General features: G+C 42.5%; 3 protein-coding genes and 1 long non-coding RNA gene across 8 annotated transcripts in view; 1 reads left to right on the top strand and 3 right to left on the bottom strand.

The window, feature by feature from the left end:
* The window catches only part of LOC142072971 (uncharacterized), a 54,931-nt gene extending 35,789 nt beyond the window's left edge, over positions 1-19,142 (bottom strand). The window contains exon 1 of the long non-coding RNA XR_012669606.1: positions 18,938-19,142. This is a non-coding gene — a long non-coding RNA (uncharacterized LOC142072971). The remainder of the gene's footprint in view (positions 1-18,937) is intronic.
* The window catches only part of LOC125640968 (rho GTPase-activating protein 7-like), a 154,305-nt gene extending 50,986 nt beyond the window's left edge, over positions 1-103,319 (top strand). For 2 of the 4 annotated variants that reach the window (XM_048860196.2, XM_048860195.2), the window contains 13 exons: positions 76,029-76,100; positions 78,724-78,805; positions 79,702-79,765; positions 84,103-85,484; positions 85,925-86,095; positions 86,884-87,043; positions 88,871-89,069; positions 90,518-90,734; positions 93,258-93,372; positions 96,933-97,145; positions 97,661-97,878; positions 99,091-99,264; positions 102,139-103,319. In XM_048860196.2, the coding sequence (XP_048716153.2) occupies positions 76,029-76,100; positions 78,724-78,805; positions 79,702-79,765; positions 84,103-85,484; positions 85,925-86,095; positions 86,884-87,043; positions 88,871-89,069; positions 90,518-90,734; positions 93,258-93,372; positions 96,933-97,145; positions 97,661-97,878; positions 99,091-99,264; positions 102,139-102,256 (3,185 nt within the window). In that variant the 3' untranslated portion in view covers positions 102,257-103,319. Of the gene's footprint in view, positions 1-19,203; positions 19,252-67,311; positions 67,568-76,028; positions 76,101-78,723; positions 78,806-79,701; positions 79,766-84,102; positions 85,485-85,924; positions 86,096-86,883; positions 87,044-88,870; positions 89,070-90,517; positions 90,735-93,257; positions 93,373-96,932; positions 97,146-97,660; positions 97,879-99,090; positions 99,265-102,138 lie in introns of those variants that run through there. The other 2 variants (XM_075131369.1, XM_048860198.2) reach the window with 2 other exon arrangements.
* Positions 103,320-108,225: 4,906 nt separating this feature from the next.
* RARS1 (arginyl-tRNA synthetase 1) lies at positions 108,226-138,367 on the bottom strand. Its single transcript, XM_048860199.2, has 15 exons — positions 138,218-138,367; positions 131,975-132,109; positions 130,824-131,012; positions 123,428-123,539; positions 122,528-122,628; positions 119,543-119,664; positions 119,135-119,255; positions 118,669-118,798; positions 117,609-117,713; positions 116,400-116,578; positions 115,570-115,679; positions 113,240-113,345; positions 110,605-110,777; positions 109,195-109,442; positions 108,226-108,442 (listed from the first exon to the last, which is right to left on the bottom strand). The coding sequence occupies exons 1-15, from the start codon at positions 138,260-138,262 to the stop codon at positions 108,333-108,335; spliced, it is 1,986 nt and encodes a 661-aa protein (XP_048716156.1). The 5' UTR covers positions 138,263-138,367; the 3' UTR covers positions 108,226-108,332.
* A 2,483-nt stretch (positions 138,368-140,850) lies between these two features.
* Positions 140,851-277,550, bottom strand: WWC1 (WW and C2 domain containing 1). Of its 2 annotated transcripts, XM_048860193.2 has the most exons (23): positions 276,695-277,550; positions 209,692-209,801; positions 201,549-201,752; positions 197,733-197,809; positions 196,685-196,764; positions 193,458-193,587; positions 192,847-192,975; positions 190,338-190,411; positions 183,291-183,533; positions 179,566-179,655; positions 176,075-176,607; positions 163,703-163,811; positions 162,968-163,048; positions 161,821-161,907; positions 160,671-160,863; positions 159,010-159,162; positions 158,611-158,711; positions 157,494-157,644; positions 155,041-155,205; positions 152,052-152,144; positions 150,800-151,030; positions 143,955-144,076; positions 140,851-143,392 (listed from the first exon to the last, which is right to left on the bottom strand). In XM_048860193.2, the coding sequence occupies exons 1-23, from the start codon at positions 276,811-276,813 to the stop codon at positions 143,326-143,328; spliced, it is 3,342 nt and encodes a 1,113-aa protein (XP_048716150.1). In that variant the 5' UTR covers positions 276,814-277,550; the 3' UTR covers positions 140,851-143,325. The 2 variants fall into 2 exon arrangements, with proteins under 2 accessions (XP_048716150.1, XP_074987469.1); XM_075131368.1 differs by lacking the exon at positions 162,968-163,048.
* Between the last annotated feature and the right edge of the window lie 10,808 nt (positions 277,551-288,358).

Genomic DNA, 288,358 nt, shown 5'->3' with positions numbered 1-288,358 from the left:
TTTATGCAATTGATCATTCCTTCCCAAGCTTCATCCGCTTTATTCCATACCATTTCTCCAATTTGTCAAGATCATTTTGAATTCTAATCCTGTCCTCAAAAGTGCTTGCAACCCTTCCCAGATTTATAAGTGTACTCCTTATGCCATTATCCAAATAATTTATGAAGACACTGAATAGAACTGGACCCAAGACAGATCCCCACAGGACCCCACTTGATATGTCTATCCCTTGTTGCCCCCATCACTCTGTCTGCTCTCACCACCCTCTTCCTAAATTGGGCCAATAAAAGATATCCTCACCCACCTTGTCACTCTAAGGTCATGTGAGACAGTATCCAAAGCCTTACTAAAGTTGAGATGTATCATATCTACTGCTTCCCTCCAATCCACCAGGCTTGTTGCCCTGTCAAAAAATAATATTAAGTTGGTTTGACATGATTTGTTCTTGACAAATCCATGTCGACTGTTACCTATCACCTTGTTATTTTCTAGGTGCTTACAAATTTATTATTTGCTCCATTATCTTTTTGGGTACCAAAGTTAAGCTGACTGGTCTATAATTTCCTGCATTATTGTCCTTATTCCCCTTTTTATAAATAGGTACTATATTTGCCCTTTTCCAGGCCTCTGGGATCTCTCTCCCATCCTCCATGAGTTCTCAAAGATAATTGCTAATGGCTCAGAGATCTCTTCAGCCAGTTCCTTAAGCATTCGAGAATGTATTTCATCAGGCCCTGCTGACTTGAAGACATCTAACTTATCTAACGGCTGGACTACACTAACTCTGTAAGTCAACCTAAGTTACGCTACTTCAGATATGTAAGTTACATAACTGAAGTCGATGTAACTTAGGTCAACTTACAGCGGTGCCCACACCCCCCTATGTTGATTGGAGACACTCTCCTGCCAATTTACCTTCCGCCTCTTAGGGAGGTAGAGTACAGATGTCGATGGGAGAGCGCTGTGCCAACAACTTAGCTTGTTGTCACCAGACCTGCTAAATCAACACCGCTGCATCGATCACAGCAGTGCAGATTTAGCCAGAAGTGTAGACAAGCCCTAAGTCATTCTTATCTTGTTCTTTCCCTACTTTAGACTCAGAACCTACCCCATTTACACTGATGTTTACTATGTTAGTCACCAAATCACTGCTAACTTTTTTGCTGAAAACTGAAACAAAAAAAACATTTAACACTTCAGCAATTGCTGCATTTTCTGTTATTGTCTTTCTCTCCTCATTAAGTAAGGGGCCTACCCTGCTCTTAGTCTTTCTCTTGCTTCTAATGGAAGATGCCAGACTGGCAGGTTTGCAGATATAAGTGCTCTGGAAGAACCAATAGGAGGGTTGAGATGTCAGCCAGGTCTCCCTGGCCTATTAGCTTCTGGACCCCTCTGTTGACTGTCAGCAAAGACAAAACACCACATCACCTGTGGGTGATCACTAAGGTGCCAGAAGGACTCCTCATTGTTTTTTGCTGATACAGACTAACACGGCTACCACTCTGAAACTTTTGACAAAGTGATCATTCTATATCTGGCTTCTCCATCCTCATTCTCAAAGAAAACCTGCACAACACTTTCAAAAGGAAAGCCTGGGAGCTTAAATTAATAACTTTGCTAGACACTAAAAATCATGGACTGAGCAGAGACACTGGATTTATGCTTTATGACAACAACCTATAATCCACTAACTTCTGCCCCCTCTTCCCCCTCCCCTCCCCATGACTGGAGAAGTGGTAATGGGCCACTTCAGCTTGAATGGTCCCTTGAAATATGTTAACTACTTATGCTAAACAATCTGTTCCACCTTGTATTTAGTTGTGACGCTCTGAGGGCTTGGCTACACTTGCAAGTTACAGCGCAATAAAGGAGCCCCAGGTACACTAGCTCACTACCCACCCACACTGGCAAGGCACGTAGAACACTCTGACTCTGTGGCTAGAGAGCTCCTGGTACTCCACCTCGGCGAGTGGAATAACGTTTTGTGCACCCCCGCTGGAGCGCTGAGGCGCCAGTGTGGACGCCCTGGTCTGTTAGTGCGCTCTGATCAGCCTCCAGAAGTGTCCCACAATGCCTGTTCTAGCTACTCTGGTCATCACTTTGAACTCTACTGCCCTGCCCTCAGGTGACCAACCATCAGACCTGCCCTTTAAAGTCTCTGTGAATTTTGAAAATCCCCTTCCTGTTTGCTCAGCCAGGTGTGGAGTGCTCTCAGCAAATCTTTCCAGGTGACCATGCCTCCACGCACCAGGCGAGACTCAGTATGGAGCAATGGTGAGGTGCTGGACCTCATCAGTGTTTGGGGGGAGGAAGCTCTCCAGTCCCAGCGGCACTCCAGCCGTAGGAATTATGATACCTTCGGGCAGATATCAAGGGACATGATGGAAAGGGGCCATGACCGGGACGCACTGCAGTGCAGGGTTAAAGTGAAGGAGCTGTGGAATGCCTACCATAAAGCCTGCAAGGTAAACAGTCACTCCGGTGCTGCCCCTGCAACCGGCCATTTCTACAAAGAGCTGGATGCGATACTTGGGGGCAACCCCACCTCCACTCCGAGTACCACCATGGACACTTCAGAGCCCAGTTCAACAAGGTGGGAGGAGGAGGAGGAGCAAAGCGGGAGCGAGAGTTCTAAGGTGGAGGAAGACACCCCGGAATCCCTGGATGCATGCAGCCAGGAGCTGTTCTCAAGCCAGGAGGAAGGTAGCCTGTTGCAGCGGCTGGTGCTTGGGGAAGTACAAACACCAGAGGAGGTTCCTGGTAAGCAGCTTTTATTTTGGGAAGGAAGTTATTTGGTGAGGGCTCTTGGGGCGAGGAGGGTTCGGGCTGCATGCATACCTAGATGCAGAATAGGGCGTTGATGTGCTCTCTCACATCATGGTAATTGGCCTCAGTGATCTCTTTAAAGGTCTCATCCAGAACTTGAGCAATGCGCTTGGGCAGGTTTCTCGGGAGAGCCACTGTGGTCCTTGTCCCACTCAGGCTAACTTGTCCATGCCACTGTGCCTTGAGGGGTGGGGGGACCATTGCTGCACACAGGCAAGCTGCATATGGGCCAGCGCAGAAGCCGCATTGCAGTAGAAGACCCTCCCTTGCTTCCCAGGTCACCCTCAGCAGTGAGGTATCTTCCAGGAAGAACTCCTGTGGAAAATGTGGGGACAGTGTTCAGTATAGGGGCCCCCTGCCACTGTTGGCTCTCCCCCAGGCACAGAAACCCAGAGGACAGTACAATCGTGAAACAATCAGTCACGCTTCACCCTGTGCTTACTCACAATTTTGGGGCTTCCGTGGGTTATGTGCACTCGCTTTGGGATGGGCAAATTATGCTATTGTGTAGACTGTGCTCGCCCTTAAGTAGGGGGGACTCATTGCTCTGTCTGGTGTGAACAATGCTGCCTCTGTTAAGTGTTGCATTTTGCCTTTACAGATGCAACCTTGAGATCTCAACCGTCCGTGTTATCACCGGCCAAAAGACTCCAAAGAATCAGAAAGAGGCCACATAGAAACAAGGAAGACACGTTCCATGAAGTAATGCAGCATTCAAGTAATGAAAATCGAAAAGTGCAGGAGTGGTGGGAGAGTGAAAGGAGGATCCTCCAGCAGAATGAGGAGCGTCAGCACAAAAGCGCGGTGCTCCGGCAGCAAAGCACGGATCGGATGATAAGCATAATGGAGAGATAAGTGGACACTATCCAGGCACTCATAGCCATGCAGGCAGAGCACTACGATGCCCGCCTGCCCCTGCAGCCTTTGTTCCAAAACTCTTTCCCTTGTGCCCCCATGTCACCTCCAACCCACTTACCCCAACATCCGGGTTCTTACCACCACCAGCTGCCTCCAACACCCGTAGCTTCACCACCCAGCCCTGAAAACTACAACACTTATCCACTGCACTCAACCCCCATCACCATGCAGTATAGCCATCCTGAAGTGCAGCACTCATTGCACAGCACTCCAGACAGGAAGGCTGAGTATGACAACAGGACATACACAAATCTGTGATTGTACCATTCCCCACTCCACCCCCTTGCCCTTTCTGTTTCCCAAGCAGTTGTGTTTCTTTTCAATAAATGAATTTTTTTTTCAATAAATGGATTTTTTGGCTTTGAAAATATTCTTTATTATTGCATAAAGTAAAAGATACCTTAGCCCAGGAAAGAAAGGCACTGCAAGTCAGTGTAGCAAACAAAGATTCCTACTAAAATTGGACCCACTGCACTTCACTCCCGTGCAGGGCACCAGACATTACTGGTGGCTTTCAGCCTCAAATTGCTCCCTCAAGACATCCCTAATCCTTGCAGCCTCGCACTGGGCCCCTCTAATAGCCCAGTTCTCTGGCTGTTCAAATTCAGCCTCCAGGTGTTGAACCTCCGAGTTCCATGGCTGAGTGAATTGTTCACCCTTCCCTTCATAAATGTTATGGAGGTACAGCACACAGATATAATGGCAGGGATGCTGTCATCGGCCAGGTCCAGCTTCCCATACAGAGAATGCCAGCGGCCCTTTAAATGGCCAAAAGCACACTCCACAGTCATTCTGCACTGGCTCAGCCTGTTGTTGAAGCATTCCTTGCTGCTGTCAAGGCTCCCTGTGTAGGGTTTCATGAGCCACGGCATTAAAGGGTAAGAGGGGTGTAGGGAGCCAGGGTGGCTCCCCTCCGAACCAGAGGGTAAAGAGCCACCCTCTGAGCCTGAGTGGGCGGGGCCAGGCCAAGCTTCCGCCAATCCCCGGAAGGGGAAGGGTGGGACAGGAAGTACAAAGGGCGGGGCCCTCTGCCCAGTGAGGAGAGCACCAGGGAGGGAGACAGACACAGGCTGCTCCCTCGCGATCCTGCTGCTGACCCAGGCGAAGCCCTGGGCAAGGAGGAGCCTGACTGGGGGGAAGGCCTGTGGTAACCAGGGCTGCCGGCCGCTGAATACCCAGAGGACCTGGAGGGGCCTGACTGCAGCCTGGGCCAGCGTGAGTCCGATACTGAGGGGGAGCGGGAGTGGCCCGCCGCAGAATACTTGGATGAGATGGAGGGACCGGAGCTGCCCGCAGCGGAATACCCGGAGGAGGTGGAGGGTGCCCGCCTGAGAGACCGTGTAGGAAGTAGCCCAGGGGCCGAACTACACCGTGGGGTGGGTGTGTTTGGTCAGCGGGTGCGGACGGCCCCGCTGATCCAGCGGCGGGACCTTCGCCTCCCGCCACTGTCAGGGCCCTGGGCTGGAACGCAGTGGAGTTGGGTGGGCCTGCGTTCCCCTACCCTGGCGCTCCCCTGCCTGAGGGGCGCGCTATTGACTCTTGCCGGCGCTCCCCTGCCTGAGGGGCGCGCTATTGACTCTTGCCGGCGCTCCCCTGCCTGAGGGGCGCGCTATTGACTCTTGCCGGAGCTCCCCTGCCTGAGGGGCGCGCTATTGACTCCGGCCGGCACACCTTCCCGCTAATTCCCCAATGCCTGGAAGGTGTGGCCGAGGCCTGCCACGGAGACCATAGCTCTCCATCGCCCCTAGGGGCTCGGAGGACCGACCGACACCTGTCACAAGGGGTCTCCAAGGATCGCAATAGGCATTTCAACTTCCCCTGTGGTGATCTTCTGGTCTGGGAAAAATGTCCTGGCTTGCAGCTTCCTGAACAGGCAAGTGTTCTGAAAGATGCATGCATCATGCACCTTTCCGGTTAATGTCAATGAAACACCCACCGTGATCCACAAGTGCCTGGTGAACCACAGAGAAATACCCCTTCCAATTAATGTACTCGGATGCTAGGTGGGCTGGTGCCAGAATTGGAATATGTGTGCCAGTTAGGGAAACCCATCTGTGCAAAGCCATCCACAATGTCATGCACGTTACCCAGAGTCACAGTTCTTCTGAGCAGGATGCGATTAATGGCCCTGCAAACTTGCATCAACAAGATTCCAGCGGTTGACTTTTCCACTCCAAACTGGTTAGCGACCGATTGGTAGCTCTCTGGAGTTGCCAGCTTCCAGATTGCAATAGCCACCCACTTCTCCACCATCAGGGCAGCTCTCAATCTCATGTCATTGCACCGCAGGGTGGGGGCGAGCTCCTCACACAGTCCCATGAAAGTGGCTTTTCTCATCCAAAAGTTCTGCAGCCACTGCTCATCGTCCCAGACTTGCATGACGATGTGATCCCACCACTCAGTGCTTGTTTCCCAAAAGCGGTGTTCCACGGTGGTGAGCATGTCCATGGATGCCACAAGCAAACTCATGTCATATGCGTTACTGGAGTCGATATCATTGGAGCCCTCACTGTCACTTTGGATCATAAGGAATAACTCCACTGCCAAACGTGACGTGCTGGCGAGACTCGTCGGCATACTCCTCAGCAGTTTGGGCTTCATTGCCGCAGACTATAAGGGAAGACAGAGCATGCAGTACAGAAAACGTTGAAAGATGGTGCCAAATGTGGACGGAAGCACAGGGATTGCTGGGATGCGAACTAATGCATCACGGGGCTTTGGGACAGGACCTAGAATGCCCCGCACCCACTGCTCCCTTCCCACAAGCCACAGTGCCAGAATGGGAAAAGATGCTCTGTGAGATAGCTGCCCATAATGCACTGCTCCCAATGCCGCTGCAAACGTGGCCATGCCAGTGCGTTTGCAGCTGTCAGTGTGGACAGACCACCAAGCTTTCCCTATTGCGCTCTCCAAAGGTGGGTTTAACTCAAAGCGCTCTACATCTGCAAGTGTAGCCATGCCCTGAGTACGCTTTCCAGACCTGAAGAAGAGCTCTGTAGGCTTGAAAGCTCTGTGTAAGCTTTAAAGTTTGTCTCTCTAAAGTTGGTCCAATAAAATATATTACCTCACCTACCTTGTCTCTCTAATATCCTGGGACCAACACAGCTACAACAACAATGCAAACATGTCAGCAAAGGTGTCAGTTGGTATCACTTGTTATGGTACTTTGTGAAATGTGGATACTTGCTGTCTTTAGACTGGATTGAGACCATCAAATTCCTCTCACCCAAGCCACCAAAGAGCCATCAGAATGTCATTAACTCCCATCCAGAGCTAGTGACTTTTACTGTCAGCCTGAAGGGTCTACACCTCCTCACTAATACCATGTGCTATTCGGTCCCTTTACATTGGGACAGATTTTGATACCTTTACACACCTGAGTAGTAACTTTCTTTTCTAGGTATCCCACTAACTTCATTGGGACTATGTGAGCATTAGGGTACTACTCATGGTGAGTATGGGTTGCAGAAACTGGACCTTTTAGATTTCCAAATGTCTCTGGAACAGTCACTGCTGCTGTTACAGTGTGAACTCTAAGGAAGACTGACTACCAGCACACACTTTGGATAGCTGTGTGCTTAGAAGTTACCTATAAGGATTCCAGACACAAAGAGTCCTTTCAAGTTTGCATGTGGTGGGCAATATGTCTTCAGAATCTCTTCCATCAAAGAATAAACCGATGAAGCTATTTTTGCCTCACAAACCACATTTTTTGGAAGAGTGAATTTTTCTTTAAATACTCCTGTTTTTCACAAGTCCAGTGCAGACATGCCATTCCCATGCCTTTTCTACATCCATTTAAGCATGTGTAATACATCAAGTCAATATGTCAGTGAGGAGGACTTTCTGAAAAGCTCCACCAAGTTAAGAAAAACATTACTAAAAAGACTGTGGTTTTCAAAAACTTCTTTAAAAGAAAAAAAGTTCACTTTTAATTTAAATCCTCCTTCTTCATAACAAATTTAGCTTGTGTGGTCACCACCTATCTAATTTCCTAGATAGAGCCTCCAACATCATGTGGAATACAGTATGTCTCATAATAACATAATATAGGACTTTACATGTTCAAAGCATTCTACAGCTTCAACTAATTAATCTACTAATTATAGATGCAGGAGAGTAGTTTGAAGCAGATGGGAAGAGAAATCTCAGGGATTTTCCTTGAGCCACTTTCAAACCTGACAGTCAATTTAAACCAGGGGAACTTTATATTTGGGTAAATTATAATGATGGTTTGCATTCTGAATGTCAGGCATCATGTTACAAATACACTGTGGATCCCATTCTCTTTGTAGCAGACAGATGAATGAGGTAGAACTCAAGCACCATGGCACTATTTAAGCATTACCACGTGAATTTTCTTGACCTAAAACACAGTCAGTTTGGTTGGCGGGGATGGCCTTTTTCACAGCACTAATCCAGAATACATGTAAATCCACTTACGCTCAGTGGAAGGTAACTCACAGTTGGCTGTTCAGAATTAATAGAAGGAATCTTCCAAAATATTTCTTTATCCATCTTTGGATTTGGGTGTATCCTTCCAGTCCCATCCAGCCATAACAGCTGCCATGACAAAATGTATTTTAATTAGTTCTGTCTCTGTTTCTGTTGTTCATTGAATGTAGTGCTGGTAAAAGGTGCTGGACTGAGCACCCTGGAGAGGTAGAGTGGTCTAGTGGTTAAGAGTGCTAGCCTGTATCTTATGAGATCTGAGTTCAGTTCACTGCTTTGCCACAGATTTCCTGTGTGACCTTAGACAAATCACTTAGTCTCCTGGGCCTGTCCCCCAGGTGTAAAATAGGAATAATACTGCCCTCCTTCATGGGGGGGGGGGGCAGAATTCCAGCAATACCAAACTACTGGAAGACCTGCAAGCCAGTCTATTTATTGTTTCCTGTGGATGTGATTTCCAGGGGCATAGGACTTCCTAATGAAAGGGCAGAAAAACTGTAGGATTGATTTTGGCAGCTGGCAGTGAGATAGATTTCTGATGTTTTCACTGGAGTGCCTAACATAAATGGTTTCTAAGAGAAACACATGCATATGCACAGATTATCTACGGGCCTGATTCGCCTTTCACTTATGATGGCTTTACCCATGTGTTATTCCACTGACTTCAGTGGCTATACTGCTGATTTATGCCAGTGTAAGAGCAGAATCAGGACCCTGGTAATTAAAACTCAGCAAGTATTTTAAACAATAAATTAAACAACTCCCGAGCTGGAATAATTCTCATTGCAACTACTGGGAAAGTGAAGAAAGGGTGAAGAGGACCTTGGTGACACGTAGAGCCAATATATTTCACAGTAAAAACAAATGACCAAAAACTGTGTTCTCCCCCCAGAAATGGGTAGAAAAGGAGCTGACTAACAACTTGCTCAAAGGTTTCAGAGTAACAGCCGTGTTAGTCTGTATTTGCAAAAAGAAAAGGAGTACTTGTGGCACCTTAGAGACTAACCAATTTATTTGAGCATACTGTGGAAAGTGTAGAAGATCTTTTTATACACACAAAGCATGAAAAAATACCTCCCCCCACCCACTCTCCTGCTGGTAATAGCTTATCTAAAGTGATCACTCTCCTTACAATGTGTATGATAATCAAGTTGGCCAATCAACTTGCTGAAATAAACTGGTGTCCTACCAGAAACAGGGCCTGATCTAAATTGTATTGAATCAATGGGAGTCTTTCAATTGATTTCAGGGTCTTTGGATCATTCCCATACTGACTCTCCCTTTATTTCATGGTTTGGAATTCCAAACCACTTGTGTTAAAATCAGGAGTCTCTCTATACAGGCTCAGATGCTGATGGCAATTTGTAAGCCATCAAGCCCAAATAAATGACAGTGACTTGGGAATATGTAGTGGGTAAATATTAAGGGCTCTTTTAATAAGGATGTTGATCTCTATCTAATGGAGCCACTGAACATTTCAACTCAGGCTGCGCCCAACAGTTGGGGCATGTAAAGTACAACCTGTGCAAAATCCAAACTGCTTCCAAAACCACAACACAAACGTAAACTGTCTATTATAAAGAGGAAGAGAACACATGACATCCACCTTTTGGCATGTTGTGGATTCACTCCAGCACCTGGCACCTAAGTAACATTCCGAAGAGGAGGGCACAGAATGTTCAGGGAGAAGAATTCAGGTTTTTTCTTGTTTAGATGTTTTCAAACAACACTTGAACGTTAGTGGAAGAATGACTAAAGTAACCATTCAAATTAGGAAACAGAAAATTGCCTTTACCAGAAATATCACTGGAATATTTGACCTAAAGGGTAGATTGTGAAAAGCAGATCTGAAAAGCTTGTTGGTAAGTGCATTGTAGCACATCGTCATGTTGATAGTTGTTAGTGGCAGCATGGATATATGATCCAAGTTACTTCGTCTACACTACCAAGTTTTGTCGACAAAGCTTATGTCGACACCCAAATGTGGACAAAACAATATCGCCAAAGGGTGTTCACACTTGCTTCCTCTGTCCACAGATCATGTCCACATTGTGGGCACCATCATCGACAGTGTGAGCAATGCACTGTGGATATGTATCCCACAGTGCAGTGTTGTGGGAAGGTGGAGCTGATCGCTGCGCATCTAGGGAGGATTCCCTCCGAGTTCTGCCACAGCCTCCTCAGCTGCCCGGAGCGGCATCATGAGTAGCTCTGTGAGCGCTCTGTGCTGAGGAATGTCAAAGCAGCCCAGCGATCTCTCCTCCTCGCTCCTAGTGCAGGGCAGAATAGGAGCATTCCAATGATTTGCTCTTTGTTCCCCAAACGGAGCAGCACACTCAGTTGTCAAATCAGGGCTGGGCTGCATCCGGCCCAAAAGCCATTTTAATCAGGCCCTCAATCTCCTGCTGGGAAGCGGGGTCTGGGGCTTGCCCCGCTCTGGCGCTCCAGCCAGGGAGCGGGGGGTGGGGGCCACTCTTTGTGGCTCCTGGAAGCAGCAGCATGTCCCCACTCTGGCTCCTACATGTAGGGATAGCCAGGGGGCTCCACACACTGCCCCCACTCTAAGTGCCCCCTCACAGCTCCCATTGGCCAGGAACCATGGCCAATGGGAGCTGTGGGGGCAGTGCATGTGGATGGGGCAGTGCGCAGCAGAGCTGCTTGGCCATGCCTCCGCATAGGAGCTGGAGGAGGGACATGCCACTGCTTCTGGGAGCTGCTTGAGGTAAGCGTCGCTTGGAGCCTGCACCCCTGAGCCACTCCCCCAAACCCCTGCCCCAGCCCTGATCCCCCTCCCACCCTCCGAACCCATCAGTCCCAGCCTGGAGCACCCTCCTACATCCCAAACCCCTCATCCCCAGCCCCACCCCAGAACCTGCACCCCCAACTGGAGCCCTCATCCCCCCCGCCCCAGCCGGGAGCCCCCTCCTGCACTCTGAACTCCTCATTTCTGGCCCCACCCCGGAGACCGCATCCCCAGTCAGAGCCCTCACCCTCTCCTGCACCCCAACCCCAATTTCATGAGCATTCATAGCCCGCCATACAATTTCTATACCCAGAAGTGGCCCTCAGGCCAAAAAGTTTGCTCACCCCTGTGTCAGATACTTCCCGCAGCTTTGAAAGGGGAGGGGCAAATGCCTGCAGGGCATCAGAGATCAAAACACTGAGGAGAGCGATCAGGGCAGGCATTGTGGGAAACTGGCAGAAGCCAGTTCTGTCGACAAAACAAACAGCAGTGTCTACACTGGCTCTTTGTCGACAATAAAGGGAGGAGAAAATAAAAAAAATCTCTCGTAGGGGTGGTATTTTTTTGTTGCCAAGACCAGCCATTTTTCCTGACAAAAGTCGCATTGCAGTTTGTACACTCTCACTGTTTTGTCGCCAAAAGGTAGTTTTTGGTGACAAAACTTGGTAGTGTAGACAAAGCCTTAGTGTCTTTCATCTGAGGATCTCAGAGCACATTACTAACATTAAGTTAGACTTACAACATGCCCTCCATGTGGAGAAGTGGACAGATGGGGAAAACTGTGGTACAGAGCGGTCAAAATATTTACCCAAAAGCTAGTCAACAGGAGATCTGGCGAGAAAACTCGGAGGCCAAATTCACTGCTGAGGTTATGCCTGGTTACAGCTGGAATGAAATTAGCTCTTGAGATCTAAGCTCAACCCTGCTCTTGATTTACTGTATCATCCTCAGCAAATCACTCAATTTCCCTGTGCCCCTTTTTGTACATATGCTAAGTGAGTATAATGCTGACTGAAGTCAATTCAGTTGATCCTATTTGGATCAGTAATAAATAGGGCCTCTAGGCACTCATGGTGGCTCAACCACTGATTCACTGTGTCCTTGGGTATATCACTTAAAGTACCTGCATATCTATTATACATATGATACTATTTCATGGAGTTGTACTCACTTATGCCACTGATCAGTTTAGGTGGAGGAGTCCTGGTTCCCAGACTCCTACTTTATAGCCCACACTGCCTACTTCTTAGTGTTTCCAAGCAGAAACAGCCTCTAGGCAATAGTCTGTATCTTTGCTAAAGTCTGTATCTTTGAGGAATAGGGTAAAAATTTAAATAACCTTAATGACTTAGGAGCCTAAATACCATTAAAATCCAGTGATCTTCAATGGAACTGAAGCTCCTTAAATCATTTAGGGACTTTCGGGAATTTTACCCTAGCTCTAGCCGTAGAGTCGGAGAGAGGTCCTGCAAACCAAATTTAGGCTGCTAGGTAAGACATTGAAGTTCAGGACCTCCATGGTAGTATTCTCCAAAAGACTTCCAATTCCACACACAGGGCTAGTTAGATAGGCACAGAATCTACAATGCATGGATGAGATGGTGGTGTTGAGAGGAGGGATTTAGGTTTATTAGGAACTGGGGAATCTTTTGGGAAAGGAGGAGCCTATGTAGGAAGAATGGGCTTCACCTAAACGAAACTGGAACCAGACTGCTGGCATATAAAATTAAAAATGTCTTTGAGGAGTTTTTTAAACTAAGGGGGAAGCTGACATGTATAAAGGAGCACACAGTTTGGACAGAGACATCACTCTAGGGGAGCGTTTATTAAAGGAGATACTCTATCCTAGTAACAAAGAGAGGCTAGAAGTTGATAAAGTACAGGTAGGTGCTGAAGAGAAACAGTCAAACAAAAAAGAGTCCCATTCAATTACATCATATGAAGGACAGACAACTAAATATTGACAAATGTTATAATACAAATTGTAGAAGTCTAAATACTAAGATGGGTGAACTTGAGTGCCTGGTATTAAATGAGGATATTGATACAATCGGCATCACAGAAACTTGGTGGAACGATGACAATCAATGAGATACTGTAATACCACGGTACACATTATACAGGAACAACAGAGTTGGTCATGCTAGTAGGGAAGTGGCACTATATGTGAAAGAAAGCAGAGCCAAATATAGTAAAAATCTTAAATGAATCAAACTGTACCATAGAATCTATGGATAGAAAGCACCTTAGAAATACAAGGTATTGCCACAACTATATTAAACGCTACAAATACTCCAGCTACTACAAAGCCTCACAACAATGAGCCACTGATGTCCCAGGTGAAGTGAATGGGGAAAAAGAGGCACCAAAATGAAGCTATTTGATCTCAGTCAGTCTTTATTTTTCCTTTTCATTGCGTTTTTAATGAGACAAATAATGTTAGATTACAGCTACAGTCTGTCACCCCGGGTATGTTACCCAGCTGTAACAAGAATCTCTGCTGAAATGCTTTATAAAAAAGTTTCACAAACATGAAATAAAAATATCTGGTACATACTAAACATTCATTCTGACTCATGTTATTCTTTAACATTTAAGGTCAAACAATCCTAATAAGAGCAATAAAGATAAGTGGTACACAGAATCAGCTGCAACATGGGACCAAATCTCTCTTGGAAGGCCTTTCCATTTTGGTTTTCAAGATAGTCCACAGCTCCCAGTAAGTTGGTTTTTCACCATGAATGAATAATGCAAACTTTGGGCCAAATTCTGCACCCCATCACACTAGTGTAAATCTGGGATAAAGCTCCAGTCTTGCTGAGATTTACACACACATTTAATTTTAAACATGGTGAGCTCAATGGGGCACCTGTATGTCTTAGCAGGATCACAGTCTGTGTCTGTGGAATGGACTTCAACTGTCTCCACTGGAGTTACACTGGATTTTGGATCGTGTAGCTGAGATCAGAATTTGGCTCCGTGCATGCTGCTACCTCTATGACCCCAGAGATTAAAACCAAGAGGGATTTTTTTCTAGTAAATTGGTCATTTCAAAATTCTTTCATTTTTTTCCTGGTGCCTTAAAATATGTCTCTCGCAGCTGCCAAAGAAAACACCTATTAGGTTTCGTAACAAGTTTATTCTACTGTTGAACTGATACTTCACAGCTAAAGTAGCTATTATTTATTGCAGCTGATGAGCTGGGTTTATCTCCAGTGTTAAATCACAAATTCCTATATTTAGCATTTCCTCAACTTATGTCCTTATCTGGTTCAGTTCACTCCCTAAAGCCTATGCCCTTATGATTCAAGTGAGATTAGTCTATACTTAAGGTATGATCCGAGCATGCTGGAAAGGGGATCTTATCGTAATGTGACATTTAAATTCTATTGACTTGGCATGAGAGAATGTTAAAAATGTACTTAAAAGAAGATCAGAGGATTGGCAGCAGGATATAGCCATTTACTTTAAGGTCACTGCTTTGAATCTAGCCTATGCCGGAAGTTTGTCTTATCTGCCGAATGTTTTGATGGTTGATATGAACTGAGCTGTGGCTTCAGTCCTGTTGCTAGTGGACTGGTGTGTCACCATCACAAATACTACTGTGACAATTGGCACCCTTTGGGCTAATTCTCCTCCCACAGAATGTAAGCCACTAGAAGTGAAATCAGTTTGTCTATTTTTCATATCCCCAGGTGGGAGAATCTCTGTCTGATTGTTTGCAATCTCAACACAAGAAGTACCTATATGTGCTTGGCTCCAGTATTTATATGCATGTATATATACAGTCAAGATTTTCAGATGTGACTAGTGATTTTTGGGTGCTAAACATGAGCAAACTTAAAGGGGCCTGATTTTCAGAAGGTGCATGCTCAGCAAAATCACTAGCCAATCAGAGAGTAGGTATAAAATTTGAATGAACCTATTATCCATTCCAGGGGCTCCCTCCAGTGTAAGGCTGAGGCATGTTGTCAGGAACATGTGTTGCTTATGCTGTATCTAATTTGTGGATAAATAGAAGGTTTCATACTGACAATCTGACCCCTGGACATGAAAACTATATTCACTTTATAAAATATTTAGATTTATGTTAAGTGCTTAAAACACGCTGTCTTTTGCTTGGAGATCACATGGTATTTCTGGTGTGTAGGCTGAGGAGCTGTCCCTATACTGACAGGTTTCAGATTAACAGCCGTGTTAGTCTGTCTTTGCAAAAAGAAAAGGAGTACTTGTGGCACCTTAGAGACTAACCAATTTATTTGAGCATGAGCTTTCGTGAGCTACAGCTCACTTCATCGGATGCATACCGTGGAAACTGCAGTAGACATTATATACACACAGAGACCATGAAAGAGGTCTCTTTCATGGTCTCTGTGTGTATATAATGTCTACTGCAGTTTCCACGGTGGTCTCTGTGTGTATATAATGTCTACTGCAGTTTCCACGGTATGCATCCGATGAAGTGAGCTGTAGCTCACGAAAGCTCATGCTCAAATAAATTGGTTAGTCTCTAAGGTGCCACAAGTACTCCTTTTCTTTTTGTCCCTATACTCTTTCTCCCAACACTAAGAACTGGGGAAAGCCCAAAGAGCCTCCTCCTCCTGAGATGGGAGATGCTGCTGCATTGCTATGCAGCTCTTGGCTTAACCCCTCCACATTCATTCTCTGCTAGCAAGATGGGGACGGGAGAGCAAAACTAGAATTGTCTGGAAAGTACAGGAACTGCTGCTGTGCTGTACTCCCAGCAAAGCCACTGAATAGCAGGTTTAGGAGGGATAGTCATTTTTCCACTGTCTTGTCTGGGGCCAGCAGGTCAATTTTTTCTTTCCTGTGCTCCAGGGTTTGAAATCCCTGGCACAGCTCTTTCAAGGCTATCTGAGCAGCTGATTTAACCTTGAGATCTTTGTGGATGAGCAAGTCTATGTATAATTACACAAAAAAGCAATGTTAAAAGAATGTAGGTTGCAAAGTAAAACCCTCAAAAAGTTAGGAAATGCCAGATTTATGGTCGCAAAAGCCTAGGTTTGTTTATTTATGTATTTATTTTAAAGAAAACAATAAAAACAAGTTCTGTTCTGTGCAACTGTACATCCCCTGCCCAAAACACACATCACCAGTAGGGTCTGAACCCTCATGTCTAGCACTGTAGTATGGACGGCTACTACTTGAGCTCTAGCACTAACAGCACCAGCAAGTAGCAGGAGAAGGCTATTATCTCAGAGCAATACGGGTTGCTGGGTCTAGGATATGGTCTGAGGGTAGCACAGCTGAACCTGGCTCTCTCTCTTCCCCACACCCAGAGCTGGGGGAGGTCCTGCCCCAGGTGTTGGCCCAGAGAGGGGATTGGCTGCGAGCACCACATGCTGGAGAGTGGTTGCTGGGAGTCTGTACTGTCTCTTTCTCTCCTGGCCTGAGATCTGAGGGAGTTCCTGCCCTATGTGGTGCCCCCTGGTCAAGGTGAGACAAAGGGGGGTTTAATGGGCCACTAAAGCCATGTGCTGAGTCTGTTGGTGAGCAGGGAGAGGAGCCTCGCCTGCCTCTTTCCCCAGCATGTGTCCTGCCAACACCCGCAAGTTCCTAGTAGAGCAAGTGCTGCTGCTTTGGCAGTGGCCTTAGAATGTTCAGTGATTTTGGCAGGCTGTCAGAATTTCCCTGAGGAATGCAAGTTGGAGAAGGGAATTAGTGATTTTAAACTGTTTCTATCTCAGCTAATTCTACGTAAAATTTCATGGGACAAAGAAAAGGCATTGCTGTAGCCCTAGGGGTTTCCAGCTACCCCATATCAAAGGCTTGCTGCAAACAATAGAGGTTTGACAGTTACTCAAAGAAAAGTTTGCAAGAATGCTTTATAGTGGAAAGTATCAGGCAACCTTCATATACCAGCTCTCCCAGAATATCTGTGAAACTTCTTCCAATATCCAAGAGCATTTCAACCAGAAGCAGATAGTTTTTGGGAGGGGCGGGAGTTTAAATCTATTCCTTCCCGGGAATCAATGAGAAGCTTTGCTGGACATACTCAGCATGAGCACTGTGACTTTAAAATATAATTGTTGGTGCTTCCCCCCCACCCCCCGATCCCTCCTCCATGAACCAAGATGGAGCTTAATGCTGTAGATGAAGATGTAGCCACGTACAGTCTTCCTCCTAAGGTTCAGTTGATCAGGAACTGGGCTATTACTAGGAACCTTTTGTGGAACACATCACCTAAGGTAATTACTTTTGGGACTGAGTGCTCCATTATAAGCAACTCCCCTTTCCCTATGAAGTAATTAGAGACCTATTTCTAATCCCTTAAATATATGATACTTGACTAGGGCTATGGTCATGCAAGTGTAAAGGAAAAAATCTCAGTGAGGTTATTCATGTAGTGAACATCATGGAAATATGTATTTTAAATGTCAGAAGTCATGGGCAGTGTCAGTAGCCCCAAATAACTTTTGCTTTTGGTGTACTTGCAAGAATAGGGCATGGAATATGAAATGAATAGTTTTGCACTGAAGAACTGACTTGCTTCGAGAGTCTAGAAATCCCAGAGCCTACTCTGGTAACTCAAGCAACCTGACTCCAGGTTTAAAAAGTTTCAAATTCAAAAACAGAGAAGACTTGGGAGCAGTGATAATGCTTGACCTTTGTGATCAAGGCTATTGGAATATTGTAGAAAAGAATATGAAATTTCCCGGGTGAAGGTCTGGTCTCTTCCTAAGGATTTATTTCATCACATTGCAATAGTTTTATGTACTGGCTCAGTTCTTCATATTGCTGTGGTGTTACTGTCTCTGTAAGTGCATGAGAGATGCACTGAGGTAAAATCAACTTAGCAAAGCAACAGCTGTAGATTATCAGGCAGCAGAGTGGGATACCTAAGCTTAGAGCTGGGTATTCTGTCTTCCACTTTTCAGCTCATTAAGAGACTGGGCACTGAAAAGTCTCATATGGCTGTTTGCAAGGCACGTTAACTCCATAGCACTCTTTTACCTGATGATTTATGTAGTGGCTGATCCAGAAAAGAACGGCGTGTCCTACCCTAGGAAATAGGTGAGGGTCCATGCGGTGGTTACTATGGGGAAGAGAGAAGGTGGGGGGAAGGGCTAAGGAGTTCAGGGCATAGAGAGCCCCAGCCTCTGTGCAGCCAGAGGGAGGGATGGGAAAGCCCCCTTCGGCAGGACAGGGGAGCCAGAGTTCATGTGGGAAAAGAGGAAAGGACTATACAGTATTAAGACAATAGCTAAATTCTACCCCTAGTTTTACCTGTGCAGTCAATGTGGGTTGTTCTGGTATAACTAAGAGTGGAATTCGGCCCTGTGTGTTAAAGTGCCTGGTTTCTAGCTGAAAGTTTATCTTGTAGTTTGATTTTCAGCACCTGCTGCTCATTCAGGACTAGCTTGCTTTCCTTAATGACAACCTTTTATGTGGGTTCACCTCATTTAGATTGCATATAAGTCTTTTTGCAGCTGCCAACTCACCGTGCTGGGTAAAGAGGTTAGGAATGCATCAGTTTATATTGTCAGCCCTGGGTGACGGGGCTCAGGTTATAGGCCCCCTGTGTGGGGGTCGGGTTTTGGCTTTCCCTCTCCCCACCTGGGGCAGCAGGGCTCAGGAGGTCTTAGACTTCAATCTCCCCTCCTAGGGTCGTGTAGTACAGGTGCGGGCAAACTTTTTGGCCTGAGGGCCATATCGGGTTTCTGAAATTGTATGGAGAGCCGGTTAGGGAAGGCTGTTCCTCCCCAAACAGCCAGGCATGGCCTGGCCCCTGACACCTATCTGATTCCCCCCTGCTTCTTGCCCCTGGAATCCTTGCCCCATCCACCCCTCCCTGTCCCCTGATTTCCCCCCGCTGTCCCATCCAACCCTTCCTCTCCTTCCTGACTGCGCCCCAGGACCCCTGCCCCCATTCAACCACCCTGTTCCCCGCTCTCTGACTGTCCCGACCCTTATCCACACTCCTGACCACCACCCCGAACTCCCCTGCCCTCTATCCAGCCTCCCCTGCCCCCTTACCATGCTAACCGAAGCACCGGTGGCTGGCGACACTGCTGGCATCACCCAGAGCACTAGGACAAGCAGCCATGCCGCCCGGCTGGAGCCAGTCACGCCACCGCGCAGCACAGAGCACCGGGTCAGGCTGCGGCTCTGCAGCTGCACTGCTCGGTAAGAGCTCGCAGCCCCGCCGCCCAGAGCATTGCACCCGCGGTGCAGTGAGCTGAGGCTGCGGGGGAGGGGGAACAGCAGGGGACGGGCCAGGGGTGAGCCTCCCTGGCCAGGAGCTCAGTAGCCGGGCAGGCGGGTCCCGGAGGCCGGATGTATTTACCACGGTAGGTGTAACCCGCATGCCTCCTGGGTCTGGTGCTCTGTCCCATCTAGTGGCACCGAGACCGCTTAACAGAGAGAGAGAGAGAGAGAGAATAAGTCTGCTCTACAGCTTTAGCTAAGTGCCAGTTGGCTTTTAGCTCATGCAGTAGAGCAGTGGTTCTCAAACTTTTGTACTAGTGACCCCTTTCACGCAGCAAGCCTCTGAGTGTGATGCACCTTATGTATTAAAAACTCTTTTTTTATATTTAACACTATTATAAATTCTGGAGTGAAGCATGGTTTGGGGTGGAGACTGACAGCTCGCAACCCCCCATGTAATAACCTTGTGACCCCCTAAGGGGTCAAAACCCCCAGTTTCGGAACCCTTGCAATAGAGGCTCATGCACTAAGCTCCAGAGGACTCAGGTTCGATCCCGCCTGCTGACCACCGGGGTCTCTCGGTGTTACAAGTGGGGGCTTGTCTGGGATTTCATCTGGGAAGTCTCTGAAGCTTGGGATGTGCTTCCTCAGCTAAGGGAAGTATGTAACTCTCACACCTCCTGGGTGTGGTGGTGTGTCCCTGTAGTAGCACTGAGACCACTTAGAGAGATAAAATGAGTCTGTTCTACAACCTCAGCTAGCAGGCAGTTGGCTTTTAACTCCTGCATTAGACCAGGGATGGGCAAACTTTTTGGCCCGAGGGCCACATTGGGGTTGTGCAACTGTATGGAGGGCCGGGTAGGGAAGGCTGTGCCTCCCCAAACAGCCTGGCCCCTGTCCGCCCCCTCCCACTTCCTGCCCCCAGCTGCCCCCTTCGGAACCTCTGACCCATCCAACCCCTCCCCCCGCTCCTTGTCCCCTGACTGTCCCCCCCGGGACCCTCCACCCCTCCCTGTCTCCTGACTGCCCCGACCCCTATCCACACCCCTGCCCCCTGACAGGCTCCCCGGGACTCCCATGCCTATCCAAGCTCCCCTGTCCCCTTACTGTCCCACTGGACCCCCTGCCCCTTATGCAACCCCCGCTTCCTGCCCCCTTACCATGCTGCTTAGAGCAGCAGGAGCTCGCTGCCTGGCCCCAGGCTGCCGTGCTGCCTGGCAGGAGCGGTGGGCCAGAGCACTGGTGGCCAGGCGAACTGAGGCTGTGGGGGAGGGGAGATAGCAGGGGAGGGGCTGGGAACTAGCCTCCCCGGCCAGGAGCTCAGGGACTGGGTAGAACGGTCCCGCGGGCCGTAGTTTGGCCACCTCTGCAGCAAAGGCTCATGCACTAAGCTCCAGAGGTCCCAGGTTCAAGCCTGCCTGCTGACGACGACTGGGGTCTGTCGGTGTTACATAGGCACCCACCAAATTTCAAAACACAGTCTGATTTTTTTTAAACAAGGGAAGGAAAACCCCCAAATCACAGAACTCATGGGTGTGAAGCTGTGATAGGTTTTCAGCTGAACATAATAAGGTTCCTTGTACTACTGTAGACCCTTTCATTCAAGGATTTCTTGGTGCTTCACAAAAGTCAGTTAAGTCTCTCCTCGTGCCTCTGAAGAAGGTAATTATTATTCCTCCCCTATTTTACAGAAATCAAGAAACAGAGGCTGACTTACCAAGTATTCACAGTGAGATAGTAGCAAGAGCGGAGACTAAAACTAGTGATGTGTGCAGACCTGTGCTCTAACCGCTAGACTCAAGTCCCTTACATGTAGCTGTTGTGTGTGTCAGATCTCTTAGCCCGCAGACTGGGACAAGTTTAAGCTTAGGAAACTTAAGAACAGATTGTTTTATTTTTTTTAAATCACTCTTTTAATTTCACTTTTGCTGTTGCTTGTCAAAACTCTGAGCAGGAGCCACTGAGGTATCTGTTTGCACACTGAGGAAGACAGCACTGTAGCAGTTCACATTGGAAAGGCTGTCACAACCAAGGTGAATTGGAAACTTATTTCAGTGCAAGGTTAGAGCAATATCTGCAGAATTTAAGCTCATTAATTTGCAAAGCAAAATGTCCTATTTGCCCATGGTAAAGTAGGCAAGAGGATTTTTCAAGCTTTGTCTAAAGGTGAGGAGCAATGGCAGGATGTAAAGAGGGGAAATTCTCCGGGGACGGGGTGGTTCTCAGGGTAGTTTTGCAGCTGTTGCCAGTCTGGGCTGGCTGGCTGGCTCATGTGACTGCAAATAGGGGAAGGGTTGGTACTGGATTCACATGCCACTGGATGGACATGTGACTAGCGGGGGAGGAGAAAAAGGTGTAAGGGTGATATGACTGATCATGTGCAAACTCCGCCAGCTTTCCAGCCTCTACCTTCATCACACGGTTCCCCATAGATTCCTACCAGAGTTGTCTTGGCTCTTACTGTGTCTACTCCACGCTACAGGAAAGATCATGAGAAAAGGGCTTTACAAAATATTCCTAGTGGTTGCTGAGATTTACTCCATGGTTTGCTGTGTTTTGTCGTCTTAGGTGTTTTGTGGCATTTCCTGTGTCCCAATAGCTGTCCAGCTCCCACTGTCCTGAGCTTAGGTGACAGGCCGCATCCTGCAGACCTTTGGGATTGGAGGCACAGTAGCCCCCTATCGACAACTCTTAGGATCTAGAATGTGAGAGTGTGAACTCACATCAACTGGCGGTGTTTTCTCAGCCCCTGCCAAATGACACAACTGTGTGTTTTATGCAGTTTTTTCTGAGCAGACACAGACTGGATCTGATATCCTTGCTCCAGTCCTGTCCTCCCGCAACCACCTCCCATCTCTGCAGCAGTTGAGATCCCCATCCACGCTTGCGTCCCTCTCTCGTTCATAAACCCAAATACAAGTATGCACTAGTAGTGCATAGTGTAGCCGCTGGGCCACTTGTCCTAGCAGTGCAAGTCTGCTCCTTGTTCTGGACAGTCAGTTTCCTTTTAAAGAGCTTTCTCTGCCTTGTGCCATTGCAAAATCCAGACACGCAGTCTCCTGACGCAGAGAGAATTTCAAAGGGACCTGCTCTCTTCGAAACATTGTCCTCCTGTTCTGACTTTTTAAAATATTTGTCATGACTTTGTCTTCCAATGCTTTGTCCACCCACTTGCTGGCAAAGGAATTCACTTCCTCAAAGGGACACCTCCCTTTCATGACCACTGCTGTGCGGCAGTCAGTGAGTCTAAAGAAACAGCTGAATTCCTCTGCACTTCAGGAAATAAACTTGTGAAACCTTTGAACTTCCTGAGTTTGGAGAATATGTTTACACATTTTTATTTTAAAGTCTGTCTTCCCAAGAGCGTGAGAGATGGCAGTGTAGTTCAGAGGACAGGACCTGATGCTGGGAGGTGGCAGAGAAGGAGCTTGCTAAAATGACACTGGTCAAAAATTCTTTTGACACATCCATCTCAGTCAAAATACTTACCAAGTATGGTCACAAGGACTTACACAGCACTTATGCAACTTTCCTACCACTTCTTTATGCATGAGGCTATGACTACAGTGCATTAACTTGACAAGGGCAAGAGAGCACTACAGTGGGTGTGTGTAAGAGCCAACTTTGCATTTCTGGAAGGAATTCAACTGCTGTGCGGAAAAACCCTTTGCATCACATGCTACATAAGGCATTTCTGCAGGGGCCAATGCCTAGCATTGATAGACAGTCCGGTCCAGCGAAGAGATCACTAAAGTGTAATTTGAGAGACTTGAGTTCTAATCCTGGCTCTTCCGGTGACCTGCTGTGTGGCCTTGTGCTAGTTATTTCACCTCTGTGCCTGTTTCCAGTGTCATGCTTTGCCCCTCTGCTCTACTTGGAATGTAAGGGGGCTGTGGCTGTCTAGCACAATGGGACTCCAGTCTCTAGTGAGGCCTCTATATGCTACCATAATGCAAATAATTAATAGACTCTGATATCAGTCACCATAGGACAATATTGTGTAATGCCCACAGTGTGTTATGGTCCGTCAATGCATACAGCAAGACAAGCCCCTGCCCTGAAGAGCTTGCATATTTGATATGATTTATAAGAATATAATGGCACTTATCCCTCTGGGATTCCTTATTTGACTTTCCCCAGTACATATACAGTGTTTTTTCTCAAAAGTGGGAATGTTTGGAGAACTTATCTGAAACTCTGAGCAGAATAAACCTGAGTCTCTTTTTTTCGTTAGAAGCAAAGGACTGGAAGGGAATCAATTGCAACACAATTGTCCCTTGACCTAGTTATGTCAAGGATGTGTGGACATGACCTACCTATTCAATAATTGGACTAAAGCTGCAAGTCCTGGGCTTTAGCCCAGCTAGAGAGCACAGATTAAAAATTCTGGTCTGCCCCATCCACAGTACAATTTGCAGCTGTGTTGTAAACAGGCGATGGAACACCCCTGTTCCAAACTGGAGTCACAGGGAGCATACACACAAATTCAACTACCTTCTCTATGTGGACAATTCACAGATTTGTGTCCCTGCTCCAGCCTGTCCAAATTAATAATGTCAGCCTGTGTCTCTGACATCTTCCCCGTGGATGCCTAGCTGGCAACTCAAGCTCAACATGGCTAAAACAGAGATCCTACTTTTTTCCTCCCCAAGCTCTCCCCACAGCCTCCTTTCTCGATCACTATGGACAATGCCATCATCCTGCATGTCAATCAGTCCAGTAACTGGGTGTCATCTTCAACTCAGACCTCACCCTGAATGTGTGGACATAGAGAATGTTTAAGTCTTGCAGAATCTTCTGCATAACTTCTCTAAGATATGACTTTTCCTAGTTATCCACACAGCTAAAACTCTCGTCCATTCTCTCATCTTGATTACTGCAGCATCCTTCTCTCTGGCCTTGACAATCTTACTCTATCCATGTCCATTCAGTATGCTCCTGAAAAGATAATTTTTTCTAACCAGTTGCTTTAACCCTGTCACCCCTTTCTTTGCATCTTTCCACTAGCTCCTCCTTCTCTATTGCATAAGAAATAAGTTATTTACTTCACTTTTAATGCCCTTCATGGTCAAGCCCTGCCCCACCTATTTTCTCTCATTCAGAACTGAAAGGCCAAATTTTACAGCTGATCAGCCCACAGCATCAGCCTCATCAACCTCTTATTCAATTCTCATGCTGTCCCTCATGCTTGGGAGAAGCTGCCCATAAAATCTGCAAAAATAACTCATTATCATACTTAAAACTCTACTTTGCCATGAAGCCTACCAAAAAACTTGCCCCTTGCCTGTGTTACTTGCTCCTCCTCTTTGTACCAAATAGCTCCAATGTATTGACCATGTGGTTGTGGTGGGGATATGGTAAGTGGGGAGCATTTTTCAGTGTCTTCTTTAGGCCTCGTTACTTTTGCTTAAGGGCAACTGATGGAGCTGTAGTAAGGCTGATGGAGTTGTTGTAACAACTCCATTTTATAAAGCTACTGAGGATACTTGTACACGTAGATAGGTAGCTGTCCATCCATTTGTTATATAAATTGCAATAAATAATGTGGAGACTGTCTTCTAAATGTAAACATACACATTAACATCATTTAAACTCCTATCTGAGTTAAGAAAAAAGCAACAAAAGTGAACAGGGGCATGAATGGGCTGACTTTTTGTGGAAAATTAATGTGGATAGCTGGACTAAAAGGCTTCTACTGCTGGGGAGAAGCTCTTGGGGGCAGGAGCTGAGTCTTTATTGTGCATTTGTACAGCACCTAGCACCATGAGGTCCTGGTCAATGACTGGTTAATGCCAAAGTGCTACCACAATTCAAGTGGATATAACACAACTATTTCCAGTATTGATAGTGTGTAATCACCCTGGTGAGAGAGGAAATGTTCAGGGTGCCTGAACAGGAATAATGAAGAGTAGTAGCATAGCCAAGGACAAAAGGTATTCAGGATATTTAGGATATAGAGGTACAACATACACATTAATTAAAGTTGTAACACAGGGCTTTCTTGCCTGTAAAATATTTAGCTTAGCCAAATTAGGCCCTAGGGTCTAGGATAAGTTAGCATAAGCAAGTTAATAATAAACCTGCTGAGCTTGTATCTCTGTTTGTGATATGCTGATGTTTTGAAAATAATTGCTGCATGTGGTTAATAATATCTACCAGAGATTAGTAGACACGACGGCTGTTGGTAGCTGGGGTGGAATGTCAGAGACTTAAATGTAAATGGTAATGAGTTAAGATGTAAGTGGTAATGAGTTGGCCTGTAAAAAACAGGATATCCCAAAAGTTGTGAGATGTGAAGTTCAAATAAGGAAAAGGGGTTAAAACTTTCATAAATATGTATGAACCCCCATGGGTGTCAGCATGATACATTACGTGTCTGTGTGCCTTGATGGGGGAGATGCCAACCACTGGGGTGATCCTATTGAGGATGAGGAGGACTAACTCTGGGTTTTCCCACAAAGCATGGCGTGAGTCATGCAAATACAACACATTCTGTATTCGTCTCTCTCTCCTTTACCAGATTGCTATGTGTGTATTGTAAGGCTAGGAAAAGTAATTATTATAGAAAGAGCATTATGTAGTGTTTGTTGTGCACCTTGGGATCCTCCTCCGATTGATCACCTCTGTACTGTAGTCCATTTTGGGAGCTGGACTCTCACAGATTAAAGTAACTGTAAATCCTCACCTTGGGGTGGGTAATTTTTTTTATAGAGACCTATAACTATAGATAAGGCTACACTAGGATGAAATTCAGAGGGGAAAAAATAATTAGAATTAGGTATCTGTGGGAAGCCTCTTTGAACTCCCTCAGGCTGTGGGATTGCCTCTCAGGAGCAGAGGTGTGATTCTAATCATAGGGCATTTAAAGTTAGTCTGTCTATGATTCTGTGAGTGACTTAGAATATCTTAAATCCTCAGATCAGTTCCAATTATTATCTCTATTGATTGACTTCCTATCAGAAAGGCTCTTGTGGTACCACACATCTTTCAAGACAGATGTTTGCACTTAAACTGCCAAAAGCTGACAATATGTTTCCATTTAAGCTGTACAAATGTGTTATTTGAAAAACACTTTAAATCGCTGAAATAGACACTGCTATTTGGCCTGTAGTAAAACAGGGCTTTCATACTCAAGGCTCGTTGTGCATTGGCATGCTGAGATTTATAGCCATCTCAGTGTGGCAGTGAAATTAAATCCGGTTACTGTTAGTGGAAAAATCCCCATGCCTGGAAAACTGAGCTGAAATTGTCCCAGAAAACAAAAGGCGAAGTTGTTTGCCAAAGTGCAGAAACAAACAAGTAAACCAAGAGGGAAATCAACACCTTCCTGGTTAGTGTTGCAGCTCTTAGATTTAGTGCATAAATTACCATCCTGGATACAATCTGAAGTATCAGAATAACAGAGCTGGTTGGAAAAGTTTTCAAATGAACAACTTTCTGTCGGGAAATGAAGATTCATTGAAAGCCAAACATTCCATGGGAATTTGTCAGTTTGGGTGGATTTTTAATTTAATTTAATTTAATTTATTTATTTAAGAAAGTCAGGCAGATTTCCTGACAGCTCACTCTCCCGTCTCCTTGGCAGCCCACCTGGTGACTGCTGGGCTTCCAAGCTCCTCTGGCTCCTCAGGGACCCACCAGGCAGGCAACCGTGCAGCTAAGGCTCCAGCTCCCAGGGAACGTATTTTATTTTGGAAACACTAAAACGTTCCTGAAACTAAATTTGGCAAAATTCCACCATGGCAAAAAGCTTTGAAGTTTTTTTTCTGTTTTGTTGTTGTTGTTGTTTTTTCCCCAGCCTGAATCAGGCTGAAAATTTTTCCAGACCTCAACGTTTTTTTGCAGAAGTGGAATTGAGTTTCCTAGCCAGCTCTACAAATTAAGAGAATGTAACTGATATCTGTTGATGATTTCAAAATATAGACAGTGTGGTCCAGTGGGTAGGCACTAGGCTGGTACAGTAAGACTTCAGTTCTATGCCCAGCTCTGCCACCGACCTGCATGGGCAAGTCACTTCACCGATCTGTGCTCCTTCCCTCCTTTTGTCTTGTCTGTTTAGACTGCAACATCTTCAGGGCAGAGATTGCCTCTGTTTCCTCAAACTTGAAAACCTGTCAAGTAGAGGTGCTTCATGTGCTGAGAGGTTCCTTACTTCAGCACTTTGAATGTGGATGCGATTTTGGCCTACTCCCTTTTAAGGGATCAGGAGGGTACCTGAAGTGTTCTGCCCTCCTGCTCATCAGCTGGCTCAGTGAGTGTTCGCTTCTGCCTCCCAGCACTGTAGCCCTTCCTCCTTCCCTCCCTCACCGCGCCCCTGTGAGCATGAAGAAATTCTCTCTTAGCTCCCCAACGCCTCTGGGGATGAGAGCCTCTGGTCTGCTTCCACCCCTGCTTGGCCTCATGCAGCAAGTGGAGGGCTGTGAGGGACTAAAGTAGTTGGGGAAGAGGCAGAGCCCACCCTTAAGGAGCAATATGAGTGGTGCAGCAGAGATGTGTGTGTGTGGTGGTGGTGAGGCAGAATTTTAATTAGAGGAGGGGGTGGAGAGTTAAAACTAAAAATAAATGGAACAAGCAAAAGTTATTTTAAAAATGTTTAAAAACTGAAAAAGGCAAAGTTAAAAATTCCCTACAAAAGATGACAGGCTTGGATTAGTATTAGCAAAGCGGGGGTAAAGTAGCACAAGTAGGAATATGAAATTATTTTACAATCTTGTATTGTGTTCCTTTGCCTCTCCCCTTCTCTGGAAATTGTTGTCAGTAGATCATATGCTCTTCAGGGTCTTTTATCTGTCAACCTGGTGCCTTCTGGGGCATTAAGTAAATAATAAAATACTAACAGTTGCAGAGCTGAGGAGGCTGGAATGTACTTTGTGTGACTTTCAGTATATCCAAGTTCTAGGTTCTAGTTAGTACAACTTAAAGTAGGTGTTAGGGCTAAGAGTTGAAATATAGAGAGCAGTGAGGCCTCTATTCTTTTCAATCCACCTTTCCCTTTCCTCACCCTCTGGGCCACAGCTAGGTCTGCTAAAGTGTATATGATTGTCAAAGCTGTAGTATAGCACCTCCTGCTGGATCACCATAGGATATACCATAATAGGTAAAAAGAAAAGGAGTACTTGTGGCACCTTAGAGACTAACCAATTTATTTGAGCATGAGCTTTCGTGAGCTACAGCTCACTTCATCGGATGCATACCGTGGAAACTGCAGCAGATATTATATACACACAGAGATCATGAAACAATACCTCCTCCCACCCCACTGTCCTGCTGGTAATAGCTTATCTAAAGTGATCATCAAGTTGGGCCGTTTCCAGCACAAATCCAGACTAACACGGCTGTTACTCTGAAACCCATAATAGGTAAGATCATTGATCTGTCCAGCTGGTAGCCTTTCTCTTGGGCAGAGACCATTACTAGATGCTTTGGAAGAAGATAACCAGCACCCCAGAATGCACCTACCCATCTAGCAGTATATAGAGTGATGAGCATCTGGCGCCCCTGTGGTTGTCAGTTTACATTCTGAAGCCTGAGTTTTTGTTACTTGTAGCTTATCATGCCAGTCTACAAAAATAATAATTATTGCTATTGGGTTTAGGATTATCCAAGCATTTAAAAAAAATTCGAGCCACAATGCCTGAGTTTGAATTCCATCAGCACCTAATTACACATCGTGGCTAGCCATAGCGTTAAGATGAATTTCCTTTTATTTGTTCCAAATTTACTTGCCATTAATTTAATTGAGCAGCTCCTTGCTCTTGTATTCTGTGGAGATGGATTGTGAAATGTTCTCCTTTAAATTAATCCAGGTTCCTCATTTCTGTGGGCACAGTAGTCTCTCTCGGGTGGTATGCTAAGCATGCTTGTAAAAGGTATGGTAAATATGAAAGCTACACACTCTGATGATTTAAGTGTTGGCACATTCTAAAAGTAGCAGAAAAACAAATACAGCTCAGCTGTGGGTTTTTTAAATAACCCTTCAGAAATTATTACTAAAATATGATGGTATGAGTGAGAGTAACTCCCTCTCATTAAAGCACCATAAATTTTAAAATGGGACCATATAAAGCTTGTAATACTTCAGGTTGCTAGGTGTCAATATATCATCTTGAACACTTCTTCTTTTTTTTTTTTTTTTTAGCTTTTAATGGTAAAATATTTCATATGGGTGCTGTCATGGCTTATGCTGGACGCTGCAAGGGAGCAGTGGCCAATTTTTTTTTTAAATTGTTTTACTCCTTAAAGATAAAGTGGGGGAAAAAAAAACACGTTTGTATTTCTATAGAATCTCCCATATGAGGACTTCAAGGAGCTACCAAAGTTCGTTAAGTAGAGATAGACTTAAGCCAACCCACTGGAACCAAACAGCCCTCAACTCCTGACAAATGTTACAAAAATGTATCTGAATTTCACAGCTGGAAACTAATTTTGCCACTTCGCACTTCACAGCAGCAGCTTCCAGTATGAGTGTTCCAGTCTTCCTAGCCTAAAAGAACACACCCTGCCCCCTTCAGCTAAACCAGTGGCTCTCAACTCTGGTCCACTGCTTGTTCAGGGAAAGCCCCTGGCAGGCCAGGCCACTTTGGCCAAACCTGCGGATGCAGCAGCTTAACAATCTCGGCTCCCACTGGCTGCGGTTTGCCGTTTCAGGCCAATGGGGGCTGCGGGAAGCGGCATGGGCCGAGGGATGTGCTGGCCGCCCTTCCTGCAGCCCCCATTTGCCTGGCGCGGCGAACCACGGCCAGTGGGAGTCGCGATCGGCCAAACCTGCGGACGCAGCAGGTAAACAAACCAGCCTAGCGTGCCGGGGCTTTCCCTGAACGAGCAGTGGACCAGAGTTGAGAGCCACTGAGCTAAACTGTTAGTTATATATGGCTTATGATTGACAGTCTTGAAGTTCTGAATCCATCCTGTAGAGGACAGTGGTTCATGTATGCTGGCCAGCTCATTATGTTGAGTTTTCAATACCTCTAAACTTTGGCAAAAGTTGAAATCTGGAATCAAATTTCTTGGCTTTGGGAGTATAATACAGTGGATGGGGCATTAGACTGGGACTCAGAAGATCTGGATCCTATTTCCATTTCTTCCATGGCAGAGAATTTAGGCAAGTCACTTTATCTCTCTGTCCTTGACTCCTTGTCCTTGATTTTCCCCATTCTTAACAGGGGGATGATCTCTCCTTTGAAAAGTACTTTGAGATATACAGATAAGAGATACCTAACAGATTTGTATTATCTCAAATTAAGCTTCCCAAGTCTTTTGAAGGGGTGGTTTTTTTGTTTTTGTTTTTTCACAAAGGGTGGGGGCAGAATGGGACTGAGAGGCTTTCTCCAGACAAGGATTTGGAAGGTGTTAGCTAATACATTAACAACCTGGTATAGACAAGACAGTGTGCCTTTAACACATGCTAAACTGGTAGATATAAAGCTTTAAATTGACCACTATAACACACATTCTTGTGCCTCCACTAGACTGTTAACGTGTTCCTAACACCTTCCAAATCCTAGTCTAGACAACATATTAGTGTTAAATTTCGTGTAGGCAAGGCAGTGTGCCTTTAACATGTCTTACAGTGGTCAAGTTAAAGCTTTATATCAACCAGTTTAGCATGTGTTAAAAGCACGTTGCCTTGTCTGTACTAGGTTGTTAACATGTGTTAGCTAACGCCTTCCAAATCCTAATCTACACGAGGCCTAAGTGACTTGCCCCAAGTCACGCAGCAGGTCTGTGGCAGCAGAAAAATGGGCCTCTTGGCTTCTGGTATTTTGATTTCGCCACTGGACCAGGCTTTCCATCTGAAGGAGAGAAACCTAGGAGTTCAAACGTGCTTCACATTCCAGGTGCTCAAAACCCTACCTTCCTCGTTACCCACTCTCCCAAGTATACCCCACTCCCAGCCATCAGCTCCAAATCCTATAATATAGGCCAATCCATCCATATAAAAAAAAAAAGTTTGGCTAAAACATCCACCTAAATTGTGGGATTTGATGCACACTGTAGCATACACCGCTTTATGTACATCTGTTAGCTTATTAGTCACAAGCTTTTGTTTTCTTTTTTGAAGCAAGGGCTGCTACTCCAAAGCAGCTACAAGAGAAAAATGGGACAGATTTCAAGGTCCCTTAAAGTTTGCAGTACTCTGGTTCAATATGTTTTCAATGCAAAAGTTCTTGCTTCAGTTACCTTAGCAGCAACACTGGTCAAACCCACACGTGCAATATCTGTATCTCCACTGCTGTAAATCCGTAATGGAGACAAAAGACTTTTGTTCAGCTGTGAAAAATAGGTTATGTTGCATCATGCCTTCCAGCCACGGTATGTTGCGAATAAAAGAACTGGGCAAAAATGTTGCTTACTTTATGGCCTGGACTGTGGTCTCTTTCATGTGTTTTCATAGAATATAAGGGTTGGAAGGGACCCCAGAAGGTCATCTAGTCCAACCCCCTGCTCGAAGCAGGACCAATCCCCAACTAAATAATCCCAGCCAGGGCTTTGTCAAGCCTGACCTTAAAAACCTCTAAGGAAGGAGATTCTACCACCTCCCTAGGTAACGCATTCCAGTGTTTCACCACCCTCTTAGTGAAAAAGTTTTTCCTAATATCCAATCTAAACCTCCCCCACTGCAGCTTGAGACCATTACTCCTCGTTCTGTCATCTGCTACCATTGAGAACAGTCTAGAGCCATCCTCTTTGGAACCCCCTTTCAGGTAGTTGAAAGCAGCTATCAAATCCCCCCTCATTCTTCTCTTCTGCAGACTAAACAATCCCAGCTCCCTCAGCCTCTCCTCATATCTCATGTGTTCCAGACCCCTAATCATTTTTGTTGCCCTTCGCTGGACTCTCTCCAATTTATCCACATCCTTCTTGAAGTGTGGGGCCCAAAACTGGACACAGTACTCCAGATGAGGCCTCACCAATGTCGAATAGAGGGGAACGATCACGTCCCTCGATCTGCTCGCTATGCCCCTACTTATACATCCCAAAATGCCATTGGCCTTCTTGGCAACAAGGGCACACTGCTGACTCATATCCAGCTTCTCGTCCACTGTCACCCCTAGGTCCTTTTCCGCAGAACTGCTGCCTAGCCATTCGGTCCCTAGTCTGTAGCTGTGCATTGGGTTCTTCCGTCCTAAGTGCAGGACCTAAGTGCAGTTTTGTATGTCCGTAGATATCCTATGATAAGTGGGAATGTTATAGAAAATGTCAATATGAATAACAGTTAATATCCTATCTGGGCTTTTGCCAGTTCATACTCCCGTGCGAAATGAGATGCTTAGTTATGGCAAGTTTGAGACCTAAATCTACATCCCCCCCCCTCTGAATTTGCATAGAACTGTTAGTCAGTGATGGTAGGTGGTGTTCGCTGCTGAACAACAGACTGGGAGTCAGGTACAGAGCATTTAAATGATTTGACAGAGGTCACAGAGATAGACAGAGCCAGGAATAGATCCCTGGAGTCTTGACTTCCAGTTCACTGCTATAGTCCCTACACATCACTCTTGAGTATACCCATGATTATGACATGTAGCGGTTGTGGCATGGTGTCCTCACTTACAAAGAGACTTAAAAGGATTTTAATTTGATTTATTGAGGATTTTTTTTTAAATTCAAGCTTCTGAGAGCCATCTCCTGACCCTGCCAGGGGCTCTGTATGAGCCAGTCTAACTTGACTGAGATTGTGGAATGTCCCATACAATCCTTTCAGTGCTGTGCTTCAACCAGCTTGGGTACTCTTGACATTTTTAGATGTCTTCTAAACATCTAATGCCAGCAGAAATGTTGTTTTAATGTTTGAGAGAGATTTTCAAATCATGCGTCAAATAAGCAGCATTGTGATGCCTGATGGAAATCTAGATAAGGAGTGCACCTCAGTAAGAGAGGAAGAGGTCAGCGTGAGTTACGTACACAACTTAAACAGTGAGAAGAGAGAAATGTTCATGTATCCATAAAACTAGCAAACTAGAAGCCAAGTTGGAAAATTACAGCATTGGGCCATAAGAGGCTTGTGTGGGAGAGTGGGCTTGAAAGTGGAAGGAGTGTAATCGAGTTTGATTTAATGAATATTAACTGCAGCTACTGTACTTAGTGCCTTGCTGGGTGGAGACACTCAGCTGCCATTGCGAGGGTCCATGCTGTGACTTGAACCATTTGTAACCAAAGGAGTACTTGTGGCACCTTAGAGACTAACAAATTTATTTGAGCATAAGCTTTCGTGAGCTACAGCTCACTTCATCGGATGCATTCAGTGGTCTCTAAGGTGCCACAAGTACTCCTTTTCTTTTTGCAAATACAGACTAACACGACTGCTACTCTGAAACCTGTCATTTGTAACTAGTTACTAATGTGATTTGTGCCCAGGCAACACCTCAAAGCATAGGTGTTGAAACTAGGGGTGCAGAAACACCCCCCCCGGGTTTGAAGTGGTTTCCATCATATATAGGGTTTACAGTTTGGTTCAGTGGCTCTCAGCACCCTCACTATACAAATTGTACCAGCACCCCTGCCACAAAGCCCTGGTTAATAATCATTGCATCTTCCTGTAACCAGCTTGTAACACTGTTTTTACTATGCAGAAGGGTCCCTGTAATGGTACTCATGTAACTAAACTTTCCTTCCTCCCCTCGGTCTCTGTGGTAAGAAATCCCAGAATGCATTGCTCCATATTCTGCTGGTGCTGCTCTTTGTGCATAATACCCTGCCACTCAATTTCCAGCTGAAGCATCATGGGTTAGCTTTCCAGGTTTTCCCAGAATGCACTTGTACCAAAATGGCTAAATAAACGATGGTTTGAAGGATGGGGGTGGGGCGGGGTGGAAGTTACTGTGTGGACCCAGTTAATCCATGCTCGTTGTCACCAGAAGAGGTGAGTGTGTCAGGATCTCGTGACAAAGGTACAGGTGTACTTGGCTTGCTGACAGGCTCTCAAAGAGGCTTTGTGCATCTTCCAGTTTATTTCTGGGCTCAGTGATCTTGGGCCCAGGTTTCCAAAAGTATTTAGGCACCTAAAGATGCAGAAAGGCACCTAACTTTCTTAGGCACATCAATGGATTTTAACCTGTCTGCCTCTTTAGGTGCCTAAATACAGTTCGAAATCAGTACTGCTTAATCAGCTAACATGCTAATAAAATTAGGTTTGCCAGCTTTCTACTTGCACAAAACTGAACACGCTTGCCCTCTCTCACGCCATCCCCCTTCCCTCTGTTGCTTGCTCTCCCCACCCTCACTTACTCACTCACTTTTACCAGGCTGCGGCAGGGGGTTGGGGTATGGGAGAGGGTGAAGACTCTGGCTGGGGGTGCGAACTCCAGGGTGGGGCCAGGGATGAGGAAAATGGGCTGCAGGAGGGGGCTCCGGGGTGGAGGGTGGAGCCGAGGCGTTCAGAGTAGGGGAGGGGGCTCTGGGCTGAGGCAGAAGGTTGTGGGAGGGGGTATAGACTCTGGGCTGGGGGTGCAGGTTCCGGGTGGGGCCAGAAATGAGGGGTTCAGAGTGCAGGAGGGGGCTCCAGGAGGGAACCAACGGGTTTGGAGGACAGAAGGGGAATACAGTGGCACGTACCCCCTCTGGCTCCTACGCGGAGGTGCGGCCAGGCGGCTCTGCACACTGCCCCATCTGCAGGCACTGCCCCCAGAGCTCCCATTGGCTGCAGTTCCCGGCCAATGAGAGCTGTGGAGGTGGCGGTTGGGGTGGGAGTAGTGCGCGGAACCCCTTGGCTGTCCCTACGTGTAGGAGTCAGTGGGAAGACATGCCGCTGCTTCCGGGAGTTGCACAGAGCCCCTGCTGTGCCGCTGACTGGACTTTTAATGGAAACAGGACACATGGCAACCCTAAATAAGATACTTCAGTCATAGTTCTGGTTTTCAGTTGATTGTGAATTTAATCTTGTAGGGCAAGTGGGATTAAAAAAAAAAGACACTTTCACAAGATTAAAACAAACCACCATTTATTTAAAAATGTTTTGCACAATCGGTTGGAATCTTTTTAATGGAAACTCTTGTCAAATTCTTATGAGGTTGGTTTATACATAGACTGTTTTATTTTAGCCAGTGCTTTTATGTCCTCTCATTTGCCAAAATGTTTTAACTTGAAGTACATTAAACTCCCTTTATACCTTCCTCATTTTGCTAACTGCACAATGCGGAAGCCAGTTCTATTCCAGGAGTGAACTCTGATCTGGAGGTGGCAGGTGATTCGGGTAGATACAGGAGGTGAAAGAATGGAGTTGTTTGTGCAGCAATCCATCTTAATAAGCATTAAAAAATAAGTGAGGAATGAGTGGGATTTACTATACATGTTTCACATTCTTCGTGCAGCAGGACCACTGATAATATTGGGTTCTAATGTATCCTCGTGACATGCTGTACCATGCAGGTAAAACAAAGGCAGTGACACAGAATCACCTTTGCTAGCAATCTGAAGAAGAATATTAAGAATGATGAATTGCATTTAGATAGTCCTGTGCCTCTGGAGAATGAGGTTGAAATCCAGCCTTTTAAAAAGGAATAGAAGTGGTATGTAGGTCAGGTAAGGTGTGTTGGACAGAACAGAATGGTGAATCATATATGGTGCCTTGCTCAAGTTAATTCTCTTAGTTTTATACTTTCTTGAGCTTTAAAACAGTCACAATGGTTTTTTTTTTTTTTTTTTTTTTTTTTTAAAAGGCTTTCAGCCATTGAGTATATCTGGATCTCAACTCTGCACCAGATGGAGAGACTGTGGTTCAGCCCATTTGAGAGAAACTGTCAGCTATAAAGTTTGGATCCAGTTCTAAACTACTCTTACATTTGCAGATGCATGGCTCTGGGACTTTATTTGGGGCTGATCTCTGATCTATTTGCATGAGGCTTCAGCGTTTTACTTGTAGAAGTTAAATATAAGAATGGTCATCTCTCGATGATTGTGTTTATCCCTGTTATGGCAGAAACATCTGAAAAACATTAATTACATTGTCCAGACCCAATGTTTAGGGTCTAATTCTGCTAACTGATAACCCCCTGAAGTTGCTAAGAACTCTCAACTCCAATTAAAATCAATGGAACTGCGGGTGATCAGAACCTTTCAGGATCCGCCCATAGGCTGTACACTCTTCTGTACAAAGACTATGAACATAGTTAGACTTAGACATGAGGTGCCATGTATTTTACAGGGTATAGAAGTGATTTATAATAGGTATTTAATGTAAAAAAAAGTGATGTATCTCTGTGGAATGTAAAGCTGAACAATGCAGCTGACTATCACATGAACTCTCTTCCGTCCACAGGAAGACATGGTCTGAAAAGCTTTTTTTAAGTCTCCATTAAAAACCATTTATACTACATCAACTATAGTAGCTTAGATAATTATATTGAACTTGATAACCAGGAAGGGGGCCTGCCACTGACTGCCACTCACACCCATTCCTTCCTACTTTTGTTGTGGTCCTGAGTCCAGTCCAAAGATTCTGTGACCTCCAGTACATAGTAATTTGCACCTCCCGTTTTTTTTTCCCTACAAGAAACAGTGAAGAGGAGCCCTCTTTTGAAAGCCTGAGAGTTGGTGCCAAGGAAATAAAATATTTCTCAATTTCTTAAGGTCTAACATGCATACATATTTAACAAATAACTCATCACCAATGTAATTTCGTAATACAATCGGGTTTAGATGCATTAGGTAGATACTGTAACCAGGGACATGGGGTGGACAAGGTACCTGTGAAATATGTACCTGTCAGCCAAGGCTAATTACACTGGCTTCTCACAGGAAAACAGTCAAAAGAAGAAGCTTCTCTTTTGTTTACAGACCAACACAGATTATAATAGGGAAGCCTCAAATTTTTCCTTTACACTGACTCTTCCCATTTAATTCTCCGCCCCCTCCCATTTTATGTAAAGGCCTTGGCAATGATCTGTATTGCCCAGGGCAGGACCCTACTCTCTCAAACTACTGAACATAATTTAGCATAGCTCTTCAAGACTATGCTATGACTTGCTCTTCTGGATTTCTCTCAAGTGACATTCCTCTGGGGAGCACCTTGTTCCTTCAGAATTCACTACAGATCCCAACCTGACTGTGGCATGTAAAAATGCTGTAACGTGTTAAATAACACTGCTTGAAGTCAAGAACAAACAAACGTGGAGTTAATAGAGAATTTTCCAAAACACCAATATTAAATGCCCTTGCCTGTTGGCCATTAGAAGAGCTAAATGTTGTTCTCAAAGTATCACAGATCCAAAAATGAATAGGTGAGGCCCAAAAACATTCCTCAAGATAATCCCTGTTTTATTTTGGAGGGACACTGCACTCTAACCATGACAGATATGACAATATCTGAAACAAACTTTATGGAATTAAGTTAAAATACTTAATTCAGTAAGGCTGAGGAGTCCAATGTATTAAAAATGCAAATGTTTATATATTATTGTGACAGTATATAGAATTTCTTTGAGGAAGTCAGAATTAATGCAATCTCTGGGAAGCACCAGGAACTTCAAAGGACTTTTTGGGACAACATGTGTGAAGTGGATTTCCTAGGAAACATTTGAGATGAGGGGAATGCAAATGACCCATTTCTGAATCAATCCTTTTGAAGTTGTGCCTTGAGCAGAAAACCATTGTTTGGCTTATAACATATTCATTGTCTCTTCAAAGGCCCAAAGTGGATAAATGAAAGACTTACAGAGTCATGAGTGTTCTTGTGCTGAGCAAAGAGTGTTATGAACTTGAAACTACAGGAAAACCCCTGTGTGTGGTTTTGAAGGACTACTTGCCAGAGCCCATGTTAGAACTGGGTTGATCCTTTGTAAGCTTATAAATGTGTGTAGTTTCTTTTATTAGTTTTAACATGTTTTCTCTGTAATGCTTTTACCTTAAGAATAATCTGTGCTTGCTTAGATATAGCTATGTGGTAACTGTACCAGTGACAACTACACTGTGTACCATCTCTGAAGAGAAGGCAAAAGAAGCCCAAGTAGGCAGCTTGTCTTTTGTTGAGGACACCAAAGTTTAGTCTGGGAACTGTACATCCTGGAAATACCCTACTCAGAAGAGAGTGAAATGCGTGTCTGCATCCAAGAGAGATGATGTCTTGGAATCCTAGAGTGGGTGCCCTTTGCTGGACCATAGAAGGGGACTACAGACTGAGTTGCCCTGAGCTGTGACACTAGCTAGCACTGATTGAACTGCAAAAATTTTGAAGGTTCAGTTTGGATGAACCAGGTTGTTTATGCTGGCTGAATGTCTTAAATCTGCAAAGCAGAGCTGGAAATCTCCCAAGAGCAAGTGTTTTTGTGCTGTTGGAAGCACTTCATGTGGTGGCTATATACAGAAATGTCAAGATACGGTAACAGAGGATGTTTAGCCTAACTGGAGGTAGGAAATGCATAGACAAAAGGGAATGAAAAACTACTAGTAGTGACACTTTTTTTTTTTTCCTTTAGCATAAGTTAACCAGACTTTTTCAAACCATCTTGGTTATTGGCTTGGGTTAAACTGAATTTTGGACCATGCTTGGAATCCATTTCTGTTTATCCAAGCTGTCTCCCAAGTGTTATCAGAAGGAAGAACTGAAGTGTAAATTTCCAAGGGGTGCTAACAACATTGCAAAATAATAGATTTTACATATTGCATGAATACATATAATGTTAACACTACAAATTTAAGCTGCTTTTATGATTATTAGTTACAATAGTGTGTAGAGGTTCCATTTTTCTAGGCACTTGTATGCATATAATAAGATAGTCCCTGCCCCAAATATAAAGAGTTTGTGCGACAGACTATATATTTAATCTGGGTAGTGAATTCCATCCCTTCTTTTGACTTCAGGCTTTGTAGCAGGATGGGCTGTTTTTTCCTCATTTAGAAAAGCATTTTTTAATTTAAAAAAAAATCCCTTATTTAAAGTTCACTTTTTTGTGAACTTTGGAGGAACCTCTGATTTAAAAGCAATCCCTTTGTTGCTAGTCAACAATCTGAGCTCATCCCAAAATCCATGAAAACGGAGCAAAACAAACACAGGGCACTTAACATTCTTATGTAATATCCTCAGGTTTTTGGCAAAGATCAGGTGGGAAGCAGCATGAAACTTTCATTTATATAACTTTGAAATTGGGTGGACTTCCTTTCTGGGTTCACCTCTCATGGAAGCAGTGAAAACCGTATGACGAAGCTCTGCTTTAATAAGTGACACTTTTTTTTTTTTTTTTTTAAGAATTTCCTACTCTTGTTTGAGTTCTTTACAAGAGTTTGTTTGGCTTGGAGTCAATGTTCTATCAACAGTGCCGTGCATGGAGGAAATTCTGCCTCCTGGAATGTGATGGGAATAATAGTTCTCCTCGTTCTCCAGAGCAGAAAAAACACAGATTATCAACCAGCTACTCCATACAGCTGTTCTTGTCAGTGGCAACAGGATGAAATGAGGGGCTCCCACCTTCCATGCTGGAGGCTATCGTGCCAACAGTGTGGATGATGCTGCTCATGAGAGATCCACCCCCCCATGCCTGATGTTGGAGAAGGCCTTAAATAATGTAGAATAAAAATTAAATTTCTCTCCCAGAATTATACACCCCAAATAAGGGGGGTGTGTGTATGTGTGTTGCACTGAATACCAAATTGTCTGTAGTTTTTAGTTTAATTCAGAGGGGCTTGGCTGATTTTAAAGTTATTCCTTGACTTTAGCAAAGCTTTTAACATGGTCTCCCACAGTATTCTTTTCAGCAAGTTAAAGAAGTATGGGCTGGATGGATGCACTACAAGGTGGGTAGAAAGTTGGCTAGATTGTCAGGCTCAACGGGTAGTGATCAATGGCTCCATGTCTAGTTGGCAGCTGGTATCTAGCGGAGTGCCCTAAGAGTCGGTCCTGGGGCCAGTTTTGTTCAATATCTTCATTAATGATCTGGAGGATGGTGTGGATTGCACCCTCAGGAGGTTTGCGGATGACATTAAACTGGGGGGGAGTGGTAGATACGCTGAAGGGTAGGGATAGGATACAGAGGGACCTAGACAAATTGGAGGATTGGCCAAAAGAAATCTGATGAGGTTCAACAAGGACAAGTGCAGAGTTCTGCACTTAGGACGGAAGAATCCAATGCACCGCTACAGACTAGGGACCGAATGGCTAGGCAGCAGTTCTGCAGAGAAGGACCTAGGGGTGACAGTGGACGAGAAGCTGGATATGAGTCAATAGTGTGCCCTTGTTGCCAAGAAGGCCAATGGCATTTTGGGGTGTATAAGTAGGGGCATTGCCAGGAGATTGAGGGACGTGATCATTCCCCTCTATTCGACATTGGTGAGGCCTCATCTGGAGTACTGTGTCCAGTTTTGGGCCCCACACTACAAGAAGGATGTGGAGAAATTGGAGAGAGTCCAGTGAAGGGCAACAAAAATGATTAGGGGACTGGAACACATGACTTATGAGGAGAGGCTGAGGGAACTGGGATTGTTTAGTCTACGGAAGAGAAGAATGAGGGGGGATTTGATAGCTGCTTTTAACTACCTGAAAGGTGGATCCAAAGAGGTTGGCTCTAGACTATTCTCAGTGATAGCAGATGACAGTACAAGGAGTAATGGTCTCAAGTTGCAGTGGGGGAGGTTTAGGTTGGATATTAGGAAAAACTTTTTCACTAGGAGGGTGGTGAAACACTAGAATGCGTTACCTAGGGAGGTGGTGGAATCCCCTTCCTTAGAAGTTTTTAAGGTCAGGTTTGACAAAGCCCTGGCTGGGATGATTTAGTTAGGGATTGGTCCTGCTCTGGGTAGGGTGTTGGACTAGTTGACCTCCAGAGGTCCCTTCCAACTCTGATATTCTATGATTCTGATTCTGTGATTGAGAAGCTTGGCAAAAAACAAACCAAGAAGGCTATCAGATTCCAATTCATCTTTGCTCACCTCCATTTGCCATTTTATAGTATGGACTGAACTTTAATAGGCTGACTATTTGAGACCCCACACTTCCTCCATTCATGATTGCGTAACACCCCTGTAGAAGATACAGCAATTGCTTACATGGAAAAAATAAGATTAGGAACGTATGTACTGTATTTTTAGCTGTCTTTCAATGCAGTATAGTAGCTGGAAAGTAGGAGACGAGCCAGCATCATGTGACCAGCCACCTCCCCATAGGGCACAAGCTTGAGTCTGAGAATCCCTGTTTTAGAGATTGTTCGGCAGCTCCTCTTCTTTGTATCTATAGTGTTGAGATCTGGGAGAGGGAGAAGTTATCTGCTAGGTTGAACAGCTGATCATGTTTCAGGTGAAAAGTGAACCAAGCAGAAAAGTGAAGCTGCTCCAAAAATGCAAATGGTTCTGTGCTACTACCCAGCAATGTCCTTTTTCCTGTGGGGAAGCTCGCATTACTGCTGCATCTGCTCTATCCAGAAATTCGGAGTCAGGCCCCCAAAATCATGAGAGTTTTTTTTTTTAAACTGGGTTATTTTTATTAGTCATTTGGCTCCTGAGCCTTTAGGCCATAATTACTTCATGTTTTAAGCTTTTCTCCTTTTCTGTGAGGGTTAGAAACATTATTACAATGAAAACTGAGATTTTCAGTTAATCGTTTGACTCCGGCAGCTGAGACTTTAAGAAAAACACCAAGTCTAATGAAAAATTAAAATCATGAAAGTTGATAACGCTGTGTATCTGGTACCCAGGGCTATCAAACCTGGGTTAATACCACTCAATTCATGCTACAGAAAAACCTCACTTTAGGTTTCTAATCTAAATCTCTTTTTACAATCAATGAATACAGCTTTTTTCTGGACACTTTTAGTTATTCTTTGCATTCTCCTAAGCTAGATACGATGTTTATATTCATATTTTGATTTAGGGGCTGGATGGAGAATAAAGAGGGATTAGCTAATTTTTTAAATATAGCTCATTTTAAAATTCCTTCCTTGATCATTCAGGAGGTTTAGCATAGTGATACCAGTATCCAGTAAATCTAGATAAACTTTTATGGAAAACAGCTTATATCATCAACATAAAGAATGTTTGGATGGACTTCAATCATGGCTTCAAATTACTCTCCTCCCTTTCCAGGAGGAATACAAATAATAAAGTATTTTAATCTGCCATTTTAGAGCCTGGTTTTCTGTGGCAGCAATGCTCCCCCTGAAGTCAGTGCAAGCTTTGCTGTGACTTCAGTGGGAACAGGATAGGACCTTTAGTTTGCAAGCTCTTCGGAGCAAGCACTCCACATTCAATGTACTGTATAATTATTGTGGCACAGCATCATTTCCATCTCTGGTGGCATAGAAACGATGGTGCTGTATTTTGTGAAGAATGGCAACCTCAGAACATCAGAACAGGCGTGGCAGGAACTATAGAGTACCCAGAAAGATAGCCAAATGCTTTCATATTAAAAAAGATTTTACAGTAGAAACTGTAATGTTGTACTGTCATCTCCAGTGCTTTGAATCATTGGTGTATATTGTAGTACTACTGATAAGGGATGGCCCAGATCTAATGCTCATAGCTGCTTTATTATTTTGTGAACAAAGTTTGAATCTGTATGTGCCTATGTACTTAAGGGCATCCTGACAACTTTTAATGACACAATTAGCCTAGTGACTGGGCAGTTGAGGCATCCAATGAGGAGGAATAAAAGAATGAAATTAAGCTCGAAGGCCTTGCTTTGCCCGTCACATTAGGATGGGAGCACAGGGTAGTAATTTAGATCTAAATCCTGCAAAGGCATATGCACATGCTAATCTTAATCCACAGAGCACGGTCCCATTGATTTTGATGGGAGAAATCACAATGAGAAAAGTTAAGCATATGCATAAGTCAAAAGAACATAAAAATGGCCTCACTGGGTCAGACCAAAAGTCCATCTAGCCCAGTATCCTGTCTTCTGACAGTGGCCAATGCCAGGTGCATCAGAGGGAATGAACAGAACAGGTCATCATCAAGTGATCCATCCCCTGTCACCGAAAGTCCTTACAGGAACAACACATAAGGAAACCCTAGACAACCATTACAAATCCCTCTGTTTCCTGAGCTTTTAAAATCAAATAATTTAATTGTGTGTTGAAACTACAAAACAAAATGTCCTGTCCTGCATAGGCTGGCCTACCTTTAAGATATAAACTTCATTAATAAAGATCTTGTTCTTCAATTTGTTTAGTCTGATGATAAAAGTTATAGCTGGGAAAATTCCTGGAACTCATAGCATCAACATAATTTTTTCCTCCCTTTTAAAAATGTCAAACTTGCAACATGAGAGAGAGGATGTGTTAACTTGAGTCTTGGATTGTACGAACGACAGAACCACTGCACAATTCTAATGGTCACAGGCATGGGGATTTTAAGAAGGATGGAAGATGGAAAGTCAATTTACTTAAGCTGTACAATGCAATTGTCCCCGTTGCCCCCCCAGCCATCAGATCTACTTCTTTATAATACAGTTTAGAATAGTTCTTTGCATATGATTGTAGTTAATAACTATCTCCTTGGAATTTGCAGGTATAAGAAGGAGTATTTTCTTCTTCCCTTTGGAGCGTGGTTTGCATTTTTTTTTTTTAATGTGAGGTTGGGTAGTTCATTCTCCTTTATTGTGTGAGAGGGAGGGTCCTTCCCTTTCTGGTATCATCCAGTGCATGGGCAGTGGGGCACTTTTGCACTGGTGATTTGTGGTTTCTTCATCTAGCCCTAGATGGTAGCGTTTGGAAGGGAAGGTGTGGTGGTGAGAAGGAGGGCTTCGCTGACCTCCACCGAGACCCGTAGTGGGGGAGAGCTCTTTGCAGAGTCAGTTAGGGGTTGGAGTTCACCAGACAAGCACTGGAAGCCCGTAGTTGTGCTTTGCGTGAAACCAGGAGAATCCAGGAAAAGCTGTTGAGTGGAGCTGGCTGAAAAATGAGGAAACTTTTTTTTTTTTGGGGGGGGGGGGGGGTCAGACTGTGAAATGTTGAAAATGAAGGGTTTTTGAATGATCGCTTCTAAGACCTTCACGCTGGCTGGAGCACAAGCTGAGTGGGGGATGCGCTCACTTCAGTGCCATGCCACCTGGTGCTCTCGTCTTTAAGTTGTACGATTTGGTCTTGACTTTTATGGAGAACTCTGTCATTGGTGGCCTGCCAAATGCTCTTGCCTCTCGCGCCTCCACTCTCATGGTCCATGCCTATGCACTAGCACTTTCTGAGGGAGATTTTTAAAGGCATAAATGGCAGTTAGAGGCCTAACTCACCAATTGGGACTAGGCACCTGATTACCATTTGTGCCATTGAAAGTCTCCCCCTCTGCATGCTGTCCCATCATCCACTTTCTCCTCCTTCTCTTTTCTATTCCCTACAAGATATTCCATTTTATTGTAAACTTAGAATAACCTTGCTGCCTTAAATCATAGAATATCAGGGTTGGAAGGGACTCCAGGAGGTCATCTAGTCCAAGCCCCTGCTCAAAGCAGGACCAATCCCCAACTAAATAATCCCAGCCAGGGCTTTGTCAAGCCTGACCTTAAAAACTTCTAAGGAAGGAGATTCCACCACCTGCCTAGGTAACACATTCCAGTGTTTCACCACCTTCCTAGTGAAAAAGCTTTTCCTAATATCCAACCTAAACCTCCCCCACTGCAACTTGAGACCATTACTCCTCGTTCTGTCATCTGCTATCACTGAGAACAGTCTAGAGCCATGCTCTTTGGAACCCCCTTTCAGGTAGTTGAAAGCAGCTATCAAATCCCCCCTCATTCTTTTCTTCTGCAGACTAAACAATCCCAGTTCCCTCAGCCTCTCCTCATAAGTCATGTGTTCCAGTCCCCTAATCATTTTTGTTGCCCTTCGCTGGATGTTTTCCAATTTTTCCACATCCTTCTTGTAGTGTGGGGCCCAAAACTCCAGATGAGGCCTCACCAATGTCAAATAGAGGGGAACGATCACGTACCTTGATCTGCTGGCAATGCCCCTATTTATACATCCCAAAATGCCATTGGCCTTCTTGGCAACAAGGGCACACTATTGACTCATATCCAGCTTCTCGTCCACTGTCACCCCAGGTCCTTCTCTGCAGAACTGCTGCCTAGCCATTCGGTCCCTGGTCTGTAGCATGGGATTCTTCCATCCTAAGTGCAGGACTCTGCACTTGTCCTTGTTGAACCTCATCAGATTTCTTTTGGCCCAATCCTCCAATTTGTCTAGGTCCCTCTGTATTCTATCCCTACCCTCCAGCATATCTACCTCTCCTCCCAGTTTAGTGTCATCTGCAAACTTGCTGAGGGTGCAATCCACACCATCCTCCAGATCATTAATGAAGATATTGAACAAAACCGGCCCCAGGACAGACCCCTGGGGCACTCCACTTGATACCGGCTGCCAACTAGACGTGGAGCCATTGATCGCTACCCTTTGAGCCCGACGATCTAGCCAGCTTTCTATCCACCTTATAGTCCATTCATCCAGCCCATACTTCTTTAACTTGCTGGCAAGAATACTGTGGGAGACAGTGTCAAAAGCTTTGCTAAAGTCAAGGAACAACACGTCCACTGCTTTTCCCTCAACCACAGAGCCAGTTATCTCGTCATAGAAGGCAATTAGATTAGTCAGGCATGACTTGCCCTTGGTGAATCCATGCTGACTGTTCCTGATCACTTTCCTGTCCTCTAAGTGCTTCAGAATTGATTCCTTGAGGACCTGCTCCATGATTTTTCCAGGGACTGAGGTGAGGCTGACTGGCCTGTAGTTCCTCCTCCTTCCCTTTTTTAAAGATGGGCACTACATTAGCCTTTTTCCAGTCATCCGGGACCTCCCCCATTTGCCATGAGTTTTCAAAGATAATGGCCAATGGCTCTGCAATCACATCCGCCAACTCCTTTAGCACTCTCGGATGCAGTGCATCCGGCCCCATGGACTTGTGCTCGTCCAGCTTTTCTAAATAGTCCCGAACCACTTCTTTCTTCACAGAGGGCTGGTCACCTCCTCCCCATGCTGTGTTGCCCAGTGCAGTAGTCTGGGAGCTGACCTTGTTCGTGAAAACAGAGGCAAAAAAAGCATTGAGTACATTAGCTTTTTCCACATCCTCTGTCACTAGGTTGCCTTCCTCATTCAGTAAGGGGCCCACACTTTCCTTGACTTTCTTCTTGTTGCTAACATACCTGAAGAAACCCTTCTTGTTAACTCTTAACATCTCTTGCTAGCTGCACCTCCAGGTGTGATTTGGCCTTCCTGATTTCACTCCTGCATGCCCGAGCAATATTTAATAAATAAATCTAGTGATTTATTATTCAATCACTTCAATTTATTATTATAGATTGAATAATCAATATAGTGATCAGTTTCATGCTTACAAATAGATGTTTTAATGTGTTCCATTATCTTACCAGGTATCAACGTTAGGCTGAGTGGTCTATAGTTGTCTGGGTCCTCTTGTTCCCCATGTTTCAGGGAACTCATTTGTTCCCCAATACCTTTAGGGGACTCTTATTTTCAGTGTATTAACTTTAGCTTCCTCTGTGCCTAGGTTTTCTAACTCCTAACTTTTCTGAGTAACTATAAAATCCTGGAGTCCCTAGAAAGTTTTCATTGTCCTCAGTTTCTGGTAAGAGAATCACTTCCAAAAGTAGCCTCTCGACTTTCTCACAGTTGCTCTCTGAACCTCCATTACTGTATCTGAGAATCTTTTTTACATTATCATTTTCCTGCTGTTAAGCAGTTTCAAAACTTTAATTGTATTCAACTTATCCTTATTAGAGATGGCATCTTTGGTCACCCAGTCCTCTTTTCTGCCCATACACATTTGTTCCCGTCAATGTATTTCCTAATGCTTTGCCCACTCTTGCTTTAAATGTCCCAAGTGATAAGGTTTCATCCACTATCCTTGAGGAAATTATTTAGCAATCTAATAGATTTCTGTCAAGAAGCTTTTCCTGACATTCAGCCTAAATCTTCCATTTCTTAATTTCATCCCATGACTTAGTTAAAATCCTTTGCATTAAGCTAAATCATTTCTTTTTCTCTGGAGCTTACTCCCTTCTGTCCCCCTCAATAGACAGATGTAGGTGGTTGTCATTAGAGTGGATGGGGAAAATGGAGGATATTTTGGTAGAAAACTTTGCACTTTCATCCAAATACCAAAAATTGAAAATTGTCAGCAACTGAAAACCGAAATTTTTAGTTTTCAGTTTTTGAATGAAAAATCAAAACTGTTCAAGGAAAGCAGACACTTTCCACAAAAATATTCATTTAGTCAAAAACCTAATTTTCTATTAAAAAAAAACTGATGAAAAATTTTACCCAGCCCTAGTTGTTGTTCAACTTTAGTTGTTTTTTGCCACACTAAATGTATTTTGCTCTTAATATTTCCTAACAAGTCAATTCCTCCAGCCCCTTAATTGTGTTGCTTTTCCCTGAACTCCCTGCCCCTTGTTGCCATAGCCCCCTCTGCTGCATGTTGACATTAAAGTGACTGTTGGAGTTATATTTCTTAGTCTGTCATTTTGGTTGAAGACTGCCAGCAAAGCAAATGGAAAATCAAGTGTGCTAAAAGTTTTAATCCCAGAATTTCAGGGTCTCTAACTTTTATTGGGTTTTTGCAGAATTTCTCTTCATAGACTAAATTTACATATTTCTACTTGTGATAAATGTGTAAGGGCTAGTTTCTACTAGAAGTCTGCAGTGTTTCAAGGTTAGGGCCCTTTTTTGCCTCTGTGATGGGGGGAAAGGTGGAATGGAAGTTTGTGGGGTTTTTGAAATATCTAAAATGTCAAGTCTAGTCTTCCCTGGTTTTACTGGAGGGGGTCTTTTGGGGTTACTAAGATGAATCTTGTGAGCTTCTTAGCCCTTAATTGAAGGGAAGAACATGTCTGTTGTGGGGTTTTTTTTTGTTTTGTTGTTGTTTTTTTTACTGAGATCTTTCTTACAACTGCCTCATCCCTTTTCCAAGGCCCCATCACCCTATTTACTGCAGCCCGCCTCCCTCCATCACTCGCTCTCCCCTACCCGAACTCACTTTCACCAGGCTAGGGCAGAGGATTGGGGTGCAGGATGGGGTGTGGACTCTGGGCTGGGGGGTGGGGCCAAGGGATTTGGAGTGTAGGAGGGGGCTCAGGGCTGAGCCTGGGGCAGGGGGTTGGGGTGTGGGATGAGGTTCGGGGTGAAGGCTCCAAGAGGGACTTTGGGTGTGGGAGGGGGCTCAGGACTGGAGCAGGGGGTTGGGGTGTGGGAGTGGGGAAGGAGTTTGGGTGCAGGAGGGGGCTTAGGGCTGGGGCAGGGGGTTGGGGTGCAAAAGAAGGTTTGGGGTACAGGCTCCACCCAGGCGACACTTACCTTGGGTGGCTCCTGGAAGCGGCAGCATGTTTGGCAGTGGCTCCTAGGCGGCCAGGTGGCTCTGTGCGCTCCCCTGTCTGCAAGCACCACCCCTGCAACTCCCATTGGCTGCGGTTCCCCATTCCCAGCCAGTGCGAGCTGCAGAGTTGGTGCTCAGGGCGGGGGCAGTGTGGCCCTCTGGCCACGCCTCCTCCTAGGAGCTACTGCTGGGAGCGGCATGGAGCCAGTGCAGGTAGGGAGCCTGCCTTAGCCCCACTGTGCCACCAGACTTTTATGGAAGATTTCCAACCAGCCAAATAGTAAGTGTCTAACCCAATTATACCCTGAGAATTCTGTTGGTATCAAATTATTGTTCAGGTTATCACAAATGAGCAGTAATTTGCCTGACCACACATCTACAGAGAACATATATCATGATCTGAATTTCCTGTTCAGCTTCCCTCTATTCCTTTTAAGACATTTTTGCATGAAGAGACTGAAAGTATTAATATGATCTTTTTAATATTGCTCTGCCCAAAAATGATATGATTAGATTAGGTGCTAATAAGATAAGTAGTTCAGTGTATCCTAAATTCATTTAAAGAACTACTTTTGACTGTTAAGAAGTCTTTCCCCCATCTTCCACCTCTCTCTCCTGGCGAGAGCTAATTGATTCAGTAATACATTACTAAGATTTTTAATCCGTTTCCATACACTCACCTTCATTCCTGGCTGGCATTGGTTAGGCAAATAATGAGCTGTGACTTTGCTTTCCTGTTCCACCTTGTTCATTCAGCCTTCCATCCTCCCACACCCTATTACTCTGTTTTTTCCTCTTGTGTGTAGTCTGACCATGTAGGTTGTGAGACCTCTGGGGCAAGGACTGTCTTCTTCACTTTATGTCTGTAGAGCACCTAGCAGAGTGAGGCTCTGATCATTGGTTAGGATAAGTAGGTACTCCTGTAATTCCAACAATAAATAATTATTCCGTTAATTGGTACAAGTGAGACTATTCAGTGAGTGTGTTCCTTCCTTCCTGGATGCCTATGAGTAGGATGGGCTGTAATAGAAAGTGTCACCACAAATACTGCACTTAGTTTCAAATAATTCAGCAATCCAGTTGCAGTTAGAGGGTTTCATCCACTATTGCAAGAGGAGGAACCAAAGTTACTATTTGGGGGACTATTTAAAGGGATGCTGTTGAGTAATTTAGTTCCAAAATGTAAGTTTTGGCTTCCGGAAATGTTGGTGGTTTTATTTATTTACAAAACCCTAATAGTAAAAGTTCATAGGTTTTCATGATTTTTAAAGAAGTCAGTTGAGACATTGAGTCTAAACATTCCTGTTTCCCAAACATGCAGCATTGTGCCTAGTGCATGAGAACCAGACAGTGCAACTTCACTAGTCTGTTTTCATTTTCCATGCTCAATGAAGTGCAAAGATCATAAAGTGTTGAAGTGAGATCTTACAATGTACTTAGTGAGAAGATAGTAACACATGTAAGGGCTTTCTTCTCTTATAATAGGATTTGTACCCTAACAAAGCCCTTTTGACAGTATCTTTTTCAACTTCTTGTAATTTTGTTAGTGGTGAAAAGAAAGGGACAGAGGTGGAATTACTATCATGCATTTCGGAGGTGGGAGGGAGTTTGTTGTGGGGTTATTTTTTTTACTTTTCTCTAAAGCTTTAATGGTCTACAAAACTACATGTTACAATGCACATGCGGTTACAGTACCCTTCTAAATAGAGGTTGTTTTTCTTTTTATTGTGATGATGGACAAAAAATAAGTATCTAGGGCTAAATGTTACTGAAACAGATCATGAACACAGTTAAAGACGGAAGCTTTGGGATTTGATAGCTAATGATCCACTGCCTTTTGCTTGAAGTTCAGGGTTCCTACTTGGACAGAATATCATGGCTAGTTTAATAGATAGCTGTGTGCGTCACCATCTTCAGATTAGGTGGATGTTTACATTCTACTGGGAAACTAACAGCCTGTATATACTAAAAGAGTTCGTAACAAAATACTGTGTGAGGTTCCTTCTGTTTCTATTTATAAAGCTTACGTGGCTACTATAGCATTCAGTTCATGCAGGATAATTACTGTATTCTTAGCTTTAAAGTTATTCTGATCAGTTCTAATAACAAAAATGTTTGAAATTTGCTGGAAAATAGGTCTGCCTATGTGCGTTTATTAAAGCTGATTCATGTGACTCTTGACTGTGTGAAGAACATAGGGCAGTTAGGAAAAAATAATCTGAGCTACCTGGCTTCTAACCTAACTGTAATCACCCAAGGTTTTTTTCTCTTAGTGTAATTTTGGACAGCTCATTGAAAACCTCTGGTCAGTGCACAACAGTGGTCAAAAAAGGAAACAGAGCATTAGGAATTACAAAGAATGGTACAGAAAGCAATACCAAAAACATAATGCTGTTATATAAATCTATATATGCCCCCGCCTAGAATACAATGTTCAGTTCCGGTCAGCCTGTATCAAGAGCGGTTGAAGGGTGTTCAGCGATGGGACACAGGAAAACCATTACTGTCATAGAAAACTCCCATCTGAAAGGTAACTGAAAAGGTCTGGGACTGATTAGTTTAGAGAGGAGGCAAATAAGAGGGGATCTGATAGTGGTATATAAAACAATGCATGGTGTGAATAAGGTAGATCAAGAACTTTTTTGTCTCTCACTCCCCTCCCTTTATAGAACAACCAGGGAACGTCCAATGAAATTGAAAGGCAACACACTTTAAAACTGATCATAGGAATTTTTTTTCATAATTAACCTGTGGAATTCACAGCCGTAAGATGTTACCGAGAATGTGAGCCTAGATATAAAAGGCTAATTTACTTTTAATGATAACAAAAACCTCCAGTTATGTTAGAAATGTTTTTTGTTTTGTTTTTTTAAAGAGAGATACTAATCCCTCACCTTTTAGGATTTAAGCCAACCACTAACTGAAAGCAGCAAGAAGAAATGTCCCCTATGGGTATGTTATTAAATGTGCATCAGGAGGGTCCTAGCACCCTCCTCTGAAGCACATGATACTGGCTACTGTCTAGGAATGAATAAGAGCTAGATGGACAGGCGGCCTGCCCTAGTATGGCAATTCCTACCTAACTGTCTTGGGTAAAGAAGAGATTATTTGTATGTGATCTCTGGAAACCCAAATATATTAAAAACAATGCAGTATTTCTTTGTATTTCCTAATACTAAAATAATAATCTGCCGAAGTGGGTGGGGTGGGTTATAAGGATAAACGAATACAGGGTATGATTATATATAGACCATGGTCTTATAAATACAAATGTGGCTAGGCAAGAGGGAAACAGCTGGAATTCATGTTCTTTAATGCTGCCTTCACAGTATTGCATTAACAGCAGCATGTGATGGCAAAGAGCAGCTGTCATATGTAAGTTACCCCATCCTTGTTTTTTTCTACCAATAAATTCAGATTGTTTGAATGAAAGGGGGGATAATGGGGAAATTTTTGGAAGAAAGAAAAACTTTTTTAAATTTGGAGATAAGGGGAAAGAAACCCCTTGTGGATCTTGCAGTTTTGACAGATAGAGAGAGATTATAATAAATTTAGGCCTGGTCTACACTGAAAAATTAAGTTGGCTTAACTGCGTCGCTTAGGTGTGAAAAATCCACACTCCTGAGCAGCGTAGTTAAGCCAACGTAAACCCCAATGTAGGCAGTGCTAAGTCAACAGAAGAATTCTTCTATCAACCTAGCTACCACCTTTCAGGGAGGTGGATTACCTATGCTGATGGGAGAACCCTCCTGTCAGCGTAGGTAGTGTCTACACTGAAGTACTATAACAATGCAGCTGTGCCTGTAGCATTTTAACTGTTGACATGCCTCTGCTCACATTTAGTGGCACCTTACTCCACAAGGAGTAGTAGTAACAGCAGTAATAGCTATAGACCCACTGAGGTCAATGACATCCCTTGTGGAGTAAGGTGACATTAAACAAGAGTAAGTGGGTTGTGGGTTTTCGGGGTTTTTTTTGTTTTTTTTTTGTTTTGCTGTTTTTGTCTTTTTTCTTTTTTTATCTCTCTGACCCTCTTGAAAATAACCATTAAGATATGTTGTTTCCCAGCCCTACAACTGTTTCTTCATTTCCCAAACACTGCTGCTGAAGTGTTTGGAACTCTTCAGATTTTGGGTCCGTCCGTCCCTTTGCAGAGATGTCTTGTTATGATGTCACTCCAATGGGCTTGGACATCTTGGCTGCATTCAGAGCTGGTCATGTCATAACATCCAGAGACAACTGTCTCTTAATTGACATCTGAAGAGGCTGCTTGGCTCCTTGTATGCATGAGAGCTGTCTGTTCCTCAGAAGCAGGAAAAATTGCTTAGTTTTAAAAGCCTCTTATACAGCAAAGACTGTGACCTCAATCATGCAAATACTGAGATTGGAACTACTCAAGTGTGTAAAGTTACTCACATCTGTATGTGTCTCAGGATTGAAATCTGAATATAAAATCTGGAAAAAGTGTTCCATTATCAATGTCTGTTGAGAGGGAAGTACAGTGTGAGTAAAAACAAAAAGTGTAAGCTCAAAAGCTTTTCCTCACAGCAATGGGACTGAGTAGGATAGAAGAATACTTCCCCCTTTCTTTTGGGAGGCTGTGCATACCTATACATGTGCATATATGAAGATACTTAAGTTTAGTGTTTAGTGAAGGGTTGCACGGATAAGCACTGGGATGAGAAGAATATAGCATAGGTCTCGATCCTGCAAACTCTTAAGCATGAACAACTATACATGTGGGTAAAATTATGCATGTTTGCAGGGTCACCACATGGTTAATAGGATATACAAGCTTCTCTTTGTACCAAAGTGTACCAGTTTCTAGATCTACACATTTCCATTGATACAAAGGTTAAAATGTTAAGTTTGATTTTGTTTTGTTCAGAGTTAGTCCTGAAATGTAAAATGTATATATTGTGGTGCTTTCCTGCAATTAGGAGGTATTTGGATCTGGGTTCTGGTTCTGACCCATCTTTGGGTGCATTACTGCATTCATTTTGTTACCTTGACTTAGGTTACTGCTATGGCTGGTTGAAAATTTTCATACAGAACACTTGTTTTCTGTTGGAAAATGCTGATTCAATTGAAACAAAATGTTCTGTGGGAATGTCTCTGTTATATTGTCAGTTTTGATGGAAACCAAGCAGACTGGCAGGCTTCCTGGGCTGCCCAGTTCCCTGGCAGCACATGTGATGAGCTGCTGGGCTACCTGTTTGACTTGCTAACCTGGAAGCCCAGAGAGCTGGGCAGCCTGCCAGGCTGGCTTCTGGGGATTCTGGGGCATATATTTCATTTTGGAAACACAAAAATTAAACATTGTTGAATTTCAGTTCCATGAAAATTTTGAGGTTTTTGGGTTGTTGTTGTTGTGTGTTTTGTGTTGTTGTTGTTGGACTGAAAATGACAAAAATTTCTCAGGATGGAAATTCAGCTTCCTGGCCAGCTCTGATTACCACTTCTCATCCTCCTTTAGCTCTCCTATGCTTTCTGTACTCCTTCCCCTCTTCCTCCTCCTCCTCCCCCCCCACCCCCCCAAATTGCATTGTGATGGAGTTGCATCGTGATGGGGTGGGTAAGACAAAACCCAAGATATTACTGCAGGTTCTGCTAAGGTCATGTATTTCGATCTGTAACTATTTACTTTCTAATTTTGTTTGGCACAGGACATTTTATATTTGGAAGGACTAAAACAGATGCTTATTCATGGTTGCAAAATTGGAGCTGTAGTGTTTAAAGTGGCCATGAAACAAGGAAATGTATTCAAATGATTCTTATTACCTTGTACGATGTCTACAGTATACCTGTCAGCTAACCTAATTTTGAGGGCTATTATTGCTATTTTAGATATTATTGCTATTAAAGTTACTTATGTCCTACACACACAAAAATGGGTGTACCTTAACTTTTATTGTTGAAAACTATTTACCTCAAAGGTGCAGAATCATGCAGCAGAGGTTATAAAAGGGGAGTTATTTACCCGGAAGGAAGGAATCCTACAGCAGTTTGTTTTTCCTCTTGAATAATTTTTTTCCGCCCCCCTCTCTCTCATTTTGGGTCTTTGTCCCCCTTTGGCCTTGGCAGACTGCTAAGAAAGAGGTGACGGCAAGAACCATGAAACCTTTTCAGAGGCCCTTTGATCATTTGGCCCTGAAAGTCAAGCCCTGGGAAGAAGTAACATCTAAAAAAGCCCACACCATTCTTATGATACACTAAGTACATATGGCCAGCTTACTGTGTGCGAAAGGCCAATTGACTAGACCGGTCTTTGGGGCTCTCTACTGCCAGTGAAGACTAGTGCATAAGTCAATTCAGGGCTGTTAACTTATTTTTTACACTCAGAACAATATTTTATTTCTAATTTTAATGTAATATATTTCCCCTTCCCCTCTGTCTGAACAGTTTCAGAGTAGCAGCCATGTTAGTCTGTATCCACAAAAAGAACAGGAGTACTTGTGGCACCTTAGAGACTAACAAATTTATTTGAGCATAAGCTTTCATGGGCTACAGCCCACTTCCTTGGATGCACAGAATGGAACATATAGTAAGAAGATAGATAGATAGATACACACATACAGAGAAGGTGGAAGTTGCCATACAAACTGTAAGAGGCTAATTAATTAAGATGAAAGGTGGTTGTAGGTGGGAGGGTGCAGAGGCTACATGTTAGCTAGATCAGACAGCAGTGTAATTAGTCATTACTTTCTGTGGTTTAGGAGGCTTTTGATGAATCAATCAGATTGTAGACTGTCCCCATTTACTGGTATGGACCCGTCACTGATTACTTCTTATTGGAGCAAATGAGGGAAACAAACAGGAAAAGGTGACTAAGAGTCATAATTCCCTCCCTGTGCTACCCTGGAGGATTAGCTATCTGCTGCCTCACTGAAAACTAGAAAGAGAAATCAAGCCTGCAGCAATTCTTCGTGAGAATATCATAAAGATGCATTTTCCATAAGGAGGGAAAGCACCTATGACCTGAGAACATGGTTCAAAACTACCAGGCTGCAGTTACTACAGTGCAAAATAATGTGACCAGTTCTGGGCATAGGAAGCACATTTATTTGTTCTCTCTCTCTCTCTCTCCCTCAAAATGAGATGAAATTAACATGCTTCCCTGATAATACTTAGGGTGAGATCAAACTGACCATGCATAAGCGTTAATGCGATTTCTTCTTCTGTAAAGAGTCTTATATTTGAACTATATTACCAAGTGTGAATATACCTTACTCTGTTAGGCGGGGGAGTGTGCACATTTGAGTGTCTAATGTTGACTCTAGTAGTATTCCTGTCTGCCTGCACATCCTAACTATTCTGGGCCTTGGAGTGGAGACTGGGTACGTGTAGACTATTTGTCTTCACAGTGAGGCATCTGGAGCCAGCTTTTGTATTAACTACTGAAACAAAGAACTGATTCATACATAGCTATCAGTATGTCAAAACTCGTAAGATTTCACAATGTTGAACAGGGGCCTTAATTTGCCCTACATAAACAAAACGTTTCATCCAAAGCAAATAACACTTTTACTTGAAGGCATTAGGAATTGTAAATAAAAAAGGAATGTAATCAAAGGATTCAATATAGTTCATTCCAGTGAGTTAGACCCAGAAACTGAGTACCAAAGTTGTGATCTTAGTGAGTGGCTTTTCTCATTTCTATAAATGTTAATTGTTGCATAGCTATGTAATAGACAAAGGCAAATACTCCAGTCTTAAAGTATCTAATACATAATCATGTAAGCATACAGTGGAATGCATGTAAGCATACAGTTTCACCAAACTGCTAAGGGACTTATAAAAGGTTGACCATTTAAGATCTGCTTAAGCTGCTAGTATGCATCTTACATGATGCATTAGAGAGCATTGCATAGGCCCTCTGCACTGAGTTGAATTAACCCAGTGTGAACTCTAGTAGAATAAAACTCTTATGTCTCCTCATATAGGAAAAAGTCTGAACTGCTTTAGTGCTTTGCAATGTTCAGATTCCAATTCTACTTGGTCTTTTATATTACACCAGAGTCTAAGGGCTTCTCTCCTCTGGCACTTTACAGTGCTGCAACTTTCTAGCTCATGGGTATGAAAAAACACCCCCCTGAGCGCAGCAAGTTTCATCACTGTAAAGTGCCAGTGTAGACAGTGTCCCAAGTGTTGGGAGCTGCACTCCCAGCGCTGTTAGCTACACCTCTCATTGAGGTGGGTTTTTTAGAGTGCTTTAGAGCGCTCTCTCCCAGCGCTCAGCCGTGACTACACAAGCCACGTTAAAGCGCTGCCAGGGTAGACTAGCCCTAAGATCTGGGCCCCTTTGTGCTAGACACTCTACATAGAAACATAGTAAATACAGTGTAAATAACACATCCCTCCTCTAAACAACAAGACAGACAAAGCATGGGAAAATAAAGATTATCCACTTTTCCCAGATGGGGACTTGAGGCACATTACGTGACCACCTTAAAGTCACACTGAGGCCTGAGGCACATCTGGCTTCTGAACCCAGTTTTCCTGAGTTTGACAATTGCCTTAACCACAAGACCCTCCCTTCTCACTAGAGTGAGACTCTGCTTACATTTATTTTGATGTACTGAAGGGGCCCATCAGGCTTGGGGCACCCATAGTGACATTGTCCCAAGAAACAAAAAACATGACTTCACTACAGCAGTTTTTTAGTGTGAATTCACATGCATAGCAATAGACATTAAAATACACCCATGTTCACCAATTAACCTTTACAAGGAAACTAGTTCAATGAACTGTTAGAGTGGAGACCTGGTAATAGCTGAGGTTGCAAACTTAAATTTGAGAACCTCATCAATCTGTGAAATGGTAAAGCCTGGAAAATTTCACTGCAAAAGCTGGACTCTGTCCTGAGATGATGCTTCTTGGAAAGCTTGATGGGGGGAAGGCTGAGCTGTTCAAGTACATGTAGGGTGACTGACACACTCTCTCTCTCTCTCTCTCTCTCTCTCTCTCTCTCTCTCTCTCATATTAAAGGTGGCGTGATTTTTCAGAAGTGTTAAACACCATACCGCTCCCATTAAACTAGGTAGGAGTTGCAAGTGCTTGGCACCTCAGAAAATCAGGACATGTATTTAGGTGCATGACTTCAGATATTCAAGTTTAACTATTTTACTCTCAGGGACTTACCCAAGGACACTTAAGAAGCTTAGTGCAGAGCTGAGAACAGAGCATAGGTCGCTGATGCGGTAGACCCAGAGGCTTATCTTCTAGATGGCAGTGCCTCTCAGGCAAATGGCTTTAAACATGTGTGCTTAGTTAGGCATTCTGCAAATGGAAGTATTGCAAACCTACCTCCATGGATCACTTCGAGTTTGCTGGATGAAAAAGCTCTAAATTTTTCAGAGGGTGCCACTAAAAACAGACACTCAAAGGGTATGTCTACCCTGCAATTAAACACCCACAGCTGGCCCGTGTTCAGGCTTGGGCTGGATCCAGGGCTCTGGGACCCTGTGGTAGGGGGGGAGATAGGGGAGGATCCCAGAGCTCAAGCTTCCACACAAGCTCGAACGTCTACACCACAATTTTACAGCCCCGAGCCCCAGTCAGATGACATGGGCCAGCTGCATGTGTTTAGTTGCAGGGTAGACATACCCTGAAGGACTTGGCTAGGAGGAGGCACTGTGGCATCACGGTTAAACACTGACCCTGGAGCCAAGAGATTTGGATTTTACTCCTGAGTCTGCCAAAACTCATTTAGCCTTTCTGTATCCTAGCTGCCATATCTGTGAAGGTGGGTATGCATAAGTAGCTAGCTCCCTTTACAAAGCGCTTTGATATGAGATGGAAAAAGTACGATTCAAGTTCAAGGTATTAGCTGCATTTCACAAATGGGAAAACTGACCAATTGACTTCCTTTCCGGGTGTTCAGGAATACTCTAGTTCATTAGATATGTTTAAAATTTAAGACTTACTTGCTGTGTGATCCAGAGTAAGTCCAGAGTTCCTCCATGTAGATAGGAACATAGGTCAGATTCCAGTATGACAATTTCTATGGTCCACCCACTCCAGTATCCTGGCTCTGATATTGGCCAGCACCACATGCCTTAGAAGAAAGTGCAAGAAGTCCTGCAGTAGGAATATGCTTACATTAAAGTCTCAGCCTATTTTGTGATAATTAGAGATTGGCTTAAGCCCTGAGGCATGAAAGTTTATCTCCCACTCCAAACTTTCTTTCAACATTAACGATAACTCTGGATATTTGTTGGCCACACAATGTCCAGCTTGCTTTTTGAACATATCCTTTCCATCTGATGTACACAAAAGGGAACCCTGGCAACATACAATGCTGAATGTGTGTCTTTGGTGGCAGAAAAATACAGTTTAGTATGACAGGTTTCAGAGTAGTAGCCGTGTTAGTCTCTAAGGTACCACAAGTACTCCTTTTCTTTTTGCGAATACAGACTAACGAATTTATTTGAGCATAAGCTTTCGTGAGCTACAGCGCACTTCGTTGGATGCATTCCGATGAAGTGAGCTGTAGCTCACAAAAGCTTACGCTCAGATAAATTTGTTAGTCTCCAAGGTGCCACAAGTCCTCCTTTTCTTTTTACAGTGTAGTATGTGGTGAACAGTATTTAACTATATGGTAACAAAGAGAGAATTAGAAATGTGTTCAGCCTTAGCTGTGGCACTTCCTGCCTTTTGGGTGCTCAGAGGAAAACTTCATGTTTCATCAGTGTAGTGCTTTGTAGTTCCTATATGATACCTTTAAATATGTGTGTTGCCAAAAACAAAAGCCATTAATTTTATCTCTTAAACTAAAAAGTATGCCAAAACAATTGGAATGATTTTAAAAAGTGTGATGGGGTAGTCACCTAGGTGGGCAAGTGGCATTGGGAGCATATTTTGCTGCCATGTGGTGGGGAGGTTATCGGATTCCAGATCGGATTTTCCTTGGAATGATGTTTCAGGAGGGCTGCAGAGGAATCCATAGAATATGCTGTAGGGGTGGGAAGAGAACATAACCCCCTCTGAGGTGGTACAGACTGATCGGAAAGAGTCCCCTCCAATCTGTAACCAAAGGAAATATCCCCATGACTCAGGAGGAGCCTATGTGGGGGTGGGGTCTGAGGATCCCAGAGGACTGTTTAAAATAAACCTCAGGGCCTCTGCTTTTGAGACAGTGATGCTACTTCTGTGTGATTATGAATGTTTTATCCAGTAGTTTGAATGTTACAGAGCATAAAGTATTATGGTGAAACAGTACTTCTATGCAGAACACCCTTCACTAAAAATGATCACAGAAGTTAATCACAGCTGAAATGAAGTTGGCTTTGTTTCCAGAATTTGAGCTCAGGACATTCCTTTACACTGTTCTTTATTTGGGGGTGGGGGTGAGACAATCAAGGAGAGGTGATCTGTGGGATCTCTGGTAGATTCATGTTTACATGGGAAATATTCCAATGACATCGGAGTTAAAATATGCAGTGGGTTGGCTTTTAATGAGATGTGACTCCACTGACAGGATCAGTGCCTGTCTGAAGTAGCTTGAATAACTTTCCGAGCAATTTCTATGATTTTGGTTAAGTATAAGGGAGGGAGAAAGACGGGAAAAAGTTCATTTCCATTTATGAAAAGGTTAATTTTGTTCATGAAACAGCTCGTGAATTTGTTTTAAGTGAGCTGCTCCAAGATGACTTGCTGAAGTATCTTTCACCATATTTGGGTAAATCTAGGAGTCTCAGCAACCCGGAATGCCTCTGATTTGGAGATACCATGTATAAAATCTCTACATGTATTGGCTACAATAAGCAGATGACAGAGTTTTGGATTGAAAAGGAGATGGTGTGTCCTTAATATTTGCAAAGTACTAAGGGTGTCTACCTGTGCCATTCAGCACCAGAATCCCACCAGTGTCAGGCATTCAGCAGAGATGATTTGTGAAAGTAGCCCCAACCCAGTGGTATTGGACTCTTCCTGTCCAGTAGCTCTGTACTGGATGCAAGACGGCGAGAAAGCAGAAGGCTATAACCCATGGATATGAATGGGAAGAGAGGAAGTTCAGCACCAGAGAGTTACTCTAGTTATTGGGATGTGGCAATATGTAAGCTGAATGACTCTGCGGTAGTGGGAATGGATGGGCTGTGGAATCAGGAACTATGGAGCATAGGAAAGTGGGGAAATATCTCCTTACTGTCTCATGCTTCTGTCCTGCATATCTCTACAGCGTGCCACCCTGGAACCGGGCTAGGTGATTTTGATATATTTATATAAATTATGGTGACACCTAAAGGTCTCCTCCAAAATCTAGTACAATTGGGCCTTGACATGGTAGAACACACACAGTCTCTGTCTCACGGAACTTTAAAATCTAAAGGCCCTGTGCAGGGGCACAGTCCCATTTACCTGAGTGGGGCTCTTTGTGGGTGTATGGGTCCATCCACCTCCATCGTAGTGCAAGATCAGCATCTACATACTCAAAACTGACCTCAAAGGCCTTCTGAAGCCCTTCACCATTCAGTCATGGCTGCACGGTACTCAACCAGGCCCTACCATATTAACATTCTCTTCTGCCTACCTGCTCTTGATCAATTACCTATATAATAGGAGGCTTGCATTCAAGATCAGTGTAAACATTGTTTACTAATAAACTAACTCTTTGAAATAGTACTAAAATGCTGTCATTTCTTCCTGTCGCATCACATGCTGGCAGTTGTTCAAAGGAAAATTAGAATGGGGAAAAAAAGATTGTATGATCATACAGATGGAGCATTTATTTTATATAGAAACTCTATCTACAGATGTTCTTCCCAATTGACAATAATACATTCTTTCTTCTTAACCCCAGTGCATAGATCAGAATTTAATCAGTGAAGGGTGTGTACTTTTTACATTAAATGGGTGGGTCTGTAACTTGACTGGCAACAATTTCTAAATTAATCACTGTTGGATACCCTAAATCAGGTTTATATAATCTCATTTGTAGCACATGTGCTCAGTGAATCACGAGCATAATAATACAGTTGCTTTATTCTGTCATAAAGAATTGCCAATTTACAGGCCAGCTCCACACAAATTAGAATTGGCTCCTTCACAAGGCTGTACAAGTCTTAAAATACCAGGTTTTGAGGGGCACTTTTACCGTGTGGTAACCAGATGTAATTTTAACGAATTGAGCCCTTAAATTGTAACTTTACCAGGATATCACAATTAGGAGTTGGACAAAATGGATTGGATAGAAACTTGCTTGACCTTGCTTTTAAAATCTTCTCTTAAAAATCAAACCAAACCCAAAAGGAACTTTTATTTGAAGTTTTAAAAGTATATTTGATTGATTAACTACTTCATTCTTTCATTTTTGTCTTTCCTGTGCACTTCAGGTTCCAAACTGGAAGTGCCTAAACATCACAGGATGTTGTTTTAGGGAAATTTCTAACCCAGTTTTGCAATCTGAAGTGGTTCATAGACTTTGGATAAGTATCTGAACCTGAAGAATGATCAAAGCATCTCATCCTTTCGAGGGTCTCCCCTTTCTACTCTTAATATTTAACAATTCAAAAGCCACCAAACTAACCATGATTTAAAGTGTATCTGAAGGGAAATGTATGAATAGTAACCTAAGGTATGCTTCTGAAGCCAAACCACATTATAATCCTGTATCTTATGGATCTAAGCATCCATAAAGGGTGTTCAAATATTTTTATTATAATGCACCATAATGTATGGTTTAACTTGGCTCCAGAAACAATGTGGACAGAGTTTTAATTTTTTTAATTTAAAAAAATGTGGCCTTTGCAATTACAGAATCCGAAAATGTTTACAAGTTTGAGATCAGCTACATTAGGGAAATGTCATATCAGGCTGCTTAATTAAATCAATTTGGTTTATTAAAAATATATAATCAAAGGGTACATTGAAAACAGCCTACAGCAAATGCAGAGAAATCTATGATCAGTCACAAAGTTCAGAATGTTTTTAGCACATGAGTGCATTGCTCAACAGTGTGTGCATATTTCAGACCACAAACTATTTTTGTCTAGACTAAGTCCACATAAGCAAAATCTGAAAGGTACTGTCTATTCCATAAAATCTGTTATGCCAGTGGACCTGATTATAACACAATAGTCCCAAGATATGGTTTAGTCTGGCAGTGTAGATGGGACCCAAAGTGGGTTTTAATCATGAACCCAAATCTTGTTTATCTCTTGCAAAAGTCCAAGGAATCCTTTCTAAGAATATGTAAATCACTCATTAGAACTGGGAATAGAATGCAAGTCTTCTGATTCCCCCAGATTTGTAATTAATCATGCTACCATTCACTGAACTGATGGGTTTTAGATTTTTCCACTCCCACCTTTTAGATCCTTTTCTTAATCAGAAATTTACAGCTTGAGACCTTTTAGTTCGTGATGATGAACAGTATCTAAGCTCCAAAAAAGGTGCAAGATGCCCTGAGAAAATCAACAAGAGCTTGTCTGGGACTGTTCAAATGAAACCAAGTCATTGACATGTAAAATAGCATCTCTCAAAATCTGGAATTTCTGCAATGGTAGAAAGATTACCTATATCTGATGGAAAGTGAAGGGAGTAAATCTGATTTAAAACTAACAGATCTAAATTGAGAATTTTTGAGAAATTTGACAGCTGAATCATTTTGTACAGTAGATTTCCTCCAAGAAACAGGTGTAAACTGTTAGTGTAATGTCTGTCATATTAGAATAGTATAACAGGGCACTGATACCAGAATATGAAGCTATCCAACTTAGAGCTGAGGTCATTGGCATGTTAATTACATTAGCCAAATAAATTGTGGAACTTGTTGTGGCAATTAATTCTCAGTGGGAGCAAACAGCATCACTTGGCCCTGAACTGAACACAGCTGGGTAGTGTCACTATTAGTGACTCATTTTAAACATGCCTAAGAGAACCTATATGCTTAATCCATGTAATATATAGCACATCGTGGAATTATAAATTGACAAGAACAAGGAAATTGCTACATCATAGTATCTAAGTTTATAGATTCATTCATTTTAAGGCCAGAAGGAACCACTGTGATTAGCTAGCCCTGGTCTATGCTAGGAATTTACTTCAGTATAAACTACGCCTCTCAGGAGTATGAAAAATCCACGCCCGTGAGAGACATATTTGTGTCGACCTAACCACAGGCATAGACCAGAACTAGGTCTGTGGAAGAATTCTTCTGTTGCCCTAGCGATCACCTCTCAGGGAAATGGATTTCCTACACCAACAGGAGAAGCTTTCCCGTTGGCGTAGGGCAGGCAGTGTCTATGCTGAAGTGCCACACTGGCACAGCTGCACTGCTGCACTGTTTTAAGTAGACATACCCCTAGTCTGACCTCCTGTATAACACAGGCCATAGAACTTCCCCACAATGATTTCTAGAGCAGATCTTAGAAAAACAACACACGGTTTTTGTTCAGGATCTTTTTTAATTTTATTTCCAAACAGATATTGACAAGATCTAGCTAGAGACATAGACTGTCTCTCATCTGTTTCCTAGCTTGTATTGGTTGAAATAGTAATGTTAACTTTACTTTCTAATTTTCTTTTTAATGACCAAACATTTATCATTATATGTATATATTGCAATCCCAGTGCAATTACAAATATCACCTCAAATAGGACCCAATATAATCTCCATGGCACATTAACTTATGTCTTTAATATTGACTGAGGGGTATCAGTACATGCCCAGCCCGAGTACATGCTGGTGCATATTTGAAAACCTTGTACCTGGGCTGTTCGGAATTCCCTCAGCTGAGCTGTATTGGGTTGGTGACTTCAGCCTGTTAGAAATTGTGTGTGTATATTTATACCCTCTCCCCCATAGACTTATTGGTACTATAGCTCCTCCGATCTTCCTAAATATACGGGCATAAAATTATGCTTTATGGGAAGCATTATGATGCATTGTGTCAATATGTAACATGTGGCTTCGTAACATGTGGCCTCTTAATGCGTGGACTGTTGGCACAGTACGTTGGAAGTCTGTTATGTTAAAGGGATAGTATTGAAATCTAGACGGCTTAAAATAAAAGAGCAGTTTCAGGTACTAGTCCTGCAACCACTTTTTTTTTTTTTTTGCATTTCCTTTTTGAAACAATATTTTGTCTCTCCACTGTTGCTATGTGAAAAATCCTCACAAAAAAGGGGAAACCGCAAAATGATTATACACAAAATGCTCTCAACTGTACAAAGTATAGAAACTTCCCCACTCTAATCTTTGGTCTTATCTGCCCTAGACATTTTCTTACAAATTTAAAAAAATTATTAAAGTTAACGTTTAAAATCAAATTTACACAAGTTAAGAGGGAAGGTACTGTACAGCTGGGGTCGGGCTTGGGTTATGGGGGATTACAAGTATCGGTTACAAGGTACATACATATCACATAACCAGCATAGATCCAGGTTGGGGTGTGGGAGTTTTCAAAGCATCAGTGGATATATTACACCATTGCACTACCACAGGTTTAGCGCCACAATTGGAACAACAGTGGGAGCACTGGTGGCAGTAGGCAGTCGGTGTTGTGTAAGCCCGCTCTCGTTAGGAGTAGACAACAAAGGGGTTAAGACAACTGGGCTGCTGGTAACAATAGTGGGAAATGTTAAGGAAAAACTTCTAATGCAGATGCAGTCTAGATACTAATCCTAGAAGCAGCCTGTAGGGGAAAATGAAATCAGAAGTGTGAAGTGATGATTAAACTATCTGCATCCCTTTAACACACAATCAAGAGAGTGCCAAATTACATTATAAAAAGAAAAGGAGGACTAGGGGCACCTTAGAGACTAACCAATTTATTTGAGCATCAGCTTTCGTGAGCTACAGCTCACTTCATCGGATGCTCACGAAAGCTGATGCTCAAATAAATTGGTTAGTGTCTAAGGTGCCCCTAGTCCTCCTTTTCTTTTTGCGAATACAGACGAACACGGCTGCTACTCTGAAATTACATTATGGTACCCATGTGACATACTATGTCTCTCAGCATTTGGGCGGGTACTTCCCAGCACAGGTAGACAGATGTGTGCTAGCTCTGCTCCAGCTGGTGCTCTAAAAATAGCCGTGTCCCCATGACAGTGTGGGTGGCAGCCTCAGTACAATCCCACCCAACCCCAACTCAGGGGGCTAGCCTGTGCCACTGCAGTCACACTGCTATTTTTAGTGCGCCGGCTCCAGCAGGTCTGGTGTGTGCCCACCCATACTGGGAAGCCCCCTCTGAAAACCTATTATGCCAGTGTAAAGTTCAGTTTATAGGTCTTGCCATGCCTGGTTGCCCTGAGGCTCTTCAGATCTCATGTACACCAGGTACAGAACTGACAACTGACTCTGACCAGCGGGAGAGAATATCTCCTACGTCCTAACTGTCCTTTAAGTTTTCCCCATCCAAACAATACACAGTTGCTACTCTTCTAAACTGACATGGTGGTTGTTGATTTTTTAATAGAGTTTGTATTTTTGATGTACTATGCAACAAAACCCATTTACAAACAAGTTCAAGTGGATTACACAGGATGACTTTATCGTTACCTGTGAGAGGAAAGACTGTCCGGTAGTTCAGATGCTAACGTGGGACTCTGAGACTAGCAAACAATTCCCTGGTCTGCCATAGACTTCCCATGTTACCTTGGTCAAGTCATCTAGTGCCTCAGTTCCCCATCTGTAAAACAGGGATAATAGCACTGCCCTGCCTTGCAGGAGTGTTGTGAGGTGCTCTTTGACCAACAAGGTAGTGTCACCAAGACTGTGAGACTGCTAATTATCATGAACTGGCCTGTGACATATTTTTCATTGAAATGTCTGAAAATAGGGAGTTGTTATGGAAAAACTGATAGATTTGACAATCACAGGCACAGGTGTAGTAATATGTATTTGATGTATTGCCTCCTCTCTGGGATCTCTTCCCCACTCACCCCTCCCAATCTGCTAACAATGTGTGCTGTACAGTAATATTCTAGTATGCTTAAGGAGCAACTATTATTTTTGATGCCCCATAACTCAGATGGAATCAAGAAATTTCCCTTCCATTTTTTGATGAAACTTCCTTTTCTGAGCAAAAACTCCTTATTAGGGCTTGTTTAAGCAGGGGTATAGCCCACTGGATTAACAACATGAAGGCACTTTCTTAGTGCCGAATAAGAGTATCCACTCCAGGAGCTGGTGTGGAATAGCTATTGAACTTTAAATTCACACCTTACCTTATTTTACAATAACTTCCCCATATAGACAGGTCCTTCAGTCCAGATTTTTAAATTAATGTAGTTTTGCTACGCTCAGCATAGCAATAACTAAACTGATTTAGGAGTCAAAATCACCTTAACAATCAATGGGTCTTGAACGTCTAAATCAGTTAAGCATTGCAATGCTGAGCACAGAAACACCGACATACCTTTAAAAATCGGAGTCTCTAGAAGTTTATTTAGTGAACCATCAAAGGCTGGAGGTGCAAGCGTCCTATGCTAATAGTATCAGAGCAGCATACTGGGGTAAAGCTTTTCTGGGATACTGGTGTACCAGTTTCTGAGCACAGCATCCCCGGTTTGTGCATTATAGCTACGTGGCACTGCAAATAGGCACTTAAGTGAAACTTAATTTTAATTCATTGGGAAAAAATTCCTAAGGGCAATTGTTACCGCTCTTAATAAATGATAGCGCACGCCCCAGGATAATACAGCCAGCAGAAAAAAATCCGTGCTGGAGTTGTTGACCATTGAAGGCAAGGATCAGAGTGGAGGGGAAGATAGAGGATTCTGGCTTCCTCCCTATCGGTAAATCACGCTCCGCTTCTAGTTAAGCCCGGAAAGGTGGGGGTGCGAGCCTCTGTCAAATTAGTGGCAGGTAACAGGAGGCTGCCCAGACCTCCTTGTAGCCCTCAATCACGCGGGTAGTGAAGTTAATTTCATTAACACCCTTTTGTCCCCTGGCTCCGGGCCGGGAGCCGGGGAGGCTGCGGCCCCAGGACCGGGGGAGGGGCCGGGACGCGCGGGCCGAGCCGAGCCCAGCTGCGGGTCATCCCCTCAGGAGCAGAGGCACCGCGCGGCCGGCTCGCTGCGCGCCGGGGCTCTGCCGGATCCCTCCCAGCTGGGCTGGGGAGCCCAGGCCGCCTCCCACGCCCTCCGGCCCGGATTGGAGGGCTCTCGGCCGCAGCCAGCGAGCGCGGCGCGGGGCTGGGCAGAGCTGGAGCCGCGGCGGGGGAAGGCGGAGAGCCCGCGGCCGGCGGGGAGCCGGCAGGATGATAGTGACGCGTGAGTGAGCGGGCCGGGCAGCAGAGGGGATGTGCGCGGAGCGGAGCAGCGGGGCCGAGGCCGGTCGGCGGCGGGGGACGCCGGGGCGCTAGCCGCTCGGTGGTCCGCGGGGCGAGCCGCCGGGGCGCGCTCCGAGCGCAGCGGGCTGGCTGGGGACTCGGTCCCGCCCGCGCTTTGCGGGGCTCTGACCTGACACCCTGCAAAGGTGGTGGTCATCCTGCTCAGAAACCTGCCTTGGTGATGGCGGGGGGGGGGCTGTCTTTTTCTCCTAGCCTTCGTGAATAGCAACCCCCCCCCCCCCCCCCCGCTCCAGTGTGCTGCCCGGGGGTGGCTTTGAGTTGGGCACTCTCCAGTTTTTCACCTCTTAGCTGAAGTCTCTCTGCGGTCGGGCTTCTGGCCAGCCCGGGTGAGAACGTAGGTTTTCTTTTTTCCTGCCGTTATTCTGCCGCTAAACAACTGATACTCGCCTTTAAAGCATCTGGGCCAGTGGCCTAGATTCTTCAGAGACCATCTTGACCTTGAACTCACTGATTGTGTGTCTCCTGCAATACCCACTGTAGGGTAAACTGAGGCACCGAGCAGTTAGGTGACGACTACGCTTTAGCTCACTTACAAATAAAACCTCCTCATCCTCCTTATAACTACAGCAGGACACTTAATTTTCAAGTGTATTTGGTTCAAAACAAGTAAATAGGCATGTGTAAGGAGTGGTGGCATTTCTCCCCTCACCTTGCCAGGAGATTATGGTTTAAATATTTCGCAGGGACTCTCCAATTAACATTGGTAATGCACAAGGTGCTGCTCAAATTCATATGGTTCCAGGGGAGTTTACAATTGAGATATTGATTGCAAAGCTGAGCCAGAGCAAATAGTTGTGTCTCCGGGGTATACTGGAAGACTTGACTCCCAAGGACAGAGTTGTAATGTGGGTGAGTGTATATGCTGGCATGCAGTGACATTGAAACAATGAGAGCAATACTCCAGAGAAAACAGAATTTACTTTTTTAGGGCAAAAAGAAACTATTGAAAGCGTTTGAGGGCACACACCTTTAATTGAGGTGAATAGCCAGAAACAATTACATCTACTAGTTAAAAGAAAAGGAGAACTTGTGGCACCTTAGAGACTAACAAATTAATTTGAGCATAAGCTTTCGTGAGCTACAGCTCACTTCATCGGATGCAATCAGTGCCCCTAAATTTGTTAGTCTCTAAGGTGCCACAAGTACTCCTTTTTTTTTTTTTTTTTTTTTTGCAAATACAGAGTAACACGGCTGCTACTCTGAAATCTAACAGTTAAGTGGATTGTACAGTATAATTTTTTTGTTTAGAACGACAAGTGTTTGTAAATACATTTGGTTGGTGAGAATTCAGATGGATACTGCTGTGGCTTTTTTAATGTTGCTATTACAGTAGGCTATGTTGATTGATTTCTAGATTTTATGTACATTTTTAAAATCAGTTTATTGTAATAGCTCTTGTTTATGCTAGTCTTCTCTCAGATGCTTACTCTGAGAGATTTGCTGTGCTGCCTATAGGAAATTTCATTAGTTAAAAACTCAGTTGCTTATTTTACTGTGTGCCTTTGAAAAACCAACAAATTGCATTAACATACTGTTTATTGGCAAAGATGGAGATTGCCCACTGACCTGGATGGAAGTAGAACTTGGCACTTTGCAGATCAGCTGTCCATGTTACCATATCAAATGGTATTTGCTGGGATCTGTTCACCGGTAGAACTGAAGAATAGATGGTTTATATCATCAAATACTGATTGTCTTACAGAAGTTCACACTGAGCTGGCCAGCTTGGGGTAGTTTATCTTAGTGGCATAAAGCATTCCTGCTAGATATTTGATATTTAATATTTTTCAGTTATACAGTGTCACATTCCAGTGACCCAGCAGATGCACCAGCATTATCATAAAGTGAGGAAGGAAGACCAAATCTTTTTGCCTCTACGTTTCTGGATGTTAAGATCAGTAGCATAAATTAGCCTGGCAAAATCTTACTCCCTTTCTTATCCAGGGCAAATAACCATTTTTGTTGGGCTAATAAAAGAGATTTAAGTTTGTTAATTAGCATTATGTGAAAGTTAAGTGAATAAACTTATTTATTCCCATTCCCACCTCCATAGATTAATGTATCTTAGAATCCTAGAATCATAGAATGTTAGGGTTGGAAGAGACCTCAGGAGGTCATCTAGTCCAACCCCCTGCTCAAAGCAGGACCAATCCCCAACTAAATCATCCCAGCCAGGGCTTTGTCAAGCTGGGCCTTAAAAACCTCTAAGGATGAAGATTCCACCACCTCCCTAGGTAACTCATTCCAGTGCTTCACCATGCTCCTAGTGAAATAGTGTTTCCTAATATCCAACCTAAACCTCCCCCACTGCAACTTGAGACCATTGCTTCTTGTTCTGTCATCTGCCACCACTGAGAATAGCCTAGCTCCATCCTCTTTGGAACCTCCCTTCAGGTATTTGAAGGCTGCTGTCAAATCCCCCCACAGCTTCTCATCCAATGTAATCCCCAGGTCCTTTTCCGCAGAAGTTCTGCTTAGCCAGTCTGTCCCCAGCCTGTAGCAGTGCATGGGATTCTTCCTTCCTAAGTGCAGGACTCTGCACTTGTCCTTGTTGAACCAAGTCTTGATGACAGTCTTACAAATCAGGGATTGTTTGGCGTATTATTTTAAGCAGGGCAGTGGAAACTGTCTGTTTTGTAGGCAAGGCATTCCAACCTTGAACATTGGTTAGATAGTCTACTGACACATGCTGACCCTAGTATTAAATAAAGGGCAACTGTTTAAGAATTGACACTTTGTGGTGCTGCTGGAGGCTAGATATCTGATTTGTGATACCTGTTGGGATTTTGATGTACAGCTGGGCAACGCATTGGGATTTGGGTGGATCTAGTCCAATGGACATGTTTTTCACAGAACATGTGCAGATGGGAATTGGCTTCCTAGGAACTGAAGTTTATGGAGAACTGATATGAAATTTTACAGATGCAACACAGAATACAGACCAAGGATGTCAGGAAGGACTAATAAGTTTATCTGCAACCTGGCCCTATATCAGCCCCAGAGTTAACTCAACAGCTTGAAGCACAGCCCACAATGAAACCAAGCAAGAGGCTTCATGAAGGACCTGTTAGCTTCGTAGGCTAATTTGTTGTAGGAACAATGCATTCCGGCATTTGGCATCTGGCTACTGCAGCTGCCAAGCATGTCCCATACATGTTGACTCCAGTTTTGGAGCAGATGCAGGTGGTTGAGAAGGACAATAGATTCAGCATTGCCAGTAACAGAAGGAGGCAGCAGCATCTGACTAGTATTGGGGCCATCTGCTTTGCTGTATTTTTTTGTAGGTTTGCCTTTTGCTGTCATAGTAAGATTAGTGTATTATGGAAAAAATCCTTCATGTGTCACACGGGGATCAAGAGGGAACAAAACTCTTTTGAATTGTTTCTATAGCCTCACAAATTGGCGTCCTAGCCTAATCATGTAAAGTTAAAATTAATTCTACACTAATTGTTCTCTCCTTTGTACCTGCTGTGAGTGAGGAGGAGATGTTGCTACGCTTCCTGGTGAGCTGGGAGTGTTGAGCAAATCTTACTTGTCATAGCGATTTCTTATGCAATTTAGTGCTGCTGAAATGGAGAGTCCTGGGATAATTGGTATGGAGTTGCTGCAAACAGCAGGAATGTTCATGCCCATCTGTAAGGTTTTGGAACAATTTCAGACTTAAAAACCCTCCCCCTTCAATGTACTTAAACCCTGATCACCATCTAATTCTTGGTTTCAGAGTAGCAGCCGTGTTAGTCTGTATCCGCAAAAAGAACAGGAGTACTTGTGGCACCTTAGAGACTAACAAATATATTAGAGCATAAGTTTTCATGGGCTACAGCCCGCTTCATCGGATGCATAGAATGGAACATATAGTAATAAGATATGTATATACACACAGAGAAGGTGGAAGTTGCCATACAAACTGTAAGAGGCTAATTAATTAAGATAATTAATTCTTATCCATCAAAACTGGAAAACTACATTGTAACACAATGAAGGTGAAAGATGTTCATTCACCTTGATAATGGAGGTGTTATAGTTTTCCAATGCAGGAAAGCAGTAGTGAGGGACAACTGTTTTTTAAGAAAAAACAAAAACCCAAAACAATACATTAAGAATGAGTTTTATGTTCAATATATTGCAACAATACTGTCGAGTATAAATTTATATTCTGTAGTTTTAAACAAATATCCTTACCTGTTACTAATACCTTAAATTATTAAAACAAAGTATTTTTAAATTCTCAAGTACTAGTTACCATTCATGCTGCTTGTTTACATGAAGTATTTCATCATTTTAAACTGCGATTAGTCTAGTTTGTTTCATGTGCTGTTTCTGGTTAGTTTCATTTTCTTCCTTTCCTATATTAGCACAGGGCTGCTGTTCTTGGGCAGCAAACACTGCAGAGGGTATGTTTAAATTCAAATCTTCATTGATATTTTAATAAAAACATGAACATTCATATCAATGTGAGCATTTGTTTGGTTTTTGGACCTAATCATCCCTTCTAAATTTTGGTTATGTGATAACCAGCCTACGTAACTCTATATTACAATCCTATATGGAAAATTCGCACAGGTCATGCATTTGTGTTTTGCTTCCCATAAACATTTGGCAGTGACCCTATCACCTTTGGCTCAAGAGAAAACAGCTAACTTTAAAGTGCTGTCTCTAATCTCTGATAAACTAATGGGGCTTGCAGGAAATGGAAACTTTCCAACTGCTTAAATATTTATAAAACCAAACAGTGTATTTAATGTGTGAGGCGGAATTGCCATGTCAGAGTCACTCTGGTATTTCATACCATATGCAGATAATGCAGTATGATCTCCAGGAATCTGCCTTCTGCTCAATCCTGAGAAAGAGGATGTAATTGTAATAGAATTTGGAGTGTCACTCCTGTGCCAGCTTTTCAAAGGATCTCCCATTTCCTGCTTCTATTTAGGAAGGGCTGACTCCTTCCCTACAAGCATCTGAGCAGCTATATTGGCATCAAAAAAGAGTAAGCAGTTAGAATCATCCTGTGTTTACTAGCATATCTATTTTAAAAAGTTGGTCAATAAGTCTATTGATAGATCCTGTTGTAGTATCTGTGTAACTGGGTAGGGGCAAAACCAATTCTAATAATTTAGTGAGGTTGGTAGTTATCGACAGTGGCTAACACACAAAGTTTGTACACCTGTTACAAGAACTGTCCAAATATTTATTAATTCCCATACCATTTTAAGGTAAAATACATATCTTGATTTCATAGTTGGAGAGAACTGAGACTGGGAGTGGCACAGAGCAGGTATTAGAAGTCTAGAGTTCATGTCTCTTTCTTCTGCATAAACTACTAGGCTATGTTGCTTCCCTGATCAAAAAATAAAATGGGTGACCATTTCAACAGGCTAAATAACTATTTGTAAGGAGATGGTACAGATCCTCTGTAAGGATATCTCGGACTCCAGTTTAGTCCTCACTGAGCTTTGGTGTCTCTTAGCTACACTTTTAAAGCAATATGTTAGTTTACAGAGTAAGAATATTCATGATTTTAGTAGCTCAGTTAAACCAGGATTTATAAGTGCCTTGTTACTTACATCTCTAATACCTGGTGCCCAAGGCTGATGCTGTACCGTGGATGCAATACAGTGCCATGCCTTCATGAGTATTGTCCCTTTTTCAGTTGTTAACATTTTGGGGGCATTGGAATACTCTGTGTGCATCCACAGAAAACATCAGTTGGGTATTTAATATGTATGCCATTGTTACCACAATAGCCTTTCAGACAGCGCGTATCTTAAAATTTCCTTCTGTCAGGCTGAAAACTAGCTTGGCATATCAGGAGCCTAATGTAGGTCAGCACAAATCTTTCTTTTGATAAAGTTTATTTCCTCCTCTCAGGTTGATTAGTATCATATTGATACAGTTTGGGGTGGGGGTGGGGAATGTCCTTAGATCACATCTAAATAGCTGGGACTCTATTTTCCAGCTATCTTAATTCCCATTAGAGTTAAGAGGAGCTGCACCTAAATCTTCCCTAGACTTCAGTGGCATCCACAGATTTTTTAGAGCATTTTGGCAACCATTTCTAGCAGTGAAATAATAACTGCTAGATCGTTTCAAAAGTTCTAACATTGGAACAGATGTAGAGCAAGAAGTGTATTGATGCTTCCTGTACAGAAGCCTGGTCACAGAGAGGCAGCAGGCCAAGGTAAAGCTATTCAAAGTAAAGAACTTTGTAGTGTCTGTAATGTTTGTGTAAAGTGTTATATTAAAATACCTGAAGGTAGAAGTTCATTTAGCTACAGAATAGAAGTGTCAGCGGTACAACTTTTCTGAAGCTGCCTTAACCTTGTTCTCATCACTGTGGTGAAAAGGTCATTGTGTCCAGGATCATTAGCTGATGGAAAAATTACTAACTGAAACATTTTCTAAGCTGCTATTCCTGGATTAGCTTTTTCTTGATTCAATTCACAGTGGAAATGCAGCTGTAGTTTCAGAAGGAAGCTCTGGGTTACTTTAACCTGGGAAACTATTTAACGTTTATGTGACTATGTAGACTCTTCCCTATTTGCTGGAAAAAAAGATGTGCTTAACTTGAGTAACTAACATGAGTTAAAGTTCTAATGAAGACAAGGCAGGGTGTAGTTTACTTTTTGCAGAGTGAGCAAGTTGAGTTAAAGACTACGATGAGTTTAGGGTTTCCTTGACCTGCTAATTTGTGTGAAAACTACAAATGGCCTTACCTAACACAAGGTCAAATTCTAGTGAAGACAGCTAGAGTTAAGAACAAAGCTTTTTTTCCTAGTAAAGATAATGCCTAAAGATTTCTTCTTCTTTTCTCTTATTGAGAGTATGTCATTTAAGAATGTGTGTGTGATTTATCAATCTGTTCCTGATTTTGTTAATAAAGGCTATGCTTTGATAAAATTATGTGCAAATTGAGGGCAATTGGACATGAAATGTGTACTATGAGAGCAGCAGTAATGGTGTATTTAGACTGGGTGAAGTTGGAATAGTGGTAGAAATTTGTGACAAATTTTAAAAATGAAAAGTGCATCAGTCTGTTTAAAACAAATGTCATTTCAACCTACCTCCTTACTTGAAGGTGAAAATGGGTTGCTTGGGTGTGCGTTGCAATAGGATTACCTACATTAATCAAACTGAGCTAATTTGCATTATGTAATAAAACAGTTTCAGAGAGAGAGACATTTAAAATTCACTTAATGAAGAAGGAGCAAAGCAGTAAATTCATGAAAAAAATAGAAATACATAGATGAATTCCTTCACCTTACTGAACTGATAACTTACTGCTGAATATTTCAAGCGAAATCAGGCTATGCATTCCTATGCATAAATGCATAGAATGCTTTTTTTGTTTAGAAAATATATTTTAACAAACCAGTTTGTTCCTTCAGTCTAGTATGCCAGATTCTGAAGCTCTTTCTAAAGATCTGAGGAGAATGTATAGGGACTGTCCATATGTCAGACAAGCCTTGACAGTTTGGTTGGACTCATACCTCAACTAGAAGCCTCCCTAGGAAGGAGAAGAGTGCAGTTTAGGATTCCTCTCCTCCCCAACAAACACCAGTAACTTCCAATATTGGCACAGTTTAGAGGCAGCTGGTATGTGCTCTTCCAACAGCATACTAAACTTGTTTACATTTTTAAGGCATCTGGTGAGTGTTCTGTATTTCTGTAAGGTTATGCTTTGCCTCTGTTTCTGTGGGAATGTTGTAGTATTGGCCATAATTGCTGTAAAATGAGCAGTTGATTCCTGATATCTGTTGTTCTGAAGTAACTGCCTAGTGGAATTGATGGTGGGCCAGGAACAAAATATTAAAAGACCCTACCAACAGGTACTATACTGGGGCAAATTCTTGTTACGAAGAACGAGTAAGTGGTGTCCAGTGTTACTAATGGTGTGCTGGCCTTCCAGTTTAATTAATAAAGTAGTGTTCTGTGCTAGGTGTATGTCCTGCTGTCATGCCTAAGAGTCAGTATGTGTGACTGGCCATTGATATCTTGGACTGGTAGCTGGACATATGTATCATAGATCCTTTTTTGTTCATTCCAACATATAACAGATGTTTCACAGATCTTCACAGGTGGATGACATAGACTTGTACACTGTATAGCAAATATACCCCACTTTCAACATATTTGTATGTTTGATGCATCTACTCTACGGTGGAATAAATACTGTGTATGTGCGCGTGTGTGTACACGTGCCATAAAACAAGTTCTTGTCCTTAAAACGGTAAACTAGCAGAACTCACATACGTAGGATTCCTCAGGAATCCACCTTTGTGGAGTCATACAGAATAAGCTTGCTTATTTAATAAGTCACTCCAATTACTTGATCTCTAAATTTCTTGTTAATCACTGAAAATCAACCTTTTGTTTTGTTACAGAAATTGAAGCCAAAGAAGCCTGTGACTGGCTGAGGGCTACTGGTTTCCCCCAATATGCTCAGTTATTTGAAGGTACAGTATGATCCATACATCTGATTTTAAATCCAACTGGAATCCCTTAAAAAATAAATCTTTCAGAGCTCAGTACCTCTGACCACACTTATACTGTAAGCATAGCCATGTTGTTGTAACCAATTCTTACAAATTTAATCTGATACAGTTTATCAAACAAAACATGTGGCTGAGTTGTGCTGTGCACACGGAAACTATATCTTAAGTCAATGTTTGTGCAGCAATGTAAAGTGCTTTTAAAAAAAAAAAGATTGGGGGAGAGGGGGAAGGACCAAATATGAGTAATAAGCGCTGGTAGCAGAGATTGCAATTCAGGTTGAATTTCAGTTTCCCTACGTTTTAATAGCTCGAAACTTTTTCAGTCTCCTTCCTTTTTGTCTGAAATTTTCCACGTTTAGTTTTTCACTCCTAGCAATCCCTCAAGCTCTCTCTCCACCCTCCCAAAAATGCTTGAACATAATTGTTTGAACCACTTTTTTAAAGGGGGGGGAAAATACTCTTCCAATCAGAAATGTCTCAAATAGATTATAAATTCAGTCTCAGCTTGTTCTCATAGTGTTATTGGGCTACAAGGGTTATTCCAAGTTTGGAAAAAGTTATTGTCATTTTGAAGTTATAAACATTTAAAAACAAAGTTTATGTTTGCATGTTAGAAATATGCTTTTTAATATTTGTTTTAGTCTAAACTTTTGATTTAGGATAGCTGGGTTGAGGGGACATGAAACCAAATAGCTATAGATCAAGGAATTTACAAACATCACTGGCAACACTTCCTTTCTTTAAAACAAACCAGCAAACAAATCAGTGATTGCAACATTAAGATTGAGAAATCAAATAGTCAAAGCTCAGCTTGGAAGTCATATGCCTTAAAATGTGATGTCTCATGATATCCTTTGTCAGACTGAAATACATAGATATAAACAAGCATTTTGTGTGCAACCTTACATTTTGTGTAGATCCTCAGTGTACCATACTGTATAATACTCTCTGAATTAACCTGAGGATGGAATGCAGTGTTCTGACTTCACTTGATATTTAAATGTCAGTAAGATCTAGAAAAGAATCCAAGAAAAACAGTGCCAGTAGAACTAGCATCCTCCTTGATCTGGGAGGGTATATCTCAAAATCTGGGCTGTCAAACCTTTTAGTCATACTTTTAAACTGGAGAACTGCTTTACTCAAGTGTGGCATGTTTTGTTGATCTCATTAAAGTTTAAGCAGAGTGTCTAGGCTGTGTGTAGTGAGCAAGTCCTTCCTATAGGCAAGATTTTTGTAAGAAATTCCAGTTTTATAAACATATGTAGGCAGTATTACCATCACATAACTTTATCATGACTCTAGTGATTTTGGTGGTTTTTGACAAAGAATTTAGACTATACTTGCCATCACATTTCAGTTTAAGTTAAATAAAACTAAGAACCTTGGTTTTGATGCAACCTAATAGCCTAGTCTTGTAAACACTGGGGCCCTAGTCCAGCAAACACTTACGCATGTGAGCAGACCTGTCCCTTGGGTACGTTGAATCGGGGCGACTGCCCAGGCCCCACGCTTTGGGGGCCCCCACCCTTTGATAAAATCATGAGGAGGTGAGCTGGGCAGGCGAGTGGGGTGAGGAGGCGGGCGGAGGGGCAAGAAGGAGCTGCCATACCAGAACCTCCCCCTCTCCCCAGCGCCTCCTGCCCGCTGGCGGGCCCCCCAATCAGTGCCTCCCCTTCCCTCTCAGTGCCTACCACGTGCCGTGGATCAGAAGTTTCGTGGCATCAGGAGGTTCGGGGGGGGTGGGAGGGGAGAAGAGTGAGTGGGGTGGGGTGGGGGTGGAAAGAAGCAGGGTGGGGGCTTGGGAAGGGGTGGAGTGGGGGCAGAGCCTGGGGGGAGCACCCCCTCCCGGCAGATTGGAAACTCGGCGCCTATGTCTCGCGTACCACCCCCCACCCCCACCCCCACCCCACTCCCTGGATAGCTCTGCATGTGAGTAATCCCACTGAGGGCGTGTGCGTAAAATTACTCGTATGTAATTACTTGGAGATTGGGCCCTTAGTTATTTGCATGTCAATTGCATGTGTGTATATTTATATTTAGTTTTATCTAGCTTAAACTGAAATGTGATGGCAAGTACTGTTTAACTTCTTTGCAGATGTTCATATTATGATCTTTGTGAAGAGACTATAAGTAGGGTTGGCAGAATTTGATTTTTTTTTTCATTTTTTAAAAAATAATTTCAACAGATATCAGTGTTTATAAGCTTTTTTTTCAAGTTTTCTTTTTTTTTTAATTTTCACAGTTGCGGGAAATCATTGGGGGAGGTCATTCAGTGGAAGGGTCAGACAATTATTTAATGACTGTTGAAATTAATGAGTTGTTGAGAAGAAAAAAGTTAAAGCTTATAACCATTAAAACACAAATTGTCTACATACTTCACATATCAAAATATGCCAAGTAAATAGCCTTAAATCAAAGCCTTAAGTTCTCACGTAGCATTTTTCTTTCTTTGCCTAACCTGTAAATCTTGTTTAATATTGATGGATATATTTTTTCATTGTTTTCATGAAATTGATGTTTAACAATCTTTACTGATAAAAATCTAAACCCTCCAAGCTTAATTATAAATATTTTATATTCACAGACATGCAGTTTCCTATCGACATCAAAACTGTGAGGAAAGATCATGAATTTTTAGATCGAGATGCTATTGATTCTCTGTACAGGTAAATATTATTAGTTTGAGTTTTCCCCCAGCCCAGCACACATGAAAATTATGCTTATAGTGTTTAGCATTTAACATACTCTTTTTGAGGGTATATTTTTTGTTTTGTTTAACAAATGACTTGTCTGACATCCCAATTCAAGAAAGCTCTTAAGCACATGCGTAAGTCCCATTGAAACCAATGGCCTTACATACTTAAAAGTGAGGTAGGTGCTTCAGTGCTTGCCTGAATGAGTTTCTCTATAGCAAAACTATTTTCTCTGTGTACAGAGTGAGATGGAATACTATTCTAGCTCTCCTTAATCCATTCACCATCAGAATCACATTAGAATAATGGCACTTTTTTTTTTAATTTACTGGAACTACATCTCAACATTTCATGTTGATGTCAAAGCGATTACTCATGTGCTTAAGTGCTTTGCTGGTTTGGGGCCTTATTGATCCTGCAGTACCACCGAAATGATTTAAAAAAAAAAAAAACCCTACGAAAGTCCTAATGATCTACCTTAGTCCCACTGGTTTATTTCTTATGTTTTAAGACATTAATATGACCAAGACTTTTTTCTTTGCCAAAGTCTTACATTGATGTAGCATCCTTCACAATCACCAAAGCTTTCTTAAGCTTTTATTAATGAAATAATATTCTGATTGGTTATAGTCCTCTCTTCGGACTTGGCAAGGGGAGAACTCTAGCTGTAGACAACATCATGTAACTGCAGAACTGGGTTGGTGGTTTGGGGGCATTTCAGGAACCCACAGCAGAAAGTCAGTTATTACTGGCAGAAGTTCAGACTGTGTTTTTAAGAGTTCAAGGGCAGTTATAAGAATGTCTGTCTGCTTTTATTTAAGAAAATAATTTGGCTTAAAATCTTCAGTCCTTTTTTTCCTTTACCCTAGACGGTTAAATACACTGAACAAGTGTGCAGCAATGAAAGTGGAAATAAGTCGTCAGAGAAAACGGGTATGTCTTTAAATTTTGGTTGTTATTTTGGTTAAAAATAAAAAAATTACTCGATGGTATTTAAAACAAACCATGTAAAGTGGCAGGCATGTTTTGAAGAAGATCCATTAAGGATTAGCAATTGTTTATCTTTCTGTTGTCTTAATTTGAGTTGTCAATGAGCAAACCTGTCCTGCAAAACACATGCATTTTCAATTGAAAAAAATTAAAGGTAGGAATCTAATTAAAAATTTTATCAGTTTTCATTTTGTAACTTAGCCAAATAGAGCATTTTTAAAAAATAGCATAACGTGGTACATATGTCATTGCCTGGTAAGATGAAAGTTTTTACTCAGAGATTTTTAATGCTTTTGAGTTGACAAATGGACTGCACAGATGCCTTGACACAACATGTGCTTAAGTGCTGCCCTGATTAGGGAGACTCTTCTGAATCAGGGCCTGAAAATGTATGCTCAGAGGAGGGCTCTGTGCAAGCTTCCTAGCCACTGTATCTCAACTGATCTATAGGTGAGGTTTTGCAGTGTTGTAGTTGTATTGGTCCCAGGATATTAGAGAGACAAGGTCGGTGAGAACAACAGGCTATTGAGCTTACACAAAGCTCTTATTCAGGCCTGAACTTCCTCTTCTGGACTTCAAACAATCCCCTAACCTCTCCAAACTCATCATCAGAAGCAAGCTCCCCCTAGACCAGGACACACCAACTCAAAGTGGCAACGGACCCTGCCAGAACAACAGATGCAAAACCTGTCGAAATATCTCCATCGCTATGATGATCAACACCGCACACAACACACCTTTCAAGATCCATGAGTCTTAAAACAACATGGTGGTGTACATAGGCACCGACTTCTCCTGGCGCCGGAGGGTGCTTGACCCCTCTCTGCCCCTGGCCCCGCTATGACTCCACCCCTTCTCTGCCCCCATTCCAACCCCTTCCCCAAAGTCTCTGCCCCTCCCTGCCCCTATTCCAACCCCTTCCCCAAATCCCTGCCTCTTCCCCGCCTCCTCCCCTGAGCGCGCCGCGTTCCCGCTCCTCCTCCCTCCCTCATGGAGCTTGTTATGCCGCGAAACAGCTGTTTTGCGATGGCAAGTGCTGGGAGGTAGGTGGAGAAGCGGGGACACGGTGTGCTCAGGGGAGGAGGCGTAGGCGAGGGGTGGGGGGACAGGGAGGGGAGCTTGGTTGCCGGTGGGTGCACCCACCAATTTTTCCCCAGGGGTGCTCCAGCCCTGGAGCACCCACGGTGTCGGCACCAATGGTGGTGTACCTCATCCAGTACACTAAATGGCCCAATAACGACTATGTGGGTAAATGAGACAATCACTATGCTCTTGAATTAATTCACACAGAAACATGATAAAAGACACAAACACCAGATCACCTGTGAGTGAATACTTTTCACAAAGCGATCACTTTGTCTGACCTCTGTCCTCATTCTCAAAGAAAATCTGCATAACGTTTTCGAAAGATGAGCCTGGGAGCTTAAATTCATAACTTGGCTAGACACTAAAAATCATGGACTTAAATAGAGACACTGGATTTGTGGCTTATTACAAGAGTCTGTAACCTTCTAAACTACCTAGGCCCCCTTCTCGGTGACTGGAGAGGTGTTAATGAGTCATTTCACCTTAAGTGGTCCCTTGAAATGTGTTGACTACTTATGCTAAATAATCTGTTCCACCTTGTATTTAGCTGTGACACTGAATGCATTTCCCAGACCTGAAGAAGAGCTCTGTGTAAGGCTATGTCTACACTACACAGCTTTTAGCGACATGGCTGTGTCGGCACAACCGTGCCGCTAAAAGTCATGCAGTGTAGATGCTGTTTCTTGGCTCTCATGCTGACAAAAAAACTTCTACCCCCAACGAGTAGCATTTGTGTTGTCAGCAGGAGAGCCGAGAAACAGCATTTTAGCGGCAGGAGAGCGCTCCTGCCTACAACACGCTGTTCACACTGGCGCTTGTTGTGGCAAACCTTTTGTCTTTTGGAGGTAAAGGAGTTTAAACACCTCTGAAAGACCAAAAGTGTAGGCACAGCCTAAGCTGAAAAGCTTGCATCTCTCACCAGTAGAAGTTGGTCCAATAAATGATATTTCCTAACCCACCTTCTTATCTCTTCAAGTGAGAGGGTAGTTCATGCTCCATGGGCTTGTCCACACTAGGGACAGCCTAGGATTCCCTTGACTAGCTGACATGGGTTAAAACGACAGTTTTGCCGTTCTGCACTAGGATTTTAAAGAGCTAACTATCATGTTGTTTTAAAAAACTCATACCATTTTCCATAGCACGGAAAAGGAAAATTTTCCTTTGAGACTGCCAATGTGGGTGCCTTTTATGAGAATGGGATTTTGATTATGGAAGGTTTTGCTTCTCTTATGCTATTAGGTGAAAAGTGAAAAGTTCCTTATATCGCTGTCAGTCACTTGAACCCATGCACACTTGTTTTATTGCACTCTGTGTGCTCTTCCTTTGATCTGGATACATTTTTAACTTGTTTGTTGGCTACTGACACTGTCTTTTGTTTTCAGACAAATGAGTGGCTGGAGAGAATTAAAGACTGGGCACTGCGGATTTATTTTTCCAAAGCACTTAAGAGCACAAAGCCCCTGGACAGTCAATGGGACTAGTGTGCCTAAGTCATTTACCTATAGGGTTGCCAACTTCCTACTCGCACAAAACTGAACACCCTTGCCTCGCCCCCTGGCCCTTCTCCGAGGCCTCACCCCCTGCTCACTCCATCCCCCCTTCCCTCTGTTGCTCACTCTCCTCACCTTCATGCACTTGCTAATTTTCACTGCGCTGGCTCAAGGGACGGGGGTGAGGGCTCCAGCTGGGGGTGTGGGCACTGGGGTGGGGTCAGAAATGAGGAGTTCAGAATGTGGTAGGAGGCTCCAGGGTGAGGCAGTTGGTTGGGATGCGGGAAAGGGTGACGGCTCCGGCTGGGGGTGGGGCCAGGGATGAGGGTGCTCCAAGCTGGGGGGTGATGCCGAGGTGTTCGAAGTAGGGGAGGGGTCTCTGGGATGAGGCAGGGGGTTGGGATGCAGGAAGGTGCTCCGGGCTGGGGCCAAGAGGGTGGGAGGGGGATCAGGGCTGGGGTAGGGGGTCTGGGTGCAGGCTCTGGGCAGTGCTTACCTCAAGCAGCTCCTGGAAGCAGCGACATGTGTCTCCCCCCCCCCACCCCGCCTCCGGCTTCTATGTGGAGGTGTGGCCAAGCAGTTCTGCGCACTGCCCCGTCCGCAAGCACTGCCCCCACAGCTTCCATTGGCTGTGGTTCCCGGCCAATGGGAGCTGCAGGGATGGCGCTCAGGGTGGGGACAGTGTGCGGAGCCCCCTAGCTGCCCCTACGCATAGGAGCCAGAAGGGGGACATGCCGGCCGCTTCCCAGGAGCTGCACGGTGCGAAGGCTAGCAGGGAGCCTGACAGCCCTGCTGCGCGGCACCGCCAACCAGACAGTCAACGGCCTGGTCAGCGGTGCTGAGTGGAGCTGCCAGGATCTCTTTTCAACAGGGTGTTCTGGTCGAAAACCAGTCACCCTACTTAGCTACTTCCAGAAATCCCACCCTGTGCCTCCCTGAAAGTATTCAATATCTCTTTTAGAGCTGGTTGGAACACTTTGGACTAAATGAAATTTCATCAAAATATGCTATTTTGTTGAAGCCAATATATTTTGTGGAAACAAATCTCTTTTGAGAAAGTTTTTGGGGATAGGAGAGACAGCCAGACTTTCTCTCTCACTCTAGCCTGGTGGCTATGGTGCTGGCCTGGGATATGAGAGATCCACGTTCGAGTCCCTTCTCTGTCTGATTCAGGGACTTGAACCTGGGTCTCCTGCATCCTAAGCCTGTGCTCTAACCACCACATTGGAGACAGACAGACACACCCCTTCCCTTCATGCACCTGCCCACCCAGCCACCCCCTTCCCTAATAGAAAAGTTCAGGTTTTGATCTGAAAAAACAGACAATTCAACACAATTTCACTTTCATTAAAATGTTCCAGGGGTTTTGGCTTTGTTCCGATGTTGAAAGAAACTAGATTTTGAAACCAAACTTTGAAAGTTGCCATGAAACAGAATTGTCATTATCCAGTCAGTTCTGTTCTCTTTTAACAAAGCTACCAGCATGCTTAAGTGCTGTCTCTCCCCAAACCCTCTCAATTAGCAAAACAATGCTCATCCTGAAGTGCTTTAGGCTGAATGTTGTTACAATGTAGAAATCTAAATTTAAAAGTACTGCAGTGACTCAAATAAGCATAAAAAGTTAAACCTCCTTTTTCATTGCATCTTAGATATTTTAAAACTTGCTGGACTTTACCCCTTGAACTGTACTTTCTTTACTTTAAGAGTGATGAATCCGAAGAGGATGAACCTTGTGCAATAAGTAACAAATGGGCTTATGAGAGGTGCAGTCAGAGATGGTCTCGCCTGGAGAGCATAGAAGGTTTCCCTGAAAAAGGGTCAAGTGCATCAGTCCCAGACAGTCCAAGACTTAAGAGCACTGGTAGTGAGGAGATATCCTTTTCAGACCAAGGAGAGAAGCATGATGTGTCTTCAATTCACAGTACTAGCAGTGGGGACAGTGACATTATCAGCTTCCCTAAGACTTTTGAGGATGTTGAGACCAGCACTAGTTCCTCAAGGTGTTCCTCAAGTAAACTGGCCTCTCCTGACTCTACTTTCAGTTGTTCTCCTTCCCCTAGTGAGTTCTTAAACATCATCAGCGAGGAGAAGCTTTTGGATAAACCATCACAAAAAAAGAAGAGCTTTCTAAAGAAAATGGAGAAACTGCGCATAAGGAGTTCCAGTGTAAAGAGAGCTGCTCAGTCAAAGGCCAAACCCATTATTGGTGAACCTGTTCTTCAGGAGGGACTGAATGAAGAGAAGCTGAAAAACCTTAATTGTGTAGATATTAGTGACCTATCTGACAGCCAGATGAAAAAAAATTCTTCCTATTCTCCCCACACTTGCAGCAGCAGCAGCCAGTCTGAAACCAGCAGCACAGTGAGCACTCCGAGTCCTGTTATCAAAGTCAGGAGTTATGCTAAACGGGGAGGCGTGTATGCGGAGGACTCCGACTCCAGCAAGCTCTCTCTGTGGAATGATGTATCTGAGCAAAACTTCAAAAATGAAATCAATTTGCATGCAAACCAAATGTTTCATGTTCCACAAGGCCATAAGCCTGGGACTTTCCCCAAAGCACTTACAAACAGTTTCTTATCTCCAACAGACAACACTTCTGTGAACTGGAGAACTGGAAGCTTTCATGGATGCAGACGGAACAGAATTAGAACTAGTTCTAAGGAGTCTGAGACCCCTCTGAGTCCTCTGTCGTTTATAGATAACAGGCTGAGTATCTATGACAATGTGCCCAGCATTCCTATTCATCTTAATAAGATGGAGATGCCGGAAGTTAGTGACGACGATGTTTTTTCAGAACTAGACAATGTTATGGAACATGTCAATGGGCTCAGAAAGTTAGTCAATCAGTGGACTGAGAAGTTCTCAGATGATGGAGACTCTGATTTTGCGAACGACTCAACTTCTCCGTGTCCATCTTCCCCGAAAGAAATCCACCTTGAGATAAAAAAGCATTCAGAAGAGAAACTGGCAGATCTACCAGCTGCTGATGGAAAACAGAACTTCAAGCATGGCAATGAGCTTGATTCTCCAGAACTGGCATACATAACAGATTCAGAGATGGGATCATCATTATCACATTCCAACAGGTCAGCTTCATTTTTCTTTATAACCTTCCCTTCCTCCTCCTACCCTACCTCCAAGAACTTCCCCTCAGTCCAAAACACAATCACCTTCTCAAAACAATGAGAAATGTAAATCCATTTCAACTAGACAAAAACCGGAACCAACTAGATCCAAGCATTAGGTGCTGTGGTATCACAGTGATGGTCACATAAACACTGAGAGAGATCCAGATCCAAACTTTGTGGCTCATTCCTCTCTCTCATTTGAACCGTTCACACTGGTGCAGTACCTCATAGCCTAGACCTTTTATGTAAAATGCAACCAAAATCTGCTTGGAAAAGGTCACTTTTGAAGTGATTGATTGATAGGACAAAATGTTCCATAGGTGTTCCATTGCTTTAGGCAGAGACTTGACATGAGCAATAAGAACATTCCTTTAACCTAAATAATGTTTACTCCTTAGACATGAGAGGCGACAGTGGTCTACAGAGGAGACTGTAAACTTGGAAAGCCTTTCTGTACAAATAGATAACCAGTCAGCAGCCCACCTAAACCGAATACAGAAACTTGCTTTGTTGAAACTCACTGCTTTAATGGACAAATACTCTCCTTCCAGTAAACAGGGCTGGAACTGGTAAGTTGTTGTGTTAACATATTCTACTTCAGGAAAGATGACAGTTGGCAAAAGCAGGTGGATACCTTACCCTGCTCTGAACTGAGTATGCACATCTGGAGTGAAATCCTGATCCCACTCTCTCAATGGGAGTTTTGCTACTGATTTGAGTGGGGCCAGGATTTCACCCGGACTGTCACCCTTTCCTGCAGTTTGGCATTATTGATAACTTAAATAACAGTCCAAGCTTTCTTCCAAAGGTTGCCCGTTCATAGGGCTTTTCTCTGAAACAACTTCTCTGAGACAAAGGGAATTAGGGTCTAGGACAGAGACCCACTCCAATCCCTTCTTTCCTGGTTGTAGCTTAAATAAATAAATAAAATTCACCTGCCATTGTGATTGGCAATAACAATTCTGCATCTTTATGCAGGGTTCTAACTCCTGAATGTAGGGACACAACAGAGGAACCTGCCTCTCTCTCATAAGGATGGGAGTGTATTCTGCAAGAGTTTCAGCTTGAAATGAGGATTTCTTTATGGGAGCTGCACCCTGCTAATTTAAGGGACTTCTGACACACAGCCTAGGCTGTCGCTGTATTTTTAAGTGTTGATTTCTTTGTGCTGCCATGAGTGTAATAAGGCTGCAGCATTTGGGGAAGGAACAGAGGTGGCACACACCTTCCTAAATGTGCACAGCATAAAGAGAGGGTTTTTTTGGAGGGGGGAGGGGAGATTCCCAGTGCCCCCTGCTCTAAACTGCCTGAATGGAAGGGCAGCTAATGGTTCGAATGTATTTATTTTTGTTTTCAGGACTGTTCCAAAGTTCATTAGAAAAATCAAAGCCCCTGACTATAAGGACAAAAATGTATTTGGGGTCCCATTACTGCTAAATGTTCAGCGAACAAGCTATCCGCTTCCAAAGAGCATTATCCAGGCCATGGAGTACTTAAGAAGCCACTTTCTTGACCAGGTATATATATAAAACAAACCTAAGTATGACTTGAGTGACCCTTCATTCCATGGATGTTTTTAACTTGGAGCCCATAGAGAGCTGACCGCCAGTTTCTTTTGCTTTGTCAACCCTTTCAAGGACATTCTTTCCTCTCAAAGGCTTCTAACGGTGGTGTCTGAACAGGCGTGAGTGGGCACCCTGCATGGAATAGCGATATTGTTCTCCTTTTGTGGATACCTTATTTCCACCCCAGTATAAATTTATCCGTCGTTCTTTGTCTATAGCACCTGCAGCTGTTCCGTTCACTTGGCAAATGTGGGTAAACTGCCTTCTTTTAATGGTACTTTAGTGGTAAAAAGCAAAATCTAACACCTGTAGCACCCTTTGTCTCTGCTCTGTACAGTCTGAAAGCATTGCAACATCTGAATTCTCATTTTACATCTCTAAGAATTGGGCTGTATCTTTCCATGGCATACAATAGGGCTGTGATTACATTTATCCGCTGCTCTGAAGATATTTGCAGATTAGTGCCCACAATTATGAGCCACATGCTATATGCTGCGATACCTCTGTAATACGGATAGGGAAAGTTTGTAAAGTTAGAAGTTTTCCATCTCTCTCCAACTGTTTGGATCACAAATCTAGTTAGGGTTCATTAATCTTTTTCTCGTATAACTTAAACCCATGGAGGGTTGTGGGTTTTTTATTTTCGTTTTTTTTAAAAAAGATTCAGTTCACTTAGAAAACTCATTTTACATGAGTCCTGGATTTGGGATAAAGACTGTCTTCATTGAAAACTAAACTGGCTGAAGTGGGGAGCTGCTTTGTATGTCATTGTGTGCATATTAAAGGAAGATCTGTCAATACAGTGTTTAATTTGCAGATTTGTGTAGACATGTATAACCAAATATTATGCAAATGAAAAAATGATCTAAATACATATTATGGTGTTAGTGTACAAATTTATATCTTGCAGTTAAAAATGGAATATATATTCCGTGACAATGTCAAAACATGTCATTTCAATAGTGTCACTTTGGTTAATTTGGCTTTGACTTTATATTATGTTAAAACATTAACTTTACTATATATTAAAATATATAACACTAAATACTTTAATATTATAAAAGTTGAAACAAAATTAATTGAAATGATATTATTGAAATGACATGTTTTGACATTATCCAAATTGAATTTTTCAGAATTTTTTGTCTCATGGAAAATTAAAAAATTTCCAATTTTCATTCCAAACTGAAATTAACTTATTTGAAATATTGGAATTTTCCACAAAATGGAAATTCTGGTTTTCATCCAACTCTAAATAATAGGTATGTGAAACTTTATGCAGTTGGATATCCAGCTCAGTGCTTAATGCAGTTACCTAGGTATTAATTTAAATTCATACTTCTGTATAAACCCTTTTCTCTTTGATACACAACACCCAAAGTGCACTCGCAACTTGCAGACCTAGTGTTAACATCTTATCCTGTTGATATAAACTGAGAGAGCCAATACAAATTGATTTAAAAGGGAAAAAAAAAAATCCTACATGAAAAGTCTTCAGTGAGGACTCTCACTCTTGGGTTAACTGATGCACCAAGAGTTCCAGTGTGGTTCAGCTGGAGAATAGGGAATTTCCAAGCTGTTTCTAAAGAGATCAGAGTGCATTGGTAGTAGCTGACTTTTCAAAGCAATGCCGGGGATATATTTTAATGTACCTGTGAGCAAAATCATGTCCCATGTACAGTGTGTGCATGTACAGCCATCATAAGTACTTCAATGTCAGAGTTAAGGAGAAAAATTGCTTATTCTGACTTAGGTTATGTCTGTCTGTTCTCTTAATAGGTTGGCCTGTTCAGAAAATCAGGCGTTAAATCTAGGATCCTTTCTTTAAGGGAAATGAATGAAAATGACCCAAACAATGTAACTTATGAAGGGCAGTCGGCGTTTGATGTGGCAGATATGGTAAAGCAGTATTTCCGAGATCTTCCTGAGCCTATATTCACTAGCAAGCTTTGTGAATCCTTCCTCCACATCTATCAGTGTATGTAATTTTTTAAATTTTCTGAGTTTCTTGGACATTTAGGCCAAAAGTCATGTCTGATTTTGTGTGCTCCATATTTTGAGAATCCAACATTTATGCTGCTGGGGGCGTGACTTTTCAGAAGTTCTGAGCATCTTTAAGCCCAGTTGAAGTCAATGGGAGCTGCAGGTACTCAGCACTTCTCAAATAAGATCCAGTGTGTCTCAAGATGGGCTTCTAAAATCAATATGAAAATATTGGTCTCAGATTATATGACAAATATAATCTCTTTTCCTCACCCTTGTGTTTTCTCTCTCTCTGTCACACACATTCCCTTTAACAGTACTCTGTGGTTGGTGTTCTGACTTGATTTTTAAATGGTTGTTTCTGTATATTAAATTAGGGCATAATCTGTTACTCTCACTGAGGAGCACCTGACTATGCAAGTAGTCTTGTTCATTTCAATAAGACTGCACCTTGAGATCAGGTACTTCTTAGCATGAGTGCAGGTTCTTTGGTATGGCATTTTCACTGGAAATACCAGCTGATTCCTATGTCTTCTGTCAGCCTGTCTACATTGTCTGAAAGAAGAATAAACCATAAGGCAAACTACATCATTTGCAATTGTTTGGAATTAGTTCTGTCTCCAATAGTTTGTTTTAATTGAATTTATTTTTGAGATACAGCGATGCAGCAAGAACTTATTCTGGAGGCATGTGATGTTGGTGCCTCAAGGTTTTTTAATGACAATCTTTTCTGTAACCTGGAAAAGGCATTTAAACCTTAAATAAGCACAAGCTTTCTAAAAAGATTAAATCTTGAGTTTTGTTACATTACATTACTTTACTTTGACACGAGGAACATGTGTCCTGCTGCCTGGAGGCAAAGCCTTGACTACAGGAGTCCTAGTTGCTTGTTATTTCCTGTCTGTAGAATATGGAATAATATCCTAATCTCTGGGTAAAGATTTTTTTTTTTAAATTTAAAATAAAGATTTTAAATAAAAAAAGCTGTTTTTAAAGTAAACAGTTGTTCCTGTTTAGCCTACCCCAGTGGGCACTCTGCTTCTGGAGTAAGTATGGCTGAACAGGGAGTTATTCAGGAATAACTGTCTTTGAATAACTCCAGGTATAGACAAGCCCTTATCTGGATTTTAAACAGCCTTATTTCAGTTTCTTAAGTCTATCAGGAAGAGCTTTAAGACCAGCTGAAATAAACCACTTTGTACACCTCTTGTGGAGGCTTAAATTAACTGGCTTTACTAAACTGGTGCAAATAGATGTGTCGACACCCGGAATGGTGGCCTTTAGGGTCTTTGCCATCTCTGAGGACTGTTCTATGATCCTGAGTAATGGGAGAACTGATGTATGGAATTGATGCCCTATTTAGGGGATATTGTGTTCGTTCTTTTATTTAATGTTTTATCTTATCAAACTCTCTCATGAGTTTCCTAATTCTTCTATCTTCAGATTTGCCAAAGGATCAACAGTTTCATGCAGTCCAGGCTGCCATTCTTCTGCTCCCAGACGAAAACCGGGAAGCTCTGAAAATCCTTCTCTTCTTTCTCCGAGAAGTAGTTGCTTTTGTTGAGGAAAACCAGATGACTCCGACCAACATTGCAGTCTGTCTCGCGCCATCCTTGTTTCATCTCAATACTTTAAGGCGAGAGAGTTCATCATCATCTAGGTATCGTTGTCGTAACAGCTGAACTGTTAAATGAGAGGTTTCAGAGTAACAGCCGTGTTAGTCTGAATTCGCAAAAAGAAAAGGAGTACTTGTGGCACCTTAGCGACTAACCAATTTATTTGAGCATAAGCTTTCGTGAGCTGCTCACGAAAGCTTATGCTCAAATAAATTGGTTAGTCGCTAAGGTGCCACAAGTACTCCTTTTCTTTTTGTTAAATGAGAGTTTTTCTGTGCCATGTTGACTGTATAAATAAAATGAGCCAAAATGTACCTTGCCTGTTTAAAAAAAAAAAAAAAAAAAAAAAAATCTGGAAGTGCTCCAGATTTGTCCCATATGTGACAGCCCCGTCCTTAGGGGAGATGAGAATACATCACCCTCCTGCTCTTCTGGCTCCCTGTCAAATACGAGATCAATTTTAAGGTCCTGTTCTTCAAAGCCCTAAGTAGTCTGGGCCCTAGTTATCTCAGGAATCCAAACCCGCCTCTCTCTGAGCATCATACGCTAAGACAACTCTCCTCTTTGTGGATGCACAAAGTGTTAGTTAACACGGGCCTCGCATATAATTCTGAAGGTGGCAAGATCTATCATTTGCATTAGCTTAGCCTGATTCCACTACAAAAAACTCAGATTAGGTTTCTCCCAATATCTACACCAAAGGAGATAGCAAAAAACCCACTCCGTTTGTGCCTTATGAAGAGACGGGTCAGAATAGTCTTCCTGACGAAGTTTGCTTTTTATAATTCTGCTTGCACTCAGGTAACATGCAATAGAGATGGCTGTATTCCACAGAAGTGGGTAGGAGTGGGCTTCCTAACTCCTGTTAGTATTTACATGTAAAAACCCAGCTGCAGATTCAAGCTCCTGCAGCTAGTTTCCAGCTCGTAGCTATCTCAGGTACTAATTCTGTTTGGTGATAAGGATGCCAGGGGGACTGAGTGATTTTAATTTTAATAAGCAACAATATCCGATGAAGTGAGCTGTCGCTCACGAAAGCTTATGCTCAAATAAATTTGTTAGTCTCTAAGGTGCCACAAGTACTCCTTTTCTTTTTGCGGATACAGACTAACACGGCTGCTACTCTAAAATATCCTAATTGTGTAACATTTACTGGCAGTTTATGCAGTGATGGAGGTTCTTCTAGGTAGAATCAGTACAGTAACCTCTGAGAATGCTCATTCAGGATCTAGTCTAGCCTCAATGCAAGTTCTTGTTTGTTTCCTATACAGTATGGCTGTGCTTGTGGATAAACTTGTTTCGAGGCAGGAAAGGGCTGTTTTCTTTTGACAAAAACATCATGCCCTTGTCAAAGCAGATGCTTCTTCATCTTATGCAATCTAATGATAAGGATATTACGTTCCATTTAGGTGAGGAAGCATATCACATACATGGTATTTGTGCATTTCAGATTTAATGACACTCTCTGAGAAAAGTAAATAGACATGAAAAATGTGAAGAATTTGCTTTTAAGAAGCACAAAGCATCTCAAGATGCATATCTGCCTGTAAAACAAGTCCTGTGATGCTCAGCTCTTGCTGGGAAGAGCTAACACTGAAGCTGAAACAATGACAGGGCTGCTGATCATAGTCAGAGAAGACGTGAGTGGAGCCAGGAATGTGGCAGAGTGATTGAGAGCTTTTCAATTGCAAATCCTGACCAGAATTAAGCAATCTGTAATGTTTGGGAGATTGAGACTCATAGTTTAGTGGTTTGTACCATTTGGATTTATTTTTAACTCTACATTGCAACAGCAAGGAGCCTAAAATCATTTTAGAAACAAGGGTGCTTTGAATCTTAAGTTCAAATAATTAGTTAATATTTTATTTTAGGATTCAGACTTCAAAGGGACATACTCTAAAAGGCTCTAAGGAATAGTCAAGGGTCCTTATTGCCCGCACTTTTTAAAAAGTTGTTCAGTAGGAATGTTCCAAGATAAAGCTATTGTGAGTGAGTGTTACTAGTGTCATATAAGGATTATGTCTGGAAAGAGCCTAAAATGCTGGTAACACGAGTTAGCAAAACATAGCAATATGGCAGCACTTCTGAGGATTGTGATGATTTTATAAAAAGTCTTTAGACAGAGTACATAGGTGACAGATATAACTAAACACTTAACTCATGCTGAGCACATCAATGAGAGCTCATTAATTTCTTTGGCTAATCCTCTCTAATTACTGTTCAGTAAAAGATCGTATTACTTGTAAAATTTTGGTAAGCCTCAGTAGCACTAGTGCACCTTGGTATCTCAGCAGTTTGGTTCAAGGCTACCATTTCTATGCAGCTTACTTTTCAAGATTACTGTAGCTTTCACAATGTTGTCCATGTGAAAGTGATGACAGAAGACTTTGTCTAGTGAAGCTGTTTGTGTACGGAACTCATTGTAACACAGAAATTCAGAAACCAGAGTAAATGAGAAAATTCCCTAGAGCTTCCAGGCTGATGATGATGTGTTTCACCTCTTTTTAAATTTTTTTTATTTACTCTGCTGTGCCTATAAAAAAAATCCTTGTTAACCCTCTCTCTAGGTCCAGCCAGAGGAAGTACAGCCTGGGAAAACCAGACCAGAGAGATTTGAGCGAAAATCTGGCAGCCACCCAAGGCTTGGCCCACATGATAATGGAGTGCAACAGACTCTTCCAGGTATGTCTCTTGCTATAACACCCCCTATGTTACAACGTTAGGGAAAGTGTCCATCATGTTCATTAGAAAAGTGAATATGCCAGTAGGATTCTCCAGCCCTGAAGCTTAAACTGGACATGCCTGCAAGTTCTTTGCTGCCATTGGCAAGAGTAAATGTCCTTCTGTTGTTTCTTGAATACAATTTAAAATAATCCAAACAACCCCTGAAGCAAACCCTGAAGGTTTGTTTTTTTTATTGAGGATGAAAGTGAGTCATAACTTGGCCCAGGGAAACTATCCTGTTGCTCTTTCTTCTGCTTGCAATTCCTAATGCTTTGGTGTGGTATCTGTGTCCTACTGACCTTAATACAGGGAGAATTCTGTTGTCGAGGTCATTGTATCTGCTGTACAGTACTTGGATGGCAAAATGTGATTCTGCTGTTTCTTTCTTCCTGTGATTAAACCCAGTCCTCCGAGGCTCTGGATATATCTGTGTGCTTCGGGGGGTGGGCCCGAGCCACAGAGGTTGAGGTGGGGTTTGGGTTTTGGTTCAGCCCCACTGTATTGAGAGCTCAGAACCAGGATTCTTTTTAAGACCCAACTCCGAGTTTATTTAAGATGTCCCATTTCTGTGCAGTTGTTTTTTTCAGCTGGCTTGGCTTAGGACAGCGTTTCTAAATGTATTACCAGTTAGAGATAGAAATAACTTGGCAACCTCACCTGGCAATGCTTACCCCACGGGCGTATGCCTCCAGGAATCCTCTATATCCAGCATTTAACTGACTCAGGTAGGGCATCTCTACAACCCTGAGCTGAGTGTAGCCTACGTGCAGGCAGTGAGCAGCCCCTTCTATCTGTGGGATGCAGGGCTCTAATGATAAGCATGTAACCAAGGGAACTCGCCATCCCAGAGTGATTTAAAACATCCTTCACAAGGGGGAATGTGCACGTTCCCCCTTGCTGGAGCCCTTGGGGAAGGCAGCTAATTGCATACTCTCCTCCCTCATTTTTCCTCTTCCTGTGAAGGCTGCTGTCAGTTGGTTAGCTCCCTCCAGCAAGCTAACTGACCTGCACGTGGGAGTCTGCAATTACGCTGTTGAGGCAAGAGCTGGATAAGGATCAAGAATCAGTCTGGCATCCAGGCACTTCTGCCACTCCCCTTGGCAGTATTCACATGTCTGTTAATTGGTGCCAGGCTGTCCCTTCCACCTCGGTGCTGAAATGGCCCGTTGAAAAAACTTCAGCTTCACGGAGGGCCATTGGAGCTTTCCAAAATACCTTCACAGGCAAGGAGGGTGGGATGTTCCAGTCCCTCCAGCCTCCTCCCTTGGCTTATTTCAGAGTAACAGCCATGTTAGTCTGTATTCGCAAAAAGAAAAGGAGTACTTGTGGCACCTTAGAGACTAACCAATTTATTTCATCCGATGAAGTGAGCTGTAGCTCACGAAAGCTTATGCTCAAATAAATTGGTTAGTCTCTAAGGTGCCACAAGTCCTCCTTTTCTTCTCCCTTGGCTTAGGCATCCAGATTCAGTGTTGGCCTGTATTTGAAGGGTGAGCATGGGAAAGAAATGTTGCAGTATGGGGGTGGGGAGGGGGCATAGAAAAGGGATGGGGGGCAGGGGAAGAAGCTGCAAAGAACAGGGTGGAAAAGAAGAGCCATCACCTCCTGCAACAGATTCTGGTGCATAACATGTATAAACGAAAGGAGTAGTGAAAGTTCAGGGTTTTGTTCCCGGCCTTGCCACTGGCTGTGCCACATAGGGCAAGTCACATGGGCCTGGGCTGGGGTAGCTACAGATGCAAACCCCCAATGTAGATGCACTCCGCCAGTTTCAGAGGGGCCTGGTAAGCCCCACTCAAGCAAACCCCTTTTTGCAGTGGTGCGGGATGTGCCTGTGACAGATTTGCAGCCGTGTCGCTACCACTGAGGAGCCTATAATTATTGTGTCTGTAAAATGGGGATAATAGCTCACTTGCTGAGAAGCTAGGTCAATTTTGCAAAGCAGCTTGAGAGACTCCATTGGCGGGTGCTAGAGCGGGACACTAATGAAGTGTTGTGCGTTGTTTGCTCTGGAGAAGAGCTCTGTCTCCCTATGCAAGCATACCTGCAACCCTCTGCACTCTTCCATTAACCATATCACAGCTTCTCCCAGACTGGCCAAACTCTTTCATTGCGGGAGAGGCTTCCTTATCAGAGAAGAATTCTCAGCCCATTAAGTCTGTCTCTCGTGGTGATGGAGTTGGCTGTACTTTTTAATGAGACCTTGGGGTACTCTTTCACTCTCTTTTTGTGAAAAGAAAAGGAGTACTTGTGACACCTTAGAGACTAACAAATTTATCTGAGCATAAGCTTTCCACTGCATGCATCCAATGAAGTGAGCTGTAGCTCACGAAAGCTTATGCTCAAATAAATTGGTTAGTCTCTAAGGTGCCACAAGTACTCCTTTTCTTTTTGCGGATACAGACTAACACGGCTGCTACTCTGAAAACTCTCTTTTGTGTATACTCTCCCTAGTACGTTTCAGAGTAGCAGCCGTGTTGGTCTGTATCCACAGAAAGAAAAAGAGTACTTGTGGCACCTTAGAGACTAGGTGCCACAGGTACTCCTTTTCTTTCTCCCTAGTAGGCAGGCCTGTCCTCCTTCCTATGCAGCCAATGGCCCCACAATAATCAGTGTGATGGCTGGCTCCACAGCCTGGGCCAGCGTAGTATAAAAGATGTAAGCAGTTCCCCAGGCATGCTCTGTAAGATCAGGCAAGTTGTGTACATGCAAAGGAGATGGTGTATCTCATCTCCGATCAGTCATCTCTACCTTGTTGTCAGTAAGCCAGGAACTGCTGCTGAGAAATGGAAATTCCTGTCTGAACCTTACTCTGTCTCTTGGTCTGAGCCAGAAAATGCTGTAACCTCCCTACCTGGAACATTTGAGGCTGTGGCTTTCATCTGAAATTGATCTAGATAGCCTAACCCACGGAAGAGCAAGCCGTGCTCCTTTACCTCTGTTTCTGTCTCTGCAGAATTAATTAAATTCTTCTTAGAGGTGTTGGGATTTAATAAGCAGCGTTTTTAAACACATTTATAGACAGAATACACTTTTAATGGGACTTAGTCATTTGATTTCCTGAGATAAAATAGTATAGTTAAAGCCTCAACACAGATGGGTGTGAAGCAACTAACCCCACATTGCACACTGAAGTGGTGAAAGAGCAAGGGGTTTAATGTAGGAATCCCACTACAGTGCTCCAACTCTGAGAGAGGAGGTCATTCCTTAAACTAGCTTTCCTATTGGTCAGGGCGGTGGTTTTTATTTTCACATCTAGTGCTATAAAATGTGTTGGGCTGCTCCTGATTGCTGATCATTCATTCACAGTCTCGCCGCATTAGCAAGTCCAGCTCTTCCAAGGAACGCTTTAGAATATTCATTGGCACTTGCTTTTGCGCTTGTAACTTTTACATAAAGAGTCTCCAGTAGTGAGTTCAGATTCACTTAAGGATCATTATCCTAGTAGATTTTTCTCCCAGTGTAAGAATAAATGTAATGGAACTGTGCTTAGAATCCAACATCCCCTCCCCTTGCAGATGCCCGACTATTGCCTGGATCAGTGTTGTGATGACTTATATGAACAGAATGGCTTGAGTGAAAGGGCTTCTAATCAGACCGCCTCAATGAGGCACTCCATGCTGATTTCCCTTGAGAACTCCATGCAGGACTTGCTGCGAGATGCCAAGGAAAAGTTCAAGAGCTGGGTTACTTGTTCAAACTTGGAACGTGTGGAATTGGCGAATAAAAAGGTAAATCTGATGCTGGGGTGTTAGCAAAGATGGAAGTTAATAATTATGCACCTTTCTGAGCTTGTGGGTATGCTGAAACTAGCTGTGTTTCTGCCTAACATCCATTCAGGAACTGCCCCAGAGCCCTTTCGAGCTAGCAGCAACTCTCTGGTGCCTTTTATTTATAGTCTAGTATTAATCAAAGTTGAGTTGCCCATTTGTGACTTGCACGCCCTTCATCTATGGCACACCCTTATCTGGGCAAGATATCCATCTTGTAGGAGAAAGTTAAGATACCAGATAAGTTAAGTTCATTGTAGATACCAGAAACATGAGTACTCATAATCCATGCTGAGTGGGCAGTTTTTTCATATTATAAAGCCCCCTTTACTACACTTTGTCTCCTAGAACCATTCTTCTATAACACATGCTTTGTTGAAAGGCTGTGTAGATTTCTGCTGGAGGGAGGGAGTGGTGGAACGGATCACTAAATCTACTCGTAGTAGACTACTAGTGTCCATTAATTGTCTTCTAAGGTGGAAGATAACTACCATGTCCGCTTATGGAAGGCATCCACTGAAATCGATGCCACTTCTAAAGTAATCCTCCAACGCATACTGACAGAGCAGCATCTGTGGGACCCAAGTCTGCAGCAGGCTAAAATACTAGAGACCTGGGATGATGAAACAGATGTTTATCACTATACAAGAGAAAGCATGTCACCCCTCCTGCCACGGGAGTATGTGGTTTTGAGGTAAGGAAATGATTTGACTTTTCTCGTTGGTTTCCCAAACACAATTTATAGCCCAACTTTGGTGCGTGTTGCTTCCCAGCATTTGATGCTGGGTTGTTCCAGTTCCACGTCAGTCAAAAAGGGGTGCAGTTCCCTGTGGTTTCAGGATAACTACTGAGTAACTAACCACCAATCTGATTGTACATTATTGTGATACAGTGTATACTGCGGTAATGCCTAGAGCCCTCATTTGCCAGGCAAATGTGCCACATATAACAATAACAGTCTTCCCCAAAGAGCTTACAGACTCGATAAGAGGCTTACACTGATGAGATTCAGAAATTGTTGCCACATTCCTGCCTCTTTTCTTCTAAAAATTATAGCACAACTGCAAACGTTTGTTGTCGTAGCTGTATTATCCCCCAGTGCGAGAAATCTTGGTTTGTGTCTGGGAAAAATGTAAATTCTAGCCCGCTATGACAATGAATAGATCCTATTCTATCACTCTTTCTTCCTAAGAAGGTATAGGCGGGAGACTTGGATTGATTGATTGAGATCTGCTCAGGTGATTTAGGCCCCTGGATCTACTTGAGCAGATCGTTGTGCTCATGTGTAGTGTGGTTTCATGTGTGTGCAGGACTCTGGTTATCAGTGCAACTGCGCCGCTGTAACACTTACTGAAGATGCTACCTACGCCGACATGATCGCTTTTTCTGTGGGCGTACGTTATCCACCTCCCAGAGAGGCGGTAGTTATGTTGACAGGAGCCCTCCCATTGACATAGCGCTGTCTATACAGGGGGGTAGGTCAGTTATAACTATGTAACTCAGGGGTATGGATTTTCCACACCCCTGAGCAATATATTGACATAAGTGTGTAGTGTAGATTAGGACTTAGTTAGCTCCTCTGTATGTCTCTTCTATATGGATTGTAAGCTGTTCGGGCAGGGACTGTCTTTATTATGCATTTGAACAATGCCTAGGACAAAGGAACCCTCATCCATGACCTGTAGGTGCTAGTGCAACACAAATAATAGATCATTTATGGCAGGATTTGTAAGCCTCCGCCATATGGATTGAGGCCTGGAAAAGATTTTTATTCATGTTGTGCATTAACTGAATTGGTCTCTGCCCGTCAGAATATTGCTTTACGCCACAGGCAGAACATCCAATTGTCCAGCCATGTGAAAACATCCTGTGTGAAACATCCTAAAAATGTCCTTCTTTGTTCTAGGACTTGGAGGACTGATCCCCAGAGTGGCACCTGTATTTTGGCAGCTACCTCAGTTGACAGTGAAGGAGCTACTCTGCATGGGATTTTGGCCCATGTCCTTTTGTGTCAGTATCTCATAGAACCAGCTGGCTCCCAGAAATCCAAAGTGACTCACGTCTGCCGGACAGACACGAGGTATCATTTTAGTTTATGCTTCTTTACCTTAGCCCTATGGAGCTGCTGGGTCCTGAGCATACCTTTCCAGCCACCAGTATGTTCTGTCACACACATTCTACAGTAACATAGAGGAAATTAACATAAAATAATACTTAGCACTCAAGTGGAGAGGGCCCGAGGCTGCGGTCTGGGCTCGATTCCTAGCTCTGCTACTAACTTGCTGGATGATCTAGGGCAAACCTCTCTTCCTTGTAAAAGTTCCCCCTTGTGAAATTAGGATAATGCTACTTCCTCACCTGAGTAAAAACACTTTGAAGTCTTTGGATAAGAAGTGCCTGTTGATTTATTTTGTGTATTCACATAGACATCTTTGCCAAGTGGGGTTGTCTACCACAGGTTTGAGTTTGTGCTCGCTGTAGAGAAGTATTCTGTTCCCCCAGAGTATCAAAAACAAAGCTATTTTGGCATTGGGACAGATGGTATTTAACACCCCACATAATCTTTTACTGAGATTTTTTTTTTACTGTGAATTTTATCTTAATTGCCTCAAACAATGAGTACTAGAACTATTCATCACATCCTGTCTTGAAGCTGTCGCACAGTGTTGTGTGCTGTTAGAGAGCTATTTATAATAGTTCTGCCCTATTTGTGGCTGCAATGATCTGTGTGGGTTTACGGGGAGAGAGGTAGAAAACAGCAAGCAACTGGTATAATCCAATGCTGAATATCTAGAAGCTGGGAAAGATGATTGCTTCACATTCTCTGCTGGTGGAGCCAATGCACATTCTCGTAAGTTACAAAGGGGGGCTGCATGTTAGCTAGATTTCTATAAACCAAGATAACTCTTGTTAATCTTTCTCCCTAAAACAACAAACAGGTACAGGTTAACCCCCAATATTTTAACATCTTGGGGCACATGCAGAATGTTTGGTTAAGTGGGAGCTTCAATCATGCACAAAGTAGTTGTTCTGCAGGATATGCTTTGCTTCTGACCTGTAGAGGGGGACATAGTACACAGTTTAATCAAAGGCAGGCTAATGGGGTATTATGTGTAGAGGGATTTTTTTCTCCATGGTGTTTCAAAATAAATAAGCTGGTGGAAGAGACTCAAGTCCTATGATGTTGGAGGAAAGTTAGATTTCACTCATACACTAGATATTCTGCTCAAGAACAGTGAATTCTAGTAACCCCAATGCTGCCAAAAAATGTGACTTATTCTGTAAGGTCTTGCTGGAGAGATGGAAGGGTCAACTTCAAATTTCATGTCTCAATTTTTAAAAACATTTGAGGCACAGTGTTATACCGTAGTCTCTCTTTTTCATGTGTGCTTTACCTCTGTGCATGACTCTCCTCCCATCTGAGCTCTGGAAAGCTTCCAGAAATTTGAGCCAACTTTGAGGATACTGTGAAATGTCCAGTGGACTTGAATTGCTACATTTTGTTTCACCCCTTTGGGTTTTAGTTAATTGAGAGTCCCAAGTAAAGTGGCACCACTTTGGCTAAACAGTCTCCATCACGCTGTGAAATAGCCACCAATGTCACTGAACAGAAAAACAAGTGGATCTCTCTTGGGGAATGGCTGCAATCACTGTGTAAATATCTAATTACTTTGCAATTACTTGCCTTAATGAGGACACCATTTGGATAAACCTAGTTTGAGTAAGCAGAGGAGTCACTGTATAAGTGATTCAGTTACAAGTTTAGGGCAGAGAGTGAGGTGATCAGTGGGGAAAAGATGACTGGAAAAGAATTCCTTAATGCAATTTGCTTTAAATTTTTGGGCCTTCCTTATCAGGAGTTTGTTTCCTAAATGGCATGTTCCCAGAGAGACCCCAGGGTGTGAATGCTAATAGTATTTAGCTATTTACGCACTGCTGAACATTCAACATCACAGGAATCCATGTGGCTGAATTATGAGGGTCTAAATACCAAGAGGTGCTGAGCGAGTATCTTCCTTTGAAATATCAGTGACTTCAGCAGGAATTACAGCTGTCAGCATCTGAGGATTTGGCACCTAGCTCTGATGTCCTAAATGACAGCTGACATATGTCTGCCAGATGTCCTGATCCTATGCATTGGAGTGTGAGCTACATCTCTGATCTAGGCTAAGGCATGGTGGATCTACTGTAGGTGGAGGACTGAGGTTTTTGCTTAGTTTTTTTGTGGTTTATCTGTTACCTGCAGCGCTATAATAATGGCAACACACTTACATTGTCAAAAAGTGACTAGTGATAGCCGCTCCCTCTGCAAGTGGGTGCTCAGCGTAAAACACCTTAAGCCTTGATGGCTCAGAGAATGGATGCTCAACACTTTCTGACACATCATGTTGCGCACCCAAAGGCCATTAGTCACTTCTGAAATAGTAGACCATGGCACCTGAATTAAAGATTATTAAATATTACCAACATCTACAAAAACTTTCAGTTTCTTGGAGGAAGAGCAGAAATGATGGCTCATTTGGGAAGGTTTGATGGAGATACCCCCAGCACCCACTGGAAAGAGATTTGCAGCAGTTAGCAAAATGTCATTAATGTCTAACACCACGATGACCAGTCAAAAATTCTACTATAACCTAGGTGTGGTAAGAAAATGAACCTCTTCTAATGTTTCTCCACTGGAATTAGGGCATTTTTGCATTAAACCCCCCTCTTTCCCAGACCTAGCCAAACTACTCTTTAGGCTATTTTACAGGGAGGAGTTGGCCTTTCGTATGTACACACATACAGTGAGGGTGAGGGCATGTAGGCACTACTGCAGTACAAATGATTACTAACGATTAGGTGTGTATGTGCTTATAAATTAAGAAGGTAGTGAACAGAAAGAAAATGAATTGCTTCGTCCTGTTTAAATATCTTTTAAGGGCTACTAATATATTGACTTCTTGGTTTACAGGGGACGAACAACAGAATGGTACAACAGGGTTTTTGGTCATATGTGTGCTGCAGAACTGATGAGGATAAAAGACTCCTTCAAACCTCTCAGTAATGACACAAAGGAAACGAAAATCTAAAGCACCTGGTTCTAAACAGAGGCTGGTGCTGAGGAATGAACTGCTCCTCTGCTATCATTTTAAAAGCTACAGACTCAAGAGACTTGCCTATATTTTAAAACTAATAAACCAAGAAGCAATTTGTAATGGCATATAAATGTAATGTAAAATAGTAATTTTATAAAGCTGCTTCCCTCCTACCCCCCCAGTTTCAGGAAGCTGTTCTTGAACTGGCTGCACAGGTAGCTAAAAGGTCAAATGTGTATATATACAAAGCTATAAAATGCAATTGTTACATCCAGGAAAGACAAAATATGCTGGTTCAAAATTATAGTTATAAAGTAAATTATTAAACTAAGAACATGGTATTTTTCCAAATACGCATTAAGTATTTTATAAGATGTAGACTTTTATGCATTGTAGAGCATTATGTCTCTTGAAATTTCTTTTTATTGAATAAGGTGGTGGAGATGTGAAGTTAATTTTAACCTCTTTACAGTTGAAAATAGGGCTGAAAACCTATGCCTTTACTAGAGGCAGCTAAATACTTTTTAGCATATGCTGTTAACTCTTCATACTTCCTTTTTACATAATAGGAAACCAAATCTGGCGGGGGTGGTTGTTTAATGTTATGGGTAGAGTTCCTGCATTTGAGAGCGTTGCCTACTTTCCCCATGTTGAAGCTTTAGGAATACATTTCAATTGTTAACGAAAGGCCATAAGCCAAGCTAAATTCTCAGCAGAAATTATGTGACTGGCCTAGCAGAAACTGGTTTTTTAATGTAACCTTCAACTTAAGTCACTTGAGCTCAATCATAGGCATTGTGCTTGTTTACTGAACTGCAATCATGGTTAAACATTCCTTTTGTACATTTAATAAGCTGCTCATCATGAAAGCCAAAAAATGTGTGTACACAGATAATTAAGGTGCTACTCCTAGGGTTAAATCTTTTATTCAGCTGTGGAGTGGGGGTTGAGTCTTTTGTTAATTGTTCCTGTGAAACTAACTTGCCCTGGATTTATGATGTCTTGTAACTTATTCGCAGTTGCATTTGTGATTAAAGAGTTGCTTAGGTATATGCAACGCAATGTTACATCCTTACACACGGAGGGTGGTGTGAATGTTATCAGTGTCTTACCCACACCTAGTAGGAGTTCTGAATCACTACTAGCTTTCTTAGTGCTAGATAAGAGCTGGGATAGCTGGACAGTAGGCAAATCAGTTAGTGGCTCTGAGCCAGTGTGGTTGACCATAACTAGAGCAGTAAAGCACAGGTAGGAAGTGAAGAGACAGTCAAATGGAAGAGTCCCCTTCAATTACATCACATAAGGGCTGACAGCTAAAAAGTGACTGCTTGTATCTAAATGCTGTAAGTGTAAATACTAAGCTAAGATGAACTTGTGTCTGGTATTAAATGAGGAGAGTGATAGATTGTCATCCTTCCACCAAGTTTCTGTGATGTCTAATGAATGGGTCACAGTAATATGAGGGTACAAAATATATAGGAATGAAAGCCTAAGTACGGTGCGGGCAAACTACAGACTGCAGGGTGGATCCAGCCTGGGGCATTGCCTGTGATGGTGCTGCTCTCAGAAGTGGCTGGCATCAAGTCCCTGTGGGAGCAGTAGAGGGCTTAGGGTGTTGCCCTTGCCTCCAGGCACTGCCCCCTGCAGCTCCCATTGGCTGGGAATAGGGAACTGTGGCCAATGAGAACTTCCTGGAGGCATGGCAAGGGCGGAGCCCTGTGGCCCCCACCCCCAGGGGCTGTGGTTCTGGCTGCTTCTTGGCGTGGGGTCAGGGCAGGCATGCAGGGCATGCTGCTGCCACCCCAGAGCTGCTTTAGGTAAGTGGTGCTGGGCCAGAGCCCAAACCCCTCCTGCACTCCAACTCCCTGTCCTGAGCCCCTACACCCCAACCTCCTCATATTCCCCTGCCCTGGTCCTACATACAATTTCCCCACCCAGAGGTGGCCCTTGGCCCAAAACATTTGCCCACCCCTGGACTAAGTAGTGCTGATGGATGGGGGCCTAGTGGTGGTGCATGTGCAAGAAAGCATAGAGGCAAATACAATAAAAATCTTAAATGAAGCAAACTGTAACAGGGACAGAAATTCTATGCTTCAATAATATATTCCTATTGCTATAATCTTACTTCCTACCTGACCAAGATGGTGACTGTGAAATGCTCTGGGGGAGAGATTATAAAAATAGAAAACTGAGTAATAATGGAAGACTTCAACTGTCCCCACGTTGATTGGGTACAGGTCAAAGACACAGTTTTCTGACACCACAAATGACTGCTTCCTTGAGCAGCTAGTTCTGGAACCCAGAAGGGGAGAGGCAAGTGTTGATTTAGTCCTAAACTGAGCACATGCTTTGGTCAAAGAGGTGAAAGGTTTGCTGAGAGCAACCATAATATAAATTTAACAATGTTAGGGGAGACACACAAAGAAGCCCACCACAGTAGCATTTAACTTTAGAAAAGGGAATTAAATAAGGAAGCTAGTTAAATGGAAATTAAAAGGTACAGCGACAAAAGTGAATTGTGTGCAAGGGCCATGGAAACTTTTTTAAAACACCATGCGTGTGGCACCAAACTCAGAAAAAACAGTAAGAAGACCAACAAAGTAAAAGTGATAAAAAGCAAAAAGGCACCCTTTAAAAATTGGAAGTCAAATCCTGCTGAGGAGAACATAAAGGAACCTAAACTTTTTTTTGCTGTGTGTTTCAAATTCTTCTTTTGACTGTTAACTTGCCAGAGTTTAAGAACATCAGAATCAGGAAGACAGGAGGAGCAAGGCATTAAAGGAGCACACAAAGAAGAGAAGGCTCTTGTCAAGAAGCTAAGTGACTCCTTTGACTCAGTCTTTACGGATGTGAGCGATTGGTGACAATGCTGAGGAACTGCCCCAGCATGAAGTGGCAAGAGAGGAGGTTTTCTGGAACAAAGTGATAAATTAAACAGTAATAAGTCAGCAGGCGCAGCAGGCATTCAGTGAAGAGTTGTGAAGGAACTCAAATAGGAAATTGCGAAGGGTGGTATGTAACCTACTTAAATCAGCGTCTGTACCAGCTGACTTGAGGCTAGCTAATGTGACAACCATTTTTTTTAAAAGGCTGCAGTGGTGAGCCAGGCAATTACAGGCTGGAAAGACTAACTTCAGTACCAGACAAACTGAGTGAAACTATAGAAAAGAACAAAATTAGCAGACACACAGATAAACACCAGCTGTTACAGAAGAGTCAACAGGGCTTTTGTAACAGGAAATGAGACCTCCCCAATCTACTGGAATTCTTTGAGGGTGAGCCAGTTGATAAAATACTTTAAGAAGGTCCTTCACCAAAAGACTCACAAGAGTGTAAGAGGGAAGGGCCCCTAGTGGATCAATAACTGGTTAAAACACAGAATGAAAGGGTAGGAATAAATGGCTAATTTTCAGAAAGGAGCAAGGTAAAGAGTGGTGTCTCCCAGGGAGCTGTATGGGGACCATTTCAACATGAACAATGAGGTGACAAAATTTGCAGATCAGACAGTGAAGAGTTACAAAGGGCTTTTACTGATCTACACAACAAAAATGGCAGATGAAATTGGGAAATATACGCTCATCTCTACACACAACATTAGCTGTTACCAGAGACCTTAGATGGATTGTTTGGTTGGCTTTTTTTGACTGCTACTGTACAGTGAGCGGCTGTTTTCCATGTCTGAGGAAAGGAATAGATAATGCCACTATATCAATTTATGGCATGCCCACATCTTGAATACTGCATGCAGGGCTGGTCACCCCATTGCAAAAAAAGAGATATTAGAATTGGAAAAGGTACAGTGAATGGCAACAAAAACAATTAGGGGTATGGAACAGCTTCCTAGGAGGAGAGATTAAAAAGAGTGGGACTGTTCAGTAAAGAAAGCAGCTAGCTACGAGGCGCATATGATAAATCATGAATGGGGTTGAGAAAAGGAAGTGTTGTTTATTCCTTCACGTAACCAAGGGGACCCCCAATGAAATTAATAGGCAGCACGTTTAAAGAAAAGCAAGTTATTCTTCACATGACTCAGAATCAAGCTATGGAACGTACATTGTGACGGCCAAAACAATACTAACAGGGTTCAAAGGAAGAACATGATACATTCATGGAGAATAGGTCCATCAATGGCATATTCTGTGTGGCCCTAGCCTCATTTTGCCACAAGCAAAAAAAGAGATGGGTCACTCATTGCTTGCTTGCTCTGTTCAGGCCCTCTGAAGCATTGGGCACTGTCAGAAGGCAGGCTTGCTGGACCACTGGGCTGACCCAGTATAAGACTTACCTGCACCCACAATAATGCTGCTTTACCCTTTTGCTCTTAAACCCCAGTGAAAACTGGACTCTAGGCCCCACATGCTCATAGTAATGCTGCCAGATTAACTTTATTGCAGCACTGGAAATGTAGGTAGTGACAAGTTTTCCTGAGCTGGAGATTAAAAATGTAAAAGCTCTGTTACCAGCTGCTAACAAGTCACACAGCTAAACCTGGAGCCATGCTTGGAGATAATTTTGCATAACTTTTGATCTAAATCTACCTCTAGTACACAGCATCCTGTTCTAAATGCTAGTGCAGCTTTTTTTGTTTAAAGCAACCCAGACATCTTAAACATTTAGATGTAAGCACAAACAATGACAACGCATGTAACAATATAGCAATATATGGTCAGGGATGCCATACTGAATTTTGTAAGAGGTACAGCAAGTGACTTTAAAAAACAAATCACTCCGTAATATGTAAGCTTTAAAAAGTCCAGTGTACCATACTTAAAAGTGAGAGAGGTTAGTGCTGGGCAATAGCAGCTAATGATTTTAAATGCCCGGAGAGGAAACTCTTTGTTTGGCTGGAGGTATGCTAGGTGGCAGTATAAGCAGGGTCTTTATTTCTAGTTTACAATAGTTAAACAAAAAAAAACCCCTTAGGCTTCAGTGGCACAGTTGTAGATGCAGAACGTAGATGTGCCAACTGCTAGTAACGTATGGAGGCTTTGCCACATCCCTGTGCCCTACGTAAGTATTAGAAACAGTGTTTTAACTGTCTTCTTTCTAGGCACAGATAAGTGAGACTGCATTTAAGACAAGCAATGGGTGAAACTACTTTAGCTCTATAGTACTAAGGTGCAAAACAGGCACAGGTTCAACTGAACTTCACTCCCATTTTCCTTCAGATTAGCTTAAGGTACTGTACTAAAATAAGCTAAATCTTTGTCTCCCCTGTGGCTCTTTGTAATTTAACTGTAGTTGATAAAATAAAAATATTTGGTCAGTCCTTTTGCTATGAGACTAATATAAATAAAAACTAAATATTTCCCTGCCTACTGTTTAAATATGAATATACAGTAAATGAAACAATAACTTTGCAATACTATGGCTCTTTGGCTCCTGCACCCCTGGTGATCTGAGTATCACTGGTGTGTCTACAACTGCATCTTTCCAAAGAATTAAGCTATTGAAAAACACTTACATGAGGCTATGCAATGTAGTGCGCATAGGGCAGGATCTGGGGCAAAAATTGGGGATTGGTCCTGCTTTGAGCAGGGGGTTGGACTAGATGACCTCCTGAGGTCCCTTCCAACTCGGATATTCTATGTGTGCCTCGGGTACCAGAGCTTTATATATTTTGAAATTCTGGAATTTTAATATGCATATGAATTTAACCACTTTCCTCAGATTTGTATTTACTCAGTTTTCTTCCTTTTCTGTAAATACTTCTGGTTGAAATATTCAGATTGTAATAGCCTGGACAAAGCACCTCTAATGAAGGTGCAGCCCTCGAACACTTACCAGCTCTGTTCTCTCTCTTCCAGGTTACTGATGCATTCTTGACCTTGTTTTTTTAGGTACCTATTCAGCATGCGAATATAAATTCAGGCACCTGTGTGTAAGAGTTGCATGTCCTTTAAAACATCACACTGACAATACGCCACCCACGTACAGGGCAGCATACACAAGTTCAATCCACACAATGTTAGCAATTTTTTATTTTTAAAGTAGGGTTTGAATAAGACTCCACTATGACAGCTAAGAAAACTAGTTTAGTAAAATACAAGAGGCCCAAGTGCAGAAGTAGTTACATCTTCTGGACTGGTTTGATGCCCAGGATGTCAAACCCTTTGGCCATAACGGCAGCTGTTGCTTCACACAGCAACATTCTCCACATGTTCACCTTCACTATCGTTCCTGGAGAAGAAAGAAAAATAGTGCAAGCTTGAATTAGATGGTCAGGAAGCATCATAGATTACACATTACAGTCACTGCATTTGTGCTATTTCCATGATGTAGTACAGTTGGAATTATGTAGCTTCCATTACACTAAAAGGGACTGGTAAAAACGCACTATTTAATACACTCAGGTGCTACAGCAAGTAGCATTTTCACAAGAGATGATCGATCACTAGTGCCCACTTTCTTCTCGACTTGAGAGAGTTTTGTTACATGTGCTAGCACTTGGAAACCTCGTCTTATTCTGAACACTTGTAGGTTGCTTTTATAGCTATGGTGAATTTCTTTTTTAAATATAAATGGGAACGGTTGGGTTTTCTGTAAAGCAGAGACAGAGCAGCCAGTGTGGCCACAGACAGCCCTCCTTCAAACACAGCAATAGCTCTGTTTTTTGAATAGACCAAGACATGCACTTGTTCATAAAAATCAGTAACACTGGTCACAAAAACTAGATATGATTTACTATTAGCAATAGCTTTAAAGAACAACAAAAAGCTGCCTTGACATGCTTGTGCATTTGTTATCTTGCATCCAAGAACGACTGGAGTAACAGCATCCTTAACACAAAGTTAAGACTCCCCCCGCCTGGATGTTATGACCTTTCAGCCTGGAATGCTGGTACAAACCTGATCAACTGTATCTTCAGAATTCTCCAATTACAACCTCACAGAGATGTGCTCACTGCAAGCAAGTTTAAGGGATGCACTCACCAGTTTGCCTGTCTTTTTCCACACAGTAACAGTTATCGTAGAACTCTGTAAAGGTGGTGGCCAGCTCATAGAGGTAGTCACAGAGTGTGTGTAATAAGAGATCATCCAAAATCTTCTGCAGAATCTCAGGGAATCTCAGAATGCATTTGCCCAGTTTCCACTCCTTTTCATGGTCCAGTAATATCTTTGTTTCTCTAGCTGCCTTCTGCAGCATCTCTTCATCAATGTTGGCCAGACGTGCTATAGATCTGACAAAAAAAGAAAAAAACAGCCCAGCATTGGTCATGCTTATGCATGGAATTTTGCAACAGGATTGAAGGGCCAAAAGCAAAGGGGTTCTGATTTGAATGATCTAGCTACAGAGTGGTAACTTGAATGGATATTAGAAAACAGCCTGAATTGCCTAGAAAAATATTCAGTTTCAGTACATTGCAAGAACATAGGCAATCAGTGCAGGAGGCATGCACTGGGTGGAGGAATTAGTGCACGGAAGCAGCAAGGGACTGGACACGCATTCAAGAGGAAGAGTGGATGAGAAGCTAAAAGGTGACCAGGCACTGATATGGGAAGAAGCCTGGGGGCTCAAGTGTATGTGGAGGCCGTGGAAAAAAAAGCGGGAAAGCAGTAATAGATGGGAGGGGGAAACAGGGACAGGTACCCAAAAGAGGTGGTGGTGCACAGTTCCCTTGTGAGAGTGGGCTATGTAATTATTAATAAGCCTATACAAATATTCATTTGGGAGAGACCACTACCCTGTAATGTCAGTGAGAGATGCCTGCCTGGAAAACTTCTCCACACAGACCTGCCCTTTCTGAGGGAGGACGTTGACTATGTTCACTAAGTAGGCTCCATCTAGACATGAAGGCAGAAAACAAGACAATGGCCACACTGCTAGAAAAATTAGATACGCTCGCCCTCCAGCTGGAAGGACAGCCTGCAGTGGCTGGCCAAGAAGGAGTTCCACTTCCACGCCCTCTCAGAACACATAGGGCCTAGATCACAGCACACCCACCTGCTAATACTGAGAACAGATTTACCAAGGTAGATGAAGTGTCAGCCCAGCACAAAGTTCAGGCTAAGCTGTTATGAAGCATGGCAGATATTTTACACTAAACAAGGCAGAGTTTTTCAGAGGGGTCCAGCTAGACTCCTCCTTTGGCATTTAAGGATATTATCAGGGCAAGCAGCTCGGGAAAGAAAATGAAACAGGCTTAAGGCCCCAAACACAAATAATTTTTTTTTTTTTGAGTAAGGGGCAGGAGAGCAAGGGAGACCACAGCTGAGATTTCCCTAGGAATTCTGTTATTTTTAGTTAATAAAAGATGGAATAGACATATTACACTTTTTGCAACCTGAAGGGCAACTCGTTTTCAGCTTGGTTTTAAAGCAACCACAATACCCTTGAGCTACCTGATTCGAGTGAAGGCATAGAGCAAGTAAGCAGCTGTATTTCCTCGGTCATCCAACATTTTATCAAAAGAAAAGATGTAATCATTCATTCTGTTATGGGAAAGGTCAGCATATTTAATGCAGCCAAAAGCAACTGATGTCTGGGCAGCCTTCAGTTCTTCTTCAGTTAGGACCTACAGAAGACCAAAAAAAAAAAAAAAAAACACCAAGTTGTAACCATTCTGTCTCCCACATAGCATGCTTTGCTTCACCACAAACCCAGAGAAATGGAAAGGCCTCAGCAGGAAATATTCTAGAGGCACCAGCCAAGTAACATGCTGGGGGAAAACATGGTCAACTCATGGACTTTGACTCTGCTTTTTCCAGAGGGAAATTAACTAGTTAGAACCCATTTCAAAGCACTGATGATTGTTCAGCCAAATTTGCTTAACCCTTAAGTGAATTTTCTATTTCATCAAGGCTTACTATAAAGTGGACACCTAGATTATCTGGAAACAGAGCAGGATCAGCACAACACTTCCTGCTGCCAAAGAAGTCCCATGCAGGTGTCATTCCTGTGACACTTAAAAGTGAGGCCCTGTGTTCTGTGCATGGACAGCAAGATTAGTGCCTGGGCCCAGGGCCTTTAACCAAAATGTCAGCTGGTTGTGGCCCCCCACCTAATTAGTGGTGAAGTTGCATAGTGGGTAAAGTGCTTTGGAAGGTAGAAAATGCCATGTAACTGTAAATTAGTATTTTGCCCCACTGTCTGATTGACCTCAGAGAGGTTTAGGAACAGTTTAGCATGCTCTCCTATATTCTAAAGGGCATCCTTCCTTCCCCATCACCATAACAGTATGGTCTGAAAGTTTCGACTTGTGTTCCAGAAAATGAGGATCTCTTCAAAATTAGATCACTTCCCATAGTGGAACACAGTATGTACCAAGGCGACACAGTTGAAGGCTACGCAAGAGCAAACTGCCGTGCTATGCATTTTTGAAGCCATTTTGAGGCTGTTGAAATCAGAGGGTGATTTGTCCACAATTCAGGCACTGATATAGAATTCCATACCTTTGCGATTTTGGAGCCTCATGCGTGACCTGCTTTAATTCCAACAATTTAGCAAATAACTAGCTACAGCGCACAGGAGTTTAATCCCGCAGAGATTCCAGTAGATATGCCACAGAGCCAATTCAGAGAGAGGAAAGGTTTGAGCCATGTTGGAGCTCACATCAAGGCCACCGTCTCAACATACATCTTTGCTTAGGGAGGCAGCAAAGGCTGCACTGTATGGAAAACCGCATTGAGTGGTTTGTGTTCTACCACCACCTGCTGGATCTTTAAGGAATCGGCTGTTTCCCCCTTTGCATCTCACCAGCATACTGTGGAGATTTAATGCTGTTTTACAATGCAAGAACTTCTCTCACCAGACAAGGAACATGACCTGCCCCAACTTTTTTTTTAATTGTTTCCACCAGGTGGCCACTCCTGACACTGGTATGGCTGCGGCAAGAGGCAGCTCTGCGAGTGCTAAGATGGGGTTCCTGGTGGACTGAATGTTCATTTTTAGTGTATCGACCTTTGCTCCTGCTCTTCTATGGCCTGTGACATCTCCTCACCTAACTAACCTCTCCTATCTATTCTAGCTGCCAAGAGAATGTCTGTCCCAAAAACAGGATTAAGTCCTGGAGTTGCTTACCATCCTCAACTCCCTGTTCACTGGCTGTCCCTTTCTACCCATCTCACACCCTGCCCCCTTCTAAACCTTGGCTCATATCTCATCCTTTTCCCTATTAAAAATCCCTGCTCTCCCAAAAGATGCTGGGACAGTCTCCTACAACTCGGATTCCAAGCTGTTCCTGAAAAGCAGCTTGCTCAGCATTCTGCACCATTTTCAGGCAGAGCAAGGAGGGGTGCAGGGATGGCTACAGTAAATGCTTCCAGCACTGAAAGCTTTAACATCCTAATTTATTCTCCTCGATCCAACTGTGCAATAAATATTCCAGGGCCTGTCACCAAGGGGAAAAAGCCGATAGTAGCTAGTGAGGAATACCTAGTGCACACACTGTGCACATACTGTGCACTAAGGGAGTCTTCTTGCACAGTAGCTTAAGGCATTTGAGAAGTGCATTAAGCTAAACTGCCCAAGGGCATTCAGCATGTCCCCACGGACAGTAAGTGCAGAGTAGCTAGCGTGCTTTCAGTTCACACCCTAGCTTCCTGCCCACTAACTTCCCAATGCAGACAAGCCCGCGGTACGTTTCAAAACTACAATGTCCAGCCAGTGCTGAGGCTTTGTCTGCAGTCCAATCCTGCCGGCTCAAATGAGCTGTGATTAACTCAGAACTGCACTAAATCCATTAGGAATTAGCATCAGTGTCTACTCCACAGTGCAGGGAAATTTAAGAGCTTCAGAGGTGGGGAGTCTTTCTTACTGGTGTCAGGAACAATTCCAGGCCGTAAAACAGAGCTGCTTGCTAATCACAACATGCAGTAGAATGGTAACACTGAAAATAAGCCCAGTGAGCAATGTGATGGAGGGGAAAGTCTTGCTCTGTATATATTTCCCTTGGATCCATTATACAGAAGCATCCAGTACATGATGAAACCCACCACATACTTGTTTCCAAGAAGAAAAGTAAGCCATCACAATTACCTTGTCACGCTCTTTGTCCTTCAGTTTGTCCATTGATCGTTTCAGCCCCTCTTCCAGTAGCTCAATGAGCCGCACTGTATCCCCTGAACGAGTTTTGAACTTTTTCCTGAAAGCACATAGACATGGCTCAATAGAAACCCCACGGCTCACAATCAGCACTATATACAAGCCTCTGCAGAACTAAATCTTACAATTACTTGGGTGGCCCACATTTCTCAATAGTTTAATAGATTCAGCTGCACATTCCAATTGCCTCCGCCCCTGAGTTAAATGTATAAAACAGGCATCAAACTGGTGCGCCTATAAGGGCAGATCAGAACTGTAATAAAACTAATTGGAGAAAAAGAAGGTTTAAAAATTGGCTGACCAGGGTGTCAATCATATGTGTAGGACAGTTTCCTGTCCCATCAGAGCAACAATTGTCAGGAAAACAGCTCAAAACATTTCCCCCTGTTTTAACAGTGAAATGCAACAGCAAGGACACAGCATGTGGACTCTCAGCTACACGTAGCTCTTGCACAATGCATGGGTCTGACTGCAGTATCACTTAGGAGCAAGAGGAGCTTGAGATGGAGTACTAAGTAACTGGCCTAGAATAGGGGCATTGGGATCCCTTTCAATCGCCATGCAGCCCAAGGGAGATGGAGGTGGTGAAGGAGAAACGAAAACCACCCCTTCACCAACCAGAAAGAAGGAGACAGAGGACATAGCTTAGAGTGGAGTCACACCGACCCACAGTACAACACGTGAGCATGCTGTGCGATATGTTCCTTGTGACACAGAGTCACAATACTGCAAAGTGAAGCTGCAAAAAACAGACGTGGAATTTCAAGCCATACTAGAATTAGTTTGTGACTTTTGTGGGCCACATATACTTCTATTTATAGCAAAAGGATAAAATAGGATTGTAAAAAAAAATGCTGAATTAGCTATATATTTCCTTCACAGAGAGAATCCTACAGGACAATTCTGGGGTTAAGGTGTTCCCAATTACCAAAACAGAAACACAAGCTATAAAAAGAAAAGGAGTACTTGTGGCACCTTAGAGACTAACCAATTTATTTGAGCATAAGCTTTCGTGAGCTACAGCTCACTTCATCGGATGCATCTTTTCTTTTTGCGAATACAGACTAACATGGCTGTCACAAGCTATAAACACATTTGCTATGGAGTAGACAGAATAATCTTGTCAAACAAAATGCAATCTAAGCCCACAATCTAGCCAGACTAATATATAAAATATTTTTCTTATGGAAAATAAATTCAGATTTCTTATTTTGCAGTTACTTTACCAATGAATAATGAAACACTGGTTTGCAATGTTAATTTAGACATACATGAACTTCATTTACAAGAAATCTGTTTTTTAAGATAGAATTTTCTCAAATAAAAACAGACAAAAGATCTATCTTGCTTTAAGATTAAACTCGATAAGTTTATGGAGGAGATGGTATGATGGGATAACATGGTTTTGGTAATTAAATATTCATGGTAAATAGGCCCAATGGCCTGTGATGGGTTTTAGATGGGGTAAGATCCAAGTTACCCGGGAAGGAATTTTCTGTAGTATCTGGCTGATGAATCTTGCCCATATGCTCAGGGTTTAGCTGATCGCCATATTTGGGGTCGGGAAGGAATTTTCCTCCAGGGCAGATTGGAAGGCCCTGGAGGTTTTTCGCCTTCCTCTGTAGCATGGGGCACGGGTCACTTGCTGGAGGATTCTCTGCTCCTTGAGGTCTTCAAACTACAATTTGGGGACTTCAATAGCACAGATATAGATGTGAGGTCTTTTTTAGGAGTGGTGGGTGAAATTCTGGGGCCTGCATTGTGCAGGAGGTCGGACTAGATGATCATAATGGTCCCTTCTGGCCTAAATATCTATGAATCTATGAAAAACAGGGCAGAGCTAGTTTGTTTGGGATGGAAAAAGAGGTGGCTTTAAAAAAATAACAACCAAAAAACCTGATTTGTTTAGAATCCAGAAAAATAGTGCACTTTTATAGAATAGTTACAGAATATATGGAAAGACAGTCACAGCAGACATGCAAAAAACTCATTAATAAGTGAACTTTGTTTCTTCATTATTTTAGATGTCAACATGTAAAGCAAAATTTTCAAAGTCCAAGTACTTGTATGATATTTGCATTTTAAGTCCTCATACAAGAATATGTCTCAAACAACGTGACAGGGTCTACTGGAATCTGACCCTGAAAACTGCAATATGATCTGACTTCTTTTCTTTTTCTGTTGTCTGATGCTGAGACAGCCTGGCAAGTGTAATCACAGTATCCATTAAATGTACCATGAAATGGTCTATTCATTCAACTTACTTATCTTCTCCCAGTACCACTCCAAATGCAGCATGGACTACTCTGGTCACGGCAGGGTCATACCAGCCAATCATCTGACCTGCTGCATATACTGTCTGCAAGTGCACTGACTGCGAAGAAATAGAAAAATAAAAAGCAGTTGTCAACTGCACTTTCCAATTGTCTTTTTCCCATTAAGATTCTGGTATAAATACTGTAAAATGCTTTTGTACCAAGAGTGTTATTACAAGGAAAAATAAAGCTTCCCTAACTGATCACGTCCCCCTTTAGACTCATTGCACAGGACACTTGTAATGACGAACCACTACTGTCATCAGTTTCTACAGACTATTCAGATTTTCAGAAAGTATCAATGCCTGATACTTTTAAAGATCCCTCCCCAATTCTCGGTACAAGAGTGTGTGACAAGTACATCACCACTGCCTGCATTTTATAGTTCCCATTTAAGTGAATATAAACGTGGGTGAAAGGTACTCAACGGACAGGTCTGGAGACTCCACAGATAAGGCAATGCATGAACAGTGACAGTGCAGGTTTTTATCACTCTCTCCAGCCGTTCAGATTCAGCACTGACCTGGATGTGCGGACAGTTTTGTTTCCCGGAGTGTTAAATCCTTGGGCACTGCTGAGATGGCCGCGAGTCTAAACTGTGGTGGCGAATTCTGTGATTGGCCCACAGCCCATCAGGAACTGGACTGTAATTACCAAATAATTTCACATAAGGGCCAATAAATAGCCATCAGGTGATAACACCTTCTAGCCCCTGTCCTCTAGGCTAGAGCGATATTTAGTGACTGACTGAAGAACAAAGCAGAGGTCGGGGTACTCACCTGCCCACTATCCACCACATAAACAATGATATCAGCCTTTTCCTCAAATAGCCTTTGCTTAAGAGCAGCTAAGTCAGATGTATCATATGTGAAACCTCCATCTGACTTCATGATTGTTAAAGGAACAGAGCATCCTGGGACAAACACAATCTTCCTCCCGTCATCCATCTGTACAAATCCTAGGGAAAGAGGTCATTTGAGGGTAAGCATTCAAGAGAGATTTGCAGAAATATGCAAGTTGTTAGATGCTACATGTAAAAAGTGATAATGCTCTAAAGCTTGTGAAAGCCAGTTGCTCCTATCTATTCACATTCTACCCATTTTGTGCAGGTCTCATTAAATGCTTGATTTCTTAAAAAACAAAAACACCGCCAATCATCTTTTGCAAAGAGAGCATAGATTTATACAAATCTAGTTTTGCTGGTGAAATAACAGGCTATCATTAAGAGAGTTCTAGCTTGATTTTAAAACCATTGTAAGTTGGTATCCTGATGTACTTAGTGCAGAGGTGGGCAAACTACGGCCCGGGGGACCATCCTGCCTGGCAGTTGAGCTCCCAGCTGGGGAGACTCGCCCCTGGCCCCTCCTCTGCTGTCTACCCTTCCCTGCAGCCTCAGCTCATCGCGCCGCGCTCTGGGCAACAGGGCTGCAAGCTCCTGCTGGTCAGTGAAGCTGCAAGAGCCGCCGGCCTGCCTCGGGGCTCTAAACTGCACGGCTGCCAATCCTGGTGCTCTGAGCAGCAGGGTAAGGGAGCGCGGGGGGGTTGGATAAGGGGCAGGGAGTCCCAGGGGGCAGTCAGGGGACAGAGGGCGGTTGGATAGGACGTGGGAGTCCTGGGGGGCCTGTCAGAGAGTGGGGGTGTGGATAGGGGTTGGGGCAGTCAGGGGACAGAAAGCAGGGGGGGTTGAATGGGGGTGGGATCCTGGGGGGTGGTTAGGGGCAGGGGGTCCCGGGAGCCCCAAATTCCCAGACCTTTCTGAACGACAAAAACAAGGAATAATAGCCTGTGTCCCTCAGCAGGGGAGCATTTTCTAGTCAAAAATATAATGGAGGGGAAGGACAAGTGTCTAATCTGGGGAACATTAATCTTGAAAGTGTCTCTAAACAAACTAGTAGAAATTAACACACTCTCAAACTGAAAAAACATTAAAAAAAAATGAAGTGACTGGACAATTGTTGATTTTTTGACGATGTTAAGGAACATGTTACCTCTGTCTTCAAATTCTTGCACAATATCTTTCATCATATCTTGGTAGTACGATTCCCCTCTCTCTATTAGTTTAATGTCCAAGCAGTCATAGATTTTTTGGAACTCTGAGTAGGGAAAACAGAGAGAACTATATAAAAAAAAAAAGTTCAAGATTTTGACTGATTGTATTAAGACTCAAAGCAAAAAGACCCTAAAATATGACTGAAATGAGAGGAAAGATGGTCCTGAGGCTAAGCCATAGGCCTGGGAACCAAGATATCTGGGTTCAATTCCAGCTCTCTCGCAATCTGTGACCATGGGCATGTCACTTGTTTTCTGTGCCTCATGTCCCATCTATAAAATAGAGTTACTGTACTTCCTTACCTCGGGGGTGGGGCGGTCAGGCTGAATTTATCAGTCACTGGGAGGTACTCAGATACTAAGGCAATGGGGCAAAACCTTCAATTACTGAGCCATACTGGACAGAATGCCACATTACAGAGGTAAGTAACATTTAATAAATAAAACAGGCCACAGCAATACTATACTATACAGCATAAACACTTCAACAAGCTGTCAGAAAGAGATGAAGGGTTTCTCTCTTTAACAACCTGTGTTTCAGAAGCAGACAAACAGAGGTGCAGGAAGGAATAAGGGTCAGACATTTTGTTTGGAAATGATCGATTGTTACTAATATTAGACATTTGTTAAGCACCAATCAGCATAATACTTAGATGTTACTCTACATTGGTACTAATGTCATTGTTGCTAACTCTTCAAAACCACTCTTCCAGATAGTATTAAGGGCAACACCCATAATGCTGTTTGGGAAAAATCTGAGGATCCTGGGGTTTTCAAGTGTGGTTGTATTCATTTTAAGTGAATTCTGCATCCTGCTCTGATGTTCTGATATGTATGGTGGAGTTCTATGGAGCAAACCTTCCTCAGCCATATTGCTCCTTTTTATCCCAACGAATTTTATCGATTTCCAAAGAATAACTTGTGTCTCAGATCAACATAAAATGATCTACTTAAAACAAACACTGGATTAAAGAAATAGACACTAATTCTAACTGTTACCTTTCCGAGATACATCGCAGATCAGTTTCCATGCTTTAATGAAGTCTGGATTTTTGCTCTGTAGTAGGACCACACACTGGTAGGCTCGCTTCTTAAATTCTTCCTCTGTGTCAAATCTCCGCTTGGATTCCTAGGTTAAAAACTATATGTAAGAAAAAGTATTTTCTCTCCTATGCAAAACAGTATTTCTGACATTCTGCTTTAAAGCAATTTTTTATTTGGTGGAAGGGAAGCAGTGTGGCTTAATGGGTAGGGTAAAAAATTACTTTTACTAAACCAGTATACAATTCCTGAGACCGGATACCTGTATTTCATAAACTAAAATAAGCAATTCTTTACTTCTTTAACAAACCCAGTTAAAATTCATTTTGTTTCAACAATGTTATACTGATCATTCACAACAGTTCTGAATTATTGCTTCATTTAAAAGTAAGAGGAGAACAAGTGGACATATTAGCTAAAATACCTTGTAAAAAGCTTGGAGATCCCCAATGGGGGGTGAAACAGTCAGGAAATCCGGAAATTTATCTTGGAGGTGAGCAATGAGCATTCCAAACTGGGTGCCCCAATCTCCTAAATGGTTTAATCTGGCCAACAATTAGAAAGTGCAAAACAAAATTATGCATCATATGAGAAATCAGAACTAAAACAGGCTTAAGATTGTTGGCGGGGGAAGGGTGATTAGAGCTTTTCAGTCACATGGCTTGCTGGGGGTGGGGGGGTAATGCCGAATTGTGCTGCTACACTCGGGGTATTAGTTATGATGTATTTTTAAGTTATACTAAAGGTGGCTAGAACAGACGGACAGGCATCACTGGTGCACTTGTACAAATCGAGATAAACAAACTTGTCTGCCAAGTCCAACAGTGCTCACCTCAGAACATCATAGCCCACAAACTCAAACAGACGGCACATGCTGTCTCCAATAACAGTCGACCGCAGGTGACCAACATGCATCTCTTTGGCAATGTTAGGGGAAGAGAAGTCAACCACCACCTTTGACAGGGCAACAAATGAACAGAAACATTATTAAATGACGCACTGTACAATGTCCTGCTCTCAGGGCAAAATTTGCAAAGTTGTGGATACATGCCTTATGGATACGTGCAGTCACCATGACTGCATACACAAGTGATGTATTTGCATGTGGCAAATGGTCAATTACAACTGGCCATTTGGGCAAGCTCAAATTTCCTGTATGTGTATAACTGTAGTCATTTTATAGTTTGGTGATGGTTTGAAAGTCAGGCTCTAAATGTCTAGAACTCTTCTGGCTGCAACAAATATTTGGCTGTGAAAATTACCTGTATCCCTACTTACACGCTACAAACAAATCCTTAATAATTAAAAATAAATGTTCCTCTTTTACACAGCATAGGATAGGTTTTAAAAAGTAGAATAGCCACCCAATGAGCTGGCACATCAAACTCTAAATGTGGCTTTTAGCTCCAAACTCCAGCAAACAATTCAGAGCAAAAACACCCTTTTTAGGCTGAATCCTGAAAATCAGATCCATTGGCACAGACCCCTGTACCCCCAAGAAACTTACACAAAGCTATGTAAAGGACGATCATTTAACAAACAAGACGGATGTACAGAGATTTTATATATATATATATATATATATATATATATATATAGATATAGATATATATATATAGAGAGAGAGAGAGAGAGAGAGAGCGAGCATACAAACAACTATGTTAAAAGAAAATTATTAATGTTGCGAAGTCAAGCACTCAGAAATCAGGAAATGCCAGATTTGAGGTCAGACTCCATGTGCATTTACATATGATACAAATTTCAATTACATAATGACTGGGGCTGTCAAGCGAGTAAAAAAATTAACTGTGATTAATCACGCAGTTAATAATAGAATACCATTTATTTAAATATTTTTGGATGTTTTCTACACTTTCAAATATATTGATTACAATTACAACACAGAACACAAAGTGTAGAATGCTCACTTTATATTGATTTTTGATTACAAATATTTGCACTATAAAACAAAAGAAATAGTATTTTTCAATTCATCTAATACAAGTACTGTAGTGCAATCTCTATCATGAAAGTTGAACTTACAAATGTAGAATTACGTACAAAAAAACCCGCATTCAAAAAACAATACAATGTAAAACTTTAGGGCCTACAAATCTACTCAGTCTGACTTCTTGTTCAGCCAATCGCTAAGACAAACAAGTTTATTTACATTTACGGGTGATAATGCTGCTCACTTCTTAATTACAATGTCACCTGAGAGCGCGAACAGGCATTGTAGATGGCGTCGCAAGATACTTACGTGCCAGATGCACTAAAGATTCATATGTCCCTCAGTGCTTCAACCACCATTACAGAGGACATGTATTCATGCTCATGACGGGTTCTGCTCGATAACGATCCAAAGAAGTGTGGACTGACGCATGTACATTTTCATCATCTGAGTCAGATGCCACCAGCAGAAGGTTGGTTTTCTTTTTTGTGGTTTGGGTTCTGTAGTTTCTGCATCAGTGTGTTACTCTTTTAAGACTTCTGAAAGCATGCTCCACATCTCATCCCTCTCAGATTTTAGAAAGCACTTCAGATTCTTAAATCTTGGGTCTAGTGCTGTAGCTATCTTTAGAAATTTCACATTCGTATCTTTGCATTTTGTCAAATCTGCAGTAAAAGTGTTCTTAAAATGAACATGTGCTGGATCATCATCTTAGGCTGCTATAACATGAAAAATATGGCAGAATGTGGGTAAAACAGAACAGGAGACATACAATTCTCCCCCAAGGAGTTCAGTCACAAATTTAATTAACGCATTTTTTTTAACGAGTGTCATCGGCATGGAAGCATGTCCTCTGGAACAATGGCTGAAGCATGAAGGGCATATGAATCTTTAGCGCATCTGGCACGTAAATATCTTGCGACAACAGCTACAACAGTGCCATGCGAATGCCTGTTCTCACTTTCAGGTTACATGGTAATTAAGAAGTGGGCAGCATCTCCCGTAAATGTAAACAAACTTGTTTGTCTTAGCGATTGGCTGAACAAGTAGAACTGAGTACACTTGTAGGCTCTAAAGTTTTACATTTTTAAAGTTTTACATTGTTTTGTTTTTGAGTGAAGTTATGTAACAAAAAAACCCACTACATTTGTAAGTTGCACTTTCATGATAAAGAGATTGCACTACAGTATTTGTATGAGGTGAATTGAAAAATATGATTTCTTTTATCATTTTTACAGTGCAAATATTTGTAATAAAAAATAATATAAAGTGAATACTGTACATTTTATATTCTGCGTGATAATTTGCTGCCACTTGACCTGAGTAACTGACAGCGATAGTATGCTGTCGTCTTCTATGTGGACCGCATGAGAAGGGGATGAGACATACACTTTGCCCACGGTCTGCACAGATATTTGCTGACAAAAAAGGAATAGGGAGATTCAGGAATCACAGGCTTCATTCCAGGCTCTGAAGGGAGAGTACTCGAGTGGGCACAGGTTCTTCTGTCCGTTCCTCCCAAGCTTGACCCCTTCTTCTCCCTCTTCTGTCTCTTTCCCACCCATGTTCCCATGTCCCATTCCCCTTAACAACCCAGTCTCCACTCCTCAGGCTTTTCGTCCACGTCTCCTTGCCAAGTCAGTCCTAGTCTCCCCCTCTGCCATAACAGCTGCAACCCTGAAGTGCCCACTATTAAAATAGTAATAACTTGTGTATTTGTAGTTGGAATGTTTGTTAAAAGCTTCATTATAAGCTCAGTAAGAAAGTACGTGCTTACCAAGCAAAATCAGAGTCAGAACCATTCATCAGCACTTGCTGTTGCACTGAAAGCAGTACTGAAACTTTAATGAAAGTTTACTAGCACACCTTTTTCCTGATTTCAATAGCCGGTGGTTGAACTCCATTCACCAGTAAACTGCTCAGTTGTTTGGACACAAAATCCTTTCTCAAGTGGACGTTAATAAAACCTTTAGAGGAAAAACAATGGTTGTTGGTGCTATCCTTGAAAGCCATTTAATTGTGTTTCGTACCAAAGTTCACAATTCCCTAGATACAAGGAAAACACAGTATTTAAAACTAACTTCAGAACATCTTAATAAACTTTTTGTTTCTATAACAGGAAAAAACACATGATCACTCTCTGAAAAAATGATAGTTAATTTACCAGGTTATGAGAGACTGTTTTCCACAAACAAATCGCTATTAAGCAAAGATGTCTAAACTATACGTATCAAATGCTACAAGATCTGCTAAGTACATAACCTGCTTTGGGGTTTTTGTAATCAAGAGTGAACCCAAGAGTGAAATATTTGACAAAAAGTGTATCTTGGGGTGTTTTGCAAACACATTTTGCAAACACTTATATACGTAAGTGACATTACACAAAGCTGTTCCAGTGAGTTATCCTGAAGGCACTTACGCACATGAGGCTATGTGCTATGTACAAGTGCCACCAATTACCATATATTTAAAACCACAGTGTCACATTTAGAAAAATTCAGACTCGCAGATTCACATATGGGCACTGCTTTGATTTTACTGAGCTGCGGGAAGAAAATTCACCCACTGATTCTAATGCAAGTTCTATTAAGCAGATTTTCTGCTGCTAAATTAATCAGGCAAAACTGAATGTAATTCATATTTTAATTCTATTTATAATGCTAAAAAATAATCAAACTAGATTTTGTCTCCTTTATTGCCACTTGGTAGAATAGCTGCAACATCAAATTTAAATGTTGGGAAGGTACAACAATAGAGTGACCATACCAGGACCAGCGATTTCAACCTTCTCAATGTATTTGTTGTCAGGAATGTTTCTGGAAATGTTATCAGCAATTTCTCTTGGGCTCACTTTCTGTTCGTTGGTTTTGGAAAGCATCTGAAATGTAACGAGAGGATTCAGTACAGTCTAATCCTGGGGGAATCTGATGGAAAATAAAATATAACCTGAGTTGATACTACACTGACAAGACCCACTAAATTCCTCTCTTCTAATAAACTCTGTGGAATATTAAGAACTTAGTTCTGTAAGCATGTCACACATGGCATTCCCATGGGAGTTAATAGGAGTGCTACACACAAAGCCCTGACAAGATCTGGTCCTAAAACGTGAGGAATTTGGTACCACCTTAAGATGTCCTGATGATACTACAGTTTATAACAGAAAAGTGCAAAGAAAAATATAACTGCAATATATATAACTAGCTAGTTTCAAATACTGTCTTTGCTCATCATGTGCAACAGAGGTCTAAATATATCCTGCTTTTACACTGCTCGAAACTGGGTTTCCAGGCCTCACTAGTATATCTAAAGTGTTGATTTGCATATGCTATGTGAACCCCCAGAAAATCTGCATGGTTGCTTTTGAAAATCCCACTAAGCACTAATCATCATCATGGCAAATCTCAAAGAAACGTGGCCTTCTTGCAAATCAAGAGCCACTCGGATTGATCTCTGGCAAGGTGCTTAAACTGAATATACAATCAGACTACTTTATGTCTATCACTGGCAATCTCGTTGTGCCATCAAAACTTTTGGCATCCATATGATCACTGGCACGCACACTTTGGAATTCACTGATCTTCCATTCTTATATATCCATACCAAGAAAGCTGTTGAAACTGAATCAGTGCTGGAGGCGACAGTTGTTGAGTTTGGCTTTGATTATTCTTGTTTTTGATCTTGTCCTCTCACTGTACACAGAGCAGCTGACAGAGATGCCACTGAGGCAAAAATGACCAATGAAACCTTGCAAAAGGGCCATTCTGGTAGCCTATGTGTAGGTGACAAATGTAAAACTGATGTCTGGAATAGTAAAACGTTGTCCAAAACACCTAAAGCCATCCACCTTGTCAATCAGTTGAAAACAAAATTGAGGATTATACATTTTTGTTCTGAGGTCGCCCCGATTAAGCACTCTGGCAATCTGGGCCTTTTCTAAGCTAGGTTTTTGTTTCAATCGAGTTAGCCAACCTAATCTGAAGCACCACTCAGCACCTAGTGAAAACCTTTCACATCATGCTAGCTGGTCTTGGCTGTAACCTAAGCTCCTTCCAGGTTACACCACAACCAGCTAGTGTGGTTTGAACTGTGCCTACACTAGGCGCGGAATGCTGTTTCAAATCATGTTCACTAACTGAATTTAAAACAAACAAAAAAAGCACCTTCTTTTCTAATTTAGTTACAACCCTGGGGTCAGCCAAAACCAGATCTGAAAATCCCCATAGTACCCAGCATCTGATGAGGGGCTCAGTTGGCTATTTGCACCTGCCCAAGCATTTAAAAAGTTGATGAGTGTGTGTAGAATTGCCCTTTTCTGCTTCTCCCATCACTCCTGCAAGCACAGAAAGGGAAAAGCAGCTTTAATATCACTTTTAAAAATATCAGTGACTAATTCCCCCACATCATGTCCAAATCCATTTTGGGGGATTTTCTATCCATTCAAGTGCACGTGAGGTCACTGTACTGCCCTAGCAGGCCCTGGGTGAAAACAAAAGGGACCTAAAGTGTTTTGAGTGACTTTGGCTGGAGTGAAGGGGAGTGATATTTAGAAACAGGGAGGGCAGCCATGCCTGGTGTGTACAGCATCATACAGCAGTGACTCTGAAAATCCCACCAGCTGGATGCCCAGTTTTGAAAGCAAATTTTTAAAAAGTAAGCACTGTCCACACTGTCCCATACAATTTTCCCTTGTTGTCCAAAAACTGGGCATATCAGTCCTCTGTAGAGCGCCAAAACTTCATACAAATCTTCAAAATTTACTTTACAAAATGTAACGAAGATCAGATTTTAAAACAAACATTCCCCTGCCCAATTTTTAACTCACACATTACAACAGTGTGCTAACAGTGTGCAAGTGTCTGAGAGCTAAAATGTGACACTGACTAGGAAAAAACCAAAAGTGAGAAGAATCATATGAAAAATAACTCTTCAATATAAACAGGGATGGGCAAATCAGAATTTTAAAATGTTTAGTTTTTATAATCAAACGTGTTATTTTTACCAAAGTGAAGGAAATGTATTGGTTTTATTTTTATTATGATTTTTAATCTGACAGTGTATCTTTAAAACTATTACCTCAGAGAAATAACTACATAAGACTGAGCTGGGCTGCCATTAAGTATTGCAAATGACGTTCTGATATGTGAATCACAATCAGGCAGATCTGTTGCCTTGCATTAGGACTACTATAAGGAGAACAGTGCAATTAAATATCCATGAGCTTAGCAAATTTGTTGTAAAATAGCATTTCCTTCCATTAAACTTAATACAGGGTGGGGCAGAGGAAGAACACAAGTTCCCAAGTCCCCTGACTCTTTGAATCTTACAAGTTACCCTTTAAGAGGGCCCTGATATTTAAAATTGCATTGAGGACCTGAAATTCTGTGAGATAAATCAATTCACTGAACAAACTATGCATTCACGCTGCATGAAATCTGACATAAAAGTGTGTTTCATGGAATTTGATTTTCTTCTGTCATTCTGTGGTGTTTTCAAACATCTATCACCTTGTGAGGTAAGCACCATTTCACACCAAGGCCACAGGCTCTATTATTTTCTCAGTGATTTGGATTCCAGACTCTTGGATGTTTATATTGTTACCATCCAGTCCACCATGAAATGTTACAGCTTAACAAGTTTCAGTTTCAGATATAATGCGGCACTATATGATTCATTTGATCCTACCATCAACACAACATAGCCCGAGTGAAGCTTGATAATAGGCAAGGAAAAAATCCTCTCTTTTCAGCAGCAATAACTTTAATCAACCGCTCAACAAGGGAAAAGCTGCCAAAACAGGGGAAATAAATGTTGAGCCAACAATTACAGGTGATGGTATCCAAGTCTTTATGAAGGCAATAACCCACATATCTGTTTCGCTAGCAGTGCTTTTGGCTGAACCCCAGTTACAATATACTAATTAGCTCCCAGTAAGACAAAACACATTTGTGATGGCTGTTTCCGCATTGGCAGGTCAAACGGAGAGGCTGTTGGCTGGCATGTATCAGTGCTGCCCAGGGGTCAGAATCATTCCTGCTACCACACAGCAGCAGTGTACAGATTTCGGTCTCTTTTGAATGCTAGGTCATGTGACTCCCAAGAACTGCAAGGTGCACGTTATAACAAGGGAGCTTAACTGGAGTTGGAATCATGCTCCTGGGGGTGGGGGAAGAAAGGCCACATGGCCTTTACAATTCCATAGTGCCCAGCACACTGTTAGTCCTGTATGAACAACAGAGAGTCCTAGAGCCATGTGTAAGGAAAGAACGAAGCCTGTATCAAAGTCCAATACAGCTAGCCTTAAGGCATCAGTTCCTCTGACAGTCTGGGACTTGAGAAACTATATAAATGACCCTCAAATGCAAGTACGCATTTGGGCATCAAGTAATGAAAACAAAGTAGACACAGAGAAGACAGTACTGTATGAGAATCCTAACAATGACTTAATTGGGGTAAAGTGGCGGTCAAGAGATATTAAAATAAAGGCAATACTCTGAAAGTTTGTATCTGTGCAGTCATCCAAGGACCTGTTACGCTAAGAGACAGGCAGATCTTTCGGCGGAGGCTGTCATAATATGCTAATGAGATCTAAGGAAGACAACACACATTTGTGAGGGCTGTTTCTGCATTGGCAGTTCAAACCAAGAGGCTGCTGTCTGGCACGTATCAATGCTGCCCAGGAGTGAAACCCCATGAGACAGGCAGTTTGCATAGCAGCTGTATATAACAACCCCTGTAGGTATGCCATGGGGAGACAAGCATTTTGCTTATTACAACAAGGGCTCTGAAATAAAGAGATATATGTTTAATAAATTAATAAACCCTTATTAATGAAAAAACTCATAAAACAGGAAAGCTACTTATGTTGAGAATTATAGTATGGAAGACGTACGTTTATAAAGCGACAAAGACATGAATACATTGGAAGTTTGGATAGTTTCACAGCTAGACTGAAATTCACTATCCGTTAGTTCACAATGCACCTAAGTTACTCATTTTTCCCCAGAGCCTAATTTTGCTTCCTCATTATAACCCAACCCCTTCCGACTCTTCATTTGCTTCCTCTTTTATTTTGCTCCCCAGTAGCCAAAGTACACTCTGAAAAGGGCAACACTAAAACCATCAAGGAACCCTAAGAATATTTTAACCAGGTGCCAAAGAATTTACACACACACATGCACACACACACTCAACAGCAATGCCTGTTATTAAAGTTGCCAAACAATTTCCATTATAATCCCGAGATATCAGTAGCCTACAACGTCGACAAATTAAGTTTTGAGGCTGAAATTTTCCATGAATGATGTCTGCCTGAGGAGAAAGTTTGGTCAAAACAGGTCAGCCACTCTGAGACCAAAGTCAATGAAAAATTGATAGTTTTGGCTAGGATAGGATAGTTCTGACCATTTTTAAAAAAACAGCTCCAGCACTGCAGTGATATGGAGTAGGAACTTGAAATTGGCAGGGGGATAACCAAACATTAAGAAAGGTACCTTACCTTGTCTGCATGTATCTGTAGACTATGTAAAATAAATAGATGATATAAAAACTAATACAGATTTTTTTGGGGGTGGGAGGCGGAACAGATCAAAGCTAGTCCAAAAGACAATGCTCTCAGATTCTCCAGAGCTTTTGTGACAAGCTGATATTTATGAGAGAAGTCAGTTTTCTTGATTCTTTGGACAAAAGACTTGATTCCATTTTTCTTTTCTTTTTATGAGACATTGCTGATCTCATTTGATTTTATCAGAACTGCTTCCTTTTTGCTCAGATCTGAAATAGCTTTTAAAAATCAGACTGATCTTAAAAATGTGTTCTCCAGAAATTATAGAATCCAGACATTCCTCCTCTTGGGAAATGGGGGGAAAAAAAAACAACTGCAATATATATAACTAGCTAGTTTCAAATATTATCTTTGCTCATCATGCGCACCAGAGGTCTAAATATATCCTGTTTTTACGCTGCTCGAAACTGGCTTTCCAGGCCTCACTAGCATATCTAAAGTGTTGATTTGCATATGCTATGTGAACCCCCAGAAAATCTGTATGGTTGCTGCACTAATCAAACACACTCTTAAGAGGCAGCAATCCGGATTTATTCACTCTCTCATTTAAAAAACAAGGAACATTTCTAGGGCTCACCCAGAACCTACAAATTTGGCTGCAGCTTCACTAAAGAGCTAACCAGGCTCTTACTCAGGTTTTGTTCTTAGCCCAGCTTCTGTCCACAAACAAAAACCTCTGATCTGAATTTGGTGGTGCTTTCTACCTGAACTAGCAGGCTTGTCTGGGTGTATAGACTAAAGCCCAAGTACTGCTCTCACTTGGGCTGGTAATTTGCACATTTTGCAGTGAGCAGGAAGGCTGAGCCACTCATTGTCCTCCAACATCTTCCCACAATTCCCCCCATGTGCCCAGAAGGATGAGTTCTTCCACAATTCACTGGGAAAGAATCGAAGAGCCTTAATCTACTGCAGCATAAAGAACTTTGAGACATACCCCAGAAGTCCTAGTGACACAGCTGGGTAGTACAGCCCCAGCAAGGACGGAGTAACTCAAGAGTGGCTCTGCAGTGTGGCTGCTCACAACCGAGTTGGCTGACCCTCGTGCCCATCATTTGGGTTAACTTTGCAATGAAGACATACTCTAAAACAACTCCACGCCATGCATTATTACTTGACATCCTTCTCTCCTTTATTATCCTACATCTCTCATAAAGCATTACTGGCTCTCCCTTCCTGCAGTTATTTTTTTCCTCTTTTTTCACCGCCCACCCTCAACTTTCTTGGAATAACTTTGCTGAACAATGGTTAATATTACTGTTTTCTCACAGGTAGTTTGCAGAGCACACAACAGCAAACTATATAGTACATTTTGCTGCATGTTATCCTTTGTTGGTGGTGTGCAGCTCAGGCAATGCATAATTTTGGGGCATACTAAGCCTGACATCAATGACTTATGTTACATTCATTAAATAAGGTGCTAAAAGTACTGCATTTGTGCATGAGACCACATGGCCCAGTTATAGCAGAATCCTGTTTATCTGGTCTAATTGGGACAATGATCAAAACTCTGGAGAAACTGGAGAATGAGAAAAAGGGGTGCTACAGTGCCATCTAGTGGCCACAGGATAGATCGCCTGCTTCTGGCCCTGCAGTCCTGGTTGTTCTGTAACTGTGGAAAACCAGTAAAGCATTGGTCCCCAACCTTTCTGTGGCAATAGCACATTCCTATTCCCAAAAGGCTGTGGCGGGCGCCAAACACAGCGCCGAGAAGCGGCAACGGAAAGAAGCCTCGCTGCCGAAATGCCGCCGAGAAACAGCAACGCTTCTCAGCAGCATTTCGGCAGGTGGTTCTCTGGCGGCCACACTCGGCGGCAGCATTTTGGTGGCGCGGTGTCCTGCGGGCGCACACAACTGTCCCGGCGGGCACCACTGCGCACGCGGGCACTGCGCTGTGGACCCCTGCAGTAAAGGAAGGGTCAGATAAATGGGGTTCTGCTAGGGTGACCAGATGTCCCAATTTTATAGGGACAGTCCCGATTTTTGGGTCTTTTTCTTATATTGGCTCCTATTACCCTCCCGATCCCCTGTCCCGATTTTTCAGACTTGCTGTCTGGCCACCCTAGGTTCTGCTGTTGTCTGGCTGTGGTTCTACTGTTGTCTGATTAATACAACTAGAAGTCATTGTACAACATTATAGTAAGTGTGTGTTTAGGGTGAGGAGAAATAGTGGATTATTTTATGGGAACAAGTGTAAAGCATTTATGGCAATAAAATAATTAAGCCAGAGGTTCAAGCCTCTTTAACTTGCAATTGAAAAGTACTTGAAATGTTAAAAGAGCAACACATACTCTCTTGAATGCACGAACACTGCCCCTTACCTAGCTACAAAAACCTAGACTTCAGAGGTAGTTAAGCTAGCCTTGATGGTCTTCAGAATCCTTTTATTCTTGCACTATTCATCAGAACAGAAGTCTAAGGGCCTGTTCCTATTGCACCCAAAATTCCCCAAGCTCAATGTCATCACATAAGTGAAGACTGCAGGATCAGACTCTAAAACGTGTCTAATATAGAACCTGATATTGCTTTGGATATATCATTAGAGAGCTTCATACCCCACAGAAGTTCCATGCACCAAGAATTGTTTTTAAATAGAGTTACCTTTGTTATGCTCATAGCACTGTTACACTGGTAATCCCCAAATTTGGGCTGCTGACTTGGCGTGACTGCTAGTGGGGGGTTTTCTAAATCCGGATATGCAGCCTTGATGGCATCTCTGAAGATCTCCTGAATGCGGCTGTTGATATTAATCATGCTTTTCACGGACTTATTTCTCTCCTCTTGAAGACTCTGAAAAAAAAACAATGTCAAAACACTAAGGTTACAGTATTCTAGAAGAAGTTACTTCACTCTCACTCTAAAGCTGCCCAGCAAACCCGAGCAGATCAGGCTGGGGCCTCTAGGTATTACTGAAATTCAAACTACGGAAAACGTCATGTGATAAAAGCATCACCACCAAAGAACTTGGCTTTCAGTTTCCACAGTACATAGTCTTTGGATGTACCCTACAGTTAAACATTCTCAAGCAAGCGCTACAAATTTTATTTCAGGAACTTCTTACTGACAATGGTCGGGCTTAATACTGCCTCTGTTCCCACTGAAGTCAATTGGGAAAAGACTGGGCCTTTTCATACTGTATGCATTATGGGTGGTTCACGTGATGCATAGGAACTTGCCTGGATCCCTCTGCTTTGGCGTTAGTTTCACCCTATATACATATTTATTAAATAAATATCTCTTCTGAAATATGCCAATTATCTTTGTTGCTTTTACACAGCAACACCTTATTCCCTGTTTTTACTACTTTCTAGATTAAATAGTTTCTCCTACCATTCTCACTTTAACCTTCATTCCCAGATTTTTAGGACAGAACCCTACCCTTTGAAATTAACAGTGTTAATACTTTCACTGATTCAGATATAGCAAACCTTTTCATACTTTTATGTATGTGGCCATTAGGTGACCTCAGTAGGTTCTCAACTCTAACAGGAGTGCCCTACTCCAAGAATGCAGAAGAGATTATAGGGCATGCTTAACTGACTACAGGCAATTATACCAAAACGTTATCAAAAAGCCACACTGTCCAAAGAATTGTGAAAGAACAGAGCTCTATAATATACCATTTACAACTGTGGCACCAGAGTGCAGGGTGAACAAGTTGTTACCTAGCATTAGCTATAACAAAATAAAATCTCTTTGCCTGATGTGAAGGAAAGCATTTACCAATATGTACTCTATTTTTCCTCCCTCACCTTTTGAAGAACGTTTAGCCGGTACTTAAGCTTTGCGTTTTCGTCTCGCAATCCTTCCAAACTTGGAGATACTTCCAAGGAGCCAAAGTTCTTCAGTCGATCAATCTCTGCAGCCAAGATCTTGATCTCTTTTTCCTGGTAAATAAAATAAAATAATGTCAGCTGCTATGTTTGCATCTGAGGTAACTCTTGGAGTAGATTGCAACAGAACTTTGATTGTTAGCTCATTTCTTTAAGACATAGCCCAAAAGGAAATCACTAACAAAGCCGAACACTGCTACAAAAGAGTAATTAGCAACTATTAGCACACGTTTCTTTTGACAGACTCCGACACTGAGTCTGTCATGTTGATAATGAAAATTCATAGTAATTATAGGTCTTGATCTCCCACACACTTAAACACGAGAGCAACTGTGCTCGCATGAGTAGTCCTATTAGCTTCAAAGACAGTACTGGGGCTTTAATAGGACTCCTCAAAGGGGAAAGCATCTGCAGGGTCAGCTCATCATTTTTTTTTTTTAAAAGGTCTAATATTTTTGTAGATGAAAAAAGTACCTTACAAAACCACTCCTGTACAAAGGAAAAATAGCCCTTTAAGTAAAGTCTGAACAATAAGGCTATATTCAGTGCAGTAAGCCATTCTCCTCTGTCAACTGAGAGCTGGGAGGGCTACAGCTAAAGCTAAGTAGCTCCAAAGTTATAGCCCCGCCCACCCACTCCTTTCTTTTTGAAAGGAAAAAAAAAGCACACAGATACCATTCTGATTTTATTAACAGTCCCCCTCAGGCTGACAGTCTTCACACTCAGTTTCATCAGACCAAACGCAGGGTCACATTTTCCTCTGAGGATAAATCCACATTGGGCGCTATAAGTCCAAGCCTCGAGAAGTTTGAGGTATGTCTACAATGGAACTAGACATCCGTGGGTGGCCAGTGCCAGCTGACTCAGGTATTTAGGGGTCAGGCTAAAGGGCTATTTCACTGCAGTGTAGATGTTGCCGTTTAGGCAGCAGTCCGAGTTCGGGGACCCTCCCGCCTTGCAGGGTCCTAGAGCCTAGGCGCTGGCCCGAGCCCGAATGTTTATACTGCAATTAAATCACCTCTTAGCCTGAGCCTGCTGTGGGTTGTTAATTGCAGTGTAGACATACCCTTTGACTCACTGACTGCAAGGGGGGGAGAGACAATGGTCTCACACACAAGAGAATAGGCTACAGCTTTTCGGGGAGTAGATCCACGGGGAACAGTGAAGCCATCTCTGCAGATACCCTCACTCCCATCTGACTGCCTAACTGCTTCTCCTCTCTCGCAGCACAGTTCCTGATACTTCCCCCTTGATAAGGGGGAAAGACCCAGAGAATTCCCATCCATAGTAACTTGTGGGTGGCTGATCTCCAAGGAAGCATGCTCCAGAGATTGGTTGCTCCTTAGGTTTTCCCTCTCCCAGCTCCAGTCAGACCTCCCCTAAAGCCAAAAAGCCCCAACCCTGCAGAGCTAAAGCAAAGGGGCCTCCATGGGAGACAACGTGGAATGGAGCTTCCGTTCACCTTTCCATTTGCTTCTCTCTACAGTGCAGAGCAAAGAGGTACATTTAATGGGCAATTTTATCCTACCAAAGTTTGAAGCCATAGAAGTCAATGAGAATAGAAACATTTGCATTGCAAGAGCACCACAGCTCAGCTTCATTAATAATTTGTCCTCATGTTCCTTTTTATTTGTAACAAATGAACAATTTGGGTCTTTAAAACTTTTGGCATTATATTTTCCTAGTATTTCAAGATGAGCAGCATCTTCTAAGAATTCCAGTATTGTCTACCTCAAGCAAATCATGAGTCAGGCCACAAACCCCACCCCAGCCCCCCCAATGAGATTGGCGTAAAAAATTACATTTATTTAAAAATAATAAACGTGGGGTTCTTTTTATCTGCTTTCTGAGCTCTTAGGTGAACATGCTTCACATTTTCAAATTTTTTTCTACAAGCATGAAGGCCAGAAACTTACTGAAGGCTGGGATTCTCATGCAGTCTCTTGAGATTCTAGGGTCTCTAAGAAAAATAACCTAATGTCATCATTAGACTCATGATAAAATTGCATTATAGGAATTCATGTGATCAGCCAGAGAGCAAACTATCTTTCCTGAGGTTTCCTTTATACACAGTATTCTACCATTTTAAAACTTTCCATATACAGGTGCTCCCTGATCCAGGTATTTAACTTTTGTTTTTTAAATAAATGCAAGTCAAGGACGAATTAATCAATGACCAATTCGCTCTAACAGAAAAAAAAACAAAAAAACGCCCCATACGCTAACTGGTGGACAGGATATTTCTCACCCTTCCTCTTATTTTTGTACTGTTCCAAACTAATTGCAGTTTGATATCATTTGGAGACACATTTTCAAATAGCTTCAGACTGAAATACAAGTTAAAGATCTTGCAAAATGAAAAGAGACAGAGATTTAATTGGTTTCAGAGTAGTAGCCATGTTAGTCTGTATCTGCAAAAAGAACAGGAGTACTTATGGCACCTTAGAGACTAAAAAATGTATTTGAGCATACTATCAATTCTCTATTTTCCATCTGAAATTCATACCATCAAACCTGGGTGCACAAGTACACTCATGCAAAGGCTTAACAAATCAGCTCACTTTTATCTGTGACTTCTCTTTCATACTATCTCAGACTTTGGAAGAGCAAGAGTGGGAGATGGCATTATATGTGTAACCAAGAGAAAGAAAACCAGGAGAGGGAAGGAAAAAGCGCCATCTGTCTCACTGCTGCCGTGGTAAGGTAACCTTTCCCCTGGACTAAACACAACTTGTCAATAGAGGGTCATACCTGATGACCACCTCAGGAGAAGCTGTGATGAATGCATTAAGCCATGCTGCCATCTCCAAAGGCTCTTTGGTCAGCTGTGATTCACTCACTTGTGAATGCAAAATCTAAAGCTTTTTTTAACAAGATCAGTATTGCCCTTAAACTTAGTTGTTGATGTCTAAGATTCTCTTCTACAGATACAAGCCCCAAAAGCAACTACAAAGGAAGAGGGCAAATATCGTAGGAAATGAGGAGAGGTAGTGTCAGATGAAGTCAGACAGACACAGAATAATCAGAAAAAGAAAAGGAGTACTTGTGGCACCTTAGAGACTAACCAATTTATTTGAGCATGAGCTTTCGTGAGCTACAGCTCCGAGGAAGTGAGCTGTAGCTCACGAAAGTTCATGCTCAAATAAATTGGTTAGTCTCTAAGGTGCCACAAGTACTCCTTTTCTTTTTGCAAATACAGACTAACATGGCTGTTACTCTGAAACCTGTCAGAATAATCAGAGTTATATCCCGAATTTTTCGTCATGTGTCAGTCTGCATCATGGCCTGAAAAACATACTAGACACTTACAAGCCAGAGAACTAAATCACAGGTAGACAGAAAAGACAAAGTGTGTATATGCCAATGAATTCCAGAGGCCAACCTCCACATGGGATGATGAGTTTCTGGCAGAGTGTTCTCTGGACTTGATCACTCCTCTCAGCCTCTGGCTAGCAGACATCTGGAGACCTGAAGTACCTCCCACTCTAGCTCTTGAAAGGAGAAAGAGCTTTCTGCCTCTTCTCCCCTCCCCATAAATCTCTTGGCAACACGTCATCTGCACCTGAGAGAAAGATCAGCACTTGGCTCTTTCACCCAACCCACAGTGATTCCTCTGAAGCCAGCTATGGAGAGGAGGATATCCTCTACTTCACCCCTCCCCCAATCTCCATTTTTGGAAGGTCTTCTTCCTCAGAAGCAACAATCCCTGACTCTGCTGCTGGTCAGAGCTTTCCCAAGCAGCTGTGCATGAAAGTGACATGACTTTGGCCAGTTTCATAGGGATCTGAATATCAGCAGCCAATCTGACCACAGTCTCTCTTATTTCACACTGCCATTGCTTCACAAAATGAGCAGAGGCACTACCAGACTCAGGAAGACAAAGCAACATCCATTCACATTTGGAAGACTTTCTTCCTTACCATCTCTGACAAACTTTTCTTTATTTTAATTAATATGAAAGCTTAAATTGTGCAGAAATTGATGAGTTAGGCTTCCACATTCACTGGGAAAGGTTCATGGACCTACCTGGTATTCATCTGACCCCACTTCACAGTGATCTAACACTGGGCTGTCAGCCCAGATAGTAAACTTTGAATCAGAATTTTCTTTATGAGCAATGAAGAAGGCCTGACTGTGGTTGGTGTTTTACATTTTATGATTTATTTTTTACATCAGAGATGTCAAGAGTTTTAATGGCAGACCTCCTCAGTTTTATTGGAAGACTCATTTGAGGTCTCAGATGTAAGTGGTGGGACTTTTCTGAGACCTCCATGGAAGGGGACAGGCTATAGACTCCGTCAGAGACATAATTTCTTCCAAATGTTTAGTTAAGCAGATCTTACTATCAAACAAAATATAAAAATATAAAAAGATCTTCAAACACTCTTTCCCTTTCAGGAAATCTCTTGTTAAGTGTTGTCACAATCCTACTACATCTCCACCATCTTCGAGGGTAGACAAACTCTGAATTCTAATGGAGACAAAGCAGGAAAAAAAAACCTAAAAAAACTAAAACTTGTTGGCCTTCTGAGCACAACGCAAAGTAGCAAAACAAACCCATTTTTCCCCTTTGTAGATTACCTTTTTAAGCCAAAGTCATTATACTACTTAAGAATTGGACAAACACTTTTATTATGTGAAAGAGAAGGCTAACTTCACACATTGAGCTTTGATCCTGCAGTCAGGTTTCTGAAGATCCCTTCACCTATGGTGAGTTGCACTGAGTTGGGCCCAATGTTGCTCTTCTCTAAACTCTGGTGGGCAGCTTAGTTCTTTTATTTTTGTGCTTTTATGTTTGATGTCTACCTCTTCATTTTTTTCTATTTACCTCCCTCATCCCATCTGTTTGTTTCTTTCTTTGCCTTCCTGTGCATGTTTTTGCCTCTGACCTTTTCCTGCCTTCATTTTATTGCTCTCTTCAGCAATCACGCTTTATATGCACTTTGCTTGTCGAATACCAACAAGATTTATTATATGTGACTAATCTTTCCTTCTGAAGGTGAAAACCATGTACAGCAATTCTGAGGTAACACAATAGTTAGGGGGCTACCCTTGTAAGAAGAGACAAGGAAAGTACAGCAAAGTGGACCTGGAAGCAGGGTGTTTTGTGAATGGCCAACAATGCATGGCAGATCTCTCTCTGAGATTTTGACACGTATGCTGAAATAATTAAGGGCTTTCCTACACACAAATGTTGTACTGCTTTAACTAAACCAGTATAGCTAAAGTGGTACAATCCCCCTAGCATGAATGCAGTTATACCAGCAGAACTGCATTCACATCAGGGGTTGTACCAGCATAACTGTATCAATTTTTTTTAAAAAAGCAAACCCTAACCAACATAGTTATACTGATACAAAAACTGTGTGCAGAGAAGACCCTGGAGCACTATCAGAATCCCAGGCTGGTGTGGAATGAAGTTACAGGCTGGCATCTTGTACAGCAGCATTGTCACAAGAGGCGGCAGGATATTGGCCGGTCAGCATGGCATTGGCAGGGCTCAGATTGCTAGCCAGCCGGCAGCAGCGTGTTTTCTACTCAACCCTGCCTGACACAAAGACACAGTCCCTGCACCCGACGTGCTTACAATCTAAGCAACAGGCAGATGCTCCCAAAGGTGCCACCGCCCCAGTTTGATAAGATCCTCCTGATTTTTCTACAGTGGCTCAAGGTGGTGAAGCGTCACCGTGGCGCTGTGTGGCTTCACCTCCAAAGACCCACATCCAGCGACACGGTCCCAGGTCCCTGTGCCACCCCTCCAGACCCAGCGCCACCTTCCCCCAGGCCTCAGGGCAGCCTGCCTACCCCGGGGCCTACAGAACCCCGCGCCGGGCCGCAGAGCAGCCTCCCCGCCGGTGCCACTGGACCCTCCCGGGTCGCAGCTTCCCCCGCCCCCCGGTGCCACTGGACCCTCCCAGGCGGCGGAGCAGCCTCCCCATTGGGCATCCCCCGCAGACTCCCCACTACGAGCCCCCCGCCCACTGAACCCTTGCGCCAAGAGGACCCGTGTCCCTCACCAGCCCCCGGGGAAAGGCTGCGGGCGGCGCGGGCTCCCTCCCCCCAGCCCAGGACGGAAGTGGGGGGTGGGAACCAGAGCAGCCCGTTGTATGGAGCCACCCGGCCTAGGGCGAGCGTCCCTCTCCCGGGGGAGGCGGGGCTGACCTGCTGCAGGAGCCGAGCGGAATATTGAGCCACGTGAGCCTCCATCCTCACCGGGGCCCCGGTGGCTAGGCAAAGCGGAAGCGGAAGCAGCTACGCGCCGGAAGCGGAAGGAACGTGCCGCACGGAGACAGGAAGGGGCGGCCCCACGGCTCGGTCCGACTCCGAGGGAGGGCCCGCCTCGCGCATGGGGAGCCGGGCCTGAGTTTAGTGCGTGCCGCAGTGCGCTGGGCCCGGCGCTGCTGCTCCCAGGAGAGCGAGCCCCGCCCCGCCCCGCCCCGCCGGCCAGGGGGCGGCTGGGGCTAGCCCCGGGCTGGAGTGGAGGCCGCCATCCTTCGCCAGAGGCCCGCGTGGGTGAACGCGCGGGGCTGCCGACAGCATGTCACCGTGACCCACGTGCGCACAGGCACAGCGGTGGTTTGGCAGCTTGGTGGAGGGTCTGAGCGCTTAGCCAACTGCGCGGCGAGCACTGAACCGTCCTCGCAGGCGGAGAGTAGGAGTTAGTGTCCTTCCGCCAGAGCCTGCCCCTCTTTACTAAAGAGTGCCTGGGTGCCTGCCGAGTGTGGAGCTGTCTGGAAATAGAGGCTCTCCCTGTTTTCCATGGGGTGGGGTTTGACTCTTAAAAAGGCCCAGAGTAAGTGAGTCCCAGGATTTTAGAGGCATGGCGGGCGAGGAAATATCTTTTATTGGACCAACTTCTGTTGGTGAGAGAGAGACGCTCTTTAGCTACACAGAGCTCTTCCTGGGGGCTGAAGAAGAGCTCGATGTAGCTGCAGAGTTTGTCTTTCTCACCAACAGAACCTGGTCCAGTAAAAGATGTTTTTTCACAGGCCTTATCACGTTGAGTCCAGGCTGGTCCTCCAGGAGCTGTGAATGCAGTGCCAGTCACCACCCTCCTTCCTTGGAGCAACAGTGACTCATTCAGCTGAATGTGCAGTGCTTCCATGTATGTGCATGAACTGATATGGTATAGGGGAGATAAACTGGGTGGGTTGGTGGGTGAGACAGGTGAGCTGCTACAGCAGAGTCAAGGAGGAAGAATTTACAGAGTAGAGGGGAATTTATGTCATTGCGAGGCTGCAGCTGGAGATTAATGATTACTGCCATGCCATTACAAGAATTTCCCAGAGTTCCAAGTTAAATGAGCAGCCTTGCTCAGTACCAGCAACAGTCCACATACAGTTTGTAGTGTTATTTCCCTTATTCCCACAATTGCTTTAATAAGACATTGATGCTTCAGCATTGAAGTGCCTCTGCATAGCACCACTCTCCAGGTCCAGCCACGGTAATGGCAAGGGGTGTGATGGATTTTTGGTTGCACGAAACAATACAATTTTGGTCCCCATACCATGGGTAAGAGTATAGGGCAATGGCACTGAATATTGTTACTATGCTGCTACAGGTAGTGGTGGTTTTAGCTGACATCTCAGTGCTGAGAGTATAAGGTATAGAGAACATAGCTGCTGTTGGCACCAGGAAGCCACCCAAGCCCATATACCACTAACCTGTTAACTACATTTGTGTTAGCCAGTCTTACCATGGAATGGCATGGGATAGTGTCATACCACAAAGGAAGAAATAAGGGAACCATCCCTAGAAACCTTTGGGAGAGGATTGTAGAGTATCTCTCTGAAACTTCATTGAGAATACAAGAGACATCCCTATATGCATAAATACGATGCTCTACATAGCTCTCCCTCACGCTCCCCCAGCCTAACCCAACAGCAGAATGAAAAACAGATGCCAACTCTACTTCTACGTGTTGTACTTACACCTCTTCTCATACAAGTAAAACAATGAGAAGTCAATACCTGTGTTTGTTAACTAGGGGATGGGCTAGGTGTTATCTTTTAATTTAAACCCTGCAAGGAAAAATGTATGTACACATTTATCCAAGGTCCCTTTCCCTTCTTTGGGCTCATCTGTGCTTGTCTGGTGGGACTGGCTAGATCAGTGGTCCCCAAACTGTAGGACACTCCCTCCTAGGGGGCCACGGAGGAATGTTCATGGGGATGTGGCAGGGTCGGGGCCAGCTGCCATGGTGGGCAGGGAGGGAGCACTACCTAACTTTGCTCCAGCCCCAGCCGAGGCCTGGCTCCTGGCCATAGCTCCGCTCCAGGCTACGACCCCAGCCACAGCTCCAGCCCCAATCTCAGTTCCTGGAAGTTTGGGGGGAACACGGACAGATTACATTATCGGTAAGGGGGAGCCATGACAATAAAAAGTTTGGAGACCACTGGGCTAGACTGTGATGGAGTCTTGAACAGGTCTGAGCTTGAACCCCCTGCTGCATCTTCCCTCTCCTCCTCTTCTTCCACCTCACTGCTCATGGCAGGGGTCTCTGCTCCAAAGGTATAAACTGGGGTCTCAAATTCAATTAACCTTAGGGCCAGTACCAGTCCTCAAATCCTCCCAGCGGGCCAATAATGTCACTGAAGATGGTGTTCACACCACCTTCCCAGCCTGTTTCCCATCCTTTTCCCTTGCTCCTTTGGCCTCATGCCACCCTGGCTGACTCTGCCCAGTGACTAGTGACGCTGCCTCCATGGCTGACTCTGCCATGACTGTAACTTAAAGTTAGTTCTGAAACATCCCCTATTCCCACCCCAAACATACAAGTGTGTAGACCAACTATGTAATTTTGTAATATTTTTTAATTACCATTAATTCTGACAAAACCATTACAGTATACATAGGATAAAAATGTATAGTTGTTGCCTATTAAAATGTTTCATACATAGAAAAATAGTATATACATCCACAGACCTGCATTTTAAAAGTATTTGTCAGCTTTAATGGACAGAGACTAATGTAATTTAGTCTTTATTCTGGACTTAATTGCATTCTCTCCCCAATTCCACCCCACCATAGTAGAGTCATAACTATAAAGGTGGTTTGGAAAGGTTAGAAGTGTTTGAGAAAATAAAGAATTAGCACAATAAAAACCATTCAAATCAGCATTTTCAAAGTTAAATTACCCAAATATTATATAACAAAGCGGCTAGTAGTTTGATGAAAACTTAGCTATCAATTACAGTAATTCTGGACAAAGTAGTCACATCTCCTTTTCATAATTCTGTAGAGTACGGCAATATAGTAGATATTTTTTAAAGCAGCATCATTCAAGTACTCAATACTAGGTAATTTACTACAAAATTGTAAGATTTTAAGAGCTTTTTGATTTTAGCAGCAAGACACCAAGTTTCATAGTTTATTTTTACTGACTGGAAATCCATTATTTGACATAAAATAATCTTTTACAAACAGCCAACAACAAATCTGAGAAGTGAAATGCATTGTATTGACCTGGCAGAGGGCCTGATATAACTCCCATTAAAATTAATGGAAAGACTCCATTGAATTTAACGGGACTTTGATCAGGCCCTAAAATGATGAGGGGGGGTTTTCCCACTCCTACAAAACAGTGCAACTTGTATGGCTAAAAATTTGAATTGGATTCTTTGTAGTACAATACTGGGTCAAATTCAGCACCGGGGTGCAGCTCTATGACTTCTGCAGAGTTACACCTTCTCACACAGGGGTTAACTGTGGCCCTTCATATATATTAGCATGTAGTGCCCTCAATCTGTAGAGAGTCTTATTTACTTAGAACAGTCCATTTTTGTAGAACAGAGGGTGTAAGTTTACTCACTTAAGTATTTTTTGTATCATATAAAACTGCCAGTGCTCTATTCTGTGGAGCACGTGTTCAGCCACCAAAAGCCCCAAACAGATTAATGATCCAAAGGAATGCATACAATTAAATTTTGTGAGGGGGAGTTCAATCTATGGGAGTGCAAGAAAAATAAATAGTATTTCTAATACTATGGAAAGCACAATCTCTTGATAAAATGGATCCAAACTTGCCATTTGAATGGTGCAATTGGCACTTGGGCATAAAATAAACTGAGCAGTTCAGTTCTTAGAAACACCCGTATGTGGATTGAACACCCACACCTAAAAGCTGGGCTCAGAGTCACACATGCATTAAAGACTGCAGAGATGAATTAGTGACAAAGCTGTCAAGTATATCATGCAAATCAATTTGGGATGTGCTAGAAAAGACGGGGTGGTTAAACACTGGTGCTTTCACACGTTTGCTTTGTATATTTGTCTACATATATTAGTTGCTTTTTCTGCATTGTTATTATTATTTTAAACTGTAGAAAAATAAGTAATAAAATATTCCTAAGCAACTGTAGGGTCTTCTCTTTATATGTAAGGACAAAAATCTTTAAAAGCACCTGAATGACTGTGGAGCCTAAGTCCCACTGAGTTACTTGCTAAAAAATACTCTGAAAATAGAGTTTAAAAATGATAGAATAGCTATCCCAGGTTCGTGGATTAGAAAAGGAATGAGTTAGCTGTGCCCCACTTGATGGGAATAGTATTAAAAAAACAAAAAGAAAAAGAAAAAAGGTAAGTTCATCCAGAAAGCTCACTTTATTAAAAAAAACCCCTAAAATTGACTCGTGTTCCATGCAGCCCTCCTCCTATAGCAGTGGTTTCAATGGGCTTTTGGAACTTGTTAAACAAACAGATCCATTATAAACATGAGCTGAAAGTACAAATCTCAAAAAAGTGCAAGTATTTCAACTCTACACCCATTTTTATGACCTAGCAGGAAATGCAAACACTTCACAGCTCAGAGTATTCATTCACAGCACTTCAGAATAAAAAAATGGTTCCCTGCATTCTCTATATTGAACACAATATTAACTAGGAAGAGTTTGATGTGTTATAGCCATAGAACATAGCAGTGAGGTTCCTTCAGATTTATTTTATTGCAGTAAAACCTCTAAAAGGTAGAGCTGTACAAAATAAGTCTAAATAGAATATTATTTAAGAACAGCACTCCAGGCTGCATTTGTTCTTATTTAAAATTCTTTCCCAAAAATACATTCCTAAATATACAAACTATACAATCTTGTCACTTTAATGCTGGTTTTTCTAATGATAGAACAAAACTAAAAAAGTCTTTAGACATTAAAAAACCGACAAAAGCTCTAATGTACAAATGACTTGGTACCTTCATAATACCACATAAATAACTTCAGCAAAACCAAACTGTATTTATGGAATGGTCAAGGAAAACAAATACTTTATGGTGATTAAACATCGTCTGCAGAGAGGGTTGGAATGTCTATCCTCGGTCGTGTGAAAAATGCCATCTTCTCTCTAAAAAGAAGACCACCATCAGTTGTTAATACAATAAAGAATCCACCAGAGATTTGGACATCCTAAGAGAAGAAAGACTGCCCAGGCAACTAATACACAAAAAGAAAAGCCCCATGCTTCACCACACACACAACACGCCTCTTACTTACATTTCAGAGACAGGCATTGTAAGTGGTTACAGTAAAACTAACAAAACTACTTGTTACAAAAAAGCATCACTTTGCTACTATCATACCATTTTAGGTCTCATAAGTGTGTTACAATAAGACAGCCATAGGTGTTTCATTTCTTAAACAAAGGGATAGACAAATTAAGCAGCATTGTACTACTGCCTGATAAAGAAAATATTGGGATCCAGGCCTGTTCTCATTGAAATCAACATGAATTCTGTGGATTTAAATGAGCGCAGGATTTTAGTCTTGGATAAGAAAATGCAAATCTCTCTAACTCAGGCAGCACAGTAACAGTCTTTTGTAAAGGACACTTAAATTCATGGTGAAGTGAAGTTATGCAAAAGAAAATTTTGCAGCAATAACTTTCTCCTCTTTAGAGACATTCCTACCTGAATGATTGTACCTCCAGGGGCTCCTTACGACTCTGTCCTCGCAGCCTGTGTACATCCTTGGCAGCTGCTCTCATCATTTTATCCGCTTTCAGCTCACACTTGTGTTCTGTTTTCTCGACCTAATTGAGTGATGAAGAGAGTGAAACCTTATGTACAATATAGAAGATACCAATTGATTCTTCCCTAAACCAACAAGCTCATGTCAATTAAAAAGATTATTTCATTTGTATGTTAAAGGAGAGAAATAAAGGCATTCTGGTGAGATCAACTATTTGGGGCCATAAACCATAGAAGCTGGAATAAGATTTAGCAGGAGTTTTCCACCTCTAATATGCCCATTCATTGTGAATACAATGCAGCCCTTCTGCAATGTCTATTCTAGCCTATTGGCTGGAACTGTGGCTGCTGACCCCTGGGCAACCCCTCTGTCTGGGGTTTGAGGCCAGCGGATCAGCTTCAATGAGCATCTAGCAGTACCCTCAGCAGCTCAACCCCAAAAGCCCCCTGCATGCCAGCCTATTCAGAGCCAGAATGAAACCCTTGCACAGCAGATGGAAAAGCCCCCCTGCACATCAATCCTGTCTGCCTCAGTTCCAGCATAGGGACCCCTGCGAAGTCTGTGTGGTGTAGAGGGAGCCCTGAGCACCTGGGTGAACTTCTTGCAGAAGTAATAATATAAGTCAATGGCATAATGTGTGTGTGTGTTTAGTGTGGCATTTACAAGATTATGAAGCTGAAGTATAAGAGGGATGAGATGCGTGACTTTCTTATGAAAGAGGGTGAAAGCATATGCCTCCAGATGCTCTCCCTCTGGACTAACCTGAAAAACTAGTTAAGATAAAGAAAAAAAAGTTGAAAGTTTAGCTAACAATTAGAAGTCTATCATCAAAGGGATTATCATAAATAAAGAACAATCCCATTTTTTGTGAAATGTGTCAGAAAGCGGCTCACTTTGCTATTACCTCTACTTAGGGCTATTCAGTCATTCCTGAAGCTTCCCCCACCTTATCTATAAATTCCATTCTTTTTGAAGCACTGAGTTTTATTTTTAGACTCTCCAGAGAGAAAAGGAATGCATTTTGAACAGAAAGGCAACTTTCAGAAAGAGAAAAAATTGTTTTGTGCAATAATCTTTAGTGTTTCCAGTTTTCATCAGCATCCTTTTCATCACTGCCATTTAACCCACTCCTTGATGGTAGATGCTTTCAGAACTGTCAAATAAAATGCAGTTTTAATAATCTGGGGAAAAAAGACATTTTCTGCTATGGCCAACTGGGAATCCTGCATAATTAATATTCCCAAGTCATTTCCTTTTGATGCCTGGGATTTCCATTCTAGTGATCTAAAACCGAAGTGAATACTTGTTGAAAAGTTTTAGTTAGTGCTTTATGTTTCTTTTATACCCAATGTTTTCTGAAAGCACAATTGTTATAAGATGAATATTGAAACTACATAAACATCAGTCAAGTTGTCTGTCATCTTTCACTATCCTCTGGTTTGGTTTTCTAGTCAGCCAAAGTATGACAGAAGCTGTGACCAAGTTCAAAGAAGAATGTGAGGTTGCCTTTTTCTACCAGTTTAATAGCCAATCTTGTTACTGATTTCTCTCAAAGGAGATTATATCATTCCCAAGCTTGAATCACAAGACCCATTTATTTGTGCATTTCAAAGACAAATGCCAAGTGACAGAGCAACTTGTATTCTAGTGTAAGCTTATTTAGTTTCACTAGATATTTGAAAACCAAAGTGACTAGCACGCTGCTTATGCTTATAATAGAGATCTGCAACTGCAAGGTTAAGCGGGAAAACTAAAACAAGTTGCCACTTCTGTTAGGGGTTACACACAGACTCATAGACTTTAACGTCAGAAGGGACCATCATAATCATCTAGTTAGATCTCCTGCACACTGCAGGACCTCACTCACCCACTCCTGTAATAGACTCATAACCTCTGGCTGAGTTACTGAAGTCCTCAAATCATGATGTAAAGACTTCAAGCTACAGAAAATCCACCATTTACATTAGTTTAAACCTACAAGTGACCCATGCCCCATGCCGCAGAGGAAGATGAAAAATCTTGAGCCAATCTGATCCAGGGAAAAATTCCCTCCCGACCTCAAATATGATGATCAGTTAGACCCTGAGCATGTGGGCAAGATCCTCTGATCAGACATTTTGGAAAGATTTCTCAGAGCCCTCTTCAGTTAGTGTCCCTTCACCAGCCATTGGAGATATTTGCTGCTAGCAGTCGCAGATCAGCTACATGCCATTGTAGGCAGTCTCATCATAGTATCCCCTCCATAACCTTATCAACCTCAGTCTTGAAGCCAGTTAGGTTTAGTTGGTTAGAAACCTTTGTCCAATTTCAAGCCTAAACTTGTTGATAGCCAGTTTATATCCATTTGTTCTTGTGCTCACATTGGCACTTAACTTAAATAACTCCTCTCCTTCCCTGGTATTCATCCCTCTGATGTACTTATAAAGAGCAATCATATCTCCCCTCAGCTTTCGTCTGGTTAGGCTAAACAAGTCAAGCTCATAAGGTAGGTTTTCCATTCCTCGGATCATCCTAGTAGCCCTTCTCTGCACTTGTTCCAGTTTTAATTCATCATTCTTTAACATGGGAGACCAGAACTGCACACACTATTCCAGATGAAGTCTCCCCAGTGCCTTGTATAATGTTACTAATTCTTCCCTATCTGTACCGGAAATACCTTGCCTGATGCATCCTAAGATTGCACTAGCCTTTTGCATGGCCACACCACACTGGTGGCTCATTGTCATCCTGTGATTAACCAATACAACCAGGTCTTTCTCCTCCTCTGTCACTTCCAACTAATGCATCCCCAGCTTATAGCAAAAATTCTTGTTAGTCCCTACATGCATGGCCTTGTACTGTGCACTATTACATTTCATCCTATTTCTATTACTCAAGTTTACGAGGTCGTCAAGATCTTCTTGTATTATATTCTGGTCCTCATCTGCATTGGCAATACCTCCCAACTTGGTCTTATCCGCAAATGTTATTAGCACACTCCCACTTTTTGTGCCAAGGTCAATAATAAAAATGTTAAATAAGATCAGTCCCAAGACCAATCCCTGAGGAACGCTACTAGTAACCTCTGGGATGGTGCCCCCCCATAAGGCTTTATGGAAATATGCTTGTGAATGTATATATGACATAACTGGAGTATGTTTTATGCTACATATGCCATGTAACATATCTCTGTAAAGGTTATGACCTACTGAATCTATTCGTCCTATTTGTATGCAAGTGTCATTATTGTATTCGAAGTTATGAATATTGGCTGAATACTTGTCTGATTTTAAATAACCTTAGTAAGGCATTTGGTCAGCTTCTTTAGAAAGGAATTTGCAAGTTAAGTGCACAATCAAGAAGCACTTAATGCACAATGGATCTTGGAAGGCTCCAATCCACATAAGAAGTCTACCTGAGGACCTTCAAGGTAGCATGTAAACAATGGCTGCTGCCTGTAAAAACTGAGTCATGCATGGACATGTGACTTGCCCATGTGACTCCAAAACTCCATCTTGGAGCTGGACTTTGCATAGGAGAGAGGAGGGAGTCTCCACCCACAAGAGAAAGTCTATTTAAGCCCGTGGAAGACCCCTCCATTTTGTCTTCAGCTGGCTAAAGAGATAGTCTCTCCACCCCCAAGGATACCTGAAAGAAACTGGAACAAAGGACAGTAACTACAGGGTGTGTGAGTAATTGCTGGACCCAGACTAGAAGGAGATTAGTCTGTAAAAGGAAGCTTACTGGGATTCCTCTGAGGATGAGGTTTTTATCTGTATTCAGTTTTTTTATGGTATTAGATCTAGACTTGTGTGTTCTATTTTATTTTGCTTGGTAATTCATTTTGTTCTGTCTGCTATTAACTGGAACCACTTAAATCCTACTTTCTGTATTTATTAAAATCACTTTTTACTTATTAATTAACCCAGAGTATGTATTAATACCTGGGGGGGGTGGGGGGTGGCAAACAACTGTGCATATCTCTCTCTCTCAGTGTCATAGAGGGCAAACAATTTATGAGTTTACCCTTTATACAGGGAAAACAGATTTGGGGTTTGGACCCCATTGGGAGTTGGGCATCTGAGTGTTAAAGACGGGAACACTTCTTAAGCTGCTTTCAATTAAGTCTGCAGCTTTGGGGCACATAGTTCAGACCCTGGGTCTGTGTTGGAGCAGACTGGTGGGTCTGGCTCAACAAGACAGGGTGCTGGAGTCCCAAGCTGGCAGGGAAAGCAGGAGCAGAAGTAGTCTTGGGACATCAGTTGGCAGCCCCAAGGGAGTTTCTGTGATCCAACCCGTCACAACCTCCCTCTAGCCTGACAGTTCATCTTTCAGTATGACCCATTGTAGTCTCTCCTTTAACCAGTCCCTTTTCTACCTTTCACTTCTCATATTAATTCCCATCTTCAGTTTAACTAATAATGTCCCATGTGGAACTGTATCAAATGCCTTACTGAAATCCAGATAGATAAGAGCTCTGACTTTTGCATTAATTATGCATGTTTAATAGCAGAGGACCTTATTCTAAAGCACTTAGGCCTAGTCTACACACAGGTTTTTTACTAAAACTACTTTGGTTACAAGTACAATTTCTACTGGTATTGTTAAAGCAGTAAAGTCTATGAAAGTCTGCATGTAAACAAGCCCTTCCACCAAATAGTACCATGTTCTGCAAGGAGTTCCAATGATACCATAAGTAAGTGCAGAAGAACTGGGCCCAGGATAGTCAGCAGAGTTTGTGGATTAAATCCTACAGCATCTTGTAATCATGGACTTTTAGAACCCTCAGATTTTTCTAGAAGGCTGTTTATAGTACTTTAAACATATTACAGCATTTTATAATCCATTAATACACACAGATTCAGAGAAGGCAAAACAGAATATCATTTTATTAACCAACATGCAGATAATACAGAAGACCCAATTTTTACTGAGACATTCTAGTACCTCCCTCCCTAATGGTCTGGGCACTCATTCCCCCACTAACAAAGGTCACAGCCCCCAAAATTGTGATCTCAACATACTCCTTCTTGGTGCATGAAACAGACTTTCCCCACGGCATGCAACTCTTGTGTGTGCCTGATAAAGACCATCTATGAAAATTCAGTCTGTACATTAATTTACAGATTCTCTCTCATCACTGCTTTCCAAGACTGCCACTGGGATTTGAAAAGAATGGAGCTAGCCAAAAGAAAGGAGTAGCCAATTGGTACTATCCTTCTACATGCAGGAACCACTTGGAGCCAATGACTCTGTGACATTGCACTCCATATTCTTCATATTGATATTATTATGATATGATTATGGCATAATTAGAATGAATTTTGTACAAGACTGGTCATGTGAGGTGTAATTGGAAAAGTTATGATGTGCTAAATATAATTATTCTATTTGTATGCATGTATCATTTTTGTATCTGAAGTTATGAATATTGACTATGTATCTGTATTTCACATAGTCACACCTGGGTGATACCCACTAGGCAAAATGCTTCCAGTCTAGACAGCTGGCTGTGAAGGGCCTATTCAAGGTAATGGGCCATTAGGAAGAACAACTGGCCTTAGGAGAAGCTTATCTCCCATTGGGTGACCTTCTTGAGAAGGCTCCAGACAGCCTGTAAGTAATGGCTACCATGACTCAGCAAGGTATTCAAGGGCATGTGACCAGGCCACATGACATGGAACTACATCTTGGATACCAGTGTTTTTCCACAAACTGAGTTTGGGACAAAGGGGTCCCACCATATGCTAAAGCTATATAAGGCAGGGAGTGACATCATCTGTTGTTCTTTACTCCCCATACAAGAAAACTCCTGGAAACACCTAAGGAACAAAAGGCTGAACTGGGGTACATGCTGGACCCAGGCTAAAGGGATTTCTAGCCTATGTATGAAAACCTGGGGATCCCTAGCTGCAAAGCAAGTGGAGCTTGTTCCTTAAGTATCTGCAAGCCTGCTTGTATTATCAGTGAGGGTGAGAGATTGTTAATTCAAATCCTATCCTTCTACTATGTTAAGCTTAGTTTGAGTTTTTGTTTATTTACTAGGTAATCTGCTTTGATCTGTTTGCTAGCACTTAAAATCTTTTGTAGTTAATAAACTTGTTTTTGCTTTATCTAAACCAGTGAGTCTGAATGAAGTTCTTGGAAATCTCAGCTCAAGGGGCAAAGGCTGTTGCATTTCCTCTCCACACTGAGGGGGAGGTGAACTGGATAATAAATTCATACTGGTCAGAGTTTTGACCAGGGCAGGACGGTACAGCTCTGGGGTCCTAGACTGGGAAGCTGGTGGTTATTTTGGCTGTAGTGTCTCTATTGTTGGTTTGTGCAGTGGCTGGTCAGCCCGGTATGTAACTGCAGCTGGGTGTGTCCCTACTTGTGTGAATGCTGGTGGAAGTGTAGGACCAGGAGTGGGTCTGCAGCTTGTCACAACAACACAGTGTGAGAGAGAGCCCAGGCTGGTGAGTCAGAGGCCTCAGTGGTACCCCAGTTCCAGGTGGCACCCCCAGGAGGAACCCGTCACAGACTCCTCCTGCGCCTGGCCTTGCATCCAATGAAACGTGACAGTAGAATTCAAATTGTAGGAAATGACTCCTGCATTTGCAAGGGCTACAATTCTAATTATTTGTCAGTATGTAAAGTTAATAAAACAGAAGCTTCAATACAAAGCTCCAAAAAATAGGTTTATTTAAAAGGGGGAAGATTTGGAATGTAGCAGTACTAAAGATTTGAACATTCTGGTCTCTAGAGGATTGGGAAAATGTGTTTGACTAAACATATTAACAAAAACCCAGTCAGAATTACTTACCCGTTTTTCGACATGTCGCAGCCAAAGCTGGAATCTCTCATCATCCTTTACCCATTGTGGCAGCTCTTTTTCACCTTGACCTTGAGCTTGTTCTAACTGTTCTTTCAGTTCTTTCAGTACAGAGATCTCTTGCACTAACTGATTGTGCCAGGTCCTTGAAGCCTGCAGGTCTAACTCCAGGTCTAGTGAAGTTCGGATTACACGCTCTGCGCCAAAGGACTTAACTGAAGGCTGGAACAGAAGGGATTTATGATTAGAATAAAAAAAGTGTCAAACTGTTCCCATTTGGTTCGAATATGTGCGATGACCACTTCCTTCTCAAACGCACAATGTTCTGGAGATGAAAGGTAACATCTCTGGTAACGCTGCTTTTGCAAAGTGACTGCTCACCCGAATTTGCAGTTTCACAGTCTAGCAAAGTCTTATAAGTAAGCTTGCCCATGCTGCAGCTTCCATCAACACTAGTGATATCCAAAGTAAGCCATGGGCTTCTGTACTTAGCTGACAATGGGCTGAAATGAGGAGTGTCTTCCTTACACCATTACTCAGAATATAATTTTACTTTAATACTTACACCTCAATTATCAGAATATTGCAGAATGCTGCAAAACAACATATTAGCACTGGTTTCACACCAGTGGATTTTCTCCTGCCCCCAATATCAGGCACATTAGTGTCAAGGAGTGAAAAGGTGAGTATTTCTATCAGACAGTTACAGTCTGCCTCATGCAAAATGTTTCAGTGGTCGCCTAAGGACAGCAGCCCAATTCCACCCCATTCACATCATAGAAGAACGTGCACAATGATGTCATTAATGGCTGTGGAGCTTCATTAAGCACTGTTAAGTTTCAATGTGCATCTGAAAAAGTGATTTTCAAATGCTTACAAATTAGTTATCCCACCAATTCCTTTGGCATGAACATGAGCCAATGAGAGCATAATTTACATGCCACATTTAAAAATTTAGCTATTTGAGTTCTGTTTGGAAGGAAAATTGTGAGAAATAATTTTTCAAAGTGGGAGTTCTAGTAACTCAAGGGAGCAGACATATGTCACCTTTTGACAGACTAGTAAGAATATTTCTGCCAAAATGGAGAATTTTTTTTTAACGCTATGAGCACATGAAGACAGGTGGTTTATATCTGAAATTAACCTGAATTACCTATTGGTAACTCACAAACCAATGCTTTAAGAACACGCTTGTTTTCTTAAATGCCAGCTAAGGGGAAAAATTTGTAGATGAAGTTTTTACCCGCTTCATTCTGACACTTCGCCTCTCCATAGCATTCCGAACGAAGGGTGGTTTCTTAGACAGTGTTGAACTGTCACTATCACTGCGATTTAGCTGAAAAAGAGACAGAAGTAATTGTTATAAAACAAGCATGCAGTGGAAGGCTATTATGAATGAGCCCACAGAGCTGCCGACATTTATAGAAAGCCATGGACTGAGAATTATCTGAGACAGTCACATGTAACAGTGCAATGAAACCCACCCGGTGCCCAAATCTGGCTGTTTTTCCATGGCCACTGTCCTTTCCTGGCCTCCTCCCCTCTGTATTTCAATGGTGCTGTTTGAGAAGAGGTTGGAAGATACCATCACTTTTTGTTAGAACACTACACAGGTCACAACACAGTCCCTTTCCCCTGCTCAACAGCAATAACTAGGTCAGACAAGAGACTAAAAAAATAAGATGTAATGAACAATGTTGCATTGGCTGGGGATTAAGTCATTTCCATCCGTAACTTCTATGAATAAGAAGAGCATAACATTGGAGAAGGATTAAGTATTTTTTTTTCCTTTTCAAACAAACTATTTCTATATATGAAGCTAACTTAGTGTGGCATGTGAATACCTTGACTTTTTTCAGGTTTTTTTTGCAGCATTTTATATATTTGGGGTCAGATTGTTCCTGGCAACGCAGAGCAAGAAACCTCTTTTCTTTGTGCTACTTCCATAGTGGCTGGACACAATCATAATCCAAGTGTATGGACAATTCTCTCCTTGTGTACCTTTGGGCCAGGCATTCAGGAGAGCACATGCAGAAATCCAAGGGCTGGAGGAGCAGGCATGTGCCTCCTGCATGCTAGGGAGCTCCAGGATATGATGCTACCACTGAGAAGGTGCAGGTTGGCATCACAAGGTTGTACCTATTATGCACAACTGTGATGTTAAATATTCCATTTGATATGAGCATTAATTTACTGTACTCCAGGATATGCATCTGGAGTAAGGTCTAGGCATCCCTTGGATACTGAAACCATGTACCTTCCAGTGCCCTGAGACATGAATATTCCTTGGTATGCCTAAATGTCCTGTTGAGTGTTATTTATTGTATGGCTCAATGCTCAGAGGCCAAAGAGAAGATACAATTCAAAGATCTAGACTGTCGTGAAGAGAATTAAGCTCACAGCTAAAGCAAAGGCAAAACAGTTCACCTGTGAGCCTGATTTTGTCTGAACTGGATACGCAGGTTTTTCCAAGGACTGTTTTGCTGCACTCAGAGTTAGGCAGCCCTTGATGTTCTACTAGAACACCTCAATCCTCAGTTAGACCAGCACGTACGTCACAAAAGCAGTTTCCTGACAGCATTTACTTGTATTCTACACTGGTTGAAACTAAAGGAGTTATTTGTAGTCTATCCTGATCCTCAATCCTGGAACTAATTAATTATGAATAAACATTTAATCAAAGAGGTGGCACTGACATCCTCAGTCAGTACACAGATCGTTCAATTAGTGTCACACACAGCACCGTGGAGTCTTTCACGCTCCCTCAGTGCTGCTAATTGAAGTTAGTCGTTGTCTGCTTTCTGATTTCTATCACAACCTTTGATTTTAGAGGAGATAAACACTAGTCAGACACTTACAGCATCTCTGTCTGATGATAACCCTAATATCCACCTTTAAGCAGCATTAAATGCAGCAAGGCTGCCTCTGGTTACAAAAGGGGCCTAAGGATTAGACAAGGTGCTATTCTGAACTGTCATTCTTCACTCTGTGATCTAAGGCAAGTTACTTAATCTGTCTATGCCTCATATTCCTCACTTGTAAAATTAATTGCCTACCTTTAGTAAGACATTGAGATTCTTGGCTGACATATGTGCTACACTTTAATTAGTAATTGTTATTTATTTTAACTCACCCAAATTGACCCAGTTCTAGTTTGACATGTCTCAGATTTCTGTCTGGAGCCTTCATTCCAACCAGTGGCAAGTCATGGTCCATGTCAGAGCAATGACTCTGTACCAAATGTTGGCACTAATGCAACTTATTTTGGCAAGACGAGGAAGAACCAGGGCATGAGATGTGGTGGCAGGCACTTGGCAGGAGCTTAGTGCCACAAAAATACAGCAGTGTGCTTTAAGCAAGGTGTGCAAGCGGTCCACAGAGATGGAGGACTGAAGATAGCTGATCCAGTTTCTAATGGCAGAGGAATCTCCCTATGCTGAGTGACAGTTCTAGACCAGGACCATAAGCACAGAGCAGTGGGACTACATCACACAGACATGGGATGACCAGCAGTGGGTTCAGAACTTCTGTATAAGGAATGCCACATTTCTGGAGCTGCGTTCTGGTCCTTCACTGCCAGGATATGAGGCCATACCTGTCCAGAGGTGTGTTGCTCTTGCCTTCTGGAAGCTGCCTACCCCAGACTGTTACAGATCGGTGGCTAATTAACTTGGTGTTGACAAGACAACTGTGCTTTCTGTAATGTCAGTCACTAACGTTCTAGCATGATGTCAGGGGTATCATGCTACTGAAGTGACATCTCCTACAAAGATGGCAAAGTGAGGTTCTGACCACTTAGTTTATTAAAGAACCTTTGCAGGTGCTAAAACCACTATCACAGCCAAGTTCCAATTTGGGTAATTATCTTAATCCTACCTAAATTCATGCTAGCATTTTAATTATATTCATTCTCTCTACACTTCCTGCCCTAAGCCACTGTATTGTGCTGCTGTGGTACAACTGCTAAAATAGCTGCCTTTCAGGAGTGTGTAGTGATTCCACTATCACTTCCCATTGTGAGGTTTACTTAACAGGTGTGAAATGCTCTGTGGTCTTCTGATGTACAATGTCAAGAAGGGGTGCTGTACCCTCAACTCCCATTGAAGTTCAAGGTCATTGAGGATGCTGTATACTCTCCCATCAGTGCAGTGTATTATCAGATGAACTAAAGATACTGTGCAGTCACTCAGGAAAAACATTTACAACGAAGTCTGGGGACGTGGATTCCTTACCCGACAGATGTACTGACTCTGTGGTCCTGGCGAAAATGTTTTGGAGCGGATTATGGTGCTACTTCTGACAAATTGAGTTTGTGGGGGGTTAGCTGCTTTTTTCTCTTTTGGACGAACTACAGTAGAAGATTGTGCAAGGCTCTCTGTGTTTGTCTCTTTATCCACCTGAAAGAAACACACTTTAATAACCATAAGAATGGCTATACTGGGTCAGACCAATAGTCCATCTAACCCAGTATCCTGTCTTCCAGCAGTGGCAGTGCCAGACGATTTAAAGAGAATAAACAGAACAGGCCAATCATCGAGTGATCCATTCCTTGTCGTTCAGCCCCAGCATCTAGCAATCAAAGCTTAGGGACACCCAGAGCATAGAGTTGCATCCGTGACCATCTTGACTAACAGCCACTGATGGACTTATCCTCCATGAATTTATCTAATTCTTTTTTTAACCCAGTTACAGTTTTGGCCTTCATAACAACCACTGGCAATGAGTTTCACAGATTGACTGTATGTTGTGTGGGGAAATACTTCCTTTTGTTTGTTGTAAACCTGCTGTCTATTAATTTCATTGGGGACCCCTGATTCTTGTGTTATGTGAAGGAGTAAATAACAGTTCCTTATTCACTTTCTCCACACCATTCATGATGTTATAGACCTCTATCACATCCCCCCTTAGTCATCTCTTTTCCAAGCTGAACAGTCCCAGTCTCTTTAGTCTTTCCTCTTATGGAAGCTCTTAAGGATGTCCACATCCTTAATCATTTTATGTTATGTTCTTATGTACCTTTTCCATTTCTAATATATATTTTTTGAGATGGGGTGACCAGAATTAAATGAAGTATTAAATATGTGGATATATCATGGATTCATACAGTGGCATAATGATATTTACCATTTTGTTATTTATCCCTGTAACTGCCTCCCCCCAACATACTATCAATGACAATTGCTTTTTCACATGCAAAAGAGCAACTTTTCATGAATTAAACTACAATCTAGAGCAGACAAAGTTGTGTCTCTTTCTTGGCTCTCCTTATGCAATACACTGTAGTACAGCCCTCTCCAAACTTGTGAGTAATTTCAACAACTGTATCATTTCCTATGGACTCAGTTGCAAGTGACCTGTGTAAATCCTGAGTGACTCCACTAACTTTTCAGATTTACACCATTGTAGCAGATTAAAAATCGAGCCTTTAAATTTAGATTATCCATTAAAGACCACCTTTTTGTTATTGCACACCTGCAACTGACAGAGACAAGGCAATCTGAGCATTAAAACAGGCCCTTGATTAGGTAAATAGGTGGTGATTAGATAGTACTATCATTCAGGATTACATTAGGAGATCCCATGTGCTAATCATATTGTCTGACAGTGCTTAGGTGAAGAATGCTTCCAAGACCGGGGACATGGTATTTTGGATTAACTGGTATTTCATAAATGTAGTGTTATTTAAAATTGAGGTTTGACTGTAATGTAAGAGCTATCTTAAACTTCATGTGATTGCTGTAGTTCTCCTTAATTCAACATTGGCCTGGTCAGCTTTGCAGCAGATAGTACTTAGTCCTGCCAGGAGTGCAGGGGACTCGTCTAGATGACCTCTCCAGGTCCCTTCCAGTCCTACGATTCTATGATTAACACAGGGCCCACAAAAAAACTTATCACAAGTGAATAAGACAAAGGGAAAGGATGAGATCAAGAAATATGAAGATGTTCCACTCAGAATTGTTTTTAGCTCTTTTTAAATCGTAAAACTTCAAAGCAGCAGTAGAAAGAGACGAGCAATTCAGACTATGACAAGTATGTAGTCCAAAACAAAACATTAGAGGGCTATATGTTCAAAGCTGTCGCAGCAAATTTTCCTCCAAAAATGCAAATTCATGGGCTTTCCCCTCAAAATGAATTTGATGCAAATGTACACCCCTGTTGCAACAAAAGCCTCCTGTATTTGCATGAGTAAATCAGGTAACTGAACAGGGAAGCATCTGAATGACATGATTTGCTTATGCACACGTGGGAGGTTTTTGGTAAATGCAGGGCTGAATGGCCACAATATATATATACATGCACTCTTGCAGATGAACACATTAGCATTAGTAAGTCTGCTTTTCATTTGATAGGTCTGTGATAAGTTGTTTGGGCTACAGTGATTAGAACAAAAACAAAATAAAAGGAAACGTTCCCAAATTCAAGTGAAACACCTTCCCCACAACCTTCATCCCACAGTATGATAATTACTCCACCAAGCCTGTTATTTCCCCTGAACTGCGGCTTGCTGTGATGCTATAAGAAACAGAAAAACACTCCATGTAATTTTCCAAAAAAAACAAAAAACAGAAGGAATTGCATCAAGACCAGCAATTAGGGACGATAATAATAATGAACAATGTAGTGCTTAACTCATCTTACTAAATATCAGCCTTTTGGAAGCGACAACATTTACTCTGGGCTTTACCTTTACTGCTACTGACTCAGCATGCACTTGGGATTCTGGATTCTCTTCCACCTCCCAGAGTGTTTTTCCATCATAGAATTCTTCCTCCTCTTCTGCTTCATTGTCACTGTTCCCATCCTGCTCTTCTTGCTCGGCAACCTCCTCATCTTGCCTGTCATATAAACTGCTTCTGTTACTGGGCTGGACCCACCTGGGACAATACCCCCATAGCATCCTTGATGCTGGTTGGTGTCCTAAGTACTCTGATCAAAAAAACCTCTAGAGCTGCCAGTTGTACCAGATATCTTATGACGTCCCATGGAGCAAGGGAATAACAAAAGCACGCTGGTTGGAGTGGAAGAACCAGCAGTGAAACAGTTAAAGGGAATTTTCTCATCTTTCATTCTATGGTAAGGAGATGACTATGGTTTAATACATTTGCTTCAGTTTCTGCCACAAGCTGTATACTGGGTCTGGTCCATTTGGGTTTGACTTAGTGCTGCTGGTCCAACTTTATGGTGGGTTTAGGAGGCTGACTCGGGGATTCCCCCAAACTGAGGTATTCTCAGTTTGAAACCTAGAATTATGTTAAACAACATGTTCTTGAGAATCTTTTGGGAAACCTGAGCTCAATTATGCATTTTGGTAGATTCCCCACCAAGGTTTGTGCTAAGTTTTGCTTTGAATTTTGTGGTTGGTTTGAACCTAACACTCAGTGAAATGTGGGACTGACCATGTAATCCACAGCCAATTAAAGAGTTCATGCAAATCCCTGTGAACTGAAGCTATGGTATTTCACAGGTCCATCAAGCACTATGTGCCACAGATTAATTTATTTTATCTCTTCCAATTTTAACTTTTACTAGCTCTACTCTCAATTCTCAGGCACATGCTCTTCTGTTTCAGTGGCTACAGCATGTTTCTATTGATGTAGAAAAAGATGCCAGAAATGATCTTTTGCAAAGTTCAAGAACTTTGATCAGCTACTAGACACATTTCAATATTACACGATTGCACCTTTGTCTGCATATTATCACATTAAACTTTGACTCATTGACATCCTTACCTGAAACACTGTGTCAAACCCATAGAATCCACAGACTCTTATACTATGATAAGCGAATAGGATGCCACCTACCAATTCTCTCCACTAGTTAAAGTGCTTCTGCTTTCTTCCAGCTTCTTCTCTACTGCTTCCAGTTCAACAGCAGTCTGTTCCAGCAGTGCAGATACAGAGTCCTGTATAGAGGAAAGGGCTTTATTTAAAGACAGAATTCATTTCTAAACCCCATCAGCTATCAGAGTGAGTGTTCCATACTCACAATAAACCTGAGAAAAAAATAGGAAAAGGTCCATCAGTCAGGTAAAAAGTTACATCCTAAATCAAACTTTTAGTTTTATTGACCCATTTAGTATCATAATGAAATTATTTACATATAAGAATGCCATGGAATCACACAACTGCTGATTTCTTCTCAGCAATGTAATATATTATAGAGGAGGTTTATGCAAGCTTCCTTTTAGCATTTGTCCTTACTGTTTTTTCAGCGCAGGATACTGCAGAACAAATATCCCCTTGTTTGTGTTTTCTGCTTTGCTTCTGAAGATATTTATAACTAAGAAGGTTGTACCAGCGTGTTGACTTCTCTCCAGATCTACATATTTCAGCAAGGCTAATTTGTGCCCCACCCTGTTGGAACCAAGAAAAAAAAGAGTTGTGAGTGCCATCTCAGAAAGAAGTGACTGCAGCAATAAAATGTCAGCAGAAATATGTAGCAGCAAAAACCAAGACTTTGAGAGCTGAAGGTTTAGTTGTCCCTGAGAAAAACCACCACCACCACTAATCTTCACTCTCGCTATTTCAGACATCATCTTGGTGATGGTTGGATGATATTAAATTGAACCATATTGTTGGTGGCTTCCAAGGGTCAGTACACAAGAAAGATTCACTTCAGCAGCTGCGTGCAAATAAGTGTCAAGAATGATGAACAATTATGTTGTGGCCATGGTAACTTGCAATCACTTTCAATTAGCAAGAATAAAAGACAACAATTAAAAAGAGATGGATTCTTTTCTAATTTAAGGGCTCATCAAATTGCTCTTTCGGATATAGGTGCTTGCGATTGATCATTTAAAAAGGTTCCCCTTGTTTTTGTGTCCACTCAGCCTAGATCCACTGTGAACCTTCATTTTGTTTTCTTTTACTACATCATGGCATATGCACAATATATTGCAATTCTGTTACAATTTATATGGCCTGTGCTTGAGCAGACACTATTCATTAGCTAAGTACAGTTTATTTTATATTGCACAGATTTCCTGCAATTAAATTCAGCCCAATCTGGAGTTTACCGAGGCACATAAGCATGTGGGCTACCAGATGGGAAATCAGTTTGGAATACAAGGGCTGTTTCTTAAGCCCAAGTGTGGTTCGCAGGTGAAGGTAGCAAAGCAGGAACACCATAAAAGTGTGGTGGGATTCCCAACCAAAATGTATGTAGACAATAGCATCTACTAAGGGAGACATGAAAGACTCCAGAAACGTACAAACAGAATTAACTTTTTGTTGCTTTGTTATTACTTAGGCCCCAGGTCTAACTTACTCATATTAAGTAAAGTATCTTACTCCAGAAGCAGTTTCATTAAAATCAACTCCCTTACTAAGGGAATACTGACCATTAAAAAGGATAACTGAACTCATACCAACAGAGTTCTATGGAAATTATAGGGTTCTTTACAATTTACACTCTTCTACAGAATTTGAGAGAATGATCACATTTCTAAAAGGATTTTGTAAAAATCCTTAAAAATGTAATAAAACTGCCTCCATTATAGAATTCTACAGATTTTTTTAAAAAAATCCTCTACAAAGGAGATCATTCTCTATTACATTCTACAGAACATTTCCCTAAAGGGTGGGTGCAAATTGTGGTTCACACCCTTAAGTCACAAGGGAAGAGGAGTCAAGTGGTTTGAGGAATTGGGTTTCTAATGCAGACCTTAAGCCACTGTACATATTGGCATAACTGGGATTCTCCGATATAGTGAAAGTCCATCTCTACAGGGATGGGTCCTACAGCTAAGGACAGTAAGGGAAGCTTGCATAACTGGCCAAATCTAAGTTTTGAGAACACTAGGTATTTGTCAAATTAAGCAGAAGAGATGGAAGAAAAGATTCACACAGAAATGAATGCTAACCAGGCACTCCTCGAGGTGAGACTTATCCACAGTGCAAACATCAACTCTTAAAGTCTTCTGGTGTAAAGCAGGGTAAGAGATTGAAACCCAGAATATTTCATTGTATACAAGACTGTCTGAAGCTTCCATGGGTCTTGTGCGGAACAAACAACTTGTGCTTTCAGAGCAAGGAAGAACAGCCACACGAATGTTCCTATTGAAAAATATTTTAATTAGTGCCATATTAACTTGCTGTAAGCATCTGTTATGAGATTACCATAAATCACAAAACACTATTATTTACCCAATTCATTGTGAAAGCATCTATCATAGTCAGACTTTCCTCTTTGCAATACTAATCTCAACTATAACAGTGAGTACTTTTTAGGGAACATAAATTTTTAAAAACAAATATGAAATGTATTATAATTTTAGGATAAGTGGAGTTATGTACCTAAAAACAGGATCTAGAGTCTTCTTAAAGTCACTGGCTAGTCACTGACATTTAGATGAGGAAAAAAAACATTAAGAGAGGGAATTAAGATGGACAAAACTAGGAAGCTTAAATGCCCTGGAGAGAACTTCTAAAGTGTTGGATTTTTGTAATGCTGTACTTACGATACTCAAAACATTAGTTGCAAATGGGAAAAAAAATCTTCACCAAAAATGTGGGACTGCAAGGGCTGGAAATACTGGCAAATAGCTGCTGGCTAAACATACATGACATTCATAGCACTTTTGATGTGAAAGTAACATCTTCCATTTATTTTGTTGGCAGCAGTGAATGTGATCTACTGAGTTAATGCTTAATTTTTCGTTTGAATGGGACTGGCAAACCATGAAAGTCCATGTATCTGAACTCTGCACACCCTCTGCTCAGCTGCACTGAGCAATGAGCCACAGCTGACAATCTTGCCTGTTAAATGTTAATTCCATATAAGTTTTTCCTAGCAAAGGAAATAAATGAATCTAAAGATTATTGCAGGAAGTTCATCTTCATTTCCATATGTGGATGTATGAGCTCACAACTGATGGTAAATGTGGGATAAAAAATGGGATGTGCTTACAGGGCTACATGCATTATATAAAATGAAAAAATAAACTAAGATGTGTGAGATCCCGGATGAAGTATATTACAACCATTTCTACTATGTTTATTTAATCTACTTACACTTTCTGATCTTGCTGTAACATTAGAGCAGGAACGTTATTCAGCTTCATGACTAATATTGCAAATTGTTTATTTTTGTCATCATATCTGAATTAATTGGAAAAATGTGAGAAGACACATTAGCAACAACAAAACTGCCTTAGACACAATGAAAGACTGTTCTGTTTTCAAGACACCTTCAGATTTGCTGGCTTGACATTTGCTGCACTAAGATATTTGAAATCTGACAAGAGAACTACACCAAGGGAGTCTAAAAATTATTTTCCGATAGCTTGTTATGTATAATTCAATCAATCACATTCTAGTTATGTATAACATTTTTGTATAACAACCAGTGGACATATAGTGGTTTAAGTCATTCAGATAAGGTGTACTATAAATTTGAACCAAGGCATTAGAGTATTTTTACCTGTTATTCAGGTAAATAGCTGAATTCCAAATAAGATTTTAATATATAGAATCATATTTAGGTAAAAATAGCATACTAAAAGAAAAATTAATTACATTTAAGAATGCCCAGTGGCTCAGGCATTTTTATGCTGAAGAAGTTAGGAGTAAACAATCCATAACATCAGTAACAAAATAAAATCAAGTGGTTTTGTGCTAGTTATTTTTTCAGAGCTGTTTCTGGTGTGGTCCCCCAGTCATTTGAGTAGGGCCCTCTATATCTGGCCCATCATGTTGCCAACCCCTCTTGCTGCTCTTATCATTCAGATAGGACAGCCAATTTAGCCTACCATTTATGATTAGGGTTACTAATAGCCAACCTATTAGTTGGTCAGTAGGGGATGGAGAAACCCAGCAAGATGATTTCCAGAGACCAAATCCTGTTTTTTCCATGATGCATCTAGTCCATTGAGGCCACAAACAAAAGGTCCCAATTCTCTCATTGCTGATTTACCCTGGTGAATGTAACACCAATAGATTTCCACTGATGTGAGTGAGAGCAAAACCAGGCCCAGAGTGTCCAGATAATAAGGTGATAATCACACTTTATAGTGTACATTAAGCAAGATTAGTCCAATAACATAAAAAAAAGATATTGGAAAGAGAAGGCTGTAGAGAGCATGCAAGTCTTATGAGAACAAGATATATCAAGAACTATTAAGATCAGAGTCTCAAAAACAACAGAAGCCACCCAGCTTACTTCATAGCAATTTGCACTTTGGCAGTCCCAGCTGCTTCTGTATGATCACTGTCAAACATTATCATTTCTGACACACAGAGTCTGAAAGAAATCAAGGACAATTAAGGGCCTGTGGAATTTCAATAACACAGTTAATTTAGGAGGCACAGCCTTTTCTCCTCTCCGCACAAATTTTGGAGGGAACTGGGCATATGGGTCTTTTAAGGGGTTTTGCTTTCTCTTATTATAGTGTGCATATCAGAGAAACATATTTATAGTGAGTTACATGCCTCCCCTCTGCTGCCAGCAAAAATGTGAGACAGGAGGCAACACAAACTCAAGGAGTGAAAGCTATATTGGAAATGCCACGTGGCCTCATTCTCTGAAGTGGCTGAACCTTTTTGGCTGAAGTTTTCCAGAGAAATTCAGCCTGAGGCAGGTTTCAGAGGAACAGCCGTGTTAGTCTGTATTCGCAAAAAGAAAAGGAGTACTTGTGGCACCTGGTATGAAATATTTCAGCCCAAACAGTTATGTTTGGCAAAATTATGGCCCTCTTTTTAGTTGTTTATATGATGGAAACTATCAGGCAACCTTAATAGGCAATGCTGCCTGCCCTACCTCTCATGTCTACAGATATTGGGTAAAATCCAAGAGTCTATATCTTAACCAAATTGCAAAAAGGATTACAATCACGTCTGGTAATGTTGGCTTGATATCTAAATCATGAGCTTCTTACTAAACAAATCTGGAGTATACCTTTGTACAGCTGCCTCATACACCCCGCTGTCTCCAGCAACAGATTCATCTGACACCGCAGCTGACACACATGCCACCTTCAGCGTGGCCCCTCCAGCTGAATTTACACCTGTGATAAAATGAAGGGAGGAAAAACAAAGGTGTTAATGAAAAAGCTGGGTGCATCAGCAACTGTAGCTTTCAAGGCAAGTGTTTTTCTTTCACTCATGTGTCAAGTGATAATAGGCTTCTGACTCTGAATGGAACTACTCTTTAGCTGGTGTGAAATTAGTCCTGGTGGACAGGGCCAGACTGACAGCCATGGTGACTGAAAAGCTTCTCTTTAACCTAAGACAGCAGAAGGAAGAGCAGTATCTTTATTTCCATCCATGGGTGTATGAGCTCACAGCAGACACTGCATAGACAGCAGCAGGATTAGCCTTTCCAGATAGCCTGAAGGGTGCCTCAATTCGAGCCACCAAAACCTATAGCAAAAAATATAGAACCTAGAAAGAATGGTTGAGGTAAGTGGTAGGATATGAATTTTATCTGCTATAGCTGTACATCAAAATTAGATCTCTCTCTTAACTTTAGCTATCCAAACTGTACTCAGGGCTATTTTTGGAAGAGAAGGGGAAAGGTTTTGCTGTTTAGGTTTCAGAAAATCTTCTGCGTGCCCATTGTACCAGTGTTACCTTGAGAGCAGCAGCCTTGGCAGGGTGACAGTGCAAAGATGTCACACTGGGGATTCCAGGACCACCATGCAAAAAGTCAGATGTAAAAACAGTGTGTTTTTTTAACAGCCCCCAATTCCTCAAACCTAGCAAAGCATGTACTCCATTAAGGATTATATCTATGTTTGACACTAGCCATTTTGGCTGTAGTCCTGTTTAAAGAGTGTAGTTTGTGGTTTGACTTTTCCCTATTGTAGAATAGATCATAAAACAAATCTATTTCCTCATGCTCCTCTAACTCAAACTGTTGAAAGATTTTTGTTCAAACTTTTGCACACACACAAAAAAGTCACTGTCAGATAGGGACAAATCTTGAAAATTTCAGTCCAAAAGGTGAATACTACAGATGAAAGCAGGGGCTTATAAAAGAAACTATTTTACAGTTAACTGCAGATGGCACTACAGGCAACTCCTATAATTGCTGATTAATTTTGCAAAGATTCAGCTCAGAGGAGACAGTGTGAACTAGTATAAAAGTTATTTTTATAAGATGCTGCTGGGGAATATTTTCCCTTGCATCCCTGTACAGTACTGTCAGTGAGAGAAGTAATCTAAGCTTTCTCCTTAGAACGCAAAAACAGGCTAGCAACCATTCATGGTGTAGTAGATCAGTCATTAAATAAGGCAGATGATGAATACAGGGCTAAAAATGACATTCACAAACCAATTTATTTTTTCTTGTGCTGTCTTAGCGGACTTATTCCTGCTGTATTCCCATTGAAATCCATGGGACTACTGTAGGTATCTAAGTAAGCTTTATATTCCTGGCTCAGATATAAGGGGTGGCATGATTAATCTCTGTTTCTTTCCTTATTACCGTGGCATAGCCTTTACTCCCCAGCCTTTAATATGAACGTTAAACTTCCCTGGTAGCTTGTTTTATAGCCAGTCAGTTGAGACTTACACACTGCCCCACAAAATACAAAGCTAGAAGTCATATTTTTCACACATATATATACACATATACATATATATATTCATTCTTTTCCTAGGCAAGTTAGTCCTCACACACTAGAGCTCTTTGTCCCTTTTCAATTACCAATGTCATTTAAACACTTCAACCAGAAAGCGTCTGGTTTTTGATCACTTCAGCTGAGTAATTTGTGGCCCAGAAAAATGAAGTCCTTCTATTCAGAATCACTCTTCAGGATACTGCTACAATGAACAGATAGCATCCTTTCCTTTACTAATTCAATTACTATTCCTTTGCAGCCTTCTTCCTGTTCCCCGCCCCACCACCAACTCAACATACCCATCCTTCTCTGAGATTAAGGGAGACTGCTTAGTTCTATTAAAATTTTATTTTGTTTTTGCTTTCTCCCACTTACACATTCTGGGTGTCAAGTTCATTCAGGTGGCAGGCAATACACCCCCGTGTTGCCAGTTCACATTTCCCTGAATGGAGACAAGCCAGACTCAGCCATTATTACAAGAGCTCCATGCCTCCTCCTGGTGCCCACAAGGAATCTTTCCTTTTGTGCTTCTAAAAGAGAAAAACTTCTAAACTGGAAGTCAAAAAAGGTAATCCAGAAAAATGGGGTTGAAATATAGGGAAGGAAAACAAACCATTCCAAACCACCACTGACTTACGCAGAAGATAAGGGTAAAAACTAGGGCTGTCAATTAATCGGAGTTAACTCGCGATTAACGGGAAAAAAATTAATGGTGATTAAGAAAAGTAATGGTGATTAATCGCATTGTTAAACAATAGAATACCAATTGAAATTTATTAAATATTTTTGGATGTTTTTCCACATTTTCGAATATATTGATTTCTTTTACAACACAGAATACAAAGTGTTACTCCTGAGGGCATTCTGCACCAAAAAATTAAAATTCTGCACCAAAATCCAAAAATTTGTGTACAGTATTTTAAAATTCTGCAAATTTTATTTGTCAAATAAATGTGGAGGCTCCAGCATGGCATTGGGGAGCACAGGCCACTGGCTGCACAGAGGTGGGAGATCACTGTGAAGCTACGCCCTGGGACATGGACTGAGCCGTGAGGCTGCACCCAACTCTGACACAGTGCAAGGACAAGGCCTGCCCTGAAAACACCCCAGGGCCCTGCCCCTCCATGCCAGGTGCACCAAGCGTGGATGGCAGGCTCAGCAAGGCAGGATCCAAGTGTGGAGGAGCTTAGTGTGGGGGGATCCAGTTGTGTGTTGAGAGGATTCTGTGTGGGGCAATCTGGAAGCGGGCAGCTGAGTGGCGGATCTGGATGCACAGGGGCTTGTTAGGGGATTCTGGGTGCAATGGTAATGGGACTCTGCAGAGGAGTCCAGGTGAAGGTGGTTAGAGCTCAGCAGGGTGGGTCTGGGTGTGAGGAGATCAGTGGGGGGTCCAGATACTGGGGGAGGTGGGCTCAGTGGGTCGGAGATCCAGGTGCAGGTGGTTGGGGCTCAGTAGGGTGAGGATCCGGGTGGGCTGTTGGGGTGGTCCAGGTGCAGGGGGAGTGGGGCTTGTGGGGGGGGTCTGGGTGTGGGAGAGTCTGGATGCATGGGAGTTAGGTGGATGGGGGAGCAGCTCCCCGTACAGTGATCCCTCCCCCTGCAGCTGAGAAGCAATGGATGCAGGGAGTGGGGGGATGGGGGGGGTGAGGAGGGAGTTTGCAGAGCTTCCTACATCTGGGGGAGAAATCTTGGGGGTGGGTCTGACACAGTCCCGGATACCATGCAGGGGAAGAGGAAGTCCTGTTGTCCCCAGCGCAGCCCAGCCCAGCCCAGTCAGGACTAGTAGCTGAGCCCAGCACATGGTAGGAGGCATCATACTGGACTTTCCCAGTCCCATGCCCTGCCCCACAGTGATTTATTTCTCTGCCGGCTGCCTTGGGCACCCAAAACATACTGCTAGGGAGGGGTGTATGATCGCTCTTGTGGCTTCCCTTTGCTTCCCCATCAGAAAGTCATTTTTCTGCAGGGAAGCAAAGAAATATGCAGGGGACATAAATTCTGTGCATGTGCAGTTGCACAGAATTCCCCCAGGAGTAAAAGTCTACAGTGCTCAGATTATATTATTATTTTTGATTACAAATATTTGCACTGTAAAAATGATAAAAGAAATAGTATTTTTCAATTCACTTCATACAAGTACTGTAGTGCAATCTCTTTATCATGAAAATGTAACTTACAAATGTAGATTTTTTTTTGTTATATAACTGCACTCAAAAACAAAACAATGGAAAATTTTAGAGCCTACATGTCCACTCAGTCCTACTTCTTGTTCAGCCAATTGGTAAGAGAAACAAGTTTGTTTACATTTACAGGAGATAATGTTGCCTGCTTCTTATTTACAATGTCACCTGAAAGTGAGAATAGGCGTTCACATGGCACTTTTGTAGCTGGCATAGCAAGGTATTTACGTGCCAGATATGCAAAACATTCGTATGCCCCTTCATGCTCCGGCCACCATTCCAGAGGACATGCTTCCATGCTGATGATGCTCATTAAAAAAATAATGCGTTAATTAAATTTGTGTCTGAACTCCTTGGGGGAGAATTGTTTGTCTGCTGCTCTGTTTTAGCTGCATTCTGCCATTTCATGTTCTAGCAGTCTCGGATCATGACTCAGCACATGTTCGTTTTAAGAACACTTTCACAGCAGATTTGACAAAACACAAAGAAGGTATCAATGTGAGATTTCTAAAAATAGCTACAGCTTTTGGGTTTTTAATCAACCCAAGGATTAAGAATCTGAAGTACCTTCCAAAATCTGAGAGGGACGAGGTGTGGCGCATGCTTTCAGACGTCTTAAAAGAGCAACATTTAGATGCGGAAACTACAGAACCCAAACCAGCAAAAAAGAAAATCAACCTTCTGCTGGCGGCATCTGACTCAGATGATGAAAATGAACATGCATCGGTCTGCTCTGCTTTGGATCGTTATTAAGAAGAACCCATCATCAGCATGGACGCACGTCCTCTGGAATGGTGGTTGAATCATGAAGGGACATAAGAATCTTTAGCACATCTGGCACGGAAACATCTTGCAATGCCGGCTACAACAGTGCCATGTGAACGCCTGTTCTCACTTTCAGGTGACATTGTAAACAAGAGGCGGGTAGCATTATCTCCTGCAAACTGTAACCAAACTTATTTGTCTGAGCAATTGACTGAAGTAGGACTGAGTGGACTTGTAGACTCTAAAGTTTTACACTGCTTTATTTTTGAATGCAGTTATTTTTTGTACATAAGTCTATATTTGTAAGTTCAACTTTCATGATAAATTTCAGAGTAGCAGCCGTGTTAGTCTGTATTCGCAAAAAGAAAAGGAGTACTTGTGGCACCTTAGAGACTAACAAATTTATTTGAGCATAAGCTTTCATGAGCTACAGCTCACTTCATCGAATGCATCCGATGAAGTGAGCTGTAGCTCATGAAAGCTTATGCTCAAATAAATTTGTTAGTCTCTAAGGTGCCACAAGCACTCCTTTTCTTTTCATGATAAAGAGATTGCACTACAGTACTTGTTTTAGGTGAACTGAAAAAAACTATTTCTTTTGCTTTTTACAGTGCAAATATTTGTAATAAAAAATAAATACAAAGTGAGCACCGTACACTTTATATTCTGTGTTGTAATTGAAATAAATATTTTTGAAAATGTAGAAAACATCAAAAATATTTAAATAAATGGTATTCTTTTATTGTTTAACAGCATGATTAATTGTGCGATTAACTTCTATTATTTTTTTTAATCACTTGACAGCCCTAGTAAAAACCTTTACATTCTTCAGGACAAGGATCATGCTCTGTCAGGGAAACACCTAGTACAATGAGGGTGCTACCATAAACAAATAGTAAAAAACCAAGTATTTAGATACTACAGCCACAGTGCTTAGATATTTGGGACAGGGTGCAATGGCAAATAGACATAACAGAAGCTATCAGAGCTAACATACCATAGGCGTCCTGAATAGGCTAGAAAAGCTCTAAAAGCAGCAGGTGGGTAGAGTTGCCAGGGGTCCAGTTTTCGACTGGAATGCCACATTTGCTCCAACCCCTCAGACAGAGACAAACACCTACAAGATCTCTATCTAGTGTTCTTACAACTACAATACCCACCTGCTGAAGTGAAGAAACAGATTGACAGAGCCAGAAGAGTACCCAGAAGTCACCTACTACAGGACAGGCCCAACAAAGAAAATAACAGAACGCCACTAGCCGTCACCTTCAGCCCCCAACTAAAACCTCTCCAGCGCATCATCAAGGATCTACAACCTATCCTGAAGGACGACCCATCACTCTCACAAATCTTGGGAGATAGGCCAGTCCTTGCCTACAGACAGCCCCCCAACCTGAAGCAAATACTCACCAGCAACCACACACCACACAACAGAACCACTAACCCAGGAACCTATCCTTGCAACAAAGCCTGTTGCCATCTGTGCCCACATATCTATTCAGGGGACACCATCATAGGGCCTAATCACATCAGCCACACTATCAGAGGCTCGTTCACCTGCACATCTACCAATGTGATATATGCCATCATGTGCCAGCAATGCCCCTCTGCCATGTACATTGGGCAAACTGGACAGTCTCTACGTAAAAGAATAAATGGACACAAATCAGATGTCAAGAATTATAACATTCATAAACCAGTCTGAGAACACTTCAATCTCTCTGGTCACTCGATTTCTGACCTCAAAGTGACTATTCTTCAACAAAAAAACTTCGAAAACAGACTCCAACGAGAGACTGCTGAATTGGAATTAATTTGCAAATTGGATACAATTAACTTAGGCTTGAATAGAGACTGGGAGTGGTTGAGTCATTATATTAAGTAAAACTATTTCCCCATGTTTATTCCTCCCCCCTTCCCCCCCACCCCCCACACTGTTCCTCAGACGATCTTGTTAACTCCTGGAAATGTGCTGGAAATGGCCCACCTTGATTATCACTTCAAAAGGTTTTCTCTCCCCCTACCCCACTCTCCTGCTGGTAATAGCTCATCTTAAGTGATCACTCTCCTTACAATGTATATTTTTTCATGGTCTGTGTGTATATAAAATCTCCTCACTGTACTTTCCACTTTATGCATCCGATGAAGTGAGCTGTAGCTCATGAAAGCTTATGCTCAAATAAATTGGTTAGTCTCTAAGGTGCCACAAGTACTCCTTTTCTTTCAGTTGAAAAGGGATTCTAGTGGCACAGGTTGGCACCGCTGACTGGTCCGTTAAAGTCCAGTTGGTAGTACAGCAGTGGCCCAGGGATAAGACAGGCTCCCTGCCTGACCTAGCTCTGCATGGCTCCCAGAAGCGGCCGCCAGGTCCTTGTGGCCCTTAAGGTGCATGGGCAGCCAGGGAGACTCCATGCGCTGCCCCACCCAGCATGCCAGCTCTCCGATCCCATTAGCCAGTAACCACGACCAAAGGGAGCTGCAGGGGCGGCGCCTGTGGGCACAAGGGCAGCATGCAGAGCCTCCCTGGCCACCCATGCACCTAGGGGCTGCAGGGACCTGGCAGCCACTTCTTGGGAGCCACAGTAAGTGCCGCCGGGACCCTGCACCCCCTCCTCCACCCCAACCCCCTTCCCCAGCTCTGAGCCCCCTCTTGCACCCCATACCCCTCATCCATGGCCCCACCCCAGAGCCCACACCCCTATCCGGAGCCCTCATCCCCTGCATCCCAACCCCCTGCCCCAGACTGGAGCCCTCTCCTGCACCCCAAACCCCTCATCCCCAGCCGGAGCTCTCCCACAACCCAACCCCCTGCCCCAGTCCAGTGAAAGTGAGTGAGGGTGTGGGAGAAAGAGCGACGGAGGGAGGAGGGATGGAGCGAGTTGGGGGGGCTGGGAGAAGGGGAAGGACAGGGTTTCAGGGAAAGGGCAGGGCAGGGGTGTTCGGTTTTGTGCCATTAGAAAGTCGGCAACCCTATTGTCACACAACTGGAGGTACTTCCAGAGTAAAGGCTTTATATTCAGAGTAAGCATAATGGGGCTGATGGTTGCCTGTGAATACCAGCCTACTCATGCTCCACAATCATCAAACCAAAAGAGATTTGAGAAGGAAAATCCCTTCTTCAGCAGCTGTGGAACATTCTAAGAAGCACTCATCCCAACTAGTGAGCAGAGGACTTTTTGTTTAATTTTTAAAACTTTGTCTAAGAAGTTCTGATAAATGTTCAGTGTATTTTTTTAGTTAAGAGAATTAGGTCCCGTCCTGCAAATCCTTTGTAAGAACCTCTAAGGTTGGAATCTAGGGACCATAAGGGTTCTGGGCTTCTGGCACCTCTGCATCACCACTGGGGGCTTAGGCTGGGTGTCCACGGGAGGACCCTGTGCGGCTGGGCTCGGCGGGAAGTATTGCGCAGCAGGATGTAGGTGGCGGCTCCAAACAGTCACTGACTGGCTAGTACCAGTATTTAAACCAGGAAGCCATGAAGGGAGCTGTCTGAGCAATAACACAGAGTGCCTGCCCATCTCTGCTCCAGATCCTGCTTGTGAAAGACCCTAGATTCTGGTTTCTGACCCTGCTTTGTCCTTGACTTTGCTATTCAATTGCTGCCTGTAACCTGGCATCTGATCCCGATCTCCTGGTAACCTGACCCGGTCTGCCTCCTGGTGTCCGACGCTTGGTCTGCCCTCTTGCCTGTCTCAGACACTGACCTCCTGGTACCTGACTCGGTCTGACTCCTGCCCCACCACTAGTCTAACCTCCCACATCCCGGTTGTGATCCCCTTAGTCACATTAGTAATGAGCTGCAGGATCAGGTCTCTAACTACAGAATTACTGCTGTGAGGGTGTTTTTAAGGGCCACCTCATATCATCAATTGAATTCACTGAGGAGTTCTGTTTAAAAACTAAAATATTACAGCCATGGTATTTATCTGATAACATAGAGTAGCAAACATTTTTTCATCTAATACCATTATGTTCAAGCTAGGAAATTTAAACATGTGAAAAAGAAAACATCAACACATGGGAGGCTCTTACAAATGCATGAAGAGAAAGACATCAAGAATTTGTGCTTACACTGCATTGAAGTGATTCTGCAAAAGAGACATATTGGTGTCTTCTACAAGTCTTTGTACATGATAATACATGGAACTTGAAGCCCTCAAAAACCACACAGATTAGGGCAGCAGTTACCAATTATGTGCAACTGTGTGTTTGTCAGATAACCCTTTTAGACCATTAAGGGCTTGATTCAAATTAATAATAATCAAATTAACTAATCACTATATCTTACTCTCTCTTACTGTCCTGACCAAATTCCATATGGAATTAGATATAATATCTGGGCTAAATCTCAGAAAAAAAAATATTTTCTATCCTATTCAGGGTCTTACACCTAAATTATAGGAGTGACAGCATTCTGCCAATAAGATGTGCCATTCCTAGAAGGAACAGAGTGAGATAAGGAGTGAGCAGAAGCTTTAAATCCCCGTTTTATACCAATTATCGAATCTCCTCCTGAGTCAAGAACTGAACCAAACAACTGGCTGTCAGGCTATGTCCACACTACAGCTTACATGGATATGTTAGATTGCTCAAGGGTGTGAATAAGCCACATCTCTGAGCCATGTAAGTTACATCGACCTAAGCACCAACATGGACAGCGCTAGGATGGTGAGAGAGCTACTCCCACTGACATAGCTACTTCGGCTCACAGGGGCCAGAATAATTAAGTCGACGGGAGAGCTCTCTCCAGGCAGCTTACAGCATCTGCACTAGCAGCACTGCACCTTTTGCCATTGTAAGCTCTGTAGTGTAGCCACAGCCAGAGTCCCTTGCTGTAACCACGGCTGATAGATCTTTTCCTATTACAGGCCCACGCTCTGCCCTGACGGAGGACTGCACAGGCTCCATTGCATGCATTTGCATACGATATAAATGAAATGTCATCATAAATCTGAGTTCATTAAATTTGGTCACACCACTAACATGGATTTGATTTCTGTTCTTAGTAGGATTTTTCTTAATCTCTCAAACATGCAATTGCAGCTACTTTCCAAAAAGCAACTGTGGGTCATACGAACATCTGAAGGCAGAGTACAGGGCTCTTTTATAATTCTCTATGGACTAGATTCTGTTCAGTTTCACCCTTGACTTCAATGGAATTACTCTGCATATACATCAGAGTTTGGCCCAATATACACTGTTACATACACGTTTGATACTTCTCAATGATAAATAACTAGACTCTAACCATCACACATTTAAGAAAAGGAAGCATATTTCAAAGCAGCAAGGACTTTGTTAAAAAAAAAAATTCCCGAGGGATATACAATTTAATTCTGCTTACAAAAACGTGAGCACGTGTTGTCCAGTGAGGCCAAGTACTGACCATAACACTCAGCCACAATGTTTTAGTGTTACATTGAATTGTGAGAGTAATGCCTAGAGAGTGAAATCTCTCCTCCTTATTGCCCTGAAATAAACTACTTACGAGGATTACTTTGTCTGCTGACTGAATAACAGAAATAATCACTTAATCTGCTTAACACCTTAGCTTTCATTTAACAGCCTTGACAATCGTGAAGAGCTAAAAAGGTTAAAACAAATCACCATCCAGTTCTAACAGGAATAAATACTGTTTCATACTCAGATGAAAAAGTATCTATCATGTAGGGTGAGGGTAATGTCACTTTAGGGAATTTTAATTATGAAATGAAGCCTTAAAATGACAACTGTTCAGATATTATATGGTATCAGATGGTAATCACATTTCACTAGATCCCCTACATTCATGTAGTTTTTTGGTTTTTTGTTTTTTTTACATATCCATAGAACAAAGTGCTAGATGGGTTTAAAACCCATTTGCCAGTGCTGCATTTTGCAAGCTTATGTAGTTCCCTACAGCACTAGTGTTGACTTTCTACTTTTTTTTCTCCACTGAAGTAGAAAATAAAACCATTTCATTTACATAGGCCCCACCTCCTTTGGAATCTGACAGGGGCTACTGTCTGCCTGTGTGGATCAATATTGTACTAATTGGTATCTGATTCTTTTAATCTATTTGCACTGGGCCAGTAGCCTCACAAAGGAAAGTGTTTGTTCCTGTATTGAACCCTTTTAACAAAAATCCAGTATTCTTAAGTGTCTCATTTTTATCATGCTTATTATCCAAACAAGTTATTGTTGCTAAGAGACTTCGCCTTTGAAATAGTTAGTTCTCAAAACATAACATAGCCATCCCTGCTCTGCTGACATCCATGGAAGGGCTAACCACTGAATTGCCTGGGAGCAAAGTCAGGCCCAATGTGCACCTCCTGGGATTTTTTTGGTTCTTCAATTGTTGAGTAACTGACCTCCAGAACCACCTTGCAGATTTCTGCCTGTAAGCTTTTTTTACTGTGTCCTTTTAGGGAGTCCACTTTAAGGCACTCAATTCTACGCTTAGGCAGTAGGCACCTACAATAGGTATTTGGGCTCTGAAGTGCCAAATTAAGCACTTTGATGGAGAACTGGGTACCCTAATTTAGGCACTTAAGTTTGAAAATTAGCTCCACCCTGCTTGTGGGGCTATGTGTATATGCACACACACAGAGTCACTTTTTGGCAGGCTTAGCAGCATTCAAATTATATTATTTGTCAGTAAATGTCAATTTCACCTGACACACTGAAAACAACAACAACAAAAAAATGGATCATAACAATCGGCACAAGTGCAGACTCCCTGCCTTGCGTCTGCACGGATCAGGTGCCACTGACCATGCAGGAGATCAGAGACCCCTCTGTAGCCCCACTGTCACAGTCCCACTCATTTACTCCTGCACTGCCACAGGGCCTCTTGATATCCAATCCCTGCAGGTGAATGGTATGGGGAAGGCTGCGGTCTTGGCAGAGCAAAGCAGAGACCCCTGGCCAGGACTACAAGGAGGATGAGGATGACATCCGGCCACAGGGGAGGCCACCCTTCCGCTGAATGGCTCCATCCCTGAGCAGGAGCCATTCAGCAGCTGGGTGGCCTCCCTTGTGGCTGGGGTGGGGGAGCTCTTCTCTATCCCATCTGATCTACAGTCTTCCTCACATCTTGTGCCTGCAGAGATTGGGTATCACTGGCTCTGCAGTTCTGCTGTCATAGCCCCACTCACTCACTTGCCAGCCAGCTGAGTAGGAGCCATCCCCCCAGCAGGAACTGTTCAGCAGCACCCCACGGCCGGGGCTCGTCCTTCTCCTTGCAGTCCTGACCAGAGGTCTCTGCACTGCTGAGCCAGGACTGCAGCCTCCCCCACACCTTGCATCCTGGTGACTTGGGCCTCTTGGCCATGCAAGGAAGGCCCTGTGGCATTGCTGTCAGTGCTGGGAGCCCTGTGTAGCCCCACTGCCAAACTCTAATTCCTACCCGACCTCCTTTTAATTTCTCACATTTGTAAAAACAAAAATTGTTAAGATGTTTTATTTGTTAAATTGGTTAATAATCATTAGGATAAATAAAAATCAAATGCTGCTAAGCTTAGTTAGGGACTGAAATGGTTAGGAAAGGAATTCATTCCTGGATATGAATTAAATCACCAACTCCTTCTCCAGCTGGGGTAAAGTATATAGTTAGATGTCACAAATGCATTATTGGGTGGAGGCTGCCAGAAGTCCTTGTACTAAAGGCTGTTGAGCAATGTTTGCAATGTCTGAATTTTAGCTTATTGCTTTGCTGTCCAACTAAAAAGATTTTTGTAAAGAGGATTTTAAAGTTACTTATAGGTTGAGCTGTTACTGTACCTTGGCCTAGATGTTTGTCCCCAGCCCTAGGCTCTTCCAATCTGTAGCTGCCACTTCCAGCGTTTAGAGAGAGTTCAGAAAGACTTATATTTATTTCTGTATCTTCAAAGTCCATGTGGCTCAAAAAGGCATCTCCAGTTAAGAGAGGGTCTATCACTAGTGGGGAGCAGGGCGGAGAGGGAGATGACAGAGATGACCTTGGAGATAAGGATGTCATTGATTTGGGGGTCCCAGACAAAGATCTCAGAGCCTGGATACGACTGGTGGCATCTGTTTTGTGAGTTTTTGCCACCTCGTTCTCATGAATAGTGGTGATATAGCCTGAAGGCCTAAATCCAGCGGCTCCCTCCAAGAGTAAGAAGTCGACTTTGTTCTGATAGTCTGAGTCCAACTGTTCCCACTGCTCACAGTAGAGATCAGTAAAACTGGCTGAGGTGGAAGAATCCTGGCTAGAAGTGGCAAGAGATCCTCTGCTCGATGCAAGAGAGCCAGGGCTGCTGCCTGAAGAGAGGGAAAGCATGCTGGTAGAGAGGCTGCAGAAAAACACAAACATGTCAGAGAAAGCTTGACTTTTACATCATATGAGTTCTGAAAGACACCGTGACATTTTTATGCATGACTCATCAACACACTCACCAAAATGCTGGTGCAGGTTGCTATTTTAGCTTTTAAACAACAAGACACCAGTCCATAGCCCTAGGCACCCTGACAAGTTTGAATTAAAATCCATACAGGAATGGCCACCCATCAGTACAGTTGACTGAAAATTTCCAAAATTGAATTGATGACACTTCAGTGAAAACAGGTGATATAATTTGCTTTTTTCAACAAGCTATACTCATCATCCGATGGGCCCTCTCTTACACACACACACACACAATCGTCAACTCAATGCATCAAAGGATTAGAGTAACAGCATTCTTTGTTCAATTATGTGGAGGCCCTCTGGTTCTTCTTAACCTTCAAGGGGGAGCATGAGAACAGGTTGTTTGCCCCATACAGGAAAGATTAGTTAATGCCACAGTGAGGAGATGACGATCTCTTCATGTCACAGGAAGGGTTTCCAGTTGTCTAACCGCAAACTCCAACCCAGAATACGGCCTGCAGTGAAGTTCGGCCTGCAACTGTCTGGGATGGGCCCAGTAACCTGCTGTTCTGAACTGACTTGCAAATTCATCTATGTGAAAAATTAGCATTGCCGAGCAGAATCAGCCTCAGTTATTCCACTGCCACAATAGTGAGTGACTAAACACAGCTCTGACTACCCATTTACCCCTGGAGATCTGCCTCAAATCAGAATTAATCTCAAGTGAAATAAGTGTTAGTTGAGTCCTTGGAGGATGCTTGTTCACATAAAAAGACCCCAACAATGCAGCACAATTGTTTCTGCTCAGTAGAAACTCAGAACTGACATAGGAGATGTTATAAATCAGGAAGTAATACATTGGCAAGCAGGCTTGTACAAGGACTGTTTTAAAGCTAGCCTTATTTGGCTTTCATTTCACAAGTGGGAAATTCACACCAACTTTTATTTAAGAGAAGCAGAATGCAATGGGGTAAAGTGTGTAAGAGGATTTTGTTGATGTAAGAATGCTAGACTTGTAGATTTGTTTTAATAAGATGAACAACAATTTGTATTTTTGTGTCAGTTATGAGATCAGCAAGAACAAAATAAAATACTATTCCCAAACTAAAACAGAACTATATAACCCCTTAGTCCTCACATATGTTACCAGCAAGGAGTTCCTTGGTGCATGATCCTACAAATACTTAATTACCAAGTACAATACTTACTACCCTGAGCAGTTCCATTTAAGTCAATGGAACTACTCAGCATAGTAAGTACTATACTGCAAACACTAGTAGTCTTAGAGCCTTTAGCCCTCACTTCACATCTCGATTTGCTATTGTTTAAAAACTTACACTTGGGTTATTTTTAACATGATCTAAAAAAAAATTCCTAATGCTGAAAAAGCTAGGAAAATGCTAATTAATAAGCATAATATTACTTAAGTAACTGCAATGCTGTCTAGGAGTGGTGCTAAATAAATGATACAACATATGCTTGTTCTTTTAAGGACAACACACAGAGTTCAGCAGAGTTTTAGCACAGATTGCCTTCTGCACTAGGTTAGCAGATGTGTATCACATCAGTCTTATGAAAACCACCTGTTGTGTGAAGCATGGCTTAAAAGAGGCCACCAGCATTTGAGTATGAACCTTGGTAAGGTTTGTAAGACTATTGAGAGCTAGTAAATACACTCTATTATAAAACAGTTGTAATTTCATTCAGGGCCGCCCAGAGGATTCAGGGGCCTGGGGTCTCTGGCGACGGGGGTCCTTCTGCTCCGGGTCTTTGGGGCACTTCGCCGAAGACATGGAGTGGAAGGACCCCTCGCCACCGAAGACCCGGAGCAGAAGAAGCGGTGGCGGGTCTTCGGCGGTGGGTCCTTCACTCCGGGTGTGTTCGGCAGCACTAAAAGACCTGCTGCTGAAGTGCCGCCGAAAACTCTCGTGCGGGCCCCTGCGGGGCTCGGGGGCCTGGGGCAAATTGCCCCACTCTTCACCCCCCCACCACCCAGGCAGCCCTGATTTCATTTTTAAAGGATGCTTCTTATTCTTTCCCTGTGACAGAAAGTTTGGCTAAACTTCATTATATTGCACATACAAATACATGCACACAAGCATTTGTTCATACTGTGTGTTTGCCCTAATCACTGAGTGAGTGTGTTAAGAACAGAAAGTATGGTGCACAGAGTAAGGAAATAATGAGTTACACAGCCCACACGGTGAACTGGGAAATGAATGCATGATGCAGCTCCACGTGCTAGAAATAATGCCTACTTCACCATGTAGGAATAGCTGCCCATCTTCAATAGATCTAAGTGGCCTCTCTAAGAGTCAGATATCTTGCACTAAAATTTCTTTCCAGTCTTTTCACTATTGCCTTAATGAAAGAGGATAGGCCTCAGAGCAGAATCCAAAAGGAAAAACAGCAAAGAATAACATCAGCTCAGTTTGCCCAGTTGATAGAAACCCTATTTCTCCAATGGATGGGCCAACTCTGTATCGAGTTCTGAGGATGATATATGTGTACTTGTCTCCAAAGCTATCAACTTTATCCTTTTCCGTTTGTCTGAACAAACGGAGTACACAATATTTCATTAGAACAAGTTCAAAGATACCATAAATACAATAGGCACATTTACAAGCAGGAGCATAAATCTGAAGTCCACTTTCAGAGATACGTGTGCTGTGAGTGGCATAATTATCAGGCATAATAATACATGCTTATTTGCTAAGATTAGACCCTTAGTAATGTCAACTTCTGTGATAAATTACCTTATTACTCCCATCCCTCACCCAAATCCAAGCAATTTATTATTTCAACTCTTATTATACAAAATTTGAGCACTATGATAAGGGAGAAAGGACAGTCACGTGATGCCCATTTAAAGCATATGTAAATCTCTGAAAGACTAAAAACTCACTTTTTCAGCTGGGTGTGTAACACTACAACTAATCGTGTTGTTTCCTCCAGTTCGTGGACCAACTGATTTCTTTTGCTATTCAACTTCAATCTAGAGAAGACAGCAAAGATGGACAATAAGTTAAAATGACATTTTAATATTAAAATGAAGACCAAGCAGTAAACTGTGCCCTTACTATGCAATTCCACTGAGACTAAGTAGGAGTCAATTAGGACAGTAATCAGCCCTGTGTGAAACAGTTCTATACTATTTTCATTTTTTTTTGTTTGCTTAGTTTTTTAAACAGCTTCAAAGAAAATTAAAATCTGGGGCCCAGTCCTACTAATGCTTATTTCTGGGTAGAGCAGCAAGCACTATACCTGGCTGTGTTTCTAGGGTCAGTCCATAGACATTTGGTAGTCACTTTTGGATAACTCAGGAGGCATTTTGCCAGTCACACAGTTAGAGTCTTACAGTCAATGTAACAGAAATGTGAGTTTGTGAATTATCCTTTCACTCAATTTCAAAAAGGAGAGGGAATACATTTTTCATGTCAAATATTTCTCTAAATAAAACAGGTTAAAAAAATCACATTGCTAAAGACATTTATGATCCAGTGTAATTTCCAGATTTATAAAATGTATTTCTACGCATTCAAATTCTAATGAGCGCACACAGCTCCATTGTTTCCCTTCACCTGTTTAATGTCACCGAGTAGTGCTAAGCAGCTGGAGCAGACCCAGAATCTGCCTCCATAACTGGTAATGAGGCATGATATATTTGTGATTGGGTTTTCAGTGGGAGATTCTCCACACACACACCTAATGGGAAAAGTGGGTTTTTCAGGCACTTCCCTCCTACACCTCTCCTCCCACTGAAGGAGCTTTACTAGAAACTCCTCACAATAGTACCTGGTATCTAGTTTATGTAAATAGAAACAAAGATGAATGTTAGGTCGTATACAACACTGCCTGAGGCTTCATGTACCATTAAGAGTCTAAATCCAGTCTAGCTAAATCCAGGCTTGTCTACGCAGCCAGTTAGAATGCGGCAAGCAAGAGAGTGTGAATCTACAGTGCACCAGTGGTCACGCATCAACTCGCCATGTGGACCCTGTTTGCTGCACACCCTGGCTTGCTACAGACTTACTCACTGTGTAGACAATCCCCAGGAGTCAGGGAAAAGACAGCCAGAAAATGGCCAACATGCGTTGGACCTCTTAAAAAACAAGTTCCAGACCAAAGAACTCTCTCCTGGAAAATCCTTGCCATCAAGCCTTAAGAGTTCAACTTAGAGAGCAACAGGAGAGCAAGAACAATCTTTACTTACTTACACAATAAAGCATAAAGAATGGGAGGGGAGAGGGGCAGTGGGCCACTGGATATGGCACTGGGCAGGCAATCAGGAGCACTGAGTTCTATTCCCGGCACCATCACTGACTTTCTGTAAGCTACTGGGCATGTCATTTACCTCAGGGCCTCAGTTTCCTCTCCCATCCTTTGTCCATTGCTTATTTTGACTAGAAGGTCTCTGGGTTCAGGGCCTTCTCTCACTATATATTTGTACAGCACCTACTACAATCTGATTTGACTCTCTTTTGGGGCCTCTAACCACTACTACAACACCAACAAAAAACAGATAGCCAAGGCCAGCTCAGTTGGGGCACATGAAAGTTTTAAATTTTGAGGACGATACTAAGCTGGGAGGGGTTGCAAGTGCTTTGGAGGATAGAATTAAAATTCAAAATATTCTGGACAAACTGGAGAAATGGTCTGAAGTAAACAGGATGAAATTCAAAACAGACAATTGTAAGGTACTCCACTTAGGAAGGAACGATCAGTTGCACACATACAAAATGGGAAATAACTGCCTAGGAAGGAGTACAGCGGAAAGGGATCTGGGGGTCAGAGTGGACCACAAGCTAAATATGAGTCAATAGTGTAACACTGTTGCAAAAAAAAAAAAAAAAAGCAAACATCATTCTGGGATGTATTAGCTGGAGTGTTGTAAGCAAGATGTGAGAAGTAATTCTTCTGCTCTACTCCATGCTGGTTAGGCCTCAGCTGGAGTACTGTGTCCAGTTCTGGGCACCACATTTCAGGAAAGATGTGGACAAATTGGGAGAAAATCCAGAGAAGAGCAACAAAAATGATTAAAGGTCTAGAAAACATGACCTGTGAGGGAAGATTGAAAAAAAAAATGGTTTATTTAGTCTGGAGAAGAGAAGATGAGGGGGGACATAATAACAGTTTTCAAATACATAAAAGGTTGGTACAAGGAAGAGGGTAAAAAATTGTTCTCCTTAATCTCTGAAAATAGGACAAGAAGCAAAGGGCTTAAATTTCAGCAAGGGATATTTAGGTGAACATTAGGAAAAACTTCCTCTCAGGGTGGTTAAGCACTGGAACAAATTGCCCAGGGAGGTTGTGGAATCTCCATCAGTGGAGGTTTTAAAGAACAGGTTAGACAAACACCTGTCAGGGATAGTCTAGTTATTACGTAGTCCTTCCTTGAGTGCAGACGACTAGACTAGATGACCTACTGAGGTCCTTTCCCGTCCTACACTCCTGTGATTTACATCACAACCATATTTTATATGTATGTAGGTAAAGCAAGAGAAATTCCCTTGAAGCACTAGCATTACTTCAGATTTACAATGGTGTAAGAGAGCAAATTTTGCATTTTTGCCCTTAGTTAGAACATTTTCCTTAGTAGAAGGAAAAGTGGGGTAACCCATGCAATTGAAACAGCAGGTATTCAATAGGGATTAGAAAGCAAAATATGATCACTCGGCTATATGAAGTTCTCATTGAATCTAGCTCTTCCTCGTAAAGAAAACTCAGCACAAGCACTGAAAAGCAAGCTTTCAGGGCTTACAAGTTTTGCAGTGAGGAAACCAGATGGAGATTTTAATGAACTCGCACATTTAGATTATATGTTTCCTCTTCTAATGATATTAAAGTATCTTCAACTTCATAAGGCATAATTTATTTTGAAAAATAGAAGCCCTACCCTGACAGCTGTCGCATTGTAGGCTTTTCTTGATTTATACCTTTGGGCCAAGGGTAGTTTTTAAATTTGTTACTAGAATTTCAGCTAGAAATTTAGTCCTTCATCTCACTTCAGAGAACTTCTGAAATACTAATTAAGTTCATAGCTGTACACACTTCAAAGTGTACATATATATCTGAGTACACTGTGCTTTATAGAGGGTGAAAATTTGATTGATGTAGAAGTCAAATGGATTCTCAGCGGCATCATTAACAAAGGGGGATGCACTACAGAGTAGTATGTCTAAAAATAAGCTTTTCCTCCCTGCTCCCACCCTCAGTTCTTTTGTGACATCCCAAAATGAGTGTTTCCATAAACTCCAAGTAAAGGAGTTAATTTTAGAATGGTAGTAGGAGCCATTCATTTAGCTAGAAGTGTTTCACAATAGTAAAAATTCATGTGATCATGGATCTCTACAGTGTCTGGAATTTTTCCAATATGCATGAATATATTTTTAGCATACTTGTGTAGGATAGCAGCTAATTACACAGAGTAAATGAGAAGGGGAGGGGTGCTTGGGGACAAAACCTTTTTTTTTCAGATAAAACCTTAAAAGCAGAAGACTTCTCAGCTGCCTGTGGGCATTCCTAGAACCTCAGGGCACCTTGCTATTTTGCCATGATAAAACTTGATTATTTATTCTTATTCTACCTCTAAGCCAGTAATTTAAGCTTTCCTCTGCTCTGGTTACATACCTCTCTGTTAAGGCTTTGCTTTGAGTATCTCTTGCAGCTTGAAGGTCTTCCTCTAGACGTTTTCTCTCCATCTCCAATCTTTCCACTTCAACCCGAGTCCACTTCCGGGGGCTAATGAATCGCATTTCCTTTAAGAGCTCCTCCTTCTCATTGATTAATATTAGTCGGTCCCGTTCTGAATCCAGCACACCTGGCCAGGCCTCACTATCCAGTTTAGCTAGATGTATTTTTAGGTTTGCTATTCTATAGAAAAAAAATAAAGTGCACTTCACATACAGTGTTTGTGTTTAGTGGCCTGAGCCCAGCTGCTACTGGACACATGTCCACATAATGAACCACCATTGTCATTAGTATCTTTGCTAAGCTGCTCAGCCTGGAGCCTGAACTACCCTCCCCCACTGGCATTGTTTACACCATGATTTTTCAGATCCATGATTGTCAACAGTGCAGCACCAAAAGGAAATTGCAACGTATGTAAGACCCAGATGTTTTAACCACATCTTCTAACAAGGACAGATACCAGACCCATCTGAGAATTGCCTGCACTACTGCTTCCACCAGCTGTACCCAATAGAAGTTATGGGAGTGAAAAACATCTTGGTGTAAACCCTAGAGATGTTCCATCCAAGTCAGAGCTGATGCATACAGGCTGATACGCACTACCACTGTCAGTGCTCTACTGGTTTTGTGGATTGAGAGAACTTTGTACTTCAGGGCTGAGAAGTGCTCTCTATGGATGCCAGATTAAGTCACTTACATTTCAAATGAAAAAACTGATCTCGTACTGACAAAGCTAATATGCTAGCTAGTACTAAAAGAATCTGAATGTTGAATATTGAACAGTTTTAGTAAGCACATTTACAGGCCACATTAAAGTATACATAAACATAACAAATGTTAACCCTAACTAATGCATCTGGATACTGTGTGAATGAGCTTGTTCCTAAGCCCTCAGCTCTGAGTTTCAGGGCACCCTGCTATTTTGAACAAGGTTCCTCAGTGCAAGTCCAGATTTGAAAAAAATCGAAGATTTAAAACTTAAACCTCAGGCAGCAGCAACATGTGTGTATGTTAACTGTCAAAGGGGTGACAAAATATCACTCTGAATCACTAGTCACTTATTTGGATACTGCATAAAAACTATTTTGATTACAGGCATTATTCCAAAGCTCAACATTAAACTTTATAGTTACTGGTACTTCAGGGCTGTATTATATGTTCAAGAACCTAAGAGATAGGTACTGAATAATCAAAAGAAGGGAATCAACAGCAATAGCTGGTATATCAGTAACTATAATGGTTTCAATAGAATAATAGCTGGAGTTTTAGTGGGTAGCTATATAGCAGATCTGATTGCATAAGTTTCCATTCTAGCTACCTGGACTCAAGTCACTTGGGTTTTTGAATCTTTCCCCGTTAAGGATGAAGTTTTACCATGCTTTTTCTCTGACAAAACGTGGACCTTCGTGGAAAGATTATACAAAAAAAGGTTCAGCAGTTTTGATATAAAATATGAAAGATGGGTTGTTGTTTGTTTGTTTGGGGGGATTCTTTTTTAACAGCTCTACAGCTGAAAAGGCTGGTGGCTGGGAAGATGAATTTTGGCATGCAAATTGCCCTCATGAGACAGTAGTTACACATCTCATTCAGGGTGTGATAAGACTGGAGTTAAACTGAAGTCAATTGGTTGCCAATCTGAGTTTGCCAGTTCTTCTGTACTCTGGACATACTACATTGTTCCAGAACACAAGTGTTTGAGGTTTATGCTAGGCTGAGCACGTACAATTGTATTTATTAACTCAGGTAAATGGGCAGCCAACTAACTGGAATTAAAAATCTTAGTCTAAATACACTCTTGGGTACAAACTAAATCCAAACCCTGATTGGCTTGTCAGAGTTAGCAGGATCACAGAAAAGGGGGAAGCCACTGTTACATGGTTGTCAAATTTCATAGTGGTAGCCGTGTTAGTCTGTATCAGCAAAATGAACGAGGAGTATTTGTGGCACCTTAGAGACTAACAAATTTATCTGAGCATAAGCTTTCCTGGGCTACAGCCCACTTCATCAGATGCATGCAGTGGAAAATACAGTAGGAAGATAGATATATACACACAGAAAACATGAAAAAATGGGTGTTGCCAAAGCCACTATAGCCCACGAAAGCTCATGCTCAAATAAATGTGTTAGTCTCTAAGGTGCCACAAGTACTCCTGTTCTTTTTATGGTTGTCAAAGGCTCTCAGGATTCAACTTCAGCCCTCCAGCTCCAAAGCACAGGAGGACCAAAAGTCCATAGGACTCTATGAAAGGGAGGCAACCTGGCCAGGACTAAGCCTACCTAACTTGTTCTTATTACCCTAGAATGGATGTTAATGCTTTTTCTGTCACTTTGCTGCAAAGAAGCCACATTTGCGGGGGCCCATTCTTATTGCAGAGCCAGTTCCCACGGCAGGGTTGCTTCTTCTTAATTAATTTAAATTCTATGTTTATTAGAAATTCATCCTGAATATTTTTAGGCCTTCTTAGAGCTATTTTGTTTCTTACTGCCTGATTAAGTGCAACAGTGTGCTCCAATGAAGAATTCACAGTGGTATTAATTTATAATCCAAGAATTCCTCAGTGCATTTTGAAGGAATATGAATTTTTGTAAGAGGATTGCTTCGTATTAATCTGATCACTCTTGGCATACATTTGCATGGATATGGCTTTTCAATGGAATTTGCTCTCAATGCTCTGCACACATTCTTACACTTTTTTTAAAACTAACCCTGAATTTGCCCCTGCTTTGCAAGCAACCATTCTTTGCTTTTTCGATTAAAAAAATAAACCCACTTTTAAAGTCCAAAAAAATTCTTTCATCGTTATGGAATAAATGCTTTGCAAACGACTTGGCATTTAGCTGAAAACTCCAGCCCTTCAGCATTCACAGACTGAGTATTTAAACCACTCATGCACAAGTCCAGATTTGCATTACAAAGAAATCAGCTATAGTAGGTTCTGAGGTGCCAGGCACATAGCCATTCTGAGTGCCTATCACCTCTGAGGCTGAAGGAAGTGGAGGAAAGGATGCTTAGTTTTATTTTTAACTGTACTATCTTTAAATAGAACAGTCATTCTAGATCAGTGGTTCTCAAACTAGGGCCGCTGCTTGTTCAGGGAAAGCCCGTGATGGGCCGGGCCGATTTGTTTACCTGCTGTGTCCGCAGGTTCAGCCGATAGCGGCTCCTACTGGCCGCGGTTTGCCGCTCCAGGCCAATGGGGGCTGTGGGAAGCAACACAGGCTGAGGGATGTGCTGGCCACCCTTCCTGCAGCCCCCATTGGCCTGGAGCTGCGAACCGTGGCCAGTGGGAGCTGTAATCAGCCGAACCTGCTGACACGGCAGGTACACAAACCAGCCTAGCCCGCCAGGGGCTTTCCCTGAACAAGTGGTGGCCCTAGTTTGAGAGCTACTGTTCTAGATTGTTTGTTTACTATCCCAATATGCAATCTGACTCCTTTATTCCCCCAAACAAGTGGCTCCCTACTTGCAGGAACAAATCAATGCATGTACACTTCTATACCTGTGTGTACCTGTAACCCACACACCTTCTGGGTGTGGTGTTGTGTCCCATCTAGTGGCATCGTGACCACTTAGAGAGAGAGATAAAATGAGTCTGCTCTACAGCCTTCGCTAAGAGCCAGTTGGCTTTTTGCTCATGCACTAAGCTCCATAGATATCAGGTTTGATCCCACACACTGGCGACCAAGGTCTGTCCGTGTTACACACCCAAAATTGATTAGAAATTCAAGTAGTCAGACCTGCTTCTGCACTTCAATTGCTGATGCAAATTGCACCCACCAAAATGGAGGCAGCCCTTTAGGAAGGGTGCTCTTAAGTGTGCTCGCAAGAACATACTTAAACTTTTGTAATGCTCCAACTGCTGCAGCAATGGTGTCAAATATGTCATTAAGCCATTAAAATAACCATTTAAGACAAGTCTTGGTCAAGGGCTCAGTCACAATAGCTGGTATCTGCTGTCCAATTCCAACCTTGTTTATCCCAATTTGATTAAGACTTGGTCAACACTTTAAATTCAGGTGAACATAGCTAAGTTGCTCAGGGTCTGAAAATTCCACACCCGAGCAACGTCGCCATGCCGACCTAACTCCCAGTGTACATACAGCAAGGTGACAGAAACATTCTTCCATCAACCTAACTACCATTTCATGGGGAAGTGATATTCCTACAGTGATGGGAAAACCCCTTCCATGATATATGCTGGTCTACACTACGGGGATATGCTAGCAGAGCTATGGCACCATCACCATGCCACTGTCATCCCCATACTGTAGACATACCCTTAGGACTGCTCTGCATTACAAAATTAGGCTGGCGCAAGTCACTTTGCATTGACCTTTCCTTCGAGAAGCCCAGCTAGCTAAGGATGAGACTATCACCAGGCCCTTGAATCTTTTCAGAAAGGGATGTTAAGAATGTTAGCAGGAGACCTACAAGTAGTCTGACCCTTTGTGTTTCCATTAAATTAAATGTTATAACTAAGTTAACATCAAGTAACCCCTATTTCCAGGCCTTCAGTTTTATCTTTCCAGATAAATCTGTTTTATTAAGCCCTGAATATTTACTCTTCCCACTGGGACTCTCCTTTTTACAATGAGTCTCTCTACATAGTGCTTGAATCCCTGACTCACGTATGGAAAAGTACCCAGTAGCTTACTTGGTTCTTTTGAGAGAGTAATGCTCCACTGGGTCCTGGGGACAGAGAAATTCTGATTCTTCCTACAGACTCAGCATAAGGGGCCTGTCTTTTAATTCCACTTTGCCAATCTATCAAGAAGGTAAGAAATACCTGGGGTTGCAAACTTTCTGTAATTTTAAATAGATTTTGAAAGTTGGTTCCAATAATACAGGGACTTCCCTGCTAGTTGGTCTACTGTTATTATTGTCCCACTTTATGATAAGAGGGGTAGAAATGAACCTGGGAATTATCATCCAATCAGCCTTTTAGATGTGGTCTTCAAAATCTATTCTAGATACCTGTTAAGGCTGAGAGCTGTAACCTTTTTGCAGAGAACTAGCCAACTTTAGGAAACACAGCTTCTCAGATATAGTTAATTATTGTGTGCTCTCACATTTGATCTACAAATACTGTTTCTCCCAATGGGGGAATATTTTATATGGCCTTTACTGATTTGAAATTTGCTTTTAAGTCTGTTGACAGAAGCCATTTTAGGAAGAAACTTGCAAGGGCTTGGTAACATCTCAGGTTAACTATCTTTTGAGAGCCCTTCTTGGTCAAACAATAGCCAGGGTTAGGATAGGATGGAAGGACAATCTAACAGATCCTATGTCTATTATAAAGGGCGTGTATCATAGTTTGTTGTCCCCCTTTCTTTTTAATGTTTATATTAAATGGTACTGGGCCTACTTGAGGGGAAGCAGTATTTTGCCCCTAAAATTCTGAATTGACCAGTGTCCTGCTATAGGCAGGTATGGTTTTGTTGTCCCAAATGCCTTTGAGTCTGAAATGTCCATTATGGGATTTTAGCATTTTGTGTCAGCAGGAATACACAACTATAGATTAGCTGAAAACTAAAGTATTTACTTTTGGATATAAACCAAAGTTCCATAAATGGATAATTGATGACCACTATATCAAACAGGGTAAGTGCTTTTCTGATCTGTTTATATGCTTTACATTCTGGTATGCTTTACATACATTATGGTCCATGCAAACAATTCTTTGTTTTTCTAGTGTGCATGGGGATTATTTAATTGCACAATCTCTCAGACTGTTCACAGCTAACGTTTGTGCTCAGAAATTATATTATTGAATTATATTATCTCATTAAATTTCTATAGTGGAAATTTGGGGATGGAAAGATCATTAGAGAAATGCCAAATACATTTTTGAGGCAAATACGTCATCTCCTCAGGTATGCCCCAGCTGCTTTATGTAGGGCAGAGGTAGGTGAATGCTCTATATCTACCAAAGCACAATGCCTCTATATTAATTATTAGTTGCAATTTCAGAATTTGAATTTACATTGGCTTCCAAGGTCATGTCTGGAGGAACAGCTTAAGTCTAAAACTTCAAAATTTTCAAGACTTTTGCAAGTCCAATGTCTGCATTCTTGGGGGTTTCAGAAACTAGGTTTGGTCAGGACTTTAAGAATTTTCATTAAGCTTAGAACAGAAGATGTTTGTAAATAATCAGGTGTTAATGCAACCCACGTGTCTCCCAAGCTCTGATTTAAAAGTCATCCATAGATCTGAGAAATATTTGGAAGTTTTGAATACTAAGCTAAAAAGGGGACTTCATAACTCTGTTTTCAAACACAGTTGGCTCATTAGGAGGGGAGGCCTAGAGGCATTCAGAGGCACAACAGTTTATGCCATCCAGGTCCACCCAAAGTTGAAGACTTGCTACATTACTTACTATTTTGTTACTTTTGTCCTTTGAGAACTATAATGACTTTCCCCAGCTTTGATGCAGAAGCCTTTTGCCTCATGAGCTCAACAATTTGAATATTGGTGATGTAGCAATGATGTTTCAGTTATACAGACAATTGCTTTATTTACCTGGTCAAGAAAAGACTTATGTGAAATTAATTTTCTTTATAGCCTAAGTGAATCAATTTATTCTTAATATTTTAAATTTCATTTTTTTGATACAGCTATTTTATAAGTTAAGTACGGAGAAGGGTAGAATCTGTGTTTATCTTCTGTATTGTGATTATTTAAAAGTTTGTATTTACTCTGCTGAGCATTCTGGTTAATTATTAAGATGCTATCCTAACATATGATTTGCATTTGCAATTCCATACAGTCTTTATTGTCATTAAAAGCTGGAGTCTTTCAAAGAAACAGTTGCTGCATGCTGGCCCCTGAGCACAAAAGATCTTTCAGAGTTTCCGTGAATGCCCCACCATCCCCACTGACGTTCTAATTGTGCTCTTAATGGGTTTTCCCCTCAGTCACAGATATCTGTTTACATTTTGAACTGTACAGTCCCAGTGGTAAGCAACAACAGACAAAACACCAACTACCTTCTCTTTGCTTCTTCATACCGGAGGCGTAATCTGACCTTCTCAGCCAACTGATTATTAGTGCTTGTGATAAACTAGGAAATAAAGTATAATACCAGTGAATTAATAAACAGCCATTGTGCCTTGAGACATTCTATATTGTATATTGAAATTGTAATGCTGCTAACTTGTCAATTGAATTAAATTCATAGATTCAAGAGGTGATCAGACTGAAAATTGTTTCTTTTGATTGATTTTTTATGATTATGTGCTTCAGGTGTTTAAAAACGGATATAAGATGCAAGAGTTATCTTGCTCTCCAGTTATAGAGTACAGCAGAATCTGACTAATTCACATCTACAGTTGGGGCCCAGATTTCCCCCCTTTGCATTTAAAACTACAGCGGAGGACTTTTTGCAAGGTAATTTTTATTATCTCCTCTTCTGAAATTTTACAATATGCATTGTGTTGGTCTGTCTTATTTAGATTGAAAAATCTTTAGGGCAAGGAACATAATGGCTATTAGGACTGGGCTGATAGATGCCTTACAAAAATAGAACTACAGTAGTAAGGACTATTCACTCAAGTGAGGAGTTGCAGGATTGGTCACAATGATACCAAACCTGCCATCTGATCCACATGGGTTGTCCCCGCTGCACCTGTGCAGAGCCCCAGTCAAAGGTGACACCAGTTTGCCTACGCTGATCCGATTGCCAGATCAGAGCCCAATGTTTGTAAAGCACCATGAAAGTTTATGGCACTATAAGACACCACACATTTTATAATTTTAATACAAGACCATACTCAGCAACTTGCTATTAAAATCTTATTAAGAAGTAGCAAGAAGCCACCTTTTTTATGTGCAAAAGTCAAGATGTGTGCATTAGAGGGCTTCTATATATCTTTGAAAGTTAAGGATGTTAATCAACAGACATAGGAAGAATTCACTCCAAAGAATCATTAATTTTAAGGATTTGCACCTATTCCATAATTCCCATTTACAATAATAGGATCCAAGGGTAAAGTACACTCTTGTGGAGAGGGCCAGCACAAGGGTTATGCACCACTTAAGTGCCACTTACGTTTTTAAAGGGTGCATAAGCCTGCAACTGTCCTCTACACAGGGTTGCATTGTAACAAATTGTAACAAAGAGTTGAAATTTTAAAAAATTGGTAACATTACTCATTTACAATTCAAATCCCCAGCTAGTAGAAACTAACTTCATGAATGACCTAGCCCTGCAAGTTTGTAATCTTCCTCAAAGCTAAGTCCATAGGTAGCCTCAAAACATTCCCTCTGTCATAATGCTTGTCTTATAACTGAAGGGTTAACAGAATATTCCATGCCTCAAGGAAGAAATATTTACCGGGGGGGGGGGGGGGGGGCAAAGGGTGGGATCCACAAAGAGACTTAGGCTTTGCAACACTGAGCATCATAGTGTCTAACTTTTAGGTGCCTAGAAAAAAAAAATCACAGGAATAACGCTGGAATCCCCAAAGCCGAGTTAGGTGCCTATACAATGCACGGGGAGAGATAGAGGCCTTAGAATGTGATCCACAAACGCCAGCATGCCAGGCAGGGAGCCCCCCAAAGCTAGTCAATGGGAGATGCCAACCAGAAGGGTATATGTTAAGTCCCGCCCTGCTCACAGATATAGGCGCCTAAGTCTAGGCTGTAGGGAGGTGCTTATCTCTGCTTGAGATCCACAAATTGGAACCCACTTCCTTGAGTCACAGGGTTTAAACACTTTAGCTGCTTTTTGCTGCACATGAACTGACCAGAGAAGGAGGAGCTGCTGCTGCCACCCACCTTATAACTTTTAGCCCAGTGATTAAAGCACTCCTGTGGGACATGGAAGACCCAGGTACAGCAGGGGAGGAAGGTGGGAAAGCCCAGTTCAAATCCTCTCAGGAGGATACTCTAACTCCTGAGCTCTGTGATATTCTGATGGGGGGATCCATCAGTCTCTCCTACTGAAGCTGTTCCACTGTGGCAGAATAATGAAAGAGTGATTGGAGCAGGGGGACCAGACCCAGGGTCTCCCACCTGCTAGGTGGGTGCACTAATCACTGAATTATAGGATTCACTCTCCCACACTCAGGCCCAATGACTATTAGGTGGGGAGGGGGCGGGAGGGGAAGAGAGAGAGAGAAATCTCTGTAGTCCCATGGTTAGGGTCCCCACCTGGGAAGTGGGAGACCCCTGCTCAAATCATCTTTCACCTGCTGGCAGACAGGGGGGAATTGAACCTGAGTCTCCCACTTCCCCAAGTGCTCTAACCGCTGGGCTAAAAGTTATAAAATGGGCAGGTACCACCACCACTACCACCTCCTCCATTTTGAATGGAATTGCCGTTAGACTTATGACAACAGGTCAAATGAAACTTCAGTGAAAACCACACTGATGTTGAAACTCTGAAGGCCCATCAATTAATAGTTAATTGCTCTACCTTGAAGACTTGCAATATGACAACATTGATCCAGTGCAGAGAAATAATTTTTGCATGTGTTCGTGTCACGTGTTACTCACATTTCCTGAAACATCTGTTTGGGAGCTAACATCCAGATACTGTGGAGGTAATAAGGATGCATTGCTATCCCACAGGTCTGACTGTGATCCTCGGTCAGTCATGAAGCCATCCTTTAACCTGGCTAAGCTCTAAAACAAGAATTCAAAGTCATCTATTTTCTTGCCAGAAAAAATATCACCAGCTGCACAACATCATTACATTAAATGAGATATTTAAGCTTGAGTAAAAATCACAGTGACCTTTCTTTGATAAATAGTTCCTTACTCGGAACATGCATCTCACAGCAAGCTTTTCTTTGATGTTCTTGCTCTCATTTTAGAGCTCTGGGGATGATAAAGTGCTTTAATTGAAGCCAATGTCACATCATACCATCTTTGAGTTTGTGATCAGTAAATAAAACCAAAAGGATGACAGCTCCACTCCAAACGTGACGTTGGGTCATTTTATATTAACTTCTGAACTAATAATTATATTCTTTGAAATAAAAGATTTAGTCTGCCCTAGATATTGTGAACATTTCCAGTTACATCATATCAACTTTGCAAGAGTGTTTCAAGGCAATGCCTTGTCCTTTCCATCAATGGCTCATTTTTTAAAATTATTTCAGTACCTGAATGAGATCTTGTTTTTCCTTCTCTCCTGAAGTGATTGCTTTCTTGATAGCTTTCATTTCACTTAATATGGCTTGTGCTTCATCAAGTTTGTACCCACCTTGAGTATCAGACATTTTCATATCAATTCTGCATGAAAAGTTACAAAATAAAAAGAGGAAAGAGACTTAAAACACTCAAGATATGCCCAAAATAATTTAGGCACGTGACGCCGTAGTTCAAGTTTATTAAAGAAATTTTACATGAATGCATTTCAAATGCTAAAACACATGCAACTTTCCGTGTCCACTTCCTAGCATGTAAACACTCTTAATCATGGGCTGTCCTCACCCATAAGAGGGATACAACATAGTTAGTGAATGATCATAGTTCTTTTCCCCTTTTGAATATATGCAGTTACATTAACCTTGAGAATTCCACTACTCTGAAGCTAACTAAGAGGGGTTACTTTAATGCCATCCCTTTGGTTTTTGACATGCCCGCAATGAGAAACAAGTGCAGTGAAATAAAATTCCTACTATTGCCAACATCATATGTTGGGAGTCAAATTCCGGTGGAATTACTCCAAACTGATGCCCATCTAACAAGAGGAGAATTTGGACCATAGATGCTTTTACTTGTCTTCCTTCATGTGTTTGTAAATGTCAACAGAACAAACTTATTGAACATGTCTCTCATGTCTCTGTGATAACTTACAGCTTGACACTGCAAACACTGTTTGCAATGCTCACTATACTCAATTGTCCCATTCACAATGTAATAAGCATTTTCAGAATTAGAGGGCCCAAAAGTCATGTTCCAGAAAGCACCTGGACCAGCTGAAAAGTTAAGATGAATATTCAGGTCTGGTATTTTCAGATGTCTTGGCAAGATCCCCTCAAAACTGTAGAACATCACAAGGATTTCTCCACATGGACAATGGCAGGATCAGTCTAAATGTGTATTGAGAATGGTACAAGGGAGACACTTTTGGCATGAGTGTTATAGAATATGCCGTTAATTAGTCTCCAGGTACTGGGCATGTTGCCATTTTGATATCTTCAGGATGAAGGAGCTCCTGTTATTTTCTATATCACTTATGTTAGTAGAATATGAAACAGTGGATTTTACAATGTACATGACAAAAACATGTAAGTAAACTTGTATAACCCAAGGACTATGGTATTCCTGAAAAATGCCAATAAATCTGAAAATTGCAACCTAAAGTGTCAGCTCAGTGCTCCAAAATCAGAGTATCGGACACATTTTAGCAGCAAAGTGAGGCTAGTGTCACCTCAGAGTGAGTACAAAATTAAAACATACGAACCCCCCTCACAGTACTCTCTTCTCGATTCTAGTATAAGAGCTTTGTACTTCCAAGGACTAAGCAGGACCACCACAGAGAGGGGGAGAGTAAGAGGAAGTATTTGCCTAGAGGTATGGCTGTTGTTACTGCTTCAAACAGCAACAGGCAGAGATCTGCAGCCTGCAGGGAGGTTGTGGGGGCATCTGCACAGAACTACCATACAGTGAGTTATGCTTAATATATTTGTACAGGATTGATTGATGTACTCCAACATTTTAAAACAGGTTAAGATGTAAGTACCACTTAGGCATTAATAGACACAAATATTGTACACAGAGATCTTCAAGACACAACTAGTACACACTCCACCACTCTGCCTAAAGTGACAATTACAGATTCCACAACCCATCGAAAGCTAATCATCCATTTTAGGTTTCCTGATGATACAGGGGCCTGGGTTTTGGAAGGGCTTCAGCATGGTTTCTGCTAGTCCTGGCACTTTTGGCATACTAGCACCCGGGTGCAAGCATGGAAAATGGAATTTGCCTACACAAATCTCATCATCCAAACACATTGTTAGAATATACCACTTATACTAGTAGATGCTAGTGCAACAAAGTATATGCAAGTATAAGCAAGGACTGAGATCTGAGAGTTATCCCCAGAGGTCTTTGACATCTGCAAAAGGCAGACAAATCCATGCAACAGGAATTCCTTTTCTTCTTCCTTCATAGTGGTGCCCTAGCACAGATTTTTATCTTGATACTGCCTTCCCTTGAAAACCATGGAGTGTGACAAACCTAGGAGTCTTTCTATTCACTGTCAGAAAATAGAAATCAAACTCCATGAAGTTAATATATTCCTTCCTTCAAAGTGTCATTAAACAAATCCTCTTGGTTAATGACAGGCAAAGTGAATCACTGCACATTTTCCCTGCTTCCACATTGGAAATCTTCCTTCAGTAAACAGGATAATTTTATTTTCTCCTTCAATTCATCACAGCAGGAGAAAGAGATTGGAGGGCTTAGATTTAAGGAGCAACTGACAGAAGCTGTGAAAAAGTCATTTTTGTTCTATGTTTGTGCAGCACCTAGCACATCAGGGTCCTGGCCCATCCGTAGGGTTTCTAGGATGTCTGGTAATATAAATAAATACTCCTCAGAGATGTGACATATCTGAAACCAATCTAGTAGCTGCTAAGCAACTGGTTTGTAAATTACAGAGGAAAGACTTCCTAAAAATTTGTAGGGAAACCAGTTTCGACGTGTTCTGCATATTAAACTGAGCACAGACGTCATGGTGAAGTGGTGTATTCTCTTCAACAGAAGTAGGCTGAACAACTTGACAGCTGGTCTTTCCCTCCTCCCAAGGGAATTCTACTGAGAGGAGCTGGCACATCCATGAATTTGTAAGTGGTAAAAATTAACCACCTACACTATATGCCTCATTACTTAAGAAATGCCAACTGTTATTCCTACACTGGTAAGCATCAGGGTCCTTGTCTTTGTACAGCTTTTCCTCAATGCCCCTAAAGACAATGACCCTTGAATCAAGACCCTGGGCCCTACCATGACATCAGTGTTAAGCAGTACTAGATGCAGTGAGCAGGACTGTAATTTAAATGATGACATAATGTGGCCTCATGACATTGTTGGAAGTGCGTTTTGGAGTTAAGTCAGTTTGTACTTGCTCACATTTGCTACACTAGCACTTACGGTGTGCAAGTGGCAGATTCTACTATGTGCTATGTGTGCTGCTTTTCGAGTCTGTCAGTTGTGTGCCCAGATGTTCACACCCTAGGAGCACACACAGGCACAGAAAAGGCTTGAATTATTCAAGCAGCTAAAGAAACTGGGGGGAGAGGGGGGTCAGTAGGGAGAGAGGAGAAGAGAGGAGGGAAAGAACTTTTCACCAGAATATAAGATTGTGCATTAAACTTACTTCTTTAGTGTCTGGAAGCCATGCTCTTTGTACTGCAGTTCCTGCCTCATATGAGCTACCTCTCTCTTCAATTTATTAACCTGTAGTAATTGGAAGAGCAGTGTTACATTTTCAGACTGATACATCCATTAAGATTAAAGGCACGGTATTATCCACACAATCAGAACACGCTTAATCAGGATGGGCATTTCAGGCTGAATCTCCTAGAATATCAATTTAGCACAACAACAGTGAATAGCCATAACTACTAATTCATCTGGACAGTATTATAAAATCACCCTTTAGTGGAGATATATTCATCCCGTTCCTAGAAGTTATGTAGCATCAAGTTAGGAGCAAGAGATGTGAAATTCTTAACTATTAAATACACAAGTTGACATATAAAGATTAAAAGGAGACAAATATGGAATCCAATGAATGTCATTTTTATTCAATAATGTTTAATGTCTTTACAGACTTTTTAAACATGGTTAAATAATAAGACAGCTGCTTAATTGCAATAATATAAGCCACCTACTGGGCTATCCCAATTAAGAGATTTCATTGTACAACTAACACAGTGGGAAGATAATGCAAATTGTAAACACATGGACCCTGTAGTTTTCTCTATTATGCTCCTCCATAGAAGCCTGACTCACCTACTTTAGATTGGGAACCAAAATGACCAGAAGTAAAGTCTCCATGAGAAGGGACAGCACTCTAAAAATCTGCACTGAACTGAACACAAAATAGCTACCAGTGTCTGGAGACCATTCCTAGGTATTTGAAATTGCAGTACAAAGTCACCACCTAGTTAAATACCTCATAATATCTATAGCAAAATATCCTCTATCAGCTTTCAGGCAAGCTCAAAGCCTTCAAGAAAAATGTGTTATAGTTTAACTTTGGGACACTGACTTCAGAGAATTTCTGATCATTTATATTCTAGATTAAGGGCAGCAACATTAGCTCACTCAGCTGCCTTGGCATCTCCTTTAATATTTATCATGAGGTTTTGAAGCTTCTTAAGATCATTAGTGGAAAGCAAAGATCCATTTGTACTTCTTACCCTGGATTTTGTAGTAGCAATTTCAGCTTTAAGAATCTCCGGGTCATATTTAGAACTAGACGATGAGCCAGAGTGCACTGGAATGAAGAGAATATTGAATTAAGAATTCTATTTTATGGTAGCGTGAGCTTTACAACACAACACACAAATCTGAAAGGAGGACTCCAATACTTTACAAACAACCTGAAGAGTCAATATTTATTCTCTGAGTCCTAATGCTCTTTCCTGAGGAGACCAATTTATTTTCATCTTCTCTGCTTCACTTCATGCTCCAACTCTCTCCCCACACTCTGAGCAAAACAAGACCTCCCGCAGCTCTCCCCCACCTCAAGACCCTCTGCTCCTCCCTATGCTAGTTCTGCATCTTTTCTTCCAGTGTGACAGCACCCAGCAGCATGGTCAAATAATCACACTGGGAATGCATGCCAAAGAAAGTTGGAGATGCAGAACATGCTCCATCTGTAAGTCCTGATCTGGGACCAGTTCCCAGCAATCAAAATCCCTCCCTTCTACTTGGCCCAGTGCCTGAACACTAGGTCCATGCCCAGTTGCTTGGTCTCCTGCAATATCAAATCCATTAACAAAAACAAGATACCCACACCACACCCCGGAGGCAGCGAGGGGAGATTGTACGTAGGATTTCAATTTTAAAGTAGGGTTTTCTTGTAAACTAATCCATCAAATACACAACATAACAAGAAAACTGAAGAATGCATTACAGCATTCTGAAGGGCCTGAGGACGTGGCAGACCATAGGATGTGCCACTGGGGATTAGACCAATGTTCCATAAAGTGCAGCATCCTGTCTTCATCAGTGGACAAAACCCTTCTGCTTCAGAAGGCACAGCACTGCACAATTGGGAGCTATTTTAAGGGGTGGCTAGCGACAAGGAAACTGCTTTTTGATCTCTGCAATGATCCATTTATGCCCTGTAGTACGAAACTGTAGTTTTCTTTTCAGAAACATTAGCAGGATGCTATCAGAACCCTCCAGCGTGAGCATACAGTTTATAGTTCACAGAGTCCTGAGTAATATACAACAGAAGCGAATGGGATTCAGAGAAAGGGAAAAGCTTCAGGAAGAGACCAAAATGTCTGGGGCTGTTTACTTTAGAGATGAGACAGGGGACATAATGGCATACAAGCTGGAATAGTGGCATAGCAAAGTTAGATTGAGCACTTCTATTTATCATCATAAATATAAAGGGAAGGGTAACCACCTTTCTGTATACAGTGCTATAAAATCCCTCCTGGCCAGAGGCAAAACCCTTTCACCTGTAAAGGGTTAAGAAGCTAAGATAACCTCGCTGGCACCTGACCCAAAATGACCAATGAGGGGACAAGATACTTTCAAATCTGGGGGTGGGGAACAAAGGGTTCTGTCTGTCTGTGTGATGCTTTTGCCGGGAACAGATCAAGAATTCAGCCTTACAACTCCTGTTAAGTTAGTAAGTAATCTAGCTAGAAAATGCGTTAGATTTTCTTTTGTTTAATGGCTGATAAAATAAGCTGTGCTGGATGGAATGTATATTCCTGTTTTTGTGTCTTTTTGTAACTTAAGGTTTTGCCTAAAGGGATTCTCTATGTTTTGAATCTGATTACCCTGTAAGGTATTTACCATCCTGATTTTACAGAGGTGATTCTTTTACCTTTTCTTTAATTAAAATTCTTCTTTTAAGAACCTGATTGATTTTTCATTGTTCTTAAGATCCAAGGGTTTGGGTCTGTGTTCACCTGTACCAATTGGTGAGGATTATTATCAAGCCTTCCCCAGGAAAGAGGGTGTAGGGCTTGGGGGGATATTTTGGGGGAAGACATCTCCAAGTGGTCTCTTTCCTTGTTCTTTGTTTAAAACACTTGGTGGTGGCAGCATACTGTTCAAGGACAAGGCAAAGTTTGTACCTTGGGAAAGTTTTTAACCTAAGCTGGTAAGAATAAGCTTAGGGGGTCTTTCATGCAGGTCCCCACATCCGTACCCTAGAGTTCAGAGTGGGGAAGGAACCTTGACAATCCTCCTAGTAGAGATGAACATTTCAATGAAACTGAAAGGCAGCAAAATTAAAATTACTTATACAACTTTTAATGTAATCCAGAATTAGCCTGTAGAACTCATTGACACAAGATATAATTGAGGAAAATTTCTCAGCAGGATTTTAAAAGGTTTGGTCATTTATGTGGATAATGAGAACATCTAGAGCATGCAGCTATGTTAGGCTAATCCTCTGGTGGGTTGCCAGACAGTTTGTTTACATTTGCATGGCCGCTCGCAGCTCCCAGTGGCTGCAGTTCACCGTTCCCGGCCAATGGGAGCTGCGGGAAGTGGCACGGGCTGCAGGGACATGGGAGCTCTGGGCAACCATGCAAATGTAAACAAACTGTCTGGCGGCCTGCCAGTGGATTACCCTGACAGGCCATATGCATCCCGTGGGCCACAGGTTGCCCACCATTGATCTAAAGTTTACAGTAATAAGGATTAAAAAAAACCCAATGTTTTGGAAGGGATACAAATCATCTCTTTTTCAGGGCATTAGCCAGCCTCTAACTGATTGGGTTAGGAAGAAACTTTGCCTTTTGCGGGGGGTTCAATGCATATTCTTCTGAAGCAGCTGGTACAGACCCCTTTCAGACAGAATAGTGAATTAAGTGGCCACTAGTCTGATCTGGTATAGCAATTATATTCTTAAATGCATAGACGGTACTACAGACATATCTGGATAGAAAGGGAAATCAGTGTGTTCTGATGACATAAACATGAGTGGTTTGGAATGTCAAAGCCCAGAGAAGTAGGTGTGTGCTACCTGAATATTTCCAACACTGTGCTAATGTATAACATTTTACATGAAAACTTACACAATATACTAAAATTATTTTGCCATCCATACATGTTATTTCAGAAAATAAATATAGTGTGGCAACTTGCTGAGGTTAGACTAAGTCAGCATCCAGCAGAGGAAGAGGTGCAGTCAGGCCCAGCACTCACACAGACAGACCCAGAGAACAGTAGGAAGTGGGATGAAAGGAAAAGAGAAAATAGGCAGTGTGAGTGGACAGGAAGAGGTGGCTGGAAGACCACTTATATAGAAAATGAGGACAGGGAATCTTCATAAAATTGACTGCTCAGCTACAAAGCAGGAGATAACACTCCAGTCATCATACAGTTGACGTATCTGTGAAATAAGATGAACATTTGAATCATTACTAGCTATTGACAATTGTTCCAAGGCCAGAGTTTCAGAAGCAGTCCTTGATTTTGCCTAACTTGAAACATCACATGGAGAATCTTTGGGTGGTGTGGAAGAGAAACAGCTAGCTCTACACTACTGCTCATCCAGCCCCATTGTAAGGAGTGCATGTGGATGGATTTGCTTGACAAGTATAATTACACAGCATTCAGGGAATTGCTATGAATGTGAGCACCAAACCATTCCTTGACAGCCCCAGGTTTCAGAGGAGCACAGAGGTGGCAGATAGGCACATCTGACCGTGTCCCTTTACCCTCCCACCACACACTGCCTGGCACAGCTGGGGATCTAGCATTAATTACATTTAATTACCTTACAGTTTGCTAATCCCCATACTGATCATTTGCCCACCTGAGATACTGGTGTCTCTCCTCTTCAGCCTGATTTAGTTTGAAGACGGATAAGCCAGAGAGAATAGGTAAGACTCGGCCCTTGATGTTAAAGGTCTGTCCTATCAGGAGCAGCTACAAAGAGTTAACTTTACTCCAAAACCAGTTACAAAAACAAGTTACAAATTGTTTTCCAGGTTGTATCATGATGCTGTTTCCCACTTGCTAGACAGTTTAATACTTACAGCTGATCTGAGAGCCCAGTTTGTGTTCCCAAACGTCATGTAGCTGCCTGTATTCCTGCTGGGCCAATTCAAGTCTCTGCTGTTTCACCTGGTAGATCTCTTTCTGAGCAGCGATTGCCTCTTGGGCCAGTATCAGATAGTCCTTCAGCATAAGTTCCTGCTCCCACCGCCATTGCACACGAGGGTCCTCTATCTGTGTGGATTCTTAGCAGAGATAAAAGTCCTTACTCAAAAGATGGACAGGATAATATCACTCAAGAGAAAACAAAGACACCAAGAGAAAAAGTGTGCCTAGCATCACCTCCCCTCACTTATGTCAGTATTTAGAATGAAACTTCCAAATCTTTTTTGTCTGCTAAGTGTCTAGCAATCTGCAGATCTAAAGTGAAATTGGTTGAATTACTGTATAAAAATGGTAAATGGTAAAATAATAAGTGCTAGTTTCAGCAACAGATTCTAGTTATGCAAAAAGCTATTGTGGAACAATTTCTATTCTTATTAATATTTTTTTTTAGATAAAATATTGAGGGCTTGAGACTTTTCACGGATGTTCTCTACTGGGGGGCCATGATCTGTTCTAAATATGTAATTTATATATGCCACTTCACAAACCAAGGAAAACATTGTTACAGATACAACATTATCCATGTGACTTCCCTATAGTCACAGCAACAAAGACTGCAAAATAAAATGTTTGGCAGTGAAGAAGGACTAAGTCTGTAGTGAGGCAGCAGGGAGGAAATCAATATTTTAATCAGATTCTAAAAAAATATTACAAATACAGGATAATTAAGTCATTTAATGTAGCCAAGTGCATCCCTCTAAAGCCTGGTCCACACTTCAAACACAGTTCAACTTCGCTACAAACTTTTAGGGGTGTCAAAAATCCACACCCTGAGCACTGTAGCTACGCCAACTTAGTCTTCAATGTAGAGCGGTGGCTCCCAAACTGGGGTTTGCAAAATGTTACAGGGGATTCTCAGGAAAAAATTCCCTAATGGTGGACAGAGCTGTCCCTAGGGATAGCATGGGGCCAGCAGCCTGGAGCCCCAGGACTTCCAAGAGCTAAGCCGATCAAACCAAGCACATCTAAATCTCCTCAGTGTGATAAACTTCAAGACTCCTTGTAAGAAATGAAAAGGGAGGTGGATATTTTTTGCTGTTTTTAAAATTAAATAGGAAGCTAGTATTGTTTTAAAAATTATTATGAAGAACAAATTTAAGCTTTATTGTAACATGCGTTGTTTGCCTGGACTGTTCAAGACCTGAATGCTTGCGTGGGAGGAACTCTTTGAGCTGTTTTCTTAAATACCTTCATGCTGTTTCATGTCTGATACTCCTTGATGAAACATAGGAGCCTTGTCTTCTAACAGGCTAATTCAAAGTGATACAAGTGAGATCTACAAAAGTGAGATCTTGGAAGAGTGTTGCCATTTTCATAATGTAATAAAAATACTATAATGATTAATAATTAATAATAAATAGTGTGTAATAAGCATGTCATAAAAACAAATTTTATATTTCCAAGATCAGTGCTTTTATAATTTATACTCCGGTAAAGGAGAAAATCCCTGGAAATATTCATTTTTAGGAGGGGGTTCACAAGACTTGACATTTTAGTGAAAGGCATTCACAGGTTGTTAAAGTTTGGGAACGACTGATGTAGAGGCAGCTAGGTCAATTGAACCTAGCTACCACTGTTCAAGGAAGTGTAGTTCCTACAACAATGGGAAAAAACCTTCCATATCTGTAGTCTACATCTATACCATGGCATTGTAGCAGTCGCGCCTATACTATAGACATGGCCCAATTACGTTGTGTCATTAGTGCCTTGAGACAGGACTAAACTTCTATTTTCCCCATTTAAAGGATGTACAGCAATATCATTCTACTCATTTTAAGACAAAGGAGCAAGGGGGAGAACTGTTAAAAGGAAAATAATTTTTACATAATAGAACTGTCGCTATTCTGGACAGTTTAATGGACTCTGTGGCCTCCATTATTCCGATACAATGAATTCACAGCCTTCTATGAAGAAAAGTCACATAACGGTCACTTAAGTTGCCACTCTTAATACAACTTATATTTTAATTCTATTATTTCATTTTTGTGGTGTGAGCGAGTGTTTCAAAATTTCTCATTTTTCTCTCAGCTCTACTGTATGTGCCATTGCCAATTTGAAATGCAAAAACAGGAGTTGCATTATTCAGCTAACTTTAAATGCTCTAGGATGCCTGAACTGACAATGCTTGAATGAGGCTGTCTAGTTACTATGTATTGAATAATTAATAAAAAGGGCCTGGTTGAAACCATCTGTGGGACACTAATCTGCATGTTTTAAGAGTTTCTTTAAATATTTAGAAGAAACTGCCAGAGCTGAAGCTCAGAAGAGGTCTAAAGTCAGCCAGAATATTATCTTCATAGTTGGAAGATACAGGATCAAGAGAAGCACACCCATTTTGATGAAAACCCTAGATATACTTACAGCAGTTTAACCAAGGCCTCAAAGCTGTTGGCATTACTCTACAAGGGGGACACAATTATGCTGGGGGAAAGCCTCCTAACACAGAATATCCCTCCAGTAATGTGTTTTCAAATAAGTGCTTGCTGTGCATGTGTAGCTAGAGACATGCAGCACACACATGGCACTTTAAAGAGGTGAAAGTAATGCAATAACAGGCACAGCCTGAACATACAGGTTACAAAAACAATACAAACCAAAATCCCAAGAGACGCAGCAGTCTAGTTTAGACACAGCCTTTTCCCACAAAAGTTTAATATTGCTACCATTAGTGTAGGCAAGATGTGAGCTGCTGTGGGTCTGAAAAGCTGTTTTAAAATCACTTCTAAAACCGGTGGCTAGTTTCCGCTATCCGAGGTCTGTCATCCACTCAAGGTGTGGGTGAGGCCATACGCTGTTCCAGCAGGACATGAAAGCTTCTGAAGTGTTCCGGGTAACCTTAGAGTAGGGACAGAGAGAGGAGCAGTGTCTGGAATGCACAGCATCAGACAAGCAACAAGAATTTGAAAATCCCAGTGGCAGTGCTCCCAGCTAAATTTTAGCAATCCAAAACCACTCTGATTCTCAGTGAATCACTCAGCTCTTCCTATTTGGAAAATTCAGTTTGCTTTGTGTCCAAAGCCAGAAGGGTCAAATCTTCAGCAGAACACCCCAAGGAAGCTGTATGAAACTTCCCATGCATGTGACTTGCCCAAGATCATGTAGTAGGTCAGCATTGGAACCAGAATTAGAAACCACAGGCTCCTGATTCCTAATTGCATGCTTAATACATTAAATCAGAATACCTCTGAGGAATACTATTTAACCTTAGAATCTTGGACTCCAAGTCCGTAAGTTGGGGATAATTTACCTACCCATAGCTACAACCTCTCACTGTATATTTTCAGAGACTACTTGTACTAAACGTAATACCCCCATTTTGCACTTGCAGAACTGAGATACCACCACAATTCAGAAGTGTGAATTTGAGAGAAAGCAGCTGATTTTTCAAACACCCAAATTATGTTTGTTCAAAGTTTCATGAAACACATTATGAACTTCTAAAAAATTGGCAAAAATCTTTTTAAAATGTGACAGCTGACAGGTATTCCCTTGGTGCTGTTTAAAAAACAGTTGGGTTCTTCCCCAGCCCTCTTTAGCATATCTATATCGCATTTTTCAATGCAGTTCAAGTGACCTTTGCAGATGTGAGCATGTGAAGTGAGGATGAACTAAAAAGTTTGCTTTCTCATGAGTAGTGTTAATACTGCCAAGGATTGCAAGGTGATTTCACCTACCCAGGAAGTAGATCAGTGTTCTATCCCCTTTTTGCAGATTAGTAAACTGAGGCACGGGCAATGTGACTTTGCTATTAACTTGCTGTGTGACCAAGGAAAGCTGGAGACTGAAAACCCAGGAGTTCTGATGTGCAATCCTGTGCATTGGCCACAAAACCACCTTGCCCTCTAGTTTTCTGCTCACATATACTCACCTTTCCCCTCACCATGGTCTCTAGTCCACTACCTTGTCCTCCCCGTTATTGCTGTAGTGGAGTTTCACACTCCCTACTTCTCAGTCTTCTGTCCCTGCATTTTTTTAAACCCTCTTGTCTCTGCCATGCTGGGACCTGTGAATGCTCAGGACCAAACAGCAGCTGTGCTGGCCATCTATTCTTCCCCACTTCCTGCATCAATGTGCTGCACTAAGAAGCCTGGCAGGGGTGAGGGAACCTGCAAAAGGGAAAAGGGAGGAAGCCCTGACAGCATCTGGTCATTGGAGGATGGGCTGAAAGGAGAACACTTCAGCTGACATAAGACACACAGCAAGGGCAAATGTGACTCATTCAGGTAAGTGATACTTGGCAGGAGACTAATACAGAAGATCAACTATGCAATTGTATAGGGAGACCACAGTCTGTTCTCTCTTGCATCAGAGCATTTAATTCATCACAATTAGTAATCAAAGCATCAAGCTACATTCCCCCAGTTGCAGCACTAATTGAGCGCCAATTACAAAATATGCAATCATGATCAATAAAATTCAGGCACAGGGCTCGATTCATCCCAGTTGATGTGAGAAGGTGCCTTGAGACTATCAGATGAAGAGATTATACAAGCACAGATTATTCTGTAATTTGTTGTTTTTTGCTTGTGTCTATCACTCAGTTCAGAGCTTGTTGTAATGGTTTCGTGTTTGAGGAATAAAGGCTCACTTTGTTAGCATCACTGTTTGGCAAGAGAATTTTGGCTTATCTCAAATGAAGCTCTGAAAAAAAGTCTGAGAAGTACGAATTTGGGAAGTTCATTAATAATATACGATAGATATATAATATTCTGGGTATGCAATTCAATTGAATTATGTTTACTTTATCTCAGATAGTAGGTTAGAAGTGTTCTCAGCTCATTTCATCTGACTGGTTGCTGGCATTGGATTTAATTTAGCTCTGTCCTTGGGTGTACTGCTTATAATTAGACTGAAATTTTTAAACCTGCTACCACACTGAAAATTCCTTCCCCTACAGAACAAAATGAAATAGTCCCTGGGGAGCGGGTATCACTTTGGTCTCTTCTCCAAATGATTCTGTAAGCAACCAACACAAGATGTGTCTGTTGATCAGCCACAGAAAGCTGACTATGGTTTGATCTATTATGGTTATGAATAGAGCTGGTTTGGAAAATGGGGGTAGTGATTTTTCTCCCCTCCCCCCAATCAAAATTTGTTGATAAAGTTTCAAGCCAGTTCTAGTTCTGAGTAAGAAGATGCCACCAATATGCCTGCAATATTCTTTAAACTGTCTGGTGCCAAGTATCTGTGGGGTTTGCCATCCATGAGAAACCAAAGCTTTTAACAGTAACAGTGGTCATTCAGGCCTCAATCCTTCAATTAGATTTGCATGAGCAGAGCTGCACTGAGTTCAATGAGGATATGCCAATGTGAATCAGACTGAAGTATCAGGAGCCCAATGCAGCTACAGAAAAGTATTGTCTACTTCAGGTTTATGGAGCAAGCAGAACAAGTATTTCCAACCAACTTCACTGAATGCCTTCTCTGCACTGAATAAAAATGGCCACCATACTAAGACACTATATACATTTCTTTATAGTGTCTTAAAGACCATGCAATTAGCAAGATTGGATGGTCAGTGGGAACATTTTTTGGAGTTTTCCCTGTCCGAAGAGTTTCTCTGATGAGTTCTTCTCTTAAGAGTCAGTGGTAAGAAACAGCTAGACAAAGCTGATTTGTATTCCTTCTAGAATCCTGCTGGGAAGATTAACACAGCAACTCCTCTTGCAGTTTAATGACAGAATTGCCTTCAATACCTCTGCCTCTAATATCCCTGTCCAAAGTATTTCTCTGAGCATCTGTTAGCTGTGACAATCTGAATGAGTCAAAGCAAGTTAGTCTATTCCACAAAGCAAGGCCTACTTTTCTCTATATATGCTAGAGTAAAGTGATTTCATTTTGGGGGGGCCAAATCTAATTATTCTTATTTCTTTGCAAGAGCTGTGCCTTTCAGGGGGCTGATTCTAATACAACTCAAAAACACACTTACAATGACATTTCATATCAGCAGCCTTTGTAATATGTATCCAGTGTGACAAAGTTCCTGCTCTACCTTGGTGGGTCTTGCGCTTATTGGCGGATTTGCTCGCCTTGGAGCTTAACAGCAGCCCTCAGCTTGGCCGTTTTTCTGAATTCACAGTCCAGGTCGACTCCTTCTGTGTCTGACAAGGAGTTGGGAGGATTTGGGGGGAACCCGGACCCGCCCTCTACTCCGGGTTCCAGCCCAGGGCTCTTTGGAATGCAGCTGTGTAGAGTGCCTCCTGGAACAGCTGTGCAACAGCTGCAACTCCCTGGGCTACTTCCCCATGGCCTCCTCCCAACACCTTCTTTATCTTCACCCTAGGACCTTCTTCCTGGTGTCTGATAATGCTTGTACACCTCAGTCCTCCAACAGTCTGCGTTCTCACTCCCAGCTCCTCACACACACACCACAAACTGAAGTAAGCTCCTTTTTAAAACCCAGGTGCCCTGATTAGCCTTCCTTAGTTGATTCTAGCAGCTTCTTGATTGGCTGCAGGTGTTCCAATCAGCCTGTCTTAATTATCTCCAGAAGGTTCCTGATTTTTCTGGAACATTCCCTGTAACCTTACCCAGGGAAAAGGGACCTACTTAGCCTGGGGCTAATATATCTGCTTTCTATTACTCTCCTATAGCTATCTGGCCCGACCCTGTCATACCAGCTACTGTACTTTGAAATAAATATGCATGTTTGCACTCAATTTCTCTGAAAACCGTCTAAGCTTCTTGTAATGCACAATACTTTAGGCCGATGGAGCAGCCTTACCAAGAGGGCATCCACAGGCTTAGCCTCTTAGTGCTGAGAATGAAACTGCATGAAAACTACAAATATTAACAATCTCAAGATGGTGTACCATTTTATTATATTCCAAATCTACTTTACTAAAAGTTTTGCTTCTGAAGAGAGAGAATGAAGAGCTGTATTAAGCAAACACCTCCCCCATACACTTACAGAACCTCTAGAAGTATTTAGAGACAATGGGTGAAATTCAGCCTTGTGCAGAGGTCAGCACAAGGTCTTTGCACTATTTAAGTGCTTTGATATCCCGTCCTGAGCACCCAGGTCCTTTAGGAACTTGGTCTTTTCATCAGCTGGGGAGCGATAACCCATTTGTAGCAGATAGAGGCTGATGAACTGCAGAGGCCCAATTCTCCCCTTCACACTATGAATGCAACTCCCAAGGCAGGGGCAGGCAAACTTTTTGGCCTGAGGGTCACATCGGGTTTCCAAAATTGTATGGCGGGCCGGTTAGGGGAGGCTGTGTCTTCCCAAACAGCCAGGCATGGCCCAGCCCCCTGCCTCCTAGCCGACTCCCCCCCACCCGCGCTTCTCACCCCGACGGCTCCTGCCCCATCCAACCCACCAAGTCCCCTGACGGCCCCCTCCGGGACTCCTACCCCATCCACCACCCCCGGACACCCCACCCCTGACTGTCCCCCGCCACCCAATCCAACCCCCCACCTCCTTCCTGACTGCCCCCCCTCCCAGGATCCCTGCCCCATTCACACCCCTGCCCTCTGACTATCCCCCCCAACTCCCCTACCCTCTATCCAACCCTCCCCCCCCCCCCCCCCCAACTCCCTTAAGACACTGCCTGGAGCACCAGTGGCTGGCAGCGCTACAGCTGTGCCGCCCAGTGCACCAGGTCAGGCCGTGGCTCTGCAACTGCGCTGCCTGGCCACCCACAGCATTGCGCCGGCAGTGTGGCTCGCTGAGGCTGCAGGGGAGGGAGGACAGTGGGGGAGGGGCTGGGGCTAGCCTCCCAAGCCAGGAACTCAGGGCCGGGCAGGAGGGTCCCGCAGGCCAGATGTGGCCCGTGGGCCGTAATTTGCCCACCTCTGTCCTAAGGAAATATTTGCATCCTGCAAGAGGGAGAATCCAGCTCCTGGAGATTTAGGTCTTCTGGATGGAGTCAAGGTGCAGGGAGTGGTCTATTTGTGGTGATCATGTTCTTTGGCCATTGGAGCTTATTTCTAATATGCTATGATAATGTATGCATAATGAATCGGTAAATAAGTGGACTATACACAATAATATATTGCAAAACATATATCACTTACTGCTATTGTGGTCTACGTAATAAACTCCAACTTGAGGGTCATAAGCTTCTTCCCATCCTAATGGCAATTCATCACTAATGCAGTCAGCAAAGGTTAGTGGTTTAGTATACCTGAAAGGCAAAACAAAATTGATTTTACACACAAAATTTCCAGCTAAGTGCTTTAAAAATATATTAGCCCTTCTTGAAAAGATTCAATGGGAAAATAATGGAAGCCTACATTTTAAAGGTTTCATTTTTTTAGTGATCGTACACAAGTTGTTCTTTCTGTCTAAATTAACAGCAAGATTAATTCACTTTCTGACAAAATTCCCAGCCCTAGTCTGGTTCAGCCAGTACTCATTCAACAGGAGAACATTAAGAACTTTGCCAGAAACAGTTCTGCTCCCATAATTGAAAGACTGAAGACTCTTTGCGGGCGAGTCATGCATTCAAAAAAAAATTGTAGACAAGTAGGAGCAAGATGAGAAATGTGAATTACAAAGTGTGAATAGTTAAAGCTGCATAATCAATAGTAAGGAGGTGAGGAATGTGGGACCATTTGCCATATGATGCCAGTCATTGCATGGCAATAAATTCTGTTTTATGAATGATATTAAATTAGATTAGTTTTACAAAAATGTGTAATACAACTAATTGATAAGTGAAGTTCTTTTTATTCTTTTAAGCAGACAAATCTGAGGAACTGTCCAAGTCTGAGATGTCAATAGAAATTTTGGAACAAATTGATAAATTGAACAGTAGTAAGTCACCAGGACCAGATGGTATTCACCCAAGAGTTCTGAAGAAACTCAAATATGAAACTGCAGAACTACTAACTGAGGTATCAGAGTAACAGCCGTGTTAGTCTGTATTCGCAAAAAGAAAAGGAGTACTTGTGGCACCTTAGAGACTAACCAATTTATTTGAGCATGAGCTTTCGTGAGCTACAGCTCACTTCATCGGATGCATACCGTGGAAACTGCAGCAGACTTTATATATACACAGAGAATATGAAATAATACCTCCTCCCACCCCACTGTCCTGCTGGTAATAGCTTATCTAAAGTGATCATCAGGTGGGCCATTTCCAGCACAAATCCAGGTTTTCTCACCCTCCACCCCCCCACACAAATTCACTCTCCTGCTGGTGATAGCCCATCCAAAGTGACAACTCTTTACACAATAAGAAAAGGAGTACTTGTGGCACCTTAGAGACTAACCAATTTATTTGAGCATGAGCTTTCGTGAGCTACAGCTCACTTCATCAGGTGCCACAAGTACTCCTTTTCTTTTTGCGAATACAGACTAACACGGCTGTTCCTCTGAAACCTGTCTTTACACAATGTGCATGATAATGAAGTTGGGCTATTTCCTGCACAAATCCAGGTTTTCTCACATCCCCCCCACCCCCATACACACACAAACTCACTCTCCTGCTGGTAATAGCTCATCCAAACTGACCACTCTCCAAGTTTAAATCCAAGTTAAACCAGAACATCTAGGGGGGGGAGGGTAGGAAAAAACAAGAGGAAACAGGCTACCTTGCATAATGACTTAGCCACTCCCAGTCTCTATTTAAGCCTAAATTAATAGTATCCAATTTGCAAATGAATTCCAATTCAGCAGTTTCTCGCTGGAGTCTGGATTTGAAGTTTTTTTGTTTTAAGATAGCGACCTTCATGTCTGTGATTGCGTGACCAGAGAGATTGAAGTGTTCTCCGACTGGTTTATGAATGTTATAATTCTTGACATCTGATTTGTGTCCATTTATTCTTTTACGTAGAGACTGTCCAGTTTGACCAATGTACATGGCAGAGGGGCACTGCTGGCATATGATGGCATATATCACATTGGTGCATGTGCAGGTGAACGAGCCTCTGATAGTGTGGCTGATGTTATTAGGCCCTGTGATGGTGTCCCCTGAATAGATATGTGGGCACAATTGGCAACGGGCTTTGTTGCAAGGATAAGTTCCTGGGTTAGTGGTTCTGTTGTGTGGTATGTGGTTGTTGGTGAGTATTTGCTTCAGGTTGCGGGGCTGTCTGTAGGCAAGGACTGGCCTGTCTCCCAAGACTTGTGAGAGTGTTGGGTCATCCTTTAGGATAGGTTGTAGATCCTTAATAATGCGTTGGAGGGGTTTTAGTTGGGGGCTGAAGGTGACAGCGAGTGGCGTTCTGTTATTTTCTTTGTTAGGCCTGTCCTGTAGTAGGTAACTTCTCTACGTAAAAGAATAAATGGACACAAATCAGATGTCAAGAATTATAACATTCATAAACCAGTCGGAGAACACTTCAATCTCTCTGGTCACGCAATCACAGACATGAAGGTCGCTATCTTAAAACAAAAAAACTTCAAATCCAGACTCCAGCGAGAAACTGCTGAATTGGAATTCATTTGCAAATTGGATACTATTAATTTAGGCTTAAATAGAGACTGGGAGTGGCTAAGTCATTATGCAAGGTAGCCTGTTTCCTCTTGTTTTTTCCTACCCCCCTCCTCCCCAGATGTTCTGGTTTAACTTGGATTTAAACTTGGAGAGTGGTCAGTTCGGATGAGCTATTACCAGCAGGAGAGTGAGTTTGTGTGTGTATGGGGGTGGGGGGGATGTGAGAAAACCTGGATTTGTGCAGGAAATAGTCCAACTTCATTATCATGCACATTGTGTAAAGAGTTGTCACTTTGGATGGGCTATCACCAGCAGGAGAGTGAATTTGTGTGGGGGGGGTGGAGGGTGAGAAAACCTGGATTTGTGCTGGAAATGGCCCACCTGATGATCACTTTAGATAAGCTATTACCAGCAGGACAGTGGGGTGGGAGGAGGTATTATTTCATATTCTCTGTGTATATATAAAGTCTGCTGCAGTTTCCACAGTATGCATCCGATGAAGTGAGCTGTAGCTCACGAAAGCTCATGCTCAAATAAATTGGTTAGTCTCTAAGGTGCCACAAGTACTCCTTTTCTTTTAACTGAGGTATATAACCTATCACTTAAAATCGGCCTCTGTACCAGATGACTGGAGAATAGCTAATGTAACGCCAATTTTTTAAAAAGGCTCTGGAGGTGATACTAGCGATTACAGTATAGATATATACAATATCCCCACGATATGTTGGGAAAGAGTCAACATGGCTTTGTAAGGGGAAATCATGCCTCACCAATATATTAGACGTCTTTGAGGGTGTCAACAAGCATGTGAACAAAGATGATCCAGTGGATATAGTGTACTTGGACTTTCAGAAAGCCTTTGACAAGGTCCCCATACCAAAGGCTCTTAAGCAAAGTAAGGAGTCATGGGATAAGAGGGAAAGTTCTCTCATGGATCAGTAGCTGGTTAAAATCTAACAGGAAACAAAGGACAGGAATAAAAGGTCAGTTTTCATAATGGAGAGAGATAAATAGCAGGGTCCCCCAAGGATATGTATTGGGGCCTGTGCTGTTCAAAAATGTTCACAAATGATATGGAAAACAGGGTGAACAGTGAAGTGGCAAAATTTGCCAATGATACAAAATTATTCAAGATAGTTTAGTCCAAAGCAGACTGCAAAGAGTCACGAACAGAACTCACTAAACTGGGTGACTGAGCAACAAAATGGCAAGATGAAATTCAGTGTCGATAAATGAAAAGTAATGCATGCTGGAAAACATCATCCCAACTATACATACAAAATGAAGGGGTCTAAATTAGCTGTTATCACTCAAGAAAGAGATCTGAGAGTCATCGTGGGTAGTTTTTTGAAAACATCTGCTCAATGTGCAGCAGCAGTACAAAAAGAAATAATGTTAGGAACCATCAGGAAAGAGACAGACAATTTAAATTCATGGTACACCCACATCTTGAGTACTGAGCACAGTTCTGGTTGCCCTATCTCAAAAAAGATACATTAGAACTGGAAAAAGTAGAGAGAAGGGCAACAAAAATTATTAGGGGTATGAAACAGGTTCCAGATGAGGAGAGATTAAAAAGACTGGGACTGTTCAGTTTAAAAAACAGACAGTTAAGGAGGAATATGACAGAGGTCTATAAAATCATGAATGGTATGGAGAAAGTGAACAGGGAAGTGTTATTTATCCCTTCACATAACACAAGAACTGGGGGGTCACCCAATGACAATAATAGGCAGCAAGTTTAAAACAAACACAAGGCAGTATTTTTTCACACAACGCATAGTCAACCTGTGGAACTCATTGCCATGGGATGTTGAGAAGGCCAAAAGTATAACTGGGTTCAAAAAAAGAATTAGAGAATTTAATGGAGGATAGGTCTATCCATGGTTATTAGCCTGGGTGATCTGGGACACAACTTTCTGTGATGGGTATCCCTAACTTCCAACTGCCAAAAGCTGGGATTGGACAACAGGGGATGGATCACTCAAAACTGCCCTGTTCTCTTCATTCCCTCTGAGGCACCTGACACTGGTCACTGTCAGAAGCAGGATACTGACGTAAATGGACTGCTGGTCTAGTCCAGTATGGCCATTCTAATGTACTTCAGTAAGAACTATTCTTATTAGCTTTTCTAGTAGAGTCTACCTGTGATCTATACTGAAGTACAGTTATGGTCAGAAAAGCAGTTATGGACAGTTATGGTCAGAAAAGCAGCTATATAGAGAATACACCCAACATACCTACTCCCTGAAAACAGTAGTAGTAGAGTCAGTAGTAGTAGAGTCAGTTTTACTGAGTTTAGTCAGTGAAGTCATTTGTACTCCATTTTACACCTGTTGCTGTGCAGAGCTAGCAGGGAGAGTGAGCTGGATTCTAATCTGGCTCACACATTAACAGATATATTAACTATATTCCTATTACACAACTTTTACTACTGGTGTGAGACACGAGCCTGGATGAACCCAGCATGGCTTTCAGATCCACGGGCAAGTTTGCAAGGCTGGCTAGATAGGTAACATCTTTACTTGTAAACTGAGCAAATTTAATGTAGAGTACCTGGGGGACAGACAAGGAACGTCACTTCTCCCATCCCGGATATTTTTTCTTTTCAGAATAGAGGAGCACTTTAGAACAAATGGGCATTTTTATGTGCCTGGTAAAACCAACATTTAACATATGTTTGACAAGGAAAAAAAATACAGTTGGTCACTGTCTAGGTCTCACAGGTTTCCAGATCCCAAACCTTGATCTCATATAAAAGCTATGTAAGACAACAAGAAGGTCTCTAAGCCTAATCTCTGTTGCATTTTAGTTTAACCTTATTAGATGTGTTCCCTTGAAGCAGTCAGTCTGCTATAGCAAATTGTTAAATATGTACTCCTAGCAAAACTCAAAGCATGCAAATAGATTTCAAGTATTCACATCAGTAAAGGATTGCTATAAATCACCACATAAACAGCTGTCAAATTCTATTACAAATATTTTAAAACAAAGAAATATGTCCAAAGCAACTTCATGATATTATCAATATGAAATTTTATTCTCCTAACCTTGGCTGCAATGTTGTACCTTTGGGTCAAGTTATTTTATTTCTGAAACTTACATGTTCACCCAGAAGATTTTATGGTGTTTCAGCAGTCCATCAGCTATGACTATGGAGTTATAACCTCACCACGTTATAACTCCATAGTCATAGCTAGCACATCAGTATAATTTCCTATCCACAAAGCAAGGGAGGATAGAAATGGAATATTCTTTCCAAAATAAACTGGCTCCCATGTATAATTATATTCAACTGGACTTCAGAAATGTTTAGAGAAGTCATAAGACACGGGCAGAGGAGACAAAAAACTGGCAAAACTAAGGCCCATTGAGGAAGAAAAAGCACCAAATTCTGTGGCATGGTACCCTCCTCCACAAACAGGGAACCACTCTGCACCATCATTTGCCCTCTCCACTGCTATTCCACCTCCACTGCAGCTCACTGTACTTGCCATCCTTCTCCAGGCTGCAGAACTTCCATTACTGGGAGGGATCTAAGCCAATGGGTTAAACCATCTGGAGATATGGTTCTCACAGGAACTATGCTACTAAGGCCTGGAGGAAGTTGAGAGCCAGCATGGAAATAAGGCCTGCACATAGATGGCTCCGGCCTTCAGGGATCTTGGGTGAGATTTTGGCAACAAACCCCATTACTTCTGTCCAAAATGAGAGAATGTATAGGACGTTTCCCTGTTTCCTAGGCAGAAACAGCACATGCAGGGGAGTACATGGCCCTATGAAACATTTAAAACACAAAGGTTTCAGACTATCTCCATTCAGTCACTGAGTTGAGCCTCCAGCAGCTATTCAGAATAAATTCTAGAACTTTTTTCATGCTTTATTGGTTTCCGCAATAAACTTTGCAATGTTTAACAAATAAGCCTTTACCAACCTGCCAGATGAACCAAAAGAGATCAGTTTAATTAAAAAAAAAATCAGAAACGTTTTGCTGAAACAAAACTATTGTATTCCTTTAAAATAACCTGTTTGATTGCTGTAATGTTTCTATACAACAGTTTTCCTCTTCATTTCATTATGTGTTTTGCTTTACAGTGTTACACTACTCTGCACTTCATGGGTCATTTGCTTTGTGAATGTTTTCTTTTCCCAGCACAGATCCCATCTTGCATTCCTTGGGCACCAAAAATTCAGATTAGATTTGGGTATTAGATTTGAATATAAATTATTCATTAAATGAATAACAAAATCTAATACATGTATGTACCGGGGCTTAGCTATGGCTGGGTCTGGTGGGCCCACGCACTTGGCATCCACGCCCATCCCCGCACCAGCTCTGCTCCCGTCCCAGCATTAGCCCCACCCAGATCTGGAGGATGCTGCACACCGGATGCACGCACCCCACTCCCCAGCATGTCCAGAGTGAGAGGGACAGCAGCGGCATAGCAGTGAAGTGCCTGATGCACATACCATGCACTCCGCAGCAGGAGGAGAGTGGCCAGCCGGCCTGCCCAGCAGTGACTATTATCAAAAACGTAGGCCTGCCACCTCGGGGAACCGGGCCTGGCTTGTGGCGGTGCAATGGGGATAGGTGCTGGGAGCCATGCACACTGGAGAGTAGAATCTCCTCCCAGAGATGGGTGCACGTGTGGGGCCCCCGGGAGCCCCTGGATAGAGCATCCATTGTCCCACACAAGGCTGGCTGGACTAGAGGGGGTGGACACAGGCGGGCTCCCCGATCATTCCTACTCTCCCTCCTCCTGCCCTCCACCATTGCCCGCCCACCTGAAGTCGGGGCCCACCCAAACGTCTCATGCTAGCTTTGCCACTGATATGTACAGAAGTTCACCCCAACTAACATCAGGAGATTTAAGTAAAATTCCTTAGAACTCACTCAAGGCCCAAGATTCCATTTAAGCCCTGAACATTGGGCCATCTACAGTTCCTTAAAATGGGATGAGTTTAGTGTAGTTACAGTCATTTTACAGCTTACTTTTTTCATGTTTGTATCAGGCGGCAATTGTTTTAAAGCGCCATATACACATGCTGAATGTCATAAAAAAGATACTAATATTTGCATTCTTCTCCACCCAATTAAACCAACTAGGCCAGAGACATTTAAGAAGGCAAAAATAGGTCCTGATTAACAATTAAGCAAAATCAGTTATCTAAAACCAAGTACGGTATCTTAAAATAGGTGGAAAGGACCCCTCTGCTCCAAGCATGCTGGCAATCTCTGTGTAAGCTAAAGTGATATCTTTCATTTTTAATTCTTACAACTGCATTTGCTTCTACTAAATTCCAAAAAGTTAAAGTGAAAATGTCATTAGCTATCAAAAGCAGTAACATTAAATATTTTGACTTCATTTCACAAGAAAATGTCTAATTCTCTCTCCAGTGACTCTGGGCCTTACATGCCCAGGGATATATGTGAGGTCAGTGTAGCCACTTCACACCAGCTATGCTATGCTGGCACAGAGGGACACACAGGTGCAGAGCAGTTCCCAGCCCAGTGCAGAGCTAGTTCCAACAGCTGTGCACTGTCTCTGAAAACGCTTTGGCCCAAGGGCCCCTGCGAGGTGAACTGGAGGGAGCATGACCACACCCTGACAGTTACCTCCTGTTGCAAATACAACACAGGTTATTATTGTAAGAGGTCCAAATTAGAGCATCCCCAGAGAAGCTTTAGCCTTGCCTTGGCTCTCAGCAGCAGACAATACTGAGAGGTCCAACCAGTGTTCCCTCTCTCCCAACACAGGCATTAATCTGGCCCCAAAGACCCAGTCTTGCAGCCCTCATTAGGGCAAAATTCCCATTGAATACAAAGATGTTGTTAATCAAAATACAGACTTCTAATAATGAAGGGTTTAATCTGAACAGGATTAATACGGCATAATATGATGAAAGGGGACAATGTGACAATGGAAATGTACATATACTACCCTGTGAACCCCACTTTAGATATACAAAAGCATTTGTCAGGGTCCTCCAGTTCCAGTCCTCAATATGAACATCACATTTTACTTAAATATTTATGGTTTAATTATTAACCCAGGAAAAATCATCTCAACAGAAGCTAGTACTCTCTCTTCTCAAATAGAAACCCTGTAAAATAATTGTAAAAGTATTTAATTCACCTTTTAGAAAGATATATAATAATGAGAAATAAACAGAGACTACTCCCCACCCTCACCCTCTTCTTGGCTCAGCATCCCCCCTTTACAACCCCACCTGTGCAGAACAGGTATGAAGAATTCCCTGTGAAAGAAGAAGTCAGCATGGTCTGTTGGCTCCTCCCTCTCTTCTCATAGGTTTAGGGCTCTTTGCATCCCCTCCAATCCCTTGGTCCACAAACCAGAGACTAGCAAGATGGCAGGATCCTAAAAGTCACATTTTAAAACATAAGCTACAAGCTTAATTATTCTTCTCATTCAAGCTTAAACAAGAAATTGCGTTGGCCTTTCCTTATTGCCTTGGGTAATTCACATGCATGCTTGCCATAATTCAGATTGCACAACAAGTCTCAGAATGGCACTCCTTTACCTCCAGGCTTTGAGAGAGCATTCACACTGTTACTAAGCAGACACCGTTCCCCTTTTAAATAGGGACAATCCAGGTAGGCATTCCTTTAAAAGAATAATGCTCTAGGAGGCTGCACTCCTATTCCTTTCTATCAAGAATTTAAAAGTTTCCCTGGATTTATTTATGGCTGAAATAATAAGTTTAAAAGGTGACCCATTTCCTAAATTGTTCACTGCATGCTTATTTTCTGGTAATTTACCCCATAATGGCTGAATATGAAAGCCTCTAGTGGATGGGCTCCCATCTCCATACAGGTTTGGGAAACATGTGGAAGAATGACATTACTGGATGCTTTATTAGGGCCATTGTGTATTATTATATTTCTTTGTTCCTCCTGGGTGGGTGGTTTTTCTCTGCTCAATCCAAACCAAGGCAAAAGAAGCTTTTTCACCACTGGAAGTTGATTCATTATGGATGATAAGCAGAACACTTGCTTAGTGACAATTCAGAACCTGGAGGAAGTCAAATCGTTCTATCAATAAACCTCAATTATTTGTGAAAACTATGTTTAGCACTCACAAAAAAGAGTCACTCAGCAACCTCAAAATAGTCTTTCCAGTGGTTTACTTGATTAGTAATACAGGCTTAATCTAACAAATAGGTTTAAAAGCAATGATTATTTAGCAACTTGTTTACATCATGCAGATCAAGCTCAAAATCTATACATGATCTTACAATATTCATACACTGTTCTAGAGACCTGCATGCACTATTTTCCATTGAACATAAGGATGTGTTTAATTAGAAGAAGCTTGAAAACCTGACTCCCTGTCTCTTGTTCCAATGTCTGCCATTGTCTTCTTATATTACTTTAGGCAAGTGACCTGAATTTCTAACCCTCAGTTTCTCTATCTATGAAATGGGCATACTTCTAAATGCTGTACCGACCACACAAGGGTGCTACCAGGCTAAATTAATGCTTGTAAAGTGCTTTAGATTCTCCAGTGGAATGTGTCCTGCAGGTGCAAAGTATATCTTACAAATTAAATTTCTACTATGCATCTTCGAGGGGCCTCAGAAGCAAAATTCTGAATTGTACTCCTCTAAAGTTCAGGGTGTGATTGGATCTGAGGTTTTGGGTCAACCTATTTTTTAAAACAGGAGCAAGCTACAGTTCATACCTTTCCCAGGGTCCAGGATGTTTGGACTGGAGATTTTGTTCAGGTCTGAGTCTAACAAACAGGTGGGGTCCCACAGGGATCTATTCTGGGTCCAGTTCTGTTCAATATTTTCATGAATGATTTAGATAATGACATAGAGAGTACACTTATAAAGTTTGTGGACAATACCAAGCTGGGAGGGGTTGCAAATGCTTTGGAGGATAGGATTAAAATTCAAAAATGTTCTGGACAAACTGGAGAAATGGCCTGAAGTAAACAGGATGAAATTCAATAAGGACAATTGCAAAGTACTCCACTTAGGAAGAAACAATCAGTTGCACACATATAATATGGGAAATGACTGCCTAGGAAGGAGTACTGTGGAAAGGAATCTAGGGATCATTGTGGATCACAAGCTAAATATGATTCAACAGTGTAACACTGTTGCAAAAAAAGCAAACATCATTCTGGGATGTATTAGCAGCAGTGTTGTAAGCAAGACATGAGAAGTAATTCTTCCACTCTACTCCACACTGGCCTCAGTTGGAATATTGTTTCCAGTTCTGGGCACCACATTTCAGGAAAGATGTGGACAAATTGGAGAAAGTCCAGAGAAGAGCAACAAAAATGATTAAAGGTCTAGAAAATATGACCTATGAGAGAAGATTGAAAAAAATTGGTTTAGTGTGGAGAAGACAGGACCAAGAGGGGACATGGTAACAGTTTTCAAATACATAAAAGGTTGTTACAAGGAGGAGGGAGAAAAATTGTTCTCCTTAACCTCTGAGGATAGGTCAAGAAGCAATGGGCTAAATTGCAGCAAGGGCGGTTTACGTTGGACATCAGGAAAAACTTCCTAACTGTCAGGGTAGTTAAGCATTGGAATAAATTGCCTAGGGAGGTTGTGGAACCACCATCATTGGAGATTTTTAAGAGCAAGTGAGACACTTGTCAGGGATGGTCTAGATAATACTTGGTCCTGCCATGTGTGCAGGGGATTGGACAAGACGACCTCTCGAGGTCCATTCCAGTCCTACAATTCTGTGATTAATACAGACATTTGAAAATAGGTGTAAACAGATGTTTGAGATGAGACAATATGACCAATAGTAAAATAGCATATCTACAATGGTGGGAAGTCCAATATGAAGAAGCTACAAAACATTCCTGTTTTTATATTAAAGATAGTGGATGTGATTCATGCCTTGACTTCTGACCTGGGAACCCAGGCTCAAGTCCCCCAGCTGTGGAAAATCCATTTGCAGCAGTACAAGCCATTTACATCCCCAGATCTGCTGGGAGATCTGGAGATGGCCAGCACAGTCCACAAACTATGCAGGGTTAGAGCATCTGCAAGATGCATGGATTCAGGTAGCATCCACTTACAAGGCTCTTACATATATGTGACCAGAGAGTTTGAAGCTACTGTCCCTAGGCAAGGTGTAAAAGGTACCAACTGCCCTCTCCCTCACTCTATACCTGTTTTGGGGCAGGTGCCCCCAAGGGCGGGAATGCAAGTTGCCTCCTGTTCATCTGAGAGGTGTATCAAGATAAGGACGTATTTCTTATACTGAAGGGCATTATTATAGATTCAGACACAAGTATAGATACCTCAAGATGGTGAAGAGATGGAAATAGTCTAAAGCTGACAAAATAAACCTAGTTTTGTTTCAGGTACTACATCTGCCCGCTATTACTCCCCTTGCATATTTGTGACTTTAATGAAACTTAGGAGTTTCCTAATTTTCATCCGTTTTTCCTCTCCCCTGTTACTGTTTGAAAGGCGCAGAGGGGAGGGGGTATTATCTATATAGTGGAAACTGAACTTGACCGTATTTTGTATAGCCAGATTCATGAAATAAACTAAATGTAAAAAAGGAAGGGAAAAAAATGTTCTCTCTTCCGTCAGATGTAGGGATATTTGCAATTATTTTGTCGCTATAGCGTGATAGGCAAGCTTTCAGACAAGTGTAGTTTTAAGTTGATGGTGTCTCTCTCCTTAAGCACAGTCATTATGCAACAGGAATTTAATGAGGCATTTACAAGGTGAGGCTCTTTTCAGTTACCGACATGTCATTTTTGCACAATACTTGGACAGCTCATGTCAAGGTAAAATTGCAGAATTCTCCTTTTTGGAAACTTACTCTTTAATTTGAACACAGAGATCACCGCTGACAGTTATTAGTAGTCTTAGATAGTCTCTGAAGCTCTCAGAATCAGAGTCAAACCTTGTTTGTCCTTATGTCTCATTATGTGAAACGTCCCTGTGGTAAACATTCCTACAGAAGGAACTATACTGAAGATTCCATTCCTTCCCACCCTACACACACATTCTTAAAGGACTCTACCAACTGACTCATGTAAGTGTTATTCCACTGGGAAGGTGGGCTCTTACCTTCCCACCTGTCCATCTACCTTTTATACTGTTAGTGTATATATTACTATAAGTTTCTCTCTAAAGAAATTCCACCTGCAAAACAAACTAAGGTTTGAAGCCAGGCTTCTGGCTTCCAAGCATAGACCCAGAAGCATCTGAGGAAGTTAGTAACACTTAGATTTTTGTGTGTAGCAAATTAGTATTTCTATTATAGGCCCAGTTCTATCTGTGGGAGATAGCGCTACAAGATTAGGTCCTTACTCCAGGCAGCGTCTGCATGACAAATGAAATTACACTCATGAGGTTACTTGGTCAATACTTTCCCCCTGTTCTGTGATTAAGACTGAACAAGCATCCTGCCATGCATTCATGGATGCTCCTTTGAGATAGACTTTTAACATCTCATCCGCTACTCCTCAGACCCTCCTTTAGTTTCCCTGTGCCCCTACAAGTTCACAGTCAGATATTAAGCTCACTCCATACCCTGCGCATAAACCAGCACCATCAAAAATGCGCTACCTTCTGAGAGATTGTATGTGGCTGGAAGGAAGAGGCACTTCTCAGGCAACAAACACTTCACAGTTTCTTCCAGACTTACAGTGAGGGGTTTGCTTACTGGTGAAATAGCTGTATAACCTGGGGAAGCTTAGCAAGTCTTGTTTTCTCCTGTCCAAATCACTGATACATTAGGATGCCTTCTCAGATTTTCAGTTACCTAAGGGTCAATAACATAGATCCAAGTAATGGATGCAACTAAGTGTTCCTAACATATCCCACTATGACATGGCATATGTAGAATCATAGAATCATAGAATCATAGAATATAAGGGTTGGAAGGGACCCCAGAAGGTCATCTAGTCCAACCCCCTGCTCAAAGCAGGACCAATTCCCAGTTAAATCATCCCAGCCAGGGCTTTGTCAAGCCTGACCTTAAAAACCTCTAAGGAAGGAGATTCTACCACCTCCCTAGGTAACGCATTCCAGTGTTTCACCACCCTCATAGTGAAAAAGTTTTTCCTAATATCCAATCTAAACCTCCCCCACTGTAACTTGAGACCATTACTCCTCGTTCTGTCATCTGATACCATTGAGAACAGTCTAGAGCCATCCTCTTTGGAACCCCCTTTCAGGTAGTTGAAAACAGCTATCAAATCCCCCCTCATTCTTCTCTTCTGCAGGCTAAACAATCCCAGCTCCCTCAGCCTCTCCTCATAACTCATATGTTCCAGACCCCTAATCATTTTTGTTGCCCTTCGCTGGACTCTCTCCAATTTATCCACATCCTTCTTGAAGTGTGGGGCCCAAAACTGGACACAGTACTCCAGATGAGGCCTCACCAATGTCGAATAGAGGGGAACGATCACGTCCCTCGATCTGCTCGCTATGCCCCTACTTATACATCCCAAAATGCCATTGGCCTTCTTGGCAACAAGGGCACACTGCTGACTCATATCCAGCTTCTCGTCCACTGTCACCCCTAGGTCCTTTTCCGCAGAACTGCTGCCTAGCCATTCGGTCCCTAGTCTGTAGCTGTGCATTGGGTTCTTCCGTCCTAAGTGCAGGACCCTGCACTTATCCTTATTGAACCTCATCAGATTTCTTTTGGCCCAATCCTCCAATTTGTCTAGGTCCTTCTGTATCCTATCCCTCCCCTCCAGCGTATCTACCACTCCTCCCAGTTTAGTATCATCCGCAAATTTGCTGAGAGTGCAATCCACACCATCCTCCAGATCATTTATGAAGATATTGAACAAAACCGGCCCCAGGACCGACCCTTGGGGCACACCACTTGATACCGGCTGCCAACTAGACATGGAGCCATTGATCACTACCCGTTGAGCCCGACAATCTAGCCAGCTTTCTACCCACCTTATAGTGCATTCTTCCAGCCCATATTTCCTTAACTTGCTGACAAGAATACTGTGGGAGACCGTGTCAAAAGCTTTGCTAAAGTCAAGAAACAATACATCCACTGCTTTCCCTTCATCCACAGAACCAGTAATCTCATCATAGAAGGCGATTAGATTAGTCAGGCATGACCTTCCCTTGGTGAATCCATGCTGGCTGTTCCTGATCACTTTCCTCTCATGCAAGTGCTTCAGGATTGATTCTTTGAGGACCTGCTCCATGATTTTTCCAGGGACTGAAGTGAGGCTGACTGGCCTGTAGTTCCCAGGATCCTCCTTCTTCCCTTTTTTAAAGATTGGCACTACATTAGCCTTTTTCCAGTCATCCGGGACTTCCCCGGTTCGCCACGAGTTTTCAAAGATAAATGTATAGCATTTCTCATCTTGAAAGAGCTGAATACGCACCAATTTAATAGAACACAATACCACTGTGAGAAGGGAAACCGAGACAGAGGCTAATATCAGGTTTTACTGTGGATCCAATTCATTCCAGCTCCAGGACAGCAGAAAGCAGTGTGTGCTTCCTCTGTACGTGGGCTGGTATGGTCCCAGTGTGAGCCCTATCGGTCTCACAACTGCCATAAAACAGTCAAAGTGTAGAAATAGTCCTCTCACGCCTCTTCCACATCCCAGGAACACTTGCCACACCAGAAATATGCAGATGCAGGGTTGCCAGCTGTTCCCCAGACAACGAGGTCCAGCCTGAAGAGCAGTGACGGATTAGCCACTGGGCCAACGGGGACCCATGCCCAAAAAATGTCTGTACCCTGACCTGCTCTGCCCGCCTGCCCAGCGGTCCTGCCAGGGAGCTGGGTCAGGGTGTGAGGGCTTGCTCTGTTCCGCCTGTTCACCTGGTGCTCCTGCCAGGGAGCGTGGGAAGCCCCCACGCCCCAACCCCGCTCCCTGGAAGGAGTGCCGGGCAGAGGGGCAGGGTGGGGTGAGCCCCCATGCCCCAACCCCATTTCCCCAGCAGGAGTGTTAGAGTGGAGCGGTGGAGGCATTTGCTCTGGCCCATGGCCCCATAAACCCCTAATCTGCCTCTGCTCAAGAGATGCCTTACCAAAGTTGTGCTGCCAGCTTTGTCCTAGGGTAGCCAGTGTAAATTGCCCAGGGAGCACTGGTAAATCAGTCCCTGTGTATTCACTCTGGCAGGCTAACTTTGGTGACTTAAGATCTGCAGGCCAAGATATGCCCTGGGTTATACTCATACAACCCTACTGTCACCATACTATTGGCTCAGTGACACCTGTGCAACTCCACTAGTCTTCAGTGTATGTGAGTAAGTGTAACCAACTGGAACTTGATGAACAATCCTTATTGATGCAGAAAAAAAGAAAGAGAATCCTGCTCACTCTTAGCTATGTTGGATCTACAAAGATAACAGATGTAAAAAGAATTTTACTGGTGGCAATTTACGAAAAAGTAAATGACTGAGCTGTCTCAGATTTTAAGTTGAATTAAAAAGGAAAAGGGTATTTACTGAAACTGATCAGATGTGATAAGGAAGATGCTGAAGGTTTGCCTAGATGAAGGGACTTTGAGGTTAGGGGTTCACTGATCCTGACCTCTCTTTTCCTAGTTTAGACAAACCCTCAATGACTCACCCTGCAAGGCGCTGAGCATTCTCAACTCCCCTGTAATCCATGGAAGTAGCATCTCCTGCATGGTGCTTAGCACCATGCCAGATGAGACCCTGATAGAAGTGAACATGGAACCCCATTATGCCATTTTTATAGTCACTTCTCAGAGCAGAACCACAATTTATAGGACTTGTCGAAAGTCACATCTCAACCAAATGTTTTATACGTAGTCTTGTTAACAAATTTAAACTCTAGAGATCCCGTGCTCCAGTACTGCACTCAGACAGTGCATAATGCACTTTTTAAACTGAAAGTTTCTCAGTTAAGAAAGTTGTACATTTGAAAGAGCTTCTATTCAGAGACTGATCTGGCTGGAGAGAAGTACATTTTGCCATGTCTTAATCCTCAGATTTCTACTCACTTGAAAGAAGTTTCACATTTAGTCAGGCTCATGCTACAGAATAATGCTGTCCTTATGCAAGAGACAGTTAAGACTAAGGGTATAATTAAAACAGAAAGGTAAAGTGTAGCCATCAAATGTAGCTCTATCGGGTGTTCCAAACGAAGGCCCAATCCTGCTAGCTATTCCATGTGGGTGACTCTGGAGGTTGGCTTTAATGAGACTAGATCATATTGCATCATCAGGGGAGAGATTACCTAAAAGCACCCAAGTGATGTAGGAGCAGGTCTCATTGAATTTCATGTCTTAACTTTGAAGTCAATGGTACTTACGATCCAAAGTCACTTGGCTATTTTTGAAAATTAAAGACAAGTTAATAACAACACTCCTATTGATTTCAATGGGGGCAGGATTTCACCACAGGTATGTAGGGCCCAATCCTGCAGTGAGCCAACTAAGTGTTGGGTCCTAAGTCAAATTTAAAGGGATACTTTCAACTAAAGAGATACATGTTTTAAACCCACATTTGTTACCATCACCTTGGAATTCTTAAATGAGAAGGTGTTTTGTTTGTTTAAGTCTCCTTTGTCACAATTATACCCTTTTATGTGTGTTTCTTCCTCTAGAAAATGGAAATCTATGAAGGTAGTTACACTTCTATTTATAGTCCTGTTCACATGCAGGTCCTCAGTACTACAGAGTTTGGATTTTCAACATCAAGGGAATGATTCTCTTTAAAAAAACTGTTGTCATAAGTGTGTTTTTAAATTGAGTAACGTCTATTGATTTTAGGGTTATTAAAAATCTTGTACTCACAAAATATATATTTTTGGGCTAGCTTTAGAAAGGAATGTTCTTTTTAGAGAAACAAAAACAATTAAATTACTCAGGTATTTCAACTGTTTTTGTACCGTTTGTCCTAATACCAAATAATTGGAAATGGTAGACAGCCAGAGTCAAATGACAACCCAAAGCACTGAGTACATGTGATACATAAATCACATACATATTTTTATTTATCATTGCAGAGCACTAGTAATGAAAACCACCAAAAGTCAGTCAACCACAACAAAAATTTATACATTACTTTTACCATTCTCTTTTGCTAACTTGCTGGCATCATCTTCATAATGAAAGCACCACTGCAAATAGAACAGTCTATCTTTGATTAAGGGAGCATAGCAGAATTTCACTACATCACTAATAACCAATGTATCATTCCAGTTTTCTAAGGAGAGTTCTCAGAAAAGCCGATCTGCAAAGATTTTATTTTTTTTTTTACAAAAAGGACTAATTTTGTTTGTAAGAAGAACTAAACTGATTCACTGGAAAGGTTAAAGACCTTACTCTGAATGTTTTTATTTGTTTTTGGTCTTGAGGGTGCTGAGGATACTCTTCTAGCAGGCCAGAGACATCCCATAAGAAGATTGAAATGCCTTAAGTGACCCTGAGGAGACAAGATGGATGCAGAAATATCTTTTATTGGACCAACTGCTCTTGATGAGAGAGAGAAGCTTTTGAGAAACATACTTCTTCGGGTCTGGGAAAGGTACTCCCAGCCTCACAGCAAAATGCAAGGTGGAACAGATTGTTTAGCATAAGTAGTTAGCACATATTGTAAGGGACCATTCAATGCAGGGCGGCCTGTTAACACCTCTGCAGTCATAGGGGGGAAAAGAGAAGGTTAGTGGATTACAGCTTGTTATAATAAGCTATAAATCCAGTGTCATAAATTAAGTGACCTTGGACTCAGAGGTGGGAGATATTTAGAAACAGGGAGAGCATAGGTACAGCATAATAGCATTGTGGGTTTGAAAATACCAGGAGATGGGCAATCAGCTGAGAAACCAGACAGCACAGCACTACCCACATTCTGCATGGAAGATTCACCTTACTGAGGGCTTGTCTGCATTTACATTTTATAGCGCTCTAACTCGCTGGCTCAGGGGTGTGAAAAATCACCCCGCTGTGTACAGCAAGTCTGAGAGCTTTAAAGCGCTAGTGTAGACAGGCTCTGAGCACTGGGAGCCATGCTCCCAGGACTTGGAGCTAATCCCCTCATGGAGGTGGATTACCAGGAGCACTGGGAGAGCTCTCTCTCAGGGCTCGCACCCGACCACACTCACACTTCAAAGCGCTGCCGTGGGAGCGTTCCCGCGACAGCGCTTTGAAGTTCCCAGTGTAGCCATGCCACAAGAGTCCAAATCCTCTGTAGAGCACCTCGTAGGGCTTCTTGGAAATCCTTTTGCACATGAATTACCTAAGGTCACATGAGATGTTTATAGGTGGGAATTAAACCCAGATTTCATAAGTCTCAGTCCAGTGCCTTAACCACATGGCCATTCCTTCCTTTCCCAGTGATGGGACAATAGTGTTGAAAAACAGAGGAATGAGACAGTAAGCTCCCCTGCAGAGGCTACAGGCACAACTTGGATCTGGGGCCTACTTGTTCTCACCTCCTGGTATCAGACAAGGACAGGAGGAGGAAGCAGCAGAACAGTAGGGGGAGAGAGTCTGACAAGAGCTAGTCAGGAGAGGAGCCAGAAAGGAACCACCTCTACCTTTCCTTCTCTTGGAGCTGTTCATGAAGATACACCAAGCAGTTTAGCCAACAATGCTGCAAGTAACATGGCAAGGGAACATCACCTCTTCCTAACTAATCAGCTCCAAATAGATATTGAAAACGTAACTCATCAGGAGCCAAATATCAGAAAGACAGCCAAAAATTTATTAGAGAATGAATTTCAGTACTGCTCTAAGTCTAGTTTAACCAAGTCAGATACATGAAGACTTCCATTCCATACTTAAGAAAAAGGCACACACAGAAAGATGTGCTAGAGATCTTAAGCTTTTTTAATAGTGTCCATTGGTGTAGTATCCAAACAATTCACAGGTTAATTACATCTATATGGCAAGGTCCATGGTAGACATCATGGAGTCTTCTACTCTTTTCCCTTTAGGAGATAGGTGTTCATATAAGCATTTGCATGTATTTTGTATACACAAATACAGTTTTATGCACAACAGATTACTCTCTGCAACCCAGAGACTTTTGGAAGTTGACAGAGAACTGCAAGAATATCTCTGCTTTGTTCTGGAAGTTGAGATAAAAGAAATATGGACCAATAGCCAACATCTGATTGACATATGATCAGGTTGTGCACACCTCCAAATGATCTGTCATGCACACCTCCAAATGATTTGTCGTGCCCAGCACCATTTGGTGAGCTTGCCCATTAATGTTTTCACAACAGAAATCTAACCAAGCACACAGCACAGATCTAGCTCATACAGCACTCGGACACTGCTATTCCAGACCCATCCCAAGGGGTCTGGCCCTAAAGTGGCATGGCCATGATTTCCAATGCAACTCTGACCCCCCAGTTAAGTTAGTTAGCGGTACTTGGGGGCAGAAGAAGGGGGCAGTGATCTCAAATGAAAGATAAGAGGTTTGGGATCAGTCCTAGGCATCCATTAACTGAGCAATGATTTATACAGAATTTATAAAGTTTATACGAAGTTTAAGACTGTAATAAACCTACTTATATTTTATTGGACACAAAGACACAGGAATATTTTCCCTCATTTTCTGGATTAACCTGCTCCATTGCCTTTCTCTGCTACTATAAACCATTAACTCTGGTCATCACCTACATTTGTCATTGACCGAGAAGCACTTTCAGTAACCCAGAGGGCACAAGTAACCTCAGCCAGACAGTGCCTGACAAGAATGATACTCCAGTTAATTATAGCCTAACTCAGTGCTTCCAGACCACCAGAAGTCATTCCCAAGCATCTGCTGAGAAAACACCTACGTTCATCTCCTCTCTAGCTGCTTTACCTCTGCTTGAGAGAGAAAAGACATCAGTGTAATAGTTTCAGTTGGAGTGTCAAGACTAATTTTCTTGGCACACAAGATATGTGTCAGTTGTTTCACTGCTTTCCTTTCTCTTTCCTTAATTTCCTCCATAATCAGTCAGCCCCAACTTTGAAACAATTGTCTTCAATTGATACAGTTCATATCCTAAGTGGAATTGAACAATGAAATATTTTGGAAGCTGATGTTAGTAGGCTTTTAGGAGGCCCAGAATTACTTGTTCTGAAAAGCTTCTATTTTTTAGCATTTCTCACTTGGTAACCATGCTATTGAATTGTGCATAGTGAGCACAGGATATAATATGCTGTGGCAGAGACCAATCTTGTTAGCATATGAAAAAGGCTCCTGCATTGCAAGAGAATACACTTATATGTAATAGCTAATTTGGGATTTTTAGACTTAGTAAAAAAAAAACTTTAAGTTAGTGCTATTCCTCATGTTCTAGTTCAGGAACTAGAAAGTTAAGAATTAAACATCTCCTTAATTTGTGAAAGATTTTAAGGCTCCATATACTTCTTAAATATTTATGCTTCAAAATGCTTTATAAGTAAGTAAGTTCCCCAATGCAGAAGGGCATACAGATAATCTCCTTGATTCAATATTGCAAGTTATGTTGATTTTTAACGTTTCAGTGCTTTTTCTGTATGTTTCTATTTACCAAGGCAGCAAAAGTCAGTGGATTCATTTTTATGAATTCAGATAATATATAAACTGGCACACAGTCATGTGTAAACACTATTAGATCAGCGAGCCCTTCATTTCAAATTCAGAAAGTCTCTATATAGTCCATCCAGCTCCTCAGTTGTCAATCAAAAACCTCATTAGATATAAATCTGAAGGTAAATACATGTATAACAAGACTTCCGAATGACAGGCAGTTTGTTACACATGGCTGTAACATCACATCCATATACAATAAGGTTTTTGACTGAAGCTACAGAATAATGGAATTGTACCTCTATATATCAGAATAGTTTGCTAATAATACCCCCATAATGTATCAATTTGGCATTTATTTGAAAAACTCATTTACATTTTAAGATACTAAGTCATCTTTATAACCTTTTGGTTTCAGTACATCTTGCTGGTCCTTAAGGGTCATAGTCGAAGCCACACACACTGCTTGGTGTGATGTGTCTATGTACTGCACAGTCTGTGTAGCTCTCCAGTGCTGAGCATCCCTCCGATAACAATGGAGCTTCACACTTCTACATTTCACTTAAATCCTCTTTGACCCCCATGCCATGTGGCTCCTCTTATACCTTCAAAGAAATGAAGGGTGGGTTTATATCTGTAATCTTATTTAATGAATTCAGAATTGTTTTCTGAGTAGATCACATGATCTCACATAAAACCTTTTATGGTTAGATTTATTATCTACTGGTTAGAGTAGGAGACCCGCTGAGTTCTAGCTTTGCCAGTGAACTAGCTATACAGGGGCGGGCAAACTTTTTGGCCTGAGGGCCACATTAGTTTCCAAAATTGTATGGAGGGCCGGTTAGGGGAGACTGTGCCGCCCCAAACAGCCAGGCGTGGCCTAGCCCCCACCCCTTATACAACCCCCACAATGGCCCCCCCGGGACTCCTGCCCCATACAATCCCCACTGTTCCCTGTCCCCTAACAGCCCCCTGGACCCCCTGCCCCATCCACCCCTCCCTGTCCCCTGACCGCCCCTGGACCCCCCACCCCTGACTGCTCCCTGCCACCCCATCCAACCCCCCCTCCTTCCTGACTGCCCCCCAGGACTCCTGCCCCCACTCAAACCCCCTGTTGCCCGCACTCTGACCGCCCCGACCCTTATCCACACTCCCGACCCCTGACCACCATCCCGAACCCCCCCTGCTCCCTGCCCCCTTACCACGCTGCCCGGAGCACCGGTGGCTGGTGGTGCTTCAGCCACGCCGCCCAGAGCACCAGGACAGGCAGCTGTGCCGCCTGGCTGGAGCCAGCCATGCCACCGCACAGCACAGAGTCAATGGCACAGTGAGCTGATGCTGCAGAGGAGGAAGAACAGCAGGTGAGGGGCCGAGGGCTAGCCTCCCGGGCCAGGAGCTCAGGGGCCGGGCAGGAGGGTCCCGCAGGCCAGATGTGGGTCGTAGTTTGCTCACCTCTGAGCTATACAGTGTCCTTGGGCAGGTTATTTAGTCTCCATTCCTTAGTCTGCCAATCTGTAAAGTGGGTATAACAACTACTATTCATCACATAGATGGTAGGAGGCACACTATTTGTAAAGAGCCTTGACAATGTATAATGAAAGGCAATATCAAAGTACAAATAATTTTTATTTTCCTCGTCTCAAGCCTTAAAAAATAAATAAAAGTAATGCTGTTTATTCTTAGATTCATGGTGACAGTCTGGTCTAGACTGTATAGCACAGTTATCGCAGCAAGTAGTTTGCTAAGACTATAGAAATCCTCTCTTTACAAGAGCAATTGTGACGTATATACACCTACACATTTATTATTCAGTTTTCTGCTCCAATCCTCAAGAACATCAGAGCAGTTAGTCGCTATAGTAACTTGATTTTCCTTCCGAGTGCCTTCTCAGAGTGGATAGAATTACCTTTGGAGACCAGAGGGGTGGCAGCAAAGAGACTCTTTTTGATGGTATCATTGCCAGGTCTTTCTTCACCCAGCCACCATAAACCTAAGACTACTAAGCCCTCTCTTGGATTCCAACTCCAACAGTTTAGGGAAGAGGAGATGAGAACAAAGTGCAAGCCCCATTACCAGTATCCACAGAAGCAACAGCCATGCATGTGGCCAAATTGTGCCCTTAGTTACACCAACCCCAGTAGGATTGCAAGACCTTGCTATGATCTTTTGCTAAAACATTAGCATGAGAATTACCTAATCCCATGTGTTTTAGGTGGCTGAGATAAGGTAAGAGTTCTTTAAATTTTTTCTAGGATGGGGTGCATATTTTAATAGCCACCCTACAGTGCAGTATTCTGCAGCATTTGTGATTAAGAGGGACATCCTTCTGATAAACCCTGAAACTGGAGACCCTAAGAACCATTTCCAGTAGCTGTCCAGGTGCAAGTTAAAGCTGCCTTTGCACTTTATGAAGAGACTATGGGTATGTCTACATAGCAAAGAAAAACCCACGGCTGGCCCAAGCCAGCAGACTCAGGCTTGCAGGGCTGTTTCATTGCTGTGTAGACTTCTGGACTTGAGCTGGAGCCAAGGCTCTGGGACTCTGCAAGCTCGGAGGATCCCAGAGCTTGGACTCCAGCCCAAGCCTGGAAGTCTACACAGCAATCAAACGGCCCCACAGCCTGAGCTCTGCAAGCCTGAGTCAGCAGGCACAGGTCAGCTGCGGGTGTCTAGTTGCTGCATAGACATACGCTAAGCGGTAACCCTCATTTCCAAGTCAATACTCTAATTTAAACAGGTTAATATCCCAGGCTGCCATTAGTCATGAGATGGCAGGTTCATTTACCTACGTGGTAACTGCCCCTCCAGGATCTAACTGGTTATTCTGTAAAGGGCTTTGAAGTACATACAGGTTGAGAGGAACTTATATAAAAAGAGACAGCAATGCCAACTTCTCCCACCCAGCTCCAGGATCAGATGAATTTTGGCTGGTGCCCATGGTAACTCTAAAGCAACTTCAGAGGTATTCCATACAAGAAATTACATCATAATAATTTGATTTTTATTAAACTAAATAATGTATATTAATTTTTTTATAGTGTGAGGCAGCAGAGTTGTCCGATGGGGTATAGTTTTCTAATCCAGTCTGTGCATGCATTGCAAGTGGGCAGCCTCTTTACCTATTCCGACCACAGCTTTTACCCAAGCTATTTCATAAAAAGGTATAACACTTGAGAATGTTCTTATAACATATGAACACTAGCAACAGCATTGTGAAATGTTAAGAATCCCTAAAATAGATAAATGCTTACAGACACAAACTGTGAGTCAGAAAGTTTTTTCCAGGCAAGCAGGGAGAATGCTATAGGAACAAAGGACTCAAATTACATGAAATTTACATTTCCTTATCTACACATTGGGGAATTTTACAGTCAAGATCTCAGTGGTTTTGCTTAGTGAAAAATGCTACACACAGCTTATCATATAACCATATAGGAAACTGAACGAGAGATCAAATGCACAAGATTTCGAAGACTTTAACTTGGACTTTGTTCTAAGCCTTGAGTATAGCCACTCCTTCTTCACATTCTCTCTGAATTTCTGGCTCCCTTAACACAGAACTTTGATGCTTGTGAATTTGTATGACATTACAGGCCTGACCCTGGTGTCACTAAGATGATGGACCGGGGGAGCAGGATCATGCCCTTTATCTACTTTAAGGCTGCAGTCACAGCTCTGGCAAATGCTGCAGCTCATTTTAAAACTTCTGTTTGAGTGAAACAAATCTAAGAATTATGTCTGTAGTCATGAACTGAGTATACACCAAAACCAGAATAAAAAAGTCATTACAAGTGATGCAAAGGAATGCAGACAGCAGTATTCCTCAGGACGTGTTTCCTTTATTACCACTGATGTTAACACTACACATTCCCCAGTCTCCTGAATATTGCAGAAAGGAGAGTTCTTCCTTTCTCCCTCCTGCAGCTTCCTTTCTTTGGGCCCTCCTCTACAGTGAGTAGTTCCACTGTCTTCCTCAACAGCTGTTCATATATTTCCCAAAGGAGTGGCGGAATGAAACTGACTTGATTCCTGACAGTTTCACTGGTTCCCCAAGAATTCCCAATATCAGGAAAAAAAATTAACTATTTTTAAATTTCACTCTGCAGCTCCTTGGCAAAGCTATGAGCCATCTTTGCACAGACTCAAGAAGAGACCACAACTTGTGGGAGGTTCCTTTTACAACTAAATGAGCTTAATGTCTTCATAATTTTCTAATGCCTCATCTCACCATCCCTCACTATGGAGGTGAATGGAGAATTTTCAAGTCCTGCTCTATTATACAAAACTCATTGTTATGAATAGCAGAGCCAGAATCTATACAAAATCGTAGGAGAGATGGTCTCAAGTCACAACATAACCCTAAAATGTGGGTTCATAGAATCATAGAATCATAGAATATCAGGGTTGGAAGGGACCCCAGAAGGTCATCTAGTCCAACCCCCTGCTCAAAGCAGGACCAATTCCCAGTTAAATCATCCCAGCCAGGGCTTTGTCAAGCCTGACCTTAAAAACCTCTAAGGAAGGAGATTCTACCACCTCCCTAGGTAACGCATTCCAGTGTTTCACCACCCTCTTAGTGAAAAAGTTTTTCCTAATATCCAATCTAAACCTCCTCCACTGCAACTTGAGACCATTACTCCTCGTTCTGTCATCTGCTACCATTGAGAACAATCTAGAGCCATCCTCTTTGGAACCCCCTTTCAGGTAGTTGAAAGCAGCTATCAAATCCCCCCTCATTCTTCTCTTCTGCAGGCTAAACAATCCCAGCTCCCTCAGCCTCTCCTCATAACTCATGTGTTCTCATGGGTTCATGTCTATCAATAATAGAATGATGGAATAGATAGTTTTAGGAACTTCACACTTGTTTTACAGTCATCATAATTCAGTGCCTTCCATTCTAGCCAGTAGTCTGAATTCCAGTGTTTGGATGAAGTGAGCTGTAGCTCACGAAAGCTCATGCTCAAATAAATTGGTTAGTCTCTAAGGTGCCACAAGTACTCCTTTTCTTTTTGCGAATACAGACTAACACGGCTGTTCCTCTGAAACCTGTTTTGGAATTTGTCACTGTATGTTAGCATGAATACTATAGCTTTCTCTCTTCAGGTGAAGCACTAAAAAGCACAACAAAAAATCCAGGCAGCATTCACTAATTTTGTGCAATTACCTGAAACGTTTTACTGTGCTGTATTACAATGTGGAGAAATGCTAATGCTACAGTTTCAAGGAAGACTAACATGCAACTGGGCTGGTTGTTTTCGGCCATGAAGGATTGTCTTTCACCACAGATGAGGCCAAAACACTTTCTTCAGGTTTCACAGTGTTGCTGCCACTGCTAGATACACTGGTGTAGACTGAACACAAGCAGCCACCAGTGTTTTCACCGAGTCAATTCCTGCTTTGATCAGCACCACCATACAGTGGTTTAGAGATTGGCAGATTGCCTACATTAGCACTCTCAACACCACTGATGCCATAGTGGGAAATCTTAAATTCAAGTCTAGCATAGGCATGTTCAAAATATACTTGGTTATGAAACAGTCATTAGTTTTGAAAATAATAATGTCTTGATGGTGACATATGTAACCCTCCAGCAGTGATTTACAGGGAGCAGCTTATGGGAACGGATTAGCTTTGGCAAACTGTGTAGCCTTCAGATTTGAAGCACAAAGTAAGCAGGGCACTCCAGCCAACTCTTTAGGTTTCTGCTGAAAGGGGCTCCAATACTATTGTGAGGAGCTCAGTATAAATGCTGTTAGAGTCACATATAGATACTGGTACATACTCAAGGTTTCAACTGCTCCCTTTGTTCACTCCTGATTTATCTTTTCATTCTGTTCCTTGTGCCTGGAACAGCCTCCCAATTAAATTGAGCAAAGTACTCTTCCCTTGCTCCTTCAGAAAGCCTCAGAATATCTCGTTCCACAAAATACTTTGGCTATCAAGACCATGAAGCCTGTCCTCATTCACAAAGCTATTATGAATGAATAGGGGTATGCCCAAGGTTTGCAACATATTTGTACCCACCGTGCCTTTTACTCATTCATGCCACAAATGATATATAACAGTCATTGCCACATGAACAATTTTACTCACATGAGGAGTCCAATTGGCCAAACCTCTTCATCCCTCTAGTGTTTTATGCTTCTGGAGCACATATAAACATTTCCATCTGTCAAGTAATTTCTGTCTTGCACAAACAGCTTAAATTGAAAGTTTTGTTTTTTAATTGGATTCTTCTGGGCTCTGATCAACTCATCAGTTAGTCCATCAACTTAAGGAATTAGACAAATAAGAAAAGTTCAAAACAGAGTGACATACTTAAAAGTTGTTCCCTCCCCATGTTTGTGATCACTGGGGATCTGTTCATCTGGGTCCACGAAGAGTTCCACTGCCCTTCCTTTAAAGGTAGGAACAGTAATCACAGAATTGGGCCCCAATCATGCTAAATTCGTGTTAAGAGCCAGAGACTGTGATAGGCCCTTAAATAGATACACAGGGGGAGCATGCAGGGAGCCTCTGGTTCTCTTTACATGGCCCACCGAAGGGCCTGTCATAAATGCAGTTCACAAGGAGTGCTCCCAGAGTTTGTCCAAAGGGGTTCACTGGCCAAATACTCAGGCCAGCTGCACCAGAGGAAACAAGCTGTATCGTTGTAAAGGCCATGCAGCAAGCCTAGTCCCAACGTGCACCCAGCCACTTAGAGAGGGATAGCATCCCTCAGAGACAAAGTTTCTCTGCACAGGTGGTACAGCTTTGCATGGCACCCCTCCCCTGCCCACAGGATAGTGGCTAAATGCCACAATTTGGCCTTATTGGTTCCCCACACCCACTGAGTGTGAAGACATTTTATATTTAAGAATCTCATTTTATTTTATTATTCTCTTGGCAGATAGTGGATTGTTGGTGGATGCAGTTTAGGAAACACCTGTTAAAACACACATTGCTGGATTCTAAATGAAGTAGTCACGTAGGACAAGCCTGTATTTCAGTACAGGATGAGTAATATAAACTCAGTGTGCAGCAGCCACCACAAGTGAAGATGATAGATAGTAAACAGTGAAAATTTAGTGCCATCAGTGATAAACAGTCACCTGGAATACTGTGCATTTTTGTACCTGAACAGATATAGCAGAAATAGGAAGAGTCTGTTGGGAGACCCACAATGAAGACAGGGGCACTGAGAGACTGAAAATATTACAAAGGAAATAAATCATAGGCATGATGTAATGTCAAGGCTTCTATTTATCCTAATGATACAGCAACAAGGAGTGAGCTAGTGAAAGGCAGTACCCTTCAAAACTAAGAGGATTTTTAATAACGCAGTACATAGTTAGCATGTGGAATTCATTGCCACGCGACAGAGGCCAAAAGCTTAGCAATATTCAAAAGCAGATTAAGCATTTATATGTATGGAGCCCTTTTATGGTTAAGACCAGAGTAACATTAGCTGGGCTAAAATATTTATCAGGAATATGAACCCAATGCTTCTGAACATATTCCAACTACTGACCAATAGGGGCAAAGAAGAAACTTTTGCTACGGGCAGATTATTCTGTAAATTATCAACCAAAGGGTTTCTTGCATCTTCCTCTAGAGCAGGGGTGGGCAAACTTTTTGGCCCGAGGGCCACATCTGAGTATGGAAATTGTATGGCAGCACATGAATACTCATGAAATTGGGGGTTGGGGTGTGGGAGGGGCTGAGAGCTCCGGCTGGGTGTGCAGGCTCTGGGGCAGGACCAGAAATGAGGAGTTCAAGGTGGAGGAGGGGGCTCCAGGCTGGGACAGGGGTGCGGAGGTGGGGTGAGGGCTCCAACTTGGGATACAGACTCTGGAGTGGGGCGGGGGATGAGGGGTAGGAGGTGCAGGAGGGTGCTGCGGGCTGGGACCCAGGGGTTGGTAGGGTGGAGGGGGATCAGGGTGGGGGGTTGGGGTGCGGGACGGGGTCAGGAGTGTAGACTCCAGGTGGCACTTAGCTTAAGCAGCTCCCAGAAGCAGCGGCATGTCCCCTCTCCGGCTCCTACGTGGAGGCGCAGCCAGGTGGCTAGGCACGATGCCCTGTCCGCAGGCGCCACTCCTGCAGTTCCCATCGGCCATGGCTCCCAGCCAATGGGAGCTGCAGAGTCCCTTGGCTGTCCCTATGCATAGGAGCCAGAGGGGGGACATGCCTTTGCTTCTGGGAGCTGCGCAGAGCCACAGCACAGGCAGAGCAGGGCAAGCCCCTAGCTGGAATACCAGAGCAGGGCAAGCACCGGAACTTGTTCCCCGGCACAAGCTTGAGGGCCAACTTAAAATGTCTGAAGGTCCAGATGTGGCCCCCAGGCCATAGTTTGCTCACCCCTACTCTAGAGTTTAATACTTTAGCCATGACAGATGACCAGGCCACTGGTCTGCCCTGGTATGGCAATTCCCGTGCAATTTATTATATTGGTGCTACTGAATCTATGAAAGTCACATCGCCCATGCCTACAAAAGACATAGGTGCTGAAACTAGGAGTGCTGGGGTGCTGCCGCACTGCCTGGCTTGAAGTTGTTTCCATTATATACATGGTTTACAGTGTGGTTCAGTGGCTCTCAGCACCCCGCACTATTCAAATTGTTCCAGCACCCCGGTACAGAGACTGAAATATTTTCAGAACAATTGTTTAATATACCATCCATATGCTGTATTTAGAGTAATCTATATGGTTCTGGAAAACTCACAAAAAAATTTGTAAAAAGTCTCAAGAGAACTAGCTTGAACTTCTGAACCTTTGAATTAGGCACACAGAAGGGAGGAACAAATAACAGGTTTGGGGTTTCATAAAGCACTTGGAAATGTTTGATCTTTGCTTATATTCAAATAACCCAAATGCCCATTAGCTTAGAGATGGTTTCTTTTGCATTTCCTCAGGCTTTGGTCCTCAGTCCTTTGAATCAGGGCTTGTCAACAATGGGAAATAGTATAAATAAGGTATACTGTGAATTTAGACAGAGGTGGCCATTCTTATTCCATAATAAAATTATCTTTTCTTGGTTTAGCTTATGTTACTTGGGAAGCAGTTTAAATGAAATCAAAAAAGGCCCATTTTATTCAGGAATAAGAAAGAGGATCCCCACGAGGGAGTTATACAGGTATAACTAGAATAAAACTTTTGTGTAAACAAATCCTTAGAGTGGCATCAAGATCATCAACTGGCATTTGCTTATCTTCCGCTCCCTGCCCAGTCTCTTCAGATACCACAAAAAACACTGAGGCTCAAATGAAATGAAACCTTGCAGGGCACATCAGCCCTGTCCCCCACATCAGACTGAGCTAATATGAATGCAGAGACACCAATGTAATTTGCAGTGGAGGATTAAGATAATGGAATCAAATCTTTGCATGGCTGTTGTATTCCACAGCATTTTTAAGATTACCTGTTATAAGATAAGGTTAATTAAAAAAAAGTGTGAGGACCCCCAGTCTTCAAGGAAGAAGTTTAGTGGATATGCCATCTGCCGAAAAGTATCCATCACCTTAACCTAGGCGAGGGACTTCTCTGGCTTTTCTATTCCGAATTAAAGAGATTTCATAGTAAAGGTGTGATATGAGACTTTAGTAGCTATTCTAATGAGTAAGGAAAGCTTAAAAAGTCAAGTCACCTAGTTAATTGGTCGAACAATGGTTAATGTAGGAGACTCCAACTCCACATACAATAGATTCTGCTTATTAGCAACGTCTTGGTTCTCAACAAAAAGTTGTTATTATCCAAAGGTTGCCAATAACTGGAAAGCAGGATTGCTTGGAAAGGAAGCACTGGGACATGCCTTCTTTGAATGAAGCCCCGCAAGCCTACCTGCAGCCAGTGCTCGGCATGTCCCAGAGCTTCCTTCTCCAGCTGCAGTCCCACAAACCTGCCTATGGCTGGTGCTCAGCCCATTCCAGCATTTCCTTCCCTGGCTGTAGAGCCACAAGCAGGTGTGTGTTGCTGCAGCCAATGAAGGAAGTGCTGGTATGCGCCAAGCCTGACCCCTGGTACCAGGGCAGGGCACAACCCTAAGAGCACAGAGATACCACACACCTTGTGGAAACCCCAACACCTGGGCTGCAGCCCCTAGCCCAGCTGCTGCCCTGCCCACAGTCACCCCTTCTAGCCACAGGTAGGTTTGTAGGGCAGCAGCCAGGGAATTTACACCAAAAAGTTGTCAATAAGCAGCATGCTGTTACCAATATCCAAATCCTATTAACATTTAAGTCAATGGGATGGGATTGGTTCCCAGCAAAACTTTGCAATTCACCAGAAGTTGTTAATGTCAGGATTGCTAATAAGCAGCATCCACTATACTGTGCATTAGCCCTATAATCCCTGGTGTTGGTTTTGATGTAATGGTTTTCCTTGAATGCCTAAGTCAGGACAAATAGAAATTCAGATCAACTATTGAGAAAGTCAAAACCAGCAGAGGGCATAGGGTGTATAGACAAACTGTGCAAAAACATCATGGGAAATTTAAGCTCAGGGGGCAAAGAGACAGGTTCATCAGTACAATCTTACAACCTTGGTTTTACTCTCATGAACCAGAGGTTGTATTTATAATAAAGTCTAACTGATAATTAAAAACTTCTGAAGTACATCTATAGTTTGACCTGTACAGAGAAGGGAAGTTGCATACAGATTCTGATGCAAAAGAATTTCAGGTGTCCCAGGCATTAGTGCAAATAGGTAATCACTGAAACTTGCAAACCAGCAAGTAGGCACCAAAATAGGAGATTTTTTTTATCACAATGTAAGTTTTATTCATTTACTTGGACAAGCATCATTTAATTGTAATTATTTTGAATGATCCTTCATGGCACACTGGCAGTATATTTATTGAATTGCCTTTGCTTGTGGGCAATTCACAGTCACAGGGAAGAGAAAAATATTTAAGAAATAGAACAAATGTGCTTGTAAAAACCACAAAAATTGGCAAGAGACTCCAGGAAAGGTCATACCTGAAACAAAGGGGTTTTGTTTGTGAGTGTTTTTTTTTCCTTTTAGAAAACACAGAATGTGTTTAGACTTTGAGTTGCCAGTGTCCCTCTAAAGGTATACTCAACTCAAATTTGAACCAATAATTAAATATTTCAAACAGAGACCATGAAAATACCCCACAACATTTTTAGAATACAAGTAGAAACAGTTGCTTAAAAACAAATATATCCCCAATACTGTAGCACTGAGAACCTGGAAGTGAAACTGTCTGTGAACAAGCATTACTGACTTCATTAGTTTTCATTGTCCAACCTAAGAGAAATACAAACATTCAAACCATGACAACTCAGTACTAGTAATAAACCAGTCTGTGATCAAGAATCATAAATGGGCACCAAGAGCATTGGAAGAAACAGATCATGTCTTCAGTCCAAAGGAGGTGTTTTTTTTCGCAGTGAGACAACAAACATGCATTAGCTATCCTGCTGGAAATGAGGCACCTTTCTCGTTTTTCCTGTGAGATAGGTAGGTGAGGTCAATCACAGGCTTTGGTTCAGTGTTGACCTTACCTAGCGACCTAACAGTAAAAACTATAGGTGCCTTGTCTCCACTAGGATTCTGCAATGTGATACCCACTACACTTTATCCTACAATCACACACACACAAACCTACCTTGTTGATGGTGAAGACAAATCCCAAGTGATTTGGTACTGCTACTTGCATTTGATAAATGAGACATATGGCTACCCAGACACCAGCAATTTGTTCTTTTAAGGAAATGGCGTAAGTCTGCATTTCCCAGGCAGGCACTCAACAAGACAAGAGAAAAATGTCTTTTGTCAAAAGCATTGAGACTCATTCTGGAGTTTAGCTATTGGTCTGTCCTAAATGTAAACAACTCCTCTTACCCCTTCAATTCTTCTGCCTGTGCTACCTCACTGCTCCATTGCATATGATCTTTATATCTCCCACATGAACTTTAAACACAAATTTGTTCTTCCAGCTTATATCATGGATTTGCCACATTTGATTTCTGGCTGAAAGATAAGCAGATAGGCAGCGCTAGCACTGCCCGTTTCTTAGCCACCTGCTTCTCTAGTCATTTCCTTTTCTACACCCTTCCTGAACCATGTATGAGGACACATTTTAAATACCTTTGGATATACATGTGGGGCCCGACTTGAGGCTAAATAGGAGTCACATCTATGCATTTAAGAGAAGGATTTGGCCCTTAGCATCTACACTATCATCAGTCCAAGAGTCTAGCAAATATTTGAGCTTTAACCCTGAAGGCTCTGCAAAAAGCCTAGGGAGTTTTATAGAAACCGTCCAACAAGATAGGAAAACCACACTATACTACATGGGTCCTGCCTCATATAAGATGCCTATACACATTCTGCTCTGCCACAGTATCGCTAGATAGTGACAAATCTCAGTTTATCAGAGTCAAAACATTTTATTGAATGTTTATTTAGCAAGTTGCCTAGTTACATACCTTTCCTTCATGCAACCTCTGTCAAGTACAAGTAAGACTTTCTGGCACTACCCTTTGTTCCAATGTGGAAAAGAGCAAGTCAGACTGGCACTACCAAGGACCCAGTTCTGATTTAGCTCTTTTCATCTGTGGATCTCAAAGTGCTTTACAAAAGGAGTTAAGTCATTAACCCAATTTTACAGATGGAAACACTGAGGCACAAAGAAGTGAAATGACTTGCCCAAAGTTAACCAGCAACTCAGTGGCAAAGCCAGAAGTAGAACCTAGGTCTTTGAGTCTCAGTCCAGTATTCTCTTCACTAGGCCGCATTGCCTTCCCATTTGTATTTCTGAATTGTAAAGCCCAATTGCAAAAGCTTTTTTTAAAAAATGTTGCAAGATGTAAGCTGCTTATTACAATGATTTGATCCTTGACCTCTTAACAGTGATATATACCATTAAATAACTAATGACTACACAATAAAGCAATATGAGAGTGCTGTACAAACCTTACTTTCACCTGTTAAATTTTACACAGTTTGGTATTAGCAATCTCTATACACTCAATACAAACTCATTCTTGTTAGTAGGAAGCATGGGAATGGAAGGGCAAAAATGTCTTCATAGACTTCATATGGAGTATGGCATGAACAGAGCATAAGGTCAAATTGATTAATGAAACCAAACGCCAGGAAGAGGGTGACAGACAACTGAATATAAACCTCAGCCCACAACTGCCCCGCTGTTCCTACAGGACCTCCCAATCTGATCATAGCTCTTTCATGCCCACCTCTTATACTGTGGTGGAGTAAAGAGGTTACCACCATACAACAGGTCTGAAAAAATTTCCTCAGCAAATTAAACCCTTCTACTATGAGGATGGGTCAGCAGGAGTTTAAGAAGAGCCCTGAATCACGATGCAAGTCATAAATCCTGCCACCCCGTGATACTCCCCCATAAATTCTAGACAAAATTATCAAAAGTTTCTTCTTATAATTTCTCCACTCCTTGATAATTTGTTTATTGAAACTAAAGCACAAAAGCTCTCCCTATTATTCTCAAATAACATCTCACCCTGCAATCAGAATCCGTTGCTCTTCAAATGGATGTCATGTCACTCCTGAAATTATTGAAAGATTCCAGCAAGATAAAGGAGCATCTCCAAACACTACAAAACCAGATTGTAATATCCTTCCTTGTGTTGTCTGAACTACTGGCCTGATTAAGAGAGTTGGACACCACCCGCCTCCAGATGTCAATAGGAACTACAGAGGCTCAGGACCAATCAGGGATCCCAGAACCAAATTCTTCATTCAGTCACAACAGTACAACTCTATTGAGATGAAGAGGTGGACATGAAAGAATTGTACCATAGATCTACTCTGCCATTTCCTTGGGGAACACACACAAACATACGACAGCACCACACCCAGGAGGTGTGTGGGTTATACAACAATACATGGATGACCACACAAATTGTTTATTTCAGAACTCTGAGGTAGAACATATAGATGGGTCAGTGTTTGATGATGCTCTCCTTCCAGTGATTTGTTCTTATCATAGTAGGATGCCTGGTTATTAGTTTGTTTTTATTATTAATGGTTTAAGGGATTATATAATTATAACCTACTAAAAATAAGCTTTGAGAAACTGAAGACTCTGCATTTCACTCAAGCTTCTAGTTAGAAATCTGGTATAGATTTAAGTTAAAGTAACCCCACTTGTTTAAATGAGAAATACAGGATATTTGTAAAAAAATATTACGTTCACGAGAAACCACAGTGTCAACAGATAGGATAATTAGCATATAATATATGGTTGAAGATTGCAGACAGCCAAAGAAAAAATATTAATCTGAGATCAAAGGTGTTGGTACATCAGATTTGTGGCTTTGGACATGGGCTCAGAGCAGGGGCATGCACAGAGGCATGCCCTCCCTCTATAATTAGCAGTGGCACAGAGCTCCTCCAGCCTGGGGCTCTGGTGGGAGAGGGGAGGGCACAGAACGTGCCCCTCCAAGAATGGTCAAATTTTTATTCCTGCACATGCCCCTGGCTCAGGGTAAAGGAGGTTGGTAGTAATTTCAGAAGAAGCAGTGTTTGATTCTCTCTCTCCTCTCTTGACTTTTATATAGTAGAGTATAAATGTCTTTGACGTTGCCTTCACAATGGGTCCTGCATAACTTTGGGAAGGCTAAGTGCTATTGAATACTGGGAGAAAATGAATTTCCAGAGTTGATTAACAAAGTTTTGACAGTGGCATATAAATCTAAGCTCTCTTTATGGAGTTCAGATCCTTCTCTGTCTGAAGAGACTACGCAATTGTCCTGATTTTCTTGGCATCAACAACCGCAACTGAAAGATGAACGTAAGTTCACAGAGACATAAGTATGCCCTTCATTCTCCCATAGATACTATGGTGTTTCTAAATAAGCAAGAGGTACACTGTTTAGCAACTATTTCTTCTACTGTTCTGGAACATATGTATATATGGACTTTACTGGGATCAGGATGAGGCAATGGGAATATTACTATTGACTTATTCAGGAGCAGGAAAGAGCCCATACTGTACAGGGAATGCTCTCCTTCCCTCCTCCAGAAAGATAATAAACATAAAATAGATTTAAGCAGTTTATATCAGATGCATACCCCTAGTTCTAAGCTAAATGCCAAGAATACCATATCATCACGTGCAAGTTGGAAAGCTCTTTGTGTTTAATGGAATGCACGTATTTATGATTTTTTATTACCCATACGCACACAACAGTGACAAGTTATTTGTCATGAGTTGTCCTCGTAGTGACATTGCCCAAGTTACTGCTATTCAAACAGTTATGTGCGCACACATTGCATAGTTCTGTCAGATTACCGCAAGCAATTTTGTGGTAAGATAGTAAACACTAAATCGCCACTGCTGAAAGCAAGTTTAAAAGTACAATAGCTGAAGTGGGGAAGGGAGGAATTTAAAGAGAACATTAGTGGCCCTTTAAAAGTTGAGTGGAAAGCATTTTTAGGGAGGGATTTGTACTACTATTCTATGCATACTGGGTGAGATAACCGGCAGGGGTAGAGCTTAGAAGATAAGTGCGTACTTAAGGATCAATGGTAAAAGTTTGATTATTTTTGGATATATTGGTAGAGAAAGGGATTTCTCCCACTGCAAGTCCTATAATTTTCTCTGTCACGAAGCTACATACGCTGCTGGGATGTGCATTAGGATTTCCATAGCTATTCTATAACAGAATGAACACACTTCCAAGTTTCTGATTTGGCTGCTATCTCCTCTAGCATTCTAACCTTGCCCGATGCCATGTTTGCCCACATTACACTTTATCATCAGATTACTGCACTCCATTTAAAAATGTCAGAGAAACAGTCACTTGGAGCCATTCCTCCTGGCAAAATGCACTTTAAAATAACAGAGGAATATTTATACCCTCCTCCCATGAGCTACAGAAGAAAATAACTTCCTAAGGAAGTTACAGAACCTCTAATAAGAAGCAGTTTGTTACAGTATACAGGCTACAGTCACTGATATAGGTAGGTAATGTACAGTGTAAAGTGCATTTCTTTAGGAGGAATGTGCTCACTGATTGCACCTTTTTTATCTGGATAAGAATCTGCAAGCACTTCAAAGTCCTGTTCACTTCCCTCCTGTCTCAGCTGAAGTGAAATTCCAAGAATGTAGTGGTAGGCCCTTGTTTATATTCCCACCCTCTATGTATCCTGGATACCAGCTCAACCTGTCACATTCCATTGAGCCCGTAAACCTCAGCCTTATTATTTGCTTTAAAATTGGCTACCTAGGCTGGTATACACCTTCCTCTTCAGAGCGGATGAGCTGAGGAATATTACCTGCCTCCAGGCAGACCAAGAGTCATTCCTGTACTTAAGCATAACTGCCCAATTACTATGGCTCTGTAGAATAGAGGATGGGGGCAAGCACCTTGAATATATCCAAGGTATTAATGCAAATTAACAAAATACTTATCTGCAAGGCTAACAGGAAGGTGGCATAGTCGGAAGAAAAAAACTCATCCTGATATTGTGACTGTCCAATTCCCACTGTATGCTTACAGCACATTTCTACACAGGACTGATCAGGCCTATCTTTAGGGAAGTCCCAAACAGCTGCTATGCTTAACACACAACCCCAAATGCAGACAACTCACAGGCTGACCCATCCTCTCTGCCTGTGGCAGCAGAACAAGATAGACTCAGACTTTAATGTTAGATGGGACCATCATGATCATCTAGTCTTACCTCCTCTGCCATTTACATTAGTTGAAACCTGCAAGTGCCCTGTGCCCCAAGCCCCTGAGGGTCTTTGCCATTCTAACCTGGGGGGAAATTCCTTCACAACCCCAAATTTGATGATCATTTAGACCCTGAGCACATAGTCAAGACCCACCAGCCAGACACCTGGGAAAGAATTCTCTGTAGTGACTCAGAGCCCTCCCCAGGTTTGTGTTCCATCACTGGCCATTAGAGATATTGCTGCCAGCAGCCACAGATCAGCTACATGCCATTGTAGGCAGTCTCATCATACCATCCCCTCCAAAAATGTATGAAGCTCAGTCTCGAAGCCAGTTAGGTTTTTTGCCCCCACTGCTCCATTAGCTCAGTCACATAGGAAAGGCAATAGTTTTGACAGCTTGAGCCCCAGAAAACTCATTTCAGTCCCAGCCCAGTGGTGTGCAGCACTTAAGTCAGTGGTGGACAACCTGCGGCCCATGGGCCACATGCGGCCCATCAGGGTAATCCGCTGGCGGGCTGCGAGACAGTTTGTTTACATTGACCATCCACTGGGAGCCGCAGGTCGCCCACCACTAACTTAAGGTGTTTAACAAACCTAGTGCTCTAGTCACAGCCCTGCACTGCTCCAGTGGGGTTTCCCAGAGCCATTGTACTTCCCATAGATCCCTGGCACACAGTGCGACTGCTGTTACTCCCCTTTAGGGAATGCAATATATGGTCCCTTATGAAACCAGCTCTGCTGGCCAGCATGGGAAGGGGAGTGGACAACAGTCCCTCCTCTTTCCTTGTCCTGCTTGATGGAATTTGCAGCCCAGGGAGGAGTTAGAGAGCACGGAGATTACTCTAATTGTGGCCCACTCTTGTGTGTGCAGGTGCGTGCATGCATATGTTTGTGCCTGTGTTAGAGAAGTTCAAGGACTGGCATGATCTAGGGATAGGTACCAGAGAAAAAAACAGAGTATATAATTTAGAGGTAACTATTCAAGAATAATATTTGTTGCATGTTTACAATACAGGGCACCTATCAATCAACACCACCACCACCACTCTCATAACCGCATTGGTGGTTGAGGTACCATCATTGATGAGAAATCAACCAATTGTCTCCACTCCTGATGATTGTGTGCCAGTGCTTGAGTCTCCGCGAAGTCCATTCCTGTCCACGCTTTTATGTTGTCAATCCATCTCTTCTTCTGTCTATCTCTTCTTCTCTTCCCCGTACTGTCCCTTGGAGGATGATCTTGGATAGGCTAGATATGATCCAACACATTGGGTGATGATGTTGCGGACCTCTTCATTAGTGACGTGGTTGAAGTAGGAGATCCTAAAAAGTAGGATTTTACAGAAGTATCTCATCTCTACTACCTGTATTTTCCATTCAAGTTCTGCCGTAAGGGTCCATATCTCGCATGCATACAGAAAAATGGAGATGACCAATGCATGCAGCAGTTTCAATTTGGATTCCAAGGAGATGTTTTTATTCCTCCAAATTGGCTTTACCTTTGCCACTGCTGCTGCTGTTGTTTGTGTAATTCCTGCCAGAATTTCTGTCTTGGATCCTTCATCAGTGATGATTGCCTGCAAACACTTAAACTGTTTCACTGTCTCCAGCTCTTGTCCACTGACAGTGATATGTGAGCTGATCCTGTCACCTTTGTTTGACATCAGTTTGGTATTCTCTTCACCAATTTCCATGCCGTATTTTGCAGAGGTTTCATCCAATCATTTCACAAAGTTGGCAAGTTCATCTTTGCTGCCTGCCAGGCTGTCAATGCCATCAGTGAACCGAAGATTTGAGATTGTTCGCCCCCCCAGTGCTGACTGTGCATATATGATCTTCTAGTGCATCAGTCATTATGCGCTTCAAGTAGATGTTGAACAGTGTGGGCGAAAGGCGGCACCTTGCCAGACTCCAACAGTGGTGCAAAACCACTCTCCTATTGTGCCATTGACAAGAACTGCACGGCTGGCCTTGGCATACAGTTGTTTAATGGTAAGAATAAGCTTATGACCAACATTGTACTTCTTCATGGTTGCCCAGAGAGCTTTGTGCCATACTCTATCAAACACCTTCTTGAAGTCAACAAAGACATGGTAGATGTCCTGCTGGTGTTGTAAGTACTTCTCACATAGAACACAAAGGGTTGAAAATCTGTTCTCTGGTACTTCTTCCAGCATGAAAGCCAGCCAGTTCTTCAGCAGTGATATTCTCCGCTTGTGGCTTCAATCTGTTCAATATGACTTGCAACATCACTTTGCTGGGATGGCTAATTAAGCTGATGGTTCAGTAATTTTGGCACAATTGCAGGTTGCCTTTCTTTGGCAGAGTGATGATTAGTGACTGTGTCCACGCGGAGGGCCACTCACTGGTCTGCCAGATCTTGCTGCGGATCTTGGTGAGTACATCTATTACTATTTCTCCTCTGAATTTCATCAGTTTGGCTGGGATGTTGTCAATACCTGTAGCCTTTCTGTTCATGAGTGATTTCACAGCTGTCTCCACTTCTTCACACAGTATTGAAAAATCCTCCTCTTCTGTTGAATCTGGGCTGTCTAAGACACTAGGATCTCCATTTGTCTAGTGGTTGTATAGATCAGAGCAGTAGTTTGTCCACCTATTGATGATGTCCCTTTCTTCTCTAAGACTGTTCCCTTCTTTGTCTTGAATTGCGTTAGCTTTGGCCTATTTCTCCTTCATCAGATTTTTACCACCTGGAAGACTTGTTTGCTATTTTTATTATTGATAAACTCTTCAATTTTAGAGCATTGTTTTTCAATCCATATCTCCTTGGCCACCTTCATCCCTTTCTTGATCTTTCTGCCAATCGCTCTGTATTTATCAGCTTCCTCCGTGCTGTTCTTGTCTCTCTTAAGTTCTCTTCTAATGTCACACATTTGTAGTATTTCATTTGTGACCCATGGTTTTGTCTTCTTATGGTGTTTCGCAGGGATGTCCATTGCTGCCTCATTCATTACAGTGTTGAAATTGTTGGTCATTGTTTCTACGTCTTCCTCTAGAGCAAGCAGTAGGGCAAATTTTCTGCCAATCATTGCTTGGAATGACTCTGCAATATTTTGGTCTCTGAGTCTTTCTAAGTCAAACTTGGTTCTGGTGAACTTTGGCCTGACGATTTTCCTTAGCCGCAGCCAAAAATTTAGCATCACAAGGTCATGATCACTTCCAATATCAGCACTGGGAAAGCTCCTTGTTTTAGCTCTGTTAATCCCAGAATGAAATCAGTTTTGCACCATGATGTAGTCGACCTGGCCATGATGTAGACCATTAGGTACATGCCGTGTTGATCGTCTGGATGCTTTACGGGCTCCTAATGTGTTTGCAAGAACCAGATTGCTATAGTTGGAAAACTCCAAAAGCCTAAATCCTTTCTCATTGTTTACCGTATTATAGAAAGGGCCACAATAATCTCGCCAATCTGCCTGTGCGTCAGTACCCACTTTAGCATTCCAATCTCCCTGTACAATCAGGCTATATTTCCTGTGTACCTTAGCGATTATGTCTTGGAGCTGATTGTAAAAATCTTCAATTTTCTCATCGTCATAGTTTGTTGTAGGGGTGTAGACTTGTACCACTGTGATATTAAATGGTACTGCCTTTAGACGGATGGAAATAAGCCTGCTGGACACTGGGCGGCATCCTCATACTGAATTCCTGATATCTTTATGCACAAGAAATCCTACACCATTGACATGTTTGTCCTCTCCACTGTAATAGAGTACGTGGCCTTCTTCTGTTAGTACCTTTCCAAAATTCTTCCATCTGACCTCAGAGATTCCTAGAAGGTGCCAGGTGTATTGTTCCATTTTGTACGTGAGTTCTTCAACCTCCCTATTTGTCTCAATATCCTTACATTCCATGTGGCTATGGTGATGTTATCTCTTCCACGGATCCTCTTTGTTGGAGTTACACCAGTAGTATACTTGTCACGTCTGCCCTGGTGCGAGACGGATGGCCTGGTCATTGTTAACCCAGGCTGCGATCAATCCGGTATGGACATGATTGACTTCCTCATCATATGGTATGTCTTGGGCAAATTTCTAACCTGGCGGAGCCCATCCCTCTCCAGGCAGCCCCCTTTTAGTCACCTCTTACGACATGCAGGAGGAGCAGTGGGCCTACTCTGTCCCCGGACTCACAGGGGAAAGTATGTAGGCAGGCAGTATGTTACCATTAGTTGTCAAAACACACTGGGATTTATGCTTTGTATGTATCTCACTACTGAAATCTGTGTGCCTAGATATATCAAGAAGAGGCAAGTACAATGCACATATTAAAAATAGTTGTGTTCAGTATATTAGAATATCTTCGAAAGCGACAGACTTCCAAGAAGTGAACCGAACATGTGTGACCTATAAGTTCCTGCACAGCATCACTAATTTAAAGTTTGGTCAGTGTTTGATTTTAACCCTCCATATTTTCTGATGCTTGCAACATAAAAGAAACATTTTGCAACAAGCTGACACTGCACAGATTTTAACGTAAAAAACTTTTTTTAAAAATCAACAACTATGCCCTTTGAAGGTGTAATAAAGGTTGAGAGAGACTGAAATTGGTAATTTGCTCTATTTTAATGGCAGAATCAGCTCAGCTATTAAGCCTGTAGCACCATTCACTATCATGCAACTAATCAAGAGTTTAATCCCAAACTCAGGTCCCTTCTGACTCTGCTCTGGCACAGAGGGGATCCCTAGGTCTCTATGACAGCAGCCACTCTGAGCCGTTAAGAAGTACTGTACGGTTGAGAGGATGCCAGATGGAGATACTTGTCCATGAAGTGAGCTGTAACTCACGAAAGCTTATGCTCAAATAAATTGGTTTGTCTCTAAGGTGCCACTAATACTCCTTTTCTTTTTGTCCTAGGGAGTTATCAGACAGATAGCACTGTAAATTTTCAGCCCCTAAAACACTGAGCTTTCCCCCCTTTGATTGCTTTATTTGTCCTTATTTGTAAGCTCTTACTCCTGCTTGCATTGACTTCAGTGTAAGTGGGATTAAGCTGTACTTTTTTTAAAAATGTACTTTAACTGTATACAAATGGATAAGCAATATATCCTTTAAAAATGGACTGACTATACAGTTATGCAAGAGACCCTAACAGATTTGGAGAGTCAAGTGCTCATTGATACATTTCCATCTTTATGTTAAAGAACAAAGAAAATGTTGTAAATTGTAATGTTACAATATTGTTAATTGTAAAGGATAATACAAATAATGGCACAAAACCGGGGAATTCAGAGCTACTTCTGAAATGCCACCTGCTCTCTCGTCCCTTAGCTATTCAAAGATCTCAAACTGCCATCCATCACTGCAATATCTGAGTATCTTCCACATAAAGTCACGACCCTAAAGACCAAATCCCTAGTGGATTTCACTGAGGCTCTGGCACCTATCTGGGTCAAAACGCACTTTGGGATAGGGTTCGTTTGAATATTTTGGGACAAAATAAAATCGAAGTGATTTGCAATACCTGAAAACTAAGTCCATTCCTTTGATTGGCTTAACCCCATAGAATGGCTTATTATCAGATAACTCCTTTATTGGGAAATTTTATTCTTCACTTTCAGAGGGATACACTCAATACCCAGATATAGTCTTTCCCCCTCTCTAACTGCTATGATCCTAAAAATAGGATTATTGTTTAAAGTAAGCTTCAAAGTTAAGGATTTCAGACTCTTTGGTGAATATAAAAAAGCATATGATTATTTAAGGATCTAGTAAAGAGCCAAACCTGTGAGCATCAGTTTTAAAAACTGTTCCCACCGCTTCCTCACAAAGTTGGGGGAAGCACCAGGAGGAAAAATGGCTGATTAGTGGCCCGATTCTTCAGGTGTTATGCACAAGAAAAGATTTTAACATGTGAACTAAACAAAGCAAGCCCCAGAACTGTGTTGTCTGCACTAGGAATTTAACACCTTACCTAACAAGGTAAAAACACAAGTTTTTTCCTAATATAGACATGGTCTCTGCATCTGCTTATCGATAGCCGATGCAGAGAGTCTTCTTCCCTTTGAAGCATTTAGCTCCAATTAAGATGGGCTCAAACTGGGGCATTAAGGTGGTGGTACTCTTCCACGCTCCGCACACCCAACAAGCTCTTCCCACAAGAGTCAGCAAAGTGAGATACTGCTCATAGTACACCAGGCACATGTTCAGAGTATGATTATGCGGGCTCTGCTGGACTCATTGAACATTGCTACTACCCCTCAGTGGGGCTTGGTTATACCTATGGGCCTTCTTGTCTCCTGGACTAGGGAAAACGAGTGGTGGTATTTCCCCAGTGCCACACACTTGGGACACCAAAATGAGTGGTGACTTAGTAAATTGTGCAGATCTGCAATACACACACACACACAAACACACACTTCTTAGGGCTTATCTACGTTAGCAATGTTAAAACACTGCCACAGCAGTGCTTTAACGTGGCTTGTGTAGTTGTGGCAGAGAGAGCTGGGAGAGAGCTCTCCCAGTGCTCTAAAAAACCCACCTCCATGAGGGGTGTAGCTGCCAACGCTGGGAGCCGGTGCACTGTCTACATTGGCGCTTTACAACGCTGAAACTTGCTACACTCAGGGGGGTGTTTTTTCACACCCCTGAGTGAGAAAGTTGCAGCGTTGTAAAGTGCCAGCGTAGACAAGCCCTTCCTCAAGAAGGAAGTTGACAATGTTGACTATTTAAATCATCACTGCTGGGTCACATCTGAGAAGAAGAGGGCAGTTCACACCTCATGTGCTATTGTTCCAGCTCTTTGAGGACACTCAACTCTCAGATAAGCAGCCAAGGGTACGGGCACTCAAGCAACATAAGGCTGTAAGCTGATATAACTAAAGTCAATCAAACTTTGTAGTGTTGACACAGCCTCAGACATCTCTGTACCCATTACCATTGTTCACATTTTTTAAGGTTTTCTTCACTATAGATTAACATTATTGGAAGTTACACATGCCTCCTTTGGCATACCGCACAGTCCCAAAAAAGCGATGAAAAAAAATAAATAGAGGAAATGGAAAGACTCCTCAAAGTGAATGTATGAAACTCATTGTTCTGAACCAGCAGCTCAAGACCAATGAAAGGGAAAAACTGGTAGATACTTTTGCTGAAGTGTCTACTTCTGTAGCATTTTATAACAAACAGTTATAGTAACAAAGCAAGTACCATTTCCAATGGCACTTAAGAAGTGAACACTGATAGCATGAAGATAAACATTTGGTCCAAGTAAAAACAATGCAGCCAGAGAGAAAGATACTATCTGAAAGATCACCACAAGGTCATTAGCATCCTCAAAGGCCATCAGCATTCACCTTGAACCAAACGATCAAGCAAGCCTCAGAATGGCCATCACAACAGTTATGGTGTTTATTACTTGTGTGGAGTCTATTAATCATTTGAGGAAAGCTGTTTTTCTGTTGTGCTTGAACACGGTTATGTATTTATTTGCATTGCAGTAGTGCATAGTGACCCCACCCCCATTGCAGTAGGCACAGTACAAATACAGGAAGTTGCCTGACCCAGTTATAATTTATAGATCACTCAATACTTGTTGAGGAATGTGTTAATATACACTGCTGGCTATTGCTAAAGCATGTGGGTACCTATCTAAAATCTATTATAGTCATCCATAGGTTTATTTAAAGGGCTATCTAGATTTTGCAGTGTGCCCTGCAGCACACCAGATGAGGCCCGGCTGACTACTGTGAAGAGCAGATTTCAGAAATATGTGCCCTCCAAAGGATGCCTTGCAACCAACCTCAATTTGATCTTTGGAACCAACAGAGCAACCCAGACTAACTCCAGCAATGGAGCATCAAAAGAGAGGCTATCTTTAAGATTAAATGGAGCCCACATCATCCAGGGCTTTATGAACTGTAAAGCAAATGCTCAGTATGAGTGTTGGTATGCCCACAGCATCTCATCCATTCCATAGCTAACCAAATAGTTTGGCTGAAGCATGATTAGCTATTAGGATGAGACTCCAGGGGGAAACATATAATATCCCTATTTGCCTACTATACGGTTTCTTCATCTTCCTTTGAAACATGTGGTACTGGCCACTGACAAGAGAGAGGATACTGGATTAGAAAGCCCACAGGTCTTATCCAGTATTGTAATTCCTAGGAGATTGGAGGAGTAGTAATGGATCCTATAGGATGTTAACTGCAAACTGTATTGCAAGGATCTCCAGTAAAAGGTTGAGACACCAAGTGTGCACTTTCCTTTAATTACAATGCTTCTCCTGCATCAGTGTCAATATTTTCCAGATTAAACAAGTTAATAAACTTCTGCTTTCTGATCTATGTGAAGAACGGGTGATACAGAGATAATAGAAACTGCAGTGTCTGGGATCAATGAAAGGAGAGAATTTGAATGCCTTCTAATGTTAGTGACTGTCTGCAATGGTGCTAGCTCCCTTACTAGCCAAACACACATAACACCGAAGGCAAATCCTTAGACAAAGTGGCACCCTTCTACTTTACGAGTGAACCCCCGGTGTGATGTCCAAGAAGGAACAAACACTGTTGTGGGTCTCACCTGTTCAATCTGGCTGACATGGATGAAAATTAAAGCCTACTGGACAATGTTAAAAATGCATTGATGCTTACACCTCTCAGCAGGAGACAACCATGAATGGCAATGCTACTTTAGTGGACTCATGCCTGCAGTCAGACTGTATGAGGTCAAGGACAAGTTCAGTGTGACGGCAGCAGTTTCAGCACCACCCTAGGATGGTAGGTTAGAAATCAGGAGGTGAGGGGTGGGAAATGGGAAGCTTGTTAGTGTCACAGGATGGCTTGTTGAGCGGGGGCCTCTGCTGCTGTGTAAAAGCAGCTGGCATCCTGATTTCACAAGAAGGAGCATTAACAAACTTAGCCAGTACAGAGAAACCCAAACCTCCCCACCAATTTTTACTAGTCATAAAGGCAAAGGGCCCTCTCACAAGTGGATAAATGCAACTCCCTCACATGTTAAAGCACAATGTGCTGTTCAGTCACATATATGTTCGAATACTTCGGCTGCGTACACGGCAAGTTTCCCACCAGCAGCTTGGAATAACACCCCTCTCTGCCAGTAGGGCACACAAGAACAGTCATGGCCTCCAAAGTGTGAAAGACCTGAAATGATAGAAAAAGACGTTTGCAGCGATGGCACGACCCACACCTCGCTGCACACACTCCATATGCCGATTAGTTATGGCATTTTTATAAAACAGAAAAACGTTTGTAATTTTAACCTTACCATTGTCTCTGCAATTCTGTAACTGTGATTAACAAGGCTGTGTTCAGAGAGAGTAGATGGACTGCAGCATCCTCGTCACAATATATGTTGGTTCAGTTTAGAAATGTAACATTTTAGGTCCTTGAGAGTCTACAAGAATTAATTTTGTGCTCCTCCACTGAGCTACTTTAGACAGTAACCCTCTGTTTCTTGTCCTATTTCAGGCCCCTCAACTTCTACTGCCCATTGTTCATCAGGAACTTAATCCCTGGCCCAATGGATCTTCAAAAACCATTCCAAAAAGAAGCATTTTCGTGATGAAGTTATGGTTGATGCTCTTGAGAAGGCAGACTAGCCGGTCCTATACCAGAAGCAGAGGAACACAAGACTGGAGCAATGGCATGCTGACAGGCAGGAGGAAAGACTGATGCTTGTCACTAAGACAGAGGTCAGGGTTCCAGCGAGGAAGCAGGCACAGTTTCATAAGCGAAAACAAAATGGGGTATGTGAGGATGACCCCCAAAATAACAAGGGTACAGTAACTCCGTTTGTGTCAATGTCATTTGGTGGGTAGAGAGTCCCAGCCTGTCCATGAATATAGACTCCCAAACATCGAAAAAACACTGTGAACTTCTCCAGTATAGCCCACACTGACATTCATAAATCGGCCTCTGTGATCCATGAGGGCCTACATAACAATAGAGTAGTACCCTTTGCTGTTTATGTATTCAGTAGCTCCCTGACGAGGTCAAATTATGAGCACATGAGTCCTGGCGCAGTTTGGAAACCCCATTTTCTCAAAGCCAGCAATTACGTCCGAGATACCTTTAATGCCTGCCACCTTGGAGTAAACCACATGTCTGATTGCCTCAGTTACCTATGCTACCACTTTATCCACAGTTTACTTTCCTACCCAACCTGACTGTAGCAATCTAGGGTAGCCAGCTAAGTTCCCTCTAAGCTGCAGCAGCCTATTAAGTGCCATGCAGGCACGCAGGCCTTCAGCGGGGAGAGATGCCTCCCCCAAACCCCGGACCTGCTGCAGTGGGGAGAGGCACCTCTCCCCACCGGCCTTAGCCCAGCTCTGGACCTGCCGCAGCTGTGGTAGAGGCGTTCCACCCCCGGCCCCAACCCAGCCTGAACCTGCCATGGCCAGGGGAGAGGCACCCCAGCCCCGGAGCTGCCATGCTGGGGAGAGACGCCTCCCCCATCCCCAGCCCAGGTGTTGTTGCAGGGAAGAGAGCGGGGGGGAGTCCTCTCTCCCCACCATAGCCCAGGGGCAGCCTGCACACCAAGCCCCTCATCCCCGGCCCCATTCCACAGCCCTCACCCCCCCATACACCCAAACCCTCTGCCCCAGCCCTGAGCCCCCGCCCACACTCCGAACCCCTCGGTCCCACCCCCGCCACATGAATTTTTTTATGTGATACATCACCTCCGTATTGGTGCACATCACAAAATTCATTCCGCACACGCATGGGGAAAAATTAGAGGGAACACTGGTTATAGCAGGGAACAAGTGGTTATAGCAACCCGCTTCTGGACTGGCAAGGGTGACCTCAGCTCTGTCTCTTTATTTAGCCGCCTTCATGCAAAAGTTCTGGACTCACTGCTGGTTAACCCAGATCTTCATGAGGATGTGATCCCACCAGTCAGTGCTTGTTGCCCTGTGCCAGAAGAGCTGGCCTATGCAGGGAGCATCAGCATCCCCCCTTCGGTGGGACAGAAAACAGTGCCAAAATGTCCACTAGCACCTCACAGATGTTCTGCCAGTTTCCTGACTCAGAAGTGAAAGCACAGGCAGGAGAAGTTCTTCAAATGGCACCTCCTCCACATTGCTGACTCCATCTGGTAGCTGGGAGCTCACAGGCCAAAATGGTTGCTCAGCAGGCTGTGTTGGTGGGCTGTTCGAACTTCCTGTAACGTGCAGAGCAGGCAGTAAAGCTTGCCCACAGTGTGTCGTGGTCATAGGGCTACAGCAGCCACATTTTGGAAGGACACTATAGACTCTGGAATATGATTGGTTTGACTCAGGTATGCATGCTGCAGCATGGATGCCAAAGCCCCAGATTTGAGCATGGGTTAGAAACATGAGTTAAAAAAACAGCATACACACTCAAGTCCAGCAGTCCCTAACACAGGTCAGCTGACCTGAGTCCCACTAACCCCTGGGTTTATACTGCAATGTACACAAACCCCAAGAGGCCAGCAATGAGAGTCACACAGATGCTAGTCTGCCACAGTAAGTCCATTAAACCATCGGAACAAGACACCATGAAGAATCACTACGGTACACGAGGGTTAAAGTGCAGCACAGCAGTACTTCTACAACCTAACAGTAGTGCAACCATATTTCTCATTCTATGTGTTTCTTGGTGGTTATTGTACAAACACCACCTGTGACTGTTCAGAATGTCACTTTGACCACAAGTCTAATGGCTTTCTGCTCCTGCAGGCTGGGTCCAGGACCATTTAACCATGATCTATTCTTTCTACTTTACTCTAAAATGTCTGTCAGACCCTAAGCTTTACCTTTACTTTCACCAGAGAACTTTTTTTTTTCTTTTGAGCTATACCCTTGCTGAAAGTTTCCCAATATTGCTTCTCGGACCAAATACGATTGCCTCAGCTGGCTGACACTGGCAGCCTCCTTCAGAGATCAAAAGAAACCCAAGGAGTTTTTTTTCCTGAGTCGGAGACAGGATCAGGCCCCAAGTGCATCTTCTTGACACAAAAAAGGGCCAAATTTTGGGTGCCCAAATTGACACATCTTAGGTCCAGATTTCTAGATGTACTAAGCACCCATAACTCCAGCTGAAGTCAGTGGAAGGAAAAGAGAATCATGGGGAAATTGGTCCAAGCACTCCTCTGTAGAGATGTTGTTCAAGAGAAGCAAGGGGTATGAAGGTGAGGAATGACATGTGAGTCTCTGATCTTGGACTGTAAAATGCATCTAGCCTGTAAAAGTCAGAGGAGCCAAAAAGTTTAAGATTAAGTATGATCAGAACTTATGTAATTATGGCTGTAAATTTAGGTTCATGGGGTCCAATTCTGACCTTATGCTAGTGTAATTCTATTATTTAAGTGGCATTAGTTCTGATTTATACCAGCATAAGAGGAGGAGGAGGAGGATCAGGCCCTGGAATCAGATATTCATATCGGTCAGGGCAAAACCTTGAAGTGAAACATGAAGATATACTTAAGCATTTGTCTAGAACAATTAGACTAGAATTAGAATTAGTTATTTCTGGAACAGAAATAACTAATTTAGACATTTCATTGCAAGTCTGTTTGTGAATACATTTCTAATTAAAAAGTTCCCTATCTTAATATTGTACTCTTAATCAGAAAAGAACATCCTAGATGACCAAGTCAAATCCCCAAGCATTGTACATTAAAATAAGCCTAAGCCTACACCAAGAAGGGAGCTACATAAAGAAACAGAAGAACAGATTTTGGGCACTAAGCCTGAGGCATCATCCAACAGACTTTAGGGCCAGATTTTGCCACCTCTCACACTGAGTGAAGAAAGGCCCCAGTCAGAGTGAATAGGCAACAGATGGAGGAGCACAGGGGATCTTGGATTAAGTGGGAATTAGGAATCATGGAGAAGCAGGCTCTAAATTTAATGATTAATAGGCTAGTAGACTGAGAAATTAAAAACCTTTATACTAAGACCTTTCCTCTGAATATCAGAGGGATAGCCATGTTAGTCTATATCCACAAAAATGAGGATTCTGGTGGCACCTTAAAGACTAACAGATTTATTTGGGCATAAGCTTTCGTGGGTAAAAACCCCACTTCTTCAGATGCATGGAGAATAGTTAACAGTTCCTCTGAATAGTTAGCAGTTCACAAAAGTTAAATCCATCTCTACTCAGAGTTAAAAATAACAGTCTTCTTTTGCAGAAGGAGACCAGCAGCAGACTAATCAGGGTGAGTGCTACCCAATTTATTGCACAGAGTGCAGGACGTATCAGTAATTCCTTTGTGGCCAAGTGATTTATATATGCACCCTGTGCAACCAGCTCATGGTCCGTAGAGCCCAGTGTTGCTGAGCTGAAAGAAGAGTGGAACAGAACTGTTTAAATATATGGCTTAGGGATATTGTTCAGTGAGCCCACCTCAGAACAGGCTTCCATCATGAAACTGGCTTGCTCAACTGGAGAACTTGGGAAGTGGAATTGAGGGACACACACCCTTCAAGGGAGCCCTCCTTCAATCTGAGATAATAAAGAATGACAATTCCTCATGCAACAAAGAGGTTGTTCCAGGGGATGGAATTACAATGGAGAAACAAGCTGTGATGATATGTGATTCAGTCAAGAATTGAAATGGCTGGGTATGTAGTTGTGACAGATTTGGAGCTGCCTGTAATAGTTTAGGAATAAAATTTGTTGTAAGAGGGTTACTGTATGGAAACCTGGGGTTAATTCAAGAAATGGCTAACTGCACACAGGCAGGGAAGTGTGTAATGGTTTCAGATAGCAACTCATTGGCCAATGCTTAAGAGACTATGCAAGAGAAATTTTCTTTGATGAACTGTCTTGATCCCCTTCTGCAGAGCTCCAGCTGGTTCTGGGCCACAGGTCCAAGTGTGGGAGTGGAGTGAACTTAGGCTGGATTTAAAAAGGGGAGGGGATGGTTAAGGGGAAAGAGAGACCCAGATCTCCAAAGATGTGTGTAACATTTTTGTTTTAAAAATCGTTTCTGTTATGCTTTGCTCCTACTGCTATGATTAAACAATACTTTGTGTTAAGAAAGTTTTTCTGAGTCATTAAGCCACTAGTCACAGACTCTCTGTCAAAGGGAAGACCCACAGGTGCACAAACCCAGTTAGACCAGCTGGGCAAGCACAGTGGATACACAGAATACTGTAGACCAGGATGACAGATCTGTCTAAGAATGGGAGAATCACAGGATTCCACCGTAAGGCATGTGACTTGGGATCTGAAGAGAGTGAACTCAGAGACCAGAGAGAAATCAAGGATGCAGCTACACTTGCAACCACAACAGTGATTATTGTGAAAACTGCTTGATGACTTACCTGTCACCCTTGCTCCCAGCAGACATATATAAACCATCACAGTCTTTTAGTGATGAGCTGGAGAGGAATTGGTTGTCATGATGAATGTTGGTACCAATGACATAGGGAAATGTAGGAGAGAGTTCCTGGAAGCTAAATATAGGCTCTTTGGTGGAAGATTTAGGTCCAGAGCTCCAGAAGTAGCTTCCCTGAAGTGTTTCCAGTTCCATGCACAGGTCCAACTAGATAGCAGGAACTTCAGCATCTTATTGCATGGTTGGAGATGGTAGAAAGAAGAGGGGTTCATTAGGTACTGTGGTACATTTGGAAGAAGATGGAGCCTAGACAGAGGGCTGGTCTCTATTTTAAAATAGAACCAGTCTTCTGGAATGTAAAATAAATAGCTTGGGGGCGGAGGAGCTAGGGGAAAGCAAATGGGAGCTGAGGAGCACTTAAGTCAGACAGACATCTGTTAAAAGAGTGAGTAACACAATGGTATCGGTGTATCCAATGACAGTTAGGGTGCAAATTACAAATGAACTAGAACAGGGAAAGGATAAGAATGGAGTTAAATTCCGTTACGTCACTAGGGTGTCAGATGAAGGAATTAAACAAAAATCTAAACAAAAATAGATTAGGGATCTGATTCACAAAAGTACTTAGGTACCTATATCCCCAGTGCAAGTGCCTAACTCCCTGTTTTGGTTCCACTGTGATCCACAAAACTGCTGCTGAACCTTGTAGGCACCTACATCTCACTCAGGTGACCATGTTTCTGCATCAGCATGCAAACTACTGCCTCCCTCCAGGCATCCAGCTGCCAGTCTCCCACCTAATCCCCAGACTGATTGTAGGTATTTGAGGAGGCGTTCTCAGAGGCCGTCTACAAGATCAGGTACCATTCAAAATCTAGCCAGAGGAGGATGAGATGGTGGTGCCACCACACACCTTAGAACTTTTAGCCCAGTGGTCAGAGATCTTGCCTGGGATGAAGTTCCCCCTTCTCTGCCACCAGAGGAGAAGGATTTGAGCAGGGGTCTTCCACCTCACAGGAAACATGCTCTAGCCACTGAAAAATGGGATATTCTGATGTGGGCCTTCCTTAGTTGATGCTGTCTGCACTGTGGATAAATCATGAAAAAGTGATTGAAGCAGGGAGACTGGACCCTGGGTCTGACACCTCCCAGGTCAGTAACATAACCAGAAGACTACAGAGTCATACCCCCTCTTTCTTTCTGGCCCAATGACTATTTAAGTATTTATCCACACTGGAACAGTCACTGGGAGAGAGAGAGAAAGACTAGGAGCAGGTGCCTCAAGGTTCCATACAACGTTCTGTGTGGTTTGATATACTTATTAATTATCTCAAAAAAGGAGAATGAACTGAGGCAGCAAAAATTTTCAGGTGGGTAAGTTATTTAAGTTAGTCAGGATCAAACAAGCCAGGTGAATGGGCAACACCTTGGCAAAGTAAATTCAATGTCAATAAATACAAAGTAACGCACACTGGAGGGAAAAACATAAGCTATTCTTATGTCTTACAAGGTTCTAAATTAACTAAATCAACTCAAGAAAGGGACCTGAGCATCATTATAGACATCTTGATGATAACTCCACTTAACATGCAGCTGTGATCAAAGTAACAAACAAGATGATAGGTTGCATAAAGAATGAGCTAGTCAACAACACATAGGTTATAGTTACCTTTATATAAATCATTGCTATGGCCTCATCAGAAATATTGTGTGCAGTTCTGGTTACCACATCTCAAAAAGGAAACTGATGAACGGGAGTGCGATCAGACAAGGGCAACAAGCATGATCAGAAAAACTGTCATATGAAGAGACTGAGAAGACTAGGACTGCTCACCATACAAAAGAGATGAAGAGGGGACATGACAAAAGTATGTAAAACAACAAATGGTCTAGAGAAGGTATATTGGGAGCTTTTATTTTCCTGGTCTCAAATGAACAGGAGGACATTCAGTGAAATTAAAAGGTGGGAAATGCAAACACAACAAAAGAAATTTTTTTTTTTTACACAGTGTGTAATGAAATTGTGAAACTCACTTCCACAAGAAGCTATTGAAGTATCTGGTACTGGTAACTGTCAGAGATAGGGTAATGGACCAGATTGATCTTGGGTCTTATTCAGTATGATAATTCCTCTGAGTAGGACAATATCTGAGTAGTTCCATTGATTTCAGCCTACATGAATATGGCTACAAATAACTTCAAAAATGAATTCAAGGACTTTTCACTCAAAGTGAATTAGTGACAAATATTATTCCACCTTAAAGCTCTGCCCTACTTATACTGAATTCTCTATTCAGACAGATTCTGGTCTCTGCTACATGGGGCACATTCAGAGCAATGCAAGTTAATGGAGTTACACCTATGTAGCCAGCTTCTGAATGTGTCCCTTCCTATGCCGATGGGTCATGTGTGAAAAATTGGGTTAATAAAAGGCAGCAACAGAGGCTAATGTTGTGAATACACTTAAGAAGGAAATAAACAGGTACTTGGATGAAAGAACTCTCCTGGGTCACAAACACTAGCCGAATAGATCCAGAAATTATAATACACAAGTGAAAGTCTGAGAGAGACAGCATCATATGATCAGATCAGAGTGAAAAAGGTGGCAACATTCTGAACAAAGATCAGGTCTGAACAGTGTAAAGCTTGACTAAAGACCTTTACAACATTCTAATCTTATAGCTGTTAAAGACTGAAATAGCATCTCTTTGATTAAGCATGAACCTTAGCCTGAATACACTGAAGAGAAAACATTGTCAGCTTATCTTACAGGTTAGTGACATGAGATGCAGGTGTAAAGCACATATGTCCTGCCTCTGAAACTTGAACAAACTCAAGGTAATTTAAGCAAACTGAATTTGGACTGACTGCCCTAAAGAATGGGAAAAGTATAGACGTTTGACTCAACTTTAGTATTTCTAGGCATTTCTGCTTGAATGTAGGCAACAATTAGGAAAAGTCAAAAGTAAGAAGAGTATGCACAAGTATTTGAATGCTATCAGAATGTATGCAATAGGAAAGGCAACTTTAATATAAGATCATCCAAAAGGCAACATACAGAAGAGAAAAAAAGAACCTTGGGAAACTTTACCAAAGACGGACTGAGGCAAGTTAGTATGGCTGCAATACTGACTGTTCAAAAAAATAAACTTAATTAACACACAAATGCTTTCTCTCTGCGACAGCATAGTTACCGAAGACAGCTAAGCAGTTCAAGATAGTTTGCATGTTAACAGGTTTCAGAGTAACAGCCGTGTTAGTCTGTATTCGCAAAAAGAAAAGGAGTACTTGTGGCACCTTAGAGATGCTCAAATAAATTGGTTAGTCTCTAAGGTGCCACACGTACTCCTTTTCTTTTTGCATGTTAACAGTTAACCTCCCAAACATTTAGACCATTAGTAGTTTTGGTGCCAGGTTTAGTACAGACACCACAACGAAAGAAATTAAGTAGATCTAGAGATAGTCCTTAAAAACTGTTCAAGTTGTACTGGGTGCAAGGACAAGAATAGCAAGAAAGCTATAAGAGGTAAGAGAGAAGATTAACCTGTTACAAACAGATAAGGCTAAGCAAATACTTAAAACAAAAACACGATGAAAAGGGCAATAAAACTGACAGGCTTTTAGCCAGAAAGTTAAAGAAAAAGGATAAATCAGCCATCTCACTGATTAGAAATAAAAAGGGAGATTTAGGAACTGGCATCAAACAGACCTCTGAAATGTCTGCTAACTTTTACCATACTTTGTACACTTCAGAACATCCAAATCCTGAATTTATAGATATCTGAGAAGCATGAAACATCATCAGCTCTCAGAAGATGACGTGGCAGCTCTTGATGGGCAAATTGCTCCAAATGAAGCTGCAACTAGGAATTAAAATCCAACAAAGCTCCAGGTCCTGATGAGTTTACTGGGGAGCACAGAGCTCTGAAGCAAGTGATAGCCCCTATTTCAACGGAATTGTTTAATGGGATATTGCAGGGGAACGAGATTCCAGATTCATGAAAAGAGACAAAAATGTGGTCATTCCTAAAGAAGGAAAAGAGCTTAACAATTATGCATTATACCGATCTATTTCTCTAATTAACATGGATACTAAAATTTTTGTCAGGGTGCTTGCAAACATACTGACAGTCATCTTGCCCAGATATGTTCACCTTGACCATTCTGTTTTTTTTGCTGACAGTGCACCGAGACCTGCTGGCCCCCTCCCCTCAAGGACCACATAGAGACGTGCAGCAGCAGGGCTAAGATGGCTTCCTGCCCACTCTGCTTCCCTCCCTCCGTGCCACTTCATTCCCAGAAGTGGCTGGCGTGTCCCTGCAGCCCCTGGGGTGAGGGTGTCTCCACACACTGCCCATGCCCCAAGTGCCAACTCCACAGCTCACATTGGCTGAGACTTGCGTCCAATGGTAGGTGTGGGGGCAGCAGCTGCGGGCAGCGGCACGCAGAGACCCCCTGGCTTTCCTCACCTAGGAGCCGCTGCCAGAGGGGTCTGTGTGCTGGAACCACACCACCCAAGGTAAGCACTGCCCCCCTGCCCCACTCCCACACCCCAACCCCCTGCCCTAGCCCAAAGCCAGCACCCAGCTCTCAAACTTCCTCCCAGAGCCTGCACGCTGCCCCTGCTCCTGCACCCCAACCCCCGACCCAATCAAGGTACCTCACTTTATTTTCATTTACTTGACATTATAGGATGAGGATGAAGAAAAAAAGAATGAAAAATAGGGGGGAGATAAGAAAGAATGTTTGTTTTCTTGGCTGGGTCCTTGGGGAGGGAGCAGGGGCGGCTGAAAAAGAAGCTGCACACAGGGCCCCACTAACTCTAAATCCGCAACTGGTCAAACATTTTAATGTGAAGTCTGGATACAAGACAGATCTTTCTAGAGTTTCAACCATATTTGAGTTGACTACTAGTAGCAAGCTTGAATTCTTCTTGAGGATATCAGATAAAGTAACTCTTCTAGCAAAGTCTTGAAGTTGGCTGATGCAAAAGTTTCCAGAAATATATTAGTGCTCTCATAGCAGTGGAGTTCTTTAAAATGAGATGTATCAAAAAGTTTCCAAAGTGTCACTCTGTGTTTTAACCAAAGAGATGACTAATGAGATGTAGTATAATACCTGACTGAAGATTTAATCAAGAAGTTTTTAGGCATCATCTCCTGGAGATAAATAGGCAAGGAAGACAAATGTTCTCTTGGAGGGAGTATTTTATAGTAATGTCACTGATGACAAATTAAGGATCCGGGAAGGAGATATTTTTTCTCCAGACTACAACTAAGTAGTCTATACTGGTCTATACTTACAGGGCTGCAGTGGCATAGGCAGTGTGCGAAGATGCTATCTCCGTCTGTCAGCGTAGGTACTCCACATCCCTGGGAGGCAGTAGCTATGTCGATGGGAGAAGGCCTTCTGTGGACAAAGTGCTGTCTACACTGCAGGTTAGGTCGGCATAACTATGTCACTCAGGGGTGTGAATTTTCCACACTCCTGAGCAACGTAGATATACCAACACAAATTTGTAGCATAGATCAGGGCTAAGTTTCTAGACAGAGACAAATGCTTATGCCTTCCCTACAATTTACCATATGACCATGGTGCACATTGCTATTAATTTCTTAATGAAAGAGTTAAGAATAAGCAAGGACCTGTCTGGAAAAGAATCACGTTTCAGCAGCTTTCATCTGAGTTACACATATACTTCCCCATTGGGGACAGGAAAGATTTGTCCTTATACCCATCCTCTTTCAGTTTAGTAAAGCTCTCTCAGAATAGAAATATTTTTGATATTTCAGCTCACACTCTTGTTTAATACTAATATTTATATAATAAAGTGGATATACCTTGTCAATTGGCCATGCTGTGAGATCAATGAGGAGGCTAGGCAAGAAATGCAGCCTATTTAATATCAATCAAACACAGGAGAAAAAAACAAGGCTTTTCTCATACTGAAACAAAACTAGCGACAGAGGCTACTATAGTTAAGATGAAAGCCATAGCAGTATACTTCAGAGGGTAAATTGTGCGATACATGCTTAACAGTAATGCCCCTCCCTCAACCCATATATGACAGTGTTAACACTCAACTAAAAACAGAAACATACTGTACTACAGGTAGTCTTTGCAACCACATAAAATGATCACAAATTCCAATGTAGGGTTTGTCTTGTTAGTCTTAGATAAGCAAAAGAAAGTTTGATTTACATGACTGAAGAGGTTAAATTGATTTTAGCTCCCCATTCAAGCTCTGATTCACTGACTTGCTTCAATTAGAAGCACCTCCTAACCAATTACATTCAGTTCATCTTGTAAGATTCAATGTTTCTAGTTTAAACAAAGTCTTAAATGCCTCAATAATTCTGCTTTCTATCCTCCCCCTTCAAGCATGTGTATACACATATACACATGTACAGTAGAAACCCATTCAACCCTACTGCTCTGAAAAAAAAAAAACAAATGTATTCAAGCACACTACTTGAAGAACACAACACAAAACTCATAGAGAAAAGGAAAGGGTCTTCAGTTCCCTTTATCACCCACACAGTCAGGGCTAGACTCAGAATCCTGCGAAATCTGTACTCTGGCTCTTAGCAGTATCTTAAACAGACTGCTCTTTATAATGAATTTAACAACTATCTTTGGAGAGTGTATATGTGAGAGGGAAACAGATTCACATAACTACAATCGGGTATTTGGCTGGTTACCAATAAAAAAGGGCAACAGCAGGCATTAGGTTATGAAAGCCTGCAGCTGCATAAACCACATTTCTTTCTTCCAGTATGCATGCTGAAAGTAGTCTGGATACAGAACAAAAGCAAAGAAGAAATGCCCCACATCTTTGAGATTTTTCCTTCTTACACTATTGGTTTTCATTTGCAAATCAGCACGGCACCATTATTTGTTGTTTGTGCTTCTCATTGCCCTTTTATTTTGAGGCATTTGGAGAGCTTTCACATTTTAGTTAGCTAAATTTAATTGCATTCCACTGAAGCAGATTAATGCACTGAGGTGCCAATAGCAGAGATGGACAGTGAATCATGGAGCTATACTTATGGCTGTGAAATTTTGTTTCAAAAGTAAAACCAAACAGAGGAGCTAAGACACACTGAAGTATCACACCAAACTTGAAAAATGTATTTATATGCAGGCTATTGCAATCTATAGATACATACTGGGTCTAACCCTTCCATAGCCAGCATTTTCAAAACTATAACTCCTAAATTCTAAGGATTTGTTTCCATCTTAATCCCTGTACAAGAAAATTCAACCTGTAGCGAATAAAACTTCTACATTTTCCCTAAATGGCATCTTTCTTCTATTAGTCATGTACTCCTCCTGGAAGCTCTATTCCTTTTCAGAAGAGTTAACTGTTCTGTAGGCTCATATAACCCAGGTTTGGAAATCCATTTGAATTTGGAGTAGAAAGCTATCCCAGCCAAACATCAACTTCTGCAAAATCTACACTCTCAATTTATAAGGTTTTCTAGCCTTTAGGATTGCAGAGATTATACTCCACATTTGGAAGGCTAACTGATGTTTGTTGTATTCCAGAGTCTACAGAGAGTTCTAATGCCTCTGATGCTTATTGCAGCTTTGCTGCAGAAAAGTGCAGAAAAGTGAGAACCGGCCAGAATCTTACCAGTTTTCACTGTTTAGTGATCAGAGTTCAGTCGATTTCATTCTGAGGTAACCTTGGAAGACTGTGAGCCATACCATGGCATGAATGCATAGAACTATTTACTGTGGTGAGGACCTAAAATTGGAGAAGGCAGTGGGGAACATGCTCCTCCATTCCAGAGGGGAAGGGGGTTTCAGACTTGATCAGACTCCAGCTAGCCATAGGTTCCAAAGATGGAACCATTTCCCTAGCAGGATCCAGGGACAATACCTTTGTTGGAATCAAAGCACTCTTCTCTATTCTATTAAGATGAGTGCGATTCTTGTCTCATATTTTGTACTGGTGCAATTCCTAATTTACAGCTAAGTTTAAGATCAGATACCAGCCTGGACTATCATGTTTCTGGGATTTTGCTCTTATCTTATGTAAAAATGAAGCAGTAATCATAAAAACAGCCTAAAACCTAGGGCCTAAATTACTATGCAGGTGTGTCTTCTGCATAAGAAAAATGACCATGAGAATTCTAGCTCCATTGTATCAAGATGTGTGCTGAGTGGTCTGCATCAGCACAAAGGAAGCTGTCACTCAGAAAACGCGATCGTTTCAGGAACATGCATTATTGAATAATGCTGGTCTCTGGAACACCAGTCTGTAGGAAGCCTAATCCTGAATTAGCCCTAAGGACAGAATTCATCATTCATAGTTTCATAAATAAGTAGCTATTTCAACTTCATGTTGCAGAAACACACTGTGACTAAGCCACTTGACTAGGTGAAGTAATTTAGCAGGCCACTAGAAATGCCTGACAGCTTTCTAGTGTAAAACTTACGTTATGTTAACTTATGTTAAAAGAGAAGATTTACCATCACGTGAACATCCACTGTTTGTATACATTAAGATATTTGCATTGCAAAATATTTGTATTGTACAACATTTGTATGCTACTAAAATGATGCCATACATGCAACATACAAGCAATTTATTATAGTTGTTTTTTCTTAATCTTTGTCCTATAAGCTCAAAACAGGAGTTTTCAAAAGTTCTTCCATTCCTTATATACCCAGGTGGGCAAACTACGGCCTGCGAGCCAGATCCGGCAATCCAGCTGTTTTAGTCCAACCCTCGAACTCCCGCTGGGGAGCGGAGTCTGGGGGGTTTGCCCCACTCCAGCTGGTTAGCAGGTCGGGGACCGCTCCATGCAGCTCCCAGAAGCAGCGGCATGGCCCCTCTCCAGCTCCTACACATGGGGGCTGCCAGGGGGCTCCACTCTTCATGCTGCCCCTGCCCCAAGCACTGCCCTCGCAGCTTCTATTGGCCGGGAACCACGGCCAATGGGAGCTGCAGAGGTCGTACCTGTAGACAGAGAAGCGTGCAGAGCCGCCTGGCCGCACCTCTGGGTCGGAGCTGGAGAAGGGATATGCAGCTACATCCAGGTGCCGCTTGAGGTAAGCATAGCCCAGAGCCTGCACCCCTGAGTCTCCCCCTGCACCCCAACCCCTTGCCCTGATACCCGTCCCCCACTCCAACCCCTTGGTCCCAGCCCAGACCACCATCCTGCACCCCAAACCCCTCATCCCAAGCCCCACCCCAGAGCCCGCACCCGCAGCCAGAGCCTGCACCCCTTCCCACACCCCAACCCCCTGCCCCAGCCCTGATCCCCCTCCCGCCCTCCGAAACACTCGGTCCCAGCCCGGAGCAGCCTCCTACACCCGAAACTCTTCATCCCCAGCCCCAGCCCAGAGCCCCTCCCTCACCCTGAACTCCCCATTTCCTGCCCCACCCCACAGCCCGCACCCCCAACCAGAGCCCTCACCCCCTCCCGCACCCCAACTCCAATTTTTTTTAGTATTCATGGCCCATCATACAATTTCTATTCCCAGATGTGGCCCTCAGGCCAAAAAGTTTGCCCACCCTTCTTATACATCCTTCTCTTTCTGCAATGCATTGAGGCCAATTGAGAAAGCAGACGTGGATCCTTCACACTTGTGTCTGTGCTGACCAAAGCTATGGACTCAAGGCAGAAAGGAACATTGTAACACAGGCCACAGCAAAACTGAGGCTCAAAGCAATAAGTTAGACCAGCGGTTCTCAAACTGTGGGTCGGGTCCCAAAGTGGGTCGCAAACCCTTTTTATGGGGTCGCCAGGGCTGGCGTTAGACTTGCTGGGGCCACGGGCCCAAGCCGCACCACTCAGAGCCAAAGCCCAAGTCCAAGCCTGAGCTCCACCGCCTGAGGCTGAACCCTAAGGGCTTCAGCCCTGCATGTTGGGGCTGAGGTTACAGGTATCCTATCTGGGGCTGAAGCCTTTGGGCTTTGGCCTCCCCACCTGGGGCGGTGGGGTGCAGGCTTCGGTCCCCACTCTTGGGGTCATGTAGTAATTTTTATTGTCAAAAGGGGGTTGCGGTGCAATGAAGTTTGAGAACTCCTGAGTTAGACCATCCTTCCTCCTCACTTTAAAGGCTACAGAAGCCTTCAGGGCTTTGAAATTCAGGTCAGCTTTTGAAGGCAGGTCTCTTGCAGCACACCATACAATTTTTGGCTCATTCTATTCAGCATGAGAGCGAACTTCTGAATCCTTCTGGTGCTGTCATACATCATTTAGGTCTGTTTATACCTATAAGCAAGAAGATGCTCTGACACCATACTTCTAATGGACAGGAGAATGATAGACTGTTGAAAAAATTTGCCAAAGATTCTATTCTACAATTAAATTGGATAATTTCAGTTGATACAATCAACTCTAGTAGTTCAGCTGATTCTTAGATGATTATAGAACCCACTTTCTGCCAGTCACTTCTCCTAAGTATCTAAAGTTTCCCGGTGTTCCATTATGTCTGCACCCAGACACTCTCCTGCAATAATTCATTTAACAAGCTTCAGTTAACACAAAACATGTCTAACTACAAATCCAACATCAACTAATATAACAAAAACTATATAGACAAACTTAAGCACTGCCTCTATACAGTATCCCTAATCATATTTCTTTACACTAAATTAAACTGGAAAGAGAGATTTAGGGAAGCTTTAAAAGTTGAGTCTCTTATCTTTAGTTACCAATTGTGTCTCGCTGAATGAATTGACCAGATATTATATGGGCATTGTCAACTTGAAATCTGGCCAATTTGAAGGAAATGAGTTCAAAAAGGAGTTTTAAGTCATATCTGCCACCATATCCACTGCAATCTGTTGTTTTACAACAAATCACTTTTTTATATAATAGCTCTGCCTTTTTGCTGCACGAAAGACCCCCGCGCACACACACACACCAAAAAAAAAAAAATAGTGACTATTTACAAACTATCAGAGGGGTAGCCGTGTTAGACTGGATCAGTAGAAGCGGCAAAGAGTCTTCTGGCACCTTATAGACTCACAGACGTATTGGAGCATAAGTTTTAGTGGGTGAATACATGCATCCAATGAAGTGGGTATGCTCCAATAGGTTTGTTAATCTATTAGTCCTCACTAGTGCTAACAGATTTTTGGTTTGTTTTTAGTTTCATTAGAAGAATAAGGGTGCACACAAAAGACTACTCCTGGAATGCAGCTGCTCCCTGAAATCCTGTAAAGTTAGGAACTAGACAAATCATTCATTCTCATGGCTAACAAACATTTGGCTGTCAGATGAATAACAGCTAGAATCAAACAAATGTGTGGGCACTGACAGCCTGACAAATATAATAGAAAACTGATACAAAGAATCAATTGCTGGGGGAGGGGGAAATAATCAATTAAAAAAGTTAGCTAGAACCAGACCTGTAAATTATCAGATAACAAGACAAACTCTCTTAAGAGACTTACTCCATTTAACTATTTAAAATTATTACAGGAGCATTCTGTAACACCTTGTGCTTGTTACAATTGTTTTGGACTATGACCATCTAAAAAAACAATAAGAAAAGGAGTACTTGTGGCACCTTAGAGACTAACCAATTTATTTGAGCATAAGCTTTCGTGAGCTACAGCTCACTTCATCGGATGCATACTGTGGAAACTGCAGAAGACATTATATACACAGAGACCATGAAACAATACCTTCTCCCACCCCACACTCCTGCTGGTAATAGCTTATCTAAAGTGATCACTCTCCTTACAATGTGTATGATAATCAAGTTGGGCCATTTCCAGCACAAATCCAGGTTTTCTCACCCCTCCCCCACACACACACACAAACGGGGGGGGGGGGGGTGAGAAAACCTGGATTTGTGCTGGAAATGGCCCACCTTGATTATCATGCACATTGTAGGGAGAGTGGTCACTTTGGATGAACTATTACCAGCAGGAGAGTGAGTTTTTGTGTGTATGGGGGTGGGGGGTGAGAAAACCAGGATTTGTGCTGGAAATGGCTCACCTTGATTATCATGCACATTGTAGGATGAACTATTACCAGCAGGAGAGTGAGTTTGTGTGTGTATGGGGGTGGGGGGTGAGAAAACCTGGATTTGTGCTGGAAATGGCTCACCTTGATTATCATGCACATTGTAGGGAGAGTGGTCACTTTGGATGAACTATTACCAGCAGGAGAGTGAGTTTGTGTGTGTATGGGGTGGGGGGGGGGGTGAGAAAACCTGGATTTATGCTGGAAATGGCCCACCTTGATTTTCATACACATTGTAAGGAGAGTGGTCACTCTGGTTAGTCTCTAAGATGCCACAAGTACTCCTTTTCTTTTTGCGAATACAGACTAACACAGCTGTTACTCTGAAACCTAAAAAAACAATGAGTTTCATTAAGTCAGAGAATCCTGAAATTCATCAAAGAAGAAAGTGTGACATTTTATAGACGTAGATCACTATTGCATTTAGAAATTTTAACATAGTATTTGAGGCACAGTTCCCTTCTTCAGTTGCAGTAAACATACAAGTAATTAAAATTTGTTAACATTCTCTGTCTCCCCTCACCCTATATCTCCTCCTAAAGTATAATTGACAGTTTCAGTGACTTTTCCATAGTTTAGCAAGAAAACTGAATTGATCATATGCTGCTAATTTTAACTGTAAAATTTTAAAAAGAGGCTTACTTTTCAAACTTAAGTCAGTAATTGGTATGGTGCATGCATAGCAGGTGCTTTTAATACCTTGAGTGTAATTTATAATAATAAGCAACACAAGAATAGTGCACACATCAGAGCAAAGAGGGTCAAGAAGGAAGCTGAAGAGTAATATACCTCTACCCTGATATAACATGACCCGATACAACATGAATTCGGATATAAAGCAGTAAAGCAGCGCTCCGGGCAGGCAGGGCTGCGCACTCCGGTGGATCAAAGCAAGTTCGATATAACGCGGTTTCACCTATAACGCTGTAAGATTTTTTGGCTCCCAAGAACAGCCTTATATCGGGGTAGAGGTGTACAAGGAGACAAACGAATGAAAAGAAAAGCACTGTGGGAGATGAATGACTCGATGAATAATCTATGGGAATGTAGGTCATGATATTTGTTTTAAAGAGATGGGCCAAAACCTAGAATGTGCTATAGTATAGCACTAGTATAATATAATATAGTAATATCACCACTGATCTTAGATCGTTAGTCCCTGCCCTATAGTCACTATGTTTTTGTAGAGTACATCACAATTAGATACCAATCCCGACTGGATTCTTTGGATGTTACCACAATGCAAATAGCAAGAGTGATCTCAATATGTTTGATAACAACAATAGCTTGCATGTCAGATCTGCAAGAGCACTGAAGTAACAAAGGGGACAAGACACTTATCTGAAAAGTATGAAATTGGAAACAAAAGCCAGAACAAGGACCCTTCCCCCAAATATTTGTAACACCACTTAGAAATCCCAATCAAGGATCAGAACCCCATTGTGCTAGGCACTGTACATCATGTAACAAAGATAGTCCCTGCCACAGAAAATTTACAGTCTAGGTTTGAGGGATTGATGGAAGGCTGAGGAAAATGAAAAACAGTTCAGCTGACCACTTTCCCTACCAATGCCGGACAGAAATGATTTCTAGACATCATGACAGAGGCGGGTTGTAAATAGATGTTAAAAAAAGAGAGCAAGAATAAGGTGGTGGCTTTATGTATTTTAAATTAGTTCGAAGGGTAGACATATAAGAGTACTATTACTAGCACACCAAAACAGATCTTTGACAACTCTTCAAGCAATGGGTGCTTTTGGAGCTGGGCAAAAGGTTGACTATAGTATACAGGACAATTAGAAGGTCATGACATCAGCCAAGGGAGGGATGTCTCTCACTTTCATTAACACTCTAATGGTTACCAAGTAGCTGTTACACTGCCACTTAGCTCTTCACTGTTTAACACACTTAAACAAAAGGCTAAAGTCAACTCTGAGTGTCAGCAGTGCAAAAATAATAAAGGCAATCAGTCAGGTTGCACCTGTCTAACTAGGGAAAAATGTGGCCCAAAATTGCAGAATGTTAATAGTTTGACAAATTTAAAGCAACCAGGACATTCCAAGGTAAACTCCCCAAGTCACACTTTATATAGTCAGATATTATCATGGTGTATTTAAGGATCAAAACTTTAAAAAGTCACTTTTTATAATTAGAGGGCAAAAAGAACATTATAAGCAGGGCTCTTAGTAGCCAAAGTTACAGGAGTGGAAATCCCCTCTTCCATCAAAGACTATAATCATCTCAATGGAGTCAAACTGCGGGCTTGGGATGGGGTGGTCTTCCTTTAAGTTGAGGGGCAGCATGAAAACATTTGAAACAGTAAAGGTCCTCTTTCCGGGATACATATGACTGAGTAATGTAAGATGTTGATATTATTCAATTAAATCTCAGCTGTGTGTATTAGCCTTTCCTCAGCAGAGGTGGCAACACACACACCTATGAATCTAAAGTCCCCATACCACACATTGAAGGAGGTACAGAGAATTTAGTCCTAACCATTTTAATTTGTATGAGAAAAGCATTTAGAAGTGGCAGTCAGGATCAATACATAAATATGGTTGATCAATGCATTTATTCATCAACCAAAACCAAATCACTTGTTTACTAAAAACCTTATCCAGGAGTAGCAGATTAGCACCAGAAAATATGGTCTGGTATATTCATTCCCCCCCAATGTGAAAGCTATTATGAGTCAAGCTGCAACCTAGCAGTGCCCTGACAAAAGATTGTGGGGATCAAGCAAAATTCAAGCTAGCTACATCACTTTCTCCAGCCCTTTTTTGCTGGTCCCCTAGCACTGAGCTTTTGCCGGTATATCCTACGGTGGTGCGAGCTCCCTCCCCATAGAAAGAGAAGTGGTTTGGGGGGGTAAATCAAAGTAATCCAAGCCATATAAACGTGCACCCCGTGCTGGGTGCTCTACAAATCTTGGTAATAAAGCCTCTTTGGTCTGCGCCATTGGCAACTGAAGCAACACACGCTGAGCAAACACAGCTATCTCCTGGGCCAGCTGTCGGGGAAGTCCAGTGAGTCCCAGTTAGGTCTCAAGAAGGTCCCCCGTTAGCATCAGGCTCTTTGTTTGTGCTCCTGCACTACCTCTTCCCTCCGGCCCAAGGGCAGGCGGTGGCTGGGTGAACAGACACCTCTCTCCCTGCACCTGCCTGGCTTCCCTGAAAGGCAGCGAGGGCGTCAAACCGGTCCGGCCTCATACCTGTCTCTCGGGTCGATCCAGCTGGTGGTTTTGTTGATGTGGTCGATATAATACACTTTCCCATCGAAGTCCCGGGCTTCTTCCCAGCCCTCTGGCAAAGGTAGCTCCTTCCTTGGCATCTTCTCCAGGCCGGGTTGAACTGCCCCATAAAGAGCTCAGCCCCTGGTCCTCGCAAGAGCAGAAGGAGCGGGTGGGGGGAAGAGAGCGGGTGGGGTGGGCGAGGATCCCCGTCCCTTGCCAGGCCCAGAGCTCCGCGGGCAGCACCGATCCGCCCAGCCGCTGCAAGGAGGAACCGGCGGGAGTCACATCCTCCGCTCGGGGGGCCAACGGGCGATGCAAGGCGGTGCCGGGCGGTCCCAGGTGCCCGGCGCTGGGGCAGGGCGGTGCTAGGTGCCCGGCGCTGGGGCAGGGGGCAGGGCGGTGCCAGGCGATCACCGGCACAGGCTCCCCAGCGCTGTCCAGCGCCCCGAGGCGGCGGCTCCCCTCAAGCCTCCATTTTCCGCTCGGCTCCTGCAGCCCGGCGAGTGCCCGGGGCCTGGGGGTGGCTCCTCTCCTCCCGCTCCCGGCCCAGCCTGGCACCTGCACCTCCGCCGGCGGAGCTGCTCCGTGAAGGGGCCCCGCGCCCTGCCGCTGCCCGCCCGGGTTCGCTGCGGCGCGGCCCGGCCCCGGGGAGCGCGGGGCTCGCCTCACGCTTCCAGGTGCTACTGTAATGCAGGTAAAAGCGCTGCCCCCGCGGAGCTGCCGCCGCTGCTACTGTAAACACGGTGCACCGGAGGCAGGCGCCTCCCCCTGCCCAGGGCACGGGGGTGGGCACAGCACAGCGCCTCCCTCTGCCCAGGCGGAGAGGCGCTGGGGGCTGGGCACAGAGCAGCACCGGCCGTGGGCGCTCAGCACCCCTCCCCCGGGCACCGGCTGGGGGCCCTCAGCCGCACCTCCCCTCTGCCCAGGAGCATGGTGGGGTGGGCCCCAAGGCATCTACTCCCCCAGGCAGCGATGGGCTGGGGCGTTTCAAGCTAGCCTTGCCCCTCGGCAGATTGGGCTAGTGCTTAGAACCGGGAACTGCGCGGCAGGATTCCCGCCCTGCCTCCCTCCCCGTCTGTGTCACCTCGGCCTTGGCTCTCTATGCCTGAGCTTTCCCACTTGTAAAATACTGACGCCCTCCCGGTGTGCTCAGGTTAACGTGGTTGTGAGCTGGAGCATAGCCCTTACCCCAGTGAGTTTACAATCGAAATCCTTCCATTCCAATCCAGAAAGTCACAGCTGATCACAAGAGGAATACATCACCTGGGGCTGGCATTTTTAGTAGTGGTTTCCTCCCACCCCCCACACACTCCGCTCCCTTTTTTCAGAAATAAAGCGTTGGATGGTAGATTAAAGCTGGTAGATTTAGTCAGTGTGTTCAGAGGAGAGCTTAAAGGAGAAACTAGGGCCCAGATCCATAAAAGCATTTAGTCGGGTAAGGCCCAGTTTTGGCTCCACAAAACCTGCACTGAACCCCTTAGGTACCAAAACTCACCTGGCACCTACAGTTTTAAAAGTAAAAGTTCCCTAGGCACCTGTGTTGCAGACTCTGGACATGCACACTGCTCTCTCTCTCTCTCTCTCTAGGCATCCAGATGCCTATCTCCTGCCTACATCCCAGAGCCATTCATAAACCAGGAAAGGTAGGGTTCAGCCACTTCAATTGCGTGCAGGGCCTGATCCAGTTCACAAGCTCAGAGGCCACTTACTGAATTGGGTCCATTCAAAATCAAGGGCGGGAGAGAGGAAGAGACGAACATGTCGGTACCTACCTTTAACTTTTAGCCCAGTGGTTACAGCACTTGCCAGGGAGGTGGAAGACAGGTTCAATTCCCCCTCTCTGCCAGAGGGGAGAAGGATTCAAAACTGGGGTCTCACATCCTAGGCAATTGCTCTAAGCACGGGGCTAAAGGGGTGGCACCACCATCTCTCCTCCCATTTTGTGTGGATCGAGGCAGAGGCTCACTCATTTGCTCAAGCAGCAGAGTAGGCACCTAAACCACCTGATTCTGGGCAGGAGGTTCCTGGTTGTGGGTTGATAAGCAGAGATAAGTCTTGGCTGCAGGGGGTGGTGCTTAGGTGTCTAGATCTATGACAGGGGTGGGGCTAAGTACAACACCTCACCCCCCCCCGCCCCCCCGTTAGCATCTCCCACTGGCTAGCTTAGGCAGTTCCCCACCTAACATACTGGCTTTTATGGATCACATTCCTATTTGCCTTTCTCTCCTCATGCATTGTATAGGTGCCTAGCTCATATTGTAGTTCTGTTCCTGTGATTTTTTTTCTTAGTGCCTAAAGTTTAGGAGCTGTGATGTTCACCATTGCAATGCCTATGTCCCTTTGTGGATCCCACCCCCCCACACCTAGTGCACTAAGAGAGAAAAATAATGCTAGGCACAATGAGCAGTATATGGAAGACAGCACAAAGCTGAACACACACTGTAGTGGCCTAGGTTTCTTGGGATGCTCAAAGCATCCTGATGTGTCTGCTAGAGATTACGTATACTTTTTGGCTAGTATATCAAAACACTTCATTTATTAAACTCACACCATCACCCATGCAAGGTAGAACCGAGGATGAGAGCACTTAGGCTGTTTTCTCTATGGTCATTAAAATCAGTGTCAGGAATGAAACCCATTCTCCCATTTGTGTTTCACCACTAGAGAGGTTTCCTTTGATTTATACATCCCTTTTCATCCCAGCGTGTTCTGTGAACTATACACCCACTTCTGTTAGAGAAGGCTGCCACCTTCATATTACTAGGAGACACATTTAGGCAAGACTATCGGGACAAATCTCTGCTCTGATGAAAAGCCCCATGGTATATTTCATGCTAACGGAATCTCAATGACTGACATGTATACACACAGGAACCCACGAAAGCTTATGCTCTAATAAATTTGTTAGTCTCTAAGGTGCCACAAGTATTCCTGTTCTTTTTACTGAAGAGTTTGCCCTTGGACAGATAAAGAGCAAATCTGAGTGGTCTGAAAGAGCCTAGGTATTTTATACCTGATATATCAGTCAGCCACAGAATGCAAGACTCTCATTGTCTCATATGTACTATATACAGGCCCAGTTCATTCTCTTCTTCTGATTATGCCTTCAGGAAAAGACATTTTGGGGAGGAAATTTCAATGATAATCTGTCCATGTAGAAAGTTTCTCTCCCCCCGACCCCCTTCCCCATAGAAAATATGTTCTAGGGCCTAACTCCAAACCTAGCAGACCCCAAGGGGGTCTGCAGGAGCTCAGGATGGTACATGAAGCAAGCTGTACCTCTCACCTACTACAGCTATTGAGCATATTAGCCAAATATCCACTAACACTTCATTGGCATTCACAAAGCCTTCAACAGAGTCCCTCACAAGGGTGGATAGGTGGTGTTCTGTCATGAATGAGAAACTGGTTAACAGAAAACAACAACAAATGGGAAATTTTCAATATGGCAGATGTTAATTGTGAGGTTCCCCAGCTTGTGTGAGGACTAGTATTAGTGACCTGAAAAAGGCAGTGAGGTGGCAAAATTTGTCAAGGACACAGAAGAATAGGTTAGTCTAGAATAGGGCTGTCAAGCAATTAAAAAAATTAATCGACGTTAAACAATAATAATACCATTTATTTAAATATTTATGGATGTTTTCTACATTTTCAAATATATTGATTTCAATTACAACACAGAAGACATGCATAGTGCTCACTTTATATTTATTTTTATTACAACTATTCTCACTGTAAAAATCAAAATAGTATTTTTGTATTCACCTAATACAAGTACTGTAGTGCAATCTCTTTATGATGAAAGTTGAACTTACAAATGTAGAATTATGTACAAAAAATAACTGCATTCAAAAATAAAACAATGTAAAACTTTAGAGCCTGCAAGTCCACTCAGTCCTACTTCAGCCAATCGCTCAGACAAACAAGTTTGTTCGCAATTTGCAGAAGATAATATGGCCAGCTTCTTGTTTACAATGTCACCTAAAAGTGAGAACAGGCGTTCGCACGGCACGTGTCATGCACTGGATCACAGAAACCCGCTTGGGGCTTCCAACTGATGTGCCAAGACTACTTCTGCCCCTGCTTTGCCTGCCAGCTTGGAACTCCAGCACCCTGTCTAGTCTAGTCCAGTACAGTAATAAAAGTGAATACAGATAAAAATCTCACCCTCAGAGATGTTTCAGTAAGTTTCTTTCACAGACTGGACACCTTCCTAGTCTGGGCATAATCCTTTCCCCGGTACAGCCCTTGTTCCAGCTCAGGTGGTAGCTAAGGTATTTCTCATGATGGCCGCCTCCTTTGTTCTGTTCCACCCACTTATATATCTTTTGCAGAAGGCGGGAATCCTTTGTCCCTCTGGGTTCCCACCCCTCTTCTGAATGGAAAAGCACCAGGTTAAAGATGGATTCCAGTTCAGGTGACATCCATCACATGTCACTGTAAGAATTCATTACCCACTTTCCAGCCCACAGGTATACAGGAAAACTTACAAGTAAAACAGAGCCATCTACAGAATAATTGTCCTGGTTAATGGGAGCCATTAAGATTCCAAACCACCATTAATGGCCCACACTTTGCATAACTACAATAGGACCTCAGAGTTATATTTCATATTTCTAATTTCAGATACAAGAGTGATACATTTATACAAATAGGATGACTACACTCCTTAGAAAGAAAAGGAGTACTTGCGGCACCTTAGAGACTAACCAATTTATTTGAGCATAAGCTTTCGTGAGCTACAGCTCACTTCATTGGATGCAGTGAGCTGTAGCTCACGAAAGCTTATACTCAAATAAATTGGTTAGTCTCTAAGGTGCCACAAGTATTCCTTTTCTTTTTGCGAATACAGACTAACACGGCTGCTACTCTGATACACTCAGTAGATTATAAGCTTTGTAATGATACCTTACAAGAGACCTTTTACATGAAGCATATTCCAGTTACATTATATTAACTCATTAGCATATTTTAATAAAATCATATAGAGTGCAACGTCACAGCACAGTTGTAGCCGGCCTCACAAGGTGTTTACGTGACAGATGCACTAAAGATTCATATGTCCCTTCATGATTCAACCACCCTGATGACAGATTCTGCTTGATAACGATCCAAAGCAGAGCAGACCGATGCATGTTCATTTTCATCATCCGAGTCAGATGCCACCCGCAGAAGGTTGATTTTCTTTTTTCGATGGTTCGGGTCCTGTAGTTTCCGCATCTGAGCGTTGCTCTTTTAAGATTTCTGAAAGCATGTGCCCACCTCATCCCTCTCAGATTTTGGACGGCACTTCAGATTCTTAAACCATGGGTCAAGTGCTGTAGCTATTTTTAGAAATCTCACATTGGTACCTTTTTTTGTGTTTTGTCAAACCTGCAGTGAAAGTGTTCTTAAAATGAGCATGTGCTGGGTCATCATCTGAGACTGCTAGAACATGAAATATTTATGGCAGAATGCAGGTAAAACAGAGCAGCAGACATACAATTCTCCCCCAAGGAGTTCAGTCACAAATTTAATTAACGCATTATTTTTTAACAAGCATCATCAGCATGGAAGCATGTCCTCTGGAATGGTGGCTGAAGCATGACGGGGCATTTGGATGTTTAGTATATCTGGCAGAAAAGTGCCATACAGATGCCTGTTCTCATTTTCAGATGGCATTGTAAATAAGAAGCAGGCAGCAGTATCGCCTGTAAATGTAAACAAACTTGTTTGTCTTAGTGATTGGCTGCAAAAAAAGTAGGACTGAGTGAACTAGTAGGCTCTAAAGTTTTGCTTTGTTTTGTTTTAGAGTGAAGTTATGTAACAAAACAAAAAAAATCTACATTTGTAAGTTACACTTTCATGATAAAGAGATTGCACTACAGTACTTGCATGAGGTGAACTGAAAAATACCATTTCTTTTATCATTTTTACAGTGCAAATATTTGTAATCAGAAATAATAATACAAAGTGAGCACTGTACACTTTATATTCTGTGTTGTAATAGAAATCAATATAGTTGAAAATGTAGAAAAACATCCAAAATATTTAATAAATTTTAATTGGCATTCTATGTTTAACACTGCGATTAATTTTTTAATCACAATTAATTTTTTGAATTAATCGTGTGAGTTAACTGCGATTAATCATCAACCCTAGTCTAGAATAAAGACAGGTATTGCAGAGTGACCTAACAAAGCTAATTGAATGGACATCACAATGGCAAGTCATATCCATGATTAATAGTTTCATGGTAAGGAAAAGCTTGAACTACTTTCACACTTTGCTGGGTTCCAAAGTAACAACCACGCATGGAGAAGCTAGTGGTCAAGAAGCAAACAACCATCTGGAGTCTTAAGGTATGAGAGGAAAAAAAATAGTGCATTTACTTCAGAACAGGTCATCTTACCTCAAAAAGGATGACAGTATAAGTAGAGACAAATTCAGGGACAGGCATTAGGAGTATTACAGATGCAGGAAAGTTTCTGTACAAACTAACAAAATATCAGAACTGCTTGGTTTTGAAGGAAAACTGAGGGGATACGATAAGATCTACAAGGGATATCAACAGGTTCTGTGCCTGGTTTTATCAGCCTTCTCATGAATATGAAACACCCCTGCAGAAAAAGAGAAGCCTTTTCGGAAGAGAATAATTTATTTTAAAAGGACTAAACCATATAGTAAACTCCTTTCATAAAATCTTCAGCTCATGAAACTACCTCTTGAAAAAGTAATGCTCAGAGCAGAAATTAAACCACAAACAAATTACATACATCTTGAACGCCTACTGGTCACAAAGTGTGGCGATAGCACACATATACATGTCTTTGTCTTCTCCTTCCTTTTCCTCTGTAGAGCAGCAACCACCTTTTACCAGGCTTGCCTGTTTATATAGGCTCCCCTTGATTGGCTGCAGCTGTCTTGAGCTGCTGAGGGGAAACATCCTCTGGGTCCTACCTATCCCCCCACCTCCTCTTTCTTTGGTGAGGCAAAACTTGGGCATGGGGAAACATTAACCAGGAGAGACCCCTTTGGGCTCTTGAAAGGTTCATATTACCCATAACAGACGGTAAATAAGGCACTCATTTCTTTCTCTGATAACAGAAAAACAAGGGGACATTCAATGAAATTGAAAGACAACAAATTTTAAAACTGATGAAAGGAAATACTTTTTTTTTTTTTTAAATATACACAGTTTGAGTAACCTGCAGAACTCATTGACACTGGATATCACTGAGGCCAAGGGTTTAGTAGATTTTTTTTAAAAGGTATCCTGTTTGTAGATAATGAGAGCATCACCATTAGAAAGGAATTAAAAATTAATTTTAAAGGGAATAGAAAGACATAGCTCCAGGGCATAAACCAGCCACTGACTAAAGTCAGTTAGGATGAAGCTTCCATTATAATCCATAATTGGATATTCCATAATTGTTCACTGTGGAGTTTCTTGCAGCTTCCTGTGAAGCATCTACGACGGGCCACTGTCAGAAACAGGATATTAGATTGGATGGTCCTCTGACTTGATCCAGAATAGGAATGCTTGTGTCCCTACGCTAAAACTACTGTTGACTTGACTGGGAACAGGTCAGTCCATTAGCAAATAATCAAACCAGTTTACAGAAGTGTAGTCCACTACACAGGAACTTGGAGTGAGAGTCAGGAGACATGGGCTTTGTTCTGCATTCTGCCACTGATTTGTTATGGGCAAATGCCTCAGTTAATCATTTTTATATTGGGTATAATGGTACTTCTCTCTCTTTCTAAAGCACTTTGAGGTCTACAGATGAAACGTGCTATAAGAGAGCTAGGTAATATTATAGCGGAAAAAGATCAGCAGCAATTAAAATTTTAAAATTACACAGAAGGATGAGGAAAAAAGAGAAAGAACAACGAGAACAGTGAGCTCAGAATACAGGTGTATTCAGACAGTATAGTCTTCTCTTGTAATGCACACTATATTTAAGTTGTATTTATGCCTTCGATGTATTGTTTTAATGAGGATTTTTTTTTTTAATATCTAGGAAAATATTTCCAGGCATGTTCAACTTCAAGTGAAAGCCGTTTATTATTCCACTGTTTTCTTTCGCTCCTTTTTTTTTTTTAAACTCCTAAGACTATCTGCTCATTATAACATATGCATGTACATAAGCAGGAATTTATTGCATGGTAACTCATCCCCTTTTACTACTCTTACTCACAACAAAGGAATTCAGTGTTATCAAAATCTGTTTGAATTATGAAGTAATAAACAAACAGGTGACTATTGCCACACAAGCAAACAAAAGGGAGAGATGATTCATAGGTAAGTTCTTTACATATGTAAAAGGAAGTGTTGTATGTAGAACAGAGCAGAGAACAAGGCATTCAGAACTCTTAAGTTCTGTTCCTGGCTCCCTGTCTCAGTGCTATCCACTGCCATTCCATCTATTATTGTTGTATTTTCAAAGCACCAAGGAACCCAGTTGTGCTAGGCTTGTAGCTTTGTATAGTCCATTTTGACAGACTATTGGATAGCAGCAGTCATTTTAATGCTATGATCTCTCTAAATATAATAAACAGTGAGTTGCTGCCCAAAGCCTGGTGTATGTTTTCTATTTATTTAAGAATCTACTTATGTTCCAACCTAAACACTTAATCAAGTCGCTGCAGTTGTGCTTACACTGGGATGTAATTAACATGGTGGTGAAAACACCAGAAGCCACCTGTCCTGGAGGGTGCATACCCCACATTGCAGTGGGGAGACAAGAGGCAGGCAGGCAAGCAAGGCCAGGGAAGGGAAGGGCCATAGAACCTGTGTTACATGCCAAGTATGGCATGGAATCTTTCACTTGATCCCAGGAAGGCAGCTATTTAAACAGGAACCAGCCCTCGAGAAGTGGCTTTTCAGAGGGAAAAGAAAATGGGCTTTGATTACTGCTAGTCTGGCGTGGAGCCTGCTGGAGCTAGGAGAACCTTAGGAGTGGGTTGGGGTTTTTTTGGATCCTTAAGACTCCTTTAAGTGGGGAAATTGACCAGACTAGGTATTCTGAAATAGCTCCCCAAGCGGATGATATTCTGGAATAAAATGATTTCATTCCAGAATTACTCTGATTGGGAAGTGCACTAATTATTCTGGCATAAAGTTACTTTTGTTCTGGAATAGAGTGCCCACATGGAGCAACAAGTGACTGAACACTTTCCAAAAAGGCCTGCTGATACCACTGCTTAATTCTTTATTTGTTTTCTTTGTTGTAAAGAGTGAAAGGAGCTTGACAGGGTTTGCTGTAGAGACCTAGGAGCCTTGGACTTTTGCCCTCAGAAGTAGGCCAAAGCCTGGGACTTAATTTTTGGGCTTTCCATTCCCACCGCCAGATAACCTGACACAATATCCCATGGATGCCACTGGTATTAAAAGGGAATTTCAGTTTTGCCAGTCTCAAATAATGAGTTGGTAGGGCTGCCCCAAAACTGCAATGTTTTTAAAAAAAACTTTGTTCTCTGTACCTGTTTTCTCAGTCTGGAGCCTTTCAGTTGCATGTTTTCATCTTTTTAAACCTCAGCAACCATGAGAACTAGAAATTTTTAATAAAAGTTGAGGTTCTGCAACTTTTGCAAAATTCTCTACTGCTGAGGAAACTCTAGCGTCTGACTGTATTGCTTATCTTTAAAGTGGGGATTTTAATCAGGACGGTGGGAGTTGTGAGAAGTAATTACAAAATGCTTTGAGATCCCACTGTGGAAAGCTAATATACAGTGTTAAATGTTTCAAAGCAATTGGTAAAACACAGTTAGGGGGTGGAAGGAATGCAAAAGTAAACACTAAACAGATGCTTGACTTATTGTGCCTGTTCATCACAGACAAATCAATGAAGGATTTTGAAAATGAAGGGAAATTAATTCAACCTGCTTCCGTAGTAGATTCATAGTGTTTATTTTTGGATAGATTTAAAATTGTGCATTTAAAATAAGCAGTGGGCATGCTGTTTTTCATGAGAAGAATTAGTAATATATAGGGTTGCCAACTTTCTACTTGCACAAAACTAAACACCCTTGCCCCACACCGTGCCCTGCCTCTCCTCCAAGGCCCTGACCCTGACCCTTTGCTGAGGCCCCGCCCCCTTTTCTCTCCATTCCTCCTCCCCCCATCACTCGCTTTCCCACCCTCGCTCATTTTCACCAGGCTGGCTCAGGGGGTTGGGGCGTGTGGGGGGTATGGGCTCTGGGCGGAGGGTGCAGGTTCCAGGGTGAGGCCAGAAATGAGGGGTTCAGGGTGTGGGTGGGGGCTCTGGGCTGAGGCAGGGGGTTGGGATGCGGGAAGCTGAAGGCTCTGGCTGGGGGTTTGGGCTCTGGGGTGGGGCTGGGCTCAGGGATTTGGGGTGTAGGAGGGTGTTCCAGGCTGGGATTGATGGGTTTGGAGGGCAGGAGGGGGATCAGGGCTGGGGCAGGAGTGTGGGAGGGGGTGATGGGTGTAGGCTTCAGGCAGCGCTTACCTCAGGCAGCTCCCAGAAGCAGCAGTAGCAGCAGCATGTTCCTCCTTCGTCTCCTCTGTAGAGGCACAGACAGGTGGCTCTGTGTACTGCCCTGTCTGCAGCACCTCCCCCGCAGCTCCCATTGTCTGTGGTTCCTGGCCAATGGGAGCTGTGGGGGCAGCGCCTGTGGACAGGGCAGCACTCAGAGCCACCTGGCTGCGCTTCCGTGTAGCAGCCGGAGGGGAGAAATGCCGCTGCTTCTGGGAGCTACGCGGAGCCAAGGCAGGCAGAGAGCCTGCCTTAGCCCCTCCTGTGCCACCAACCAGACTTTTAGCCACCAGGGTCCCTTTCGACCGGACGTTCCAGTTGAAAACCGGACACCTGGAAACCCTAGTAATATAGGCCCTAATTCTGCAAATCAAACTGAAGTCAGGAATATTGCCAGCCCTAAGCATTCAAAAATCAGGACAACTCCAAAAATCATAAGATTTTTTAAAAATAATCTGCAGCTGCTCTGTTATTTACTTTCCAGTTTTTGAGGCTGTAGTGTACACTTTGGCCACCTCCTCAAGTTTTTCACTACAACCATACAAGCTAAAAACATTTATTTTTTAAATGAAAGATGAGATTCTCATGTAATCACATGAATCTGGGAGCTGGGGATTTAAGAAACAGCAGATATCTCAAGACATGTGATAGGATCATGTTAGCAACACTTAATCGGTAGGACTTGGTGTAGGGGGGCTACCAAACATATCCCTTCCCAGATTGGGGCCTTAGGCCCAGGTCTTTAGGTGCCTAAATCCCACATAAATCAATGGTATTTAGGATCCTAAATATATTTGAGTATCATGGCCTTGGTCTACATAGTCTGAATCTACCTCAGACACGCTAGCGTTACAGCAAACATGAATTTTATGCAACAGATATCATTTAGAGCAGTGGAAAAATTGAATGACTAGATGTATGCAGTGTAACTGCAACCAGTTACTGAAGAAATCTAAACATAGTATGCAAAGAAACCAAATGACTCCTTAAGAAGTTTCACATAATTTATGCAGCTATTTATTTCAACTTTTTCAGCATAAGGCTGTGGAGAGACTGAGAGGGTAAATAAGGAATCAAACATGTTAAATACTAAATAATAAATAAGATTTCCTGTTAGTTGCAAACTTCAAGGAATCAACAAGTCAGGTTTGGAATAAGATATGTT

This window comes from Caretta caretta, chromosome 8, assembly GCF_965140235.1.
Source record: "Caretta caretta isolate rCarCar2 chromosome 8, rCarCar1.hap1, whole genome shotgun sequence".
NCBI lineage: Eukaryota > Metazoa > Chordata > Testudines > Cheloniidae > Caretta > Caretta caretta.
This window is presented reverse-complemented; position numbering and strand designations above follow the sequence as displayed.

Bases quoted from the DNA above. Each gene is read 5' to 3' on its own strand.
- RARS1 (XM_048860199.2), bottom strand. From the start codon at position 138,262: ATGGAGGCTCACGTGGCTCAATATTCCGCTCGGCTCCTGCAGCAG. The intron at 117,714-118,668 runs GTAACAGTTAGA...TTCCCTACTCAG, and splicing joins CTGCGATGTATCTCGGAAAG to AGTTCCAAAAAATCTATGAC. The intron at 109,443-110,604 runs GTAGCTCAAGGG...TTTTTTTGTCAG, and splicing joins TATGCCTTCACTCGAATCAG to ATCTATAGCACGTCTGGCCA.
- WWC1 (XM_048860193.2), bottom strand. From the start codon at position 276,813: ATGCCAAGGAAGGAGCTACCTTTGCCAGAGGGCTGGGAAGAAGCCCGG. The intron at 197,810-201,548 runs GTAAGTATTAAA...TCTTCATTCCAG, and splicing joins ACTGGGCTCTCAGATCAGCT to TGCACTCTGGCTCATCGTCT. The intron at 155,206-157,493 runs GTAAAGCCCAGA...TGTTTCTTTCAG, and splicing joins CTGAGTCAGTAGCAGTAAAG to GTGGATAAAGAGACAAACAC.